At 55.3% G+C, this 282,874-nt stretch overlaps 2 protein-coding genes and 1 pseudogene across 12 annotated transcripts; 2 read left to right on the top strand and 1 right to left on the bottom strand.

Moving 5' to 3' along the window:
• Window positions 1–135,616: 135,616 nt before the first annotated feature.
• On the bottom strand, window positions 135,617–143,600 carry DLL1 (delta like canonical Notch ligand 1). Its single transcript, XM_080806267.1, has 11 exons — window positions 143,263–143,600; window positions 142,836–143,132; window positions 142,210–142,270; window positions 141,731–141,988; window positions 139,804–139,864; window positions 139,167–139,297; window positions 138,894–139,063; window positions 138,566–138,782; window positions 136,715–137,525; window positions 136,425–136,542; window positions 135,617–136,296 (listed from the first exon to the last, which is right to left on the bottom strand). Exons 1-11 carry the CDS (start codon window positions 143,314–143,316, stop codon window positions 136,291–136,293), a joined length of 2,184 nt encoding a protein of 727 aa, XP_080662393.1. The 5' UTR covers window positions 143,317–143,600; the 3' UTR covers window positions 135,617–136,290.
• Window positions 143,601–157,817: 14,217 nt separating this feature from the next.
• FAM120B (family with sequence similarity 120 member B) lies at window positions 157,818–248,057 on the top strand. 10 transcript variants are annotated; one of them, XM_080806288.1, is made up of 11 exons: window positions 157,837–157,906; window positions 168,732–170,602; window positions 176,586–176,766; window positions 184,361–184,462; window positions 192,290–192,462; window positions 196,115–196,207; window positions 220,574–220,780; window positions 221,974–222,082; window positions 223,783–223,875; window positions 228,543–228,594; window positions 246,954–248,057. In XM_080806288.1, the coding sequence occupies exons 2-11, from the start codon at window positions 168,764–168,766 to the stop codon at window positions 246,964–246,966; spliced, it is 2,862 nt and encodes a 953-aa protein (XP_080662414.1). In that variant the 5' UTR covers window positions 157,837–157,906; window positions 168,732–168,763; the 3' UTR covers window positions 246,967–248,057. The 10 variants fall into 10 exon arrangements, with proteins under 10 accessions (XP_080662419.1, XP_080662418.1, XP_080662420.1 ...); XM_080806286.1 differs by lacking the exon at window positions 246,954–248,057 and adding an exon at window positions 231,753–232,899 and having other exon boundaries at window positions 157,852–157,906; XM_080806293.1 differs by lacking the exon at window positions 168,732–170,602 and having other exon boundaries at window positions 157,818–157,906.
• On the top strand, window positions 240,351–240,962 carry LOC308344645 (phosphatidylethanolamine-binding protein 1-like; annotated as a pseudogene). Its single transcript has one exon. The product of its transcript is annotated as a phosphatidylethanolamine-binding protein 1-like (transcript).
• Window positions 248,058–282,874: the final 34,817 nt, after the last annotated feature.

Raw genomic sequence — 282,874 nt, 5'->3', positions numbered from 1 at the left:
GCCTTGGCCCTTTAGATCCAATAGCAAAGTCATGCTCAAATGAGAACCTTCTGCCTCACAAAGACAAGTCTAAGAGGAGAAGACAGACTACAAACTGGGAGAAAATATTTGCATAAGACACATCTGGTAAAGGACTCGTATCCAACATATACAAAGAACTCTTACAGCTCAACAAAAAGAAAAACAACAACTTAAAGAATGAGCCACAGGCCATCGCAGACACCTCCCCAGGGAAGACGTACGCAGGACAAGAAAGCAAACTCCACACCATCCGCCACGCACCTGCTAACGGGTCGGCTCCAGAGCACGGACAGCTCCCCGTGCGGCGCAGACGCCAAGCGGCCGGCATGCACACTCGGTGCCGGTGCGAGGGAGCCCAGGGCAGCCACCACGCAAGTCAGTCTGGCAGTTTCCTGCAAAACTGAGCACCCTCTCACCACACGGTCCAGCACTTACGCTTGCTAGGTCTTTACCTACAGGAAGTGGAAACTGTCCACACAAAACCCCGTGTGTGATAGAACGTGAGTACATGTCGTCACACGTTTACTCAAACCCACAGAATGGAGGACAGCAGAGGAAAGCCCGGTGTATACTGTGGACTCGGGTGACAGTGATCGGCTCTAGCAAACTGGCCTCCAAGGAGTAACGCTGACGACAAGGGAGCATGTGGGCCTGTGTGGGGCGGGGGGACATGGGAAACCCCAGTGCCTTCCCCTCAATTTTGTTGTGATCCTAAAACTGCTTTAAAACAAATAATCTTGGGGGGAGGGGGCAACCCGAAGGCGGGGTCCACGCGTTGGAAGGGTCTGTCTCTGCCCCGATGTACCTAACTCACTTTTCGAACCGCAGTCTAAAATGTTTTCCTCCCCACAGAGCCAGCACAAGGAGTAATGCAAAACAATGCAAGTCAGCAAAAGAGAAAAACCAGACCTCAGACGGGCGACGCTGGGCAAGTCACACTGCGGGCACTTGACCCGTCCTGCCTCCCTCCCCACCGCCTGCCCCCCTCCCCTCCCCCTCCCCTAAGTATTAGGTCTGAGAAGCATTCTTTAACCTGAACGTTTTCTTTTCAAACACACATCGTTTTTGTGTGTACCGTATTTCTAATGAATTTTCTTGAGCTGCAAACTCAGTCTCGTTCTTTTTGTTCGGGATTGCGTTGGATTTATAGATGGTGGTGTGAAAACCAACGCCCCGAACCCAGTAAGACCCTGCATGCGAGTGCTCTCCAGAGAGCACCCCCGCCCCGAGGGCCCATAGCGGAGCCCCGTGGCCCCCTTCTCGCCGCAGTATTTCCTGAGGCACTTAAGGACTTTGGTGCTGCTGGGAATGCGTCTTGCTTTCACCGTATTTTCTACTCGGTTACTGGTGTACATAAACACCGTACATTTTGTAAGTTAATCTAAACTTTGGCAAACCCGCTGAATTCTCTTGCTAATTCTAATTCATTCATCTGTTGGGTCTGAGGCCTTTTCTGTTTAAACGACCAAGGTGCACAGAACCATTTCCAGCTCAAGAGCGCCTGTCTTTCTTCCCAGGGACATCGGTAAGGACATCCTGTGCTATTTTAAACAGAGTCGCGGTGGATCCTTACGTCTTCTCTCCCACCTTCAAAGCGGTGTTTTATTCATCGTGACCAGGTTACAGCGGATTGGTAACGCGTCACTTCTCTGAGGTTGAAGGAGCGCTTTGTAGGCAGCTTTGTAAGGGCTCGTGTCGTAAACCGATCCGACCATGCTGACTGTTAGAAAGCGATTGTCCGGCCCCTCTCAAGGTCGTGCGATTCCGTCATCGGCCCTCAGTGGACGTCTCTTCAGGAGAGCCGTTGGCTTCTGTGCCTGCCAGAGGCGTCGCGGCTGGCAGGACCGCGGTCTCCCGGGCCGGCGTGTGGATGAGGAAGTGGGGATGCGAGGAACGGCCCAGGGGCTGTGTGTTGCCACCTGAGGCCGAGGCCGCGGAAACAGGCTGTGGTCTTCATGGCCATTTGGGGAGGAGCCAGAGGACAGACAGCTGCCCCACCCGTCCCCCCACTGCTGCGTCCAGCCCCCCAACATGCACACAGCCATTCTGTGACCCACGGGCTTCTCAGGGTCTTCACGCCCTCAAGTCCGTCCATGTCTCTTCCGCTGTGAGTCTCCTTAGTTAATTCAGGGGGCGGGAGCCAACAGTCCAGGCTGGGGCCGTCTTGTTGAAACAGAGCCACCACCAGGCTCAGTGCAGCAGGGTTACCAACAAACATTAAGATCAAATTTGAAAGGAAAAAAAAAAAGACTCTCATCTCCTGCCTCACGTTGCCTATAGGACACGTGCCTATGGTTTGGAGTGGGAGAAGAGCCTCTAGCCCAGAGGTTCCCTTCTCCCCATCCCAAACCCATGATTGCAAGTGACGTCAAACACATACGGGTGTGAAGCCACTCCTCTGGGTATATTCAGAAAGTGGGTTTGCAGCCAGTGGCGCCACGAACAGGTCCTGCCCAGGAAGCCCCCACGACATGTAGGATCAGCAGAAAGTCTTTCTGTTACAAAACCGTATGAAGGGGTTGCAGGTCACATGGTGTATTAACCAGGGACACGGGGCTGCAGGTTCCGGAGAAACAACGTAAGGCAGCCTCGTCCACTAAGCTGCCGGAGGTGCACCGGCCCCAGGAACGTGGAGAAGCTGGAGGCACTCTCCGCGGGGAAGGTGGGAGCTGCCCCAGGGCCAGGGCCCGTCCAGACGCCACGGCAGCTCCCGCCCCCGAGCGCCCACCGTGCCCAGGGCACCCCGCGCTCCCCTGCGCTAACACGTTTGCTAACCCAGCAACCCAGGACCTGGTGCTACCAGCATTTCCTCTTGCTGAGGAGGACGGGAGGGCGTGGGGACGGAGTAACCCAACCGCAAGTCAGAACGCGGAAGGGAGCAGGCTGCTTCCGAGCCCTCGAGCCCCCCAGCGAGTCAGGCACCGCTGTCACTGCTCCTGCTTCTTGGGGCCAACCTCACCTTGGCCCGCTCTCCCCGCCACATGGCACCGAATGACCGTTGACGTCTCCAGAAGTCTTTGCCTGCGGGCTTTTCCCCCGGAGGACAGGCTTCCCTGTGCTGCCGCAGCACAGGACCCAGAGGGAAGTTCGTGCCTCGGGCGTCCCTGGGAGACCCGGTGGGGCCAGGAGCCACCCAACAGGGACCTGCTGCAACCAGAAAGGAGAGATTCCGAGCACTGTGGTTGAGGCTCTTTCCGGGTTTTTCTTTTTTGAAGCTCTGTTTATTGACCTAGATTTTAAGATGGATTAAAATCGTAAGTTATGATGTAAGACCTCCTGTCCTAAGCCCTTAAGTGTCCCCTATGACGAATAAATGTTTTTATAATATTGTTTTATAATCTATCAACTAATCTTGCCTCCTAAGCACTGAATGGTGTGCCTTAGAGAGAAAGGAAGACAGTCGTGGATTTGCCCCTTAAGGAATGAATGTGCCCCCGGAAGGAGACTCGGCCTTCTGCAGGGGGAGGCCGGCCTTCCGGGGCTGCTCCCGGGACTCCCACCCCAGCCCCTTCCTCCCTGAGCACCACACCAGTTCCTTAGTTGCTGATGACAGCTGGACTTTGTTGTAAGAAGACTTTCAGGGTGATTGCACGCGTATTGTATTTATATTTTTAAGTTCATGACTAAATTATAAGTACCGGTTTCATTAAGTTATACCATTACCTTCTTTATTAAACATCTTCAATTTAAATTTCTGAAAAAAGAGACTTTAGCTAAAAAGACCAGCATTAAGAATGAGACAGTCAAACCAGAGACCATTATTCACCTGCTGGCAACCATCCAAAGTGAAGCCTTCTCGAGTGGAAGGAAAGAGGGGATCACAGAGCTTCAGCCTTGATCAGCGGGGGAGGTCACCCAAGTGAGAGCTGCGCCTTCACACCACACGGAGCGGGCAGGCCTCCTCCTGCCCCGGGCTCTGTGATCTGGTCAGAAGATGGTGCGTCGTGGCCGGCGCCCTAAGTCAGCCGCTTGGACTCGGGTGGACCCTTCCCAGGCCAAGTGTGCAGCCGAGGGTGCCGCTCCCCGCCCGGCACCCCACAAGGACAGGACGCCCTTGAGGCCCACACACGGGCTCCTCGTCCCCCCACCCTCTTAACGCCTGGCTTCCTCGTCCGCCCAGTGGGGGTGATGACACTCCCACCCCCTCTGTCCGGGACGGCAGGAGCTGGGGCTCAGCCACTTCAAGGTGCCCAGCAGGGTTTTAGGACCTGGTGCAGCACACAGGGCTTAACGCCTGAGGCAGAGGCCCTGAGAACATATTTGCCTGGAGGGCTCCCTGGTAATGGCTTGGTCAGGGAGGACGGTCAACGGGAAAAGGGCCATGGATGGGGGCCAGGACAGTGCCAACCATACCTCGGCTGCCGGGAGCCCCGCGCAGCTCCAGGGAGCCTGTCTGGGCCAGGCCACAATGGTCCCCACGGCTGCGGGGCTCAGATCTCCGCTGCCGATCTCTGACATCACTTCCTTCAGGATGCACGGGGACAAATACAGTGTGTGCCACACGGAGTTGCAGGGGTGACCAGAGGCGTTTCTGTGATGTGCTTAGCACTGTGGTCACCCGCCGAAGGGACCCCGGTGGTCTGTCCAGAGTCACAGAGGGAATGTGCCACCCCTCCCTGCACCTACGCCCTCCGTATGGCCCTGGGCTCACCATTTGCTTTGCTCTAGGGACAATGGAATTTAAGGTCGTTTTTATCCAAATGTCTAAATGCCAGGCCAAGTCACGGCATCTGTGTTTCTGTAGCCCATCTTGAGTCTTCCCAAACGCTGCTGGAAAGGGGCCTCCTTCCATGACACAGCCTGGCGGGGGCCCCTGGGCATCTCCAGGCCTCTGCCCCCATCATTCCATAATCGAGGGAGTTGGGAGAGGGAATGCCTCGCCCCAGGTCACCTGCGGGGAGGTGCCCCACTCAGACAAGGAAGATTAAAACAAAGGCGAGCGAGGAGCCCCACCCCTTACACATTTGTCCAAGGACCAGGAGCCTCAGGCATGTCTACTTCCCGCTAGCTCGTTAGAAATACCGCCCAATGGACTGAAAGATCAAAACCTCTCGGAAAGGAGAGAATTCATCAGGCTTCCATCAGCTACGGCTGGCCTCCTGCTGGACGAGGGTCACGGGGGACAGAAGGCCAGGCCCCAGTTGCTGAAGGAGGCTAGGACCCTTGGAAGACAATGACCCAGTCACGGCGCTGGGAGGTGCTTCATGGAGAAGAGGCCCCGAGCACGGCCTGAGGGCACCGAGCACAGCGAGGGCGCCTCCGAGCAAGGGTGCGGACCGGTCCCGGACGAGCGGCAGGGAGCAGCGGGAGAGGGCCCAGCACCTCAGCACAAAGAGCACACGCAGAAGCCGGTCCCGTGGTGGGGGCGGAACCCCGGGGGGAGGCACAGGCGGGTCAGCCGCCACGGGCCACGGGAGCGCTGTCTCCGGCTCCGAATCGGAGCCCCGAGTCCAGCGTCACCACCGCTAACCAGCAGGCTAACCAGAGGCCGTGCAGAAGCAGGTTTCCCTGTCTCGCGCCCCACACTGTCGTGACGGGTCCCTCTGGTCACCCCAGGCGGGGATTCCAGACCGGCCTCGGGAGGGCGGCAGCCACCCCAGCAACGCCGAGAGACGAGGCGACTTGGTCCAATGGGACGGGGTCTTTGCGTGTGCGATCGCGGGGTTCGAGAGCCCACAGGCAGGCGGGAAGGACAGCCGGCTGTATCAGATGAGCTCCCACGAGCGCCTCCGCGGGGACGGGGATGAGCTAACTCCGGGGACAAATCCCCCTCCCTCCAGGCTGCAGGAAATGCCGCCTCTCCCCCCAGGCTGATGAGCCAGAGCGGGACGGCCGAGCGCTGGGCAAACAGGTGGCTGTGCAGGGGTGACTTTGACGAGGGCTTCCTGCGGGACGGCTGCCCCCACAGCAGACCCACAGCAGGAAACGTGTGGTTGTTTAAAGATTTTTATTCATCCACTGGACAGAGAGAGAGAGAGCACAAGCAGGTCGAGCAGCAGGCAGAGGCAGAGGGAGAAGCGGGCTCTCCGCCGAGCAGGGAGCCTGACACGGGGCTCGAGCCCAGGACCCCGAGATCATGACTTGAGCCGAAGGCAGATGCTTCACCGACGGAGCCCCCCCAGGGGCCCCCGACTTCTCTCACGATTCTGGCCTTCGGTGCCTCGTGACTGTGGTGTTTGTTCACAAGCTGTCACCCCACGCAGGCGGGGCTGTGTCTCCCTCATCCTTCTGGACGGAAGCAAGTATTTATCAAATCAATATGGCGCCAAACCCAAAGCATAATTTCAAATTTCCCTTCAAGACGCCTCCCAGCCTTGTTTGGGACGCGCGGGAGAACATCGGTTTGGCCGGAACAGTAATCCTAGCACCCCGCTGACCACCCAGGGGCCCGGGGGCACCTCCACACCCAGCAAGGGAGCAGTTGGACCAAATCAGCACTTCCTAAACTTGGGTGGGAGTCGTCTGGGGCCCGTCAAAATGCAGACTCTGATTCAGGAACTCGGGGTGGGATTTTGCGTTTCCAGTGAGCACCCAGGTGGCACCAGGGCAGCGGGCCCAGGGACCACACTTTGAGTCGTGAGGGACCTTCTAGAACTTTCCAGAGCTCACACTCCACAGCAGACACAATAAAGTTGTGGCCAAGGGACCCGCAGAGCCCTTGCTGTCAGGCCCGGTGACCTCGGGAAGCCATCGAGCCACCTAGGCCACAAGGATCTTCCTGGAAACGGGGTCTCGATCTGTGCCTCGTTCTCACAGTTGCTCGGTTATGTGGAGACAATGCACACAAAGACTGGCCCTGCGCCCACTCAGAAATGCCTCCACTGGCCAGCTCTTATCTTGATTTTGGGAAATCCCTATCCTGGCAGCCTCCTTCGGGTCCTGGGGTCCCGGGGCACGGATGAGGCACCCCCTCCACCCCCAGCCAGTCTCGGGGGCTGCCAGCGAATGCAGAGACACCAGCCCTTGGCCCTCCTGGTCGCCTTTGGACCAGAACGTCCACCCTTCGTCAGCCTCCTCCAGGGCCTCTCCGTCCGGCAGCATCACCATCCTGGGCAAGAGATCAAGACGTGCAGGGACAGGAAGAGCAGAAGAAGGTGTCCTGTTGCGCAAACACAGCTCGAGGGGTTAGGAAAGACCCAGTCCCCCGTCCAACACCGTTGAAGCACGTGGTTTCCACAAGCCCACCGTCCCGCCAGTGTGTGCGTCTGACACCACGTCTCTCCACCGGCGGGAGAGTGAAGACCAGCTCTGGTGCAGCGCGAATGCAGAGTGAAACTCAGCAAAACAGTCTCGAGATCCTGCCTGAAAACGCAGGCCTCTCCAGGGTGCCTGTGCTGGGAGGGACAACGAGCCATCACCGAGCAGCCAGGACTCGTGTGTGCAGCTTCTGGGGGTGCGGACCCACGGGAACAGCGGCCTGAGACAGGACGCCTTGGATCTAGTAGGTCCTCAGTAAGCAAGAGAACAGTAAGAAGGTGCAGCATAAGAACAATTAGTATCATCTGCTTAAACTGGCGCTTGCCTGGGGCTGCCGGTCGGCTCTGCTTATGCCCACGTGGCAGGAAAGCGGCTGTTTCTCTCGCTGTGCCGAGCTGGAAGCTCGGGTCTCAGGGTCCTGGGGTCTGCCTCACGGCCCATCTCCCGGGGAGGCGGTGGTGACGGGGGCAGCACCCTTCCTCCCGGCTCTCCCAGGCCGGCCCGGGCTGCGGGCTGCTCAGAAAGGGCCCCTGAGGCAGCTCAGCGTGGCCATGACCCACGAGGGGCAGAGCTCCAGGCAGAGCGGAGAAGGGAACATGCTGCGAGGAAGGGCTGCAGGGTCTCTGGGACCCTGAGCATCCCCAGATGAACACAGACAACATGGGGACCGGCTTCTGGGCTGTTCGGGCGACGGCGGCAGCTTCAGGAATCCGGCAGCACAGGGAAGGGCTCCATCCCAAAGAGGAGAGGTGCTTTTTGAGGGTCAGGCTGGAGGCTGGGCCTTGGGTCAGCAGCAGAAGCCACTCTTCTTGGCTGAAACAGACGGTTTTCCATTGACTGTAAGTTTTCCAAGCATTTTCCATGCACACCCCCCGCAGAGGGTATTTCTGTCAAATGAACTGAGTATTTCCTCCACTTAACCATCCAAAATGAGGTGCCCTAACCCCTCTGAGCGCACATCCTCCCAGCTGCACTCGTGGGGCTTTCCAGGGCCCAGGACCCAGCGTCAGGCCGGAGCGGGGGCGGCTCACAGCCTGCCTCCCACAAGACGCTTGGAGTCTGCTTTGTGTCAACAAGAGTGAGGTCAGGCCGAGCCTGCAGCTTTGGAAGTGAGCTGCCTCCGACGTCCTGCCACTTGACAGCCCTCCAAGCCTGCCGCCCTTCTGGGCAGAGCCAAGACGCAGCCCTGCCCTTGGCCAGGCCCCTTCCAGACTGTCCTTCCCAAGCACACCCCTGGGTGTGCCCCTGGGGGGGCCTGGGCTTCCTCCTGTTTTCAGCACCAGCCTGACCTTACAGCGGTGCACCGCTCATGACTGTCACTGCAGTATAAACCTGAGTAAGGACCCAGCACCCAGCACCAGCACCCAGCACCCAGCCCCAGCACCCAACCCAGCACCCAACCCCAGCACCCAGCACCCAGCCCCAGCACCCAGCCCCAGCACCCAGCCCCAGCACCCAGCACCCAGCCCCAGCACCCAACCCAGCACCCAACCCCAGCACCCAGCACCCAGCCCCAGCACCCAGCACCCAACCCAAGCACCCAGCACCCAGCCCCAGCACCCAGCCCCAGCACCCAGCACCCAGCCCCAGCACCCAACCCCAGCACCCAGCACCCAGCCCCAGCACCCAGCCCCAGCACCCAGCACCCAGCCCCAGCACCCAACCCCAGCACCCAGCACCCAGCACCCAGCCCCAGCACCCAGCACCCAGCCCCAGCACCCAGCCCCAGCACCCAGCACCCAGCCCCAGCACCCAACCCCAGCACCCAGCCCCAGCACCCAGCCCCAGCACCCAGCACCCAGCCCCAGCACCCAGCCCCAGCACCCAGCACCCAGCCCCAGCACCCAGCCCCAGCACCCAGCACCCAGCCCCAGCACCCAGCCCCAGCACCCAGCACCCAGCCCCAGCACCCAACCCCAGCACCCAGCCCCAGCACCCAGCCCCAGCACCCAGCACCCAGCCCCAGCACCCAGCCCCAGCACCCAGCACCCAGCCCCAGCACCCAACCCCAGCACCCAGCACCCAGCCCCAGCACTCAGCCCCAGCACCCAACCCCAGCACCCAGCCCCAGCCCCAGCACCCAGCCCCAGCACCCAGCACCCAGCCCCAGCACCCAACCCTAGCACCCAGCCCCAGCACCCAGCCCCAACACCCAGCACCCAGCCCCAGCACCCAACCCCAGCACCCAGCCCCAACACCCAGCACCCAGCACCCAGGCCCAGCACCCAGCACCCAGCACCCAGCCCTAGCACCCAAGCCCAGCACCCAGCACCCAGCCCTAGCACCCAGCCCTAGCACCCAGCACCCAGCACCCAACCCCAGCACCCAGCCCCAGCCCCAGCACCCAGCACCCAGCCCCAGCACTCAACCTTAGCACCCAGCCCCAACACCCAGCACACAGCCCCAGCACCCAGCCTAGCACCCAACCCCAGCACCCAGCATGCAGCCTCCAGCCCCAGCACCCAGCACCCAGCCCTAGCACCCAGCCCCAGCACCCAGCACCCAGCCCTGGCACTCAGCACCCAGCCCTAGCACCCAGGGCAGCCCTCATATCACACACACACACACCCCACCCTGCACCCCCAAGTGTTTCTCTGGTTTTGACTTCTGCCTTATGGGGGCAAATGGAATACTTCGCATCTCACCTTTGGGTCCGGATTCTTTCCTTCAGCAGAGGACTTGCTCTCCCTCCACACGAGCCTCTCATGGCCCAGTGGTGCTCCCCGGCTTGGACACGGCGGGTTAGTCCATTCAGCCTTTAAGGAACATTGGAGTTATTTCTGGTTCTTGCCAATTGTGAGAACAAGGACTGTTCGTGTGCAGGTTCTGGGGTGAAGGTCATGTCTCACTCCTGGAGTGAGAGTGGCGCTGCTGTGTCGTGTGCGGTGGGCATGCCCGACCTGCTGGAACGGCGTCCGAATTCCCGCCCGGGGCGCATGAGTCCTGCGTGCTCCGCACCCGCGTCTGCACTTGGGGTTGCTGGCTTTATTTTAACCATCTGGGCTGTAAGGGGCACTGCCCCAAGAGCCGATGATGTTAAGCACCCAAGCGCCACTTTCCGTCTTTACCTCCTCATACGTACTCACACAGTCTGCCCACTTCTAACTGCTGCTTCCTTCTCGCTACTGAGCGTCCTCTCCACGCTGGGCACAGACCCTTGTCTCCCTGTGGTTTGCAAGTGGTCTCTCTGGCGTGTCTTCTCCTCTGGGGACAGTGTCTCTCACCCAATGGGAAGCTTTTGTTTTAATGCAGTTTAGTTTTCTTAGGGAGTATGCTGCTGGCGTGACATCTGTCCACTGAACTGTCTTTGAGCCACTGATTCACGCAGCCACACTGCGTGGTTCTGCTTCCAGGCCACGACTCTGCTCTGTGGTTCCCTGCGTCTGTCTTTGTCAATACTGTGCTGTCTTACCTACAACAACTTTTAATACGGGTTACTGTGTCTGCTTCAACTTTATTCTTCTTTTTCAGAACTGTTTCCGCTATCCTAATTTTGCTGTTCTTTATAAAATTTAAAATCAGTTTCTCTACATATACATGCTAAATCTATCTAGGATTTTTACTGGAATTTCATTTAAAATGCAGGTTAACTTGGAGGTAGTTGACATGGTTATTAAGTTGAGTAGGGATGAGTTTCCCAATTGACAAACACAGTGTCTCTTCATTTGTGGGGGTGTTTGATTACTTCCATTAGCATTTTGTAATTTTCAGCACATAAACTCTGCACGTGTACTGTCGGATTTACAACTAAATATTTCATGCTTTGGTGCTCTTGCAAGTGGTAGTCTTGTTTTAATTTCAGTTTCCATTACTGATCGCTTTATAGATTAAGACTGATTTTTATATATTGATCTTGTATTTTACAAATTTGTTAAGCTCACAATTAGCTCTAGGAGGTTGTTGTGGGTGTGTCCTCAGGGCTCATAGGTGGGCAATCATGCCGTCTACGCACACTTTAGCTCTTCTCCAACCTGCACACCTGTTGTTGTGAGCACTTCCAGCGTGAGGCTGATGAGAAGGGAGAGTAGAACCCTCCCCTTCCTCCCTGGCTGGCGCTGGAAGCATCAGTCTTTGACCTTGAGGCACGAAGTCAGCCGGAGGGTGTTTTGTAGCTGCCTGTTATGAAGATGAGGACGTCCCTGCTGGTCCTGGTTCCCAGGGATTTTTTTTTTATAATAAGTGGATGTTAATGCCAGAAGTTTCTCTTGCATCGGTTGACAGGATGGTGTGGGCGTTCGGCAGACGGTCCGTATGGCGGGCTCTGTGGGTCGAGCACCCCTGAGTCCCAGCAGTAAGCTCTGCCTGGGGGTGCACACGCCACAAGACTCACCCGCCGTCCTGTTGGCATTTCCGAACCTGTGTTCGTGGGGACGATGACCTGTGGTTTCTAACACCTCCTGGCTTGGGCTTCCGGGCCAGGGTAGGGCGGTCTCGTAAAGGAGGTGAGTGAACTGCCTCCTCCTCTGTTTTGTGGAAGACGTTCTGTGGCATCGACGGGGCGTCTCCTGTGCTGCTTTTGTAGAATTTGCCAATGAAGCCACCGGGGTCTGGAGCCGGTGGGGCTCCCCTCGACACCCCTCATGTCTGCACCTCCACACAACACCCTCGCTTACTCCTGACGCTGAAGATGTCGTCTCTCTCTGCCTCCACCTCCGCTCTTCTGTCCACACCGCGGGAGTGTCAATCCGGCGGTCATCCCAAGGACCCACTTCAGGGCCGTTGGTTTTTCTAAATGGTTTTTAGGTTTTCAGTCTCATTTCCGCACCTATATTAATTCCTTGAGTTCATTTTTCTCTTTTTTCTGATTTGTAAGATTTAAGGCTTAGATTATTATTTTGAGTCCTTTTTTCTTTTATGACTTGAGTGTTTAATATATACTTTCTCCTCTGAGCATTGGCTGCAACCCATAGAGTCTGAGATAATACAGGCTCATCGTCTTACAGTTCTCTAAGTGTCCTCTAATTTCTCTTGAGACTCCCTCTTTCGAGCCAAGGGTTGTTCAGCAGTGTTCCGTTTGATCTGAAGTATTTGGGGATTCTCATGTCCTCTCTTTTCTGGTTTAATACCTTTAAGGTCAGAGAACACATTGATTTCAACTCTGTTCAATGTCTTATGGGGTTTTTTTAAAATATTTATTTACTTATTTGAGAGAGAGCATGGAGGTTGGGGGAGGGCGGAGGGAGCCAGAGAATCTCAATCAGACTCCACGTCCGGCGCAGAGCCCTATGCAGGGCTCGGTCTCGTGCCCCTGACCTCACAACCTGAGCTGAAAACGAGAATCGGATGCTTACTGACGGTGTGAGCCAGGCGCCCCTCCTACGGTTTGTTCTGACCCGGGACACGGCCTCTCTTGGCTGCTGCCGCACCAGCACTGACAGAGCGTGTGTTCCGTTGCTCGGTGACGCTCGGCCAAGGGCGGCGGCTGCTGCTGCTGCTCTGTTCTCAGATTTTCTGTCCACTCTCAGTTTCTGCACCAAGAGTCCTGAGGTCTCCGACTGTAAATGCAGATGGGTCTGTGTCTCTTTTCATTCTGTCAGTTTTCACTTCACATATTTTGAACCTGTACCTGGGTACACACTAAGGATTGTTGTATCCTCTTGGTGAATTGGGTTTTTTATTATGATGTGATGCTCCTCTTTGTCTCTGGAAATTGTCTTTGCTCGGAAGCCTGTGCAATGTGATGGTAATGCGACCATACCAGTGTCCTTTAAACTGCCTGCACCGTTCTCTTCAAAGGGTGCTTCCTGCAGACCACACACAGTTGGCTGTGTTGCACACTCTTCCTCATGGTCCTTTAACTGATGTGTTTAGATCAGTAATGTTTAATAGGATTATTGATACTTTTGGATTTAGACCTACCAGTTTGTCATGGTTTTCTGTCTCTTTTCTCTGTTTCTCATCCTCTGCTGCCACTTTCCCGCCTTCTTGAACTCCAGTTTAATTCAGCTGTGGTGTTTTCACTGTCTTTTTGACCAGTGTTAGTAGTGGTTGCTGTAGGAATTACAGTGTGCACACTTAGCTTTCTGTGGTCCACTAAAAATGACTATTGTGCCGTGGGGTAGAAATCCCACCACCATGCGTCTCCCTCCACCCATACTCCATACCATGCACATCTACACACCGCAAGGACCCCAGGGGACCTTCAGTGTTTGCTTTTGTAAAACATATTCCAAAGAACACCTGAGGAGGAAAGGAAAGTAGTGTGTGCCCAGGAGCTCTGCATTTCCTCAGGAGCTGGGGTCCCGACTTCCTTCCGGAGCATCTCCCTTCTGTCCACAGTGACTCCTGAGCAGACCCGTCTGCGTCTTCCTTCGTGGGGACTGACTTTTTCTCACCTCCATTGCTGTAGGCCAGAGCTCTGTGTTGGTGTTTCTTTCCTTTCAGGGCTTGGGAGATGCTCCTCTGCCTCCCCTTCCATCCCGGGCTTCCTGGTGAGAGACCACGGTGCGGACAGCTTCCCCTGCCACTTTCCTCCGGCTAACTTCTGCGGCTTTTGTCTTCAGTTTTCAGATAACTAAATTAGGCTGTACCTTGGCGTGGGTCTCTCTGAGTTTATCTTCTCGGAGTTCATTCATCCTCTTGAATGTGTAGGTCAGTGTCTCTTGCCCGATGTGAGGCGGTCTTGGTCAGTATGTGCACAGCCGGCAGGACTCTGACATGCCCAGTGCCTGCACCTGATACACACCCAGTTCCCACGGTTCAGTCAGACATTAATCTGGGTGCCTCTGGGAAACAATTTTGAGATGGAATTAAGGTCCAAATCAATTGACTTTAAGAAAGGAAGATTATCCAACATGAGCGTGACCCAGTCCAGCGAGCGTTCGGAGAGGAAGGAGGCTCTCCCTGGAGTCAGGACAGCTTTGACGAGAGGCAGCCACCCGATGCTGGCTCTGAGCACAGGCAGGGGAAGGACTCAGGTCACCTCCCACACGGACGCAGACTCAGCAGGCACCTCGGGGGGAGGGGGACCGCGGGACCACTGCCGCGAGAGACGGAATGCCGCCTGCTGCGGCCACCCAAGGGCTGGTGCCTGAGCTGTTATCAGTCCCATCCAAGAGAGAGTTCAGTCTTGTTTTGTTCAAACTGATGTGCTTTTCATTCTCAAGAGCCTATGAGGTTCTTTGCATCTTCTGTCTCTTTGCGGACACCCGGGACCTCTCCATTCTTAAGTATCACCTTCGCTTGGAGGATTTCCCCAACAGCTCCCCGGGAGTCATCCTCATCCAATCCCAACATCTACCGGAGCTTCGGGGTCCATGACTGTGCTTCCCCAGGAATAGGGCTGACTCTCCTGGTTGTTCACACGCCGGGTACTTTCTGAATATTCTGTCCTTAGATGCAGGGTCACCTTTCAGTCCTGCGGCAGGAGAGCCATCTGGCAGGATTCCAGCTGCAAACTCCACTCTGACTTCCGGGGTTTGTGACTCCGGTGTCAGCTCCGTGCTGACCAGACCTCCCCCATGGGCACCCCACGTGGGCCAGGTGGGGGTCATGTGCCCTCCTGAGACCTCAGCCCTCCAGTCAGAGAGGAGAGCCCCACCCCCGGCGCTGGGCCTTAAGGCTCCACACGCTACTGCAGGAGCCTAGCGGGGCAGCCTGGGGCCAAGGCACAGGACACGGAGAAACAAGGAAAAGAAGGAAGATTGGTTCCCCGCTCTGAGCGGACGTTAGGATCCCCCTCCTGCTCGGGAGCCGGGACCAGAGCTCCTCCTGCGCTCACTCCATCTGCTCCAAATCCACTGGGCCTGGGGCTGCATGGAGAAGCCGGGGACACTAGAGGGCAAGAAGGTGAACTCACTATCAGCTAAGTGACCCTTGGGCCTTGGGTCTCCTCCAGGCTGTCCGCCATGACTTACTCTCCAGAGGCCCGGGGCTGCTCCATGCCCTTGCCAAGGTTGTCGAGGTGAGGGGCAACCCTTCTACCTTCTCACGTGCAGGCTTGAAACCCGGGTGTGGGCGGCGCGGCATCATTTTCTCATTGAGCGCCTTTATCTTCAGTTCTGCTCAGCCCGTAAGTAGGTAGATGCCAAAGGTTTCAGCTTGGTTTCTGCATCTCTCAGGCAGAAAACAGACATTCACACGTGTTGAAAAACAGTTCTTTCTTTAACAAAACCCGGGTGAATCCTTTTGTAAAGCAAAAATCGATTTAATGTGAATAATCACAGCCTAATCCATTTTGCACATTTAAACATCTAAGTCAAAAAAGGCTGAGACAGTCATCTCCCTCTGTAGTGAAGTAGGTCTCTCTAGCTGAGAGAAAGTTGATCGCATGCACATTCTCTGGTTTGCTCATGGACATCCTGTTAGGCAAGGGGGTATCCCAACAGTGTATAGCAGAAGTCAGAAAACTAAGTGTTCAAGCAAGTTGGCCAGCAGCCTATTTTTGTAAATAAAATATGATCAGAACCCACATTCCTGACAACGGCGGCTCTCAGCTCACAGCAGAGTTGATGGCTCACAAAACCTAAAATCTTTCCTCTCTACCCTTTCACAGATAAAAATGTGCCAGTTCCTGGCCACAGAGTGCAACAAAGGAAAACAGAGTTCTCCGATCCAGGATATCAACATCTAATAAGCAGAGCGCCTGCCTCAGGTTCCCACACCTAAGGCAGACATTGCTAATCCTCTCTGCTCCTTCCTAGGGAGCAGTAGCCTCCCCCTCCGAATCCTGAATTCAGCACTCCGGTAGCTCCAGTATGTGATTTAAAATTAACACAGGATGAAAACCAGTTGCCCTGTCTATTCTAGGCTGTGGTTGAAAGAAGGAATCTAGGCAACTTAAAAAAAAAAAAATCTAAAAGTGATTTCCTCACCAAAGGCAGGAGCAGATGTTGGTTTGGGAGCACATGAAACAGATACAATTTGGGAGCTCCCTTGTTAAGGAAATTCAAAATTATGATTATAAAATCACCATAGGGCCTTAGAAAGGACCTGAGAAGTGGAAACTTCCTCAGCTGTGTGAGGCCTTGCAAATTCAAATGCTGGCCCACCCCAGATACACACATAAGCCCAGCACAGACGCGTGAGAATGTGTGCTACATTGCTGGTAACTGTGAAACTGATGTAAGTAACCACTTGCGAAATGAAATACAATGTAGCCTTGAGAATTAGACAGACCATCTGTTACAATATTAAAAGAGGTGCACAGTCATGAGAAAGAAAAGTTGTAACCAATGTTTACGTAATGCCACGTCTCTAAAACAGATAAATCATGTGTGATCGTTCAGCAAAGAAAAGTCCGAAAGGATACCCACCAACTGTCAACAGTGATTGTATGGAGGGGGCAGACAGTACTTTGAATTTTCTTCCTTTCAGAGAAGTTTAAGTGTTTTACACGAAGCGTGCTTATCTCTACAGTCAGAAAAACAAAAAGCGAGCCTATAATAGAATAAAATCTGTAAGTGATGTCATTTGTTAATTTTTAATTTGTATTTTAGATGTACATTAAAAAATCTGAAATACGATATTTGAGAATGATTTTTTTTCCTAGTGTGAGATTTTGGAGGATTTGAGTTCTTTCGCAATGGTCAGATGTTATTAAAAAAAAAAAAAGTTTAAAAAAATGAATGCCCAGATAATTACATAGGAGAGGCCCTAAATTCAGTGGCAAATTTCCTCATTGTTATTCTTCTGTTCAAGTAAGCAGATAACCTAAATTGTAGGGTGTGCATTTTTCCATGAGCTTAATAAAGATATTTTCATTCTGAATAAACATAAAAAGTGACATTTTATTTTTCCTGACCTGACCCCTGCAGGAAGCTGGCTCCCACCACTGAGCAGAGGCAGAAACAGAGCTGGGGTCCCGCGGCTTCCGTTACGGTTTTGCCTGGCCTTGCGGTCCCAACTGGACGCTCATTTACGGAGAAACCCTTGCAATGCTGGAGATCCATTTGCTAGAAAACACACCCTGATGTCAAAGAGCAGGCACTGGAGGGGGAAGGGCGGCCCCACAGCCGCAAGGAGACAGGAAGGAGGGTGAGGACGCAGGCGTGCTCAGAGTTCCCAGAGACCCACGGCCGGGGCAGCGGCGCTCAGGGAGGCGCAGAGCTGGGGTCAGGCCCTGTGAGGACAGAGGGAAGACCGGGCGTCTCTGCAGCCAGAGACGCAGTGGGTCTGAGAAGCCCCTGCCGGCACCGGAGAAGAAGAACCAGCCGTACCAGGCGGCTATGGCCAGACCCCAGAGACCCTACCCCCAAAGCCGGACAGGCTCATTCTCTCAGCAGAGGTCTGGCCTCATGTGGGGGCACCAGGCCCACCCTGCGGAGCCTGTAGGGTCCTCTCCACTGTGTGACAACAGTGTGCCTCCTCCCCCCGCAGGCGGCCCATGGACGGTCCCTCAGGGCTCCTGCTCTAGTGACCTGGAATGGGAGGGCGGGAGGCACACTGAGCCCCACCCCTGGACCCAGCAAACAAGTCCCACCTGAGGCTGTGACGTTAACATGTCACTGTCAGGAGCCCATGTCCAGGAGTACAGTCCGTCCCCTCGAGCCCAGCCCACATCTCTCAGAGCAAAGGGCGTCTGGATCCGAGGCCCAGTGGTCCAGAGGGCTCTCTGGTACAGCGCTTCTCTGCTCTTGGCTTCCCCTGGGACAGGCAGGAGAGAACCCGCCTGCCCCGGGAGGTCAGAAACGTCCTGTCCCGGGGGACCAGCCCCCAGAGCTGTGGCCACAGAGTGCCCCCTCTGCACCCAGGTGTGCTGCCCGTGGCCTTTCCTGTTTCCCCAAACCCTTTTCTTCTCCAGAATTCTCTGTTACCACATGGGTGCCTCACTTCACATTTGGGGCCCATGGTGTTCTCCAGAGCGCTCTGCGAAAGAGCCAGGAGGGAGGGTCGGGGCCAGCCCCAGCCCTGAGTGAGGGGCCCGTGTCCTCCGTCCACCCAAGAGTCCCTGGGCATCCATTCACCCACCCCCTCTCCCGCCCCGTCCCTCCTCGGGAACAGAAGCCCCTCACCCATCAGGGGCTGTCGTGGAGACACTCGGGCTCCAGACCTGGTCCTGCCCTGTGTGGCCTCCTGAGTCAAGACAAACCTGATGGCCCTGAGATCTGCTTTCTCGTGCCTCCAGCCCCACCTTGCAAGGGAGAGCCGGTCCAGCAGAAGGCCCAGGGGGTGGCTCCCCTCCTCTGTGTGCATGTCTGAGGGGCTTTCTACGCGCATTCCCAGGCCTCCCTGCCCCTATGCCCTCTGCCTGCAGCCCCGAACACACGTTCTATCTGCTGGGCCCAGAGAGTGGCTGGCTCGTCGGGCGGTGAGCGTGCTCTGAGCCGGCGCCCAGAGCGAAGGCAGCCTGGTGGGCAGGTGGCCCAGTCGCTCTGGTGTGAAGCGCTGGCAGGCTGCCCAGGGGAGCAGGCAGCTAAAAGTAGCTCCCATTGACGGGGATGGTTCTGGGCTACAAACCTTGGCCCCCTCCCCTTCCCCGCTCCCCACTCTGCGCCGTCTGCCGGGAAAGCTGCTTGGGGGTCACTCATACAGGCTCCAGAGCACCTAAGAGGCAGTCTGCTCTCCCCGTCCTTCGACACTCCGGCTGAGGGACCTGCTGGGCCATGACACCTGTGCCTGGCGACAGGGAGAGGCTCTGGGAGTAAATCGGGTGCCCCCGGGAGGCCCAGGGCCTGCACTCACTAGTTAGTGCTCTCCCACTCAGGAAACAGACCGTGCACACACGAGCTGCCCGCACAGGCCGTCGCCCAAGCGCGGAGTTACCCTGAGCCAGGCTCCACTCCCGTGGTCCCAGGTGAGTGCTTGGAGCTCCCCATGCCACAGGGGAGGGGGCTGAAGCCCGAGCCTGCGTCCGGCATCCCCAGGGAAGTGCCAGAGGTACTTGTCACAAGTGTCTCGTGCCTGAGTGCAAGCCTGAGCCCCAGCCACGTCCGGGAGCTTCCTGAGTACCTGGACGACCTCGTGAGTGTGAGGCCGATGCACTGGCTGCTTCCGCTTGGGGTGGCCCCATTCGGCAGGGCCCGTGGCCTATGGGGGTCCCGTGGCCAGCCCAAGGTAGGCCACGACCAGCCGAGCCCACGCGGCTCAGCAGAGCCTGGGTCAGCTCCTGTGCGAATCGAGCCCACAGAGGAAAACCCGGATTTCACAACGGACAACCAGGGTGCGTTGGGAGAGCACATTCACGGGGCCAAGGCTGTGGGGCCAGGCCCGGGAGGCCCAGCCTCCGTGGGAGGAGCCTCGACGCCCCTTCCCAGGGCGCCAGGTCAGAAAGGAGCCACGGGAGGGACGCAGGCTGGGCTGGGAGCAAGAGCTGGGCCAGGCTGGGTCAGCGCGGGGGCTCGCCGACGCCTCCTCCGCGGCGCCCTGGGCCAGGCACGGAGCCTGGGCCTGACTGCTCCCTGTTGGGCCTCGAGTACACGACGGGCGGGCACTTGCTCGTGGCCCTGTGAACACGCGGGCATCGAGCCTCAGGGCTGCCGAGGGGCCGGTCGGAGGGTCACACGGAGCAGGTGCGTCCCCGCGTCGGCCTGGGCCGCCTCCCCTGCGAGCCAAGGGGCCAGCTGCTCGCACGCACTCCAGGGCCTTTCAGGGAAGGAAGAGCACTCTGCGCGCCACCTGAGCCTCCTGGGGACGTCCTGGGGCTTCCGGGCGCTACCGGGCCCTGCTCCGGCTGCCCGGCCGGGGCCCTTCTCTACGGAATTCCCTTCGTGTTCCCACGGGGCTCCCTCGGGAACCTGCGGGTCCGAGGCCGCGTTTTCCTGGCGGCACCGAGCCAGGGGCCCCGCAAGGGACCTCACGGTGGGGTACGCCACCCAGAGGCCTCCCTTCCAGTCAAGGCTGGAAACGCACGGACACACCTCCCTTATCTGACACCCACACCTGGCTTCGTGGGGATTTTCTCCTACCAGACCCCGTGAAGCACGCCCACGGTTCCACCCCATGCGGTGGTGGGGAAACGCCCCAGGGCACAGGCCCACCGCCCCCAGTGTGGCCGCTGGCAAAACCTGTCCAAGGCCACGGACCTGGGCGTGCCGGCGCCAAGCCTGTGACCCTGAGGCCACTCTGGGGCTTCACTCCACACCCACGTGCCCCCTGGACCAGAAGCAGCAGGCGCTGTCGTCACTTCTCACCTCTCCTCACCACGGTGCCGTGAGGACGACGGTCATACAAGGAGGCCCATAAGCAAATTTAGTACTTTTGTCACAATTGTTATAAATTCTGCGTATCAAACCCTTTGCTTTCCTGTTTTCCTAGGTCAGGGGTCTGCAGACTTTCTCCGTGGAAAGCTGGGCTGCTAAGGTCTCGGGCCGGGCGGCCACGAGCACGGCACAAGGTGGCTGTCGAAAATAGGCAAACAAGGGAGGGTGGCAGGGTTCCAGCAGACTCACAGAAAGAGACCAGGAGCGGAATTTGGCCCCGGGGCTCTGGGGGGGGGAAGCCCCACACAGAGGGGTCTACACTCCCCTGAGCTCGTCCTTCCCTCCTGACTCGACGCGGAGACCGCCCCCTCCAGCCTGACCAGCTGGGTCCTCGGTGCCCCGACAAGCACGATGGACGGGGGGCACCTGCCGAGGGCGGGCCGGGAGCTCCACCCCCAGACTGGGAACCTGGGCCCCTGAGGTCAGAGGGAGCCAAGGACAGCGTGGACAGACACAAGCCTCTGAGGGAGTGCAGGCCGATGAGGACGGTTCGGTCCTCAGGAACGGTCAGAACAGGAAGCCGGGCCTCTTCTCTTCCCTGGGGCATCTTCACGTCCTGTCTCCACCCAAACCCTGCAGCACGGTGTGTGAGCTGACCCTCTTCCCTCACAGTCCCGCTCCTCCCCGGAGCCGCCCCCGTCGGAGCCCAGCCGCACTCTCCATCTGTGGGCTCGCATACCGCGTGTGCTTTGCCCCTTGAGGCGGGGTGCTCCAGGCCTTCTCCACCTGCTCCCTCGGCAAGGACAAGGACCTCGCCTATTCCTCACGGTTGTAGCTCCAATCCACACGGGACACCAGACACAGAGGAGCACTCGCGCTTTCAGGGAGCGCACTGACTCGTCCGTCACCTGGCTTCCCCCGGAGGACCGTGCTCTCCACGTGGAAGGACCGTTGCTGTCCACAGGGTGAGTGTGGTTGACCATCCCCTGCCACTCAGCGCTCCATCCCCCCCCGGCCCCTCCGAGTGCCGTCCCTGGACCCCGGCACAGACACAGACCCAGGGGCCCCGCCCGACCTCATTCCGTCAAGACCCCCAGGCGATCCAAGTGCTCCTCTCTTCTGAGAAACGCTGTCTGCAGGGTGCTTCCCTGCAAACGTGGGACTGACCTTGACGTACTCTCCATCCAGGCAGCAGCACCGAGCACAAAGCAAGGTGCACAGTGAGTACCCGGCACGTTGGCGGTGACTCTCCTTGGCGCTTGACCCTCGGTGGCTCACCGTGCATGACCACGTCCAGGCACCACCCGGCTCCCAGCAGGAAAGGCACAGTCATTGCTGAAACAGGGGTTCCACATTGCTTGCACCTTGAGAAGGCGCACAACCTCCTTGGGTCAGGGGGTCTGACCTCTGACCTCTACGCTCCTCACGCTCTGGGCGGCGTGCGGCCCAAGCAAGAAGGCTGGCGTCCTTGGCCAGCGCTCTGTGGACACTCCTCCCCAGCGGCCACTTTGTTCTGAAGTCCCTCCCGGGTCTGCTGCGCTGGGTGGCGCTGGGCCAGCAACGAGCCCCCAGCCCGCAGGCACACTTGACCGCTCCTCCCACTCGCATCTCATTTAGAACAAGTTCCTCTTGTAAACGTTTTCCTGAAGTACATCGGACTGCTTCCTCATGTAGCTGGATGATGTCATTAACCAAGACTAGGGCTGAGAAGTCATGATGACGCAGGGTAATTCATCTTCAACCCGGCGAGGGAGCCTCAGGAAGAGAGAGGACACCCCGCCGGGCCGCCCCGCCCCGGGACGTTTCATTCCAGGTGGTCCTTCTTGTGCCCCCCGACCTGACCTGAGACCTGTCACCGAGGAGCAGTAGGAAACCGGTCGGCCATAAAACATGCACAAGTCCCGTCCGGAGCCCCTTCCCGCACCCTAAAAATACAGCCCCCCACCCCGCAGCCGCTCTTCCGGAAGAGAGACCACGCACGCTTCCTGCAGATGAAACGTCACTGCGGCCCCACAGACAGGACTGCAGCCCCACCCTCCGGTCAGATGGAGGCCAAGGCCCACAGGGACCCCGACCAACCATGAGGGGACCCAAGGAACTGCCTCTTTCAGGGGCAAGAAGCAGGGGGAAAAGCGGTGTTTCTGGTTCCTGTAGTTTATTTTGTTTTTAAATTCAAGCTAACTCAGAAAAAGGGGACAAAAGAGTACGCGCAGATGGGAGAGGGGACCCCGGAGGCTGGTGTCCCGGCAGGACCCCGCTTGCAAGCCCACAGGCCCCTTCCTCACCAGCCCCCTCTCCCCTGTGAACCGAGACCTCACTCTCAGTGCCTGGTCCTGGCTTATTCTGACCCAGAAAGCCCGTTTGCCAGGAAACAGGGTTGGGACACTGAGCAAGCCAACCTCAAACGTGTGTTCCCCGTGACAGATCTCCTGAGGGCTGGGGCCAGGGCTCCCCAAGGCCCTGCCTTCCTGTGTTTCACCAGACGTGGCCCCTGAGCCACGGGTCAGGCCCACCTCTTTTCACAGGCGGATCTGTCTTCTGATAACTTTCTGGGGCCTCTGGGATACGGCTGTGCCTCAACCGGCTTCTGAGAGAGGGAGAGAACGGCTCTGCCCAGGGCTCTCTGCCTGGGCTCCTGCAAACCACAGGCACGTGCCTCTGCGGGGACAGTAGACTGAGACTCATGGGGTGTAGCCACTCTTTCTGTCGCCCCCACGGGTCCCACTGCAAAGCTGGTCCACTTTGGCAGGTTCCTATCCTGGCGTCAGAAGAGGCAAAATGGTGAAGTTGGCCCAGATGCACACAGAGAGCTCCTATTGGCCCCGGCCACCGGCCAGCAGGTGGATTCCCTGCATCCTTTCTGTGGATTCTGGACCACCATCCCTCCCCAAACAAGTCGGGTTCCCCTCTGGATTCTCACTCCGAACCCAGTATATTTCAAGAAACTCCTTGCTCCCCTGTTCATCGCTGACTCCTGACCAGCTCTGTCTCCAAGCCCAGGCCTGGGGCACGTGGTTGTTGCCTTCCTGCATTGCATGAAGGCACCTCCGCTCGGGCCGAGACTCCTCTAAAGCAGGGAGCCTCTAAGGAAAAGGCTTTGTACCGAGACGTTTGTTGCAGCCCCATAACAGATTACGACTTTTAAAAAGAAAAACATCTTAAATGTTACATAGGACATGGGCAATGCCAATTATCATCATAAAAATTCAGACTAGTAGGAACCAAAATTGAATTTTCCAGAGAAGAGAAAAGCGGTGCAGTGGCATCTGAAGGGACAGGACCGATAGCGTTGGTCCTGCAGGCTGGTCGGGCCAAGCGACCGAGGCAGCATCGCCGCGTAGCTCGTGTTCACAGGGTATGACGCCAAGGCCAATTCATGCTGGTCCTCCCTCCACCTCTCGACCCCCGACCACCCGTGAGAAAAACATCGAACACAAACTTAAGAACCTCCTGCAAAATCCCTGATCAGTACCCCTCAAAACCCTGAAGATCATGAGAAACAAAACCGAGGAAAGACTGACACATCGCCACAGCCAAGAGGAGCCCGAGGGGACCCGACAGCGGTGCCGTGTGACCAGTCCCTGAATGAGACCCAGGAGCACAATAAGGACATTAGGGAAGAACATGTGGAACCCAAACAAATTCTGGAGTATAGTGAACAGCGCACCAAGGCAAGGGTCTCGATTGTGACAACTGAGCTGTGGAAATGTATGAATGTCACAATTAGGGAAACTGCGTGAGATTTCAGGGAAATGTACCACCTTCGCAGCATTTCTATAAATCTAAACTTACTCAGAACTAAAGTGTACTTTTTAAGTGGCATTGGCCTTATCGATGGCAATACCAGATGTATAAATAGTACCTAAAAGTTATGTACAAACATTTCCACCGAGGATTTTATATCAAGCAAACTACCAGTGACGTAGAAGGCTGGAATGAAGACGTTCTAGCATGCAAGGAGTCAAAACAGCGACGCTCCTTTGCACCCCTCCCTGGTGCACAAGCGCAGGATGGAGACGGGGAAGAACCCAGCCCGAAGGAGGGAAGCATGGACCCAACAACTGGAATGCTCGTCCAGGCTAAAGAAAGCCCCAGCGCAGGGTTTTGCGCGAGGAGCAGGCACACGTCAACAGAGGAATCACCCCTGGGCCTCTGACAGATTTGCAGGGGGAAACTGGTGTTCAGTACAGAAATAACAAGGGAATAAAACTGTGCCCTGAGCATTAATCCCAAGAAAACGGAAAAACTTGACGGTTGTAAGAAATGTGGTAACAGTAAACTACTTAGCTCAGCAGTAAAAAAAAAAAAAAAAAAAAAGATCGATTAAGCAGGTTATGTATTAAAAACCATTATGTAACCTTAGTGAGAATATAGGTAAAGGATCATGTTAGTGTAAGAGAATGAGATCCTCACTTACATTAGGTGGAAATAAGCATCTGCTGTGTAAGACTTATAAACAGCATACTACTTTAAAACAGTACCTCTGTTACCTCTGGAAAACAGAACTGGATATATGGAAAGGAGAGGCAGACAGAAATCCACTGTATTTTTACAGAATTGTTTCATTCTTTTAAAAAGAAATTACATGGACATATCACTTTAAAATTTTGAACTTTTAAAAGGAGGATGTTTGAGATATAACACAGAAAAAAAAGCAAAAATAAATTGATTATGCAGATTATCAGAATTAGAAAGGGCTAGTGTTGAGTTCTGATAGTTGTTAACAACCAGTCCATTAGATTTTCCAGCCTCCCATTATGACGCTTGATGCCTTCATTTGATGGTTGGTGCCTGATCTGATGGTTGGTGCCTGATCTGATGGTTGGTGCCTGATCTGATGGTTGGTGCCTGATCTGATGGTTGGTGCCTGATCCGATGGTTGGTATCTGATCTGATAGTTGGTGCCCGATCTGATGGTTGGTACCTGATCCGATGGTTGGTGCCCGATCCGATGGTTGGTACCTGATCCGATGGTTGGTATCTGATCCGATGGTTGGTACCTGATCCGATGGTTGGTATCTGATCTGATGGTTGGTGCCTGATCCGATGGTTGGTATCTGATCCGATGGTTGGTGCCTGATCTGATGGTTGGTATCTGATCCGATGGTTGGTACTTGATCCGATGGTTGGTGCCTGATCTGATGGTTGGTGCCTGATCTGATGGTTGGTGCCTGATCCGGTGGTTGGTGCCTGATCTGATGGTTGTTACCTGACCCGATGGTTGGTATCTGATCTGATGGTTGGTGCCTGATCCGATGGTTGGTGCCTGATCCAATGGCTGGTGCCTGATCCGATGGTTGGTGCCTGATCCGGTGGTTGGTATCTGATCTGATGGTTGTTACCTGACCCGATGGTTGGTACCTGATCTGATGGTTGTTACCTGACCCGATGGTTGGTATCCGATCTGATGGTTGGTATCTGATCTGATGGCTGTTAACTGATCTGATGGTTTGTGTTTGATCTGATGAGTTTTTTAGCCTGGTCAGTCAGATAATAGCAGTGGAAAACACTGGACTTTTTAATTTAATTCTGAATTTAAATTATTTGAAGAAAATAAATTTATTTTCCATGTGCAAATACACAAAATGTTGGGGGAGTACAACAAAAAATGTTTTCCCATAAAAAACCATTGTATGTATTTAACTGATTTTGTGTCAATGTGTATATTTCCAAAAATAACGGTTTCAAAAATAATTGATTTAAAGTAGGTGTCAGCCGGGGTGCCTGGGTGGCTCAGTGGGTTAAGCCTCTACCTCCGGCTCAGTTCATGATCTCAGGGTCCTGGGATCGAACCCCACTTCGGGCTCTCTGCTCTGCAGGGAACCTGCTTCCCCCCTTCTCTCTGCCTGCCTCTCTGCCTACTTGTGATCTCTGTCTGTCAAATAAATAAATAAAATCTTTAAAAAAAAAATAAAGTAGGTGTCAGCATTTCACTTTATTAGAACACATTTTATATAGTGGGAAAAAATTGCACAACTCCCTGACAATGAACTTAAAGGCTTAAACTCCCTGACTTCTCCTGACCCTCCCTTCTCCTCCTGGTCCCTCTTTTCTCCCCCTGTTCCTCCCCTCCCTTCCGGTCCCCCCACCTCCTCTACCTCTCCCTACTTTCTCCGCTTGGTGCCTTCTCTTCCTGTCAACCACCTTCTCTTTGGTAAAACCACCAACTCCTCCTACCCTCCCCCCCTTAGCTGATGGCTCTTTCCCCTGTGCGGAGGATAACGCCTGGCAGAGAGCACCCTGCCAGTGTCCAGCTGGCTCTTACTGGATGGCAACGCAGGTCTGGAGAGGGACGGAAGGGGGGGGGAAGATTGGAACTCTCTTCTGTCCTGCTCTTCTTTAATTTCTGATGGTCAGAAAACGAAGATGTCCACCAGGACCCTCCCTCTTGCTAGCATAGCTCTGTTTTTGTCCATTTAATCATGCTTCTTAGCACTTGCCTTTCCTGCATGCCTGACATGGGCACTTGCAGTCCACCTTTTGTCCACGTCTTCCGTCACCGCGCTCCAGCAACGCCAGTGAGTATGTGCGAGCTCCCTGAGAAAAGGGGGACGGATCCTATCTTTTTACGAAAGTCCCGTCTTTTCTCCCCTTGTGTCTCAGTGGTCTGGTGAGCCTGCCCACGCTGGCCCCCAGGAGGAGGCCCCCCCCATGATTAGGGAAGCCCACCTTCTGCCCTGTTCAGAGACCAAAGTCGCCTGCCGTCCCAGAAGGCTCGTGCGCAGGGCGAGACTCTCGCCCGCACAATCGCAGAACCTCCAGGCGAGCTTCCGCTTCTGCCCTGGACCCCACCACGAGGGGATGCTACATGGAGAGCAGGGGTGCCTTCTGCAATGTCGGAGGCACAGGCCCCGGTGAGTGGACTAGAACAGTGGGGTGGCTGGCTCTGTTTTAAAACTGTGCCGATAGCACACAGGGCTCATCAGCAGCTCCCAGAAACCCAACGCTCTGCCTTGGGAGCAACGGCAAGGAAAGGGCGACGCCGAATGCCAGTCAGAGGGGCACGAGCCTCCCCGGGGGACATAGTGGATTTAGGCTGTCACCGTCTGCGGGCACGGTGAGGTGGCCTCCGCCCCGCGCCGGCCGGGAGGGTCACTGCGTCCTGTGGACAGAAGGCCCTGAGTCAGCAGTGACACCTCCCGAGAGGGCCGGCTCCCGCGGGCCTACGAAGCCCGGCTCCCGCCGGCACCGGCGGCCTCGATAGGAGGGCGCCCTGACAGCCAGCCGCGTAGACCGGAGCAGACGAGGGCGGATGTTCGCCACCCACGGGCCGTACTGCAGCCCCCGCCGGGTGCCCTTCCGTGCCTCCAGGCGCAGCAGAGGGAAACAGCACACGCTTGGGGGAGCGGCGGTCTGTCCTTCCCGGCTCCGGCTGGGACGCCACACGGGCCTTACATCCCCTCTCAGGAGAGGCAGAGCCTTGGAGCGCGAGGAGGCCGTGGCCCCATCACTCTGTTGTCAGTGTCTGCGAGGACACGTCCACCCGAAGCCCGGCTTTCAGCACAGAGGGCCCCTCTCCTTCCGGGCAGTCTGGGCGCAAGCGCAGGGAGAACTGGGTCGGGGGAGGCTGGGGTGCAGCTGTTGGATGAGAAGCAACCACAGAACTCCGGGATGTGCCGTGACGTCACCCACATACTCTCCCCTGGGCGGCGAGGCCAGCCCGTGACTCAGCAGCGACGGGCCTTCCGGGTGGGGCGGTGGCCAAGGGCCGTCCCCACGGGGAGGGGGAGCCCAGGGGGCTCGGCAACCACCTCCCAGAACACCCCCATGCAGAGACGGCACAAGGCGTTGGGGGAGCGCCACGGCAGGGGGGCGAGTGTCCTCCGTGGCGCGCGCTGGCCCCGGTTCTGCCGTGGCGGCTTGGACACTTCGTACAGCGGAGCGTGGAGAGAGTCCGGCCTGAGGCTCCAGCCAGGGCGCCTCCGTGGCCGCAGTGCCCACCTGTGGCCCTCACCTCCTCCGGCCTCACCTCTAGCAGCCACAACGGATGGCGTTCAAGAAAACGCGCTTCTGGCCAGGCCGGATTGTGAAAGATGAGCCCCGGAAATTTATTATTTTAAAGAAGAAATGTTTGTGTATTTTTCTAACAAAAATTGTGAGCGATGAGTTCCCCTAAGGCAGTGCCACTTCCTGAAGGAGCAGACGTGGGTGGCGGGAAACAGCAGCCTCGCCCTCGGGAGCGAATTGCCTAATTGTCTCCTGCAAGGTTAGAACGTGTGGGACTGGCGGGGAGCCCGGAGAAGGGTCCCGCTGCTCAGGCTGGAACGGCTGATGTTCGACTCCAAGCTGTTTCCAGAATTAGAGGCTGTGTGCCCAGGGGAGGGGTCCCCAGGGGAAGGGTCCCCAGGGGAGGGGTGTCCCACAGGAGGGATGCCCCGGGGGAGGGGGTCGGGGGAGGGGAATCCAGGGGAGGGGAGCCTGAGGGAGGGTGTCCAGGGGAGGGGTTCCCTGGAGAGGAGAGCCCGGGGAAGGGGGCCCAGCATCCCACAGCCCCGATACCGGCTGCAGCTGCGTGTTTAGCCATCATGGGGGGAGCACGGGACAGCGTGCAGAAGAAGAATTCTTTGGGGCTTGTCTGTTTTTGTTTCTGTGGTTTCTGATCACCAGGGCAGAGAAACGAGGGGGTGGGAAGGCATTTTCCCCCCAAGCAGCCTCGGGGCAGTCGGAGCATCTGTGGGGCGGTCCCGAGCGTCCACCGGCAGCCCGCAGACCCAGCTCAGCCCCAGCCCTGCCCTGGGCCGGGGCTCTGCTCGCAGCCAACCCACAGGCAGCCCCTCTTCTCCCCGCGTGGCCCGGTGGCCCGGGGATTCCTCCTTCTCCAGCTGAGGAGCAGGGCCTCGTTCATGCAATGGAACCGTTTTGACAACAACTTCCGTAGAAGCCGGACCGGACCTCCAGTTGCGGTGTGTCCCCCGGATGCCCGTCGCGGGCACCGCAAGGGCAAGCGTCTGGGGTGGTGGGATCGGAACGGTGACAACTGGTGCCCATTCACAGCAGGGATGCCGCACGACCGCCGGGCGGCCGCAGCCCGAGCGTCCCCGCGCGCAGCTGGGCTCAGCAGCAGGGCGGGGCGTCGACCCGAGGCTCTTCCTGTCACGCACCTGACATCGAGGGGTCAGCCCCTGCGGCCAACCTCACTGTCCGCTCGCCTGGCAGGAACCAGGCGCTGTGACTCGACCCTGTTGTGCTTTCTCTGGGGACGGCTTCGCCGTGAAGAAAGGAGAGGGCCTGTGTCCAGCGGCGCGGATCCCCGACGCACTCCGTGTTCTAATTATCCAGGATGAATCAGCAGCTCTGCTCGGCGGGCACCGGGGGGGCCTGGCCGCCAGCCCACGGCCGCGGAGCTGCAGAAGGAAGGCGCCCCACGTGACGCTGGCCCAAAGATGCCCCTCCGTCTCCCTTGTTTGTGTCCTTAGAGTCTGCAGGGCGAGGGTAGCTAGCCATGAGATTTGAGGCTCAGGTTCTAGAGAGAAACACAATTCCCAGAAAGACCTCTGAGGCGATTTTCACCGTGACCGTGAATGGCCTAGGATGGCCGCCTACAGCGGCGGAACGGGAAGGTCACCACAGGGCACCTCTGCCAAAAATGGCCCCGGGTCACCCCAGGGCCTCTCCCATCTTTGCCGTTGCTCCCTTTCCTGCCCCTCGTCCCCAGTTTCCTCCTTAATCCATAAGCAAACCCGGGAAGGAGACGGCTGCTGGGGCCGAGGCTGGGGACGCCGGGCACGCCGCTGGGGTCCCGTCCTCCTCGGCCCCAGCCAGAGGCACCTGCCCGTGGTCTCACCAGCCATGACCATGCTCGCTGGCACACGGTGTGTCCCTCACGCCTCCGCCGCACCCCGCCCTCCCGCGCCTGAGGGGCCACGGGAGGAAGCCGGCACCTACTCACTTGAACCCCGTTGCTTTTCTCTCCTTATTCCGTGTGTCTGTGTGCCAGACGCAGCACCCTCTGGGCTTAGGCTGCGAGGGACGCACCACGGCCCCGGTGCGTCCTGCCGTCTCTCACGCATTCTTGTCCGGGCTGCGCAGCCCACCTTCCTCCTGCGTCCTCCGAGGGCCCGTCTGCCCGCCCCCATCAAAACCCTGCCGAAGCACCGTTCGCAACATTGCCCCCAGCCCCGCCCTCTCCCTCCCCTTACCCCATGCCCTCACGGCCCCTGGCCCATGCCTGCTCTGTGTGTGCCAGGAGTCACACACGGGTCGGCTCCCCCCACGTCTGAGACACCCACACTTTCTGAGCAGGGTCTCGAGTGCAAGCCAGGCTTCTGAGGAGGGTGGTGACCCTCAGCTTCCTGGGGCTGGTGTCTGACTCCCTGCGGCATGTGGAACGCTCACACACCCGGGCATATGCACTGTCCCTGGAGAGGGGCGCGCCCGGAGGGTCTCTCCCATCCTTCCTCGGGCCCTGGGTGCACATCCTTCTGGGGCCGTGTCAAGTTGCCGGCCAAGACCTCTCAAGACGAAGCAAGACCTTCTTAGCCTTCGTTGTCCTGAAAATGAGGGGCAGGGCATGCACCTGCTCTGACCACCGCTGGGACTCTCTGGAAGGCCCTGTCTCCGCTCCAGCTGAGCCCCAAGATAGGAGCCTGCAGCTTTCCCCATCCTGGCCCTGAGCAGAGAGCCAGGTGCACCCTGGAAGATCGATCCCCGCGAGCACGGAGACAACAGAGGTCCTGACCCCATCACCGGCACATGTGGCTTTGGGGAGCCATTGAGACTCTCTGGGCCATGGTCCTCTCTTGCAAATTAAAGACGTAGACTAAACAGTCATTTTCCTAAGGTTCTTTGGTCATCGAGGTATTTTATTTATTCGTTCAAAATCATACCCAATCTGGAACCCAATACATGAACCCAATAAAATTGAGTTAACTCCCTCTCATCAGAGACGGACTGAGTATTTTTCAGAGGACTTTCCACGGAGAGATGTCTCCACAGAAGACCTGGCTGGAAGAACCTCATAGGAAGACCGGGGCCGGAGTTCCCTCTGAGACCCACACACGGTGCATCCCGTGGCTCATCCAGCCCACTGAGAAGTGCTGCTTAAAAAGAAACCAAGGTTGGAAAAAAAAAAAAAAAAAAAACCAAAACCCAAAGCTGGGGGCATCACAATTCCAGACTTCAAGTTCTATCACAAAGCTGTCATCATCAAGACAGTGTGGTACAGGCACAAAAACAGACACATAGATCAACGCAGCAGAACAGAGAGCCCAGAAACGGACCCTCAACGCTACGGTCAACTAACCTTCGACAAAGCAGGAAAGAACGTCCAATGGAAAGAAGACAGTCTCTTCGACAAATGGTGCTGGGAACACCGGACAGCCACAGGCAGAAGATCGAAACTCGACCATTCTCTCACACCTCACACCAAGATAAACTCAAAATGGACGAAAGACCTCAATGTGAGAGAGGAATCCATGAAAATCCTAGAGAACACAGGCGGTAACCTCTTCGACCTCAGCCGCAGCAACTTCTTCCTAGAAACATCACCAAAGACAAGGGAAGCAAGGGCCAAAATGAACTATTGGGACTTCATCAAGATTAAAAGCTTCTGCACAGCAAAGGAAACAGTCAACAAAAGTAAAACACAACCTATGGAATGGGAAAAGATACCTGCAGATGTCTTATCAGGTAAAGGGCTAGTATCCAAAATCTATAAAGAACTTATCAAACTCAACACCCCAAAAAACAAATAATCCACTCAAGAAATGGGCAGAAGACATGAACAGACATTTCTCCAGAAAAGACATCCGGATGGCCAACAGACACATGAGGAAGTGCTCCACATCCCTCGGCATCAGGGAAATTCAAATCGAAACCTCAATGAGATCCCACCTCACACAGGTCAGAATGGCTAAAATTAACAAGTCGGGAAACGACACACGTTGGCGAGGACGTGGAGAGAGGGGCGCCTCCTGCACTGGTGGTGGGAAGGCAAGCTGGTGCAGCCACTCTGGAAAACAGCATGGAGGGTCCTAAAACGTTGAAAACAGAGCTACCCTACGACCCAGCAATCGCACTGCTGGGTATTTATCTCGAAGATAAAACGTAGTGAAAAGAAGGGGCACGTGCACCCCGGTGTTCAGAGCAGCAATGGCCACAGTCACCAAACTGCGGAAGGCGTCGAGATGCCCTTCAGCAGATGAGTGGATAAAGAAGATGCGGTCCATACACACAACGGAAGACGACCCGGCCATCGGAAGGGATGAGTCCCCACCATGGACATCATGTGGATGGAACCGGAGGAGATTCTGCTGAGTGCAGTAAGTCAATCAGAGAAGGACAACTATCATAGGGTCTCACTCCTATGTGGCATGTAGGAAACGGGGCAGAGGACCATAGGGGAAGGGAAGGAAAACTGAAGGGGGAGAAACCAGAGAGGGAGACAAACCATATGAGGCTCTGGACTCTGGGAGACGCACTGAGAGTTGCTGGAGGGGCGGGGTAACTGGGTGATGGGCGTAACGGAGGGCACGGGATGTGACGATCACTGGGTGTTCTATGCAACTGACGAATCGCTGAACATTACATCAGAAACCAATGATGTATGTAAGTTGGCTTATTGAATTTAAATTAAAAAAATTTTAAAAAGTACTGTTAGTCTCACAAGGGAGCAGAGTTTCTTTTATATATATATATATAATTTTATATTTTTTATAAAGATACTTTTACATTTATATGGATAGTCCAGATTTTATTCAAACTCACCTTCGTTAGCGTGTGACACACCATTAGTGTCAAGGTAGAATTTAGTGATTCCATCAGTTGCTCTGGGGTGCCTGGAGGGCTCCGTCGTTAAGCCTCTGCCTTCGGTTTAGGTCATGATCCCGGGGTCCTGGGATCGAGCCTTGCATGGGGCTCCCTGCTCGGCGGGGAGCCTGCTTTCCCTCTCCCTCTGCTGCTCCTCTGCCTGTGTTCCCTCTGTCACTGTGTCTCTCTCTTTGTTAAATAAATAAATAAACCTTTTTAAAAAAACACCCAGTGCTCATCACAGCATGTGCCCTCCTTAAGGCCCATCCCCCAGTGACCTGGTCCCCCACTCCCTTCCCCTCCAGGAACCCTCAGCGTGTCCCCTAGAGTTGACAGCATCCTAAGGTCTGTCCCCGCATCTGATTTTGCCCTGTTTTACTTTCCCTGCGCGTCCCCCACATTCACCAGCGCACAAGCCTTGCTGAGCTCATGCCCCTTCCTCAGAGTGGGTCTGACGGAGGCCGGCCGACCGCTGGGGGTGCAGAGGAAGTGGAATTCCCTCCCGTCCGCTGATCACGGGCCGCGTCCTGAGGCTTCAGAAGGGCCCGGCCGCTCCCGTCAGCCCTCTCCTGGGGGCCCGCACATCTTGTCCTTCTGACTTTCCCAAGTGAATGGTCCGGAGCCAACCCGGGGCCCCGCGCGGTGCTTCTGAGCCCGCGGAGGAAGCCGCGGGATGAGCAGGAAGGAGGGGTGCAGGCGGCGGTCCCGCTCTGTGGCGCCCGTAGGCCCGCGGAGACCCCAGCTGCGGTGCGAGGCGCGGGCGGATTCGGGTGGCTGATTCCCAGGGCCAGGCGCCGACAAACCCACAGAAGCGTGAAGTCCGGTCCTAAGAAGATAAAGGATCGGGGACACGGGATCTGGCCATTTAGGACATTGAAGTAATAGCCCATTTCCGCGAAGTCATGACGTGCTTAGGGCGGACTCTTCAGCCCAGAGAAGGAGGAACCAACCTGCAGCCCCCGCACAGCCCAGCTCGGCTCCGGCTTGCAAGAACGCAGGTGCTCGTTTCCGAGGACGGTTCCGCCGACGCTCCCAGAGGAGTGCAGGCGGCACCGCGGGGTCCCCGACAGGCCGTTGTTCCGAACGGGGTGAGACGCGATGGCAGAGGTCGTGTCCCGAGAAGTTCACAGAGGGAGCCCCGTGTCCCCAGCCACGCTGACCTTCTCTGGAGGGGGCGGGCCCGGGAAGGTGTTGGGAGCCGGACTCCCACCATTGGGCTGAAGCTCTCCTGCTCTGCCCCCTCCGGGGTGCTGCACGACAGGGCACAAGGAGGAACGTCCCGAGGGGCCTCTCTGCTCCGTGCCCCGCCTGCCGCCAGTCTTCTGCCCCTCACAGCCGAGCCCCGAGGGACGCGACAACAGCCATGTCAGGAGAGGCTGGGGGCTCGTCCTGCCCGCGCAGAGCCCGTCAGCGGCACGGTCAGAAAAGGGCTGAGTGATGCGGGACCGGACCTAACACGGAGTGGGACAGCAGAGGGGCCTCTCTGAACCCTGAAGGGCCCCGGAACCAGGGCATCGCACTTGGGGCCAAAGAAGGGGCTTCTGGAACGAGAGGGGCAGGTCCAGGCCGTGGAGGAGGAGCTGTAAGCTGGGAGACAGTCACGTCTGAGGTAAAGGGGCACTGCTGAGTTCTGCCCCACAACCTACTTTGTGCCACCCTGGCCCTTTGGAGACGGGGCTGAGTCATTCTTGTCTGAATCCGGTGGTCATTTCTGATTAAAATCAAATTCTGTTGTAGGCGACCCGTCAGTTCATACATGAAAAGGATCAAGGAGGTCAGTAATTTGACTTAATTTTTCAAATTAAAAATGAGTTAGTGCCTTTATAATCTCTCTTCTGAGCCATTTCAAACACGCTAATTGCCCCTGCACCCCTCCAGTGCCCACTTTGCCAGCACGGGCCCTGCCCCCGACGCTCATGGTACCCCCGGCCACGGCAGACTTTGTCCAGCTTCTGGCCGATAGAGCAGCTGCTCTCGGCCTTTGGTATGAATCAGAATCAGCCAGAGAATGTGTAAAAACCACAGATGTGAGATCCCACCTCCCCAGCGACCACGTCGGAATGTGTTATTGTATTAGTTCCTACAGCTACTATAATGGATTATCACACTGAGGTGGCCTAACCCTAACCCGACGGCCCATCCTACAGGTCACGCGTCACAAGTCTGAACCGGTCTCACGGGCCAACAACTCAGATGCCAGCAAGACTGGCTCCTGGTGGAGGCCCCGGGAGACCCCACGTCTTCCCCAGCCTCCTGGGCCTGTGGCCCCTTCCCTCATCTCCAGAGAGCCCCACTCGGTCCTATCTCCTCCTTTCTCTCAACAGCCCCGTCCTCTTCGGCTTATGAAGACCTTCACGACTGCACCAAGGACCACCTGGAGATCTAGGGGAAGCTCCCCGTCTCGGGAGCCTGGATTTAATCACAACCGAAAAGTCCCTTGTGCTCTGGGAGGTGACGCTCCCAGGCCTGGGGTCTGGTGAACGGACATCGTTGGAGGCCTTCTTCTGTCCACCCCAGTAGGCGTGACCCTTGGGCATGTGTCTTCCCAACAAGCCCCCAAATCTATCTTGGAAGCTACGGGACGGTGAGATCCACCAAACGCACCCCAGGGCGCGGGCGCCCCCCATCCCGCCCCAGCACCCAGCCCACAGCACTCACGCTCCCGCATAGGCTGGGCCCGTCCCTGCCTCAGACCTCAGGACTGCCGTCCCCTGGTGTCTACCTGAAGATCTCCTGCTTATCCGGCGAGGTGCCCCTCAAAGTCGCCTCTTCTCAGCGACATCTTCCAGTTCTTACTGGAATTGCTACCATGTTATCAAAACACGGAACAATTCTGTACCAATGATTAAGTTGCCCCTTCCCTGAGCCCATCCTGGTACCCCCATCGGTCTCCCCAGTGGACCCGAGGGCCCCCAAGGATCCAGAACCACAGAATGAACCCTGCACCAGAGCCCACCCCAGCGCCTTAGCCGAGGTCCGCTCTGCTGGGAAGCTGTTAGCCACCAAGCCTCCCCCACGTTCTCCGGCCACGCCGCGTGCTCCCTCTCCTGGACTCTGGGCATCTGCAGCGCCTTCCTCTGCACCGAGTCAAATTCCACTGGTGTCAGACATGCTCCCATAAGATGAGCTCCTTGGCATCTAACTGATTCGTGTCTGCATCCACAGGCTCACTGGTCCGTCGGTAGCTTTGGAGCTCCAGAAGAATCGAGACCCAAACCAAACCCAAACTCCACCAAGCGGCAAAGCTGGGCAGCTGGGACCCTGGGCCCGCCTCGCAGACTCACCTGCCTGGCCCTGGGGGAGACCTCCCCGACATTCCCAAACCTGGAGGCTTGTGCAGGGCCCCTGGGTGAGGGCATAACCCTAATTACAGCCAAAGCGCAGACGGTCCGGGAGCCCCACAGACCAGCACCCTTAGGCGTTCGTGTCCCAATCCCAGAACCTGGCAAGAGCAATTCAGGTCGCTTGCCTGCCCACCCTGACGTGGAGGGAGTGTGCTGGGCTCTCCAGGGGGCCCAGGGTGACAAGGTCCTAAAACACGGAAGAGGAGGCAGGAGAAGAAGCCACAGCGGTACCTGTGAAAAGGACCCAGTCTGCCGTTGCCAGCTGGGGGGCGGAGGACAGCACCACAAGCCGAGGACTGTGCGGGCGGCTCGAAGCTGGAAAAGCCACAGCAATGAACATGAACGTGGGTTCTCCCTTGGGGCTCCCAAGTACTCCGGGGGCAGCAGCAGAGGCCCCCAGAGAGGACAGAGATGCTTTAGGAAAAAATTAAAAGGTTTCACACTGACTAATTTTAAGAGAGAAATAGCTCAGAGCCTATAAAAAGTGGGCATTTTTCTTAGAAAATTTAAAGTGTATTTATATTGTATCAAATGTAAAAAAGACTAGTTACCAATAATAATAATAATCTGTATTTGTGTCCAGATTTAGAGTTTGCAAAGCACCTTGAAACGTATTATATCACGTGAGCCTCAGAACAAACCTTTAAGAAGGTGGGTGTCCCAGATGGGTCTGCGCTGGGCGCCGTCAGGCACGCACCCAGGGCTGCCCAGTGACAAGCCAGCACGCCCACGGGGCAGAGCGGTCTCTGACTTCACACCACGACTGCCTCTTGGAGTTTGCAGACAAATGTCAGGAGAATCACCCTCGATCTTGAAAGACAAAGAGTACTGTCAAGATTAAACTCAGTTCATCCTCCAAAGCTCAGAAACGGAAGCGGTAAGGATGTAAGTGACGCCCCAGACTGGTTTTTTTTAAAGATTATGTTTGTTTATTTGAGAGAGGGAGAGAGAGAGAGAGAGAGCACGAGCCGGGGGTGGGGGGCAGGTTGGGAGGGGCAGAGGGAGAAGCAGAGAGCCCAATGCGGGACCCCGTCTCAGGACCCCGAGTTCCTGACCTGAGCCGGAGGCAGACGCTCAACCAACAGGCTCCCCAGGCGTCCCTCCCCAAAACTGTTTTATACAGTTTACCTGAGTGGACACCCAGAAAAGTCCATGTACAGAGTAACTGGGGAGAACACATGGGGAATGGCCTCTAGACGTCTTTCTGGGGCTGGGGACTAGAATGTCACCTGGGGCGGGGGACTAGAACGTCACCTGGGGCGGGGGGACTAGAACGTCACCGGCAGCAGCTCTCCCTCTAAGCCTGCTCCAACCGAGTTCATTAAATCAGCAAAGCCACAGTCTGGATATTGTCTCCTCAGAGCAACACAAAGATCCCGGCAGCAGCGGGCTCCTGGCCCCGTGGCTCCTGCCCCGCATCACCTGCTCTTTAATGGGGAGGCCCAGCGCCCAAGGCCTGTGGTGGTGCCCCCACCGCCCAGCCCCCTCTCATTAGTGTGCACTCTTAATTGATTAAATGGATGATTGATTATCAGGCTGGAGCCGTTTGTTTTCCAGATCCTCGTTTGCTTGGAACGGAAAGCGATGCTTAGCCTTCGTTAGGAGTGCCGCGGGCGTCCGTCACTGCCCGCCGCCGCTGCCCCTGCTCCTGCAGGCGCCCACGCCGTAATTGTCACCAGCCTCCCCGCCAGCAGGTGCATGCCCGCCATCCGTTTTTCTTTTCGATGTGGGCGTCCCCAGCAGGCTGCTGCCAGATGCTGTTTCCACGGGACACACTGCTCCTAACATTCAACAAAAAGCCACTCAAACCCCCCTCACTGAGCCCCCTCCCAAACACCAGTGGTTCAGGGCCAAGGCCTCCCTCCGCGGGGCCACAGCCCCCTTAGGGAAGAGGCTACAATGACAGGGTGAGGCGACGTCCCCTGCAGGACACGGGGAAGGACATCTGTCTCCCCCGGCCTTCCCGACGTCACCTTGCCCCAAAGGCTAACATCGGGTCAGCCAACATTGGGGCTGGTCCTCCAGCAAGGCGCTCAGGAGCCACAGGGTGAGGGCCCAGAGGGCAAGACACGCAGCTTCCCAGTCTTACAGTTTGCACTGACCGGGAATTCAGGTGTCACCTACCTGCTGTCGACACCGACTTGAGTCTCACATACAATGTCTGCTGACTCTATACATATCTTCAGTGAAGGAAAAAGTCTTTTTTAATTTAAATTCACTTAGCCAACATACAGCACATCATTAGTTTCAGATGCAGAGTTCAATAATTCGTCAGTTTCCTACGACGCCCAGCGCTCATCACATCCTGTGTCCTCCGTCATGCCCACCCCCCAGTGACCCCGTCCCCCCACCCCCTCCCTCCAGCAGCCCTCGGTCAGTTTCCTGTGGCTGACAGTCTCTTACAGTTTGTCTCCCTCTCTGATTTCTTCCCATTCAGTTTTCCCTCCCTTCCCCTATGCTCCTTTGCACTATTTCTTATGTTCCACATATGAGTGAAACCGTATGGTAATTGCCTTTCTCTGAATGACTTGTTTCACTCAGCATCATCCCCTCGAGTTCCATCCATGTCTATATAAATGGAAGGTGTTCATCCTTTTTGAAGGCTGAGCAGTATTCCAGGGTGTGTGTGTGTGTGTACGTGTGTGTGTGTGTGTACACCATGTCTCCTTTATCTGCTCATCTGTCGATGGACATCTTGACTCTTTGTGAAGCAGAAAGTCTTGCTCTCAGTGACCATCTACAGAAAACAGTCCATGATGATACTGTCCCATGATAGTAACACTGTATCTTGACAGTAACATTGCATCATGGTGGGACCACTGCGTCAGGATGGTACCACTGTCCATGGTGGGACCACTGTCCATGGTGGGACCACTGCATCAGGATGGGAAGGCTGTACCATGAGGAACCCTGTACTGTAATGATTACACTATCCCATCATAACACCTGGTAATAGCTGCACCAAAAAGCAGGACAGAGGAACACAGTTAATACAGATTCCAACCCGGATATAAGAAAGCACGTGGAGGAATGAGAATGAATTTGGCCAGTCCAGCTGCATGGATGTCCTTCATGGAGTCCAGCTGGGCCTGGAGTTGGGCATGAAACCCAACAGTGAAGCAGGGAGTCCTGGGTGACTGTCACATGGTCACATTAGCGACGGAGCCAAAACGTCACTCACTCATCCTTGATGTTGACAGGGACTTCTCCATGGGGTGGGGGGGGGGGTCCACAGGGTCTCCATGGGGTGGGGGGGGTCCACAGGGTCTCCATGCGGTTGGGGGGGTCCACAGGGAAATGCTGTCAGCATCTTTCTTGCTTCACCCACAAGTTTCCAATTTATCTTTCTTAGAAGTTAAGCAAGGATTGGAAGCCAAATGTGAAGTGTATATATTTTTACCATTTTTCCCTCAATCTTTTAACAGGTGTCTTACCCATGGTAACTTTAGAAGCAATGTTTTTAGCAACTTGACTTTATCGAATCTTTCCAAAACATTTAATTCCATCTTCATAAAGACGTCAGTTCTTTCTTTCGGACTTCACTGATTTGCACGCAAATCACCTCATTACAACAGCCGTCCTAAACAGGACCGGACACACGGGCTTTGCAACAATGGGGCCAGCCGTGGCCCCGGAGCTCTGGCCGCCAGGCCTTGCAGAAGATGTGAGAGCCCAGTACAGAAGACGGGACAAGGGCTCTCCCACCCCAAGGGCGGCCAGGGCCGTGTAAGCATCTTAGCCGTGCCGGGAGGGTGGGTCTGTGTGCGAGGCCGACGTCAAGGGCCTCTGGGTGCGCAGGAGTACAGTGTGGGTCTTGCCGACGCTCCCAAGTTGTGGGCCAGAAAGTATCTGTTGTCCGGCTAATAGAATCACAGAGTCAGGCCAAGAGGTTCATGTTTACCTTTGCCCTATGATGGTCAACGATCAAACTAGAGTGTGGAGACCTTAGGGTTTCCCTAAATGTGAAAAATAAACCGGAAACCTCCAGCTCTCCAACACCCTCCAGGAGAATCCTCATTGACAGCTACTTTATTTGGGAGATTTTCCCAAATGAAAACCTTTCTCAATTTATACGCGTGTGTGTGTACGATGCATACGTGACGTGTTCTCGTGTGTAACTGACGTGTGGAGAAGTGGACCCGGCCACAGCCAAGCGGCTCACCGGACGCAGCCCCTCGGCCGCATCTCCCGGCCTCTCCCAGCGTCACGGCTGGGCGTGCGGCCCATGCACTGTGCTCAGAAGATGCCCCGTGGCACCAGAAACTGGGGAGCTTCCCAGTGCACAGCACACTCCCGTCTAGAGGCTGAGTTGAGGCCCAGTCAGCAGCCAAAGAAAAGCGCCTATAGGAAGCCAGAGACTCTCCAGTCTGAGCAAACTCGGCTCTGGCTGGCACCAGCCCTACGGTGACCAGTCCCCTCAGGAACAGCACCATTTCCCACCTCCCCTCCGGGTCCTGCTCTTGGGCTCCTGGGCCAGGGCCCCAGATCGCAAGCCATGCTAAGGGAATGGGTGCCGGGTTTGTTCCGAGCCAGCCCCGCGCTAGGGACCCTCAGACCCCCGGCCCCGAAGGTCTGTACCCTGCCACGCCCGCTGTGATCTCCCCGGGGTCGGGATGACAAGAGGCAGCTTGCACGCCCTTTCTCCACGAATGGTTTTGTACCTGGATTTGTGGGTTACCAGAGTTTCCCAAGACAGAGCTGACCAGGAGAACCATCCTGTTGGCGGCCCCTCTGGCTCGGCAGCTCAGGCGGAGGGGATGCTACGCACCGGGAGGACTCTGGGGCTTGTCCTGCTCCCAACGTTGGACGCACAGATGTTCCCAGTCCCCCTCACAGTGAGAAGACAGACTTGCCAAGGAACAGGCAGCCCGCAGCCTGGTCAGGAAGGGGCAGGGAGTCTGCCCCGGTGTGGGTCCTCATTAGCCCCCCGCGGAGAGCCAACCAAGCCTCAGGTCAGCCTCCCACTGCCTGACCCCTGCCTCCGCTCATTCTTCCACAGATTAATCCCCCGAGCTGACAAATCACAGGGCCACGTGTGCCCAGGGTGGCTCAGTCACACTGGGTTCCGGTCAGTGTCAACCTGGGCTTTACCCAAGGGTTGGGGGACGTGATGGACAAGAAGCCACCGAAACACACGTGTGAGCTCGGTGCGGAGAGGGGGCTACGCAGGGAGAGCATTCTCAGGAACTTGCCAACAGCAGGATAGGACCAGGCGGGATTGGAGGGATGCGAAAGCCCCTTTGCCCCAGACCCTTGAGGATGTTTGAAGAGGCAGGAGATCCCCAGGACGAAACATACGGGCTGGAGAAGCTCAGTTTCAGGACGAGGATGCTGTCACCCAGAAGGACGTCTTGCATTTGTGTACTCGTTTGCAAAAATATCTTGTAATTCACCCATCATTCACCCTCTCAAACTGCGGGATCGTAGGAGGGCGGAAGTTACTCTCCCTGTTTCTCGGGAAGAGCTGGGACCTGGCGTTCGGAGCCAGCTCCAGGCCGAGGGCAAAGGGCACTCCTGCTGGGCAGCCCCAGTCCGGCCATCAGCTGCCACAGCCCCTAAGACCCAGCATGTGCCAGGGTATTGGGGACTAGAAGAAGGACGTACCAATTAGGAAAGAATGGCAAACCAGCTGCATTGCTGTACTGAGAATTTCTACCGGCACAGACTGGTCTAGCAGCGAGGGACAGGTGGAGAGTGGGAGATGGTGTCACCGCCCAGGGCCCTGTCTAAGCAGGAGATAAGACGCTGGCCCGAGGAGAGCAAGGCCGCCGTGCGGGAGGGTCCGGAGCTGGCGGACGATGCCTCCGGGAAGGCCTCTGAAGACCAACTCTGGAGCAAGGGGACGGCCGTCCCGTGCCAAGGGGGCCCGGTCAGACCCCTTCCACCAGCCGTGCTGCACCTCCCGCACGTTAGCCTACAGCCCCTGCTCCAGCCAGAGGAACGGAAACCTGGAAAAATGAGGAAGGCTCATCCCCATGTGGGGCAGGCCCTCAAAGGAGGGGGCAGGCCCCCACGGGAGGAGGGCAGCCCCAGGACCCCGTCCCCGTCCATCTGTCTGTCTCATTCATTCTCTCTCCCTGGCCTTCGTGCGCAGGGAGTGAGGACCACTGGGCCCCAAGGGTTGGCGGGCAGGTCCTCTGGGGTGTAGTCGTGGGCATCCAGATTTCAAACCTTCCCCACGATTGTAAGGGGCATCCCAGCGGAGACACGGACCCAGAGGCCGGGCAGCACCAGGCCCGTGGGACACACCCAGGATGACAGCTGCCGCTCCTGGTGACAACGTCAGACTCCGGCCCATCCCGGTACCACACACCACACTCGGTACTTTCAATGCATAAGACGGTTTCATAGAACCCTCACGACAACCCTCTGAAGGCGCTACTAATGCCCCCAAACACAGATAAAAACACGGAGGCCCTGGAGGGCAGGGGCTTGCCTGAGGCCACTCAGCGGTGAACAGTCCAGACATTTGAACTCTGGCTTCCCTTCACCCCGAGCCGTGCCTCCCCCTTCGGGATACACTTTCTCCCCACGGAGCTGGCGAGTCTGACCCTGTCATCGCCATCCTCTCTCCAGTCACTTTGTTCTGTGCTCATTCTGGTCTAACAGGGAAATGGTGGTTTTGCAAATTCTGACCTCAATATCTAATTTTCATGACTGTAACAATTACAGCTATATTCCTTGGGTTTTACACGCGTGCGCCCACACACGTATACCCACAGACGTCATCTAGATCCGCGCGTATTTCTGAAACGGGAAGTCGTAAAACATGCCTCTCCGGGCAACAAAAAATCGGGTCAGCACAAAGAGGACTCAGAGTTGCTTTTGAGACCATGAACTGATTCTGCTGCCTGGGGACCCCTTCGGGAGGCCTTCCCAAGTCTCAGAACACGAACCCACAAACGCTCGGGCCAGCTGTCTGCAGCCTGAATCCAAAACGGTGGTGTTAGCCTCTCGTTTCACATACGTCCATTCTTACAACAACGTCCCTTTTGCCGAAGCCGCTGTGGGCAGGTGCGGACGTGGCAAAGATGAGCGCCCACGGAGACCAGCCCACCCGCCTGGCTCTCGTCTCCCATCTCCTGCATGTTCAAGCGGTGACCATTTCACACCCTGTCCCCAGTCCACCTGCACCCGGGCGAGGCCTCCCCACTGACCTGCCTCGACTGGCCCTCCTCCTTCCGAGGGCAGGACAGCACCTCAGCCTGTGGTTCTCCGCCTGCGACTCCCACCTTTGTTTTCCTGGTTACGGGGAAAGCGGCCCGGCTGGGGGTGCCGGTGTCCTGTCTGAGGGAGGAGTGGACGCAGGTCACAGAGCACACGGGATGGCCGCGGAGTCTCCAGGGAGAAAACAGAAGAGGCAGACTCCCCAGCGTCCCCTGGGTCCTGCGTGCCCTTTGCTTGCGGCTAAGACCCTCACGGCAGGGGTGGCCTCCAGATGCGCACCCAGCCCCCCGGGGACCCGGCGGCCGAGGTGGCATCCACTTAGAAACACCCCGTTGTGCAGAAAGCTTCCCCCAGCTCATGCGCTAGTCCAGGAAGGGAGACTCTGCTTCCAAACACCGCACTCCCGGGGCTTTAAAAACACAGCGTGCTGGGAGGCCGCGGGCCGGGGGGAGTGGCGGGACTTGGGGGGTGGCCTGTGGCTGGCTGGCCTCGGCCTCGCCTCCGTGGGCTCGCAACGCCTGGACGCGCCTCCTCCGCCGGGCCTGGGGCCGTGGGAGTCTCGGGCAGACGCGGCCCGGCTGAGTGCGACCGTCTCGGGAGCCGTCCCGTCAGGAGCAGGGGAGACAGGTGCCCTCAGCGGGAAGCGGCCTCGGGTGGGGTCAGCCAACGGCCTTGGTCCTTGGGAACCGTTTCCAGCACGTTCTGTACGCAGGGGCGGCGCCGCGGGCTGCGGCGGACGCGCAGGAGCGGGGCGCGGTGAACCCTGCGGTAGCGCTTGGAGATGCTCTATCTTCACTCTCAAGGGGCCTCCAGTTCGATGTGTTTCTTCCCAACAGTTTAGGAAGGCGATCTCGCGCCTGACCTCGCTCCCTGACCCCGTGAGCCCACCGGGGAGAAAGAGAAGCCGAAAATAAACAGGAGAGAGTGTCCAGCCACGGGCGATGGGTTCCTTCGCTCCAGGAGCCGACATCCTCCCGTTCAGCCCAGCGAGACCACGGACTTGCACTGCTTTGTTCGGGGTGAGGGAAGAAGCTCCCTGAGCCCGTGAGCCCCCCGGGGAGGCACAGCTCCTTCCGAGCCTGGAGTCTAAGGGCTCCGGAACCCGGTGGGCGCTGCTCTGCTCGGAGGCCGGGTGGCGGCCCGCCACGGGAGGGGTCGACCTCTGGCTTCTTCCTGCAGGATCCACGGGGTGAAGCCCTCGGAAACCCAGGCGAGGGGGCGCGACCTGTCCTCCTGCCGCCCACCCCCCGCCCCCGCCATCTCCTCGGGCCCAAAGTCCTCCTCCTCTCGGGTCATCCCTGGAGCTCAGCTGCCGAGAGCTAAAGGAGCAAACAGGGGCGTTTGAGAAACCCTCCACGAGGCAGGTCTGACACCACAGTCCGTGGGCGACTCGTGCTCCGGACGGACGGCTGGGCGCGTCCCCCCGCCCCACACGCGCACACGGCAGTAGTGGGCAGGTGAACTCCGAGCCTCCAGTCTCGAAGGGAAAGATGAAGAAAGTTTAAAAAGATCTTCCTTTGCTCACCTCAAGCCTCAGAACAACCCGTGGTCGGTATTTCTACTTCTTCTCAGAAAAATAAAGGCGGCGTGTTTCTGTGGTCAGACGGCCTCTCTCCCTGGGGGTCTCCTCCGTGCGGGTGGCCTGCGGGTGGGGTGAGCGACATTTCCTAAGCACCCACACCCCGAACACCCCTGCCACAACTGGGGTTCCACAAAACTCTCTTTGGGAAACAGGCCCAATTCCCATGAAGAATTCTGCCACCTGGTGCTCCCGCTCAAGGAGCCAGAACGGTCTCTGGACGGCGCCCCGGGGAGAGCTCCTTCGTGGTCGGCCCGAGGTCAGGCGTGTGTGGGGGAAAGCGCTAGTGGATTTTTACTGAAGCTTTTTGTTGAAAGATGGGGCAGATCTCCCTCCACTAGATTGTAGCCAAACCCACAGCGGAGGAACAGCCCCCGGTCCCTGCTGCGCCCCTCCCTCACGACCGGAGCTGGACAAGGGTCTGCCCAGGCAGAACAGCCCATCCCAAGCCAGCCAGATGCAGAGAAAGCGTCCCCGCAGGGACCTCAGGATGTGCATTTCCAACACACGGCCGCTGTCTGGCCTCTGTGACTCAGCCGTCCCCTGGCATGAGGGCAGCTCTCTACCGGAGACCCCCACAGGGGCTGGGGACCCGTCCAGCTGGAGGAGATGGCCGGTGAGCACCCATCACAGCACATCCTGGCTTTAGCTGCAGGAGAAACAATGCACGAGTCCCACTTTGTGGCCTAATGTAGCTGATAGAAATCACGACAGTCTTTTCCTTGTTGGGCATCATAACAACAGCGGCCTGATGATGACCTCGGCCTGATGACGACCTCGGCCTGTACAACAATAACACCTGGGTAAGTAGGAGATTACATAGGAGTCCGGGACCATCTGATTTTCCCAACTCTAGAGAATTTTCTAACCCATGAACTCCCCTTCTCCAACCACGTACTATCCCTACGAAATTGCTGAGCGAGCTAAAACTTTTAGGAAGTAGGTCCACTCAGTGTCTCTGGGCCCTCCACCTGGGTGTGGATGCAGGTGTAGACACAGTGTTGTCTGCACTCACAGGTGTGGTGTTGGCCCGTCTTGGATCCGGGGGCCTCGGGGCGCGCAGCCTGGGGTCTGTGCCCTGGGGTGGCCCTTGTTTAGGCGGCAGAGCCGAGGCTCGGCTGGGAGTGCTGTGTGCTGCAGCCCACGTGCGGCGAAGAATGGAAGGGATCTTGTTTCTGTCCTGCTGAAGCGGGTGTGCGGGAACCCTAGGTATCTCTGCAGGTGATCCCTGGTCTCCGAGCTCTGCAGACGGGCGTAGAGCCTCTCCCGCTGGACACATGAACCCCAGTCCAGCCACATGCAGAGAGAGCCCTGCGAAGAAGGAAGGGACCAGCGCACAGTTGTAGCCTGCCTAGTGCTCCCTGCTCGAGGGGCCGTGGTGTCCCTGACCCCGTTCCTGGCTGGTTTTGCCTAAAGCATTCACTGCAGGTTTCCCAGGGACAGGGCCATTCGCCCCACCACCCGTCTGTCCACCTCGGTTTGAAGAACAGCAGTTGACTCTTAAAACGAAGCCGTCCTTTCTTCCTGAGGGCACGCAGCTCCCGCGGGTCCCATTGCCAATTCCTCTCTCCCATGAAATACTCATCGGCACGAAGCATCCCTCCCCGAAAAACGGCCTGTCTCCACCACCGCGGGGATGAGACGTCGGAAAGGAGCAGAGGCTCCTGCGGTATCGTGCCCATGGGAGCCGGGGGCCAGATGAGTCATGGCTGCCCTGAATGTTTTACGGAGGTCTCCTAGGTGTTGGGGGACGGACTACAGCTGGAACCCGTCCGCACCATCCCCGTGATGGCTTCCCAGAGACCGGGGAGGGAGGGCCGCTGTGGTGCCAGGGCCAGAGGGACGGGACGGTCCGGCCTTGCACACGGCGCCGGTGTGGGTCCAGCTCCAGGCCCAGGAGCAGAAGCCGGGTGGGGGCTGTTATCTGGGTGAGACAGGCAAATGGCCAAGCCTCTGGTCGCATCATGCTGATGTCTCCTGCTGAGCCCTGGAAAGCCCAGTGTAAATGGCTTAAAAGCCGACGTTTACAGCAGAGAAGGCACGGCCGGGGTCCACCCTGAAAGGCCTTTCTCGAAGGCCAGCGCCTGGCAGGCAGAAGATCCCGTCCCGCCCGTGCTTCCCGCCTCACTCCTTCAGGCTCTTCTGGTTTCCCGTCTCAGCTGGAGGGAAAACGTGGCGCCCACCCCAACGGCGGGCAGCAGGCTCCGCACTCACGCTCGGTCTGAGAAGCCTCGGCCCGATGGCCCTGCGGTGGCCTCTCCTGACCCCGGAGCTGTCCTGGGCCGGCACCTGCCACCCACCCTTCTCCCCAAGCCCAATCCAAACTCCTGTGCAGGCAAGAAGGTGAGACAAGGACAAGCCCAGGCAGGACCGAGGCGGCCGCCTGCAGAGACGGCACCGTCCCAGGGTCTGAGCCAGAAGCCACAGCACGCCTGAGCACATCGTTGGACATGGGCTTCAGGAGCGTCCCGTAAACGTGGGGATTGATGAGCCTGTGAAGCGTGCTCATGGGGGGCCTCATCCGCACCTACATACCTGGGGACACGGCCCACCCTTTGCTGGTGTCCACACCCCTAGGGGCCAACACTGACCGGGTGCCTGGCCCACCAGAGCATCAGGGAAGCCGTGACCAGCAGCGTGGACGGGGCTGTCCCTGCAGACAGGCTGGCCCCCACCATGGGAGGCCAGAGCCCCGACCACAGTGTCCAGCACAGGACCGGTCCCAGGCCCTCTCCCTGGGTGTCTTCACATTGTCCTCCTCTCAGCCCAGAGCCTCCGTGCACAAGGACAAGCGTCACTGCACCCGGGCCCACACTGCTCCCTGCTCTCATCTTGATGAACGACATCTTCAGGGACCCTGTTTCCAAGAAGGTCACATGCTGACGTGCTGGGGTGAGGAACTGTGGGGAGGCTCCGTCAGCCCACGGCAGACCCTGCTTATTCACCAGCTGCCACATGAGCCCGGTTCTGCGAGTGCGGAACAGGACTTGGCTCATTCCCACAGTCTAGCGACCCCGACACCACGGCCCCGGGGAGCCCGTGCTCTCTCCGCGGATGAAGGACTGAGCGGCCACCCCAGGGGTTTTCCTCATCAGGGCTGCACGTGGCTCTTCCTCTGGCCTCAGGGCATCGGAGGGCCCGGCTTCTGTCAGCTGTGGGCTGCACGGCCAGGCAGCTGGCCAAACACGTCCACATGCGTCTCCAGCAGCCCTCGGGGCCACCACACAGGGACCATGTGGGCGACTCTCATGTTTGCCCTGGTCCCCCAGGAGCCTGCCCCCCGCCCCACCTCGTTGAGGCCACCTTTACTGTGCAGCCCCAGCTGGGATGTCTCCTCCCTCTGACACCTCCGTCTGACTCCCACACTCACCTCTGTTTGTCCCCCCCCCCACCAGGGCTGGCAGCGGCCCCCACAGAACCACAGGGCAGGGACCAGGACACGTGCTGGGAAGGCAGCATGCATCTCGAGGTTCAGGGAGCCGGTCCCTGCAGAGGGCACCCCGTACCCACTCGCTCGGAGAGGGCCACCACCAGGCACCCCCGCCTGGTGCGGGGGATCCACCCGGCCTTGCTGGGCTCCCTTCTTCTCTGGGAACAACCCACAATCGGAGGCCTGCCAGGGGATGGACGGTGGATGCCGTGGAGAAAATGAGGTGGGCAAGTTGGCTGGGGGGGCTCTTCTGTGGGGCTGACACCAGAGCGGGGTATGAGCTAAGTGAGGGCGGACAGTCAGGTGTCGGGGAAACAGGCCGAGTGGCAGGGAGCGTGAGGACCTGCAGAGAGACCTCAGCGCGCCCGGCCAGGCAGGGGCAGGCCGAGAGCTCGGATGCCACCCACGGGTGCTAGGACCCCTCCAGCGGCCACGTGAGAGGACCACAGGAACGTGGTGTCTGGTCCGCTGACCCTCCGGGGGCCCAGGAGAAATGGGGTGCAGTGGTACCTGTGGGCGGGCCAGAGGCCTGGGCCCGAGATCGGATGGCCTGGTGTGGCCCGGAGACGTCCGTCTGAGCGGCGCGGACAACCGGCTTGAGGAAGGCTCTAGGAGGACAAGCTCAGGACGGGCGGGCGGGTGGGCCCTCGGACGCCCCAGCGCAGGCGCAGGCCTGGAGCTGTGCATCTGGGGAGTTTGGTGTCGTCAGAAGGGGCGGCCTTGAGGGCCACGCCTGACCGAGACCCCTGGAAACCAGCCCGAGGAGGGAGGCAGAGACATCTGAGGGCCCGCCAGTGGGTGAGACGGGTCCTCCGGGTGCGGCGGTGGGCCAGGGCCACCGACGGGGGCAGGACACCTCCCCAGAGGGAGCACCAGACGGCATTTCATGGTGGGCGACCTCGTGTCCCGTCCTCCTCTTTGTGCTTCGTTGGCAAGTGCAGACACCTAACGCCTTTGTACTTTGAGACCAGCCGTCGTCGCTAAACAGGCCCACACGCCTCGCTCGCTCACCCACCTGCGCTCCTGACAGGCCGAGCCACACCGGCTCCCTCGTTCCCACCCCGCCCTTGCCCTCGCCTCCTCAGACATAGGGGGCTCCCTGGCCAGCACCCGGTGCGGTGGTTTGCAAGTCTGGCAGGAGACTGGGATTCTGCCTCTGGGAGGCCAGGCCACGGAGGGAGACAGGACGGACCCTTGTTCCCAAACAAAGTCCACGGGCGAGGCCAGAGGCCTGAGCGACTCCTCACGAACCCCAGGAATCCCCGGCACCTCTGATAGTCAGGGGCGTTCTCTGAGCAGAGCAGCGGGCCTCCTGCTCTGTGCCGCACCAACCCCAGCTGGTCAGGACCGAGTCGGGTCGGGTGCTCGGCCAGACTGTTCCCAGGAGCCGTCCCCTGGTCCAGATGCCACCAAAGGGCCATTCGAGGATCTCCGAAAGCCACAGGAGACCGCACGACCACGCGACCCGGAGACAGCACGCCTCCCTGTCCGCCTCCCGCTGTCTGTGAGGGGCCCGGGGCGTGGGGGTGCAGGACCCACATGCGCCTCCACATGACGTAATTACTCTCCGCGACCACCGTGGACTACAACTAATCACAACGTCCGGAGAGGACACAAAGACCTTGTTATTAAACTTCGTATACAGAATTATAGCAGCAAAATAACTGAAAACGAATAAAAGTGAAACAAGTGTCACATGACCGAAGAGGGGACGCGCGTCGATGAGCTTCTTCACGCTTCCTCACGCGAACGTCTCTTCCGGCGGAGGAGGGAAGGGCAGTGCCCCTCCCCCTTCACGCCTGCATGACCCGTCCTGTAGCCCGGCCCGAGTTCGGAATTGAAAACCACGGGCTAATGGCAGTAACACAGAGCAAACAACATATGTAGCTGGCGTGTTTGTGTTGAATTCTCGGCAGGCAACGCCCCCAGGCTGCACCGGGGGGTCCCCAGGCGTCACAAGGCAGCCATGGGCCGACCCCAGGGAGGGCCTCCGGTCCAGCAAGAACATTTCTCAGAGCCCAGAGCTTCGGACCAGCCCCCGGCTCCCATTCTAACACATTCCTCCCAGCAGTCCGCTGCGGGTGCCAGGGTCCCCTCCTGGGACCGCGGCACAGCTCAGCCCTTCCTCCGGCCGAGCTCATGCGGTCTCCGGGCAGGTCTGTGGCTACTCGGTGCGGTGGGGGAGGCCCAGACCCTGCTGTGGGTCAGGACAGCCTGCGGGCCACACCAGTGTCAAGCCCTGGGGAGCGATGGACACCAGCCAGTGGGCCTCCCGCCCAAACCTCTGTCTGCTTCCCCAGCAACCCATCCTGAGATGTCCTTCAATCTGCAAAATATCGGGTCAACACAGAAGTTAGAACGTGCTATAAAATAAAAGATAAAAACCTTGATTTATCAAAACCTTCAAAGAATCCCAAGAACATACCACTGTGTAGGCAGAAAGTTTCAGCCACTCTCCCCAGTGAAGCGTCCAGGCCACGACAGATTCTCGGGCTGGGACAGAGGGGCGCCAGGCCTTACAGCCGCCCCAGCGGTGGCCTGTAGACCCTACAGTGAGGCAGAAGCCGTCCTGCTGCCGACGGCACCAGTGAGCCACTTTGGGCCTAGGGGACAGAGGACACAGGAGTCTGAGGCCAGGACCCTGGTCGGCAGCACGTGCAGCCAAAGCCCCCGGGCTTCTGGGCTCATGCGGCACGGCGGCTGGCGGTCCAACCAAACCCTGGCAGGGTAACCAGCAGTGCCGGATTCTGGCAAGGTCACGGCGGGCCGGACCCCGGGCGGAAGCTGCCCCTGTCGGTGTCCCAGGGCTGCCCTTGCTCTGCCGAGCAGGAAAGCCGGAGAGAGAAGAGATGCTGGTCTCTCTCACGCCTGCCAGACGACGACTGGGGTCCTCCCACCACGGGGCTGCACACATGTGGAGCAGGTGTCTGTGCGCAGGGCAGCTGGACGGCCGAGGGACACAGGCCATGGGGCAGGAGGGCTCTGAGGCAGCCCTGAGGCCCCAGGGTAGCGGGCGGCAGGGTGGGACTGAGGGGCCTCCCCATGAGCGGGCAGGGATCCCCCAGCCTCCGGGCGGCTCCAGCTCCCCCTGCCGGGGCCCAGCCTCCACTGAGAGGGGCTTCGGACATGGGACAGCCCCTCTCACCCCAGGATGCTCCTGCAAGGGGCCCCAGCCGTCCGGAGGCCAGGGCACCTGGCCTCCTCGTGTCCAGAAAGTATGGGCCCCACTCGGAACCAACCTGTCAGGATTTCACTTTCCTTGGTGACAAAGACTTGGGAGCCGCGGAGCCCCCCTCGCCACGGACACCACTGTGACTGGACTCACCAAAGCCGACCAGCCTGCAGACGCTCCCCAGGCGGAGGGGCACGGTGGCGTTTCCGGCAGGCCCTCCCGGAGGAGAACCGCCACGGAGCCGCGAAGGCTCCGATAAAACCGTTTCTCCTCTTCCTGCCACGCTGCCGGAGCAGCCTTCCGGGCTGGGAGGAGAGGGAGGCCATGCTTTGCCTGGTTGTGAACAGTCATCACCTCGTCGAAGGGGCTGCACAGACCTGATCACAGAGCTTGACAACGGAGGCAGCGGACGCGTTTGCCTGTGACGGGGACAGACAGGGACTTGAGGTCCCAACCCGTCCCCATGGTGCAGGCCAGTCTCCAAGGTCCCCTCCTCCCCTCGGCAGTGGGGTGGGACCGCACTGTGGACCGCCTGAACTCATGGCCACGCGGGCCCTGCACACAACGTCCACTTCACATGAAATGGGCGAAGTTTTCAGGTTCAAGAGGCAGAAAATAAGCCTGATGCGTCCCCGATGGAGACGCTACCACGCGGCCTGGTGACAAGTGGCACGAGTGTCACTCCTGAGATCCTTCTAGCTCTTCTCTAAAAGAGCACCCAGGAGCTGAGGGACAAAACAGCCTCACCCCGAACCTGCTGGAGGCCATGAGGTACCGCCCAGGGCTCCTGCCGCCAGGACGTGGTGCCTTAGTGCTTTCTTGTGTTTCTAACTTGCCCAGTTGCGTCCACACGGTACAGACCGTGCAGGAAGTGTTGACGGAGTCGGGACTAGAGCTTGTTCGCTGTGAAGGAACGGGCGTCAGGCGAGGAAGGTCATACTGGCATCGAGTGTCAGAGACTTGAGTCGTTACAAAGGGGGAAACTGTGACATCCAAGCTTGTCGGAAGAAGCAAACTAGCGTAGCAAGTGTGTGTGCATACAGGAGGGTTATTTTAAAGAATCGGCTCCCGCAGTTGTTGGGGCTGACAAGTCTGAGTTTTGCAGAACGGGCCAGCAGGCTGGAAGCCCAGCCTGGATTTCTATGGAAGTAGAAGTGCTTCTTTCCCAGGAAAAGTCCACCTTCAACTGCTTGGGTGCGGCTCACCCACTTTGTGCATTGTCATCTCCTTCACTGAAAGTGGACTGATTCCAATGTGAACATCATCCAAATAATACCTTCATCGTGACATCTAGACTGGTGTTTGAGTGGACACTGGGGACTCTAGCCCAGCCTGGTGGACGCTGTAAACTGGCCTAGTCAGTGCCAGAGGCCAGTCTGAAAGTCAGTTCCTTCCGGACATCCCCTCCGGGAAGCAGCGAAGCTACCGGACCTGTGGTCCCGGGAAGAGTCAGGTGTCACAGAATCCCCTTTCCAAGGACAGACTTTGTCCTTCTAGGCTCACAGTTTCCACAAAGGCTTTTAGGACCTCCACAGAGGAGGCCTTGGTCATGGTGCTCTTGTGGAAAGAGTGGGGTCAGTGCTGCCAAGGGACACGGCACAAAGAAAGGTCACGATGTCAGGATAAGCTGGAGATGTGCCAGCGGACCCCCATCTTGCCATCCCCTCCCACCCTGCTCTGGGAACCAGGGGCCTGGCTCTCCGCCCCAAGTCCTCACCGCTCCCCGGGCGTCTGACTGCCGCTGAGCAAGAGCCTCGGCCCCGGAGGGGTTGGGACATCCATCGGCTGAAGTTCACCAGCTCTGGTATCCAGGACGAGGGCCGATGCCATGCGATGCCTCTGGAGGGGGCGTTTCCAGCCATGAACAGCTGCAACTAGCTTCCAGACCCGCACCCGATCGTGCCGCCCCCCGATGGGTCTCCTCTGGGGCTCGTAGTTAGTGCTCTTGGAACGAAGTCCGTAGCTGTGAACCTGAGTGAGATGGGAATCCTCTGAGCCATCTGAGCCCCCGGCCCCGGCCCGCTCGGCTCCGCCCAGCCCCACGGACAGTCTCTCCATCCCGCAGCCCCCAGGGCCTTCTCCAGCAGGGCCCCCCCCAACCCCGGAGGGCTGGCTCCTCGATTCCTCCCGGCCTCACGGCCTCAGGAGGCACACCGCCTCCTCAGGTGCCCGTGCTCAGCTCAGCCCTGTGGGATTGCTGTGGTCGGGAGTGGTCATGGAGGCCGTGTCGCCTGAGCCGGTTGAGACGGGCTGCTCAGGAACCCACGCGGCCCAAGTCCTCGTAGTGTTTGTGAAGTTAGCCCTCCTTCCAAGAAACCTTCGCCATCCAGCACCCCTCACCCGAGCGTCCTGCGGCCCCGTCCCCCCCAGCGTGGAGCTCTGGGCTCAGCCGTCCTCCTGGATCAGGGCAGGGGTGGCCGAGCGCCTGCCTGGCTCTTCACGGTGACCCTGACTGCCAACAGACAGTTGAGGCCTGGACGGACTCAACAGCGTTTGCTTAGCGAGCGAACAGAGGCAAATATTAGCCTCTTAAATACTGATCTTCCAACTGAGGCTTAACAGCTGAGTGGGAGGTAGTGCCTGAGCTGACATCTTATGAGTCAATCCCAGCCTCTCCCAGGTGTGTCTTTCTCATTTACTACACAAACATCTGTGCTTGGCACAGCTGGATGCCTGCGTGCTAGCGCACTGAGTCATGCACGATCACTTTTGAACTATTTTTATTAAGTCCATTAAGCAAATGAAACTGCCAGAATGACTCAACTGAAATGCATGATGCATAACCAAAGTAAAACGTCAAGAAACATAAACCCTGGGCAGGATCCCTCCAAATACCCTCTTCAGTAGGTCTATACTTTCTTCTGAAGGAAGACCATCTTTCAAGAAGAGAATTTGATAGGCAGTTTATGTAACATCCACATAGAGTTTTACATCCTGAAGACTTACATAAAATTAGCAAATAATTAGTCTCTTTATCAATGTCCCTAAGAGTCACTTCCTCCAGAACGGACAGAATTAGCCCTAGAGGAAAGTCATTTTAAAAGAAGACGTGCCCCTTGTGTGGACTGTAACTTATTAGTTCTGTTTCAAAGACTAGAAATGCTTCCAATTTTAAGTTTGTAAACCAAGCATACACTGAAGTCCTTCCTCCTCATTACCTCGGACCCAGAAATGACAGGAGAAGACATAGTAGATGAGAGGCCCGGCCCCCACAGAGGTGAGGGGCAGGAGGAAACCCGGGAGCTCGGACTGAAGACTCGGCCGCTGCCCCGCACTGCTCAGGGGACAGCCACACAGAAGTGGGGAGCGCGGGGTGGGGGTGACTGAGGGGGCCCCGCGGGAGGAGCCAGCCTGCCCAGCCTCTGCAGAGAGCCTCTCTCACCCAGCAGCCGGGACAGTGACTGGGCCGGAGAAAGGGGGGGGCTCCCACCCGGAAACCAGCATCGCAGCCGTCCCCCACACAGACCCACCTGGAAACCGAGTCCAGGGAAAGGTCTTCACCACTGTTGCCGAGCGGACTTTGCACAGGAGCGTTGTCTGGAAGGGACCATCTGCTGTGCAGAGGGGCTCTCCTGGAGAGCATTCGGCTGCCCCGTAAGGGGGGCCGTGGGGCACGGGGCCTGTGAGCGCGGAGCTCCACCGTGAGCCTCCGGCGACGTCTCTGAGCCGGGCCGGGAGCACACGGCACACGTGAATCACAGGGGACAGCAACGGAAAAGAACCAAGTGAAAATACTGGAAATTAAGAGCAGAGGTGTTGGGATTGCGAGATTCACTTACATGTTGAGTTTTAGATCGGGCACAACAACAGTGAGTAAACGTGCTGTCGGGCAGACTGAGGGGCCGCGTGGGCCTCAGGCACGCGAAGGGACGTGAGACACACATGCTCACTCAGGCCCTCAAAGGGAAACGACGGGAAGTCGTTACGTGAAGAAGCAATTCCTCAGGGTTTCCCCACAACGAAGCAGCGTTCGTCCTCAGGGCCTATCGGATGCTGAGCAGCGCAGGTCAGCCAGGCCCACCAGGCCCACCCCACAGACACACCGCAGAGAGACGGGAGAACCTCAATAGAGGAGAAATGCCCCCAACCACAGACGAGAAAAAGAGTTTTCTAAAAGAAGAAAAACCCAGATTAGTATCAGCCTCCCCGGACGCCTGAAGGAAAGTGGCCTCGTACGCTCAAAGTGCTGAAGGAGGCGTGTTGACCCGGGAGCCCTGGGTCCAGCCAAGCCATCACCCGGGAAGGTTCAGAGAAAGGAACTTCCAGGCGAACTCGGAGTAAGGGACGTTCTTCTCACGTGAACCACCAGAGCAGGTCCGTGAACGAGAAGGAAAAAGCGTCCAACAAGAACCCGTGAAATATGAAAAGTGGGATTAACAAATAAATTAATAAAATGTATCATTGCCTAAATGTGTACTGTCTTTAAAGACTTTTCAAATAAAATAGGGTGATTTTTAAAACCTTTAAAACAGTCCTCTGAACCAAGATTCCAGGTAGCGAGACAGGGAAGGGCCAGACACAGGCACAGAGGAATGAAGGTTACATTACTGCTCTGTTTTCTCACACAGGAGGACTTAGATACTCAACTATTTTTAGACAGTCGTGGAAAGAAATCAATTTATGTATTTGTCTTAGTACTATAAAAATAAAAACTAAAGAAGTAGAAATATACCGTGTGACTTTAAAACCCATAGAAAAAACCATTAAAAGAAAACTGGATCAATTTCCAAAACAAAGAGTGGGGAGCTCCTGGAGAAGAAAACGTAAAACACATTGTGGTGGAGGATGTGGGGTGAGAGGGCGGAACTGAGTTCCAGAATTCACAAAACTGCAAACTGGATCAACCCATTAAGGGACTTTCCTCATTATGAAGAATAAAAATCAGTCCCAGTACAAGGGACCCTTGAACAACACGGGGTTGGGAGCACCTGCCTGTCACTTTTGACCCCCCAAACCGAGCCACTGAGAGCCTGTTGTCCCCTGGGAGCCGTACCCCGACAGAGCAGCCGACTGACAGACGCGCGTCGCGGGTCGCACGCGCTGCAGACCGGGTTCTCGCGCCAGAGCCGCCGGAGAACGGAGGAGCTTGCGGCGAGAGAGAACACGCAGACAAGCCTGGGCCCTCCACGCTGAAAAGACCTGTTCCAGACAGACCCCACAGTCCAAACCCATGTTGGTCAAGGGCCACCTCACACGCTTTTTATAAGAAACAACCTCAAACAAAAGAGAAAAAGGGAAAATAAAGGGAGGGGAGAATCCACGGAGGGAGAATATTGCAAAAATGGAACCAGGATACTGATTCCAGGCAAAACGGATTTGAAGGTGAGAAGCACTGACCCTACAGAAGGGACACTTCTAGAAGATGGAGGGAAGAGACAAGAGATCATAAACCTGTCGGAATGTAGGACTGCAGTGCATACGGCAGAACCTAATTAGTCACCAGGAGCCCCTGACAGTCCCCTCAGTGACGGGGGCGGGGGGAGACACACACACTCCCCTCAGAGACCGAGAGGCCACCAGAGAAGCTGTGAGTAGCCATGAGAGCACTTTGAGTGACTTGCCGGATCCGCGAACGAACCCACCACACAGAGCCTGGTGCCCCAGAAAACAGGCGGCAGAGAGCCCTCCTGAGCACACACTAAACACGGGGTTCGGCACGCATGGGGTGCAGAGGGGCTCTGGACAGTGAGGAGCCATCCACTCGTTAGCGCCGTGTTCTCTGGCCCCCGTGCATTAACTTGACAATGACAAGGTCACCTGCAGGCCCGGCTCGTCTGGAAATGCAGGGCCCTGGGTGGGAGCAGACTCGGCAGTAAAATGCCAAGTATTTGCGAGTGATGCCACAGCTCCCCGCCCGCCCAAGTCCCGCCCCGGTGTCCTGCAGGCTGGGCTCTCCAGACACCGACCCTGAGCCGGCCTTGGAGCATAAGGCATTTATGTGAGACTAAGACGTGCGGAGGGGAGGAAGCTGGGGTAGAGCAGGCTGAGCTAAGCCCGGCCAGGCCCGCAGCCCCTCAGCCGCCATGGCCAGCACGGGGGGCCACCCCGCCCAACCCAGGCGGCCTGACCATGCTGGCAGGGCCGGTCATGCTCACGGGCTACCATGAAGCCAAAGCCTGAAATTACCGAAGGCGAGAACCCGCTTGCCGGGTCGGGTCAGCGGCCCTTCCCTGGGGGTTCTCCAAGCCCAGCGGAGAGGGGGCGGCATGCAGGAAACCCCCGTCCGGAGCCGGGAGGGCAGGGAGGCACACGGGCAGGTGGCACAGGCCCTCTGTTCCGCAATCGCGCTGACCCTTTCTCAGTGGAGGTGGAGGCCTCCTGGGAAGTTCTTCCTCATCACGGGCAGAGACAGAAAGATTCAGGCCTGGGGCTTACCGACGATTCGGCACAAGATGCCGACACCCACTGAAAGGGGATAGACACATGCCCTCACCACACAGAGGGTTCTAGAGGAACCCTTCCCCGGTCTTGAACTTTGGGTCAGCCAAGTCAGGCCGTGAGAGCAGACAAAAGGGAGCGTGCGTGAGCTCTGCAGGCAGACCGGGAGCTGCTGCTGTGACCTTGCGGGTCGCTGGATCAGAGGCAGAGATGAGCGGGGGGACACGTCCCACGGGCTCCTCCTCTTGGGGTCCAGCCCCTCCTTGCAACTGCTGAGTCCAGGCCCACCGCCAGAGGTTTGGCCGTGAACCATAGAGGCAGCAGTCACACAGGAACAGCCTCCCTCGGCCCTCCCCAAGCACCCCGTCTCTCCCTGCACTGGACAGCTTGGTTTTTCAGGTTGATGGCAGTGACTCCTGGTCTCCACCTTCCCTCCTAGACATCACTCCCCAGCAACCCCACAGGGCCTCCCATAAATGCCTCATCCAGTAACAGCAGGTAGGGAGGCAGCTCCTTGACCCGCACCCAGTCTGAGACACCAAGAAATGTGTATTGCTTTTCCAGACTGGACAGCACGGTCCAGGGGCTCGGGACTCAGAACAGAGCCAGATGATGTGTTGGTGCTTAAGAACATTTATTGTGTTCACGGCCCACAGAATCTGCCACTGTGTTCTTACAAGAAACTCCTTCGGACGTCCTGGTACGTGGCCGCACCTTAGTGTTGCCGTATCTGCTCGGGCACCGAGTGCTGCTGAGGACGTAGAGGAACTGTGGGAGCGTGAACTCTGCTACAGCGTCCACAGTGACACACATGCAGTAGGCGACTCCCCGGTGATCGAGACACACAACACGCACCACTGGCTCAGCAGACGGCGCGCACAGGAGCGTTCCTGGGCAGGCTATCTCCACGCCAACACCGGAAGCCACAGAGAGGCTCGTCGTCGTGACTAGGGGCATAATTTATGGTCTCCCTGGAGCAGTAGGGACACATTATGGCTCGTGCCAACAAGCATAAGTCTTACAAACGTGATGATGAGGACAAGAAACAGGACACATAACATAAATGCTGTCTGATTCGAATCATGTGTTTCAGAATCACAGTTTTCCAAAATCAGGAAACCAAATCTAAAGGTAAGAGGTAGAGGGAGACCCTGGAGAAGGGACAGGCGCCTGAAAACCCGGAGCTGGTGACCCCAGTGTGCTCTTTGGTAGGACTGCAGAGTCGTGTACTTGAAATTGATACACCTTGCTCTTTCAAAACACAAGTTTGTTTTTTTTTTCCTTAAAGTTACTCCACTTTCTTTATCCTTAGTTCGTGTCTGTATTTCTTTTCATGCCCTAAAAATGTATGTGGGCTACATGTGTCTCTCATCTGTCTTAGGGTCAGTCACAGTAGGTAAGCACCTCGGCACACTTCTCTTTCCATTTTTCAGGCCAGAGGACGTTGTGCTTTCAGATCTTCATAGAGATCTTTTGACGACAAAAACAATGATGGTGATAGTGATAATGGTGGTGATGGTGATGATGGTGATGGTGATGGTGATGGTGATGGTGGTGATGATGGTGATAGTGATGTTGGTGATGATGGTGATGATGGTGGTGGTGATGGTGGAGATGGTGATGGTGGAGATGGTGGTGATGGTGGTGATGATGGTGATGATGATGATGATGGAGGCGATGGTGGTTTGGTGATGGTGATGATGGTGATGGTGGTGATGGTGGTGGTGATGGTGGTGATGATGATGATGGAGGTGATGGTGGTTTGGTGATGGTGATGATGGTGACAATGGGGATGATGACATTTATCTCAGAGCATGTGACAAAAACAAATGAATGATATTAATGTTTTAATTATTAGATGAAAGATATAATTAAAATACCAAGTATTGGTATTTTATGTCATGTTCCTGGTCCCAGCTACGTTTCTGAGTTATAATTCATATAAGTGATGCACAATAAACTATGGCACCCTTTGGGAACCACAGGACACTCTTCTCACTACCAGCCACTTTTATTCATGAGCAACTACCAAAGATCGGAAAGGATTTTAGATGGTGCAACACCTCCTACTACCCTCTCTTTATAAGGACATGAGAACCTTTCCCTGGGGGTGTCTCTGTCCGACACAGACAAACAAGTACCCACTTCAACAGCCCAGGGACGCCTCCCTCATTTCTGTTTCCCACTTGGTTTCCAGAGAACGGGGAACGAAAGGAAAGACCAAGACCGGAGTGACAGCCCCAACGCCACACTCCCTCCAGCACTTTCCAGCCAGGGCAACAGCCTCCATCGTGCAGCTGGGCTCATTCACACAGGGAAGTGAGGCAGGTTTTGTCCGCAGTAAACACAGGGGAGAACGACCAGAGCCAGACAGCAATGCCACGGCTGCAGAGACCACCTGCTGGAGCCACATGGAAGGCTGAGGGTTCCAGGACTAGGGATGGGATCTGCCACCACCTACCTGAAAGACAGGGGGTTTTCGTGACTCTGGGTGACTTTTGCATTTTGTGCTTTTTTGTCTTCGTGTGTGGCAGAGCATGTGGCGAACAGGGAGAGACTCACTCCTCTTTCCAGATCTTACTGCAGCAGAGACAATGGGCAAGTCATTTGCCTTTTTTGGGTCTTTGTCTTCGTATATTAATCAATAAAAGTTAAATAATTAATAACTTTTTCTCCAATACGCATGAAGTAACTAATGGATGTTTATGGCGTAGCTGTGTATTTTCAGAAGTTTAGGAAATATAATTATTATTACTCAGTTTGTGGCAAATAAAGGGGAATACATGTATCACATTTTTAAGAGACATCAATCAGTCATCTGAACACCTCCTCCAGGAAGCCTTTGCTGATTTGTTTTCCTCCCTCCCTGAAGACTGAGTTCACACCTCTTCCCCACTCTCAGTGGGACACTCTGCTGAAATCACACTTAATCACACATGCTTCTGTCCTCGTACTCACCGCCCAGACGTGGTCAGCTCAGTATCTCCAGTATTTCACATTGTGCTGCAACACAACAGGTGCTTAGTGAGGGTTGGCAGAATTGAGGATTTTCTATAAAATGTTGCATTTCTAACACCCCTCTCTGAGCAATCTTTTGCATAAAACAAATTACACCAGTGATTCTCTGCTCCCAGAAATACCAATCCACTAGTGTCGAATTGAGATCAGATGATGCCTCAGTAAAGGCTAAAGAGTCTTGTTAAACATCTTCTTAGTCACAGCCACTAGGATCAGTGGGACCTAATGTTCTTCTCCCAGGCTAGAAGACTTCTCTTGCCATGTCGTCACTTCCACTTTGTTCCTCTTACTATCCTACTAATGCTCTGACTCCAAGAAGTTTGGAACCACCAACTAACCCCCATCCACCCCCAGAGCTTTATGAGCCATTCTCCTTTCCTTGGGAAAATGGCAGCAGCAACCCAAGCTTCTGGAAAGACAAGAAGAACTTGGGGATGCTCTGAACCTGGAGTCCAAGAGCTGATTGCCAACTCTCACATTGGTTTCAGACCACGTGCGTGGTCTTCTGAGCACGGTGGTCTCTCCAGGATGCAGTAAGTAGCAGTGCTCACCATGGAGATGGGCCACACCGTGCACTTGCACTGACTCTTCACAAGAGACATCAGCATCCCATGACACATCTGGACCATTGGAGTGGACTCTCCAATGCATTTGGAACATAAACTGACCTGCTCGGAACTCCAAGGCCAAGAACCCAAACTAACCCTACTCAGTCTGGGGACTAGCAACAAGGGGTTACTTGTGAAGGGTTAGGGCTTCTTTCTGGGTTTCCACACTGAAAGGGTTTGCCACTTGCCTTTTATAGCAAATCATCATGATGGGTCTATGTTCCTTCAAAATATCTACCAGGAGGTAGTGAACCAATGGCCCTTGTCTCCTCTGGGGCGTGGTGGATCCAGGCTTCATCATGGAAATGGGAGGAGGGTTAGAGGATGGGGGCTTTACTTGACTACTCCCTTCCAAGTGGAATATTTGAAGACAGGTCCTTGGCATCTGCCTCCAGTATCTGGGTCTCTAACTGGACGCCACAGAGAAAGGCCTCCCCCTGACAAGCATGTTTCCAGGAGGGCAAACGTCCACTTCATCTATGAGCCTCCCCGATCTTGACAGTAAGGAAACACGCATCCCCGAATCCCACCCTGTTCTCTGGACCCTTCCCCCTACACTTTCTGTGTCTTACCTCCTCCGCCGTGGGCAGCCTGAGCTCAAGGATGGGATGCGATTCATCTTCACGTCCCTCCACGCGGCCCTTGCGTACAGTTGGTGTTCGCGAGTAAGCGGGGAGCAGAGTGGACAGATAGAGGCCCCGTATGTGACTTTTATATTAAGATCAACACATAAGGACCCTAATTTCGAACCGTCACGGTGAAGGTCCTCACATGGGCACAGCCCACGGGCGTCCCGGATGCCACTTCACACCCTCCCACAGTAAAAGGCCATCTTGGTCCACATGGACGGTGTTGTCTCTGGCGTATGCGCAAGTGCTGTCTGGGTGGTCTTCCTGGAGACGTGCGGAACAGGTGGAGGTTGACTTCCGTTCTCGGGGTATCGGTAGTGAAACCCAGCTTCAAGGCAACCAGTGGAGATTAGAGGAACACGGGCAGCAGCCGTGTAGCCTTTAACCTTGGGCCCGTAGCCCCAACGATGCCCTGAGCAGCTCTCCCCGTCCCATGACTTGTGCCTCGCTGCTCCCTTCACGGCTTCTCGGGGACCTCAACCCTCTGTCAGTCTCCATGACCTCCCCGTGGCCCAGGTCCTGCCACACTTCCCTCGCCCACCAAGTGTTCCATCCACCTCTGCCCCCTCGTTGTAGATAGCCGTCCTCTCCCCTGCTCACCCATCCCGTATTTATAAGAGCCCCCGCCTGCTATCCTGAATACATCCTTCCTTCAAAGCCCAAAACAGCTGGGTTTGGCCCCGGAAGTGGTATCAGGTGGAGACATCTGGGGTCTGCCGATGAGGCCTTGTGCCGGCCTCGGCCATAGTCCCGGGACTGGAGGAGGCCCCTGCGCTGTCAGTTGCCTTCCAGGCCATCCGTGGCCCACGTCACCCCAGGGGAGCCTGGGGCATAGTCTCTGCTGACCCCTCTCCCCTCCCTTGAGTGATGCAGGGGGAGAGCTTCCCTGGCAGAAACCCGCACTAGAAGTGTGGCTGTGGCCGCTCAGACGTGCAGACCCAGCTTCTACAGGAGACGCCGCCGCCGCCGCCGTAGTGGGGGACAGAGGGGTCCTGGGGTGGTGGAAGGCCCTGGCAGTCTGGCTCCGCCTGTCGGCCTCTGCCCGGTCACACCCCTGGGGCAGGGTTCCTGAGAGTCACCTGTAGCCCCAGGCGGAGCCAAGCAGGGCGTCTGGCAGGGACGGCACCGCTCCTCCCCTCCCCCACGCAAACACGTGTGTGTCTACACGCGCTGCCCCACCCGGCACAGCCAGGGGCGTGGGAGAACCTGAGTCCCGCAGCTAGGAGGTCCCCCTGCACTGTGGGCCCAGGAGCCCCGGCTCTGCACTCCTCGGGGGCGGCCCCCAGGCGGAGACAAAGAGAGTGGAGCTCACACGGCAGGGCTGCCCAGGGCCGCCTGCGTGGGGCAAGGACTTCCCAGGCAGGAGGACTTTCCAGGTGGAGGGCAAGGACGAAAGCCTGGGCCTGCCGGGACTACGGCCTGCAACGCTGTTCCCTCAGGACCTCGAGCTGAACCCCAACCACAGGCCCCAATGTGAAAGGCCAGGCATTATCCGTTAAGCTGCCTGGCCTCCTGGAAAGTCTCTCCTGCGCTAATGCTGGGGAGAAACATGCCCAGCCTGCTCCGGGAGCGGGGCCAGCCCTGCTCCGCAGCGGGCGAGAGGGAAGGGGGTGCCCGGCAGGCAATTTCAGGCAGCCAGCTGCACTTACAAAGGCTGCTGGGGGCGTGGGCTGCAGGTGATCTGAGCTCCTCTCAACCTGCAAAGACCCCCATAGGAGCCCACACCGGTGACAGTGAGACATCCGCCCTAGAGAAACACCCTGACTCCCCCCCAGCCTGGCTGCCTCAGCCCTGAGAGCAAGCTGGGAACTCTGGCCACGTCCCCAGCCTCTGCGAGCAAAGGCTCACGTCCGTCTCCCACTCGATTCCGGCATGTGTGCCAGCACGCCGTGTCCCGGCAGGTACCCGTTGCTGACTGTGATAGGAGCAGGTGTGGCCATCGGGACTCTGGTTTGGAGGCAAGGAGCATGCTGGTAGGCAGGAAACCCTCTGGGCACGCAGAACCAGGAGCAGGGATCCTGCTGGGCAGGAGACCCTTGCCTCTCTGCATGTCCCAGCAGGAGAGCAGTCATGGCCTGGCCACCTTCGTAGCAGGACTCTGACCTGCTCCAAGTGACTGGTCCTGGAACAGCACAGTTCACCCCATGCCTTGGTGAGAGCTTGCACCCGGAGTTCCCCAAATTCACGATGGTTTATTTTAGATGAATTGGCAGGTGCTAGCCTGGAAGACAGCAGGGAAATATAGTTCCATCATTTCTGCTCAAGAAAAAACCCAGTGCAGGGGCGCCTGGGTGGCTCAGTGGGTTAAAGCCTCTGCCTTCGGCTCAGGTCATGATCCCAGAGTCCTGGGATCGAGTCCCGCATCGGGCTCTCTGCTCAGCGGGGAGCCTGCTTCCGCCTCTCTCTCTCTGCCTGCCTCTCTGCCTGCTTCTGATCTCTGTCTGTCAAATAAATAAATAAAATCTTTAAAAAAAAAAAAAAAGAAAGAAAGAAAGAAAAAAGAAAAAACCCAGCGCATGCCAGTTTCCCCACACAAATCTCTGCCCAGGCCACCAGGACCCCTCCCCATGCTCAGTAGGGTGCAGGCTCCCCCTGTCCCTCCCCAGGCTTGTGTCCTGGTGTCTCAGAGGCTCCCACGGCTCGCTTCCTACCTGCTTGTCCACAGCCCTCTTGGCCTCTGCAGCCTGCTGCCCAGTGGCTCCTCTCCCAGCCCCCTTATGTGAGCACCTGCCCTACCTGCCTTTGGGGTCTGTGCTCCAGCCAAGTCCCTGCACGTCGACTTTGGAGACCCCGAACTCTACCAGAGACGCAGTGGTCCACCCACAACAACACTCGGGGCTCTAGCCCTGCACTGCCTGGGCATTGAAAGGCTTCAACCTTGGCCATGATTTGCTGAGTTCCTAATATATACCAGGTAAATGTGTCCCCTCTTTAACCCAGATGTTACTGATAGCCTATCTTATCAACGAAGAATCTGAGACTTGAAGAGATTAGGTAACTTGTCCGGGGTTCCACAGGCGGAAAGCGGTGGTGGATGAGCTTTTACCAAGGGTGGTCTGAAAGCCAGGCTCTTACAGGGAGCCTCCCCTCCAAGCCCCAGTCCTGGAGAGACATGGGCCAGAGGCACCAACCTCAGTGCCCCTCTGACCCCGGGGACGCTGGTCTTCTGCGTGCATAGTGAGACTAAATCAGCTCATTCCCCAGAGTCTAGCAAGGAAATATCAAGTATTCTTTGGCCTTGGTCTGACACTGTAAACAAGATCTCCGTAGAACAGCTCAAATCCCATCCCAGTGGGTCAGTGACAACTTGCCCTCCGAGGCTGCACTTCTGAAAGTCTGTCCATCCCCTCTGCCCCGCTCTAGGGCCCAGGTCCTGCCGACCCTTGACCCCAGGCTTCCTGGTACTCTGGGTCAGACCACACGTTTGCTCTGCTCGGAGACCGAGCCGCATAAGAACAGCTCCCCTTAACTGTTCCAGGAATCGGTTCAGCCTTGTTTCAGAAGAGCGGTGGTTTTCTTCTTGAGCGGTGGTGGGGGCAAGGCAGACCCCTGGCCGTGCAGGGGGGATAGGAATGGGTTTGAACCCCAGGGAGCGGGTCAGGCCATACAAGGGGCTTCTCTGCCAGCAGGATTTCACTCCGGCAGGGGCTCTGAGGATGAAGCAGACAGCAAGGCGGGAGACCGACCCTGGAGGTGCAGTGTTGTGCCCCGGCGGCCAAGGAGAGGCTCACTGGGCTCAGGCTAGATGAAGGGCTCCCAGGGCTGTCTGTGTCGGGAGTGGAGCCCGAGGCACCCAAGGGCTCCGGGAGGCCACATGGAACGGCTGGCCTGCCCGAGCCTCCCTCGTGCCCAGCACCCACTCACTCGACGCCACACGGATCCAGCCAATGATACCAAGCAGTCAGCATAAACGGTGAGCCAGGTTTGAGAAAAAAGTGTTTTGGGATTAGTTATAACAGAACCCTCCCCCGGACAAAGGAACCCTGCAGGTAAAATGTCAGATAATTACAATTTTCAGAGAGATGCTCAGCCGCACTAGGTAAGAACAGTACCATGCGGGCACCAAGCCGCAGCGAGAAACTGATTTGTAGTGAAGCTCGGGGATCATCAATGCCAGGTCAGACATCTGTCGCCCGCTTGGAATCCATCCCCAGGTTGCGCGAGGTCCTTCCCACGCTCGGCACACCTGCGGGTACAGTCCTCCTGTGCACAGACCCCAGTCCTGGTCTTCCTTCAAGACTCAGCCCCTGCTTTGCTTGAAAGCGGACTCAAGCATCTGCATGGGTCTTCCTCGAGCCCACAGCCCTGCCCACCCACCCATCCTAGCAGTCTGCACCTCAGGCCGCTTGGGGTGTGGAGGTCTGCACGACTTTCTCTCTTTTCTGCCCAGATCTTGGCCTCTGCCTGGTGCTGGCCCAGGGGAGACTGGTGCCAGAAGGAGCACGGCTGCTGCTGAGAGAGCCCTGAGGAGCAGACAGACCATAGAAAGCGTGTGCTCCGGAAGGCGAACTGTCAGTGTTGACTCAGAGTCGAGAATAAAGACTATAGGAAGCCATAATTGAAAAAGATTCACTTTAACTCCGTTCTTTCTCATTTTAACTTTAAAATTATGGATATAGTTCTGCAGAATTCCATCCCCATTTGGAGTCAGAATCAAGGCTGAGTCCTCTTATGTGCACAGCACGCATGGCCTGGGTGTCTCTGTGTCCTCACAAACAGACAGCATCCTCCGGAGACAGAAGCAATCCTACTGGCCCCTCCAGGACTCAGCTTTCCTGAGCACACCGTGAACACAGATCAATTGCTTATTGCTTTTATTTTTAAAAAGAGAGAAAGATACAAAATCAACCAACAAGAATGGCTCACAAGCCCTATGAGATTTCACCAAAAAACATTTCAAACTTGCCTTTTTATTGTAGGCAAAGAGAAAAAAAAAAAAGCTACTTCATGACTTCTTTAAAAGTCCTTCTTGCATGGAAAGTACCTTCTCAGCAATGTTGCAAATCTACATGCAGAACCACCTTCCCTTGCCTCCCCATGTCCCCACGCAAGAGAACCAGCTTCCTCACTGATGTCCCCACTTGTTCTAAACACATGAGCCCACGACTCCAAGGGGGGCCAGTAGGGAACACCCAAGGGCATGGATTAATTAAGGAGCAAGACTCTGTGTGTTTAATCCTGGGGACACAGGGAAGGGTGCCCACCGAACCATGAGAGTGTGAACGAAGGTGGAGCCTTTCCCACTGACACCAACTTCAGATGTTTTCTAACCAAAAACCCCAGACACTGTTCCTGAGCAGCTGTATGCTGGTGGGCACTTGACCGATCTGTGTGTCAGCGTGTGGGGCAGAGCAGCTGAGCTGTAGAACCAGGGTTCCAGAGGGTGTGTGCCTTCATTTGGACTCAGCAGTTATGGATCTTGCAGTCTCCAGGATGTTAAGGATGTAAGCGGCCATTACGGACTGTGAACTAGTCTGTGGGGAGGGGCATCACCATCACAGAGCCCAGTGACCCAGATGAGTCCAGGGCAGACATTTGTCCCAGACACGGAGGCACTGGTGAGATGAGGTTGGGGTTAACACAGAGCCACACATGGAATCTGTTCTTTGCATGCATTTGATGTATATGAACCTATGTTTAAGTTACTGAATGACCTCTACATGACTTAGCAATACAATCATTTAGTCATGGGGCACCAGGTGGCTCAGTCAGTTAAGTGTCCAACTCTTAGCCTCAGCTCAGATCGTGATCTCAGGGTCATAAGTTCAAACCCAATGCAGGAGCTTTGATTTAGCCATCCAGCCGTATCAAAAATGGTATTTGTCATCATAGTCACAGAATCTCTTCAGATGAAAAGATTCCAGGTACCTGTGTTAGAGGTTTGGACCCATTCCAGTCCAGTATTGAGATGCACAGAAGGCAGCAGGCAGGTCTGAGCACACCCTCACAGAACAGCAATTTGGTAAGAGTAGCCTCTCTGCTGTCTCATGTCTCTCAGAGTGGACAAATCATGAACAAAGAGAGGATGGCCTGATGGTCTAGAATCCTGGAAAAAAGTGGAGAAAGAGGATGGAGAGGAAAAAGAGATTTAAAAAAAAGTAGCTGAAAACTTTTCAAATTTGGAAAGAGACGTAAACCTACAGATTCGTAAGCTGAGCAAACCCAAACAGGATAAATCCAAAGAAACCCAAACCAAGTCAGATCATAAGTAAAATTCTGAAAACTAAAGACAGAGAATAAAATCCTGAAAACAGCCAGAGATAAAATGTCATCCTGCCTTTAAGGGGAAAACCGTACATGGAGTAACCATGTATTTCTCATCTGAAATCATAAAGGCCAGAAGGAAGTGACGTGATATTTTACAAATGCTGAAAGAACAAACTGCCGATTCAGAATCTTATATCCAGTGAAAATGTCCTTCAAGAATGAAGAGGAGGGCACCTGGGTGGCTCAGTGGGTTAGGGCCTCTGCCTTCGGCTTAGATCATGATCCCAGGGTCCTGGGATCGAGCCCCGCATCGGGCTCTCTGCTCAGCGGGGAGCCTGCTTCCCTTCCTCTCTCTCTGCCTGCCTCTCTGCCTGCTTCTGATCTCTGTCTGTCAAATAAATAAATAAAGTCTTTAAAAAAAAAAAAAAGGATGAAGAGGAAATCAAGATGTTCTCAGACAAAGGAAGACTAAGAGAATTCAGTAGACCTATCATAAAATAATGGCTGATGGATGTTCCCTAAACAGAACGGAAATGATAAAAGAAGGAATTTTTTAAGTAAAAATAAAGCAAAGTTAATACAACAGGCCTTTCATCTCTTCTTTAGTTTTCTAAATTGTGTTTAACAGTTGAAGCAAAAATTATACCACTCTCTGATGCTGTTCTAAATGTAAATAAAGAAATGTTAGGGCGCCTGGGTGGCTCAGTTGGTTGAGCAGCTACCTTCAGCTCAGGTCATGATCCCGGACTTCCAGGATCAAGTCCCACATCGGGCTCCCAGCTCCTTGGGGAGTCTGCTTCTCCTTCTGATCTTCTCCTCTCTCATGCTCTCTCTCACTCATTCTCTCTCAAATAAATAAATACAATCTTAAAAAAAAAAGAAAATGTTAAAATGTTATACTTTAAAATAAGTAAATAAAATATTATATTATAAACAGTGGAGAGTAAAAGGATATAAAAGGGGAGAGATTTCTACACTTGCACTGGTAAGATGACAACACCAGTAGAATGTGATAAGTTACATATATATATATAATGTAATACCAAGAACAACCACTTAAAAAGCTATACAAAAAGATGCACTAATGAACACTAAACATAATTCAAAATGGAATTTTGAAGATGTCTAATTTAACCAAAGGAAGATCAAAAAATAGACAAATGAAAAGCAGACGAAATAAGGGAAAAAATTAAATTACAGACTTCAGCACTAATGTGTCAATAATTACATTAAATGTAAATGATCTAAATACACCAATGAAAATACAGAGGTAGGCAGAGTGAATTAAAAACCATGACCCAAATATTTGCTGTCCACAAGAGTCACCATCAAATATAACAGAAAAAGGCCAAAAACAAAAGAATGGAAAAAATATATATCATGCAAACATTAATCAAAAGAAAACAGGAGTGGTTATATTAATATAAAGCAGATTTCAGAGCAAAGAAAATTACCAGACAGTGAGAAAGACATAATATAATGATAAAAGGTCAACCTACCAAAAAGTTAGAGCATTCCTAAATAGGTGTGGACCAAACTATAAAACTGTGAAATGTGTGAAGCAAAAACTGATAACCAGAAGAATAGACAAATCTATAATTATACTTAGAGACTTTAACATCCCTTTATCAACGATAGCTAGAACAACCAAGCATAAAATTATCAACAATAGAAAATCACTTAACAATACAATCAACCAACAGTATCTAGCAGACATTTAGAGGGCACTCTATTCACCATTAACAGAATGCACATTCTCTTCAAGGGCCTATGGAATATGCACCAAGAGTGACTACATCCTGAGCTATAAAACAAACTCAAAAAATAAGAAATAAATGAAATTATAAAGAAGGTATTTTTCAACTACAGTAGAATCAAACTAGAAATCAATAATAGAAAGATCCAAAAGTTGCCGAACACTTGGAAACTAAAAATACTTTCTAAATAATCCATGAGTCAAAAAGGAATTCTTGTACAAATTTTTAAAAATATGTTGAGCAGAAAGGAATATACAACGTGTCAAATCTGCGGGGCTGAAGTGATGTTGAGCGGGAACCGCAGAGCACAAAATGCATAGGTTAAAAAATAGAAAAGCTCACAAACCAATAATCTAAGCTCCCAGCTCAAGAAACTAGAAAAAGAAAACAAAATAAGCCCAAAGGAAGCAGAAGGAAGGTAATAAACATAAATCAATAAAATTGAAAACAAAAAATAAAGAAGATCAGTGAAATGAAAAACTGTTTCTTTGGAAAGGTCAATGAAATTGACAGACCTCTACCAAGCCTGAAAAAGACAGAATACACAGATTATCAGTATCTTTAATAAAACGGGGGATATCACTACACACCCTGCAGATACCAATTGGATAAGGGAATACTATGAACAACTCTACACACATAAATTTACCAACTTAGACAAAACAAACCAGTTCCTCCAAAAATGCAAACTACTACAATTCACCCAATGTAAAATTGATAATTTGAATAACCCTTTAACTCTTAAGGATATTGAGTTTGTAATTTTTAATACTCCCCAAAGAACAGTTTCCAGGCCAGATGGTTTCACTGAAGAATACCACCAAGTGTTTAAAGGGTAATTAACACCAATTCTACACAATCTCTTCTAGGAGATAGAAAAGAACACTTCTCAGTTGATTTAATGAAACCAGTGTTACCCTGATACCAAAATCAGTCAAAGAGACTATCAAAAAAGGAATGACAAACCAATAACATGACAATAAATGCAAAAATCCTTAACAAACATTAGCTTTCAGATTTCTACAACATATAAAAAAAGATAACCAAGAATGTCTTATCCTCACCTGAAGCGCAAGGCCAGTGCAATAGTTAAAAACAAATCATGTGATCCACAAATGAGCAGACTAAACCCACATGACCATGTAAGTAGATACAGAAAATGCACTTGATAAAACTTAGCCTCACAAATGATTTTTTTAAATTTTATAAAAACAGAAATAGAGTGGAACTTCTTGAACTAGATGGAGAATATTTATAAAATCCTACAGCTAACATCATGCTTCATGATTAAAAACTGATGCTTTCCCCAAGACTGAGAACCAGGCAAGAATATCTGGTCTCACCACTCTCTTCAACATAGAGCTGGAATGGAAGTCTGACCAGTGCAATGAGGTAAGAAAAAGAAATAGCAGGCATACAGATATGAAAGAAAGAAATAAAATTGTTCTTATTTGCCAATGACATGATTGCCTATGTGGAAAATTCCAAGGAATCTACAAAAATAGACAAGCTTCTAGAACTAGAAGTAAGTTCAACAAGGTTTAGTATACAAAATAAATATATCAAAGTCAATTTTATTTCTTTTTTGATAATAATTAACATATGGACACTAAAATTTTAAACCTGACATGTAATACTGCTCAAAAACATGAAATTTGGGGCGCCTGGGTGGCTCAGTGGATTAAAGCCTCTGCCTTCGGCTCAGGTCATGATCCCAGGGTCCTGAGATCGAGCCCCGCATTGGGTTCTCTGTTCCGTGGGGAGCCTGCTTCCTCCTCTCTCTCTGCCTGCCTCCCTGCCTACCTGTGATCCCTGTCTCAAATAAATGAATAAAATCTTAAAAAACAACAACAACATGAAATTTGTATAAATCTAATAAAACACATACAGGATTTGTATGTGGAACACTACAAAATACTGATGAAAGAAATCAGAGTTGATCTAAAGAAATGGGGGTATACACTATGTTCACAATATAACAGTATCACTAATAATAAAATAATAAATATCATAAAATAATAAAAATGTCAGTTCTTCCCAGGTTGATAGTTTTAACATACTTCCTAACAAATCCTAAGATTTTTTAAAGAAAGACAAGATTATTCAAAAATTTATAGAGAGACAAAGGAACTCACTTAGCTAAAACAATTTTGAAAAGGAAGAAAATGAAAGGAATTCATCTACCTGATTCCAAAACTTACTATATCACTACAGTAATCAAGAATGTGTAGTATTGCATGGGGATAGACACATAGGTCAATGGAATAAAACAAAAAACCCATAAATAATCCCACATAAATATGTTCAACCAACTTTGAACAAAAGTGCGAAAGCAATTCGATGCAGGAAAGATCACTCTTTCAACTAAGGGTTCCAGAGAAATTGTACAGCCACATGCAAAAAAACAAACGCTTACTCTAGTTTCACATCTCACACAAAGTTTAATTCAAAATGGATCACATATTTAGATGTAAAACATAAAACTGTAAATTTTTAAGAAAAAAAGTGTAGGAAAAAACCTCTAGATTCTAGAGGTTAGAACTAAGAGTTCTTAAACTTGACACCAAAAACATAATCCATAAAAGGAAAAAATCAATATATTGGAATTCATTAAAATTAAACATTTTTGCTGTGAAAGACTGGTTTGGAGAAAGAAAAGACAAGCTGCACATGAGAGTATATTTATAGATCATCTATCCTACAGAGGACTAGTATCTAGAATATATAAAGAAGTCTCAAACTCAACAGAAGAAAAAGTAATGTTATTAGAAAATGGGCAAAGACATGAAGGGACATTTTACCAAACAAACAAACAAACAGGGGCACCTGGGCCACTCAGTGGGTTAAAGCCTCTGCCTTCGGCTCAGGTCATGATCCCAGGGTCCTGGGATCGAGCCCCACATCGGGCTCTCTGCTCAGGAGGGAGCCTGCTTCCCCCTCTCTCTCTGCCTACTTGTGATCTCTCTCTGTCAAATAAATAAATAAAATGTTTAAAAACAAACAAACAGGGATGCCTGGGTGGCTTAGTTGGTTGGGCCACTGCCTTCTGCTCGGGTCATGATCCTGGGGTCCTGGGATCGAGTCCCGCATCGGGCTCCTTGTTCAGCGGGGAGCCTGCTTCCTCCTCTCTCTCTGCCTGCCTCTCTGCCTGCTTGTGATCTCTCTCTCTCTGACAAATAAATAAAAATCTTAAAAAAAAAATCTTAAACAAACAAACAAACGTACATACAGATGGCAAAGGAATACATGAAAACATACTCAACACCGGTAGCCACTGGGGAAATGCAAAGTAAAACCATGATACGGTGACTGTCCACATCTGTCAGAATGGCTGAAATGAAAAACTAGTGATAACACCAAATGCCAACAAGAATACAGAGAAAGAAATGTAAAATGGTACAGTCACTCTGGAAAACGGTTTGACAGACTCTTAAAAGGCAAAACATGCCACTATCTCATGACCCAGAAGTAATATCCTCGGGCACTTGTGCCAGAGAATGAAGACACGTGCTCCCACGGGACTTGTCCGGGAATGTTTACAGCAGCTTTAGTCACACTAGCCCCAAACTGGAAACAAAATGAATGTCCTTCAGCTGGTGAGAGGTTCGTCACACTGTGGTCCGTCTACGCCGTGAAACACTCCTCAGCTGGAAAGAGGGACCGATGACAGCACAGGCCACAGCTTGGATTAATCTCCAGAGAATTCTGCTGAGTGAAGACGTCCAATCCCGAAGGTGGCCACTGCACCACTTCCCGTAATTGACACTCTGTAAATGACAGCGTTATGGACGTGGAGAACGTGCCAGTAGTTTCCAGGGGTTAAAGAGGGTGTGGGGCAGGAGGGAACCAGGTGTGCCTGTGAAGCCCACGTGAGGGATGCGAATGCGGACGGCAGCGCCCTGTGTCTTGACAGCGTCCGTGTTCGCATCTTGGTCGTGTGACTGTTCTTCAAAATGTTACCGTTGGGGGAAACTGGGCAAAGCGCACACGGGTTTCCTCTCTGTACGATGTCTTACAACCACACTGTTGTCTCCAGTTATCTCCAAATTAAAAGTTTCACCTAAAAAAAGTAATGACACACAAATAAGAAAACTAACATTTTAAAAGCCTTTCTAACTTGGGGCACCTGGGTGTCCCAGTGGATTAGGCCTCTGCCTTCTGCTTGGGTCACGATCTCAGGGTCCTGGGATCGAGCCCCACGTCGGGCTCTTTTCTCAGCGGGGAGCCTGCTTCCCTTCCTCTCTCTGTGCCTCTCCGCCTGCTTTTGATCCCTCTCTATCCGTCAAATAATAAATAAAATCTTTTTTTAAAAAAAGCCTTTCTAACTTAATTGCCTATGGGATTATCTAGTTTGAAAGTACTTCAAAGGATAAACGTCTCTCTGCGTGCTTTGTCTTCGTCACCTAAATAAGAAAGACGTCCTGGTCAATAAAAGTGGTCACGTGAAATTGAATCAAAGTTCAAACGGCGACATGGAAAGGGAAAGAGGGGTCCCTCGGCGTCCCCCCCGCCGCCCGCACGCACGGGTAGGAGGGAAGATGACGAAAGCGTGAGTCCACTGTTAAGAATTCTCACCGGTCTGCACGTTTGAAGTGGACCGAGGAATAAAGTCAGCCACAAAGAAGTCAAAGAAGTCCCTGAAAATAGAAGCCTTACCTGCCCTTCGAGCATGTGTGTGAGACAAGTCACTGGGGTGCGCCCCCGCCCAGGGCCCACAGCGGATGAAGGGACCTCAGGGAGCCGAGGCCTCCCCCGAGACGATCGGGTCTCAGGTGATGTGTGAAAGGTGCTGAGAAGAGTCCGTGCCCTTCACACCGCACAGGCAGGCTTTGTGTCAGCAAAGCCACTTGGGGCTTCCGGTAACGGAACAGAAGCTTCGCCCGGACCATCTCTTGCAGAGGAAGCGAACGTGTGGCTTCTGTGCCTCAAACTGCCAGGAAAAGACCCCGGGCGGAGCCTGCACAGGTCACCGAATCTAAAGGACGAAGAAAGGGACTGCTTGGGGCACATTGATGGGAAACCCAAGCCGCTGCCAAGGGGGAGATGGCAGCCTGGGTAAAGCACCTCGGTTCCAGAGGGAAAGGGGCTGCAGGAGCCCCGGTGCGGCCCGAGAGCGCGACGCCCAGCCACAGAGCCAGCGAGGCGCGCGGCGGTGAAAACACGAAAGCAGCATCACCCCGGTCGCCCTTCCGGTAGCGACAAAAGACAGTGACGACACCAAAAACAACAAAACTCCAAAAAGGGAAAAAGGAAAAAACTGGGGCAGCTGCGAGAGTGGAGGGCCCGGAGTGAGGTCAGACTGGAGCTCACCCAGGCTGGGTGACCAGGCGACTCCGACAGACGAGGGGCGGGAGCTGCCGGGATTCGCAGGCAGCCCTGGCGCTCTGGGTGTGAGTCCCGCCGATGCGAGGCACAGCGGGAAAGATCTGAGCACACGCCCCCGGCAGCCCACCCAGGCTGCTGTCCCGGCGCCAGGAGCTAGGAAGACGGGAGGGAGGTCATAGAGGGGCTCTCTCTAGAGAGTGAGCCAGCAAACATGGACCGAGTAGGGACAGAAGGGCGGAGTCTGGGACAGAGGGACGCAGTGGAAGGAAGCACGGGCACTCGGAGGAGTCCCACCAAGTTTGGTGGGACTGCGGTGCAGCGAGGTCGGCTGTGCCAATGCTTTCAAGAGCCAACAGAGGGAAGGAGGCACGCCAGAAAAATGGGTAAAAGCCACGAGTAAGATTTTACAGAAGCAAAAACACCGATGGCTAATAAACCATGGGGAGTGTTTTAAACCTCATCAGTAACCTGGGAAATATGAATTAAAACACAACTACATTTGAGTACACCCTAGATCGGCAAAGAAATAAATAACAATCAGATACGAAAAGGTGAGAAGTCTCACCATGCTGGGGAATTGGAAACAGATGCAACAACTTGGGAAACATTGGTCATTCATGGCGAAGCTCCAACACGCACATCTCCTGGGGGGCAGGAATTTCACTTCCGGGTAGAGAACCAAGGAGCCGCCTTCTCTTAGCCTAGTCAAGCTGCTGTAACAGACGGGGCTGATACGCAGAAACCCATCTGTCCCCGTTCTGGAAGCCGGAAGTCCAGGATGAAGGCGCCAGCAGACCCAGTGTCCTCACACGGTAGAGGGGCCAGAGAGCCCTCTGGGTCCCGCCGAGAGGACGCTGACCCCATGCATGGGGGCTCCACCCTCATGACCGAATCACGTCCCAAAGGCCTCCTCTTAATGCCCCTGCATGAGAGGTTAGGGGTTCGGCACGTGACTTTGGAGGGACCCAGACACCCGGTCTGTGTACTGGGAGACTTGAGTGGAAATGCTCAGAGTGGCAGTGACGACACAGCAGAAGAACAGAAATAGCCAATGTCCACCACCAGTGAGGTGGGCGCACGAGCTGTGACGTGTTCATGTCAGCCATAGTCGTGCACCTCAGAAACTCCGTGTCAGGTACAAGAAACAAGTCACAACAGGAAACTACAGCGTGAGCCCACTTGTGTGAAGCCAAACTCTTGCTGTATGAAATAACATATTGTTCGGAGATGCAGAGCTACATACAGAGGTGATAAACCAGAAGAAAATCAGGGCAACCTTCATAAGAATTCAGGGTAAGGGTCTCCTCCAGGTGGAAGGAAGTGAGGTGTGTGTGGCCGGTTGGGATCACGCGGATGTTTCAAACACGTGGACAAGTTTCTCCTTCTAAAATTGAGTGGAGGGTACCTAGGTGTTCCTTTTATTAATATTCATCAAAATCTGCCTCTATATTTTGTATACTTTTGTACATATTTTGTTTTTCTATCACCCTTGGAAGCATTTTTTAGTCATGTGACTTACAGTGTACCTCACGCAACACTATCAAAAACACCTTTTCTTCATGACGGACGCTTTTGTGGGTGAGGTACACATAACATTTGCCATCTCGGCCATTTTTAAAAGCAAACTGCGGTTATGTCACATGCAATCTCATTGTCACGCAATCGATCACCATGCATCCCCATTACTCTAAAAAACAGTTCTAACTCTGGAAACAGTTTTTCATCCTGTAAAACTGAAAGTCTATACCCAGCCCCAAGAAACCACCAGTGTATTTTCTGTCTCTATGTGTTTGACTACTTTGGGGGTTTCACATAAGCGCAGTCACACAGAGCTTATCCCTTTGTGACTGGCTTATTTCATTCGGAGTAATGACCTTGAAGCTCATCCGTGTTGTGGCATGTTGAAGAAGTGCGTTCCTTTTCAGGGCTAGGTGACATCTCATTGCATGTTTACCCCATATTTTCCTTCGGCCTTCACCCATCAACAGATAACTTGTTGCTTCCATGCTGTTGTGAACAGTTCCGCTATGAACGTGGGTATACAATATCTCTTCAAGATCCTGCTTTCAATTCTTTTGAGTAAATACCAAAAGGTGAAATTGCTGGATCGCAAGGAAATTCTATTTTTAATTTTTTGAGGAGCCTCCATCCTGTTTTCCTCAACAGCTGCACCATTTTACATCCCCAGCAGGACACAAGAGTTCCAATGTCTCCACAACCTCACCAGCACTGGTTGTTTTCTGGTTTCAGATAATAACCATCCTAAGGGACGTGCAGTTGTATCTTGTGGCCTGCATTTGCGTTTCCCTAACGATCAGCGATGTTGAACATCTTTTCCTGAGCTTGCTGGCTATCTGTGTGTCTTCTTCGGAGAAGCATCTGTTCAGTCTTCTTCCCATTGTTCAATTGGCTTTGTTGTTATTGAGTTGTAGGAATTGTCTCTATGTCATATTAATCCCCTATCAGATATAGGACTTACAAATATTTTCTCCCATTTCATGAGTTACCTTTTTATAAATAATTTGATCATGATGTATCTCGGAGGACCTCTTTGAGCTCATCTCACTTACGGTTTGTTGAGACTCTTAGATGTTATGCCCACGTATCCCATCAAATTTAGGAGGCGTTCAACCATTAGTCTTCGTCCGTTTCTCTCTTTTCTCCTTCTGGGACTCCCAGACGCATATACTGTCCACTCAATCACGCCCACAGCTGTTTGCTTTCCTTCAATCTTTTTCTATCTTCAAGTGTGCTAATTCTTTCTTCCGCCTGTTCAAACCTGCCTTTGTTCACTTTAGTGAGTTTTTCATTTCAATTACTGTACTTTTGACTCCAGAATGTCTTTGGGGTTTCTTCTTAGGTTTTTGACCCTTTGTTGACATCTCCATTTTATTCACACAACATTTTCTTGACTTTCTCCACATCTTCCTTTTGTTCTTTGGCCATATTTAAATGTTGTTTTAAAATCTTTGTCTAAAACAAAAATTCGAGGAGTTCCTGACCACTAAACCAGGCCTGCAAGAAATATTAAAGGGGCCTCTTTGAGTGAAAAGGAGACACCAAAAGCAATAGTGTGAAGGTAAGAAACACAAAAGCAGTAAAAATGAATATTTCTGTAGAAAAGCAGTCAAGGAACTCACAAAATAAAAGGATGTAAAATATGACACCATATACCTAAAGCACGGGGAGGAGAGGAGTAAAGAATGAGTTCAAACTCAAATGACCATCAACTTAATATCAACTGCTATACACAGAAGAGGTTAGGTACAAACATAATAGCAAACACAAATCAAAAACCACTAAAAATATGCAAAGAATACAGAGAAAGAAACTCAAATCAGAAAATCAGCAAACCAAGAAAGAGAGGACAAGAAAGAATCAGAGAAAACCTTTAGAAACAATCTCAACAAATAATAAAATGACAATAAATACATATCTATGAATAATTACTTTGAATGTAAATGGACTAAAAGCTCCAATCAAAAGACATAGAGTGACAGAATGGATTTAATAAACAATACCCATGTATATGCTGCCTACAAGAGACTCATTTAGACCTAAAGACACCTACAGATTGCAAGTGAGGGGATCGAGAAACATCTATCATGCAAATGGATGTCAAAAGAAATTTGGAGAAGGAGTACTTATGTCGGACAAAGTAGACTTTAAAACAAAGACTGGAACAAAGACAAAGGAGGACATTATATAACAACAAAGGAGACAATCAAACAAGAAGATATAACAATTGTAAATATTTATGCACCCAACATGGAAGAACCCAAATACATAAAACAATTAACAACAAGCATAAAGGAAATAATTGATAGTATTACAAACATAGGAGGGGACTTTAACACCCCTACTTACATCAATGGACAGATCATGTAAACCGAAAACCAACAAAGAAACAATGGCTTTGAATGACACACTGGACTAGATGGATTGAACAGATACATTCAGAACACTTCATTCTAAAACAGCAGGATACACAGTCTTTCTAAGTGCACAAGGAATGTTTTCCAGAATAGATCACCTACTAGGCCATAAAACAAGACTCAACAAATTCAAGAAGACCAAAGTCATACCATACACCTTCTCTGACCACAATCCTATGAAACTTGAAGTCAACCAAAAGGAAAAAATCTGAAAAGGCCACAAATACATCGAATTTAAATAACACGCTACTGAACAATGAATGGGCCAACCAGGAGATCAAAGAAGAAATAAAGAAGTACACAGAAAGAGGTGAAAATGAAAACACAATGGTCCAAAACCTTTGGGGTACAACAAACGTGGTTGTAAGAGGGAAGTTTCTAGCAATACAGGCCCTTCCTCAACAGATAAGAGAAATCTCAAATAAACAACTTAACCTTTCACCTAAAGAATCTTGAAAAAGAACAATCAACAAAACCGAAAACCAGCAAAACAAGAAAATAATAAAGATTAGGGCAGAAATAAATTATATAGAAACTAAAAATCAAAAAACAAAGGGCACCTGGGTGGCTTAGATGGTTAACCATCGGCCTACGGCTCAGGTCATGATCCCAGGGTCCTGGAATGGAGCCCCATGTTGGGCTCCCTGCTCAGCGCGGAGTCAGCTGTTCCCTCTCCTTCTGCCCCCGCCCCCCGCTCCTGTGCTTGTGCCCGTACGTGCGCACACTCTCCCCTCTCTTAAATAAATAAATAACCAAACAAAACAAAATAAACAAACCAAAAAGAAATAGAACAGGTTAATGATCAGGGGCTGGTTCTTTGAAAAAAAAAAAAAATCAGTAACATTGACAAACATTTAACCAGACTTATCAAGAAAAAAAGAGAAAGGACTCAAATAAATAAAATCACAAGTGAGAGAGGAGAAAGAACAACCAACACCACAGAAATCTGGAACACTGAAAAGAAATTTTAAAATAAATAAATAAATAAAAATTTTAAAAGACGAAATACAAACAATTATAAGAGAATATTGTAAAAACTATATGCCAACAAATTGGACAACATAGAAAAAATGGATAAATTCCTAGAAACATATAACTGAAAGAGGAGGAAATAGAAATTTGAACAGACAAATAACTACCAAAGAAATTGAATTAGTCATCAAAAAATCAGATTCTCCCCCCTTCCCAGAATTTGCTTTTTGTTTCTGTTTGCTTGTTTTTGCTGTGGTTTCTTGTAGGTGGTCTCTGTGCTGAGGATCGGCCTGAGGCATGAACTAAATGTCTTCCTATGACGTGATGACTCGTCTTTTCTGAGTATCTCCATGGCACGCACGGGTACTTTCTATTTCTATCCCCACATATGCAGTTGTGTTTGACGTCTTAGTCTTTGATGCCCAACTTCTAAAAGAGGAAAAAGCAAAAAATCAAGGGGGAGACAGGAGCTAGAGCTTTAAACCCCCTTGTCCCTTCAGCCAAAGCGAGACGCGTTTACAAGAACGGGGGTGGGACACCAACGGTGGCTGCCCGCCTCGGTGTCTGAGCCTGTGAGCGGAGCACCGTGCTCCACCATTCACAGCACAGGCTCCTCGACGCCCCGCTGGGCTCTCACAGCCTGAGCCCACGGCCGTCTGCCGGGGGCTGAGGGAGAGGCGTGGGTAGCTGCCACTACGCTAGGAGCTGACGGCCATCGAGTTCCCCCCACGTCACTGTCCACGCCTCTGCCTCAGGCCTTCCGGAAACCCCCGAGCTCCGAAACGGTCGCGTCAGACAGCCTCTGCCTCAGCACCTGCCGCAGGGGGGGAGATCGACGCCTGGTGCCCGCCCACACCCTCCCGGAACCCTCTGGAAACACAGCCTTTTCATAAAGTGGAACTTACCAGTATTACAACCGGTATTCTTAGAGACGTCGTTTCTACCCGTTCTTTCACAGAGAGGACTCAGTGCAGCACGTGCGACGGGCACATTCCTTCTCGGAATCCGCTGTCTGGAGGCGGCGACATCCCCTCCGTCTTCGAAAACCATCGTATTGTCGCTGCTCAGCAGGTAACTGTCTGTTGTTACGAGAGAAAACTGTGAACAGCGCATTCGTGTGCATTGATATATTTTAAGGCCTCAGTAAAACGGACAGTGTTTTTACCAACACAGATTGTCGGAATCAAACCAAGACGGATTAGAAAACTAAATGAAGCCACCGTCATGAAAATGAGAGAGAAATCCAGCCCGAAGCCCACCTCCTTCGGACGTCCCCACAGCTTTTTCATTCACGTTTTCAACTGGAGAATCAGGTGTAGAGACGGAAGCTGAGGAAGGCGGCGTCACCCTCCCGTCGACTCCCCGTCTCCCGTCGACTCCCCGACTCCCGTCGACTCCCCGTCTCCCGTCGACTCCCGTCGACTCCCCGTCTCCCGTCGACTCCCCGACTCCCGTCGACTCCCCGACTCCCGTCGACTCCCCGACTCCTGGCACGCGCGACAGGAGCCTTCCGACGGGCGCTCTCCTACCAGCCCTGACCTCCGCCGAACCAAGCCTGACGTAGGACGAGAGTGCGGGAGTCCTTCTGGTCCGGCCTGACGTTGTCCCGGGACACCCCGCACACGAGGCGGCCGCCGGGCTGATCACGTGGGAACGCCCCAGTCAGGCCCTGGGGCCCCGGTAGGAACGGCTCTGTGTCCCCGGCATCTGGACCCTGGGAGCCAAAGCACAGAGCAGACATCGGCTCCCAGGGAAGGGGCTGGCACAGCTGACACAGGACCACCTGAGGGCAGGATCTGAGTGACCAGACTCCAGGTCAGAGGGCCACCTGCCGGGCTCCCGTGGGCCCTGGACGGAGTCACAGGACATGCACGGCTGGCAGGGCCCACACACGGCTGAGCACAGAGGTCACCGACACGGTGACCTCATAGCCCTCCTGAGGCCGCGGGGAGCAGGCGTCCCACCGGATTGTGCAGAGCCCTCCGAGTGGGGGCAGTCCAGGCCAGCTTCCCCCTACGCCTGGCCCAGCGCCGGCCAGCCTCTCCACGCGGCAGACACCTGGGGCTGCTGGGGCAGAGGGCCTCCCCCCCACCTCTCGCTACTCCCTGTGAGTCCACCGCGGCACGCCCCAGCCCTCCTCCGACACCTTCACCGAACAGGACTGGGGCAGGCGGCAGGGTCGCCCAGTCCCCTGCAGTGCCCAGCAGCGTGGCGGGTCCCCCGTCTGCGCCCGGTGGAAACCTGTGAGCCTGAACGCAGAAGAGCCACGGAGCCACCACGGAGAAGGGTGGAAAGCCTGCAGATGAGCCCCCACCCCGGCAGACAGGGCCGAACCCGGCTCCCTAGCAATCTGCTGGCAGAAAACTAAATACGGAGGAATGGGTTACACTGGTTGTCTGCACCAGCGCCCAGGGGGCAGTCACTGGCCACTGAGGACTAGGCACACACCCTCCCGCAGCCTGACCCCCGCCCCAGCTTAGAGACCCTCCTGCAGGTCAGACCCGCCCACGACAGAGCCTGGGTGACTCTGTCCTCCCCTCCTGTAAGCCAGTAGAGCCCCGGCAAGATTCCCCCATGCCTCCTCCTCCCGGGCGAGGGGTGCTCTGTAGGTTTGGGGGCTGAGCGCGGGCTGGGAGGGCCTCCCGCGGGAGGCTCAGCAGGAGTGCGCTCCACGCATGGTCCCGAGCAGGCCCTGCGAGGTCGACGGCAGCGGCTCGCCCTGCGAGCTCAGAGGCCTGCAGGGACTCCCAGCCTCGTGGCGTCCGTGGACGTGGTCGTGTTCTTGGCTATAACCTCTTACATCTGAAAAATGCCAGTAGAGTTTTAACAATTACCTTCTTTTCGTTGACAAAACTCTCTTCAGCACGGAGAAGGGGCTGCTTCTCTTGCCCGCTCATCTGTAACGCTCTGCCGGGGCGCAACGGTTGGGGTTCACGGCCCGGATCGTGGAAGCCCCAGGACACGTCTCGGGCCCCACACACCACGAGGAGCGCTGCAGGCGCTCGCGGTGCCTGCACTGAGGCGTGTGAGCGGGTGTGAGCACGGGCGCACGTGCTCTGTGTACCTGGGAACCAACGTGTGCCAACTCTTGTCCCCTCTGCTGGCTGCGGGGAGCAGACTGTCCCCCCGCCCCGGGGTCTGGGCTCTGCGTCTGTCCCCCCCGCGACAGCCCCGCCCGCGGCCGTGCCTCAGACCAGAGCCAGAGAGACCGTGAAGAGCGGCCGCGCGCAGCTGACACGGCCGCACGGCGGAAGGGGCCTGCGATGACAGAGACCAGCTGACGGGCCCAGAGCCAGGACCGCCGCAGCCGCCCAGCAGGACCTCCCGCTCCCGGGTGGAGGGAGACCTGCCCTGTGGGCCTGGGACCGCTGCCCCGACACCCGGCCCTGCTCAGCAGACGGGAGGCAGCCCAGGGCACGGGGTCCAGGCTGAGGTCCGCAGAGCACAGTGTGCGGGGGAGGGAGCACCCGGCCTGGGGTTCGTAGGGGCACGCGGGAGCACACTCTGCCCAGCGCACGGTGCTGCCCTGAAGACACATCTCGCCCCGCGGCCCGGTGAACCGGCTCCCACGTGCTGATGGCCGCAGCCCGACTTTCTGAGAGGACAGCAAAGTCCAGGGACAAGGAGCCCCTCCAAGCCCCGCTGAGCCCCAGGGACCCAGTCCAGACTCAGAATTGGCGGCCCATCCGCTCGGAGACAGAGACGAGCAGGATTCGCAGGATTCTGACCAGAACGAGTGTCTGCCAATTCTTCCGGCCCCTGTGCGGCCCAGCTCTCTGCTAATGGGACAAGTTGGCAAGGAAGCCCCTCTCCCGGGGACGAGGGCTCTCGGGAGAGTCTGGGAATGGGGAGACGGACCCCACAGGACCCCTCGTGGGTCCCTCTCACGGGTGTCGCCTGCAAGGGTCACGAGACGGTGCTCCCACCTCGTGTTTCCAGGTGGGCCCTCAGGCTCCCAAGTCCAGCGGGAGCGCCAGGCCTCCCTCCCAGCCCCCCGGTTTCCTCCAGCAAGCCCCCTCTCCGAGTCAGGGGCGAGGCAGCAGGCGCTGCTCTCTCCGGGCTGTCCGTCCCAAGCAGCTCCTCATCCACACGCCCGTCCCTGGGGGCAGATCCAGTTCCCCTCGTGTGTAACGGGAGGCCGGTTGTTGCCGCCATCCGAGTCAAACAGATCACTTTTTCCAGAGAACACGAGGCCACACTGAAAACAAAGTAAACCAAACCCACAATCCCGTCCCCACCCACGGAGGCATATCCTCCGTTGGGTTTCCTTTGGCTTCTGTTCACGGTAGGAATGTGGAAACGTTGAAATCCAGTCTCTGCCCTGGACACATGGGATTTTGTTTGTGTTTGGGGGAACCTGAGGCTGAGCGCGGGGCAGCCCCGGTGACAGCACTCCCAGGACATCCGCGCCACAGCCGACCGGAGGACGGCACAGCCATCCCCGTGCTGGTGAGCACAGAGCCAGAGGCGTCCATCCCAGGCCAGGGCGCCCGGTCACTGCACCCCAGGGCCGTGGGGATGGACGGGGTGCCCAGACCAGCAGGAGGGTCCTCGCCAGTGTGGCTGCAGGAGCCCCGTCCAGACCAGTCGAGCCGTCACACACAGGAGTCCTTGCTCAAGGGTGTGCGGTGTCTCTCCCTCACAGCGCGGTCCCTGCTCGCGGCTGTGTCTGTTTAAGGACAGATTCGCACTCTTTGAAGACCAGCCCCGGGGAAGACGAGATAAGAGCTACTTGCGGAAAACGAGGAAGATGACGAATGTGCCGAGTACGTGACCACCGGCTCTCCCGGACACGGAGAGGTTCGGGTGCTCTGTGGGAGAGCAGAGACCCTGAGCAGGGTTTGCTCAGACCGGAGGCAGTCGGGTTGCAGGACCTTGGAGCAGAGCTGGACCACACGAGACCCAGAGCCGCCCAGGCACCTGACCGCGATCACTTTCCTCCAGGTTTGTCGTCATCTTTGTTCTACCAGGAGGTTCCACGCCAGAAAGTCATTTCAACTGAAATTTCCTTGCTACCACCCAATCCTGAAGCCTATCATCTAGGCAAAGAACCCACAGTGACTCAGGGTTTGAATCTGGGTCCACAAGGAGCATCGTGGTGGGTGGTGGTTCAGGGCTTGGGATTTAGGCCAGGTCATCCGGATGCGAATCCCAGATCTGCCACACACATCAGATGGGTGACACTCTTTGGGCCCTGGCTTCTCATCCCAAAATGGATATGCTAACGGCGTCTCCCTTGCAAAGCTGTCGTGAGGCCAAAAGAGCCAACAATTTCAACAAGCCTGGAGGGCTGCCTGGAGCCTTCAAGCACCGAGCAAGCAAACGGGAAAAGGATGACGGTGTGAGAGAGTCCTCACCCGGGAAAGCATGACGGAGTGACAGAGTCCTCACCCGGGAAAGCATGACGGAGTGACAGAGTCCTCACCCGGGAAAGCATGACGGAGTGACAGAGTCCTCACCCGGGAAAGCATGACGGAGTGACAGAGTCCTCACCCGGGAAAGCAGGTGGTGGGAAACGCGGGTGCACGCAGAAGTCCCCGGGTGCAGGAAACTTCTGGGTGGGCCTTGGCCTGGCCCTGGAGCTGAGGTTGAGCCCTCAGAGCACGAACAAACGCCCCGGACTCAAGCAGCCGTGGGGGGTTGCTAGATGAGAAGTAGAAGCCAATCACGCCGTTTGTGCTCAGAACTCGGACAGAATTATGCGGGGCACACAGTCTGGCGAGCCCAGGAACACGTGTCAGACCCCCATCACAGGACGCAGCCCTTCTCTCGGACTCAGCGATGGGCTGCTAGTGCAATGTGGGCTGTGCCCTTCCCTTCGAAAGGAGCGAGTTCATCCCTGTGAGGCGAGGAAGAATGGGAGAAAGTTCCAGAAAAGAGGTCCTGAGGATACACTCTTCCCCTCCTTGTTCCGTGGACACCGGGACCTCCAATGACAGTGTCCTTTGCAATCATCAGGTTGAGAGCAGGACCGAAGGCATCCCGGCATCGGAGGCACGTGTGTCTTTTCCCTTTCACTCCGTCACAGCGAAGCGTGCAACTCCCATGAGTCACGACACGGGTCACTTCAGACACTGGGAGCACAGGTGCATCTGGTTCACATTCGCTGAACACCTGCCTGTGCTCTGTAGAGGGTCACAAGCACACAGCATGACCTCTGCCTGGAGTTGCTCACTCCCCGGTTAAGAAGGAAGGAGAACCCTTCCGGGCTCCTTGTAACACAGGGAGTAAGGAGGTCACTCTGGTCGGGGATGACTGAGCTGGTCCCGAGCGGAGGGCATTTCCAGCCAAGGAAAACCACAGAGTTACCTGATGCTGGAAAAGACTGACTGACCTGAGCACCGTGGGTACGGACGTCCCTACGCAGGCTGGGATGGCAGAACCGTCCAGAAAGGAGAGGCGCCCAGACCAGAGGCTGGCCCGGGGCCGTGATGGTAGTGTTGGCCGGGCGTGCAAGGGGAGACCCCGAGTTCAGGTGGTTACATGTGGGAGACAAGGAACACAGTTCCCAAAATGGGTCCAAGTTTCCAGCCTGTTAACATCTCAACACCGTCCCTGTAAGCTGGAGACCCCCCTGAGCCACCCTTCTCAGCCGCGTTTCGTGGCTGGTAACTAGCGGCGGGGGTCGGAGTTTAGTGACTTACCCTAATTGTAACGTCCACTCCGGCTGCAACTAGTTCAACATTCATTAACAACGTCATCAGGAAGGCCAGTGGCCCTCAGACTGAGACCAGCCAGGGCTGAGATCCTGATCCGGTCCTGCTCTCTGGCCGCTGCAGTCCCTCCCTGTCCACAGCTCGCCTCTCCCGTCTACCCTCCAGACCCAGGGTTTCAGGGGTGGTCCTTCCCCAGGAAGCACTTTCCTTCTCTGTCCCTACCACAGGAACTGGCACAAGCGTGCTCCCTCCTATGGGGTTAGCTCACAGAGACCCAGAGACGGCACACTTCACCCCTGAGCGCGCGCAAGCCGTGTGCAGAGGGCACGCACGACCCAGCCAGGAGAAATGACCCAGTCATGCTGGGGTCCTGCTTGTGGGGCACACAAGTTTCACAGGGAGAGTCACGCCCACTGGAGAAGGTGATCTCACAAGGCCCGAGGACGCCCTCTGGGATTCGTCCGAGAAGGGGCCGGGGAAGGCCTCACGGGTCCAAGAGCTGACAGGGCTGTGCCACAGGGCCGGGGGCACTGACTCCCCGGCGGTGGGGTCAGGCCGGGGTCTTGTCACGTCCAGAAAGCACCTCTGTGGGTTCGGACGCACCAGCACCATGAGAGCAAAGCTCTAGGCAGGTCTTCTTGGGACACCAGGAAGGGTGGGAACAGGACGGTTCTAGAACCAGGGGCATGCCTGGAGAGGCACCCAGGAAGTTACCAGAAACACTCTGCACCCCGGGCGTTTCCTGTGTCGGCTCATGCAGCTCACGTCACTTGGCACGAACACTCCTCCCAGCTCCATGTAGGACAAAAAAATACCTAAAAAGTAGTATCTGTCCTTCAGGAGGGAGCCTGTCCCCCAGCTCAGGGCCTCTGAGGAGGCTCACATGTTTTTTAAAATTATTTTTATTAACATATTCTGTATTACTAGCCCCAGGGGTACAGGTCTGTGAATCATCAGGCTAACACAATTCACAGCACTCACCGTAGCACGTACCCTCCCCAGTGTCCAGCACCCAGACACCCCATCCCTACCCCCAACTCCCCTCCAGCAGCCCTCGGTTGGTTTCCTGAGATGAAGAGTCTCATGGTTTGTCTCCCTCCCGATCCCACCTTGTCCAGGTTCACATTTTAAGATCACGTGAACTCCGCTGTGCAAAGCCAAGATAATACACGCGCCCAACCTCTTTGTCGGCAGCAGCCGCGAGCCTCGAGCGCCGTGTCCGGAGCTCGTGGGAGCTGTTCCTGGCGCTCGCAGCGATGCCCCCAGAGCCCCCCGCACAGGCCCGGCCGCTCCTCTCCGGCCCGCCCAGACTTTAAGGTCGATAATCGGAGCGGGTGGGCTTCCGCCCCCTGCGGCAATTCTGAGACTGACTCTGTCCACCTGACCTCTGTCCACCTGACCGCATAGCTCTGTGCGGGAAGACAGCCCATCCGAGCGGCGTCGGGACTGCGGAAGGATGAGTTCTGTGAACAACAGCAAATGCGAAAGGGAGGGGGTCCGCGGCCCCCTTCCCCGCCCAGGCCGCCACCCAGAGGCACAGCTCCACGCTGGGCGCTGCCGTTTCTGCCGGCCATGGCTGTGGTCCCGCCTGCTGACCGTCAGGGAGGCCACAGGACCCCCACTCCCCACTGTGTACTAGGGACTTGCACTGGTGGGATGAGCAGCGATCTGTAGCCAGCACGGACACCGGGAAGCCCACTGCGCCGGGAGGCAGGATGGTGGTCTTGACTTGACTGGTGAAGTCTGGGGTCACGGTCACCTTACAGACTGTGCAGGGACCTGTGAGCAGACGCAGACCAGACTTAGGGACGACAGGCTGAGGGGGCACAGGCCCTGCCCCGTGAAGGCTCAGCGCCCAACTCCGGGAAGACAGACGCTGCGTCCCGGGCAGGAGGCAGCGGTGGCTCCGTGTGCAGAAGCCCAGGGTCAGTGAGACGAGGAGCCACCAAGTGATAACTGTCTCCGTCATGCAGGTGGTCGATGCCCGCGTTTCCGTGTTGTTTCAAAAACAGATTTGTCGGTGCCCCTGACCAGCTCAGTGAGTGGAGCGTGCGACCCTGGGTCTCAGGGTGCTGACGTCGAGGCTCACGATGCACAGAGACATGACTTCCAGAAAACAGACTCATCGGTGGAAGTGGCCGGCAGACTGCAGCTCCAATCACAGATGTGTGTGTAGAGAAGTGCCTGCTCGGCGCGGGACAGGACGGCCCTTGCATTCGTGGGGCCCGAGGGTGGGCCGCCACGCGAGGCGTGCTCGAGACCACACAGGCTGGAGAGACGCTTGGAGAACAAGAGGTCCCTTAACTCGGGGTTTCTCCAGGACTCCGACTGAGAAGAAAGTAAAGATAGAGTCAGGATAGACGAGAAGATTCTGGAACAAAGAGAAACAACGAACTCTGGGAGTCCTGCTCAAGAGCGACAGGACACTCCGCAGAAAGCAGGCTTGTCCTTCGGGTATGCGGGCCTGGCCTGGCTGGACCCACCACCATCTCGACCCCCGTGGGGCCGCATCCCCGTGGGCTCTCCACGTGTCGAACCTCTCACCTCAGGAACAGACAGGAGTCCGGTCGGTCAGCAGCACTTCTGAGGGAGAAGGGCCATGGACAGTGCTCCCGGAGGGGCCGCCCGCCTGACCTCCAGGGTGTCGTGCTCACAGGGGATGGTGGTGCCCAGAAAACACCCAGAACCACACCTCTTGAGAGCACGCGTGTGGCCTGCGGGCAGCCTTCCAGCCCCGGCCCCCAGCGCGGAGACCCGCCCTCAGCATCTCCACGGGACCCCGCACGGTCACTGGCATCACCCTGACATGCACGCACTGTCTCCCCAAGGCCGAGCGGGGTCCTTCCACAGTACTTTGGGGACCAAAGCAAGAGGTAAGAACAGACTTTCAAGGGACCCGGCGGTGAATTGTGCTAACCTACCCACCTTCTCGTCGGGGCCGAGGGTCGGGCAGCGTCTTGGACGCTTCTGATGGGGCCGGGCCCCGGGGTCTGTGCCGGGGAGGGGCCGCCCGGGGGCAGTGTGGCTCCCGGCAGGGCGGGCTGTGGGCACCGGCTCAGCTCCCGGCCCCAGCTCCGTGGCCCCTTGGCTCCGCGGCCCCAGGTGCCGCCCGCCCTCACTCCCAGCACGTGGACCGGCAGGCCGCCGCTTGTCTCTCGGGTCACCGGGAGTTCTGCCGCCCGTGCTGCCAGCCCTGCCCTCCGGGCCCTGGGCACAGGGTCGGCACAGGTCCGCGCACGCTCTCGGTGGGCGTGCGGCCTCTCAGATGGCCCCACCTTCCCTCCGCCCTGCATTCCTGGCTCTCGCCTGCAGCCCCAAATTCCTGCCGTGCTGGAGGCAGGATGTACTCTGGGCTCAGGTACGCAGCTCAGGAATTCACGCTCACCTGGCCTGTCCCAGCCTGAGCCGGGGGCCCGCGGGGCCTGGCGCGAGACCCGGCCGCTCACCAGGCAGACGGCTCGGAGGCCGTGACTCAGGAGGGGGAAGATCCTGGGCCACAGGCTGTCAACCCCAGACCCAGGGGGCCAGCCAGCACCCCTCCTTCGGGTCCTCAAGTAAGGGGGAAGGGGCTCCCGCTTGGAAGCTGAGTCAGCGCGCAGGGGCCATGACCGCCGCGAGTCGGGCTCCGGCCGGTCTCACCTCCAGGGGTGTGCGACCCAAACCGCAACCCTGCCGCCGCCGCAGGGGCCTGAAGCCTGCTGTCAGCCCACAGGAATGTTCTCTGCCAGGAAGAGCCCCAGGTGACAAGAAGCAGTGTCCCTCCCGCCTCTGCCTCCGTGCCAAAGCGCTGCCTCCCCAGACCAACACCTTCAGAAGCGCCGCCCGCCGGCTTCTTGGAGCCCAAGCCGCTCCCTCCCCGTGGGCGCGGGCCCTGCACCAGCCCCCGAGAGCCTCCTGCCGTGGCCAGTGCTGGCATTCCTGGGGCTGGTGGGAGGCCAGAAGGGACGGACGGGCCGCAGGCCATGGGGCCCGCGGGGGCCTGTCCCCTGTGTGCTGCCAGCACCGGCGGCTGCGGGCTCCGCTGTGCCTCACTTGCCTCACTGAGAACCTCGCTGCCATTACATCTCCCAGATGCCAGGTTTTGTCTCCTTTAATGAATGGACTCTATAAACATCGGCTTTTTAAAACTGAATCTTTTGTCACGTTTTCACAAACAGAGGGTGGGTCTCTTAGAAGCCCTCACTGCCATCAGCCACCACGCCCCAGAGAATCGGGCAGTGAGCCCACACAAGGTCTCAGTGCCAAACCACCCTGAGTGACCACAGCTCCCGCGGTGGGAGACACCACCATCTGAGCCGGCGCCCTCGCTTTGCACGGCGCGGAGACAGGAGTATTCTGGGATGTGCCCGGGCCACCGGGTGGCCGCGGGAGAGCCAGGCCCGTGCCCGAGGCCCATTGGGTGCGCCCCACTTCTGCTTGCTGGCCGCCTGGGCTGCGGCTCAGTGTCTGACTCCGGGAACCCGTCAGTGACGCTCACACCGGTGGAAAGAGTCGTGGCCACGGAAGTCAGGGTCTGTCCACCTCCTAAGCCTTCTCTCCGAATCCTCAACGAGCTTGCGCTTGCCGCTGGAGCCGGCCACCGGGGAGTCCCTGCTCCCGGCACCCACGCGGTCCACGCGGATGTTGTGACTGGCAGACGTGCCACGCCACGCCGAGGGACGCAGGAGAGGGGCTGTTTCCCAAGACGGCCCCTGTGGTTCGCATGACCCTCGTCGCGGCCTTGCGTGTAACTGGCCGTCTTCAGTCCACACCGGGAAAAGTACAGCTTCAAGGTGTGTCCAGCAAACTCCTAAAAGCTGAACTCAGCGTGTTCAAGAAGGGGGCCCTGGGACCTTGTGGGCCCGCCCTCCCCTCTGCCCTGCCACAGGCCCCTGGCGCCAGCGCACGGGCCAGACACTGTGCGCCCTGCAGCTTCGAGGCCACCACGCGCCGGCCACACTTCCCCAGAGCTTGTGAGAGCTCTGCCGGCCGTCCTCACGCAGCAGCCACAGCCACGCGCCTTCTGCCGCCCACTCCCCCTACCCGTGTGTGCGCAGAACACCACTGCGCCCCGTCGGGGCCGGCCGCAGTCGGATTTGCCCGGGCCTGGCCTGACCTCAGATTCGCACGTGCGGGAAGCTGCCTCACTCCCCGCGAACGGGACGCCGGGCCCCTCTGACCACCTAGCCGTGCGCTGCCCTTCGTCCTACAGCAAGCAGATTTTTACAAAACAAAGGCTTTTGTAAAAATTCAAGCGAGGATTTTGGTGGCATGGGCCCCGGGTGGCTCAGTCGGTTAATGACCGACTCTCGGTTTCAGGTCAGCTCATGATCCCGGGGTCGTGGGATCGGGCCCCGTGTCAGGCTCCGTGCTCAGCCTGAAGTCTGCTTGAGATTCTCTCTCTCTCAAATAAAGAAATAAATCTGAAGGGAGAAAAAAGAAAATTCTGGTGACAGAGGACAATGGTGAGAAACGTGTTCTGGCTCTTTGATGGGGGGAGGACAGGAACCAGGATTTAGAACGTTCTCTACAGCAGTTCTGGAGGTGTTGTCAGTCTTATTTACATGCGATAGAGCACCGTGTTTTCAGGGAGAGAAAGTAGAAGCCCCAACAGGTCCTCCTGGAAGGCTGAGACAACGCCAGTCCTGGGGCTGGACCGCCTGCTGGGCAGTCGGCACCCACTCCTCGTGTCTTCATCGCCCTCCGGCCCTCCTCCCCGGAGTTCTGCCGCAGGATCGAACCCTAGAACCGAAAGCACTGACATCTGCCGGGACAGCGTCGCAGTCGACATCACTGGGCGGGGACCGGGACCCGGCATCAGCCTGGGAGGGTGTGTGGCCCGCGGCACACCGGACAGGCAGAACTCCCGAGCGGTCGTGTGTTTCCAGAGCGGGTGAGAGGAGGTACCTGCAGTCAGTTTCTAGGACGCGAGGGTCTCAGCAAGGCCGGGCGCTCCTTGCAGGAACACGGCCTTCTGGCCACGGGGCAAATGGCAGCCAGCACAGCCCTCTCCGGTCTCATGGCAGAAGCACCGGACCTGGGCAGAGTCCTGGGAGGGAGTGGCGTGGACCCATTTCCACATCTGCTCTGACCTTAGGGAATGGAAAGCACCATGCGGAAATGTGCACAAGTGCATACATATAAGCATGTGCAAGCGTGTGCAGCCGATCTGTCCGTGTACATGCGGACACACATGCGTGTGCAGCCAGTCTGTCTGTGTACATGCACACACGCATGTGTGTGCAGCCGATCTGTCCGTGTACACGCGGACACACATGGGCAACACGTGTGCAGGACGGTGGAAGAACTCGAAGGCTCGCTGATGGTCACAGCACGTCAGGGTAAGAGGAAGGACGCATCAGGGAGGGAGGAGGACAGGCAGGGCTACAACGGGGAGGACAAGAAAGTGTGCCCAGAAAAGAGAGGAGGGAGGGCGGCCAGGAGCACAGCCACACAGGAGTGACTGTGAAAATTGGGCAAAAGGGAGCTGGGCCCCGGGTAGGGGCAGAGGGGGGACAGGTCCTGCCCTGAACCAGCACAAGCTTGAAGGACGAGCTCCCAGGGTTCAATACGGGGGTCCTGGGACTCCGTGGGGCTGCCGTCTGTCGTGGCCGCTGCCAGCCGCCACAAGCACAGTCCTGGCACACACGTACGTGCCCCAAACACACCCACGTCTCCTGTATTTCCAGCTTGCCTGCTTCAAGCCTTTATCAGGACTCAGTGTCCAAGAAGCCACTCACTTGAGAACGGGGAACAGTTAAAACACTCGGGGAGTTTGCTTTTCCAAAGTGGGGAAAACAGTAGGGACTGGCGGGCTGTCCTTGCGCACGACTCCCCTCCACACGGCACGGACACGGGCCTCGGCGCAGCGACAGCGGCGCAGAAACGCCCAGAGACGGCGCCGCGGAGCAAACTGCCCTTTAGAGAACGCTTTCGCGTGGGAGGAAACAGTTGCACACCAAGAAGACTCGTGGCCATACTTGTTCACAGAAGAAGAGTGAAACTCAGATCAGGCAACACGGACAGAAGTGGATGAAGAAACAGAACAACATGGACCCAGCCGGCCCCTTACCCCCTCCGCTCGGTCGTCGCCTCTCAGAGACGGTTCCCGGTCAGCGGCCACGTCGGAACAAGGAGTCTCTGTGCTCACACCAGGCTGAAGTGGTCTCCCTCTGGGTCCCACACCGTGAGACGGTCTCTCCCACCGTGAGACGGTCTCTGGCTGGGTCACACCACAGTGAGACGGTCACCTCCTCAGTTGCTCTTTCTTGGTGTCCCTGTGTCCGTGCGACAGGGCTGTTGTCCAGGGACAAGCAAGCACGGATGCCAACGGCAGAGGCCACGTGCTTCGGAGGGAGTGTCGGGATGTTCGCAGAACCCTGGGATGAGGGTGAAACGCTGCATCTGGACGGCGCAAAGTGTGTGTGTGCGTCTTCCCGGTGGTGGCAGAGTTCCCACCCGAGGCCTGGCTTGTAGGAGGGCCCTAACCTTACGGAGAACCTCAGAGTCCTGTGCCAGCTCCGCGCGGTCCGAGTCCGCAGCATGCCCTCCTCGTCGAGTCCGGCCCGGGCACGTCTGGGAGCAGGAACTCCCCGCAGAGGGCGAAATGGATACTTAGACTTGTTTACGTCCTTTCTTTTTCTTTTTCTTTTCTCTTTTCCTGCAGTCACGAGCTTCCCAGCAGTTCTGACGCAGGCCTTCAGAGGGACAGTTCGGAGAAGGAGGACGATGAAGGCGCTGAGGGGCCGGGGCCGGCTGGGGGAGGCAGAGCCGGGCTAGGAAGCCTGCACTCCCCATCTTCCTCGCGAAGCTACTTAAACACGGAGTTCGCTTTCCTCTCCCCGTCCCAGGAGTGCTGGAGGTGGCCCTTCACGGTCCTCCCCAAGCCCACGGCCCAGTGAGGCAGACAGCTCCCCGACCCAGAGTCCCAGGCTCGCTGTCACCTGGGAGGTGCAGCCTCAGTGGGAGTTAAGTAAGTCCTTGGGGATGGGTGGAGGCGTCTCCCCAACCCTGAAGACGTGGGCACCAGGGAAGCTGAGTCGGCACAAACACTCGAATCGTAATAAAGGGAAGCCGTGGCCCCTGAAACCAAGTCCAGGCACAAGAAGAGAAACGTCGAGACTGCCACGGGGACAGTGACGTGCGTCCGTGTGGGCCACCACTGACTGCGTCACAAAGCCTCGTCCGCTCAGCAAGTCCAGAGGCTGGACGTGGTCCGCACCTCGACCGCACTTCCACAGCCGGACCCTGAGACGAATTCAGAGAGAGAAGCTCCCTGGGGCCGGCCAGGGGCTGCCGGAGCCCCGTGCACAGCTCCTGGCTCAGGCACGAGGGGTTCAGGCATGGGGACTTGGCAGCCATCAGACGCCAGGGGAAGACCGAGACCTGACTCCACAGACCGGCCGGACACAGATGCACCCCACAGATGACTGGTCCCTGGGGTCCTGGGGACACAGGGCCATTTCCGTCACCTAAAGCCGGACATCTGCCCACCCAGAGCTACAAGCATCAGGAGCAGAACCTCGGGGGGTCCTGGCCTGGCCAGTGGCGGCGGAAACACAGCGAGTCCAGTGCCGCCTCCCAGTGCAGCTCAGAAAAACTTGCTCCCGAGGGAGGGAGAGAGCTATGCCCCAAGTGCTGATGGGACAGCTAGGTGACAAGGTCTTGTTAGCGGTGGCCCTTCTGCCCTGCAAGGGGATGCCCCGGTGCATTGCTTCCTACAGCGTTTGTCTTCTACCCGGGATTGAGGCCCAACATCTGGCCATGAAACTGTCCCGTGTGTGTCCAGACTGTGTTGGGGCCGGGAGAAGAGCAGCCGCGTGCCCTCGGCCCCTCAGCCGCTGCCGGCCCCTCCAGCGACCGGAAGGTCCTCGGGAATCAAGAACTAAAACAGCGGGTTGGCTCTCGAGCCCCTGCTCACCGGGCACTCTGCTCCTCCCTGAGACGGGTGTCCAAACCCGGAGACCCCTCTGGACCCTGTGTCCCGTGCCTCTCAGCGTGCTGCTTGCCCATCTCTCCCCCGAGAAGACCGGGACCAGAGAGTCTCGTCTCCCCCACGGCAGCCCTGACAGCCCCGCATGACCGGACTCCTAAGCGGTTCCGATGAAGACATCGGTCCCCGCCCAGGGAGTTTGCGACCCGGAGTCACATCCTTGCGGACGCATGTTATGTCCCAGACGCTCAAACACCCCGACGTGCCACAGGGATTGGGAGGGGTGCAAACGGGGTGGGGGGGGGGCACGTCCCTGACAGTGGCCCACCGGACTGTGAGCACCGGGTACTGGCGTCCTTGCCGTAGACGTGGGGACTTCTTCAGCTGTTCGGAAGCTGAAGTCGCCCGCCGGGAACCGTCACAGCCCTCTGCCGGCAGTGCTGGCGTCGTTGTCCCAGAACAGGAAGTCCAGCCTGGGCATGGGGTCCTTCGTGCCAGAGCCATGCGGTGAGCCCGTGCGCCTGCCGCCGGCCATGAGGGACGACGAGCTGGTTCGTGGGAGAGGAGGCTTCCGGCCCTTGTGTGGGACAAGCGCCAGGAACCGTTATGACCCCGCTGTCACAACACACAGTCTGAGGAACACGTCCTTCATGCGCAGGAGGGCAGGGTCTTGGCCCCCACGCAGTGTGTGCTGCGGTCACTGTTTCTGTCCCCAGAGTCACCGTGTGACCCTCCAGCTGACGCAGGGCTTCCTTGGAGCTGTGACCGAACGCACACACCTGCACCCCAGGGTCGGGAGTCGGCCCCCACTGTCGGCCTTTCCTCCGTCCAAGTTTGTCCTCCAGCCCCAGGGCCGTCTGGCTTCTCTGGGTCGCCTCCTGGGTGGGCACGGGCACTCGCTTGGGGGCTGCCTCTTCCGGGCAGTCGGGCACTGTGGGGAGTGCGCGACACGGGGCACAGGGTTAGACAGAGCGCAAAAACCCTGGTGCGTCCAGAAGGCTGCAGGAAGTACTGCCGGGCCTCAGACGTGTGGGCGCACAGGTCCCGCAGGGGAGCTGGCAGTGTGCCCGCCTCCCGGGCAGCACTCAGGTAGAGTCTGTCGTCTTCGGCGGGCACCTGGCTAACAGAACGTGCCAGCCAAGGCCCCGGGGTCTGTGTCAGCCCGGGGGAGGGCTGCCCGGGACGCACGCGGCCTCGCTGCGGGATATGCGAACTCTACCTCGCCAGCCGCTCCGCATTTTCTGTGGCTGTTCTCGTCGTGCCCTCGTGCTTGCTCTGCCGTGCCGCCATAAACGGCAGCTTCCCAGAAATGCCCGGTCTCACCGTGACGCGGGCTGTGGCGCTGGCATGGGAGACACGGCCCGTCGCCGCGGGTCCGTTCACCCTGAGTGGTGCCGAGTGACGAGCCAGCCTTGAAGATACTCCCCCGCCGCCAACAACAGAAGTGCAACACGGGAGCTTCAAACCTAGGAGCACCCAATACCTGGGCCACGGAGCGTGCCACACTGCCCTGGGTGCGTTAGATTACTGGTCACTCAAACTGGCTTTCCGGCCTTTTACAAGAGGACCAGACCACGGGTGCACAGAAATACCTACACTTGAACTTCAGACTGTGCTCCGTCCCGCCCTGGTCCCCTCGGCCCTGAGCTCTGTGAGGCGGAGCACGGGGCAGCTTCGTGTGCTGCCCGTCTTCTGGAACCTTCTGCCGGACCGAAGCTGCTCCAGGCGCCCTGCTCGCCCGCAGGGCTGCACCCTTCTGTGGGCTCCCACCGTCTAAGACTAGCGAAAAGCCCTCCACGCCAAACGTGAAAATTCTGCTGAAGTAGTTCAGCTAATTTTCCAGCAACACGCGTCCAACTCTCGGCCGAATCTCGCCATCCGGACTAGGCTGTGAGCACGACCCCACCTTCACGAGAGTCTCGGGAGATCTGAAATCATCGTGGGATTTTATGGGAGGTGATAGCAACTCCATCAAAATATGTCGTCGATTCATAAAACATTTACCCAAAACTTGTGGCAATAAAAAAGCGTGTTTGGAAGAAGTAAGTCAGATTCCACCAAACGCAACAGCCCCAGAGGACGGGCAGTTTTGTGGCTGCTGTTTTCCGTATGTCTCTCTCCTCTCCTCTCCTTTTTAAACACGGCCCATTAGATGGATTTAAATCTCCACCAAGGCATGTTTTTAATGAAAGGGACACTTTAGTTTGAAGAGCAGCGGATTTGAAGCGGAGACCCCCTGCTGGGCTCTGATCAGCTATCGATCGGGGAGGGGAGCCGACCCAAGTCATCAATGCTGAATAATGAGCCTTCAGCCCAACGGACTGAACGGAGCACATTTGTTGTAGGGGAAGGGAAGCGGCCTTTTGTGGAGACCAAAGGCTCTGGTCTCTCTCGAGGAAAAGAAATGTTAATTGAAAAATTCCTTGAATAGGTAAAGGCTCTGAAGTTGCTTTACATAAAAGGTGTGAAATCACAGGGGGCAGGGAAGAGAGGGCCCTGCGCTGGCTGGCCGGGGAGCCCTCTCTCCAGCGGCCGCTGATTAGCTTCCCACTCCCAGACGCCAGGGGCTGACGGGACGAGCCCTTTCAGCCCAAGGGACCAATGGCAGCTGAGCCTTCATGCCTGGGGAAGTCTGGATTAATTGGTCCCTTGACAGGGAAAATTAGAACAAAGAAGCTTCCCATTAGATGCCGAGAAATGAGACCTGACGGTTCCCATACGTAACCAGCGCACAGTCGTCCTCTATCTCGTACGTCAACAACTTCAGAAAATGAATTGTGTTGCTGTCAGTGAGGTTTCTCAGACCATCCTTAAAATCACTGGACAGTGACTTCATCTCAGAGCATCTCTGCAAATGCCGCCCCAGACAAGAGCTGAGCACCGAGTGTAGACACAACTGAGAGCGCACCGGCCAGGACGGAGCTGGGGGGCACAGGGAGGCACGGGGGAGCCCGTGGAGCCCGTCCCAGGAGAAGGCTGTGGTCCCACCCTGGGGCCCTGCCCCGTCCTACGGTCCCTGCGGCGCTGTCCCCAGAGCCCCTCCTGGGCCTCCGCACCCCCCAACCGCTACATCTTCCCGCCATCGGCATCGGCCCCAGTACCAACCACCCAAGAGGCTGAAGCCTCGTGGAGGCCATCGGCCTTGGTGCTGGCTGTGAGGACAGTCCAGGCATCCAGACTTATGGGAGTGACACGGGCACGGGCCCAGCACAGGGTGGCAGCCACGCGGGCAGGCCTGCCGCGCCCCAGCCACTACGTCCCGGTCACCTAACACCACGGGTGGAAAACACGAGGGCCGACGGAAGAATGAGATGTCGCGAGACTTAGAGTATGGCTCTCAGCTATCGCTTAGTATTAGAACCTATCACTGACCGCGAGCGGCATCTATAGTCCAGCTATCGCGTCCCCTCCTCGCCAGACAGCAGACGTTTTCGTAACATACAGCGTCTGTCCCGCTAAATTGAAATGAAATGCACCTTCGTGAATTTTAACTTAAAACTGTTGCTTCTCCCGAGAAAGGAGAATGTTGGTGACACCGGTGTGTCTTCTGCTCCCTCGTCCCAAACTCCAGACTCTCGTGAGTGAAGCAGAGGGAGCCCGAAGGGGCCTCGTGGCCTCCTCGGGGGAAGTAAACGTCAGACGGACGGTGAGAAGGACACGGACGGCGGCCCCTCAGAGCGGGCGGTGCCCCTTGCGCAGAGCCCACCTCGGGCCGAAAACAGCCCGGCCTGTCCTCTGCGGTGGACAAGTCTGAGGCGGAAAGAAGGGGCCTCGTCCGACCCGAGGGGCGCGGTCTCACGAGGCACGACCACGGTGGCTCCCAGAGGTTCTCGAGCGGAAACAAGTCCAGGCCGGGCCAGGTGTGTCGGAGCTGGAGTTCTGTCAGCCGAGGGCAGAGGCTTGTGGAGAGGACCAGGGTGGCCGCCTTGCCCACAGAGCCCTCCCGGACGCCCCTCCTGACGGCACGCGGAGCACGTCCAGAGGCAGGAGCCATGGGGAGTCCACGTCACGTCCTGGGAGATGGCTGAAGGGGGATGAGGTGCCCTAGTGGGTCCTTGGCAAGTCCTGCAGTAGAATGGGAGCGGGCCCACGGGGAGCGGGCTGGGACCCCGGCGGGGCAGCTGCCGGAAAGCCCCTTGTTCTTGAGGACTCGCTGCCGGTGCCTCCCAGGGAGACCTCGCTCCCAGCGGGGCCTGTTGGCTCCCGTCCACTCTCCAGGCCCCAGCTCAGATGACACCTCCTTCTTCAGGGGCGCGTGCTCCGTGCCCACTGCTGTCCCCAAAAGAGGTCTGGTGCCTCGTGCCGCTTCTGATAGCCACTGGCCCTGGCCCTCCTAGCTCAAGGCCAGCGGCCATCCTGTTCTGTGAGGGAAGACCGTGTCCACCTGACCCACGCAGTGCCGGCTCCACGCGACCCTCCTGACCCATGGCGGTGGAAGCATGAGGTCCCAAGTTGGAGGGGCTCCAGGTGGAGCTCCCCACATGCACACGGTCATCTAGCAGACACCACGCCCCTTGGTGGGACAACAAAGGAAACTGAGGCATAAGGACAGGTGTGCTGAGTCAGTCGTGGTGACTTATAAACAATCAGGAGAACGGAGAAGAATGTTCTTTGTAAACTCCATGGTGCTGTGCATCCTTCTAAGGACGTCCTCTGCAAGGAGCGGCGGTGAAGCTTGTGCAGAACATGCTTCTCTTCTGCGCGGAAGAGCGTTTCTGGAGCGCCTTCGAGCACCTCTGTGGTGTCGTCCGCGTGGACGCCCGCAGCCGCTCTGAGGACAGGAGGAGCTCCGCACGCGGCGGCGTCCACGGGCCGCCGTGCCGGGCTCCCGAGCGTCAGAGAAATGGAACCACGCTCCGGTCCCGAAGCCACGAGTGAGGCGTCGGAAGGATGGACCCACAGAGGAAAGACTACAAGGTCCAAATGCCAGAAACTCAGCCGTAAGAACACTTCACATAAACGCCTAAAAACGCTGCCGTTTGAAGTGGCAGGAGATATGCAAAACCAGTAAACAACCGTGTTTAGAAGAAACTCTGAGCCGACACGAGCAGGACGACGGGCGTCTGGGACTCACACACCTGGTTTCCAACCAACCTTACCTCGAAGTGGCGAACTCCCCGGGGGTTCCCTTCGGCCAAAGGGCTTCATGCTCTGAGAGACTTGACCTCTTTGACGGTCTGAGGGAAGGAGCCGGCAGCTCCCCCGAAGCAGGCGCCGACGTTCGCCCGGACTGAAGGGTCTCGGGGGCCGCAGGAGAGCGCGGGCGGGCGGCCCCAGGGACCGCGTCTGCCGCCTCCTGCCCCCTAGGCCGCGGGTGCCCCCAAGCCCAGAAGGCGGGCCCCGTGGACCTGGAGGAGCGTCTACCACGTGGGGCTCGGCCCCTAAAGGGCCAGGAAGAGAGGAGCGAGCTCGAAGGAGGCTGAGGCCCGTCCCGAGAATCCTCTGCTGGGTTCTGGTCGCAGGCGAGGAGACGTCACCGGGCCTCCGCTCCGCCGAGGGAGAGCCCCTGCGTCAGGGAGGGCCCCACACACACCTCCAGGACAAAACACCAGACACCACATCGGACTGCTCCGGACCGGCCAGTTGCACACGGGCCGGCAGACCTGGAGACACACTCCCCGGGGAGCCCGCCCTCCCCCGTCAGACACGCGGGGCCTCGCAGGCGGGTCTCCAGCGAGCGCTGGAGCCTTTCCAAAGGATCCACAATGAGTGTGTGTCGCCTTTATGAGCAGAGATAAAGGGGACTATTTTTTTCATGTTCCTACACGTATCCCATTTTCTATCCCTGGAAAATTAGCCGAAGGAAATAAATTGAGCTATGGCTAAGAAAATATTTTCAAAACAAGTTCATACCAGCTTTATCCAGAAAAGACTTTTATCATTTCAAACATTCAAGTAAACATTAAAAAGGCAAAAAGGTTTAAAAAGCAATCTGACAAAAAGGAATGTTATGTAGGGAAGATAATACTTCAAGAGCAGAGAAGTTCCATCATAACATAAAGCAAAAAACACGAGATGTAATGATGTGTATAAGCCATAAATTCGTAAAGACAGGTAAATGCTGTGTGGGGAGAAGCCTGGAGATACACACTAAGACGGCACCTGAGGACGGCGAGCTCAGAAGGTCTGGTTTCCTACTTGGGCCTCTTTCTAGATTTCCTAGAAGGACGAGTTATTGCTTTTCAATTGGAACATTTCATCTTCAAGGACAAAAATCATACCTAGACTTTTTTTCCCTCAAGGGGAGAAATTTACTCTTCACGTTCATAGACAACAAATTCCTGACTCTGCCCCAGTGGCCCAGCAGGCGTCCAGCCCGACACTGCCCTGGGAGCCGCCCGGAGAGGAGGGCCCGCCGCCCGGCACAGCTCCTCCCGCACACCGGCCCCACGGGGCTCAGCAGGAGCCCAGTTCCGTGCCGGCGAGCGAAGCAGGTGTGGCCGAAGATACCCCGTGCGGGTGTTAGGAGGGATTCTCTGAGCTGTGTGGGCCAGCGGCTGTCACGACCCTTGCGGGGTCTCTCAGCTCCTTCCTGAAAGCCCCCGAGCCCCAGGGCTCACTGTTCACACGGCAGTTTGCTAAGTGTCCACGTAGACGCGAACCTCACATCCACCAGGACCCCTGGAACACGCAGCAAACGCGCCGAACTGGGACGTCCCTCCTCCTGCGGCGGCCGGGGCCCCGCGCACGGACGGCGCCAGAGGCCTCCACGGAGGCCAGAAGGTAAAAGGTGGTGAGAGCCCCCCCTCCCCCCCGCGATGGAAAGGGAGCCAACATTTGCCTCGTGATGAAAACAACCGGCTTCACACAATGGGGCGACGGATCGTGTATCAGACCAAACGTGGGACGCTTTTAAAATCTCACGTTTGGAGTCGGCCCACTCAATTATTTAAACACAAACTGAATTAACAAAATATCCAACATATGCTCTCGTCAACTCCGCTAACCCTGGCGCAAGCTCTCAAGGCGGACGGAGGGCCAGCCTGCAGAAGGCGAGGGGTCCGCGGTGGTCAGCTCGCCCCGCGCCCAGGCCTGAGCCCGCAATTCCCCAAAGGAACGTATGATTAATGCTGCCAGCGAGTGCGCCTCTACCTGACCCTGATCTCATCAAACCCTGCTGCCACCATCTGTCGTTTTTAATTCCTCTGCAATATTTGTATCTGCCGCTCCCTCCGACAAAGGCGGGGGTGGGGCAGAAACGCTCCTGCACGCTGGCGGGGCTGGTTGGCTGGCGGAGCGGTGGCCAGGAGGCATCTGTTGCTGGGAGCCCCGCAGCATCTGCTACGATTTCTCACTTTCCCCGCATGCTGTGGGGTACGGTTTCTCCCCAAGGTGGGCCGTCCGCGGCCGCTGTCAATCCGGCATTGTCCGCCCCGCCTGTTCCCACGGCGCCGGCCTCGTTACCGTGCTGCCGGCCTTTGCTGGCTGGCTGTCTGCAATCCAAGATATTGTGTCATTGGGCCATGCCATTAACCCTTCTCCTACGCATCAGGACATTCAATTAAGCCCGGCAGGAGAAGCAGATTGAGAGGGAGGGCCGTCTGCTGGGGAGGGACAGCCGTGGCGAGGAAGCCAGAAAGTTTACGAGGACAATGACGGCAACCAGCAGCGCCGTCACGTTAGCCCCGGCTCTCCGAGAGGCAGGGGTGCCCTTGGACAGGGCGGCTCTCCCCCTTCACGTGTTTTTCACGCAAAATGCAATCAAAGGGTTTTCCTCCGGGTCCTCGGCGTGGCTGTTGAGCCCCGTAGGAAAATGTGGGCGTGAGGGCCGCTGTTTCTGTGTCTGACCTGCAAGCACCACGCTAGCGGGCTGCGGCCCAGCGGCTGGTGCTCGAGCACCCCAAGCTGTCGTCTCCCGTGTCCTCCTGTCACACCCCGTGCAGGCGGGGCTTCACCTGGGGCCTGCGGGAGATGACACAGGGAAACCTCCTTCCTCCCGGGAGCTGTTTCCGACTTCAGTGCTGGGTCCCAGGGGAGCAGGCATCAGGGAAGGAAGGAGTGTGTGTGCCCACCGAGCGGTGTGCCTTCCCGGAGTCGGGGGGCCTCGGGAATCCGGCCTCGCGGAGCAGCCCGTGGGCCAGGCTCACAGCTGTGCTGCCCCCTGTCTCCCCGCACCCCCGTCTCCCCGCACCCCCCCACACCCCGTGCCCGGGGACAGGAGGGCGCAGCCCTGTGCCCCAAACTCCCTGCAGGGCACCAGCGACAGAGAGAAGCTCTGGTTCCCGCCATCGTGCGGGTTTTGTTTTAGACCTGGGACCCCAGGCCACGTTCTCACTTTGCCCCGGCGCCCAGAGCACAGCCACATTTGAGAAAGGAGGTACTTAGCAGGAGACTTTCTGAAATGAACGCGTGCTTAATGCTCCTACGTGTACCGTACTGAGTAGCCTCTCGGTAACAAGGCCATCCCAAATTTGCAAAAAAACGGCAATTTGTAAAAAAAGCAGGACGTTTATCGGATGCCTACTGCGTATTGACGGTATATGAACAACGCTCACGCCAAATCGGGAGGTGACGTGGTCGGCCCACTTTACGGGTGACAGGGGCCTCCGGAGGAACTCCCAGCCGGCCCGGTGTGGGCTCCAGGGACAGACGGGAGGGGTCCCAGCCGCATCTGGCCAGGCTTCTTCCCCAAAGCCCTTGATATCACAAAACATAAATGCACAAAATGCGGGGGACCCACAGCTAGGTCAATGGCAGGCAGAGCCTAAAAATTGGACTCTTCCCCGACAAAGTGACCCGGGTGTTTGCGTGGTCTCAGGGAAGACTCTGCAGGCCAGAAGCACAGCCTGAGGGCAGGAGGCCCGCCCCTGGGGCCCGCCGCACAGCCCTGTCTGTGGGGGCCCGATCTGCAGGAGGGGTTTCTCCCTGGGGTCCTGGCCCGTGGGAGCCAAGTAGGGGTGAGAGGAGCCGTCTGGGGGTGGCTATGTCTGTGCCCTCCTTAGCGGGAGCGTGGGAAACCACATTTTACAAGTTTGGTTGTTGCCTCCCTTCCCACCTAGCACTTCCTGGCCACATAAAACCCAAGATCAGTGCCCAGGCTCTCGGACAATTGTGCTGCCGCCCGCCCGGAAGGTCCTGGTCCCTGGGAAGGAGGATCCCCAGTTGCCGGCCATCTCCGTCCTTTCTTAGACAAAGCCATGTGTCTCGTGGACAGAAAAGAACCCAAAAGGAATGGCTTTCGGAGCAGGAAAGACCCTGTTGCAGGTGGTGGCCTCTCTCTGGCTGGTGGCGCACGTGCGTGAGGCCTCCCCACTCGGACCCTCAGGGGCCCGGACCCCAGGGGAGCAAACAGCGCAGTGGCGTCTCGTGCTGCCTCCCAAGTCCCAGTCCCGTGAGCTGGCTGCCTGCTTGTGACTCCTGGGGACCAGCGTCACGACCATGTCAGGGGCTCACCTCACGCCACATCAGGCAGCCTTCTGGTCAGCTGCCACCTTCGTCAGCCACGAAAGAGGGAGGGTCTAAGGACGAGGGCGCCGGGACGTGGACGTCGCCCACCCTCCCTGCCATCCCACTGGAACTGGGTCACCCGTGGGTCCGGGAGGCACCCCACAGCTGCTGCACCTGCGGTCAGAAACACATCTGTGTCCCCAAGCAGCGGGGCGGTGACCAAAGACTGTTCCTGGTCCCCTCTCTCCATCCGAAGGGGGTACCCTATCTGCTCTGCTCAGCTCTCGGGGCAGCTGGACGGTCCGTGAACCAGCCAAGGACGATAATCCCAGAGCTGCAGATCCGTCCTGGGTCCCTGCCGTGTGGCCCACGGCTGATGGCGAGCTTCCCCCAGGTTTGCAGAAAGAACACGACAATGACGCGAAGGGAAGGGGCTGACCCGGCAGGCCGAGCACAGGCCTGTGTCCGCGGCTCCAGCCTCCCAAGGCTGCCCACGGGTTCACCGCGGAGCCGCTGCCCGCTGGCCCTGCTGGAGGCAGCTTGTGAGTTTTAAAACACACACTAACGAGGGCGAGCGCTTGGCTCCCACAGAGAGGAACGCGGCTCCCTGGCAGCCGGCAGCAGCCCCACTCGGCCGGGACACAGTCTGCGATGCCGCTCGGAGGGGCCCACGCACAGCTGCACAACGCCGTCTCCCCCCGCCCCCGAAGCAACAGGCCCGTCTGCCGCGAGCTGTCACCCCTACCCCACCGTGGGCGGGACATCCCCAGGCAGAAACTACAGCCGTTCAAGTCGGGCCTGCCAGCCGCTGCGAGAGGAACTCCCCATCGCCGCCTCCTAGGCCCCGCAGAGCGCAGGGCAGTGTGAAGAGGGGGACAGTGCAGGGCAGCAGGGAGGAGGGCAGCGGGCCTGGGTCTAGAGCCATGGGAACATGCGAAGCAGAAGCCAGCCTGTGTCTTGTGGATCTTTGTTCGGTCGACCTGGGGGACACGGGGTCCGCTGGAGTGATTCCTCCTCTGGCCCCACACCGGGCTCGGCAGGAAGGGACATCCAGAGAGGCGGGAAAGATGCAGAGGCGCGGACGGTCCTACGGGGGAATCGCAGCTGCCGGTCCCTTGGGGATCACAGCCGCTTGTCCGCGGACGGGAGGGCGGGCCGAAGCCGAGCTCTCGGGGAACACTCGGGTGCACGGCGGCCCTGGGGAGAGCAGGAGCAGGTCCCACCCCCGGTCCAGCGGAGGTGGGGGGACAGCATATAGGGCAACCAAACACGTGAAGAGTGGGGAGTCTCCCCTGGGGCTGGGGAGGGAAGGTTTCGGCCCCTCTGGGGGCTCCCATCCTCCGGCAGCTCCCTCAGCAACCAAGACCCGTCCACCGCCTTGCACCCACAGACCCACACACGCTCACTGTCTCCTCTTGTATCTGGGTGGGCGTTCGGGATACGTCCTCCCCAAACCCGCCCCCAGCCCCCCCGCGCAGAGCCCCCACCCCGGCCTTCTCCTCCCACCTTGTGGCTGCTCGTGTGCAGTTGCGTGGATGTGCTGTTCCCTCCTCCAGGCCCCCCAGAGGGGAAGGAGAGAGATGGGGGTAAGGGGACGGGGTCAGGAGAGCAGGCAGGGAAAGTCTGTAATTTGCTGCTGGCCCTGAGCCCACCACCTTCCCCCACTCTGGCCCCAATAGTCCTCACAGTCAGGCTGGCACAGATGACCGTGGTGGGGAGACGGGGGTCACCGCCCAGCCGCTCAGACACCGCTCCCCTGGCCGTCCATCCTTGTGAGACAGGCGTCTGGCTGGGGCCAGCAACCTATAAGGATGGGTGAGGAGATGCCCAGAGCAGACAGGAGAGCCTTAAAATGCCTGTTTACTACCCTTAGCGTAGCCACTCCTTGTCCTGCTAACAGATGGGAGTGAGCCCACACCACAGCGCAGGCCTGGGGACACAGTCCCTCTCCTCCTTCTGCTTCCTACCAGGTGCTAAACACTGGTAGTGGGACCCAGGATGGGAAGTCTGCCCCACCCAACACCCCTTTAATGCTAGGGCCGAGGAAAACACAGACCAAACCCCAAAACCCACAATAAAACCAGTGCCTCTGACTTGGGCTCCGCTTCTAACCTGAAAGACAACATCTTACGTTAAAATTGAGAGTGATGTAATCCTGGATGTCATCAGAAGGCTCTTGAAGAGACAACGGGATGGGGAAACCGAGGCAGGGCCCTGCTGTTGACAGCCTCGCCGGGGAGCACCCCACACGTAAGCCAGGACGCGGCTCGTGAGTATGGGCACAGGTCCCTTCCGAGATTCCAGTTCCAGGGCGGCAGGCGCGGTCGGCCTCCGTCCCCGGCGCTGGGACGGGTCGTCCCCTTCGCTTTTTGCTCTGCTCCTTGCGGGCATCGGCTAGTGTGCATTTTTAAAGGAAGGATCTGTTCATCTTTGTTTCTCCAAGGCCCTCTCCATGATGGAGCAGCTTCTGCCCACGAGGGCTGCACATTGGAGCCGTGCAAGCAGGGGCTGCCCCCGCCGCTCAGGCACCAGCGGCCAGCGAGGGCCTGGACCCGACCTGAAAAACCAGTCATTCCACTGTCTGGCCTGTGGCACCTGGGAGTGGTTTCATTTTCCTTAAGCGTTATTATAATTTATCTAAAGAAAAAATAATTTTTATTTACTTAACTTTTTTTTTAAGATTTTATTTATTTATTTGCCAGACAGAGATCACAAGCAGGCAGAGAGGCAGGCAGAGGAGAGAGAGGAGGAAGCAGGCTCCCCGCTGAGCAGAGAGCCCGAAGCGGGGCTCGATTCCGGGACCCTGGGATCATGACCTGAGCCGAAGGCAGAGGCTTAACCCACTGAGCCACCCAGGTGCCCCTATTTACTTAACTTTTTGGACACACTTGACACACTTCACTTTGAAAACCAAAGTTGGGGGAGTTGTCGTTCCAAAGGCTCAGGGCCGGGCGGCCAAGACCAGCACCCGTGCGGGGGTGGCAGGTGGGGGAACCTCCGTGGCCCGACTGCAGCCGTCCTGGCTCTGCTTGTGGGGACAGCCTCACCCACCCTCAGCGCATGCCACGGGCTGTGACAGGACATGGTGTTATAAAACAAAAGTCAAAATGGAGAAACTGAGGCACAGAGCTTGACTTTCTCGAGACCGTGTGGAAATCACTTCACTGTCTGGAAGAAAGCCCTCGGCTCCCATGAGACCCCAGTGGGTTTGTGTCTGTGTATGACTTTTTTTAATTAAGAAAACCTCCTGGCTGCCCCATGACGATGAGGCCTGTGCTCTGACACCCACGAGAAGAGAACATGTTCCCCAGCAAAGAGCTGTCCAGGCTGCCCACAAACGGATTCAAGAGGCGGAGAAGACAAGAAGAGCCTGGGGGCTGGGTCTCGTGTTCCAGAGCGCCCGGGGCAGACACCCATTGTTAGCAAACGCAGACTCTGGGCAGACAGGGCTGCGAAGAGTCGGGTGTTTGTCCAACTGTCATCGATGACGCTCTTGGGTTTCCAACACGATGAAAGCCCGGGCACCTCATGCACCACGAGCCCCAGTCGTGGTGGAGCTGGCTCGTGCCTCCAGGGCAGCCGGGGGCCTCGGGGACAGGCCCCGGACGGGGCCCTCTGTCATGCGGGGAAGGGGCGACCACGTGGTGGAAGTGAGGGCGGGTAGAACATGAGTACAGCCTCGGACCTGCGGCCCCTGCCGGGCCCGAGAACCAGCGGCCTTGTGGGCCAGCCCCGCGTCGGGCTCTGCATTCGGGTGAAGCTCGCGAGAGTGCGTCCGGCGTGCGGGTCCCGCCGCGTGCGAACCGTCAGGCCCTAACCCCCAGCACACGTGCACTGTCCAAGCCCCCGGGGGCTGGTGTGTCCGTGGCCTTCCCGTCCAGCGCCAACCCCCGGAATCGTCCTCCGGGCGGCATCTCCTCGGGGCGGCCTCTGCACGGGGCAGCTCCCGCCACACAAGCTTCCAGAGCCCACCGCGAGGCCCGAGGAGAGCGCAAGTCAGCACCCGCGGCCCAATCCCACCGACGTGGGGGACACGGTGTATGGGAAAGCCAGGAGACCGGCGGCAGCCTCGCCTCTCCTGGAGCGCCTTTGTCTGCTTTGTCCTCGCGGTCCTCTTCGGAGGTGCTGTCAGCGCTGCCGTCCACGGCGGAGCCACACTGGAATCCGCTCGGGGGGCAGAGCTCCCCCCACCCCGCCCTCAGGTGATGAGAGCCGTTTGACAAACACACATAGTTTGAAGATGGCTTTTCTGCCGCCTCCGTCGACCACCGCGAAGTCACCGTCTTAATCATTAATCAGCCGCATCGATCGGGTTTGGCGTATGCGTCGGGATTTACACGGAGTTTGCCCCTGACCCTCAGCTGACTCGCTTGCAGCCCGACTCTGCTGACCCAGGTGCACGGCTGGTGACAAGTTCAAGCTGCAACAAAAGACATTTTGGATAAAGAGAAAGGGAGGATTGTCGGTTTTCCCGAGAGTTAATCAGGGAAACAACAGCCGGGAAGCCCAGAGCTGTCCCTTCGCAGACTGTTTTCCAAGACTTCTCTTGGCCTAAAACACTAGGTCTGCAAAGTCAGAAGAGCTGGGGGTTAACAGGGACGGCCAAGGCCTCCCTTGTCCTGTTCACCTGTGATGCTGTAGTCACTAGGCCTAACCAAGGGGCACACAGATCTCGTGGGTGTGAAGACGAGGGCAACGCTGAAACCCTACTCCAAGCCTAGAGGAAGGGAGCGCTGTGGTGACCCAGCACAGCCGCCGTGCTCCAAAGCGAGGAGAGCGGCACTCGGCTGTGGTCCCATCCAGGGGTGGTGGACGCCCAGCTGGATCTCCGCACACGGTGAGCCAGGGGGCCGTGAACCGTGTGCCTCTGTGCGGGGCCATAGCAACCACCCAGCCTGAGGAATGCGGCCGAAGCAGGAAGCCGGTTTGCGAGTGAGCCCGGAACCCTGACACTGAGATTGAGAACATCAGTCTACACTTAAAATCTGTCAAAAAGGGGCGTCTGGGTGGCTCCGTGGGTTCAGCCTCTGCCTTCGGCTCGGGTCATGATCCCAGGGTCCTGGGATCGAGCCCCGCGTCAGGCTCTCTGCTCAGCGGGGAGTCTGCTTCCCCCCCTCTCTCTCTGCCTGCCTCTCTGCCTGCTTCTGCTCTCTGTCAAATAAATAAATAAAACATTTAAAATCCGTCAAAAAGTAATGCTTTTCTTAGAGTGGAGAAAGCAAGTCACAAAGACGGTGTTCTGTACGCCTGCGCCATCTTCTCACTGAAGGTTGCGGAGACTCCAGGGGAGTGTCAGGACGTGTGAACGTCACCTGCACGGCGGCCTCGTGAGCACAGTCAGGAACCAGGGCCTCGGTTCTCTGTGTGCCCTTAAGAAATGTCACTGCCCTCTGAAACCTCAGCCCAGAGACAGGGCTTAAATTCTTCTTGGTTGAAATTTCCAAGAGAATCTTACCTCTCGCGGCGTCTGAATTCTTAGGGCAGGGAACTGCCGTGACGCTGTTGGCTGTCGACCTGGGTCTCCGGCTCGAGAGCACGTGCAGGAGGACGAGCTGGCGGCCTGTGATTATCCTTGAGAAGCCGCGAGAAGCCGCCTGTCATTGGGAATGAGGACAGGTTCCGCTGCGAGCCAGCTGGAGCCCACGTGCGGCCAGGAGCCAGGAGGGTGCTTCTTGGGAGAGAAGCGTGGGTGCGACGTGGCTCGCAGGCCCTCGCAGGCAGGGCGCTGGGGGATGGGGCGCGTCTGCAGAAACACTCGCTGTTTTGTCCAACATGACCACGGTCGTGGATTTTGGAAATCTGACGCAGGAAAAATGGGTTACAAATAATAATTCAGCACTTTCCATTTTTTCCACCTTCTAAACCTATTAAATGCCTAAGACCGTAAGCACCTGGCCTGTCCCAGGAACTGAGCTAGAGCGGAGGAGAGACGAAAAGCCATGTCAGCCCCGGGGGTGCTCGCGGGCTTGGGCCTCTGACGGGTGAACATGTCAACGGCCGCCCCAGAGGAGGACCGCCTCAGAGAGCCGGGTGGGCAGGGACGGCTTGCGGAGCAGGAGCTGTGAGCTGGGGCTTGAAGGAGGGCGTCCTCTGTGAGAAGCGCGGGAGCGCTCAGCGCCGAGGAGGACGCGGCCTGCGAACACAGCTGGAGGAGGGGACCCCGGCCAGCCGGAAGGAGTGGGTCCTAGAAGCCCAGACCCAGTGTATGTGCTCTACCTTGTGCCCACAGGCTGGAGCAGGAGGCAGCCTCCCAGGCTGGGTCCTACTTGCGCTTCTCCCCGGGAAAGCAGGGGGTCCGTTAGCAGGCCCGAGACAGCCCGGACTGCGTGTGCCAAGCCCTCCTCAGGCACGCGGTCCACATGGAAAACCTTCTAAGGGAACCGACTGTGCTGCTTGAAGCACACGCTCCCTAAACCACATGGATTTCCCTACAGCTTTCCCCAGCTTGGTTCTTCTACACCTGAGATAGCAAAATGCATTTCTCTGTGTCAAGCTTTTTAGCTTTTTAGTGATTTGCCACAGCCTTCCCCCAACCAAATTCCAGAAATACTAAGGTTTAGCTTACACTTGTCCTTTAAAAGGAACCATTCACGGGCATGTGGAGGGAGACAGAACGGGTCGGTGCCCCCACTCTGCACCCCAGCCCCAGAGAAGCCCAGCAGCCCACGGGGCAGTGCTGGAAACCCCACGCCCCCTCCAGGTCCCTCTCCCCTTCCCGGGTGCCTGGACCCAGCGCCTCTCTTTGGTCTGAAGCCCAGCCTTCCCAGAGCACTGAGAGCCAGGAGGGAGCTCTGGGGAGACGGCCTCCCTATCACCCAGGACCACACGGACCAGGGAAGGCCTGGGGCTTCTGGTGGTGTGGAACCAGGGCTCCTGGAGCTCAGTGCTTCCGTGCTTCTCAGTGTTTCCCCACAGACCACCCTGGAACCCCCTTGGGGACATGTTGTAAGGAGAAGGCACAGGGAAGGAGGCCAGCCCTCCAGCCTGTGGCCCCCAAGAAGTGTTTGGGGTGCAGAGCCATGAGCTCCAAGAGTGAGAGCCCCTGGGAGGGTCTCCCTGCGACCAGAAGGGAGGGGAGCCCTTCCCAGAAGGAATGGCCAGAGGCAGCACCCCCCAGCCCTCCAGGAAGCCCTTCACCTGCTCAGAATGCTGTCTGGAAGCCAGGTGCCTGCCACCAAAGGCCGGGGCTGAGCGTCTGGGGCCACTCTGACCCCACAGCTCCAGGTCCCCACCAGGAGCAGAAGACCCTGCTCTCGTGCATTTCAGGAGCTCTGGGCCCCGCGCGGCCACTCATCTTTGGGCTGCTCTGCCTCTGTCCCTCTCTGTGCATCTCCCCGTCTCTGTCTCTGTCCTCGTCTCTCTGTCCTCACATCCCACAGCAGGAAAGACTTCGCCAGACCCTGAAATGCTGTCACCACTGATTTGCCATGTGTCTTGGGGTCGTTTCTTATCCTCTATTCCCAGTTTTTTTGTTTTTTTTTTTAAGATTTTATTTATTTATTTGTCAGAGAGAGAGTGAGCACTGGCAGACGGAGGCAGAGGGAGAAGCAAGGAGCCCGATGTGGGACTCGATCCCAGGACGCTGGGATCATGACCTGAGCCGAAGGCAGCCACTTAACCAACTGAGCCAGCCAGGTGTCCCTATTCCCAGTTTTATCTGTAAATTCCTACCTACCTTCCTTGTAAGTTTGCTGTGAGGACTGAGTCACTAGCATATGTAAAGAGTATCGTTCAATCAATGTGACATTCGTGCTGGTAATTCCCACCTAGCGCATCTCTTGCACAGAGTAAGGTTGGAATTGAGGTTTCCCTCGGTTGCAGGAGCGGTGCTCTCCGCGTTCTGCTGCCGGGACACAGACGGAAGGGGTCCGGCGGGTTGGCCCCACGGACCCCCCGAGATGCTGACCTGAACCAGGAGGTTGGTCGGGTCTTCCCCACACAGCTGGCACCGCTGCTCCCGAGGCTTCAGCCTCTGCCGGAAGTGAGTCCTGCTTTCGGCTTACACGGAATCTGCAGACTGTGCCCTCAAGGTAAGACACAGACTCACGGTATGGAAAAGTCGCTCCCTGGAAATCGGCTGCTTCAGGGAGACGCTTCTGACACTCACGTTAAGCCCGATCAGCAGCAGGCGCTGAAAACGTCTCCCTCCGTGTTGCTGTGCGTGTGGGTGCTCTCTCTGCGTGCCCTGACGCCGCCCCACACGTGTCACCCGCTCCCGCCCTGACCCTCCCGCGGGGAAGGGGGCCAGGCCCGGGCCCTGCGTCCAGGGTTGCCTCGTGGCCATCTGCAGCTCTGCAGAAAGCCCTCAGACATGTGGCCGGCGTTGGGGGGAAGCACGCGGGACAGCCAATTCAATTTGGATTTAAGATAAACAATGGAATGTTTTAGCTTGAGTTTGTCCCAAGTATTTGGGACATACTTAGAGCACAAAATTACTTGTGATTTATCTGAACTGAAGTTTAGCTACTGAGATCCTGTTTTTTCTGGCAATCATGTCCTAGAGGCCTTTATAAATAGATTGTCATCAATGGGGGGGAGGGTCCTCCCGGAGGTGGGGCGGGTGCAATGATCTCACGGCCCTGGGGTCCCCAGGATACTGTAATTCGTTTACCTTTAGCGACATGAACACCGCGCAGTTTGTAGAGAAAGGCAAAGCTCGTGCCGAAAGGGTTCATTGTCCGAGTGGAATGACACGGACCGAAGCAAGAATCCGGGACGTGGACAGTGCTGAGGACTGAATGAAACGCAGCCCGTTAAACAGGACCCACTCCAGGGACCATCAGGGCCAGCCTGCTTTGGTGACGTTAACTGTCCAGAAGCCGCACCCGCACTTTCCAAATAAGAGACGAGCCCACCTCAAGGAGTGGACAGGCCAGCGCCTCCTGAGCCTGCAGGGCACATAGGGCCCTGTCGCCCGCCCCCGCCAACGCTGTCAGAGCCCCCCAGGCCAGCGAACAGGAATCTCTCCCTCCTCCACGGGGACGGGCCACGAGCAGGAGGAGGCCGTGTGCCCCACGCGGCCCGTCCGTCCGACCTCCTGCGCCAGTACCCATGGTGTCGGGTGAGTGCACTCGGGCACTCTCCCCCTGGACAGAGGACACTGGGGTCTCTGAAGCGCCCGTCCAAGGAGCAGGGAAGACCTTCTTCCTACACGGGATCACCCGTGACAAGAGGGTGTTTCTGCGGGTGACGTTCCCTCGGCAGAAGCACGAGGACAGGCTCCCTTCGTGGTCGGTGCCTCCCGGCGCTCCCGTGCGCTGCACACACGCTGTCTCACCGACGTTCTTAAGGCCGCAGAGCCTCCGTCCCTCAGCCAGTGGGGCCCTGTGAGCTTGGGGACTTCTGAAGGAGACGATGAGCCAAACGTGGACCTGCCTTCGTCACCAGTATCGATAGGGAATAGTTTGTTGGGATTGATAGTTTCAGGAAGCTGCCCGGGTCCTGTCCACGCCTGCCCCCGCTCCTAGGGTGCCTCCTCTGGGATAATTAGAGGAAGAGGACAATTTAAGCGGAGCGGTCGTCGTTTCCTGAACGACATTACCCAGCTGAGAAGCGGCCCATCGCCGGCTTCCACACAGGCGGCCCTGCCTTTGCCGGCCGGCATCCCTACCACTCAGGCCTGCGTGGCTCCCTCCCGCGGCTTCTGTCGCCCTGAGCGTGTGCGCGGCCCGTGCAGGTATCTGTCTCGGGTCCGAGGTGCTCACGGAGGGGCCCGTCTCGCCCGGGGTGCCGGCATGTCGGGAGGGCAGGGGTGAAGGCCGTGGAGAAGTACCGCCGCGGCCCCCGACGGCAAGTGGATTTCTCGCCAGCCAAGCCCCTCGGAGAAGACAAGTAAGATCCTCTGTGTGGAGCCGAGAGGAAGGCACCGGAAGTCAGTGACCTGACGCGTCACTCCCAGGCCTCCTGAGAGAGGAGGGGCCGACGCACGGCTGGTCGGGGCGGGCCCAACTGCCCGGCACCTGCCGGGACCCCTGGCACCCAGCCGGGCTTCCTACTGACGCAGCCTCAGACTCAGCTCCTGGGAGACGCACCCCTGCTCCCCGGCAGGGCAACGAGAGAGAGAAACACCACCTCTTACCCGTATGTCACGCGCCCGTGGTGACGATGACGTGACATCGCACTCTGCGCTTTGAACTCGCTGGAAGAAGAGAGACACGGTAGAAGCACGGCCGTGAAACCCGTCACGTTCTAGAACTGCAGTCCAGTCACTAAACTCTCGCCACTGCCGTCAAAGAAAAGAAGGACCAGAAGCAGGAGTGACCCCGTCTGACCCCTCGCTCCCCTGTCCCCGCCCGCCCTCCCCCGTCTTCTGCCCTTCCCCCTGCTTCTCTCGCGCTTCTCTTCGCGTAGAAATGCGAGTGAGACGCCGCCACAGCGCGCACCCAGGTCCCCCGCTGGTGTCCGAGTCGCTCTTTCCACGTCATGTCAGCGCCCAGCGGCTGCCCGCGAGCTTGCCTTTGCGGTGACTTCAGCCCCGGAAACAGAAGCCCGGGCTCTGTGCAGTCAGCTGCTCCCGTCCGTCCACACGTCCAGGGCACAGTTGGCTTCAGGGGCCCCAGTGAGCACAAACCGGTGGGTCTGGTTTACCACAATGCGGCAAAAATAAATCCTCACGCCAATAAGTGACCAAATCAAAATAGCATTTCTTTTTTTGGTTCGTTGCTGCCACACGAAGACCCGTCTTCAGACTCAGCTGAGACACGGGCTTGAAGAAGTCCCGACGCCACCCCCACCCGGCTCCCAAGGAGCTACGGGGAGAGGACGCGGCCCGGCACAGGCCAGCCCGTCCCCCCCAAGGCTCCCGCTTTGAAAATACTGCATTGCCCCCCGTGGACTCCCATGGGCGAGCCAAGCACCGGTGTCCGCGTGGGGACTGGCGCCTGTGCCGAGCGCCCCGGAATTCCCGGGACGGAGCCGCGGACGCCAGACTGCGCCGCAGGCACGGGAACCCCAGGAGACTCCGTTCCAGTGCCGACGGCTTCTGCCCGGGAGGCCAGGAAGCTTTCCTGGAGGCTTGCTTACTGCTTGAGCCTTGGAACAGGTACAACCTGACTCCGTGGAAGGCTCCTCGAGAGATAAAGTCCAGGTAGTTGCGGAGAACGACACGGACCGGCCTCTACGCTCCGGTCACGTGCCTGTACTTCACGGAGCCCTCAAGCGACGCGATAAAGAGCTACTATCCCCTTCTCCAGATGGGGAAACTAAGGCTCAGAGAATGTAAATAAGCTAATCCAGGTGACCCAGCAAATGAGGTCTGTCCGATTCCCGAGGCTCCCCGTCCCCTGGCCCGCTCACCTGGCTCGCCTTCCACGGCTGCTGTCCTTAAAGTCTGGGTGTCTGTGGGCTCAAGGCCAAGACTCAGGGGAATAGACACTTCGACTGCTGAGAGCCAGGCCCTGTGTGAACATCACAAAACCAAAGAGGTTTCACGCTCCCCAGGCGCCAGACCCCGTGTGGAAGACCGGCTGCCACCAAGGGAAATGCCCCGTAATCCCACGCCCGCACATCATTAGTGGCTGGCTGCTCGGTTAGCCACTTGCAAAAAGGCAGGAGAATCTTAGTGGGGAAAAAAAACATTTCTTCCGCTCTAAGCCCTGCATTGATTACTGTCTTTAAAAGCTGATTACCTGCTTCGTGTTTATTTACTGTGTTTTCTAATGCTCAGTTATTGTTGAAAATCTTTTAATTACAAAGTACAAAAAATGAAATTAAATCCCTAGGCAATTTGTCTGAACCATGCAAAAATCCATGCTTGGCTGAGAGCATTGGACCCATCATCACATCTGAAGTTTCAGGAAAAAGAGAATGAAATCCCAGAGAGGTGTGTGGTGAAGTCCCCGTCCTCCAAGGACAAACTGATGCCCTGAGAAGAGTGTCAAGTTCAAACCAGCCGCGTCACCTTGGAAAAGACCCTTCACCTCAAGGAGCCTCCGGTTCCTCGAGCCCAGAAAAACAACGCCAGTCTCAGAGCCCGCGGGGCACAGAGCCGGAGACGGCGCGGGCCGGACACATGGCCGGTTCTCCCAAACAGCGATGAATTTCATCAGTCCAGCTTCGCCCATGTTCTGGGGCAGGAAGACTATTGGGGAATTTCCACAGTTTCCCAAAGCTCTGAGTCCTCAGGTGACTTTGGGTGAGTTCCAGTCACCTGAGGCTCACCTTCCTCACCTTTCTGGGCCCTGGGGCGTGGGACGGAAGATAGAACCGAGGTCTCCTCCTTTTTGCCTCCACCACCCAGGACACCGACGTATGCAGGTGCTTTCTAAGTGCTCCAGGTGATTCAGGAAGAGACTGGCACAGGATTTGGGATGCCTGGGTCGGTCATCTGAAAGTAGGGGGTTGTCATGGGGACCCCCAAGGTCTCACCCGGCCTAACAGATCAGCTGAAACAAGGGTCCTTGCCTGGGGCCAGATCACATCAAACCAGCCAGTCGTCCAACAGTCAACAGCCGCTCTCTTTGGCACTTGAACACGCCTCTGATCAAAACCAGGAGAACCCAGGAAAGTAAGAGTGAACATGGGCTCCGTGGGGGAAACAAAGGGGCCTTCGGTGATGCGAAGACGGAGCCCCGCTGTCCCGGGGGCCTCTGAGAGCCCTAGAGAGGCCGAGGACCCACCGCCACACTGAAAGCGGCTGCTTCTTACGTAACAAGGTCAAACCCTTGCTAGGAAAACAACGAATGTTCTGCTACGTAAAGGTGGGAGAAAAGCCTAACCCTAATGAGAAAGCAGCCGAATTTGCTCGTAGTCAAATAGCGTAATTAAAGTAATTGCTGACCTATTATGTCCTAGAACATCAGTCATTTGTTCTAAAGCAGACATCCTCCTCTATCTGAGGGACTGGGGTCAGTGCGGGTTTAGACGGAAGAGATGTGGCGTTTGCCAATGTGTGTCAAGGAACAAGTCGTGCTCACACTCTTGGACTCAGTAAGCAGTGTGGGTGGGAAGAGGAGGTTTTGGGCCACAATGTCTTCATAGTAGTGAGGTTTTCCCAGATAAATGAAATGCTTCATGGGGTATTAAGCAGTGATGGTTTTGAAGACGATGGAGCAACACGGAAATGGCTGATTAATTTAATGTGGGTAATAACAACAGATGTAGACCTGTTTTCCTAGGCTGTGATTATAACCCTACAGAAAGCACACGTACGGAAAGGACACCAAATGCCGCGAGCCCCAGACTAGGAAGTTTTGTTTTCCAAACTTTCTGTAACACGGCTTACTTTAGAATTACACACTAAGACTGCTTTTTACAACAAAGAAAAGTTTGGGCTTTTTCCCTCTTGGTAGTGTTGAGAGGTGGCCCCACTTGGTGGCCAGTTCCTTAACCTCTCTGGGCCTCTGGTCTTCGCATCTGGAGAGTTCCTTCCGGCTCCGACACTCCATTTTCGATTCTACTTTCCACACGTCAATGGTGAGGAAGAACTGGGAATTTTCTCAGTCACCTGAACCCAATCACGCGCTGCACGTTCTCTCCCACATCCGTGGAGCAACCTTTACTCCTTGGAACTTAATCAGGACCTCTTCAGGGGACCTGCACACGGCCGAAGGAGAAAACAGTGCGCTCACGCCCACAGACGGGGAGGGCACTGGTTCACGGGGGCGTCCCGAGGCCGCTGGCCCCCCAACCTTAGAAAAGAGGCATGCACGGAGGAAGCCGGCCGCGCCCCGCGGCACCAGGGCGACACGGCTGTTCTCACTTTCTGAGCAATGCCCGGGCTACAGAGGTCCGACGTGTGGGGTCGGTGTTTTGAAGCACCCCTCCCTGGAAATCAGGACTTTGAAACCCGGTTCGTGCAGAGAGTTCCGTTTCTCTGAACTGTTTATTGAAGTGATTACCCACCCTTTTCCTATCCTGTGCTGACCCCAGGAAAGAGCTTTTTTCCACACATTTCCATTCTGCAACTTGTGTCACCTACCACTCAGCCGCGTGTGCGTCTGTGGCGGGACCTCCACGGAGAGCGGGCGGCGAGGGGGCCCACTGCTGCAGTGGACAGAGCCCAGCCCTCCCCGCGGCCCCGAGAGGAGGCAGAACGGGGGCACCCAGGGGCGCAGGGCCCAGAAGCAGGAGGCCTGGTGCTGTGGACAGGGCCCGGCAGGAAGCTCGCAGACAGCGGGACTGGGCCTCGGCTGCCCCGACTGTGGATGAGAGGCTCCGCCCTGGGACCTCCATCGCGGGCGCGGGGCCACGCTGTTCTCTGGAGGGTGGCAGGCAAGGCCGCCCCTCGCACAGGTGTCTGAAGCCAGTGCCCTGTGACCTCGAGGACCGGAGGCCTGTGCGTGGCAGGCCCATGGCCCGCCGGCACCACTGCGTCAGGCTTCTCAGGGGAGCAGGGACATTCGGGCGGCCAGGCCCTCGCAGGAGGGATCTCATGGCCTGGAAACAAAGCTCGCTCTGGACTTCCCTTCTGAGACCAGTGCGTTCGCTAGCATTCTTGGGAAAATCAGGCAAAGACTTGACAATTTCAGAAAAGAAATTCACGATGTTAACTGGTTCTTTCACTTGACATTGTTTACTTCTTGAAAAATGAAAGCCCAAGTCCCCAGAATACAGGTGGTTAGGAGGGAAGCAGGAGGGACGGACGGGCGTCAGGGGTGGAGGCGACACGGCGGCTCAGGCGCGGCGACAAAGTTAGGTGGAGAGGTCCCAGGGTAGCAGCCGCTGCCCGCCGTTGTCTGATGCAGCCGCCGCACGGGGCCGCGCCCGGCCCTGCCGGGAAGTTTGGGTTACAGTTGTCAATACGACCACTTTCTTTTTGTTTTTCAAGGAGGTCAAAGGTTGGGGGCTGGGGGCTGAAGGGGCGGAGAGATGTAGTTTCTTGGAAAACACCCCCAAGGGAAAAATACTTCTGTCACAAAATGTCAATGCCGACCAGATGTCACTGGCTTTTTTCTTTCTTTTTGTGCACGTGTCTCTCAACAGCTGGCAAGAGTATCAGCTCAAATTATTCACCACAAACACACACTTTCTGTTTGTCTCCAGATAAAGGGATTTCAAATCCTATTTGTCAGTAAGGGATGGTGAAACTGTGGGATGGACTTTTCGAGACCAAAGGAAAAGTACCTTTCTTTCCTCCCTGGTCCTGAGGGAGGGGCTCCGAGCCTCCACACCAGCTCCAGGCTCCCGCCAGGTGATGGGGATGGGGCCCTGGGCTGGCGCCCCAGTGGACGGGCCCTTCAGCAGAGACCACCTGGGAAATGGGTACCAGTGTGGCGGTCCATTCAGCCTTTTTTAACTGATATAATCCAAATTCCCTTGCGATTTAGAAGCTTCCCCTAACTCCTACAGAGTCCGCGAGCACGTGGTGTCCAGTCTAGAACCTTCTGCCACCCGTCCACCCACACAGACGGTCCTGGAGTGTTTGCCAGGTCCCACGCACAGCTCCCACAGCTGGCCTGTACGGAAATGCCATTTCTGCTTCACGGAGACTCCCTGAGCACTTTGAACAAACGGGTTCTCAGAAAACACTCACTGAAGAAAAACGTAATAACAGATACACTTTTTTAAAAAGGCATCCGATTGGCAGTAACGAAAGCATGTCTGGTAGGCCTTATATGGGAATCGGATCTTTGCAGATTATTGAAGGTGGAGATGTGCCCGTTTGGAGTAGGGTGTGCCCTGAACCCAATGGCTGCTGTCCTTGTAAGCAGAGCGACCACATAAGAAGAGGAGGCAGAGATGGGGGTAGGGCCGCCAGCCCAGGGACACCCAGGATCGCCGCCCCCATGGGGAGCTGGGACAGAGGCGAAGGGCAGACTGCCCTCAGAGCCCTCGGGAGGAACCTGCGCGGCCCACAGCCTCAGTCTTGGACTTCTGGCCTCCAGAGCTGTGAGACACATTTCTGTTGTTCAAACCCACCCAGTCGGAGAGCATTTGTTTTCGCAGCTCTAGGAAACTTGTGCGCGAAGCATAGAAACTTCCAGTCAGTTCTCAGGGAAGTGGCCACACCCTAGATAAGAGCCTGCAAAACCACTCATCTCCTGCGGTGTCATCCTGGACGTCCCCTGGACGCCCCCCATGTGGTGACCTGAGGCCTGTTCTGGGCTCTGAGGACGCGCCCGCCGCCTGCCTGGGCAGGAGGGCGGGGGCAGCAGAGGCCGCGGCCCCGCTCAGAAGGGCCTGCCCTGGGAAGATGCCCCGTGGGGTGGACGTGGGTACTGGACAGGCTCTCGGAGCGAGAGGCCACGTGACCGCCCAGTGACCTGAAGGAACGTGTCCTCAGTAGCCACTCAGGAGCTCGTGGCTGGGATCGATCGGAAGGGGTCCCGTTTCACTTTGAGCTGATAAACAGCAGAAAAAGGCAAAAGACCAGTCCCTCATTCTTCCGCACCAGGAAGCCTCGAGATGTTGTCCGAAGTGGAGGATCCGGCTGGTCGCTACCGTCTACGCATCAAGGAGACCAGCTCGTGCTCTAGCTGGTGGAGAGGCGTGCGCCCGGGAAAGGGCCGCCCAAACCCCACAGGCTGTGACGGATGGGTCCGGGCGTGGGGGCTGGTGCTTGAAGGAGGGACACTCGGACTCTTCACCTTAAACACGTCTGTGGCCACCAGGGAGCCTCGTGCCACTAGATGGGTTTTCTCCGACCAGGTCCTGCTCCTGGAGACAGCGCTTGGGGGCAGGGGGCTCAGAGAAAGGGGGAGAGCCTCAGTCGCCAAACTGAAGAAACACCTCCAGTGATTAAGTAGCACTTCTCCTGAGGTGCCAACGATGGATGGAAATCAAGCGCCCGTGCCTGGCGTCGAGGCGACCCCAAGTCTGAGAGTCTGGTACCCTCAGAGCCCTCTGGGAACAAGGACCCCAGCTTGGTGAACACTGGAACCTTGTTTCATCTCCTGTCCGGGGAACACGGGACACCTCACGTCTGCCCCGGGGCCATAAACGGGCACCCAGGGCCCCAGCGTCGTGTTTGCTCTTCTCGCCCAGCACAAAGCAGCCCCTGCAGTGTGTGCAGGAGAACCCACCACAGCTCGTCCCGGCGACAGACGGCCGCCGGTCGCGCTGGGCACGGCGGAAACCGGTCAGGGCCGGACCCGTCAGGGCCACCCCCAGACCCCCCTCTGTGGGTGACCCGCCCAGCCGCGTCACCTCTGGCCGGCTGCCTAACCTGGGTTTGTAGAAGAGTCGGTGGAGAACCCAATGCTCTTTCAAAGGGACGGTGGGGGTCAGTAACTTGGATGTTTTTCCCTTTATACCTTCCCACTCTAGCTGCAGGCCTCATGACTCAGCTTCAAAATATGAAAACTGTGGCTGCAATAAGAAAAGGAAGAAACATTCCTTGAATATTTCAGAGCAAAGTGCTCTTGAGAGCCCCTGGTTCCCCACAGAAAACATTTAAAAGAAGAAGATTCACGAATCAGGAGCAGCTGCTCCCAGCACCTGTTACTTATTCCCACATGGACGTTCTCGTGGCATTTTGGAAAGAACTGAGCATTTTTCCCGGAGAAATCCTCTGGGTTCTGGAGTACACAGTTGACTGCACCCAACTGTTGCTGGAGACAAAGGGCCCACGAAGCTGAGCGCAGCCGCCCCCTGGACCGCCGGAGACAGGCTACCTCCTGTCAGGCAGCCCCCCGGACCATCGTGTCACTCTTAAATCATCTCCTTGACCCGAGCAGTTTCTGTCATCCGTGCCAACGGCGCTCTTCACCCACCCGTCACCTTGGATGATCGTTCCTCAGAGGACTCTGGGATATGGAGAGAACAACCATTTCTCTGCTAACAGCTTGCTCGGCAAGTACTGAGAAGCACCCACCACAAGAGGACCCTGGGCTCAGAGTGACCGGGGCCACAAAGAGGCCGCACACCGGCTGGCCGCCCAGTCGTGGGCCAGGGAAGGACGCGGCCCTGAGCAGCCGTCAGAAGGAGACTTCTTGCCGTACACAGACTCAAAGAACGTAGCTTTCCCTCAACCCTTTCCTTGGTCCAGAAGCCGACGGGGAGGACGAGAGGCTTCCCGCCAGTCCTGCTTCCTGCAGGGGGGGCCCGTTGTGTGGGGACACGCAAGCCAGCACAAATCATGTTGCTCGGAATGTGTCTCTCAGACGAGTTTGGAAGCTTCACCTCCATAGTAGACCAAACTGAGAAAGCAAAGGTGTGGGAGAGTGTTGGACCCTGGGGGCAAGACGGTTGTCAGTGCAGCTGAGAGGAACCGGCTCCAAGCCTCACCGGCCGGCGGCAGGTCCTGGAGTCACACACCTGAGCGTCCGTGTGGCTCACAGCAGTTCTGAGTTGGGCCTGGACCACCTTTGTGTCGCGGCCGCCTCGCCCCTTACGAACGAACTCAGAGCTCTCGATCTTCCCGTCCATCGTTTCTTTACCCTCTGTGGCCTTATTAGCGAACTTTGGGGAAGGACTGTCAGCATCATAGGTAAAGTCTGTGTCATTTCTAGGACACCCAATCCCAGGATCGGATGTGCTCTGATGCGGGAAGGAAGACCTGAAAATGTTTGGAACCCATGGCACTGAGCTAGGCACACCTAACGGGGTGGGCAGAGGGCCAGCAGCGGCCCCTCCCTTCTGATAATGCAGCAGAAAAGCTCAGCATCACAGTAAGAGAAACAAAGTTCTCAGCACCAAGAAATCCCCGCCCGACCCCGACCTTTGGCCTTACTTTCCACGCTGCTCCGTCCCGTCTTCCGCAGCGTCAGAACTGACCAGGTGCCGGACTTCAAGCTTCACTACAGAGCTGTCATCACCAAGACAGTACGGTACGGGCACAGAAACCGACGCATAGATCAACGCAGCAGAACAGAGAGCCCAGAAACGGACCCTCAACGCTACGGTCAACTAACCTTCGACAAAGCAGGAAAGAACGTCCAATGGAAAGAAGACAGTCTCTTCGACAAATGGTGCTGGGAACACCGGACAGCCACAGGCAGAAGATCGAAACTCGACCATTCTCTCACACCTCACACCAAGATAAACTCAAAATGGACGAAAGACCTCAATGTGAGAGAGGAATCCATGAAAATCCTAGAGAACACAGGCGGTAACCTCTTCGACCTCAGCCGCAGCAACTTCTTCCTAGAAACATCACCAAAGACAAGGGAAGCAAGGGCCAAAATGAACTATTGGGACTTCATCAAGATTAAGAGCTTCTGCACAGCAAAGGAAACAGTCAACAAAAGTAAAACACAACCTATGGAATGGGAAAAGATACCTGCAGATGTCTTATCAGGTAAAGGGCTAGTATCCAAAATCTATAAAGAACTTATCAAACTCAACACCCCAAAAAACAAATAATCCACTCAAGAAATGGGCAGAAGACATGAACAGACATTTCTCCAGAAAAGACATCCGGATGGCCAACAGACACATGAGGAAGTGCTCCACATCCCTCGGCATCAGGGAAATTCAAATCGAAACCTCAATGAGATCCCACCTCACACAGGTCAGAATGGCTAAAATTAACAAGTCGGGAAACGACACACGTTGGCGAGGACGTGGAGAGAGGGGCGCCTCCTGCACTGGTGGTGGGAAGGCAAGCTGGTGCAGCCACTCTGGAAAACAGCATGGAGGGTCCTAAAACGTTGAAAACAGAGCTACCCTACGACCCAGCAATCGCACTGCTGGGTATTTATCTCGAAGATAAAACGTAGTGAAAAGAAGGGGCACGTGCACCCCGGTGTTCAGAGCAGCAATGGCCACAGTCACCAAACTGCGGAAGGCGTCGAGATGCCCTTCAGCAGATGAGTGGATAAAGAAGATGCGGTCCATACACACAACGGAAGACGACCCGGCCATCGGAAGGGATGAGTCCCCACCATGGACATCATGTGGATGGAACCGGAGGAGATTCTGCTGAGTGCAGTAAGTCAATCAGAGAAGGACAACTATCATAGGGTCTCACTCCTATGTGGCATGTAGGAAACGGGGCAGAGGACCATAGGGGAAGGGAAGGAAAACTGAAGGGGGAGAAACCAGAGAGGGAGACAAACCATATGAGGCTCTGGACTCTGGGAGACGCACTGAGAGTTGCTGGAGGGGCGGGGTAACTGGGTGATGGGCGTAACGGAGGGCACGGGATGTGACGATCACTGGGTGTTCTATGCAACTGACGAATCGCTGAACATTACATCAGAAACCAATGATGTACTATGTGTTGGTTAACTGAATTTAAAATTAGCAAATAAGAAGCCCCCAGATGACAGGCAGCAGAGAGAAAGCTCATCTGCAGAGAGCTCACGGCCTGGGGGAACACCAGCTCTATGGCACTGTGAGGGACGTGGCCTGAAGCCTCCTCAGGTCCAGGTCCTGCCACCTGTCAGGCCCATGGTCACACCTGAGCCTGTCAGGGCAGACTCCCAGGAGGGGTGAGTACGCAGAAGAGGGGGAGCCTCCTGGATGGCAGAGGGAGGGTTGCCATGGATAGGACACAGTGGGGCCCTGCACATGTGACAAGCACACAGATGCACTATGGGTCCCAGCCTCGGTTTCCCTGTTGACAGAATGGAAATCACGTGTCCTACTTAGAATCCAGATTCATGCAGTACAGAGGCTCTGTGAAGCGCATCTACGGCGACATGTTAGAAATGGTCTTGGAAAGATGTTTAAACCGGACCCTGGCCACCAGGAAGCCACGTGGTGTGGGGGAGGTCGGTAATGTCCACTGGAACTGTGGGAGATGCATCTCGTGGGAGGGCAGGGCTGAGCCCCCAGAACTCCCGGGAGGCCACTGGTGGGGGGCCACGTGAGGCGCTGCAGGAGACGGGCAGGCTGGGCCTCGGGGCCTCGGGGCCAGCTCCACACAGAGTCTGCCCTGAAGAGGCCGCCCTGACAGGAGGCGCCGCCATGCAGCCGTGCCCGGATGGGGGGTTCCGCAGAGCCGCCACTTGCGGCTAGAGCTCTGCCCCCGCGGCTTCTCTCTCTGGCATAATTAGGCTTTTACTTACATGGAATGTCCGCAGCACGGCATCAAAAGGCTGTTTATAGTAGCAGGTTACCTGAACCCATGGAGTCCGGTCATTTGAACCATAAGGTCGAGTTTAGACTCGAATTTAATTTTTATTTGTTTGTTTGTTTGTTTGTTTGTTTAATAGCACGAGAGAGAGAGAGAGAGAGAGAGAGGCAGCGTCAGCACCAGCACAGTGGGGTGGAGGGCGGGGAAGGGCAGAGGGAGAAGCGGGCTTCCCGCCCAGCAGGGAGCCCGACGCAGGACTCGATCCCAGGACCCTGGGATCGTGACCTGAGCTGAAGGCAGTCGCTCGATCGGCTGGGACACCCAGGCACCCCAGGTCCTGTTTTAATTTTTGAATTTATTTATTTATTTGAGTGGGGTGAGGGGCAGAGGGAGAGACTCTTCAAGCATGGAGTGGGACTCAGGGCTCCACCCTGAGATCACAGCCTGAGCCGAAACTCAAAATCGGCCGCTCAACCGGCTGAGCCACCCGGGGGCCCCAGGCTCTGATTGAGCCTAAAGTTTTATCAAATTGGTTGGATAATCATTCAAACTTCGCCTCTTTGGTGTCAGGTGGGGAGCTTGAGGGCAGGGGTTCAGTCCGGGGCGAAGGGCTTCGAACGTGGGCTGTGACGCCGCCTGCCGCACGGATTGCCCCGGCCGCCCGCGGGTCTTCAGGTGCCCGTGTCTCTACACTCGGTCTCGAGTGCTGGCCAGCTCGCCCTGATCCCGCAGGTCCCTCTGGGCTATGGCCAGCGCCAGGGTCCACCTCGCTGTCCCCTCCTGGCCCTGCAGGACCAGCTCACGTCTCCCTTCAGGAGGACGTGGAGAATGGACAGACCTTATCCCAACTTCACCAAAAAACGAGCCTTCTAGCCTGTGCCCCCCACCGTCTATGTGGTGACAAGTGCCGGGGCTGTCTCCAACCACACAGTCGGCGTCCACCACTGCTGCCAGCTTCAGGGGGACGGCACTGGGAAATCGCAGGTGTTTCTTTCCTCACTTGTCGCGGAGCCCTGCCCCAGCCCCTCGGCAGACCCCGCGTCCCCGCCGCTGGAAGAGCTTGCTGCCTTGCGGGTGGGGTGACACGGTCTCGTCTCACTGAGACCGGCTGCCCCCAGGGCTTTCTGCAGCATCTACAGACCCAGAGCAGCACAGGGCAAAGACAAGGGGGCGACCTCTCGGCACGCTGGTCCAGAACATGAGGAAGCCCAGGACTCGGGGGGTGACCGGCCACACTGCCATGTGCCCCGAGGCCAGGTGTTCAGAATTTGCACAGCTGCCACAGGCCATCCCCACGGAGTATCCATGAGCACAGGTGCTCAGACACAAATTGAGTTAAGGTGAACGTGAATCGGGGGAGAAGCCCTTCTCCGCGCCAGATGGTCTCTCTAAGCAGGTGTGTCTGCACCTCAAACACAGGGGGTCACGGGGAGCAAGGGCAGGGCTGGGAGGGGCCGGGCGGCCTCACGAGGAGAGAAATAACCGGATAGTTGCCTGGAAGGTGCGGTTTGTGCAGAAGTAAATAACTTCGTGTTTGTGCTCCGAACCCATCTTTCCCTACCGACACCGGGAAGGCGGTGGGCTGGGAGCAGGTGAGGAGGAACGCCATCTTTTGCGAGCCTCATGGGGGCCAGTTGTGAGACGCTCCTTGTTCCGCACGCACAAGCTGCATCTGGGCCTCCCCAGCCTCTCCCTCCCGCCCCCCGCCAAACTGGTCCCAGCCAATCCCCCTCCAAGACCCTGCTCTAGGTGTGGCTTCCCCAGACACGGGGAGGATCAGGGGTGTCACAGTCTCTTCCTGGATCTCTCTGCGGAGCCTCCGGCAGAGGCCACCTCCTCACTGCTCTCACTGCCGCCCCCCTGGGGACAGCCCCCCGGAGAGGAAGCCGGTGACGCCGTCTGCACCTGTGGGGGCAGGACTCTCTGAGCCGAGACTGGCAAAGCCTGAGGCTCCACAGTAGACCAGGGGCAGAGACCAGTGTCCACAGGGACCGGGTCCACGGGGACAGGGTCTGCAGGGACAGGGTCTGCGGGAGGCCCCATCCCACTCCACACGCGTTTCCGAGCAGAGCAAGAGAGAAGCAGCGGTTCATGGGAGGGCGGAGGTAAAGCCCCAAGCACGGTGGGAAAAGACTCGTTTGCTTCTAGAACCTGTCACTACAGAGGTCAGCTAACAGGGGCGGCAGGGGACTCTGCCTGAGAAGGGCACTTCTGGGGGTGACGGGTACTTGCTCTGTCTTCACCAAGGGCTATGTCTCACGAGTGCACACGTTTCACAACACTCGTCCAAATGTAAGCTTCACGTGCTCGCATCTTACCATGTTTAAGTTATACCTCGAGGTTGTTTAAAAAAACAAAGATGGGGCACCTGGGGGGCTCAGTGGGTTAAGCCTGTGCCTTCAGCCCAGGTCATGATCTCAGGGTCCTGGGATCGAGCCCCACATCGGGTTCTCTGCTCAGTGGGGAGCCTGCTTCCCCCCACCCCGCCTGCCTCTCTGCCTACTTGTGATCTCTGTCTGTCACATAAATAAATAAAATATTTTTAAAAAATAAAAATAAAAAGCCAAAGACTAGTCAATCAAATAAAGACATAATAGTAAAGATGAGAGAACACCTGACATCGGGAAGAGTTGGCTACAAGTACACTCAAGCGGTCTGTGGAAGGAAGGGCCATCCGTCCACACGGGCTTTGTGGGGCCTCCATGACGCCAATGGCCTGTCTGTGCCCCCACGACAGGAACCGATCACACTCACTCAGGCGTGTCATGAACTCTAAAATAATGTCGTTTAAAATACCAGACACACAGTAGGTCCTCACTACCGGGCAGGGGGTAGCTGGTGTGATGGGAGGAACGTGAACCGACCGACAGGCGGAAAGGGCTTCAGCCGCTGTTGAACAAACTAAAATGGAAATGACTTGGATGCACTGTTCATCAAATTGGTCAGTAAATTTTAAAACCCTAATGCGTATTGTTAGAGAAGAACAGCTGGTTGGGTTATAAGTTTTTCTAGTAGGAATTTACAAACAGATAACAAGTGTCTTTGTAATGTTCATTCCCTTTGACAATATAATTCTGCTTCTAGAAACTTACCATAAAGAAAAAAACGAAACAATCAATGATTTAGGTAATGATGCTCAATAATATATTACTTAGACTGCCAAAACTTAGAAACAATCCAAATGTCTAAGAACTGGGGAAAGAGCGAATTGATTGGGTACAGTGCGGGGTGGAACCATGGTCCTTCTCCGACGGAGACCTCCGCGAGCTGCACCTGTGTATCGGTCGGTTGGTTTGAATGACGCACATATAAAGGGAAGTCCCTTGGGCAAGGCTCCGCTCCGTCCCTCAGACCGAAGACACCGGGGGCTCGGGTGTCAAGAGAGAAGATGTGGGAGAGCCTCACCCCGGCACGTAACCCTTCCGCCTGAGGGACCTGACTCCCGCTCACACCTGTGGGCCACAGCCAGCCACCGGACGCTCTACCCAAGCTTTGGGAAGCAGGACCCTCTGTGTGCTCGGAGGAGGGGAACAGAATGCGGGAAGGTGCTCGCCATGTCCACCGTCTTTCCCGGTGAGCTCCTGGGAACGACCTGGCACCTTACTCAGCGTTCACCCGCGTTATCAGAACGGAGCGCCGCACGGGGCAGGTGGCTGGGAGTACAGGCTACGGGAACCGGCGAGAGCGGACGAGTCTTCAGGTAAAGACAGAAGGAGCGAAGGAGGCAGCCAGACTTCTGACAAGCATGTTTCACTTTACCCCAGGATTTCAAGGTCCAATTACCCCAGTAATCAGGAAGCGTTTTGTTAACCAGACTCATACTTCTCAAGAAGGGAAAGGAAAGAAATTTGGGGGAAAATAGTCCAAGAACATACCTGTGGCCCTGTCTGCTCCCCAGGTGCATAACACACGCGCACGCGCACACCCCAGAGGTCTTAAGGTACTTACCAATCCGCTTGGAACCTCACAGAGGGAGAGGACGTGTGTCAGTCCAAAGGCTTCCTTTGGCAAACTTGCCCGGGCCAAGGCCCGGCTCCCTGGGTCTGCGGCTTCCAAGTCCAGGACCCCCGACCTGCAGCTTCTCCGCACATCCCCACCTGCGGGGAGTGAGGGGCGCAGGCCAGGAGAGGTGGCTCTGGCCACTGCCACAGTCCGCTCCCCTGCCTCAGCCAGGAGCAGCCTGCACCCAGGGAGGGAGGGGCCATAGACCCAGCGTGCCCCGGGCCGCCCGCTCCCTGCTGGAGGGTCCCCACCCGCGGGAGCCCTGCTCTGGGCCGCTGGGAAGGTCCCCCAAAGTAGCTGTGGTGAAGACAGACCCTCGGCTCTTGGAAGGAACCCTGTGGCAGGAACGGAGGGTGGTGACCGTTCACGTTCCACGGGCAGTTTGCTAAAATCAGCTTCTGGTTCCTGGGGGACGCATCCGTGCAGACACCCAGGGAACCTCAAGCGACCGTGACTGACTCGCGGGACAGTCCGCCTTGCCGCGCACGGGCGTCCGAGTGCACCCTGCTTTCTGCAGGGCTCTGCCGCCCTCGGAGCAGGAGGCAAGTTCCCGCCCTTGGAACTGGGTCTGAGCCAGGAGAGAGGCCTGAGAATCTCAGCCCGAGACCAGGGGCTCCTCCGGGAAGACAGAGTTGCTGACACTGGGACCCTCCTGCACTGAGAGCCTGGACGGCCCCCACCTGCCGTTCTGTGCTGCCGATTGAGCCCGCCTGAAACATTTTGCTTCTCTCCGTCCCTCACCACTCTGCCCCTACCCAGCACCCTGCCAACTTGCCAGGTCAGGACGGTCTAAACCGGGGCCCTCTCCCTCGGTTGGCATGTGCAACAGCCCAAGACGCCCAGCCTCCCTGTCCTCCCGACCTGGAAGGACACAGAGCCTGCGGACACTGGCGTCTTGTGGGGGGAGAGGCAGGCGCACACGTTAGCCACCCACACGCCCACGCTCACGTGTACAAGTGAGGGGGGCCCACGAAACAGCACACGTGAAGCCTCGGGACACCCCCACTGGGGCTTCCGGATCCGACCCCGTCTACCCTGACCCCTCGGCCCCCCGGGGGCTGCTATTTAGGAAGAACACTCGACGGACAAGGGCTCCAGCGGAGGGATTTCTCCGTGGAAGGAAGTCAGTGCTGCGGCCAGAGGGTGAGCGGGGCAGAGTCAGGCCTCTGACCCTCCCCCACCCTCGGCCAACCCCCACTCCCAGCCAGCGCACCGTACGGGGCTAGCGGCCTAGTCTGGAATCACGGAGGGACCCCCCAACATTGCTCTCGGGGGTCAGGATCTGAGCAGGAGCAGGGAGACCTTGTGCCCGGGGACACCTGCCGGCCTGGAGTCATGCTTAGTGCCCCCCTTTTACTCTCAGAAGTGGACTGGCCCTGCCCGGCTCTGTCAAGTTACCCCCAAAACAGGGTGACAGGTAGAGGCACGCCAGTCTGGAGTGTCCAGAGGGCTCCCTGGAGGCTGGCATGTGGAGGAAGAGTTGGCTAGACCGTGGGGCGTCTAGTGGATGGGAAATCACGTCCAGGGTCTCAGCCTCAGGGAGGGTGGGGAGCTGGGAGCCAGCAGCCCGTGTGCCCGGAGCCCAAGTGATAGAGGGAAGAGAGACAGTCAGGGTCCAGGTTTATGCAAAGGCCTGACGAACCAAGTGAAGAATTTTGAACTTGATGCTGGAAGCAGTTGGACGCTCTGCCAGGTTTGACCAGGGTTGGCATGCCTGATTTTGTGCTTCGCAAAGGCCCTGGTGGCCTGTGGACAGGGAGACGCGTGTGGCGCTGTTCCATGGAGACCCTCAGTGTCTACCTCTCCCAGGCTCGGGGAGCACTGGGCTGACAGGCAGAGCCTGGGCCCGACCCCGGGACTCGGGCACCAAGCCCCTGAGCAAACCATCTTGCTGGGTTTCATCTGGCCATGCAGACGTGGACACCACCCAGAAACCCTCTGCGCCGTGGACATGCTGTCTTGGAGACACGGCCCGGCAGTGGCGTCTACACATCCTACCACGAGGGTGCATGTGTCTCTTCACTGGAGCACACATCTCAGTGCGTGTGCTCACGCCTCGAACATATGGAAGAGGAGGAATGGCCCAACGGGCCGCACCGTGCGCCTGGCGTCCAGCTGCGACCGCGGCCCTTCCTGCTCCGTGTATGCCTCCGGGGCCGCCCGCAGGCCATGCTCCTTCTTGGCTCTTTCTTTGTTTTTTAAAAGATTTTATTTATTTATTTGACAGACAGAGATCACAAGCAGGCAGAGAGGCAGGCAGAGAGAGAGGGGGAAGCAGGCTTCCTGCTGAGCAGAGACACCCCCACCCCGACGCGGGGCCCGACCCCAGGACCCTGGGATCATGACCGGAGCCGAAGGCAGAGGCTCAACCCGCTGAGCCCCCCACGCGCCCCACTTCTCAGCTCTTTCTGAGGGAAATTCCAAGTTCCAGAGGTAACAGTGTCTCATCTGCAAATATTTCAGGATTTGTCTCTAAAAGTTAAGGGCTCTTTTTCGTTTAAGTCAACAGCAATAACCTCTCACATCTAAAAAAAACTCGCCGAGTTTACTTAAATATCACTAAGATGCCGGGTCGAAGTGTGCGTTCCTCTGGCTGCCTCGTGAAGGTTTGTAACTGTCTCTGAGTCTCCTCCAACTTCCAGGTTTCCCCACCTTTCCATCCGCGTCTGCTTTCTCCCCTCGCCCAGCGGTGCCCTCACCGTGCCCTTCTATCCTGCTAGTCCTGTGAGCTGGTAACCAGATCAAAGGGTCTGGTCAGATTTGTGTTCGACTTTCTTTGCACAAATAGCTCATCGGTGGCAGTGCTGGCCTGCCCGACCAGCCTGAGTCAGCAGTGCGGAGCAACCCTGGGCTTGGGAGCGGAGGCCTCCCCAGCCTCCGTCCGGCTTTCGCACAGGCGACCCTGTCTACGTCTTGGCAGCCACGCATTGCTCTGAGGCTCGCGACACACACACTGGAAATGCAGCCGCGGCTGTTCTGCACCGAAGGGAACTGGGCTCCCCGGAAAGAGGGAAAGCTGGAGCGGCGAGGGGCCACGTCTGGGGTCCTGGGGCCTCTGCCTCAGCCTGCGACAGGGAGCGTCAAGGCAACAAGAGGAACAGATGGCAGCCCCCGAAGTGTGGGGCGTCCAGGCGACCGTCCCGTGGGAGCACGAAGGAGCAAGGGAGGCAGAGGGACCCAGCAGTCACGGGGCTGCTCTTCTCACAACACTTCTGGACGTCTAAGACGATGTCCCGACGGAAAGTTAGAGGGAGCAAGTCTCAGGAAAAGCACGTGCGCCTCACTTCACTTGTTGGTCCCACTGAAGCCCCAGGGAGGCTGGAGGGCTGGCGAGGCGATCACCGCGGGTCCATCGACATCCATGAGTTTGTATGGCCGTGACCCGTGCCCCTGACCTCCGGCTGCAGGGGACATAGAGCCTGAGGAGCCATCCGTAAACGTCAAATCAGAGTGTCTGTGCGATACTTCATTCATCTGCTGGTGAGACAGAGAGGACACGCACGAGCAGGGAGCAGCAGAGGGAAAGGGGGAAGCTGACGCGGGGCTCAATCCCAGGACTCTGGGACCATGACCTGAGCCGAATGCAGATGCTTCACAGACCCACCCAGGCGCCCTGTAAATGTCAAATTAACACATCAGTCTCAGAACGCACTCGGGGAGCCTCATCCAGCAGGGCCCTGGGAGCACCAAAGCTCCTAGTTTTAAAGTCTTTTACAGAACGGGTTTTGCAAGTATCCCAACATATTCCATATTCTTGAAAGTAGATGAGCTCATCAATGTATTGTCCACATCAGGCCACTTCTGAGAGTAAAAGGGGGGCACTAAGCATGACTCCAGGCCGGCAGGTGTCCCCGGGCACAAGGTCTCCCTGCTCCTGCTCAGATCCTGACCCCCGAGAGCAATGTTGGGGGGTCCCTCCGTGATTCCAGACTAGGCCGCTAGCCCCGTACGGTGCGCTGGCTGGGAGTGGGGGTTGGCCGAGGGTGGGGGAGGGTCAGAGGCCTGACTCTGCCCCGCTCACCCTCTGGCCGCAGCACTGACTTCCTTCCACGGAGAAATCCCTCCGCTGGAGCCCTTGTCCGTCGAGTGTTCTTCCTAAATAGCAGCCCCCGGGGGGCCAAGGGGTCAGGGTAGACGGGGTCGGATCCGGAAGCCCCAGTGGGGGTGTCCCGAGGCTTCACGTGTGCTGTTTCGTGGGCCCCCCTCACTTGTACACGTGAGCGTGGGCGTGTGGGTGGCTAACGTGTGCGCCTGCCTCTCCCCCCACAAGACGCCACGTTTCCAACCGTCCCATAAGCTCCGGGGGTGGGAGGCTTATCGCCATCACTGGACAGCGGCGACAGCGGGCCACCATGTTCTCCTTTCCTTAGGCCAGGAAGTTCTGTTCCTCTGCCCGCTCCCCTCTGGCCCCGGAAATAAGCCACCTGTCCCAACCCGGACTTGTCATCTCAGGGAGCCGAGAGTGGGCCCTGACCCTTTGGAACCACCAAACCACACCAGTGAGGGGGTTCATTAAGTCTCGGAGACCCGCTCACAATAAGAAGCTGAGTTTGTGACCACGAATAATGAGTGAAGGAACTGGGGTCTGGAGCCAGACGTCCCAGCGACAAACACGGACCCTGCCGCGCACAAACCTGAGCAGGGCCCGCATGTCCACAGCCCTCAGCCCCCTCAGCCGTGAGAGGCAGGAACACCTCCGGCTCCAGGGACAGCCCCGGGAGGAGGGGTCACCCTGGGGCAGGCTGCCGGCACTCAGTATCTTACTGCTAGCTGTCCCCCCACAACTGCTGAGTTAGAAGGCAACTAACTCTTTTGAATTGACTGGAAGTAACCCATAAACCAATGGACGAATGAGTAAGTATTATTCTGAGACAAAGAGCCTTTTCCACGGCAATACGCAAGAGTCTCATGGGTATCTGATCCCAAATGAGGCTTTGTTCCAGTCCCGTAAAGACAGAGGCTCCGAAAGAAGGTGACCAGCTCTGAGGGATCTCGGCACCCATCAAATGCGCGTGCCCGTGACACGCCCAGGGAGTTCAGGGGCCACACTGGGCCTCTCCTGGGGCTGCCCTGACGGTGACCATGGACGGTTCTGAGAGCTGGGCAGAGGTGTTTCAAAGAGACGGTCGGAAGCCATTTCCGGCGTCGGGGAGTGAGCCCCGGTCGGCTCCAGGAGCACTGAGGAAACACACCTCTCGACGTCATTCATAATATTTATTTTGGAAAAATATCTTAAAAAGGATTTTCTTCATTAACAAAACAGTAAAAACCTCCAATAGCATCTGCACAATATCCCATAAATACATTTATATACAAAAAATATATAGAACCGAAGTGCCTTTGTACATATTTACCAAAAATTTAAATTATAAAAAATGAACATCACAAAATACTCAAGCTTTACAGATATCATGAAAAATATTTTTACAAGTCCAAAAAATAACACACATTTTTTCCACCTAGAAAAAACACCTTTTAGTATCAAAAAGGACGATGAAGGCAGTGTTCGCGATTCTAACTCAAGAACAGACCGGCTCGTAAGTATCCGAGACACACACCTCAGGCAGCGCACGCTTCCTACGCAGCAAGTCAGTCCGTTCACTTAAATATATATCTTCTAAAAGCAACCATCCATAGTGCAATGGAAACACCCGAAAAGGCAGTGCAACAGGCCCCTCGGACGCTGCGGAGCGGCAGCCCGGGCGGCGTGCGGCCGACCTCCGGGAGAGAACCGGCTCCGTCCGGATCGGCTCCCAGCAGCAGTCCGTGGGTCTCCCTTTCCTCTTTCAAGCAGCATCCACTGGGGCATATATCCTTGGAATTTTATTTATTTTTAAGAGAAACGGGAATTTTGCCATATCACTTCCATTTTACACCTAGAGGGGCCCACAAGACAGAACGGGAGGTTAGTTCCAGAGAGAGGTCACTGTCCTCTGACCTCTCCACCCACCTCCATCCTGAGGCCGGGCCCGGGGCGCCGCTGTGCCTCGCACCGCGCACTGACCTCAGTCGCTATGACACACTCATCTTTCTCCTCCGAGATGACGTACACCGACTGGTACTTTGTGTCTTTTGAAGTGGGATACACAGAGTCCGGCCTCTTCCTTTCAGACGCATCTCCGCTGAAAGGGGAGGAGAAGAGCATCGCAATAAGCAAGTGAAAACTGTTCTGAAAACGACCAGCGCCGGGCCGAGGGGTGCCAGCGGGCCCCCCGCCCACCCACAGCGCCCGAGCGTGGGGCCCCCTCGCAGGCCGGCCCTCCCGCGCACCCCCTCCCGGCCCACCGCACGCACCCCCTGAGCGTCGGGGTGCTCTTCTCCTCCGCCGCAGGGCTCTGAGGCTGGCACTTGGTGTCCCGCTTGCTGTGAGGGTCCCTGGCGGCGGCGGCGGCGGCGGCGGCGTCCCCTTTGAGGTCCCGCACCAGGTTATAGCCCACAGCAGGGTAGCGGGCCTTGAGGCCATTCTTCTCAGCCCCGCGGTCCCCGTGGAAGTCAACCTTCTTGTTGGTGTTCTTGATCTGCGAGGCCCCGATGACACTGACGGCGACGTCCTTCTCCCGCTGGCGGCTGGCCAGGTTGTTCATGGTCTCCGTCTCCGGGCGGCAGGGCTCCGCCGCGGGCCGGGCCTCGTGCAGCCGCAGCCGCACACAGACCACCACGGCGGCACAGCCCAGCAGCAGCACGAGCACCAGCACCACGCCGGCGCCCACGGCCGCCCAGGGGAAGGGCCCGGCCTGGCCCTCCACGAACTTCTCGGTGAGATCCACCACCACGGGGCCGGGCGCGGGCTCTGGCAGCAGGAACTGGCAATTGGGGCCCCCGTAGCCGCGGGCGCACTCACACAGGTAGCGCCGGTCCCTGTCGTGGCAGGTGGCCCCGTTGTGGCAGGGCGCGTGCTCACACCTGCTGACGGGGACACTGCAGTTCCTGCCTGTGTAACCGGGGGGGCAGGTGCACGAGTACGCATTCGGGCCGTCGTGGCAGCTGCCCCCGTTGGCACACGGGGAGGAGGCACAATCGTCCACGTTGTCTTCGCAGTGCCTCCCGGAGAAGCCAGGCTGGCAGCGGCACAGGTAGGCATCACCGAGGTCCACGCACTGTGCACCTGGAACACAGGACACATGGGTGTCTGCCCCCGCGCTCCACCCAGAGACATGAGACAGGCCAGGCAGCCCGCAGCCCGAACCAGGTGCTGGCTACTTGGGACACAAGCCCCGGGGCAGGAGTCTGGTCTAGCTCGGTATACTGGGAGTCGGACAGCTCGTGTGCCTGGAGCGGTCGTGTTTCGGCAGGCGCCGTGACCAACACACGCTCAGCTTCATAGCAGCCCACGAGGGGCCCCGGTGGCAGATGAGTGAATGGAGCCTGAGTGAGGCCATGTGCTTGCCCTTGGCTCCGCAGTTAGTGAGGAGAGCAGGGTTGGAACAGAAAGAAAAAGGAGGAGAGGAAGGAGGGGAGAGACCTCTGTCCCTCCCGAGCCAAGTCGCTACCCTCCGGCTAGTCTGCCTCTCACAGTAAAGCCTCCAGTATTTCTGGTGGTTCCGAGGACAGAAACCGACAGGAGGCAAAGCTCGGCCCCACAGGATGGCCGCGCCTCCGGACAGCAGGCGGAAGGCAAAGGAACCGTGATTCTTCTCCATCAATCATCGTGGCCCGGCCTGTCTGGGGCCCAGCTCCGCTCCTCCACCCACTCACGCAGCAGCGGGGGGCCCGCCAGCAGACCACACTTGCGCACACACAGACACACCAGACGGCGATGTTTGGGTGACGGAGCCGAGCCGGGCTTCCCTCCAGAGACAGAGCGGCTGCGTTGCCATCCGAGCGCGATGCACTGCGTTACAGCCCGGACCTGGGCACCTGAGGTGCTGCGGGACCTTGAGCGGCCGTCTCGCCTCTCGCCTCAGGCTCTCCCCGCAGACCGTGAGAGTCCACACTCCTGCCTGCCTTCCTTGCTCCCTGAGCATTTCCAGACTCACGGACACAATCTCTGTGAAGAGTTTCTGACTGTTTAGTTGAAAGGCTCCATAAACTCGGGGTAGCAAAATGCCGTGCTTGGCTTGAAATTAAACGCGTGTGCTTTCTAATGCGTTCTTATCAGTGTCGAGCACTCGCCAGAGTCTCAGAGCGGACAGGGCTGCCTCCTACCATTAGAACAGGGTGACGAGCCGCAGGGGTCCACCTTCTTCTCACAGTTAAAGCCGGAGAAGCCCCCAGGGCAGCGACAGGCGTAGCCTCCCTCAGGGTTGTCCGAGCACCGTCCCCCGTTGAAGCAGGGGCCGTCGGCACACGCCACGGCACTTAGCTCGCAGATTCGGCCGTAGAAGCCAGGCGGGCAGGTGCAAGTGTAGCCGTTCTCGAGATCCTGTGTCGCGGAGAAGAGACAGCGCTCTCACACCTTGCTCCGAAAGACCCACGCCGGGAGGAGCCAACCCAGGCCCCGTTCAGCAGGAGGGCCTGCGGCGGCCGGACTCACCGTGCAGCTGCCTCCGTTCCTGCAGGGGCTGGTGCTGCACTCGTCGATCTCGGCCTCACAGTCGGCCCCCGAGTAACCCGGCCGACAAGAGCAGGTGTAGCTCCCCTGGCCCGTGTTGGTGCACGTGGCCCCATTCCTGCAGGGCTTGTGGTGTGTGCAGTAGTTCAGGTCTGCGAGGGGAAAAGACGGGAGGTGGGGGCGAGGGCAGGGTTACACTTGGAGTCCTCAGTGAGGCTGGGAAGCCTGGGGCTGCTGCATGGGGAGGGGGCTCACCCTGGTTGCAGAAGAGGCCGCCCCAGCCCTCCTGGCAGTTACACTGCCACGGTTGCCGGCAGGTGCCGTGGAGACAGCCTGGGTACCGAATGCACTGGTCGCAGTACCGGCCCTGCCAGCCCACTCTGCACCTAGGACGAGAGCAGCACGGTCAGGCGGGCACAGGCGTCCCTGGGCTCCCAGACACACACCACCGACTCGCAAGACACGGCCTTGCAGCAGCACCGACCCCGCCGGCTCGCAAACGAGGCAGAAAACCGGCGTCTCCCTGGGAGCTTTCCAACACACCAAAGGCTCAGAGGGTCTGACTTAGGGCCATGAGGGCCACTGGGACCGTGTTTTTACAGACTCCCCAGGTGGTCCTAATATGCCAAAATATTTGAGATTCCCTGACGTAGACTCATTTTCTATGTCAATTCCTTGCCAAGGAATCTGTAAGTTCCCATACCCACTGAGGCGCTTAGGGGGCTGACAACCACGACCCTACACGTTCTACACACTTACTAAGGAGAAACACCAGCATAACAGTCAGCTGATCCTACCAGAGTTTTTCAAATGATCACCTAGTGCTACTTTACAAATACACTAGGTGTAAAAGGGTAACCAGGAAAGGGAAAAAGCACTTTTGCAGACTTACTTGCACTCCCCTGGCTTGTCACAAAACCCATGCTGCTCATCACATCCTGGCAAGCAGATCGCTACAAGCAAAGAGGACACACAGGGTCAAGCCCCACCCCAAGTGCCCCCCAGCGTCACGGGGGCTGCCACCCCACATGGGGGACACCAAACTTGTCCCGCTGCACTGGCGACCCCAGCTGAGCTCCTCCCATCTGTGGGGGACTGCAGGTCCTGCCCAGTAACTGAGGACTTGCTCAGCCCCAGGGCCAGCATTCTTCTTAACGCAGTGGCTCCAGGACAAAAGGGCACGGAAGCCCCCACCCCCACCCCATCCCCTTTTCTTCTGAGAGGGTCAGAAGTCCTTCCCCCTCCTCCTCCCCCACTTCCCAATTCTCTGCACAAAGCTCCACCTCGTAATACCCAGAAAGTGTGTGTGTAGATAAGGGTGGACAGCTGGTGTGCAGAGCACCAGGGCAGGACAGCTGCTCTATTGTCTCTGCTCCCCAGCAGCTGCCCGCGCAACAATACTGCCTCCCCCGCCCCTCGCCCCCCCCGCGTGCACACACACACACACACACGCGCGCGCGCGCGCACACACACACACACACACGAACGCGCGTGCCCGTGCACGCCCTTCCCACCAATGGGAGCCGGTGTGAGTTCCTGCCGCCTATCCCCAGAGAGATCTAATCGATGGCACGCGCTAGCTGGGGGCGGGGAGAGACTCCAGTGTTTGAGTAAGAAGAAAAAAGTTTAAGTTTCGGCTACTCTGCAGCAAAGAAGAGGGAGGGGGGCAGGGATGCGACACAGCAGGCAGGAGGTCCCGAGGGTGGGCGCTGAGGCTGAGCAGGCCGCCTTCACAGGCTTATGAAGCGCGTCCACAAGCTGCCCCGTGAGCGTGGAAGACAACACGGCCGGCTCCGGCCCTGGCGGAGCTCAAAACAAGGCCTCGGAGACCGTGAAGACCTACCCTCAGCCCCAGGCAGCGATCAAAACCGGGAACCGCACCTCCCAGGCCACAGGTTCTGGGCCTACCAAGGAGGGCTGGAGGGTCACCGGCTACAGGAGGAAAAGCCCCACGGCTTTCTGGGGAGCTCCAGAGCCCCCTGCACCCCCGACGGGAGGGGAGCCTGACACCGGGGTGTGTGACGCCTCCACAGGCTGGAGAGAGGCCTACAAGCGGAACTGGGCCCGGGGCCGCGCGAGCCTCCTGCCCTCCAAGGCCTGGCTTCCTGCCCCGGGGCAGCCCCTGACTGCCTGGAGAACTCCGGGCAGTGGGGCAGGCGTGGCCCACTCACGTCTGTGAAGGTATTTCTTTGTCAGGCAGGGGGCTGTGCGAGCAGCACACAAGCCGGTGGGCACATGGCCCAGCACTGGCAGGTGGGCCCCTCCCCACCCAGCTCCCGCAGACCCAGGCCTCAACACACATTCTCTCTTGTCCGCAGACCCCACGAGTGAAAATGTCATGAACGACATGTGCGTGGGTCACACGGAACGTCTGCAAACACGCTCACTCTGCGAAGAGGCCCCGCACACCAACTCTGGAGAGAAACAAGCGCTCTTCCGCCAAGACGCTGTCACAGCCAGGAGAACCGGGGTGAAGCCCGCCTACACACACAAGCTCTCCTCTCTGGTCCTCCCTTCCTTCCTCCCCTCCCTCTCCCTCGGGCTTACTTCCTGACCCCTGGCCCCGTCTCCAAAATCCTCCCTGATTAAGAAAGGCAGTTTCCCATAGCGGAAGTTAAAATGTCTGCGCTGACCCCAGCCCTGCCACCGGCTAGCTGTGAGGTCTTAGCAAGTTTCTCCAGCTCTCTGGCCTCAGTTTCCCCACCAGAGCTCTCCCCCAGAGCTGAAATCCCAGGACCCCCCCCCCCCCCCGGCTCACAGAACATTCCCCTGTTCCCTGGGAGCTCGAAGTGGATCGAGGGAGGGAAGCAGGAACTCACGTTCGGTGCAATACTGGCCTTTCCAGCCAGGGTTGCAGACTTTCTCCCCTCTCTCCCCGCAGGTGAAGTGGCCAAAAGCATCATCTCGGGGTCGACAGAAGACAGAGCAGCCCTCCCCATAGTAATGTTCATCACACACGAAGCGGTAGGAGTACTTGAGGTCTGTCCGGCCGCTGCTGTGCAGGTCCTGAGACCACTCCTCGCCCACGGTCAGGTGCCTCTGTGTGGCCAGGCGGCTGATGAGTCTTTCTGGGTTTTCTGTAGGGAGAGGATGCCGCCATTGGTTCTGACTGAGAGCCCAGGGGCTTGGGGCCCTGGCGGAGCTGGGACCGATGTGCAATGAAGGGGAAGGGGCCGGAGGTCAGGACCTTGCAGAACGAGGGTCTACAGGAGTTTGTTTCTGGCGGAGACCTGGACTCAAATACACACCAACTGGCGAAGCAGTCCACTCAGTTTTGGGGTCTGGGGCTTGTGTTTACCTGTTGTGAGGTCATCAGGAGAATCTGTGTGGAGAGCTTCAATGATCAGGGAAAAGGTACCCTGGAAGAAAGTGGGAGGAGGCCTCAGCGGAAGCAGAAATGTTAGAACACAGAGCCCAAACCCGGGCACTGGGGACAACCAAGCCACGAAGGGTCTCCCTAGCAGACCCACTGGGGGGGGGGGGAGGGCTGTGCAGCTCTGTTTTCACTTTCCTTAAGGAAATGGGAGAACTTTTTAAAGAGTGGTTTCCTGGCGTGTTTTTTCAGCCCGTTAGTACAGGATATCGCGTTAAAAAAAAGAAAAAAAAAAGAAAGAAAAGAAGAAAAGCCCCGCAGGAGCACAAGGCTGGAGGGGGTTGTCATCGGTGGGGGGGGGGGGTGGCACAGAGAGGGCCAGGGGCTGTCACGCTCCCAGGGTACCAGGGTGGCTCGACTCCCAAGCGGTCTGGGCTCAGGACACCGAGCACTCGCCCGCGGGAAGGCGCTCACGGACCCGGGGCTGCGGACCGAGGCCCGACCCCGGAACGTCCCCGGCCCCGCGCCTCGCCCACCCCGGCTGTCACTCCTCGGCCGCCCCGCACACGCCCCCCGCGCGCCCCTCGCCCCCGCCCGCGCCGCGCGCTCACCGGCCAGGTGAAGCCGAAGGGGAAGCGGATGGGGTTGCTGAAGGCGGGGTCGGCGCCGGCGCCGTCGGGCAGGCTGAAGGAGTCGACGCCCAGCACCGGCGTGACCGCGCTGCCGTAGGTGCAGGGCGGCTCGGGGGACACGCTGGCCTGGTAGTGCTTGAGGCACACGCGGAAGAAGGTCCTGCAGGCGCACGGCGGCGGCCCCGCGCCCCCGCGGCAGCAGTTGCGGTTGCCCAGCAGCCCCTTCTTGTTGACGAACTCCTGCAGCTTGAGCTCGAACACCCCGGAGCTGCAGACCTGCGGGCGGGACGCGGGCGTGAGGGCCCCGCGCTCCGCCGCTCCGCGCGCGCGCCCCGCGCCCCCGCCGGTCCCCCCCGCGGACAGCCCACCTGCCGCCGGGCCGCGCGGACCCCGGCCCACGACTCACCTGGCACAGCAGGGCCGACAGCACGGCGAGGGCGAGCGCGCCCCGGCGGCCCATGGTGCCGCGCCGGACCCGCCCGCTCCCGTCCCGACGCCGCAGGGAGCGCGCGGGGGTGGCCGTCCCCGGGCGGCGCGGGCAGAAAGCGCCGCCGCTCGGCCCCAGGCTGCGGCGATCGCGAGCTCGGCCCTTCCCGGGCCGCGCTCCTGCGGGTCCGCCCTCCGGGGGCGACGGCGGCGCGGGGCGCCCGAGGAAGGGCTCGGAGAGGCGGCGCGTGCGGCCGCAACTTTCGGTTTTCCTCCGGCGCCTCCGACCCGCGAGCGGGCGAGGGTCCTCCGCTTCCTGGTTTTGTCTCGAGCGTCTTCGAAGGGAGGGAAGGAGGGAGGGAGCGCGTCCGGGTATGCGGCTTAATTCCCCGCGAGCTGCCGCGGCGCCCCCCGAGTCCGACCACGAAGCCGCGCTCCGGCGGTCCCACGCGCGAGGCGGTGATCCCGGGGCCCCGGCGGAGCGCGCGCAGGGACGCCCGGCGGCGGCGGCGGGGGTGCGCGGCGCGCCCCGCGGCTCGGGCCCGGGTCACTCGGCGGCGGCGGCCGTCCCGGGAGCGCCCCGAACTCGTGTCCCCTGCGCCCCCGCGGAGACGCGCGTCTTCCCGAGGAACCCAGCCGGTGCCATCCACGTCCACAGCGCGGGGTCCGAGCGCAGGGCGGCGGGCGGCGGGCGGAGGCGCTGCGCCACGGCGACGCGTCCTCTGCGCGCCCGGGCCGGCCGCTCTCCGCGGGTGCGCGCCGAGGTCTGCGCTCGCCGGCGCCGGCCGCCCTTATATCCCGCCGGCCGCCCGCATGGCTAATGAGATGCAAATAAGCAGCCCCCCAATCTGGCGAGAGCTGTCACAAAGGAGCCACTTTTCCAAACCCTCCTCTCAATGGATCGCCAAATGGTCAGTGAGCTGTAAAATGTGCAACCTCCTCCCCGCCCCCACACCTCCCCGCCCCGGCCCTCCTCTGCCCCCGCCCCCAGCCCCCCGCCTTCCTCCGCACCACACAAAACGCGCTCATTTACATTCCTGCAAAATGTTCGCCGCGAGAGTCCTCTCCGCTCCCGAGGCGGGGGCCGCGGCTCCGGCCCCTTGGCTCTCCCGCCGGCCACAGGCCCGCGGAGGCCCGCGGGGACACGCGGGGGCGCGCGGGGGCGCGCGGGGGCGGCGCGGCGCCTCCAGCCCCGCCGAGTGCAGCCGTCCTGGAGCGGCCGGACGCGGCCTGGGAAACTCTCGGGGCTGCCGCGGCGCCCGCCCGCCGTCTCCCCGCGCGGGCCGTGTCCCGGGGTCTGGGGCCCCGGGGCCGCTCCTTCTCCAGGACGGCCCTTCGTCCCGAGGAGCCTGGCGGGGGAGGCGGGGGGCGGCGGGGGCCGGGGGCTCGGTAGGAAGGGGGCGGGCGCGAGGAGAAAAGGGCAGAGGACGGCGAGCGCAGCGGCAGTTTGGGGAAGTTTGGGAAGGTCCGACACCGACCGGCCACCGGCCGAGGACGGCGGCTCTGCGTCCGGGAGCGCAAAGCCCGCACGCAGGGCAGGGCTGGGGGCGAGCGCGGCGCCCCGGGGACCCCGGAGTCCGCGCGCCCACGGTGTCCCTGCACCGGTCCGAGGCCGCTGGTGGGGGCGGGGTCTGGGGAGCGATTCCTCCCCACCCCCGGCCGCCAGGGAGATCCCAACTAGTCCCCCCACCCCACCCCACCCCGCGCACACACACGCGCGCGCACGCGCGGGCGCGCGCGCACACACACGTCCTTCCCGGAGCGATTCTCGGCCACCACCACCTTTCCTGGGTGTCCAGCCCCTCTCTCCTGGGTATTCCCCCCTCGGCCTCCCTCCGCTTGGTAAAAAGTGAGTTTGGTGTGTGTCGTTCGCGTGGCTGTCATTAAGGCACTCTGTTATTGTGCAAGGCTGAATCAGTGGTTCTTTGTGCGCTCAGCTGTATGGTAATGCAGACCGCACCTGCTCCCCGCACAATGCCGAGAGAAAGAGCTCCCCTCCGCGCGCGCCGCGGCCTCTGCAACACTGTCCCGCACATGTTCTAAAGACCCTCCAGCCCAGCCCCCCCGACCCGAAATCTTTACACAGCCATCACCTTATTAGGTTTTTACACGTCCATCAGACACTAGAACTTTTGTTTTCATTTTTTTTAAGGGAAATGAGTTTATTGGGAGGGCCGAGAACACACGTATCACACAATGAATTATCTAAATTGCTCTCATGCTTTTGGGCTCAATGCAGAATAAGGTGGGGCATAGACTCCTAGTTTGGCATCCAGCTTTATGCTGGGCACACTTCGAGGTCTCTTTCCCAACCCTGTCTGCTCCTCCTCAGCCTCCCCCAGCACCACCTAGGGCAGCTTCATTAGGATGGAAGGTGTGACTGTTGGAGTAAATGTCACTCCGCTGGTGGCACAGCCCCAGGGTGCCTGGGCACAATGGCCTCATCCCCGGTGTGCTATAGCCCCCTTATGGGTGGGACCTGGCACTGCCCCAGCAAAATGGGATTTTCATTGCAGCAGGTGTGGAGATCACACAGCATCATGCCCTGCACAGGGAGAGGGGAAATACCAAGTAAAACCCTGTAAACAGCAATCTCAGAATCGCTTGGTGAAGTCACCTATGACCATCCCCCTGGCCGTTAGGCAACAAGACCCTTGAATCCTTGGCTCGCAAACACCTGTAAAGTTTCTGGATTGACAGGTCTGTACACCTCAGGTTTTCCACCGCTGCGTCGTCATAGAGAAGCAAAGAATTAGTCGGAAGTCGTGTGCAGGGTGAGGTGAGAAAGGCAGGCTTGGACTCCAGCAGAACCCCTACTGTTTGGTTCAGAACAAATGGAGACTTCAAAGGTACTGCACCCCCACCCCAGGATGGTAGCAATCCCAGTTTGGTCACCCTTTGCGGACTTTGTACGGATGTGCTACCTCCCCACCGGGCTGGGTCAGCATGAATCCTAATTTAGTCTTGCCACCTAGTGTCAGCATCCTTTTCCCACTACGTCCACGTTTCCTCTGAAAGCCAATTTCTGAGAACTTTGCTCTCTACAGCACAGAAGCTGGTGTGTGTGTGTGTGTGTGTGTGTGTGTGAGAGAGAGAGAGAGAGAGAGAGATGGGGGGAGAGGGAAGGGGGGAGGTGAGAGGGTTCCAGGAGCAGGGGAGCCACAAAAGAAGAAAGGAATGTGAGCTGTAAATCCTCTGTGCCTCTGAGACCAAGAGTAGATTTCAGTAAGAAATGAAATTTCAGGAACCTTTTAATTAGAAAGTGGAAGTGGGAAACAGTCTCATGTGAATGCCTGTTTAGAAAACTGGAAATAAAAAGTTCCAAGCGCAAGGGCTTAAACCTTGGGGGGACAGACTTGCCCCAAATCTTTAACAAACCCCCCTTAGTATCAAGTATTTGTTAAACTGACGTGGCACAGATTTCTCGATTACAGCGGCAAAGCAGAACTGAAAGGCATCGTAAAATCCATCAGAATCCTTCCCAAAGCGTTCATTCTTCTCCGACTTAATTTATGCCACGCGATGCTGTATTGGGGAAATCGAGCAGAAAGCCCTTTCTTCTCCTTCCTCCTCCTCCTGTTCTTTCCTCTTCTTTCCTCCTCCTCCCCGTCCTCCTTCTCCTCTCCTCCTCCTTCTCTCTCTCTCTCTCTCTCCCTCTTCCCCCACCTCACGCTGGTCCCTCTCCCCCTCTCCCTTTCAAAGCTGAGCTAACGGGAGACTGTTTAACTTCTGTGTTTCTGTAGGGGCCTGTTGTAGTTTAACTCCTGCACACCAGTAGCTGAGACGAACAAAGGAGAGACTCGAGGTCCAACTATTCATCCTTTCTTTGCACTTTAATTTTCATTGATTGGGAAGACAAGGGGAGCCCTTAGGGATTCAGGCTGAAGGGGGATGACACGCCTTTAGACGCCATCAGCCCCCTAGCCAGCCATCTGCTCCGAACCAAATGGCGTTTTTTCACTCCCTAACTGCATGTCTCTATACTCCTGCAAAGAAGCGCTCTGAACCCCTAAATACAGGAGGCGCTCAAGCTGGGGTGCGGTAAAAGGCCGGCCTCCACATGGGCCCTGGCAGCCAGAGTCCCCCTCCCTGCACACCATAAATCCTACCTTGCTCATTAGGAAAAAGCAGGAAACTTTCTTTTAAATACTTTTTGATTTCTCAGCAAATTTACTGTACAAAGTGAGGCTCATTAGGCCTTAGAAGGCCCGCAATCCATCAGACGCAGGAGAGGACAGAGAGATTTGCCGCCTGGTGGTGGTGGTTTATTTTTGCCAGGCACGGGCAGCTCAGAGCCTTCATAACCCCAGGCGCTAGGTACGCTCAGGTTGTATGATCATCAGTACTGTACCTACGACAACTGCTGCTGAGTTCTGTTTACCGGAGACCCTGATTATTTTCCCCTCCATTTTATTAAGCCACTTGGGAATAAAAGCTCACAGCCATCATTTTATAAAATGAAATATGCCCATCTTCAGTCGTGGTGAGACCAAGTGCTGTGGTCACTCAAACCCGATGCAATCCCCTTTGCCCAAAGAAAGGTTCTATTCTGAAGGTATCTGTGTGGTGGGGGTTGTGGGTAGAGGGAGGAGGGTCAGGGCACATTGCAAAAAACAATGCCCAGAATAGGCTGGCGACTCGGGCAGGTTCAGTTTTCTGTGTAAACAAGTCTGGAGACGAGAGTGGTGTTTGTGTTTCCTTAGACCAACTGAATGCGGTATACCCAACAGAGAGGTTCTCTTATTCCTAAGAAGAATTAAAGTCCTTCTTCTGAACAACAAAATAAAAAACTTCCAAGCAGCAAATCTGGTGTTGATCAAACAGCCAGGTTACCTGAAGAACAAGTGGGGGTGGGGGCTAAAACATGTGTATGCATCAGTATCACACCCCCACCAGTGTGTCCCATCTCCCGCCCCTTCTCCATCAGTCGCAGTTTGGGAATTTTTTTTTTTTTAAGCATACAGTGCTACTACAGTACCATTGACTGTGTCCCCTGTGCTGTACCTGTCATCCCCCGACTTACTCCACAACCTCCCACAGCAGTTTGGGAACCCAAAGCTGTTAAAATCCCAGGGGAATGGACCGGGGTCTTGTCACTACGGGGAGCTCTCCAGGAACGACAGCCGCCCTCCGCATGGTGTAGCTACCCTGGATATTTACTTCTCGTTTCTTAAGCTGTCTCAAGGACTGCACCCCAGAGATCCGTGCACATTCACAACACGCACACCGACCGGTGTCTACAGATTTGTTTAGACTTGAGGGAGCTAGGTGCGGATCTCCCTGGTTGAGGATACACTCTGACCTAAGCCACCATCCGCACCCAGCAGGGAGAAAGGGGTGGGGGGCAGAGCCGGCTTCCTTTTAGACACTGGAGGCTTCCCTGTTGCTGGGGACAGAGCACACCTCAAGCCCCGGGAGGCCCCATCCGGTAGCCTCTTCTGACCTCCTTGGCCGCAGCCCCCCCCCCCCAAGGAGGCTGGCCTCGCAGCCAGCCTGGGCCCCGGGTTCATGTGGGGCGGGGGGGAGGACGGTGGCAGGAGGACAGAGCGCAGCGGGGGAAGCAATGGCCCTGACCGTCTCCGAAAGCTTTCCTTTCCAAGCGCAGGCTGGCCGCCGCAGCCCCCAGGAGTGGGACGGTGGCCCAGCCTTCCCTGTGGGGCAGGGTCACGGCGTGTCGTATAGCCTTTCTTTTGAGTGCGGCCGGCCGCCGTGGCGCGGAGAGGAGGGACTGTTCCAAGCCCACGTGGTTGGCGGGGCTCGTTTGGTTGTCGGGGTGCGGCGCTCGGGGGGCACCCCAGCTCCGCGGGCGCGGGGCAGCGGGTGGAGGCCGCAGGTCTGCCGCGAGTTGCAAAGGCATGTGCTGATTTGCATGAGAAAGGGCGAGTCGCGTGCTCAGCTGGCGGCCCCGGCGCAGATGACGGGTCCCCACCCCCCGCGCCGCTCCCCTCCCCCGCCCCGGCCGCGGCCGCCGCTCCCCGAGCCCGCGGATCATCTGCTCCGGCCGTCCCGCGCTCATCTCCATGACAAAGCGCGTGTTTACCTGGCCCAGCACCGGCGGGCGCGCCTTTGTCCCGGGTCGGATGACCGCGCAGCTGCTCCCGCCGCCGCGCGCCCGCCCCGAGTGGCCCCTCGGAGCTCTGCAGCGATTGAGCGCGCCAGGGCCCGGGGGGGGGGGGGGGCGCGGGGCCCGGGAGCGGCCGTAGCGGACGCTGGCGCAGTGCCGGAGGGCTTCCCAGAGGTGGTGGCGGCGCCGGCCGGGCGCTTGTTCCAAGCAGTGTCTGTGCGGCGTCAAAGGGCCAGGGGGGCATGGACGCCCCCGCCCCCGCCCCCGCCCCGCCCCCGAGCCACTGGCAGGTGCGGCGCGAGGAGGCGCGGGGCCACCCCGCGGACCCAGGTTGACTTGGGGGATGGCTCCAAGCCAGCCGCGTCCATGCAGCCGGGGAGGGGCCCTCGCAGCGACCCCACGGGTTGGCGGGGACCACGGGGCCTCCAGCGGGGCCTCGGCGCGCCCTTTGTGCCCTCCCGGATGGGCGCGGCCGCTGGGATCCCAGACGCCCACGCCGGGCAGCGCGGCCAGGCCAGGAAGGCCCGGCGCCCCCGTCACCTGCGCGAACGCTCGGTCCCGGGCGCGGGCGTCGCACCTGGGAGCTGCGGCCCTGCGCTTGGCAGACAATGAGGAAGAAAAGGCGTCGAGGGGCGCCTTTCGGCAGGGCCTTTCCCCAGGCCTTCCTCCCCCAGGACGCGCCCCGCCCGGGGAGGTCTCGGGCACCTGTCGCCCGGTCCCTGGGGTGGCCCGTCAATCACGCGGCCCGCGGGGGCGGGGGCGCGCGGGGGCTTCGTCTCCGCGCCCCAAGGCTCTAAAACGGAGTCGCCCGGAAACGTGGCGCAGCCCCGGCCCTCCCCACGGAGGGTCCCCGCCGGACCCGCGCGGCCCGGGGCCGCGGCCCGGGCGCCCTGGGCGAGGCGAAGCTTTCCAGCACGCTGTCCTTCCCCGGCCTCCCCACCTCCCCTTTTCTGTGAGCATCTGCCCGGGGAAGAACAGATGTGGGCACCTGCGGTGACAGGCCGCATATGTTCCATCCTATTCACAGGCATTCAGACGTGGCCACAATGAGCAGCCTTTGTGCGCGCAGTCACTAAATATATTAATCTGCACTCCCCAGAGCACCGGGCTGTTTAATTTTTCACTAGCAATAACATCTGATCTAATCCTTAAATCGGCTCCCAAAAGCCTGCCCTCCCGCCCTCCTTTTTTCCCCTTTTCCCCACCCCCTCTCCCGAAAAACGTGTGAAGCTATTCAACCTTCCACCTGTTGCTGAACTGGGCGTGGGTTCTCGCAACATCTGAGGTCGGTTCGGGCAGGGGGTGGGGGCGGCGGGGAGCGACTGTGTGGGGGCCGCTGTTGGGCCACATGGGCATAGCTCCGGCATGTTTATCACAAGGAAAATAAGCACCAAGTGTGGAGTGTGGCTCCCCAAATGTTGTGCAAACAAAGAATGATAATTATTAAACAGCTTCCAACCCAACCCAGCGTGCCCACCCTTCCTGGGGAAGTGCCCTTAAAAATGTACATGAAGTCCCCAATTATCTTTTTGTTTATTAAACTCCAGCGGTTGTTACAAACACTGGCCAACAGGCCACACAGCCAAGAGGTAACATAAATCTCAGATGTAAGACTTGGGTTTTTTAAGCAATTTTGTGGCATGACTCTTTTATCTTAGCACCCTTATTCTGTTTTGATTTGTTTTCGGCCACAATGAGTCCTTTAGTGCTATTGTGGGTGTCACAATGCAGACGGACATCAGGCTGTGAATGAAGACAGAGGCAGTTTAAACAGACCAGGCTCTTTCTTTCCTTCCAGTCCATTGTAATACGAATGGGCCTTCTGCACTCGGCTGCTAGGAGACCGGCTTTGCAAAGCCCTACTCCAGCAAATGGGCTGGAGAGAAAGGGACCCCAATAAACAGCCTAAGTATCGGAGGAGAAAAAAGAAAAAACAGGGGACAAGTTTAGGCAAATGTCTTTTCACCTTCACATCAGTACATTTCTACGTCTCAAAATGTAACCTCATGCTTTCTTGAGCTGCATTCCTTGCTTTTCAGTTTCCTCCCTTCGCACCATTAAATTTTTAGTCCCTCCCCTGTGCCACCTTCCAGGAAACAGAATGGGGACAGCACTGGCACTCCATCAAGGTTTGCTTTCAAAATACTATTTTTTTTTTAGGAAAATAGGGACAGGGTGGTGGCTGTTCATCAATCATTATCACTGATAACTAATGACTGCAAAGTGCTTCATATGTCTGCTGGTCGCTGCTGGTAGGAGGGGAGGGGCAAGACTGCTAAGTCTGGACTTCTTTAGGAATAGTAACAAACTTTTGCTTTCTTTTAACGGTAGTTGGAACTGTTCTTATTTCCATTAATTAATTAATTGAGGTGAGAAATGTAGCTGTTTTCAGGTTGTTAAGGTTCCAGTGTGAGTGTGTTACGAATGACCCACCACCACCTTCATTTCTCAGTGGCTAGAACCAGTCACAGGCCACCACAGAACTGACCGCAGTGAAGGCAGATGGAAAAACCGAGACTGGCTTATGGAAATAACTGTTCAAAGCTGGGGCCATGGTCAGACCCACTTGGCCAAAGCACATGGCATTTACTCATTTACTCATTCATGAACTCACCTGTCTTAGGGGCTGGAGTCCAAAGTCAAGTTAGACCTGCTTTCCGCCACTTATGTGCGGTACACAATGAACAGAGAAGTCTTTTCTTTTCGGAAAGAGTTTGTATAGGATTAATATGTTTTCCCTAAATGTTTGATATAATTCACCAGTGAGGCTACACGGGTCTGGAGTTTTCTTCTTTTCTTTCTTTTTTTTTTTTTAAAAGATTTTATTTATTTATTTGACAGACAGAGATCACAAGTAGGCAGGGAGGCAGGCGGGGGTGGGGGGTGGGGTGGGGGGAAGCAGGGTCCCCGCTGAGCAGAGAACCCGATGATGCAATGCGGGGCTCGATCCCAGGACCCTGGGTTCATGACCTGAGCCGAACACAGAGGCCTTAACCCACTGAGCCACCCAGGCGCCCCTGGAGTTTTCTTTGTTGGAAGGTTTTTATCTGGAAATTCAGTTTAACAAATAAATATATGGCTTAATAAATATAGGGTTACTTAGAATTTTTTTTTAAAGATTTTATTTATTTATTTGACAGACAGACCACAAGCAGGCAGAGAGGCAGGCAGAGAGAGAGAGAGAGAGAGAGAGAGGAGGAAGCAGGCTCCCCGCTGAGCAGAGAGCCCGATGTGGGGCTCGATCCCAGGACCCTGGGATCACGACCCGAGCCAAAGGCAGAGGCCTTAACCCACTGAGCCACCCAGGTGCCCCAGAATTTTTTTCTTAAAGATCTTATTTATTTGACAGAGAGAGAGAAAGTGCACAAGCAGGTGGAGCAGGAGAGGAAGAAACAGGCCCCCCGCTGAGTGGGGTTCCATCCTAAGACCCGGGGATCATGACCTGCGCCAAAGGCAGACGCTCAACCAACTGCGCCATCTGGGCGCCCCTCAGATTTTCCATTCTTCTTTGGTCAGCCTCGGTGATTTCTTTGGTTCAACGAATTTGTCCACCTCATCTAAAGTTGCTCAAATCGTCTGCTTTTAACCATTCAGTGTAAATAGAATCTGTGGTCCCGTCTTCCATCGTGAGCGTGAGTGATCTCTGTCTTCACGTTGTGGTCACTGTGGCTGATGGTTCATCGGTTTCATTGATACCCAAGAACCAGGCTTTTGTCTCACTGATGGTCTTTGCTGACTTACGGCAGTCACCAGGCTTGTTTTCCATCCTTCAGGAATCTCCATCCTCTACTTCCTGTTTCTACTGGCTGAAAATAGCAATTTCATGTATTTTGTCTAGTTTTCTAGTTGTTTAAAGTGGAAGGACGAGTTCTGTAGGAATCACCCTTCCGTGGGCAGAAGCCGAAACAGGGTGCCCAGCAGCAAGTAGCAGGAAACCCTAACTCAGCACTCAACGCCCCCCATTTTTCTGCTCCACTGCTCTCAGATTGTTGGCCAAAGTGTTTGGTCGGCTCCCTTCCATGGCTGTGTGAGAGCTGCTGGGACCAGAAGTCCCCAGTAAACACAACGATACCAGTAGAGGAAGACGTACATTGTCTTTCTGTATGCCATTTTCACCAGCAATAAAACACTTTGGTAATATTCAGAAGTCAGTATATTGTTGTGGTGGGGCGTCTTTCTTTCTTTCTTTCTTCCTTCCTTCCTTCCTTTCTTTCTTTCCTTCTCTTTCAAGATTTTATTTATTTATTTGACAGAAATCACAAGTAGGCAGAGGCAGGCAGAGAGAGAGAAGGAAACAGGCTCCCCGCTGAGCAGAGAGCCGGATGCGGGGCTCAATCCCAGGACCCTGGGATCATGACCGGAGCCGAAGGCAGAGGCTTTAACCCACTGAGCCACCCAGGTGCCCTCCCATCCCATTTTTAGATTCTCCCCGAAACTGAGGTCTCCTTCATTTCTTTTCTTTATTCCCCCTCCCCACTCCACTCTCCTCACCCTCCCTTCCCTTTCTCTTTCAGAGAGGGGCAGGAGAGGGAGAGAGAGAGTCCCAGGATCCCGGGATCATGACCTGAGCTGAAGGCAGATGCCTAACCGACTGAGCCACCCAGGCGATCCTGCTCTTACATTTCTTAAGAAAGAGTCTCAACACTGTGTCTTCCATTCTCACTTGCGTGTATTGTCTACGGACTTCCCAGCTCTAGCGGATGAAGATTAGCTCTTCCACCAGATTTCCAACACACAAACTTTTATGAACACATAGAAGTTCACCTCCCATTTTTTCAAAAAGTGATTATAGCATCAATTTATATTAAATGACCATTCCATATTTACATTATTAAAACTATGTAATTATAGCTGAGGCATATGCTGTGATTAATTTTCTTTTTTGTACAGATTTTTCTGTTTACTGGATTCAACAACTGCTTAATTTATTTGCTTGTTGACTTTTCTATGTACGTATTGCTTGCCATCACCAACTCCGAAAAGATCTTTTAAAATATTCAGACACACCTGGTATTCCTGGAACAATGTCCCTGTGAGGCCTTCTGCTCCAATTCAAATGGTCTCTTGCTAGGACTCCTCTCTTCTCTCTTCACTTGGATTCCCTGCTACCCACGTCCTAAATATTCCTCTCTCTTGACTAATTTTGGAGAGTATCCTTCAGCAGGTTTCTGAATAAAGTATTTGGTAGATAATATTTTTGAGCTGCATACCTCATTATTTCTTTATTCTCTCACACTTAACTAATATTTTGATTGAGAGTAGAATTCCATGTTAGAATTATTTTCTTCAGAATTTTGAAGTTAAATCTCCATTGAGTTTCGGCTTCCTGGGATCCGACTGAGAATTCCCATGCTCTTCTGATTGCCAAAACTTCAAATGTGACTTTTTATTTTTCCCTATGGAAATGTTTAAAGAGCTTTTTTTTTATCCCTGGTGTCCTGAAATTTTGTGATGTGCCTTAGTGTGGATCATTTCAGATTGGCTGTGCTGGGCATTTGGCAACTCTTTTCTTTCTTTCTTTTTTTTTTTTTTTTTGGTTTTTAATTTTTAAATTTCTTAAATTTCAATTTAAATTTTTAATTAAAAATTTTAATTTTAATAATTAATTATTATGTTCAATTAGCCAACATGTAGCACATCCTTAGTTTTTGATTAATGTTCAGTGATTCATCAGTTGGGTATAACACCCCGTGCTCCTCACCCCACGTGCCCTCCTTAATGCCCATCCCCCATCACCCTATCCTCCAACCCCCTCCCTTCTGTAACTAAGTCGGTTCCCGGAGTCCATTGGCAGTCCTTTCAATCTGAGAACATGTCTCTTAAGGCCGGGAAGTTTTCTTGAATTATTTCTTGAGTAATGTCCTCTTGGTTTCCTCTGTTCTCTTCCTTGTAATGCCTATTTTTCACATGTCAAACTTTGATCTTCCAATTTTCTTATGCTTTATCTTTCCCCATCTCTTATTCTTTTTGTTCCAATATCTGAGAGATAGCGTCAGGTTTACATTTTAAATGTAAACACTTCTTAGACTTATCATTTCTTGTCTAATTTTCAAGAGCTCTTATTTTTGGAATGTTCTTTTATGTACCCCTATTTCCCTCATGGATCTATTACCTTCAGAGACCGCAAAAAATGTTCTTAGTATTTTTCTTTTCCCTAGTTCGTTTTCTCCTTTTTTTCTGTCTTCCTCAACTGTCTGTTGATCCTTGGTCATGTGTGTATATTTAAGAGGGAGGCAGAGATGCTTATTGGAAGCTCTAGGAGGTAGGTAAGACTGCCAAGTGGTGGGACTCACCCAAGCAGTCAGAGAAGGCTTTTGTTTGACCTGTGCTCTCTGCCTCCTCAGTCTAGCTCTGCACAGACTGTGAGTGGTGTCCCTGCCGGCCCCTTTTACCACCTCAAGTCCGGCTCCGCTTGTTTCCTAGGTTCTCCTGCACGCAAGACCTTCCTCTTCTACTTCTGAGATCCCACTTCCTTCCAGACTCAGTTCACACGTGAGCTCCTTGCTCCCTTCCTCATCCAATGTTACAGATATCACACGGTTTCACTTGTTTCCTAATATTTAACGTATGTCAGTCTTTCTTCCCTGTCTCAGTGTGTGCTCCTTAAGATCAGGGACCATTTCACGTCCTTCTTGGTGTGGTACCCAATCAGTAGTAGGTGCTGAGCACCGGTGACTTTACTCAAAAAAAAAAAAAAAAAGTCAACAGGAAAGAAGAGCCCTGTAGGCTGAGTGGAGAGATTCCTTCCCAAAACTTTTAACACGTATATGTGCTGTCACTTCAGCTTGGCAATGTTTTTTCAGTGCCTGATCTGTCAAGTGCTTTGCAAGAGACATCGAGGAGAACAATATTTGGTCATTTTCCTCCACTGAAGGCTGTTGCCCCCCGGGGCTTACCAGAGAGTCTACTGAGGTATGCTTCGTGGACAGATTCCGAGATGCAGCTTAAATAAATGGGTATTAACAATTTTACTTGTCAGTAACTTACTTAAAAATTAATCAGATTGGTTTAAAGGCTATTCTTCTGCCATCACACTTGGCTACCGGATTCACGAGAGAGGCGCGAAGTCCCTCCCTTCCCTGAGCCCCACCACCCCAGGCTCTCAGGCGCGGAAACCACCCCCTGTGAACCCTTCCAGGGCTATTCTGCCCATCGTATGCAGAAATAAATCTTGTAACTGAGTCTGTCCACCGACCCACGGGAGCCTGTGACTCTCAGGAAAGGAGTAATGGACACCTGTCTCCACGGGTCCCTGGGTCAGCCTGGCTCCCAGTGTGCCTGTCCCAGAGCAGCTCCTTCTTACGGTGACCAGCTGTCCCAGGTTCCGGGGGACCGATGGGGCCTCGGGATGTGGGATTTCAGTTTTACGAAACTGAAGCAGGGGCGCCCGGGTGGCTCCGTGGGTTGCGCATCCGCCGCCGGCTCAGGTCCTGGTCTCAAGGTCCTGGGACTGACCCCGGCGTCGGGCTCGCTGCCCCGCCGGGAGGCCGCGTCTCCGTCCCACTCATCTCAGCGGGAGGAGCGGGCGGAGGCTGGAACCCCGACGGCCGGGTCCCCTCTGATCCCAGGACGCCGGGGGCGTGCCGGGGGCGTGCCGGGGGCAGGACGCGCACCACGGCTGCCCCGACCGCGACCTGCGCGGGGCTTAAAGCACTTTCGGGAGAAACGGCGACGCTCGGCGGCTCAGGAGCAGAGCCCGGGCTCCGTGGCGCGCGGCGGGGGCACGGCCCGACCCGGCGGGGGGCCCCCCGCGCAGCTTCGCCGCCGCCGCTCCGGCAGGACCGCAGCGGTCCCGAGACGTCGGCAGAGCCACGCGCCCGTCCCGGCTCCGCCCCGCAACCCCCGCGCGCCCCGGACTGGAAAACGCGCCCGGCGGAGACACGGGGACTCGCGCGGCGGCCGTCCCCGCCCCCGTCGCGGCAACGCCGACAGGCGGCCCGAGGGCCCGGGGCGGACAGAGAGGCCCGCCCGCCCCACGCCCCACGCCCCACGCCCCACGCCCCACGCCCCGGCGCGCGGCCCCCGGCCCGCCGCGGGGACGCGCACGTTCGGAGCCCGAGAATCCGGAGCCTGCGCGCGGCGGGGCCTCGCTCCGCCCCGGCCGGACCTCGGGAGGTTCCGCAGGACGCCGCCCGCCCCCAGCCGCTCCGGGACGGCGGACCCTCCCGCGAGCCGGCCGCGGCGCTCCCCCGGGGCTCGGGGTCACCGTCGGTCCCCACGCGTCCGCAGGCGAACGGGCCCGGGCAAGCCGGCCCCCAGCCGCCCGGCGGGAGCGGAAAGCGGCTGCGCCCCGCCGACGCCCACGCGGGTTCGGGGCACCGCGCGGCGCGAGCTCGCAGCACCGCACGGTTTCCGAGGCGACGGGCTTGGCGCCTGCGCAGCTCGCTCCCGCGGCGCCCCGGGGCCGGGCCTCGCAGGCCCCGCCCCCCTCCCCTCCCGCGCGGGGCCTTCTCGCGAGCGGAAGCGCTCGGGGCGGAAGCGCTCGGAGCGGAAGCGGAAGCGCTGCGGCTGGGCCGAGGGCGGTGCGGGCGCGTCCCTGGCTGTGCTGGCGCATCTCTAGGTAGGGCCGGGCTTGCGGGGCCGGCGCCGTCGGGGCCGCTCTCGGCCTGTCGGGCTCGGCTCGCTGCGCTCGCGGTTCTGCGGTTCCGCCGTCGCGGGGCCCGGGGCCGAGCCCTCAGCGGCCCTGCCCGCCCGCCGCCCCGCTCCGGGCCCCGGGGCCCTCGCCGCCCATCGCCTGTCCCCCGGCCCTCTCCGTCGCCGGCACCTCACGTCCTGGCCGCCCGACCCTGCGGCTGTGCCCCTTGCTTGGTCCTCTTCGGCGCCCTCCCGACCCTCCTCTCCCCGCGGGGATGGGCGCCGGCCCCGGGGCCGCGCAGCTGCGGTGTCGTCCCGGAGGCGTCCTCCGACCCGCGCGCTCGCGGCGCAGGGCTGCGGTGCCCCTCCCGGGCCGTAGGGCCCTTGCGGGAAGGGAGGCGGGGCGGGCGGGCGGCCGCGGGGGGAGGCCCGGGGAGTGTCTGTGCCGGAGGGCGTTTGAGCAGAATCTTCTAGAAGGAGGAGGCCGGGCGAGAGGCCGCTCATCCCTGCGGGGGAGAGCGTGTGTGCGAGCGCCCGAGGCGCGGAGGAAGGACGCGCGGCTCCGGGAGGGGGATGGCAGGAATGAAGCCCTAGAGAGTTGGGGGCGAGGGGGTCTGCCCGGCGGGGGCGGGGGCGGGGTGAGTCCGCCCCGCGCCCGAGAGGAAGGCATCTGCCGCCGTGCGGGGGGACGTCCTGGCACCGGAAACCCGAACACGGCCGTGGAGAGGGGTTTGGCGGGGAAGGCAGGAGCCTTGGTCCCGGGAATGAGCCCAGATGTTCGGCTGGAGCGTCTGAGATGACCCCGAGCGAGAGAGAAGCGTGGGGAGCAAGTCTGCGACGCCGGGTTCCTGTCCGTTCCCCGGCCCCTGCGGCGGCGTCCTCCCGTTTTCTCGCGGCCCGACCGCTGCCTGGGCTCGGGGGCCTGTCCCGTGTGGCGACCCTCTCTGCAGCCGCACGGCCTCGCCACCCCGGCGCTCTGCGGTCGCGGGGCCCCGGCCGGGCGGTCCCTGTTGTCTCGGGACGCCCCTCTGCCCCCTCCCGAGTTGTGTTTGTGAAAAGCACCGGCGAGACCTCGGCGCGCGCCCCCCCACCCCGCGCCGCCTCCCCCGCGCCCCCTCCGCGCCCCTCCCCGCACTCCTCCCCGCACTCGCCGCAGCGCTCCCCTGCTTCGGGCCACTTCCGGCCGCCCGGCCTTCCAGGCGCGCGGAGACCTCGGGCTTCTCGTCTGAGACGGACAAGACGGCGGTCGGTGACCGCGGAGGGCACCTGCGCTGCTTCGCGTTCTGAGGTCCTGCCCCGTCCCTGACCCTGCCTCCGCGTGTCAGTTACCAGGTCGACTGACCGTGAAGCTGATGGAGGTCTGGCGCCAGGTGCCTCCCCTCATGAGCCCCTTGCAGGGCCCTGGGAGAGACCTCAGAGGTCTTGTGTTTATAATTTAGCCTTTTTTTTTTTTTTTAAAGATTTGACAGAGAGGGAGAGAGAGGGGGAAGCAGGCTCCCCGCCGAGCAGAGAGCCCGACGCGGGGCTCGATCCCGGGACTTTGGGACCATGACCGGAGCCGAAGGCAGAGGCCTTAACCCTCTGAGCCACCCAGGCGCCCCTATAGTTTAGCCTTTTTAAAAAGCACGATCCCGTTTGTGTAGATCTCAGGCCCTGCACTCGCATAGCCGTGGGCCTCCTCCCGCCGCCTGGTACTGCGCCCTGGCCCTTCGGACCCCCTCCTGTGCGTGCTCGCCATCGAGGCTCGGGCGGCGGCGAGGACCAGACCCCGCCGTAACCTGCTTCACTGTCGGAGGGAGACGCCGGAGACGATCTCGGTGCACCTGGCAGCGGCGCGCGCGGACGGACTGACTTCACTGCTGGGTTCCCGCCTCTTTGCAGAAAAGCTTAAGGGTAGAAGGGGAACGTCCGGCTAATTGAGGTCTTCCAGGCGGCGCTTACCGTTACAGAAGCTGGAGCTATTGGCGAATCAGGAATTCATTGCACGCTTTCTTTTGTTAGTTTGAAAATGAGGCAGTCCTGATGCTACCAGTTACTTTTATGAAGCTTTATAACAAGTATACATAAGTATTTTAATTTGCTTTTAGACGTCTGTCTTCCTAAGGTGTTCTGTTGGAAAAACGTTCAGAGACTAAAAACCTGTTATTTAAGGTTTAAGTTATTTATATAAAATATGGTATTCTTAAAGGATTTTGTAGTAGTAGTTCAAAATCTACCAAACTGAGAGGTAAATCATTAAGTTTTACCAAAAAGGGAATCAATGATCTACAAAGAGATTAAATGATTTGTCTTCAAACCATAAATCAGAGCCGTTGCCAACCAAAACCAACTAGCTCCTGAGCATCCTTTTCTTTATAAACAAATATTACTCAAAAAGTGGGAATCCGTTGCTTTTATTATAGAACGTTTGCTGTAGGTAGCGTGGACGCAGTTTCTATGCCCGTCAGCATGCCTGTCTAGCCATGGACTCCCACGTGTGCACGCAGAGTGCCCTGAGAGCCTGCAGCCGTGTACTGTTCTGTTCGTGCTGCAGCCCCGAGGGTGGTGAGTTACTGTAAAGTCATCTGTAGTAAAACCGCTGCCAGCCAGGGTAAGAGAGAAGGAAGCCTTTTTGAAACAGCGGTGTCTTCTGCATAGTTTTGGGGCTTTGCCCGTTAAGCACCAAAATCTCCCATCTAGGATGGTGGTCTTTCTAAAATATGTTATTTTCCTGCTTAATAGAGTGTGCAGGATGTAGTATAAACTTTCTTTAACGGTCTCATGTAAACATTTTAAATAGAATTTGTTACGATGTAAATACTGTAGGACTTGTTGAGGCCGGGACAGCCGTTGCCCTGTTACTTGTTTGGAGTTTTGATATCTTTCAGGTTTTCTTAGTTGCCCTGTTACTTGTTTGGAGTTTTGATATCTTTCAGGTTTTCTTAGTTTTCCTGCTACGGTCAGCTCTCAGCACTTCTGCTCCTGTTGGTGTCCACGTGCCGCCTCAGATGCCCTTTCCATGTTTTTCTCTGCTGTGGACGTAGGAGCTCGTTGTCAGGACTGAATAGAAAAGCGTCCCTACGTGATAAAGAAGAGCCTGCAGTGGTGTCATAGGAGTAAATTGTTTTAGCTTTGACTCATGAATTTAAGTTGGATTCTTATCCTGAATTGTGGATAAAAGCATAAATTTTTACAGGCTTACATGCATCTTTATTTATGTTTAGTGAGTGGCACTGGTTTTCCCATTGTGTGTCATTGTCCTTTAAGGGTTTGTGCAGAGCTTCAGAGGGTTAGGGATGAGCCCATTGTTCCTGGTTGCCCCCTCAGTCCTGATGATTCTGCGAGTGCCCTTGTGACTGGGAGAACCTTCAGGAAGGAGAGCCCTCGGGACTGAGGACCGTTGAGCGACGAGTGATTCGGTCGTTCCAGCACTGGAGCCGGCAGCACCCAGGTCACGCAGACGGGGCAGTGAGGTGGGGGTGTGGGCTGGTGAGAGATGCACAAGCTTTGGAAGCAGGTGGGTTCACATGTGGACTTTACTGTTAGTGTCTGTAACCTCAGGCAGGTGCCCCAACGTAGCACACACTGCTGGCTGCTGCCCAGCACCAGCTCTCTGGTCTGTGCTGGTACCGCCTGGCATGCCTTTCATGAGTCTGAACAAACTGATCGTGGCCCAGTGGGACTAGAGATGGCTGGTGTGGGGCTTGTAGAGTAAGTGTACAATATGGTGCATTTTGACACGTGTACACACTGCCGGACTTTCTTTTCTGCTGGACCCTGTGCCTTTCACTCCCACTCTCAGGGCTCATTTCTTAGGGACTTTGGTTCGTTGCTATGTCCATAGCTGCTAGCACAGGGCTGGAGCGATTTTCTGAGCAAATACAGGAATTTAGAACTCTTGTCTTTGTTAAGGGCGTGAGGGCCAGAAGGGGGTCTCTGCCTCCTTTTTCTTTGCAAAAAAAAATTAGGACTGCATCCCTTAGAGTTCTTCCAAAATAGGTGTTTGGACATTGGGCAGCCAGAACACGCAGAGTCTGCCAGAGCCCCTCATGTATCTTCAGTCTCGCCTCTCTCCGTCTTTTTTCTCCGGGGGGTCAGGGCAATGTTTCTAAGTAGGATTTGCTTTACAGCCTTGACCAGTATCTGATCCCCCGGGGTCAAGTCCGGACACAGGTGTCCGGCCCTGTCTGCAGCCTCATGTCCTCAGTCGTCTCCCCGCACATCAGAGTTCTAGCCGTACTGAGAGTTGGCGTGTGGGGGTTTTGTTTCCTCTTGTCCTCAAGCATTTATAATCAAATATACATTTATAACGTCAATAAAGTTCCAGGTTAAACTACTTTGTAGGACAGGTATTTTAAGCACCTTAGAAACCGCCATTTACTGATAGAAAAAGGTATCACAAAATCTACAGAAAGATACATTAAGAAAATCCTCATTCCTTAGGACTCCTGGCCTCCCATCTTCTGCCAGCTCCTCATCTGGCTCTGGCCACACCTGTCCTTACTGCCTTTTGTCAGGCTCACCAGTGCCCTTGCTCAGGATAGCTGTTGTGGATCCTGGATCTGGGTAGGGTCTCCCTGCTGTGCACCCCCCCCCCAACAGCTCGCCCAAGTGATTGTTGTGGGTTGAATGTTTTCCTGTTGGAGTGAGTTGCTGGAGGGCAGAGCCCTCCTGTCTTGGTCATAGCTAGTGTCTGCTTTGGTAAGTGACTAAAGGTACTTTACGTTCACACAAGATCAGTTGGTGGTGTGGAGGAGAGCGGAGTATTAATAAGTGGCAGCTACAAATGATACCCCGTGGAAGAAAAAGGACCACCATGTGTGCTCTTTGACTCAGCAATTTCGAAGATTTGTCCCAAGGAAATGCTCGGGATATACTCAAAGATTCATATACAGAGATGGGATACACACTTATGGCACTGGGCATCCATTAAAAATAACACTAGAGGGGCACCTGGGTGGCTCAGTGGGTTAAGGCCTCTGCCTTCGGCTCAGGTCGTGATCCCAGGGTTCTGGGATCGAGCCCCATGTCGGGCTCTCTGCTCAGCGGGGAGCCTGCTTCTCCCTCTTCTCTCTCTGCCTGCCTCTCTTCCTACTTGTGATCTCTGCCTGTCAAAATAATTAAATAAAAATTAAAAAAACAACACTAGAGGAGAACGTTAACAGGGTGATTTGGGAATATATTCATGATAAATCAACACACAAAAGTAGATTACAGAAGGACAAGAGTATCCCAGTTTTTAAAAGAAATAAAGACTAGAAATACATACTCTAAAATTGTAGTCGTCAATCCTTGGAAGATGAGGTTACAGGCGGTTTTTTTTTTTTTTTTCCCTTTGTGCTATCTCTGAATTTTCTGCAGAGCTAGCTACTTTTAAAATTAGAAACAAATTTTTGTAAATAAATACATTCATGATACTAAAGTAAACTAGCTTGAAAAATTATAAATACAGTAAAACCTCACTAAAACTTGCATGGCTTTGTTTTAAATTTTGACTGGTGCTGGGCTGATTTTACTAAGCTTTAGGCAACTGATGGTATGTTTTAATGAATAAATTTGTAATATAAATGAAATTGCGTCAGTTTATGAAGTGGCTTTTATAACCCTCCTTGTAGATATGAAGAATGAAGCTTATAGAATAAAGTAACATGCTCGGAGTTTACTGCTATTTAGTGGACGTCAGAATTTGAACTTCTAGAGCCTTGCCTGTTATCAGCTGTACTGTACCGCCTAGTTGCTGTCACTTCTCCCTAGGACGCAGCTAAGAGGGGTCATTCTACCAAGTCCTGAGTGTCTACATCAGCCTTGCCCCTGTTTTCTGAGTCTTGGCACATGGCCATGGCCTGACTGTACTGGAGGGTCCTCCAGGACATCCCGAGTCTGGACGCCTGTACCTAGACACACAGTGTCTGTCATAATAACTTATAGGCCTTCCATTTCTCATTTGACTAAGCTTCTTAGAGATGCAGTCTTGAGGAAGAAATACTCTGACACTTGTTCAAACAGTAAGGAGGACTTTATTTAAGACTGTTGTGCTAGGGGAGAGAGAGCTAGGACTCAGCTTGGAAGACAACACACACCTGGGGATGTGTGGCCTGCCAGCAGAGGGAAGGGGTCCGAGAGAACTGAGGGGAATGAAGCCTTTGGTCCGATCTTGAGGGTGACCATCTACCAAGGGTAGGGTTTTACTCCAGACGGATTCAGCAGTACTCTTGCTGAAACTGGATTCAGCCAGGTTGTACACGGGAGCCCAAAGCTGAGACCTAGTTGAGAGGAGGGCCCAGAGGAGCCTGATTGAAATCTGGTCCCGGAGAGCCTCTGGTCAGTAGGTTAATGAGCCCTGGGTGGTGGTCCTCTGGAGCATGGAGACCAACGCAGTTGGCAGCCCCTCTCAGCTTACTCATTTACCTGGTTTGTGCGCTCATTAATATTCAGTAAACATGGAGCTTACATGGTCCCTTATGCTGGTATGGGGTAAGCATTCATTTTTCGGGAGTTTTTAGTCCCTGGTCTTGCCTTGCTGTGTTGAAGGGGTCCCATACCCTTCTGTTTCTGGAGAGGTTAGAGGGGAGACGGGGGAAGAAGGGCAGACCTCAGGTGCTCCACATCAGGCCACGCGTGGCCCTCCCTGAGCGCCTGGGCCCAGCCAGCATGTTACCAGTGGAAGAAACATTATCCAAGACTTGGCAATGAAGCCCGGGGAAAGGACTGCATGCTGCTTATGTTGTCACCGTCACATGGGTCATTGTTCAACATGGTCACCCCATGCTGTCCTGTCTTCTCACCAAAGGTAGCGCCCCGACTTGGCTGGTTACTCTTGATTGGAGCCCAGCCCCTGATGTCACATGCTGATTTGTAGATTTTTGTCTTGTAGAGATATAAATTCTTTCTCCCTGATAAACCCAAAGGTTTTCATTTTATTGCTCTGTAGGGCTTGAACCTGATTTGTCCCCAAATGAGAATAGTTTATTTCTGTCAACCCCAGCTCTTCAGTGACCTCTGAACTAGCTTCCCGACTTGGGGGCTTGCTCGGTAACGTACGTGTGCTTGGATTATCTTCTCGCCTTGGAGAGCTGCACTTTAACGCTGCTGGCTGCCGGCTGTGCTTTGAGGTGGGCACCGCTTTGCTTCTGGTCGTCCTGCAGACCCTGCTCTCCGCGTAGGCGGTGTGTCTGTCATCTGTCTGTGCGTCCGTGCCCCCTTCCATCTGTGGGCTGTCCCTGAGTCCGTTTGTCCCTGTGTCCCGAGGGACTCTGGCCCCTTCCGTCGGCGGCGGACAGGCTGGTACGTCTCAGTGGACAGACTATGAACGAGGAGCTTCTGGCCTCCTCTTTGCCTCATTTGCCTCATTTTCTGGTAACCTGGGATGTTGCGGTTGGTCCCCCTGTGTGGAAGGAAGCTGTTCCGAGGAGTGAGGCCCCTTGTACTGGGCCTCGCTCCGGGTGTGCTGCTGCCTGCGGGCCCCTCCCTTGTAAACTTCCCTGTGCCGACGCTTTGCTTCCCAAACCGGCCTGTCAGCTCCTTGAGGCCAGTGACTCTGCTTCCTGCTCTTCCTTTGCCTACAGTCGGAGTCTGTAACCTGTTGGTTCCTTGTTTCTCTTTGTGCTCCTGCCCTTGGATGCCTCCGGGTACTCGTTGATTCACAAGCAGTGACGGGGCCCTTGCCGTGCTGGACGCCGTGCTGGGTACTGGGGATATGACAGAGCGATGTCGTTTGCCTCGAGGAGGCCACCTTAATGGAGGTGATTCCCAGTTTGCATTTTGGGTAGTAAGACTCCTCCCGAGTGAGCCATCTGTCTTCTTTCTAAACAACAATTAGTTAAATAATGAAGACCATATACGTGTATATACGCGTATATATTTGCAACGATCTTTAAAACTGCCTTTAAGGAATGAAAAACCTCAGTGGGGTCGACTCTTCAGCAGTGCAGAAGTTAGGGGCATTGACCCTTTCGCACAGCCAAGAATCCACAGATAACTTCTGACCCTGCAGAACTTCAGTGAGAGCCGACCGTGGAGGAGAAGCCTTGTTGATAACGGGCGGCTGACACTGTGTGTGTGACGTGTACCGTGTACCGTGTACCGCATTCTTACAATAAAGTCAGGAGGAGGAGAGCAAACAGTATTAAAATCACAAGGAAGAGGTAATACGTTTACAGGACTGGACTGTTTCATTGAAAAAATCCAGGTATAAGTGGACCCCTCAGTTCAGACCCATGTTGTTCAAGGGTTAACTCTGTATGCTCTGAGCAGTATTAAAAAGAAATCTTGAAAGAAAGGTAATATCCACAGAACTTATTTTTTTGGGCATTTCATGTCCCACTACACTAAGTGCATTGAGGGGCACTGAGCTCCGAGAGCCGCGACACCGGAAGGCAGCACCCAGTGTCCCACGTTCCCAGGTCTTTGCTTACCCCGATTTTTTTTTTTTTTTTGTAAATGCCATAGAAGAGCGCATTGTAACGTAACATTCCTGCGATAATTTGTGATTCAGAATGTGAGAAATTGGCAGTGTGAAAGAGGAAAACCCAGTACATGTTTCATTACAATAGTGAGCTTTTCACTGCTGGGTGGGAAGGGAGGAAAACATTTGAATAAAATCAAAGCAGAGGCTGAGCCTGACTTCTCCCAAAATAAAGAGGAGAGTGTTTTGAGCAACTCAGTGTTGTCCCTTGCAGTTTTAGGAGAAAAATGCTTGAAACAAAAATCCCTTTTTATTGGTGAGGGAAGGCAGCCAACCCAAATGTGGCAGAGCCGCTGCACAAACGGGAGCCCCCGTCTGGGGGAGCAGGGACTGAAGGCAGGTTCTGTTTCGCTTCAGCCTGAGCTCCACGTGTGTCTTGAGCTGCCAGTGACTAACGAGGAGGCGGCCCCGGCCACCGGTGGGCTCCGCGGGCAGGTCTCCCCGGGCGCTGCGCCCCGGGGCACGCGGAGCAGCCGCTCTGGGCCCGAGAGAGGGGCGGAGACCCCTCCGGCCGCAGAGGGGGCGTCCGAGTCCGTGCCACGTGCCACGTGCCACCTGGCCGGTCATCGTGGGCCCAGCCTGCTGTTTTGCAGCCAGCCGTGGGGGAACGGCCGAGGGCTTGTGCGCCCTAAGCGTGGTTTTTGATTCGCTCTGCACACCCTTCCCTGTGCTCTTCGATCTCTTTCCAACCCTGCGCCACAGTGCGGCGTTGGACTCTCCGGGGAAAAACCAGCCTGGCTTCAGAAACAACGGTGTGAGCTTGGTGAGCAGGGGCCGTACCCAGAGGCCCAGACCGTAGCACTGCCTCAGCGTCGAAGTAATCGTGGTAGGAAGTCCGGCTTCTGCTTCAAAAACTCACCCTGGGGAGCGTTCCCAGGGCAGAAGCTTGGCTGGTGAGAGCTCCGGCGCTTTGGGGTCTGTGCACGCGTGTGTTCCGCTGCATTTCGTAACTTAACAAGCGAGATTTCGCTGAAGGTCAGCGCACACTTGTGAAATTTATGTCCACTCCATGCTTATATATTTTCAGTATTAGTAGCAGTTAAACAGATAACTTCTCAAATTTTTTTAGGGGCCAGTGTCTGTGAACAAGCAGTAAGTTCTTAAAAAGACAGTCCCGTGTGAGGGTAGCTTTTCTCAGTGTCGTAGATTATTTGCAGTTTCTTCGTTTGTGAGCTGGAGCTGATCGTCTTTCACCTGTCAGAGTTGTTTCAAAGCCTGGAGGCTCTGTGTCTGGAGTGCGCAGTGCTGTGTGGCGGGAAGCGTGCGCACCATGAGGCGAGTCGTCATTCACGGGTGTGAGTCGGCGGCTGATGGCTGTCGCCCTCAGTCCCGAGCCTGGAGAGGCTTCCTTTGTTCTCCTGGAGCTGTCTGTGCAACAAGGACTTTTTGTTTGTTTCATCAATGGACGTGAGGCTCTGATGAGTCTTAAAACCAAAGTGAAAATCTTAGGCCATTAAGATCAAAGATGTCATCATGGAATTTTTTCTGACCAGTGACATTAAGATACTCTGCTTCGGTTTTCTCTAGAGTTTGGGCTCCAACTCTGAACCACCGTGTTTCTGCGCTTCAGAGCGAGCGGTTTTCCATTCAAAGTCCGTCACCAACTCAGATGTTACAGAAATTTGGCATTGTGAATTTTTATCTTTTTCTTTTTGATAGCTTCATTCAGGTATACTTGATAGACAGTAAACTGTACTTTTTTACAGTGTTCAGTTTGACAAGATTTAGCATGTGTTCACTTGTCAAACCATTACCACAGTTGAGGTAGTGAACATATCCGTCACCCCGGAAGTTTCCATCGTGTAAATCCGTCCTTCCTGCCTGCCCCTTGCCGGGCCACCACAGCTTGCTCTCTGGTGCTGCCACTCAGCCCCACTCACAGTGAACTCGAATTTCGTACAGACGGGTCCTCTGGTATGTACACCCGTTTGGTCTAGCTTTCTTCACTCAGCAAAATTATTCTGAGAAACATGGATATTGTATGTATCTATATATGTTCTAGGTTTTCAGAATTAACTCCGGTCTTGAGTTCCTAGATGGGAAACACTACTTCTTTGAAAACTGTTGCCCTGTTTTTAGTTTGGTTGAGAAATCCCTGGAATGAGAGTCTTCGTGCAAATCTTGGCACGTTGCCTCACTGTGTGGCCCTGGGGAAGGCAGCCCTGCCGACTCCTGCTTGGGTAAAGAGCCTCTTCCTCTTTAGTGAAAGCGCTTCAGGCTCCTAACAGGTGTGTCATGTTCTATATCTCGTTAGTGCTGGAGTGCTTTGCAGCTAGAGAGTGAATATTAAATGTTGTCTTGTGTTTGCTTGAAAGGGGTCATATGTCCAGTGGTAATGCCATAATTACTAATTTATTTTCCTTTCCAGATCCTTTCCGGGAGCTTTCCGGGAGTTCAGTTATGGGCGTGAGAGGTTTGCAGGGGTTCGTGGGCAGTACCTGCCCACACATATGTACAGTGGTGAATTTCAGAGAGCTGGCAGAACACCACCGAAGCAAGCACCCTGGAAGTACTCCTACCATTGTGGTCGATGCCATGTGTTGTCTCAGATACTGGTATACTCCCGAATCTTGGATCTGCGGTGGCCAGTGGCGGGAATACTTTTCTGCTTTGCGGGATTTTGTTAAGACTTTTACAACTGTTGGCATCAAGTTGGTGTTCTTCTTTGATGGCATGGTGGAGCAGGAGAAGAGAGACGAGTGGGTGAAACGAAGGCTCAAGAACAATAGGGAGATCTCCAGGATCTTCCACTATATCAAGTCACACAGGGAGCAGCCAGGCAGAAATATGTTCTTCATCCCGTCGGGGCTGGCCATCTTTACACGATTTGCTTTGAAGACCCTGGGTCAGGAAACCCTGTGTTCCTTACAGGAGGCTGATTATGAGGTGGCCTCCTACGGCCTCCAGAATAACTGTCTTGGGATTCTTGGAGAAGACACGGACTACTTAATTTACGATACTTGTCCCTACTTTTCAATTGGTGACCTCTGCCTGGAGAGTCTTAGTACTGTCATGCTCTGTAGAGAGAAGCTCTGTGAGAGTCTGGCTATCAGCCTAGCAGACCTTCCTCTTCTGGCCTGCCTACTTGGCAATGACATAATCCCAGAGGGCATGTTTGAGAGCTTTCGGTACAAATGCTTGTCTTCGTACACTTCTCTCAAGGAGAACTTTGACAAAAAGGGTAACATTATTTTAGCTGTAGCAGACCATATCTCTAAAGTTCTTCACTTGCATCAGGGTGAGAAAAAGCTGGAAGAGATGTTACCTTTGGGACCAAACAAAGCTCTTTTTTATAAGGGTGTGACATCCTATCTTTTGCCAGGACAGAAATCTCCATGGTTTTTCCAAAAACCCAAGGGTTTAATAACTTTACACAAGCAGGTGGTATCCATGTGTGCGGACCCTGAACCCAAGCAAGGAGTTCCCATGTGTGCGGACCCTGAACCCAAGCAAGGAGTTCCCATGTGTGCGGACCCTGAACCCAAGCAAGGAGTTCCCATGTGTGCGGACCCTGAACCCAAGCAAGGAGTTCCCATGTGTGTGGACCCTGAACCCAAGCAAGGAGTTCCCATGTGTGCGGACCCTGAACCCAAGCAAGGAGTTCCCATGTGTGCGGACCCTGAACCCCAGCAAGGAGTTCCCATGTGTGCGGACCCTGAACCCAAGCAAGGAGTTCCCATGTGTGCGGACCCTGAACCCAAGCAAGGAGTTCCCATGTGTGCGGACCCTGAACCCAAACAAGGAGTTCCCATGTGTGCGGACCCTGAACCCAAGCAAGGAGTTCCCATGTGTGTGGACCCTGAACCCAAGCAAGGAGTTCCCATGTGTGCGGACCCTGAACCCAAGCAAGGAGTTCCCATGTGTGCGGACCCTGAACCCAAGGACAGAGTTCCCATGTGTGCGGACCCTGAACCCAAGCAAGGAGTTCCCATGTGTGCGGACCCTGAACCCAAGCAAGGAGTTCCCATGTGTGCGGACCCTGAACCCAAACAAGGAGTTCCCATGTGTGCAGACCCTGAACCCAAGCAAGGAGTTCCCATGTGTATAGATCCTGAATCTAGGCAAGGAGTTCCCATATATGCACACACTGCAGTCAAGCAAAAGTTACCTCTAGGGGCAGATCCTGAATTTAAACTGGAAGCACCCATGTGTACAGACCCTGCAACTAAACAAGACCGCGCGCATATGGAGCCTGAAGTCAAACAAGTAACCATGGTTTCAGACCCTGAAATCTTAAAGGTACGTAGATACGCCTGTCTGAATCTGGGATGTTGTGATTGAAAATACACCCGTTGACGAATTGATGGGTTTGCCAGTGAATATTTATTGACCTTCTTGCGTAGTCAAGTCACTGTGGGGGACACAGGGCAGGACCTAGCAGTGTAGTTAGTAGGTATGACACGTGCATTGGCAGCTCACGTTATAAAGTATGCTTCATATTGGTGCCTGCCTGTTCTAGAAGAGGGCTCTAGGAATTGGAAGGAGAGTGATCACTGGGCTAAATACAGAGAGAGGTTCCTGAAGAGGTAGGAGTGAACCAGACGTTTGTGGGAGCTGGACTAGGTAACAAATAGGCAGATATGTGTTGCTTTGGGGTACGAGGTAGACCGGTAGGCTGGAGTATAGGGTCTAAGGGGAGATACGGGGAGAGAGGTTGGAAAACGTGGAGTGGAGCCAGATTGTGAAGACTGTTAACATGCCCCACTAGGAGTTGGGACTTAATTCTCAAAGTGACATAGAGCCCTTGAGGTTTTTATGGAGGGTTACTAGTTATTAACCACATGTGTGAGGTTCTGTGCTAGGTGGGTTACACATATTATCTCTTTTTTTTGTTGTGGTTGGTTGTTTTGGTTTTTTTTTTTTTTTTAAGATTTATTTACTTATTTGACAGAGAGATCACAAGCAGGCAGAGAGGTAGGCAGAGAGAGGGGGAAGCAGGCTCCCTGCAGAGCAGAGAGCCCGATGCGGGGCTCGATCCCAGGACCCTGGGACCATGACCTGAGCCGAAGGCAGAGGCTTTAACCCACTGAGCCACCCAGGCGCCCCTACACATGTTCTCTTACACCAACAAACCTGTTGTTCCCGACAGTCCCCATCTTCCGTCCACTTACACAAGTTACAAACCTGGGAATTCTCTCTCCTAGTGTAGGCTGCTGCTTTCCTGGATTACTCAGGAATCTCTAACAGCTCTTCTGTGTAGACTTTGGCCCCTTCCGATCCACTTACTGTGGTGCATGCAGAAATAAAGCCCTTTATTTGGGTTCCATAACTGTCTGAAGAGTAGAAACAGTAGCCTTAAGCCGGCTGCGGCCTGCCATTACCTCACCACGGCCACGTCTGCAGCTGGTCTGGCGTGGCTCTGCAGGTGCTCTCTGCCTCCCGCAAAACTCCCCTGCCCCCGTGCTAGGTAATGCCGACGAGTCTTTTCTGTCGTGGCTGGGGGTCACCCACTCAGAGACGGCCCCTCGCCATCCGCCGTTCGGCGCCTGCTGGGACTTACCCCTCACTGGAATTTCATGCTTACGACAGTGCTGTGAGGGCGGGAGTCTTGTTTGTTTCTTTGCCCTGTGGAGCCCCTTTCGCCTGTCACACTGTCTTGCATAGGTGCTCAGGAATCCTGGAAGGCCGTATCGCCTTTCTCTTGTACCTGCCTCTCCTTTGGTGACGCCCCCCCTCCTTCCCGCACAAGTACATGGGTTCTCCTGACTTGAGAAGTCTCACCTCTTTCTCTGTTACATGCATTGTAGCAGATAAGCTAACTTGCTGACATAAAAAATTATAGTGAAAAGTAGGATGTGATGTGTATGATAAGAGAGTGATAGGTGAAAAAGTATTAAGGGGTTAAAATTATCCTACCTGGAAGCATCCTTAAGTTCTTCATAGAAGTAAAAGAATGTGGGTTAGAAATTGGAGGGAGGACAGAATTAGAACTCCAGGTGGAAGTGTAGTCAGACAGTAGGAAGAAGTACAGGTGGGCGGGCGAGGTGGGAGTGGGGGGAGGCCAGATCCCAGCAGAGAACTGGAAGTCATCTGAACAGACTCATTACTCAAAGTCAGGAAAATGAACAGAGAAGGGCTAAATCTAACTTTGCTTAAATTCATTTGGTTTTACTATGAGGTTGGTTGTAGGAATGCTGGTTTAATATCGACCATGCAGAGCGGATTCTCCACTAGTGACCAGAGGGCACTCTCCGCATTATTTCCCTTAATTGTCCCACGGCTCGGATGCTTGACGCCCTCGCCTCCATTACCACATGAGGACACGGGTGTGAAAAGGCTAAATGACATCATCTGCAGTCACACAGCTACTACTTGGCAGAGCCCAGGTTTGAACCCAGTCCTCTGACGGCCAGTCTGACCTTTTACGAGATGACGTCTCTGTTCCCTGATGACACGTGGAGGGGTGAGACCGTCATGGTCAGTCGTGTAGAGGCACGAGCGTGGAGGAATTTGTCGGGAAGCCCCCCTGCTCCTGGACTTAGGCCTGCTTCAGAGGCGGCACGGGATGTAGGCCTTGGAGCCCCTGTAGCAGTTTGCCTTAAGGGCAGGATGGGGACAGGCACACAGGCAGAGGAACAGCAGAGCCAAAGTAGAGCAGCGGCTGCCTCCCTGTCCGGAAGAGGGCCGATCTGCTGGTTGGCTGGCCCAGAGCGCCCGCGGAGCGCGACCTGGCCCCTGCTGGTTCCCAGCTCACACCCATTTCCCATTTGTGTATGGCGTGCTCATGTCCTCTCTGGGCGTGAGCTCTTCATGGACCCTGACTTACATTCACCAACAGGACCCGTCCTTGGCCTTTGCTCTTTTCCTGGACACTCTGGTCATCTCACCCAATTTCCAGCAAAGAGAGTTCTGACAGATTGGGTGAGACCACAAAGGGCAGCATGTGTATCATGAAAGAATTTAGGACTTGGTTTTTATACACGTTGAGGAGGTATTGGATATCTTTAAACAGGAGTGTGATGTGATCAGGTATGTGTTTTTTGAAACATTGGTTATACTGCAGAGAATGCACTAGTGTGGCTGTTGCAGAAACCAAGGCGGAACACAAAAGAGCTAGAATTAGGACAAGGCAAAGGGAAGGAAGAAACATTCAAAAGTAAGTCTTGCTGCGGAGGTCGGGGTCCTCCTGTGTTCTGAGATGGGGGTCGCTGTGACTCACGCATGGGGAGGAAGAGTTTGACACAGAAGGTAGTTGGGAAAGACCATCCGATGCTTAGAAAACAGGCCTCAGGTTCCATTACTGGACAGGAGACAGCCATCTGGAAGTCCTCTGACTGTACGTGGTCATGGAAACCCTCCAAGGAGAGGATTGTGTAGGAGGGAGCCTTCTGAAAACCTCCACTGAGAGAGAGGTGGTCAGACCGGGAGAGGAATGAGGAATGGTGACCCCAGCAGAAACGCAAGGAGGCAGGTTTCAAGAATGAGAGGAGAAATGGCCAGGACTGTCAAGTGCTGCAGAGAAAAGTGGAAATGGGGCTAGGTGGCTACTGGGGTTGGCCGTTAAGAGGGGTTCAAGGCCTGAGAGAGCCGTTGTCACACTGGGGCCTGGTGGAGGTCAGGTGGCCAGGGTTTGAAGAGTACCTTGGAGGCAAAAGCCAGAGCTGGGGGTGCTTGCTCCCTCAGGAAGTTTGGCGGTGGAAGAGCCTTGGATGGGGAAGAGGGGAGGAGAGTGGTGGGAAGCCTGCCTGCAGGGGAAGTCGGGCCACTGTGAAGGGACAGACCACATGTTGGCCGTGCTGCAACTCTCCCATTGATTGTGGACTTCGTGATATCTTTGAAAATAATTGGGTGAAGTTTCTTCAGTTCTCCCTACATTTTTCCTTAAAATTTGTTTACATTGGAGGCTTCCAGCCCTATCAGATAGGTAACCCCAATTCCAACACATAAGTATTTCCATCCCACACAGTCTCCTAGAAACCCTTCGGTAGAAGGCTGTAGCGCGTGGCGGTTACCCTAGGCACGTACCATGGCCAGAGAGCTATGTGGTTTCCGTAATGTTGGACACACTGAATTACTATGTTAGGATTTTTAGATTAGGTGAATATGTTAAGGGTTTTCCATGTGTGGAGTGCTGCCTGATCTATAGTTAAGGGCAGAGGTAAAAGGTACTTATTAGATGATTCTGATCTAGTGAATTAAAGTTCTGATTTTAGAGAACTTACCTGAAAAACCCTGTATTCCCTCAGATTCTATACATTTGGCAAAATTGAAGATTTCTTGGTAGGGTGAATATGGTTTGTTATAACTTTCTAGATAGATTATTTGAAATACAGCTCTCTTGAAAATCAAAAAGACTCAGAAATGGAAGAGGGAATAGGAAAGCAGGTCAGAAGCTATTTTGCCTCAAAAGGATCGTTAAAAACATAACTGTTGGTAGATTCAGTGTCAAAAGGAGCACATAGAGAAATGGTTCACCCCCACTGATCTTCCATTAGAGAATCAAATAACAACCCTTTAAAAAATATTTTTTAACCTTACTTACCTTAAAGTTGCAAGCTTTCTGCTATCCTGATTTCAAGACATTTCGGCAAGGAGATAGACGTTTGATAATGTATGTAGCCTGTGACAGTGGTGACACTGGGGACCACGCGCTGTGGGCCAGGCCTTGTGTGCCGCTCTCGTTAGCCGCCTGCGTTGACGCGTTTAACCCTCAGGATAGCTCTGTGAGGCTGGCACTTTTATTAAACCTGCTTTATATCTGAAGAACGGTAGAGTAGAGTAAGACTCAATTCTACAAAAACGAATCAAAATGGCTAGAACTGCTTAAAAGTATGTATAACAAGAATATTGATTCACAGAGTTTTCGACATTCCAAGTTGTCCTAACACCGCATTTTAAATGCCTTCTGTGGCAGACTGTTTGGATTTGAATTTTGAGTAGTAATCTGGATAAATCACTCCTGTACTAGTAAGAATGTTCTTCACAGGGGCGCCTGGGTGGCCCGGTGGGTTCAGCCTCTGCCTTCGGCTCGGGTCGTGATCCCAGGGTCCTGGGATTGAGCCCCCCGCATCGGGCTCTCTGCTCTGCAGGGAGCCTGCTTCCTCCTCTCTCTCTGCCTGCCCCTCTGCCTACTTGTGATCTCTGTCTGTCAAATAAATAAATAAAATCTTTTAAAAAAATAAATAAAATAAATCTAAAAAAATAAAGTTCACAGAAAAAATAAAAGCTGTATGTAGATTACTATAGGCCTCTGATCGTAGTTCTTTTTTTTTTTTTTTTTTTAAGTATTTTTTTATATGCGAGAGTGTGAGCACAAGCAGGGGGAGAGGGGAAGGGAAAAGCAGGCTCCCTACCGAGCAGGAAGCCAGATGCATGGCTGGATCCCAGGACCCTGGGATCATGATCTGAGCCTAAGGCAGAGGCTTAACTGACTCAACCCCCCGGGCACCCTTTAGCTCCTTTTTTTAAGGAGAAAGTGGAATGCAGCCCTGTGTCATCCCCTACCTTGTGCCCACATTGCTGGTTGCAGGGCAGAAACGGGGTGTGCAGTACGTGTGTTTTCTCAGGGAGGAATTACTGAACGGGTATACGACTGTGGTGCAGTTTCTGACCCCAGCGAAGTTCAGTTTACTAGGGGAGATCAGACAAGATAACTGCTATAGGATCAGTGTGGGATGAGCCCCATTAGGCAAGGGGAGGTGAGTTCTGGGTGCGAGCAGAAGGTGAACCCTAATGAGAGGGGCTTATGAAGTGGGAGGGCAGGAGGCGCTGAGAGGCGCCTTTCCTGGAGCCCCGGTGCGGATGAAGAAGGTCCGAGTATTCCTGAGGAGCAGAGCAGGTGTTCCCTCGGGACTGGTTTCTGCGAGGTGGATCGGTGTCGTGGGAAGAGGACACTGGGGCCTTGAATGTTAGGGTGAAGATGCTTTGAGGAGGGCAGTGACTGCACCTGTTTCTAAGAAGACAGGATGTTGGGCTGGAGAGCGGGGAGTGGGCTGGGTCCTGCTGGAGGCTTTCGCAGTGATGCCTCCTGACAGGCGCACAGAAGGCCGGTGCTGCAGAAGTCAGTGCGGGGGAGTCCGGTGGGCGGTTGGAGGCAGAGGAGGGGAATGGACAGCTCGGAGCCTCCAAGGACAAGGAGAGGAAGCAGTGACAGCTCCGTGCCGTGAGCCTGAGGGACCGTGACTCCACTTCCGAGTGCCTAAAAACACCGGTGTTGATGTTTTCTTCTGAAGCTTGCTCTTCGTTTCCGAGGAGAAAGCAGTTGTGTTTGGATTTTGTGCAGGTTGCTAGAGCGCATCATGTCCAGGCCGAGAGCTACCTGGTGTACAACATCATGAGCAGCGGGGAGATCGAGTGCAGCAACACGCTGGAGGACGCCCTGGACCAGGCCCTGCCCAGCCAGGCCTTTGTCTACCGCCCGGTGCGGCAGCGCGTGTACGCCCTCCTGCTGGGGGACGGCAGAGGTGAGCCGCCCGGCCTCTCCGCGGGGCCCGAGACACAGACCAAATCGAGTAGAATGCCTTCTTTCAGAACACAGAGATAATTGAAAGCGTTTTTGTTTCTCTGCAAAATCTGTAATTGAGAAGAGCACGCGCATCTGTACGACATTAAGGGTGATCGCCAGGGGACAGCTCTGTCTAATTAGCAGACCGTTGAGCAGCACTCATCAAAAGAGGAGCGCACTGTTTTTATAAGATGTTGTAGTTTTATTCCTTAAAAGGATTTGTGTTTTCTGGAAAAACACCCTGTACTCCTGCAGGAGTGTGGGGTGTGTTTATTATTAGAAGACAATGTCTACTTATTTTTCTTCCAAATGTGATTTTCATAAAATAATTCCATAAAATCTAGTACATCATACTTTAAAGTATAAGCAAAGTTTTCCTTTAGGGTGTTTGTATTTAGGTTTTTCTCATCTGTATTTTCCTTGTGCAGCAACAGCAAGTGTGTAGGGAGAGGATGGTCAGTGGCCAGAGCAGGAAAGCTGGGGGGCCTTCATCACCATTTGGAAGATCCTCTGTTTCTGGAAGAGTTGGGGGGCACGGGGGTAGAGAAAGGCTCTTCATAGTAGAGACGAGTGATGCTTCACACATGTAATTACCTCTGAGGTGAGGTCCTGTTCACCTGCGACTGGCGTCCAGGGACACTGGTCTCACCTGACAGCGCTTAGATGAGAAATGGGGCTGTGCACACCCCATGGGACCGGAGACAGGAGCAGTAAGATCCCACTGAAACCGTGTCTGTGGTCCTTTTGCCTAAACTCCATTATTTCCAGACATACCAATATTAGTATGAATGTCCCGCTGTTGTTCCAGGAAGTAAGCGTTTACATAGCCTGCGGGTCGTGGCCATCTGATGGCAGTGCTGTCCTTGTTCTTGGCTCTGTTGCTGTGGAGCGGCGGGGTTCTCTGGACCCAGCCTGCATTAGAGTCTTAGCACCTACTGCCTTGTTCCATGTGTGCTGTCCCGGTCCAGAGGCTTGTGTGCCCTGAGGAAGGCGTGAGAAAGACGTTTACACTAACTGAACAGCAGAAACCAAAGAACCTACGGAATAAACTTTGGGACCAGGTAGTATTTAAATAATTTTTCTTTTTCTTTTTCTTACGTGGCTCTTTCTCCATATTCTTTCTTAACTTCTAGTGACTTTGCATTGATTGTCATGATTAAGACAAAGATAATCATGAAAAAAATTTTGCATTGTAGAGTATTTGCCTGGGATTTTTATTTTTTAGTTTTTAATTTTTTTAAAAAGGTCTTATTTATTTATTTGAGAGAAAGAGAGTGAGAGAGAGCATGAGTGGGGCAGGGGAGAGGGAGAGACAGGTCCCCCGCTGAGCAGGGAACTTGATGTGGGTCTGGGTCCCGGCACCCCGGGATCATGACCTGAGCCACAGGCAGATGCTTCACTGACTGAGCCCCCAGCACCCCTCGTTAGTGCAGTTTTATTAACTACACTACAGACCTTAATAAGTTTCATCATTTTTTATGTTCACGCATTTATTTATGTGTGTGTGTGTGTGTGTGTGTGTGTATAGTTTTATGGATTCTGTTTGATGTCAGGATACAGAATCGGTCCGGCCCCGTGAAGGAACCCTCTCATGCTGCCCCTTTGTGTCCTGCCCTCTGGCTCCCTGTTCACCACTGGTTTGTCCTCAATCTCTGTATCTTGGTTTTTGCAAGAATGTTGCATAAATGTTTGGTCATGTCAAGAATGTCACCTATGTGTAATCTTTTGAGATTATGCATATGTTTTAGATCTCGTAATATGATTCTTTCTTTTCCTTTAAACCAGGGGCTGGCAAACCCCTGTGAAGGGCCACATGATAATACATATTTTAGACTTCGAGGGCCCCTGTAGTCTGTGTGACAAGTACACTCTGCTACTGCAGTGTAGACATGAGTGTCACAGGAGCGTAGCTGTGTCTCCATAAAGCTTAATCTACTTTTCCCATGTTGCAAAATTTGAATTTTATATAATCTTCCTTTATCACAAAATGTTCTTCTTTTGATAATTTTCTAATCTTCTAAAGTAATGTGAGCTTATTATAGTTTTCAGACTGTATAAAAACAAGCAAATCAGATTTGGCCCATTGACTGTCATTTTCCAACCATTATATTAAACAGTCACTTGCCTTTTAGAGGAGTTTACAAATGAGAAGTCTCTTAGGTGCACCATTTCTGGTGCTTTCCATTTCTTTGTGTAGATCCAAATGTCCTTAGGTATCAGCTTTCTTCATTTAGAGAACTTGCTTTTTTTACATTTCTTTTGGTGCTCATTTTATTTCCTAATTTTTTCCCCTGAAAATATCTTTATTTCAGAAGTATAGTTTTGCTTTATATATAATTTTAGATATTTTGTTGTTGTTCAGCACTACAAGGATGTTATGTTGTCTCTGGCTTGTATTGGCTGTCACGTGGTGACCGAGGTCGTCCGTACGGTTGTTCCCCATCTGTAACAAGTGTGTTTCCCTCCGGTTGTCCGTAAGGTTTTTCTCTCAATCACTGGTTTCCAGCAATGTGTTTAAGCTGAGCTTTGGAGTGATACCGTCTGTTTATTCTGCTTGGGATTCCTGAGCTTTTTTAGACCAATGAGTTTATATTTCCTATCAAATTTGAGGGAAAAGTGAATTTTATTCCATCAAACGTTGTCTCCTGACTGTTGTTTCCCCCCTCACTCTGGGCCTCCCGGTTCCATGCTTGAGTTACTGCTCATGGTGCCCATTACCCATCCTGGCGTGCTCGCCAGCCTCTTCCCTCTGCGCTTCCGCGTGAGCAGAGCAGTCAGTCCTGCCGCTCCTGCTCCGGTTCGCTGAGCCTTCCCTCCGTGACCCCTGTTCTGCTCTTAGCCCGTGCAGTGCGATGTCTCAGTCTTCCATCCCCTGCGCCCCCATGCTCAGGTTTGCCTTTAAATCCTTAAATTTGGGGCGCCTGGGTGGCTCAGTCATTAAGCCTCTGCCTTCGGCTCAGGTCATGGTCTCAGGGTCCTGGGATCGAGCCCCACATGAGGCTCTCTGCTCAGCGGGGAGTCTCCTTCCCCCTCTCCCTCTGCCTGCCTCTCTGCCTACTTGTGATCTCTGTCTGTCAAATAAATAAAATCTTTAAAAAATATATTACAGCTTGAAGGGAGTTAAACTAGCAAGGACTTCTCTCAACTTCTTTATCCCTTTGAACACAGAGCCGAGCAAATTGAAAGTTTGAGTGAGAAAATCCACGGTTGTTTTTTGTTTTTGTTTTTTGAATTGCCAAACTCAAGTTTCCTCTTCTCTTTCTTGATTTTTAGGCATTTAAGAAGATTATTTCATTCTAATTCAGATTAACCAAATTGTTGTAAACATGTCTGCTATAGTTTCAAAGTGCACCAGGCTAAAACGCCAGGCTAAAACCTTTGAAATTTTGTCTTTCCTATTTAGGCAGTTTTATTTATTTATTTTTAAATTTTTAATTGAGGTATAGTTGATATAAAGTACTTTATTCATTTCAGGTGGACAACGTGACGACCCGACGTTTGTATAAATTATGAGGCGCTCAGCACACTGAGTCTGGTCACTGTCGGTCACCGTATACACTTCTTCCAGGGTTGTTGACGCGTTCCCTACGCTGTGATTTCATCTCCATACCTTGGTGGTTTTATGACTGGAAGTCTGTGCCTCTTAATCTCCTTCCCCTATTTTCATCCATCGTCTCACCCCCCTTGTCTCTGGCAGCCACCACGTTCTTCTCTGTATTTAGGAATATGTTTCTGTTTGTTCATTTGTTTTGTAGATTACACATATAAGTGAAATGATTTGGTATTTGTCTTTGTCTGTCTTATTTCACTTAGCATGAGACCTTCTGGATCCATGCAAGCTGTCCAAAATTTCATTGTTTTTTAGGGCTGACTGATACGTGTGTGTGTGTGTGTGTGTTGCATGCACCAGCTCTTTGTCCATCCACTAGTCAGTGGACACTTGGGCTCTTGCCGTATCTTGGCTGTTATAAATAATGCTGCAGCAAACATAGGGGTGCATATATCTTTTCAAATTTGTGTTTTCATTTTCTTCGGGTAAATGCACAGAAATGAAATTACTGTATCACGTGGTAGTTCTACTTGTAATTTTTTGAGGACCCTCCGTGCTGTTCTCCAGAGCGGCTGCACCAGCTTGCATTCCCACCAACAGTGCACAAGGGCTCCCCTTTCTCCGAGTCCTCACAAACACCTGTTGTTTCCTGTGTTGTTAATTTTAGCCGTTCTGACAGTGTGAGGGGAGATCTCACTGTGGTTTTGATTTCATTTCTCTGATGCTGAGTGGTGTTGAACATCTTTTCATGTGTTGGCCATCTGGATGTCTTCTCTGGAGAAATGTCTCTTCAGGTCCTCTGCCCATTTTTTAATCAGATTGTTTGTTTTTTTGATGTTGAGTTATAGAAGTTCTTTATATACTTTGGGTACTAACCCTTATTGGATATGTCATTTGTAAATTTCTTCCATTCACTAGGTTACCTTTTGGTTATAGTGATGATTTCTTTTGCTGGGCAGAAGCTTTTTATTTATTTATTTGAAGACTTATTCATTTATTTGAGAGAGAGAGAGCAAGAGAGAGAGAGCACAAGGAGGGGGAGGGGCAGAGGGAGAAGCAGACTCCCCACTCAGCAGGGAGCCCAATGCAGGGCTTGATCCTGGGACCCTGGGATCACGACCTGAGCTGAAGGCAGATGTTTTAATCAGCTGAGCCACCTAGGTGCCCTAGGGCAGAAGCTTTTTAGTTTGTTGAAGTCCCAATAGTTTATTTTTGCTTTTTTGCCTTTGCTTTTGTTGCCTCAGGAGATGAATCCAAAAACAATATTGCTCAGACCGGTATCCAAGAGTTTATTGCCTCTTGTTTTCTTTGAGGAGTTTTACAGAAAAACCTTTGAAATTATGTGGTACCCCAGAGAATAGGCTGACCTCTAGGATTTTTCAGCAATATCTGTTTATTTTAAGAGGATCTCAGGTAACACTTTGCGCCTGGCTCTGGGTTTTGGAGGACTGGGAAGTTTGTGTCTGTGGGAGGGATAATTTGGATTAAAAAGGAAAATGCTGCCGTCTGAATATTTAGGTTTGGAGAAGTCATCACATGAAGCTTCTTTGTAAATGCTGACACATGTTCTAGCCACTGTGCGCTGCCCTCTGACCCTCCTGGGGGGGGGGGCACGCCGAGGGCCTCCTGTTGCCCAGCAGCGCAGGAGGCTGCGGGCAGGGCTCGGGAGGACCCGCCGACGCGGCACAGCGACCTCTCACCCCTACCTGCCCTGCCCCTCCTGAGAAAACATTCGTTTGTCTCGCTGTCATTTCCTGCATCCTCGCCCATGGTCTCAGATAAAATTTCATTCAAGGAGCAAGAGTTGGGATCCGCAGGTCGGTTTTCCCGCCCATCCTCTGGCTGGTTGATTTCCGATGTGGTAAGGGCCACGGGCTTTCCCGTTCACGCCTCTGCCTGTCGGCAGCTGTGAGGCACTGCCTGTTAAGGGCCGGCGCACTCTTGGTCTGTGACCGCACGGCGTGGTCACTGAGACTCACTGGAGCTACGTCAGTCACCTGAAAAGCAAAAGCTTTTGTTCTTTTGTTAATTAGGAGAAACTGTGGTTAATATGGACTTAACCCTCCCTGGTCTAAATTATGAAGGAAAGAAGGAATCTGCTGCTGTGGTGATGTCCGTGCTGCCCCTGGGCCTGGTCTGTGCCTTGTGCGGCTCGGGGGTGGATGGAGCCTGGTGAGCTGGTTTTCGAGGGCAGCTCTTTCTTCCTGGGTTGGAGCTGAGTAGCCGACTAGTGTGTGGCATTTCCCCGGGAACGTTTGTCCAGAGTGACTTCCCCGGGTAGATTCCCTAGTACGTGTTGTCCGGTAAACGGTGGTGGCGCCTTCTTCCAGCGTTCCTCAGCGTCGAAGCTCTGAGAGGGCAACTCCAAGCCCCGGGGTTTGGAGGGTCAGAACAGTTTCAGTTGAAAGATGGGATAAGATGTGGTTTTGCAGATGTTTTGATAATTTTCCAAAAAGACAGCCGGCAGGCTGGTGGAGGGCTCTTGTCCGTGAGATACTGAGCCTCGTGAGGTCTGTCTTTGGGCGTGGGAGAGGGCTCTCCTTTCAGAAACAGCGACCTAAACACTCACTCGGTTGACTGCTTTTTAGTGTAGTGAATGCCTAGGCCGAGAGGGTTACACAGAGAGTTGGGGGGGGGGGTTGTTTTTAACAACTACAAGAACACTTCTCAGAGTTCTTTCTTTCTTTCTGTGTTTGTGAAGTTTAAGTTGGATGTGTTCGTTAAACTTTGCGTTAATAGGCATCTGCCCTGGGCGTCGTGCTGGGGACTAAGGACTGTGACGAGGTCTCAAGAGCTCAGTTGGGTGGGCAGTGAGGGGAGTAAGGAGGCGTGAGCAGTGTTGGCCAAAGTGCTGCGGCAGACAGCACAGAAGCCTGGGCGAAGAGAGAAGCGGGCCTGGAGTGGGGGTGTGGTGGGCCTGGGCCGAGGAGGTGAGAAAAGGCGCGGTGAGTGTGCGGGCGTGACGTGCTCCAGCTGAGGGGCAGGGTGTGTGCCGGAGCCGGCTTCCCTGGGGGCCCAGCCCGACAGCACACATCCCTGGGGGGTGATGGGTCGGAGACTCGGGAATCCTGCGGGTCACTGTGTGCAGGTGCAGCTGGGGGTGCCGGGGCCGGCAGCATGCGGTGGGGTGGGAGCTGGAGGCATGGTGTGCTCCCACGTCTGCACCCTTCTGCTGGCACAGGGGGCTGCTGTTGTGGGATCTTCCATTAGGACCAGTGTCCTGGTCTAATTTTCATTGTAAAAAAGCAAAAACCAAAAAGCTGGCATTTGCATGGAGAATGCCTTGGATGGGGTGAGTCTGAAGGTGGTCTGAGCAGGGCTGGGCCCGTGTAGGGTAGGAAGCCAGGTCCCAAAGGCCAGGGGGTGGTCCCAAGTGCCCTGGGGGAGGGGAAGCATGGGGTTTGAGTGCTGGAAAGACAGCAGCCTGGTGACCCCAAGGTAGGTGAGCATGTCGAGTAGGAAAGCCACCTTCTGGCTTTGCTCACTGAGTAAGCTAGAACGGAAGACAGACTGAATTTTTAATAGCAGTTACCAATCCAACATACAGAAATGCCTTTGTTCTAGATTATTCCTATGAGCTTTTTAAATTGTCTAGTGTAATAATAGTCTTGATAGTTACACAAAACAGTGAATTAAAGACTAGAAAGAACTGTGCTGCTCCCAGTTTCCCCTGTGTTGGATGGAGCAGTGTGAGGGCCCAGGAGGAAGCACGTGGTGGGGACCATCGAGATGTGGTGATCTCTGTCCCCCATTATTGTTTACTGATCCAGGAGATCCCGCCGTCTCCCCCCCCCAGAGCTTAATGCTCTTGTTGAAGTAGATCAGAGGGTAGGGGACCGACTGGTGGATGCCTGAGCTCCGTCTTAGTGACCTTGGCTGTGAGAACTCATTGTATTCCCCAACTTGAAATGGGTCCGCAGTGGAGCTGGGTCTGCTAGCGTGTTAGCCTGGTGACCAGTGTTGATACTCATGCACTTCTCCTGACCCTGCTGTCTTCACTCAGATGGCGCCAGCCCCTGCCCCACCGTCAAGGAGTGGTTCGTGTACTCTGGGAACCCGCTGAGGCACCCGGACCTCGTCAGGCCTCTGCAGATGAACATTCCAGGTACAGACGGTTTGGGGTACGGAAATCACTCATTTGTTCACCAGATGATGCAAGTCCGGTAGTGGAGCCACCATAGAAACTGATGTTTCCAGAACTGCGCGTACACTGATTTTCATGTCAACTCTGGACCCGCAAGGAGTGTGTCTGTCTAGTAATGTTCTAAAACAGAGGAGTGGGCCTTCGTTCCACAGATGGACCCTGGGCCGGTCTGCTGTCTGCTCTGCCTCTGTCTGCCCTGACTCTTGTACAAGGTTGACATCAGCGGACAGCAGGACACACCAAGGGGAGCATGGCTGTGGGCCCAGGCCCGTTGCTGCCTGATCCCCAGCCCAGTAGCTGGGCGTTGCTCAGTAAATATGTGCTGCATTGACAGGGATTCTGATGTCCTGCTTGAACCAGCTCTCCTTCCTCCTGCTGGAAGTTTGTTGGTGAACTGGAAAGGGAAGACAAAGGAAAGTCATTTTAGCTGGAAAAATAAGTTTTCTCTTCCTGAGTGTTACCTAAAAACCTAAATGGGAGGGAATGAAAAGCAAAGTTCACCTAAAAACTAGCCGAAGTCCTTTCTTCCTGCAAGTTCTGAGTGCCCGAAAAGAGTCAGGAATTTGAGTGAGGGGTAGAGCTGTACATGAAGGCAGGTTAAAGAAGAGGAGGGTGGTGAGGGGTTATTTTTAGTGTTCTGCCATTGTTTCAGAGGACAACTATTTTTCTAAAACTTTGATATTCCATTTTTGTATGCGTTAAATTCTCTTATGCCACTGTTGTTCCCAGCACACAGGTCTACAGTTTACCAAATAAGGGTGTGAGCACTGCAAAATCATTTTCTTATAAATGAAATTGTATTGGGAAGGAAGGCGAGGAAAGTTACTATAGGGAATATTTCCTAATTCTCTCAGCTGATGATATACTCAAACCAAAAAAGGTATTTATCAACAAAACAAATGAAGATGAATTAACATCTGCTTATACAGCAAGAGATATTTTTTAAGGCTAGCCAAAATAATTTTTCAATGTTTTATCATATATGTGATTTCTATCTTGCTGTATCTTTCCAAAAATAACACGTGGAGGGATTCTTACAGTTTTCTCATGGTTTGAATTAAAGAGTGTATTTGGCTCTTCTTCTTTCTATTACGAGTTAGTTTGGAAGGCCGCTCCCCAAAACGTTTTCATAAACTCTGGAAGCCATATCGTGATCAGAGAGATGACTTCTGGGGCTTAGGCAAGCGTCGCCCTTGGCCCTGCCGGAGCTGTGAAGGTTCTGTGTGGGGCCACATGGGCCGCACGGCGGGGCTCGGCCGTGGAAGAGCTTGCGTGGTGGGTGGGGACCTGGAGTGTGATCCCGAGCTTTTGGTGCAGATCGTTGACACGGAGGACTGTCTGTGCTCATGTTCATAACGGTACGAAAATGACAGGATTTTAATACTTAAATACTTTTCTGTATCCATGAGGAAAAAAAGCTAAATGATTTTATTTATTTATTTTTAAAAGATTTTATTTATTTATTTGACAGAGATCACAAGTAGGCAGAGAGGCAGGCAGAGAGAGAGGGGAAGCAGGCTCCCCACTAAGCAGAGAGCCGGATGCGGGGCTCGAGCTCAGGACCCTGAGACCGTGACCTGAGCCGAAGGCAGAGGCTTTAACCCACTGAGCGAGCCAGCCAGGCACCCCGCCAAATGGTTTTAAACTAAAATGAAGACAGGCCGTCCCCAGGTGTGTCACGGGCATCTCCTATGGCTCAGGCAGCACCTGCTTAGAGACTGTGGCACCCTCTGGTGCTGTCCCTACACCTGTCTTGGGAGATCTGACGTGGGCAGGTGCCTCTGACCCGGGTGCGACATGCCCTTGTTGTGCGACGGGAACCCTCGTTCCCCAGGGAGGCCAGGGGTCTTGTCGGGGGAGGGGCGTCACCTCAGGACACAAGTCTGGTTTTTCTTGTTCTCCCGAGAGAGTTGGAAGCAGGTGGGTTTCATAAATGCTGCATTACCAGTGAGTCTCCCGATACGACGGCCGGAGTGTTTTAAGAAAAGGCTTGCTTCTAGCAGCACATTTGAGTTAGCTTGCTTGCTTAAGTAGTAGGAACGTAGAGACAGAAATCACATATATTTTTCCACGAGATGGAAAGGAAACACGGGGAGCAGAGAAAGTACAGAGAATGCCTAAATGTCAGGAGGGAGAGAGGTGAAACTGAGCGGACGCGGAGCAGAGGTCGGTCTCGTTGGTGGCGTATCTTGCTCCGGGAGCTCCTCTGCCTCGCCGTGGCCGCCCCGTGCTCCGGCCGCGCGCGCGTGCGTCTACGGGTCGTCCGCGCGGGTCCGGGTGGTTCCGCGCGCATCTGCTGTGTCCGCGCGTCCGCTGTGTCCGCGCGCATCCGCAGTGTCCGCGCGCGTCCGCTGTGTCCGCGCGCGTCCGGGTGTGTCCGTGCACGTCCGCTGTGTCCGGGTGTCCGCGCGCGTCCGGGCGTGTCCGCGAGCGTCCGCTGTGTCCGCGCACGTCCGCTGTGTCCGGGTGTCCGCGCGCATCCGCTGTGTCCGCGCGCGTCCGGGTGTGTCCGTGCGCGTCCGCTGTGTCCGGGTGTCCGCGCGCGTCCGCTGTGTCCGGGTGTCCGCGCGCGAGCTGCAGGTTGTGGTCGCGGGTCTCACCTGTTCCGCGGGCAGCACCGCGTCTCCTCCGCTCACCTCGCCGCGCACCCGAGACGCAGAGCCTGGACTTCCTTTCCGCGGACGCAGCCCTTGGAGGCCCCCGAGGCGCACGCGCGGCCCCACCTGCCTCCCCCCTCGCTCCCCGGTGTTCCGCGTGTGGTGGCCCGAGCCTCGGACCGGACCCCAGGCAGGCGTTTGGAAGAGCGTTTCTTCCCCGGAACCGGGGCTGCCGGTTCCGACGGAGCGGAGGCGCGTTTTCCCTCCGCAGCGCGGCCCGTCTCCTCCTCGCACGGTGGCCGCGCCCTCTGGGCACCTGCACCTGCTTCCGAAATGGTTGTTCCGGAGCCAGTAGGTAATGTCGCATGTCCCGGCTTCGCGGGGGTTTGTTCGAGTCACCAAAGTCTCGCCGGTCGTCTTCGGACACGGCGTCCCGCCCGAAGCGAGACGCGCGACAGGGTTCCCGGAAGGGGCGCGCGGTGCGACCCCGGCCGCTGGCTGGGCGCGGGCGACGGGGCGCTGCCGTCAGCGCCCCCGCGTCCCGAGCGGCTGCGTGCGGGTCCGGAAGGCCTGGTCGAGCCCTCGCCGTTCTGGGGGCGTCCGTTGACGTCCCCAGCGGCTGTCCAGATGTGCGAACGCGCGCCCGGTGACCAGATGGTGCGGGCGCCGCCTGCTTCTTGGCCCGCCGCCCTGATGTCGCGGGTCCGGAGAAGTGGCTTCAGAACCTCAACGCCGGTGTTCTTTACATTTGTAAAAATAACTTGGGGATTTTTCTTCTCTTTTTGTTTTTTAAGACTTATTTTTTTGTCAGGGAGGCAGAGAGAGGGAAAGCGCACAAGCAGAGGGAGAAGCTGGGCCCCGCTGAGCGGGGAGCCCGATGTGGGACTCGATCCCAGGATGCTGGGATCGTGACCTGAGCCGAAGGCAGACGCTTCACCGATGGAGCCCCCCAGACGTCCCTAAAGATTTTTCAGTTAACTGTGTTACAGATACTTGAGTCCCAAGCCAACAGTTGGATTTAGAGCCACATTCACTGTTTTGAATGCAGTGGGTAGGGGTGGCATTACGGTGTCATTTTGCAAGCATGAGATGAGACATTTCATCCATGTACACTTAGAGCTTAATATATTGAGGTATTAATATATTAATGCATTCTGCTCTGTTCATATCTGAATGAAGCTTTTTTTTTTTTCTTATTATAAATAGGCTCTTGAAGTTCACCCAGCCAGTTTGCAAGTGGGGGTTGTCAGGATTTTAAATTTTTTTTCTTTTGGTCAGGAATGCTCTACTAAACAGGGAATACTAAGTGAATACTCATTTAAATCAAACTTACGGACTAAAGCCTTCACAGGTAAACTTGAGACATAAGCCACATGCACGGTAATTTCAAGACTCTGACCAGTCACGTCCTGACGGTGGACTCAAGCCAGACAGGCATATGTTTTTCTCCGCAGCAGTGTGCCAGGGAAATAATCGTAAGATGACTCTGTTGAGCTGTGTATTTCCGTATAAAAAGTGTGCAGAGTTGCCACGGTCGTAGGAGTCTCCTCATTCACTCGCTTCTGTTGCTGCAACAGCATGAACAGATGTGATGCTACTGCCCTGTCACTCGTGGGGTGCAGGCAGCAGCCCTCTGCCAGGCAGACCCTGCAGGTGGCTCTGGGGAGGGTCTTCAGAGTTGGCGTTCACAGAAGTGACTTCCTTCCCTGCCCCTCTGCTCCTTCCTCTGTGGGCTCAGGTCCCTCAGAAGGATCCTAGGCTCTCCTGTCCATCTGTTCACACAGAATCCTTTACCAAGTTAGCTAATTTGGTTTTTGAAGCTGATGTGTTCTAGGTGTGATGCTAGTTGGTGGCCTAGAGATGAGATCGATTGTTTAGGTCTGTGGCTCTTTGAAATATCTCAGCTGCCCCTGGAGCTCTGGGGGAGGTGGACGAGCCGTCCTTGCTGGCACAGTCTTATTTATCCCCAGGAGCAAGGGTGTGGGGGTGTGTGTGTGTGTGTGTGTGTGGTGTGGTGGGGAGGAGCTCTGGGCTGATCTGCCTTCCAGTCCTGATCAAAATAGGTTTCTTTTATTTAGTTTTAATTTTTTAAAAGATTTTATTTATTTGACAGAGAGATCGCAAACAGGGGAGCAGCAGAGGGAGAGGGAGAAGCAGACTCCCCGCTGAGCAGGGAGCCCAGTGCCCTGGGATCATGACCTGAGCCGAAGGCAGACACTTAACCAAATGAGCCACGCAGGCATCCCAAAATAGGTTTCTTTTAAACTGAAATTACTAGTGGTGTCTTTTGTGTTAGGTAGGCTCAGCTCTCTTGGGTTATAATGTGTTTAAACCACTTCATCTAGAGTGAGTTTCCCCATGGAGGAGAACTAATCTAAATGATCCGTCAAAGAAATTCACATCTTCTGGCTTAAGATGATGAAATCTGTCAACCGAGAAGTAAATCTCTTGGGCCCTACTTAAGAAGAGAGCCAACCTTATAATTAGGGCCATTATGTAGGCTCATCAGGGTCCCCATGCAGCCTAGCAAGTACTGCAGGTGACATTAAAGGACCACAGCCCCGGGATATGTTGTCTTGTATTGGAGACAAAGATCCTTTGCGGGGGTGTCTTGTCTTCTATACTGATATGCAAACAGGTGTTCAGTACCTAGTTTTTGACTAAATAAATTATTAATTGAATTTAGGATTAACATTCTCTGATTGAATTAGAGATTTTTGAGCACATGGTTTTTCAAACTGGTGGTTTTCTGTAATCTGTTTTATCATTAGACATCAAGAACCAATTTCTTTATCATTGCTGAGTTTTTCTTTTCTTAACTGTGTAAATGATTTCTTGGCTGTTTTGTGGAAGAATATAGAATGGTATTCAAACTCTGCCTGTGTCCGAACCACCTGGAGAGCACGTTACAGCGGATGCTGCTCCCTGACCCCTGGAGTTAGATTAGTAGGCCCGGGGTGCGGCCGGAGAATTTGCAATTTTTTTTTCTTTTTTTTAGGATTTAACGTGTGCACGCGGGGTGCACGCGCGCACACGAGTGAGAACAAAAGGGGGGGGCAGAGGGAGAGAATATTCAAGCAGACTCCCCGCTGAGCATGGAGCCCAGTGTGGGCTTAGTGCGGGGCTCACTTCCACACCCCATGAGATCACGACTGGAGCTGAAACCAAGAGTCGGATGTCCCACCGACTGAGCCACCCAGGTGCTCCACGAATTTGCAATTATAACAGATTCCTGGGTGACATCAAGGCCAGAGTGACGGCCGCCGGCATGGCAGTGTTTGTTCAGGACATCTCGTGTGTGTTGCTGCCACAAATACTTGACTCTCAGTATGTCCCGTGAATCTCATTTTTTCTGTTTTAAATTCTACGTGTGAGCAAATGAAATGCAAGGTACAGTGTTTCCACTGACGGTCCCCACACACTCTGCTGGGGACTTGGCCTCTCAGCTGTGTGCTTAAATGTTGTGGATGCATCGAGAAAAGGACTAGAAGCTGTATTTTCAAACACAGCTATACGTGAGTGGTGGGATTGTAAATGTGACTATCTTCTTACACCTTTTTTTCCTTAGTTTTTTTTTACAGTGCATGACTTTTAGAAAAAATGTTTTTCAGCTACTTGAGTACATTTGAAATAGCTGTGATAATGGGACGTTCCTCACTTACCTTCCATCAGGGCTTGGCAAACGTCTGTATTTTAGGTTTTAGGGGCATCATGGTCTCTGCTGCCGTGGCCCAGCTCTGCACTTGGACCGTGCGGGACCACAGACGGCACCCAGGGGAGTAAGTGTGGTGCCGTTGTGGTGACACTTTATTCAGGTTTATTCACTTTATTGAAATTGGCATTTCCTGTGATTTTCTTGCGTTGTGAAATATTATTTTTCTTTTGATTTTTTTTTTAAATCATTTAAACATGTGAAAACTACTCTGAGTTTCTGGTCCTACAAAAATAGGCGATGAGCTGGATTTGGCCCAGGGGCTACAGTTTGCTGACCCTACAAGATGATTTTCTGAAAAGTATGTTTCTAAGAAGTCATGGCTGACCCTTGATAATCTTGGAATAATACCTCTGTCTTATTAACTGCCATACGTTGTTTTTTTTGCCAATTGTCTTCACTGTTTTCTTTCTTTCAAGAGAAAAATGATTTTTCTCTCCAAAATAAATAATGAACAAGTTTTTTGAGGTAACACTTCAGCTGTTTCAGGAATGCAGGTGACTTTGCTGGGTTGTCCCACTTCTGGTGGTGAGAGACAATGGCCGAGAGCAGTAAGTGATACCGTGAGAAACGGAAGAAAGAGGAGAGCCCCTTCATTGGGTCCTTTAATTCGGGACCACTTGGGTCCTGGGTTTTGTTTCCGTAGTGGACGGTGGGACATTTAGACCTCAGCCGCCCTGGCTCTTGAGGCGCGGTGTTGTAGCTTCATGACCCGACAGCAGTCACAGCTGCTGCCCATAGTGGGGCCTGGCTTGGGCTGGGACCTGTGTGTGTTTGCAGATGCCGGCAAGACCCCCCTGCTCTTCTCCAGACGCCTGGGGCCATTTGTTGTGATTTAAGGAAATGAGTAAGAGTTGTTTTTTTAGACTTAAATAATTTAAATGCATATATAAAACATAGAAATGAAATACTAGAAATTACATTTTAGGAATTTCTTTTGTTCGATAGTCTTAGGGCCATGCTTTCTGAGGCGTGGGGCCCACGGATGCCCCGCACCCAAGCCTCCAGGTTGCTCAGTGCAGACTCCCGGCATCATAACCTGGTAAAGCAGGCTTTCTGCACACGGAACCCAGGAAAATGGTGTTTCTTACCGTCTCTGCAGTGGATTCTTTTTACCCTGAAGTTTGAAAACTGCTGGTCTGGAGGGACAGGACCTTCTAAACATACTCTGGAAAGCATTCTTCATAATTCAGGCCACAGCACCGTAGGAAAGAAGCCCTAGTTTCCCCCAAAACATAGTCCTAGAACAAGAGTGTTCTCTGTGAAGTGCAGACCTGCTGGCCTTGAGCGTTTGTCTCTCCCCCCCAGGTCGTTTGTTCCTGCTCACTCTCTCGTCCCTAACTCCTCAAAGCCCAAGGATGTCAGAAAGGGAAGAGGTTAGGGTCTTTTATTCCTTTATTGGAGTTCTACAAGAAGCATGTTTATAACTTGCTGGTGCAAGGATTAATGGTAAATGGGCTTTTTTTTTTTTTAAACTAGGGGGCACACCTAATTTGAAATCACTGTGGCTGAACCAGGAGCCAGGAGTACAGGGCCGGCGCTTGGACGCCCTCCTCGGCTGTTTCGACCTCTCCTCCTCCAGAGAAGAGCTGCAGGCGGTGGAGAGCCCCTTCAAGGCGCTGTGCTGCCTCTTGATCTACCTCTTCGTGCAGGTACCCGCAGCCCTCGTCCAGGGGCTGCACCGGCACCTCACGCCTGCCCTCACCTTGTGTGCGGTGTGGCGCTCTGGGGCCTGGCCACGGGCCCATCCCCGTGTCCTGCCCAGGACCTGTCCCTCGCAGCTGTCGAACTGGGACGGGCTCCCTGTTCACACTCGCTGGACGCCTGTCTGTGTCGGAAGAGGAGGCTCGTGACGCACGTCTGCGTGGCAGAGGCGTGGGAACCGTGCGCAGAAGTGTGCTCTGAGCTGTGCGCTGCCTGCCCTGGTGCCGCCGGCGTCTGGGGGCTGCTCCTGCCAGGGCTCCGGTGTTGCGGTGAGGAGGCCGGTGCCTTCCACTGTCACTGCTCTCGAGTGTTTACTGAGCATTCCCCTTCACTCCCCAGTCTAGGGCAAGGCAGTGGGTGCCTCCTGAGTTTATTGGGGCATCGCGTTGTGGGAAGCATGAGGCGTGTTTTGCAGACATGCCCAGTAAAATGTCCGCGGGGGCCGTCATTGTCACGGTCTGTGTCGTCCTTGCCTGTCTAAACCGGGGGTTGTAGGCCTCACGTGACAAATGCCGTGCGAGACCCTAATTGCTGTCCCTCAAGTTAGGCGGTTTCGGTTTCATTAGTTTTACACCTAGGTTATGTGTGAAAATTACAAAGGCCCATGAAAGTATTTGTCTTTGTCATAGTTGTCCGTGCGCAGGGCAGTGTTCGGACACCGCAGGGGAGAGGGGCCACACCATCCTCTCCCAGCCCCCTCCTCCCACTTCCTTTCTTTCGCTCTATTATTTTTTAAATGATTTTGTCTCACATTTGTCACAACAATAAAAAAAAAAGTCCTTTGCATTCACGTCTCTCTTCAGCCCGTCTAGACCTCCTGTCCTCTCGATGCTTTTGAACTGTCTTGCCGTCTACTCTGGCCTCTCTGTGGGGTGGATCTTGGTGCTCCTTTGGCATAAACATCAAATTTTCATTTGCCTGGAATAGAGATATACGTGACTGGTTCAGACCTGAATTCACTTTATGAGGTATTGATTGTCTTCAAGAAACTCGCTCTTCTCGTGGAATTACATTTCAAGGAGCTTCGTATTGATCGATCTTTTCCATTTCTCAAGGGCTCTTTTCTTCCAGCTCTGCCCAGCTGCAGCTGGTTCTGCGCTTTGCATTTTGTAAAAATGTGGTTAAATGACTTCAAGGTTTTACTGCTTCATGGTCGGTTTCGCGTTGCTGCAGTGTAAACGTCAGCTTAGGCGTCACTGTTTTGAAGAGAACATTCCGTTCCTGGTACCAGACTTAGCGATATGATTGAATAGAGGTTATATTTTTAAGTGTAAAACTGCCTTTCTTTTGGTACCGTTTACTAAAGACTCAAGCACGCGTCAGTCAGTATTTTCTATCCATTGTGGCTGAGAGAGGCCGTCGTGGGGGTTGGGAATGGTGGATAACCCGGAGCTGAGTTTTCTCCTCCAGAAGGACACGTGTGTCTTCTTCTCCGTGTTGTCTGTATGCATACGAACACTCGTTCCTTGGACACACGTTTTGACTTAGTCTTTCCGTCAGAGGGTTGTACCTACTGACTGTCACTTCTCACGGCTCTGCGCTTGTCGCTTGTGCAGGTGACTGTGTCCAGACCTCAGAACAGCAGCCTCCCGCAGGCGTCAGTAATGATGACCTTCACTAAAAATCTCTCTGGTGTGAGTCAGCATGGGGCAGGCTTAAAGAGCGTATTTAAATTGGAGCTTTTTGAAACTGAAAAACAGTGAACGGACACATCAGTGACCTCTCTGAGATTAAAAAGGCACTGTAATGTTACTCACAGGGTGAATTATTCTCTTAGGATTTCATAGGGCTAAAAAGGTAAATTTATAGAAGTATACTTTTCTATGATTACGCTTAAGTTAGACGTTCCTTTGTGCGACATGGGGAACAGAACCTGTGGAGAGAGGATGTGCTCTCCTAGGCTCCAGGTCAACAAAAACACTTTTTTTTTTTTTTTTAAAGATTTTATTTACTTATTGGGCAGAGACAGAGGGATCACAAGCAGGCAGAGAGGCAGGCAGAGAGAAGGGGGAAGCAGGCTCCCCACTGAGCAGAGAGCCCCGTGCGGGGCTCGATCCCAGGACCCTGAGACTATGACCTGAGCCGAAGGCAGAGGCTTAACCCACTGAGCCACCCAGGTGCTCCAACAATAACACTTTTTATTGAGGGCTTATCTGAGAACTTTCTCGGGAAGGGTGAGTTTACATCAGAGCGAGCGTACGTAGTTTTTATAATCTCTGGTTGAGCAGGTGCTTTAAAGAGTAATGTCCGTTCTGTGAAATGCTCAACGAGCCCGTGTCCCTCACCTCTGTGGTTTCGATCTGTCACCGTGGAGGTGGGTCACCTGTGAGAGCGACGGTCCGTGGGACGCCTCTCTCTTCTCCTAAGTTGGTGCTTTAAAATCACCCTTCTTCAAAAGTTGCTGATGCCAAGAAGTAGAATTACATTCCCACAAAACCAGTCTACATGGGGAGAGATGGGGCTTCAATGGGATTAAAAAACGTGTTCTCTGCTTGGTCTGGCTTCTGTAGACTGGGGTCTTTTTCTCTTAGTCATGAGTACTACACATCTGTGGACTTGTTTGTTATTCCCTGAAATAGTTCCAGCTGTCCTTTATACAAAAGCAATAAGTACGTCGGAATGGAACAGGACAGGGTGGTGATGGGGTTGCTGCCTTGCGCTGGGTGGAGGTGACCAACGCCAGAAATAATTTGCTTTTCCCGGAGAGGGTAGTGGGGTCCTGGCCGGGGAGAGCAGGAGTCCCTAGAAAACTGTCTTTGTGGATTATGGTGGGGTCATTTTTATCAGGAGTAAACATTAGCCACTTTTATCACTGAGGGACAATCAGAATTCTTACCCATGGGTTTGTGGTCGTCATCCTGATTTTTTTCCCTTCAAGCCTTTACTTGCCACAGAACATGTTCCTCGGTAGAAAGAGGTTCTCGTATTCGTGTGATGGCGGAGGAAGTGCTGAGCAAGGGACCTGCCCTGCTTTTCTCCGCTGGCAGCGTTTGGTGACTGAGCCAGCAAAGTCACCACCCCGTGGCCCGTGGAGCAGCCGCTGTCCATGGTACTCCCAGGCCCTGTCCTCGTTCCCATCGTTTTCTTGAGACCCAGCGTCCCCATCGGTCTCTCCAAATCCCTGGCCTCCTTGTTCTTACTCACATTTTGGTCGGGCTCCTTGATCCCACAGAAGAGCAGAGGGTCTCACGTGTGGGGGTCCTGGGGTCTGGGTCTGCAGGTTTCACCAGGGCTGGCGAAGGTGGAAGTTTATCCCAGCTTTGATCATCCCAGCTCACGCTGCAGACCCCTGAGTTGCCAGCTCTGGGACCTGGTGCCCAGAGCAGTCACTTGTGTTGCTGGAAGACTCGGGCTTGGTTGTGACCCATGGCCCTTCCCAGGAATTCTAGAGCTTCCCCCCTTGCTGTGGAGCGACAGGGCCCTGTCCAGCTTGGCCCTGGGCATGATGGGCTGTGGGCTCTGGACAAAGAGGCCCGCTGACCTCCGCCTCTGCCTCGTCCCCTGCCCCCTGTGTGTGCCTGTGTTCAGTCATTGGATCCGTGTGCAGAGTGTCGCGTTTTCCCCAAAGTTCATGCTGCTTCTCTCTCTTCTCCGTTTCAGGTGGACACTCTTTGCCTGGAGGATCTGCATGCTTTTATTGCTCAGGCCTTGTGCCTCCAAGGAAAGTCAACGGTGCAGCTTGTGGACCTACAGGTACTGGCCTGACAAACTGTCACGGTTCTGGCAACCGCCTGCCTGACCAGTGGGTCGGTGCTCCTGCCAGCCTTTTCTTCTGTTGTGTTTTTTCAGTTTGGGTTGGTGTTCCACGGAAAAGATAAGAAAGCACGTGTAATCAAGGTGTTCTTAGGATGCTGTGGTTGGTTTCGTCGGTCACACAGTGGAGCCCGGGGTCTTGCCAGGTTACTGAAGCTCATGCAGAGCCGTATACAGATGGCGCCCTGCGTTTCTGGGAAGTGGCCCTCTAGACCTCGGTCTGTGCTGAGTCACGTGCTCACAAGAGCCCCCTCATTCCAGCGCTGAGGGATGTGTCGTTCTTAGTCCTGTCTCAGTATCGTAGTCACGGGAGCAGAATAGTCGGTGTGATCGCATAAGCCTTGCTTACTTTAGGAAAATAAGACGCCTTTTTCTGATGTTCGTGATTTTGGCCCATATACATCCTGTCCTGCCTGTTTGGTCTGTGGGCCTCATCTTCCAGACGTTGGTGACCGCTCTTTGGGGCTGGGCCACGTCCCGCCCGCTGTGTGTCCTCTCCCAGTGGCTTGCCTGTGGAGTGTTCAGTAATGGAGATCACGCGCCTGTGTTGCTTTTATTCAGATGTTGCCGCTCATGGGTGTTTATGCCTTGAATTTCATGAATGAGCCATTGGCAGCTGAGCCTGGCTCCTCTGCTCTGTGGCCACACCCTGTTTCCTAGAGGAAAACCCAAGGTCAGGTCAGTTGTTTGTGGAAACTGAAGACTTTGCTTTATAAATGCCATTGGATAATGGTAATGAGTTTCATCCACAGATTCTAGTTAAATGAATTAGTTTTCACCGGTCTTTCTAGTGAAAAAAAAAAATTTCATTTATAAACAGCTTCTGATCTAATCTCAGAACTCTTCCATACCACATTTACTCCACGAACTGATTCTTGTAGCAGCCCAGTTAAATACAGTGCAGATGGTGTGTGTGTGTGAGCGGTGTCATTACGTTATAGTCAAGAAAGTTATTTTTAGGAGTGGATTATTTTTCCTCCTTTTGGCAAGACACAATTTTAAAAAGTGGATTTGGGGTTATTGCTAGGCTAATGCTAATTCTTTTTTTATTGAGGTATAATCGGCACACGTTATGTAAGTCTGAGGCACTCCGTGTAGTGATGCGGTATCTGTGTATATTGTGAACTGAGCCACAGCAAGTCTAGCTAGTACCTGTCAGACGGACAGTGACGGAATGTTTTTCCTTGTGATGTGAGCTCAAGATTTAAGCTCTTAGCGACTTCCAGGTATGCAACACGGTATTACTCCCTGTGCCTCCACGCTGTACACCACGGCCTGTGGCTTACTCGTGTCAGCACTGGCCCTCTGTGCCCTCTCCAGTGCCCTCAAGGTCCATCCACATGACCACAGTTGGCAAGATTTCACTCTGTTTTCTTACGGCTGGGTAATTCTGCACTGTGTGTATACATCGCATTTTTTAAATGTGTTCATCAGTTGGTGGACACTTAGGGTGTTTTCATATCTTGTCTGCTGGGAGTAATGCTGCCTCGAACGTGGGCTCACATCTGTCAGAAGACAGTGACGTAACTTCTTTCAGATACATCCCAGAAGGGGGATTGCTGGATGGTAGTTCCCTTTTTAGTATTTTCCGGAGTAGCTGCACCAGTTTGCGTTCCCACCAGCAGAGCGAGAGGGCTCCCCTTTCTCTGCATCCTGGCCACGCTTATCTTTTGCCTTTTTGATGACGCCCCTTCTAAATCAGCGTAGGGAATTAACTGACCATGTATGCATGGGTTTACTTTTGAGCCCTCTATTCTGTTCCATTGGTTTTTGTGTCTGTTTTTGTTCTAATATCGTACTGTTTTGATGACTTTGGCTTTGTAATCTAGTTTGGAAATCTTGATTGGAAATGGAGCCTGATGCCTCCAGCTCTCTGCTTTCTTGGGACTCTCTGGCTATTCAGAGCCTTTGTGGTTCTGTACACATGTTAGGGTTGTTTGTTCTATTTCTATGAAAAGCGCCCTAAGAATTTTTACAGAGATCACATTGAAGCTGTAGATGGCTTTGGATAGTTAGGACATTTCAACAGTATTTCTTTCATCAGTGTTTTATAGTTTTCACGGTGCAGGTTTTTCACCTTCCTGGTCAAATGTATTTCTACATATCATATTCTTTTTGATCTGATTATAAATGGAATCGTTCTCTTAATTTCTCTGATTTCCTTATTAGTGTATAGAAATGCAACAGATTGGGGCCCCTGGGTGATTCAGTCAGTTAGGCGTCTGCCTTTGGCTCAGGTCATGATCCTAGGGTCCTGGGATCAAGTCCTGCGTCAGGCTCATTGCTCAGCGGGGAGCCTGCTGCTCCCTCTGCTTGTGCTCTGTCTCTGATAAATAAACTCTCTAAAAGAATAATAATTTTTAAAAAACTTTAAAAATGCAACAGATTTCATATATTGATGTATTCTGCAACTTTATTGAATTTATTTATTAGTTCTAACCATTTTTTGGTGGAGTTTTCAGGGTTTTCTGCATACAGTGTCATGTCATTTGAAGATAGTGACAGTTTTACGTCTTTCAGTTTGGATGCCTTTTATTTCTTTTCCCTGCCCGACTGCTGTGCCTGGGACTTCAGTGCTGTGTTGAGTGGACGTGGCGAGAGCGGACATCCTTTTCATGTTCCTCATCTCAGAGGAAAAGCTCTCAGCTTTTCAGCATTAGGGATGATGGTGGCTGCTTGCATTGAGTATGAACAACTGAGTATGAAGAACACCAATTTTAAAAAGTGAATTTTCAGTTACTAGTAGGTTAATAAAGTTGTTAATACTAGGTTATAGCCCCAGCTGCCTCTAGAAAACAGGAGGTATTGGAGCTGTCACCCTGCTACTGCTGAGCCAGATGGGTGCCTGCTCTCAGAAGCCTCTGGCTTCCCCCTGCCCCATCCCGCCTCAAGCAGGGCGGTTCCTTTAACTCCCGTCTGCGATTTTTCGGCAGAGCCTAGCTGTCCTAGTCTCTTTGCTCACCAGTTTCTCTGCTGTGCTGGGTCCCCCTCCTGGCTCTGACTCCAGCCTCCTTCCTGATGGAAGGCTCCCCGTGTTTGTAATGTTCCGGATTTCTCTCTTCTGTGCTAGGGATTAGGGGAGCACTGTCCGAGCACCCTGGCGGCGTCTTCAGAGCTACCTTTTCTGGTGCTCATCACCACTCGTTGGGGAGTGCTGGTCATCTTTGATGGGGGATAAAAAGAAAGAAATAGGAGTTAATGGAAGGAAGATGCTGTTCTGAAATTCAAGCTGTACCCCAGAAAGTGACATGTTGTAAGCATCACATTTCGTTGCCGCTGTGAGGATGTCTCAGGGTCTGTTGGACGCACAGTTCTTGGGCAGCCCTCACTGTGGTGCTGTCAGTGTGCACCATGAGTTGGACCTCACACCAGCACCCCTGGCACGATGCGCACGCGGGAGCACAGTTTGGTCTGTGGTGGACAGGGAGTCTTAGACGGGAAAGCTGTGCACACAGTCCTGGAGTGTGAGGGGTAGTCAGTGTCCATGCCCGCACCAGCTGCTGGTTGGACTATCCCCCAGGGCCTCAGGCAAGACCTGACTTTATTACAGTCTCGCTTGTCCCAGGCCCACAGCCACCTGAGTGGCAGCTGGCACCTTCGCTGGGACCGTGGTTGCCACCAGCCGAATGGGGCGCTCCCAGTGAGGGTCCCTCGTCCTGGCCCCTCCACACCACGGTCTTCGTCCCTTTCTGGCAGGGTCTCTGTTGTGTGAGCGGGAACAGCCGCCCTTGACCTCCAAGGCGCTGGTAGTCTCTGAACCCTCGTGAACTCCTGGCGTGGCGTGTAGGTTTTCAGCTTCCATAGTTGAATCACTGAAGATGAGAAATTGTAGAAAGAATTTGGAAGATTTTACTTAACGTGGCCATACGGCTCACGGCAGGTGCCGGTTGGCATCTTTTGCCCTGGGGCTTCTGGTGAGGCCTGGCTTCTCCTCCTGGGCCTGGAGGTCGCGCCCTCTGCCCTTCCTGGGCCTTTGCTGTGCTGACCGGCCCCTCCCTCTGTCTTCTTGTTCACCTTCGTCCTTTGTCTTAAACTTGGTCTCTTCGACTGGCTCTGTCCTCTCGTGGGTAAAGTCGGATGTCCCTCCCCTGGAAAACACCGAACGCTTCTGCAGTGAGCACGTCCAGCCCGTCGTCGCTTGCCCGTCCTGCTCTTCGGAGGATGCTCTCTGTGGGACGGAGCTGCGTGTCTCTGGGTCTGCGCTGCCCCCTCACCTTCGGCCCCATAGCGCAGTCGTGCCTGCGTGACGCGCGGTCGCCGAAGCAAAGGTTAGGGAACACTCGGCTGCCAGCCCCCCCGAGCACTGGGTCTTGTGCCGCGTTCTCTCCCCTTCTGGGCCCGTGGCACGCCGTCTGTTTGTCTTTGTTAAGAAACAGTACCTTTCACACACTGAACTTCTTCCGGAGAGACGTGCGGAGCCTCACTCTGGCACCTGGCGTCGCTTGTTGGGGAGTGTGGCCCCAGGCAGGCCGTCGTGGTGGGGACCTTGGTGGGAAAGCTGCTGGTCCTGTGTGGGGTTTTCATGATCTTCTTCCTCTGCTAGATGAAGGCCTGCCTGGAGGGAGAGACGGAGCTTTTCCCCCTGTTTGCTTTCAGCGCCCGTCACTCTGCCGACATGACTAGAGCCTGGTTGATGGAGCAGGGTGGTTGTGTAGGTGCGGCCCTTGTGGGGACACACCCCCCTTTGCAGAGCCCCCTGAGCCTCTGCCACATCTCCCTGGGGCTCCCAACAGAGCCAGAGAGGCAGCTGTGGCATGTGGTCGGCCCTGGGCCATCCTCTGGGTAGCTGGTGACTTGTAACTTAACCGCTGTGACCTCTAGTCTCTGATGGGCAAGCCAGAGTCACGGAAGCCACAACTCCCGTACACCCGTGGGCGTGGGTGATCGTGGAATGGTCTGGGATTCACGTGATTAGCTCCTGGCCTGAAGAGCAAAGCTAGGACCCTTCAACTTACAGCATCAAAGCAAAGAGCAGAGGGCAGAGCAGAGGTGGCAGGGAAGGAGGGCGTGGGAGAGAGGGCTCTGTGCCCGTCCCGTTTCTGCCTCATCCCCCGGGAAGGCAAACACCACACCGTTTCCTGTCTCCCTCGGCTCCTACCTGGGGCCTCGTTCACGTGCAGTTGAACGCATGCTACCTGGGGCCTCGTTCACGTGGAGTTGAATGCACGTATTTGTTTTTGGGAAGCTCTTTGGTGTGTCTCCGATTTTCTGAGACTGAAACGTGATGAGCCAAAGTTCCTGGGAGACTCCGTCTCGGTGTTTACATCTGAACGTGGAGACGGTTTGGGTTGAGCGTCGGGACTCACCAAGGGTGGCAGGCCAAAGAAATGTCCTTCTAGAACTGGCCTTCTAGACTGTTCTTGCTGGAGGAGGTCTTTGTCACTCATACTTGGCTCGTGTTGTGTGGGAGAGATGGGTTTCTCTGCTGAACTGTCGGCTCTGGATGGCTGGAAGTGTCCTTGTTTGTAACCCTCAGCAGCGGCTTAAAACAGTGCCCGGCAAACGCTTGGGAGGTGCTTCGTGGTGGTGACTAGGGTTTTGTGGAGCACGTCTACGACATGTGATTTTTTTTTTTTTTTTTTTTTTTTTTAGATTTTTTATTTCTTTATTTGACAGACATAGATCACAAGTAGGCAGAGAGGCAGGCAGAGAGAGAGGGGAGGAAGCAGGCTCCCTGCTGAGCAGAGAGCCCGATGCGGGGCTCGATCCCAGGACCCTGGGATCATGACCTGAGCCGAAGGCAGAGGCTTTAACCCACTGAGCCACCCAGGCGCCCCACGACATGTGATTTTATCTCTGTGTTTTCTGTATTTTAATCTGAGGTCGTGTCGTCTTGCTGGAGCACTGTCTGATATTTAACCAGTAGAATATGAGTAAAGAAATAACAGTATTTTAGCATTTCTGCAGGAGGTTTTCTGATTCTGAGTTTAATCTTTGACTTTATCCTTTGATCTTGTGCCTAGTTCTCAAATGACGTTCTTCTGAGAAAAGTTTGCAAGTAGTGTTTTAAATGATAGCAGGTGCCAGACCACAAACCCACAGAGGAGAGAATCCCCAAAGATGAGGGCCTTGACGTGTTTGTTCATGAAATGCAAGTGCCCTCGGAGGGAGCCCAGGGCAGGAAGCTGCCGGCGGACCTGGGAGGGAGAGCAGCGTGGGCCAGGATTGTGGGGAAACACACACACTGACCCCCATCGGAACCACCGTGCCTCTCACTGGGTAACTCCTGAACACGGGCTTCTGTGGTCACCGTTGACTGGAGGAACTTGGGACCGACGCAGCAGTGCTGCCCAGAAGTACAGTGCTGACTGAGGGATCCAAGGACCTGTTTCCCGCCAAGGAGTGGGAAATTCCCTGCTTTGGTCGTGGTGATGGTCCATCTCTGGGAAGAATGTAGCCTAAATCACTTAAGGGAAAATAAATTAAGTGGAGGTTCAGGGAAGTCCCACCATTTGGTGACATGTTAAGAGCCCAGATTGTTAGGGTAAAATAAAGCTTCTCCGTGACTGTTGGTGGTGGCACTCAATTACTTTTTTGGAGAAGAGGTTCTTAACCTGCGGAAGGTAAGGTGCACTCCCAGGGTGAGACCTGCGGTCTTATGGGCACATTGTGGGTGGCGGGAGCTGGCCACACTGTCAGTTGACAGGGCTGACATACTCCACTCACCCGGCTTCTTACCAGAGTCAGCACCTGCCTCAGAACAGAGGGTTTTGTGGATTTGGAAAGGGTAGGTTAGGAATGGTGTCCACCTGGCCACGATCTGTGCTCCGTGTGACGGGCGGTTCTGGGCGGGGCATTGGGGACCGGGGTGGGGGGCGGGGGCGCACAGCTGCCTGCATGGGCCCTTGGCCGGCAGCACCCATCGGGAAGCCCACTCACTGTTCCCCAGAGAGGAGTGCAGGTGCCTGGGTGGGGCTCCGAGAGCCAGGGGCTTGTGGCTTCCGCACGGAGCGTGGGGAGCATGAGCTTGCTGGAAAGTTAGCCACCAGGATGGGGAGTAGCCTGGAATTGCAGGCTTTGGGGAGAACGTTTTACACACCCAGGTAACTCCTGATCCCGAGTCCACAGAATGAACACTGCTGCGGGCCTCTTATCTTGGGGCGTGGTTTCCGTGGACGGCGTCCAAGCACTGAGCTCACACGGCTGGTTCGCTCCCCTGGCCCCGGGTGAGCACGCGCATGGCTCCGAGGGTCCCCCTCACTGATAGCAGGAGAGTCGCCGAAAGCTGGCCTGGAAACCTGCCCTGAGCCACTGTTAAGCTTGTTATTCGTGATAATTCTGACTTGAAGCAGGGATTGGTCTCTAGGTTACAGAGGAGCTGGAAAGCTCACTAGTAGAAATTCAAAATCAGTCTGTGCCATCGACTCTCCAGATCACATCTTTATCTTGCCAACTTGAAATGCGCTCTCATTCTGCCCACGGCTCATGCCCAGCCTTAGCCAACTGCAGCCCTTAGGCCAGAGCTGGCCTGTCCGCTCTCTTTGAATGGCCTGTAAGCTTGGGACAAGGTTTACATTTTTAACTGGTAGAGGAGAAAAATCCGAAAAGAGGCTTCTTTGAGGACATGTGGACATGCTGTCAAGTCCATAAAGTTCACACTGCGACAGCAGAGTTGAGAGCTGTGACAGACACCATAAGGCCCCCAAAGACCAGAAGTAAGTCCCTGTGGCCCTTTGCAGAAAAGCCTGCTGGCCCCCGGCTTACACGAGCAGGCAAGTGTGAGCTGGAAAGTCCCTGGATAGTGCACGTCCTAAGCACAGAGACCATCCCACTGGCCTTTGTGCTGGGCCTAGAGCTCACTCAGGAGTGAGAACGGCAAAAAGACTTTCCAGAAATAGGGTGCTTTTGTTTGGGTTTGGGCTTTTTTTTTTTTTTTTTTGAGAAAATATTTGTAAAAATATTTACAAAAAAATATTTGTAAATATTAGAGTTTATTTGTATGTCATTCCTTTGAGGGAAACAAAAGTTCTGTCTTGTTATGTCGTTAGGGAAATGAAGACAAAGATCGGTGTCTTGGCCAGGACCCCTCGGAAGGGCTGGTGAGGGTCCACTGAGCTCTGGAGTCGGCCCACCCATGAGGAAGTCTGGATTTGGGGTCTGGGAGCGGGTGTTGGTGATGGTGACTTGCTCCTTGTTGGGTCCTCTGTCGCCTGCTGGGTGCTGTATGAATGTCAAATGCTCGGTAAGCTTTACCACTGAAGACAGTGTTGTCTGCTGGAGCCGGAACACATGGGACCTTGGAGGTGGTGCGGGCAGGCTCCGGCGACAAGCTCCTGTCCAGGGTGGTCTGCCTGAGGTCGGGGCACCTGCCGCGGTCAGGTGATGTCAGGCTTCGTCTCCTCTCCCCAGACAGCCTCCCTCCCGGAAGAGTAGAGGCCGCGTGTGTAGAAGCAAATGTAGAAATCTTCCATTAAAGGACCTTTAGTCAACATCGCCCCTGCTGGTGAGCCGTCACTTTCCAAAGCAAACACTTTAAATTCTGGTGATAAAATAAAATTGCGTCCAGGACATCCTGAGATAGCGTTTGCTACAGCACGTCAAAGTAAAGCCCACGGGATGAGGTTTTACTGCTGAAACCACCGAAACAGCCAGAGAAATGCAGCACCGGGGAAGTGTGTGTTACAAGAGTTGTTTAGAAAAAATGCGTGTGCTGTTAGACGCTCAAAAACTGGATGAATGAGTGGACAGTAGAAGTAGAATCTGTTGGAACTCTGGGTGGACTCTCGAAGTTGATCTGTAAGCACAGAGGATGAAGGTGCCCCGGACGGACGAAGTGAGACAAACGTGTCGAGTAGAGCAGGTGGCAGCCTGCTCTGACCCTCCGTCGCGTCCGCGTGCACACACAGGCCTTTGCGGTGCTCTTCCCCGGCGGCCGGCAGAGGGTCGTCCAGTGCCTTCGAGGAAGAGAGGGTGCTCTCGGGGGCCCGGCCGCCCCTCCCAAGTCTGGCGGCTGGTGCCAGTGTCACTTCCTGTGCTCACGGTGACATGCGTCACACCATGTGTCCCTGGCGCGGATCGGAGGACATGAGCTCCAGGGAGCAGGCACGTTTGTGGAGGAAGACGAGAGGCCTGTCGTGACGCGGCCGCAGTCCTGGTGCCCTTCCTGCAGTTCTGTCCCTCGCCCTTAGATGAGCCCCACAGCCACCCCCCAAGTTGCTTTGGGAACAATGAGCAGTGAGGACGTGTCGGTCTGGCTCAGGGCAGCAGATGGGATGCCTCATGGGAGTTCTCAGGGGAGATCTCTGACTCCAGGACGATCCAGGTGCCCGGCCGGTTGCCCCCCCGCTGACTTGCCGTCGAGAGCTGCAGGAGTCACCTGGCAGAGTCGAGGCACAGAGCGCAGCGGGCCGGAACTGGGCCGCTGCCCGCTTTGTCAGTGACACCGCTCGGTGCGCAGGCTTGCTCGTCTGTCCACGCTGGCAGGCCGCGGCGGCAACAAGACGGAGCAGCCTCCGTGTGCAGCCTGGGAGGGGCCGTGGGTCTGCACTGACACCCAGGCCAGCAGCACCCAGCGGAGCCTCCTGTGTGTGTGTCCAGGGCCATTCACAGTTGGGAGGCTTCAGAATGGAAGAGCTTTGTGCAGAGTTGGGCCTCAGTCCCCTCTTTGTCCTCTGCTGTCCCCACTCCATCCTGACCACCCTGTCGCTGCACTTCTCCCTGGGAGCCCCTCCCTGGGACTTTGAAACTGGCCTCTGGCAGGTCACTCGCTCCCAGGGCAGAGGCGAGGGGCTGATGCTCAGAGCTTTCACGCTGCGCCATGGCCTCGCTGCCTCCTCCGTACGCCTTCTGCGGAGGGACTCCCTTCCCTTCTGGAAGGGCCTGCACGTGTTCCCCCTACCCACATGGGGCAGTTGCCTGCGTGCCGAGGGACGCCTCACCAGTGTCACCAGATCTGCTTCAGTGCCTGTCCCCTTCCTGTGTCTGTGAGCGTCTCTTGCCTTCTGCTAGAGGACTCCCAGCCCCTCTCCTGGGGCTCGTGCTCTTCCAGACCGGACACTGGGCTTCACGGAGTCTTGTATCTTCTCTAGTGCCCACGCTTTCTGGGAAGGCCCCTCAGCTGGGGTTGTTTGCGTGGAGTGAGGTGTGTCCTCAGCTCCTTGGGGTGGAAGTGGAGTCTCGTAACTTCTGTGGAATCGTTGTATGTTGTCAGTACTCAGGTGCTGACTGCTCGATACTTTTATCAGTCACCGTATATGTTTAGGCTAAAATGCTTATGGGAGTATTTTGTCTTCATGAATAAGGATCTTCAAATAAAAATTTGTTTTTCTATAGCAGAACCAAATCTCAGGACATGATTTGCATCTTACCTCTCTTTTTCAGACCCCGTTCCGCAGGTTGGCACAGACATACCCAGGGTTGAGGGTGCTGGGTGTCCTGAGATATCCCAGTCCTGAACTGGTGCCCCTGCTCCCCCTACTGCTCCCACACTACCAGCCCGCAGGACGTGGGTGCCCGCTAGAGCTCATGCAGTGCTGGGAGTGCGGGGGACCATCTGTGCCCCTCGTCTTCCTGACCCAGGGGTCCTGTCTCCTCGTTCTTGCTCTGACGCTTCATGCCTGTAGCGGATCTGAGCCTCTGAAGTTCTCCTGGGGGCCAGACTTTGAAACTCAGAAGCCAGAACTTGGTGATTTTACTCTGTTGCTCATGTGTATTGACTGTGGGATGTCTTAGGTGACCAGACGGCCAGGCAGAAGGAGAACGGTGGAATTATGGCTGATAGTTCAAAAATTATCCTCCTGTCTTTCTTGCAAAGATTGGTATTTTATAATTTTTTTCAACCTGTTTTTTTCTGACATTTAACACTTGGGAGTAGAATCGCATAATCTCACGGTAAGTGTGGGTCTGACCAGGTGGCCGCAGAGGGGGCCATGCTGCTTTGATGTGCGATGATGGAGGACGGGAGACAGGTGGGGGGGTCGACTGAGCCCATCTTGGGAGCTGTAGAGTGGTGTGGGATGCCCCATGGGCTCCGTGGCTCGGTCTGGAGAGGGGCCAGGGTAAGGAGAGTGGTCAGCGGTGTGCTTGCCCATGGCAGCAGGAGGCCACGTGCCCCGGGATGCTCCCGTGCCGTGCGGTTGCCATGGTGGCTTTCTTGGGCACCGGGACTTGCTCTGGTCAGCACGGCTTTACACCTGGCTGGGCTTTGTCCACTTTGCTCTGCTTTTGGGTACGTTCCGTAAGCCATCAGAAAACAGGTTGTTTTTCTTGTTTGCCGCGTGTGATGGTCAGTTCTGAACTTCGGGTGTGTGTTGGGAGAGTAGCACGTGAGAACGGTCTGCACTGTGCCACTTGGAGCTCCGAGCCCCCAGACCCGCTGACACCGCACTCCTGGGTTGCAGCACGGCAGCTCAGCTGGGTGAGGAACACGTTTTTCTGCAGGTCGCGTGCCAGACCCTGTGCCCGAGAACGCTGCGGCCCTGAGCACCCACGTCCTGCTTCTCTGTGCAGGCGTCTGTCCGTTTCCAAAGGGCACCTCCCACGCAGTGATGGGACACGAATGTGGCCCTGGGTATGAATGCACTTGGCCTCTCAAGACAGGCGCCGTGGAAGGGTCCGCCCTGCTGTTGTCACCGGCACAGTGTTGGTTCTTCCTGCGCCTGCCCCGTGTGTCGGGAGACATCCAGTCTTGACACATGGTCATTTGTTTACATGTAAACCCAACGACTTGTTTTGTTTTGTTTTTTTAATTGAACTGTGACTGTAGTTTCGAGTGTATAGACAGCTGTTTTCAGAGTTCCTGCCGTGTGCACAGTGAGGGGCCCTGGTGACAGGTGTCACACACACAGGGACTAGCCTGACATGTTGAACCTCCGCTGGGTTTTCAGAGGCTCCTGCGTGGGTCAGGTGCACCTGGCCGTGTTGTTCCTCCACTCCCCAGGGCGCACCGAGTGTCCTGACTCTGGAGGGCTGAGGACAGCCACGCATGAGTGGGTCCCGCACCTGCCCGTCCAGGCTCACGTGGGTCCCTTAAGGGTTCCTTTGTTTGACTGTGCCTCCCTGCGACCAGGGGACCTGCCAGTGTGTGCAGACCTGGGAAGCCGGACCTCTGAGTCTGTTCCTGTCCTGTTTGCTGGTGCTCTCCTCGCCCTTTGTGGGGTTCCGCGTGCCCATGGGGCAGTCGCCCTGGCGAGGCCCTGGCCAAAGCTGAGTTGAGGTTGGCTCTGGCTGCAGCTAGCAACAGTGGTAGTTTTGTTCCGTTTTAATGTCATTTTGTGTCACTGCCAGTAAGCCCCAGTTAGTGGACCTTCCTTGGCCTGGGAGGGACACCAGTCCGTGGAGCTGTTTACTGTTCCGTATTTCCCGGGCGGCTTTGGAACACTGGAACTGGTCTTTCTGGTTTCTGGGTCCCCATCAGATGCTCCCTCACCTGAGCGGGTGTCTGGCAGGGTCCAGCTCTTCCTCGTCGTTACGCCAAAGCCCCTAACTACTCCTAGAACACGTCTTTATTAATTTTATTAGTAAGTTCGAGGGGCGAACTTGTAAGGCCACACCTGTTATGCACATGGAACCAGTCTGTGCTCGCTGGGGACTCTGAGCCTGGGGCCAGGCCCAGCCTTCCGCCGTGACAATTGGGGCTCTCCAGGTGTCCCCTCAGTGTCACTTCTCTGGGAAAGGACAGCTGATACGGGGTTTCTTTGCTGGAAGATACCCTCGGAGTTTCAGGTCAGCCTTACAGCCTGCGAACATGCTCTGCTCCCCGCTCACCCCCGTTCGCGTAAAGCTGGGGTTTTCTCTGTTCTCTGAGTGACGGGGAATTGATCTTGGTCATCAAGCCCCCACGAGCCCATCTCTCCACTTGGTTTTCCATGCATCTCCAGCCGGGCTGGTGTAACCCTCTTCCTTAGCAGACTCGAGGAGGAGAGGTGTGGTCTGTTCTCGGAAACCTTACATTATAATTGGGAAAGTAAAATCACAAGGCAGCCGCGGCTGAGAAGTGCTGTTTCCTGTCTCCCAGACGTGGAGAAGCACAGGGAAACACCTCGGACCTGCCAGTTGCCCCTGACATGAGTTCCTCACTGGGACCGCATGTGGCAGTTGCCGAGTCCGAGTGAACCGGCCGAGCCTCGGGCCCCAGCACCAGCACTACCTGTGCCTCTGCGTGCCGCGTGTCCCTTGGTCTCCCAGGCCCTTCTGCCCTTGCGCAGAGCCGGGGAGGGGAGGGGGCGCCTGGGTGGCTCCATCAGTTGGGTGTCTGACTCTTGATTTTGGCTCACGTGGTGGTCTCGGGGTTGTGAGATCGAGCCCTGTGTTGGGTTCCATGCTGGGTGTGGAGTCTGCTTGGGATTCTCCGTCTCCCTCTGCCCCTCCTTCCCTTCCAAAAAAAAAAAAAAAAAAGGGAGTATGTGGGAGTTGGAGGGGGGGTAGAAAGTCATGTTTAGGAAACTGGATTAATGGCCATACAGTTTCTTGAACTAAAAGTTCCAGAAGCTCTGGTGATGTCACCCCTTCCTGTGTCCCCAGGGCAGCGCAACTGGGCTTGAGACCAGAGTCTCGCGTTGGTTGTTTTGCCTGCTCTGACGTGCTACGTGTTCGCCCCTCGAGGCGGGGGCCGTGAAGGCGTCAGTTACTTGTGAGATGAGGCACAGCGTGATCCGTGCAACTCACCTGAGCCTGAAGGAGGCAGGCCGTGTATTCGGAAGTCAGGGGAACCAATGGGGCCTGCAGGGGCCCCGTGGCAGCCACTCACTTAGCCCGAGCTGGACAAATTTCCTCGCTGGGACCGCGGGACCTGACAGGGCCCCTGGGGATGGTGTTCTCAGCCGAGGCAGCACATTCTGATGTCTTCTAGGGTTGGTTATTTTCCAAGAGCAGACGTCCTAGTTCCCATCGGTCGGTGAGCGGTGTGGCGTGCGTCGCTGTCCGAGCTGTCCCCAGGACACCTGTGCAGGTAGCACAGCTTGATCTTTCCTCCGCTCTGTCCTCGCAGCACGCGTGACTTCGTATTTCAAGCGGTTGGAGAGCTTTGGTTTTGGAGGACATGAGTAGGTCATGTTCCAGAGGAAGGTCTGACTTTATTTCTCTGTCCTTCAGTTCCTGTGGGCAGGACCCACACGGTTGCAGGGCCTGGGCAGCTCATTAGTACCAGGTGGGACGGCTGAGCCCCGCAGAAGGTACACAATGGCTCACGGTCCCTTGGCGGGGACGGGGGAGCCTGCCGGCTTTGGAGCCCGTCCACTGTGTGGCCATCGCTGTGGCAGCTTCCCGCCAAACGAGCACTCACTGTGAGCGCACCCCACCTGCACACGTAATGGACAGCAGGGTCTCCTTCTAGAACGGAAGCTGGCACAGCACAGCTGTCAGGAGTGTGCCCTGTTCTCACCAGCACGTGCCTCGGCCTGGGCGCACTGTGGCCTCTGGCGTGTGTGGACTCGGCTTGGGCTGTGTCGCACCGCACGTACACAGGAAGACCGTGATTGTGTCCTTGTACGTAAGCATCGTGCTGTGAGGTCCGGTCAACCCATTCCCCTGGTAAAGACCCTGAGGCCATGCGTCTGTAGGGCAGCAGCAGCAGCCGACAGACGAGGAAATACACCATATGGCAGGTTCCGGTATTTAAGCAGCACACTCGCTCATTGAGTAGGAATCGGAACTCTGACTCCGTCGGACTGTCCTGGGGTGCAGGGAAAGAAGGGCTTTCGTCCCAGGAGGGTGGGTTCAGCGGGAGTGTGTCTGTGGTGAGCAGCAGGCCTCCTGGGATGGGAGGGCGTTCCTGTCCCCTCTTCCTCCTCCTCCAGGCATTTGCCCCTGGCCTGGGATGTAATGGATCTGAGCTGATACTAGGGTAAGGACAGGAGTGCCTTAGAAGGGAGCAAAGAAATTAGATGGGTTCATCGTGCAGCTTGGAGACTGAAGAGGTGGTTCTGGTCACAGCTGGGACTCCCCTGCGTGTGGGGGTGGGGGGCTTGGACAGCAAAGTGACAGGCAACGGCTCCAGGGGCCACATATTGCAGCCCAAATAGGTCACGGGTAGGGACAGAGTGAGTCTGGCAGGGGACCCAGCACAAGGGTGTGGGGGCTGCTGCTCGTGGGACGGAAGGTGAGATGTGTCCAGGAGGCGGCTTGGCAAGGTTCAGGGAACGCCTACAGGCCGGGGTGGACGACTCAGGTGTGGGGATCCCATTTTCCTGGTTTGGGTGTCAGGTGAGACGTAAAGAGCTCAGTTTGGGGAGGGTCCCACGTGCAATGTGTGTTCACACGGTGGGACCTACAAGTCTGAAGCTTGGGGAGAGTTAGCGTTGGAGGTGAATTTGGAAACGTGAGCCCATTGGGTTGTATCAACACAGGGAGAAGAAAGAGGTGTAGCAAAAGGATGTCAGCTAGGGGTCCTGAAAACACCTTCCTGAAGGACGGGTGAGAGCTTGGAGAGGAGATGGGTGGGCAGAGTGCCCAGGCACGGGAGTGCCATCCGGAGAAGGGTTGAGGACGTGTGCTGGACTTGACCCTGGAACGGCTTCTGAAGATGGTGGCGGGATGGGGGGAAGGTGCTGGGGCTGCAGAGAGTGAGACACCCTTGGGGCGTGTGGGGAAGGAGGGGGACGGGGCTGTTCACGGGGTGACAGTGTGTGCATGGGGGGCACCCGCGGGAGGAGAAGGAAGTTTCCCTCTTCAGTACCACCTGCCGTGTGTGCCATCTGTCCGGCTCACATAGCATTTCCTGACCCCTCACGGCAGCAGAGAAGCCCTGAGGATAGAAGAGTCAACCTCGAAAGTTGGGACCCTAAGGGAGGTGATTATGTTTGAAAAATGAACTTATCAACACATCCAGCCCTTTAAGACTCTGACTTTTTTTATGGTTTAATGTGTTTTTCTTGATTTAAAGTTTATTTTTAGCACCTCATCATTAAAACTGTACTAGAGGTTCCCAAAATGCCCATGTCTGTTGGTGGAATGATCCTCAATGAACAGGCTTTGCAAACCCTCCAGCAGAGACTCCGTGAGTAGAAGGAAGGCAAGTGCTGGCTGGTCTCAGGGTTGTGGCCCGTCTGTTTAAAGTGCTCACCTGCCAGCGCGCGTGTTTATTTTTGTCATGCCCAGAATTGCTGGTATACATGGGATATAATTTTAAGGATTCTTGAAATGAGAGTGTATGAACTGGAACAGGAAAAAAAATACATCTTTATTTTAAGCACCTTCTCACTTAAATCCTTCCTTTTATTTACATCGGAGCCCGCAGATCCTAGTAATGATAGCAGCAGCTGTGGGTGTGTCACCAGTGAGGGTCACGGAGGGTCCGATGGCACCTTATAGCGGAGAAACCTGTGTGTCCTTGCCTGTCACCCTCGTCTCCAGATGAGTTCCTACACTCCCTGCTCTCACTTGGTCATTTGAAGATACACAAAGAAGTGGGTAAATTCCTAGATCATAAATTCAGGTTATTTTTTAAAGTTAATTAATTTTTAAGATTTTATTTATTTAATTGACAGAGATGCAGCGAGAGAGGGAACATAAGCCATAAGCAGGCGGAGTAGGAGAGGGAGAAGCAGGCTTCCCACCGAGCAGGGAGCCTGATGCAGGGTTTGATCCCAGGACCCCGGGATCGTGACCTGAGCCAAAGGCAGACACTTAACGACTGAGCCACCCAGGCGCCTCAAATTTAGGTTATTTTTAAAACTGTACTTCATTATAATTAATTCTTCAAGCTTCTAAGTTATTCTGAGAAGGAATCTGTACGTTTCACCAGACTGCCAAAAATATGATACGAAAATGTTGAGACCCTTGGCTGAGGAGACAAAGGGTGCTGGGACTGCCCTCAGGGGTGGGAGACTGAGGTCGTCTGGATGGATTTTCCTGTTGAAGACTAATAACCCCCCCCCCAAAAAAAGTATTAAAAAGATAGATCTGAAAGTATCGGATGGCTAAAATGGTCATAAAAAATTACTGAGTCAAGACTGTAGGACACAGAAGTCCGGGAAGGGCAGCCAAGCATTGGGAACCACTTTTGCTCCAGCATATATACCTGGTAAGAAAGGAGAAAACGTAATTGGCCACAGTCAGGAGTAGACGAAATGTCCCACAGACCCTGCCAAGAGCACAGGGGTCACGTGCCCCAGGCAACTTGGTACACAGACAAGTTCAGCAGCTTAGACAGAGTGGACTAGATCTGCCCAAAGCACAAATGACTGTAACACGTTATCTAATGGGTTAGACAGCCCCTTAACTGTTCAGAAAATTTCATTCATAGTTTTTAAAACTCTGCAAAATACACCTGTAACCCAGTTGGTTTCATTGGGTCATTTATCAGCATTCAAAGAATGCACGCCAGTTCATCTCATTATCTTCCAGAAAATATAAGAAGATGGAATACTTCCCAACAAGACCAGATTTACGCTGATACCAAAGCCAGATAAATGAATTACAAAAAAAAAAAAGAACCCGTCAGGCCAGTGTCCCACAGGAACACAGACACAGACATCCTTGACAAAACGTGGCAGACCAAAGCAAGCAGCGTGTAAAAAGAAGTGTTTCACCACGGCCGCGTGGGGTTGTTTACTGCCGAGATGCGTGGCTGACTCAGAATGCAAACACCTGTCTGTGTAATTCCCTCCTGGCTAGTGAGGAGGAGTCACGTGGCCCTACCAAGTGTTCAGAAAAATCATTTCACGAAGCTCAGTACCCGTTTGTGATAAAACCTCAAAGAGCAGGAATAGAGGCCCTTCTCCGGCCCGATGAGGCGCATCTGCACAGTGCCCTGCGGTCGACGCCGTGCGAACCGGTGGCAGGCCACAGGCCTCCCCCTGAGGCGGCAGCGACGGCTGGGACCTGGACATCTGCCCGTACCACCCCACTCGAGAGCCCAGAGCCGGCAGGTGTGGCCTGTGCCCCGAGGCAGGGAAAGGAACTAACAGGCATTCGGATCACTGAGGGACAGAAAGACGGTCCCAGTTTGCAGATGACATGATTCTGTACACAGAGAATCCCAAGGAATCCATCAAAAAATCCTAGAGCTAGTGGGAGTTCAGGTTCAGCAAGATCTCAGGCTAAAGACCAACATAAAAACAAACAAAAAATTGCATCTCTGTATGCTAAAATTGAAAAGATAACACCACTTAAACTGTTCCATAAAAGTGAATTACCGAGGTATAACCCTAACAGACTCAATAGGATCTGTGTGCCGAGAATTGCAAAATGCTGGTGAAAGAGGTCCGAAGAGGCTCAAGTTTTTGGCGAGGCGGACGCCCCATGCTCGTGGGCTACACGTCTGTGCACAGTGGAGGGGTCCGTTCTCCCCAGTGGATTCCTGGCAGAATCCCAGCAAGGTTTTTTGTTGTTATCGACACAAGATTATTCTAGAATTTATATGGAAGAGAACAAAATAGAGCCAAAGCAGTCCTGAAAAGGAAGAACAGTGTGGGAGGAGTGTAGCTTGTTAACGTGGCTGCTGATACAGCTCGTCGTGTGACTGCTCCCGTCAGGACTGCGGATTGGCCGAGGGGCGGGTGCACGGGTCAGGGAACCGAGCCGCAGGACGTCACGGCGACCGCCGCCCGCTTCTGGCGGAGCTGAGCCCTCGGCGGCGGGGCGCTGGAGCAGTGGCACAGCCACAGACAAGGAGTCGTGACCTTCGCCTCGCTGTTCCTGCGAGAGGTGAGCTCAAGTAGGACACCGAGCCAGATGCAGCATGTGCCGCTGTGGAACTCCTGGGTGAAAAGTAGAAAACTTTGGAATCTGGGGCTAGGCAGAGAGTTCTCAGGTTTCACGTCAAAAGTGTGATCCTTAGGAGAAAAAAAGCAGTAAGTTGGGCTTCGTCAGAATTAAAAACATTTGGTCTGTAAAAAATGAGGAAATGACAAGCTGCCGAACGGGAGAAAATATGCGGCAACACAAGTCTGACGAAGGTCCTGTAAGTAGAAAACATAAGGAGTCTCAAAACTCGGTAGTAAAAACCAGTCCACTTAGAAAGTGGGCAAAGACATAAATAGACGTTTCACCAGGAAGGATGTTTGCCTTGTCGCGCGCTCATTACAGCGGCGGCGGGGGCCGCAGAGCGGGTCGCCCGATAGCCAGAGCGGCGCGCCGATGGCAGCAAGCCCTGCGGGGAGGATGGGGTGCTCGCGCGCCGGGGGGGGCTTGGGGAGGGTGCGTGAGCCCCTGAGCCCCTGAGCACGCACGTACCGCGTGCCTCAGCAGCTCCCCCCGCGGTGTGTGTCCCACAGACGTGGGGCTTCTGCCCACACCGGACCCGGCCGTGAGCGTTCCCCGCAGCCGCACGTGTGACGGCAGGGGCTGGGAACAGGAACGATGTCTTCAGCGAGGGAAACGCTCGAGGCCAGTGGGGCCGGCCGCGAGAGGCAGGGCCCGACACGCCCGCTGCATGAGCGGATCTCGAGGGACTGTGCGGAGTGACGCGCTCTGAGTGTCGTGCTGGGGAGATGGGGGGGGGCGGCAGGGCTGCCCCCCCCCAGGCTCCGCACGACGGAGGCTCCGTATCTGACGGTGGTGGTGGTGGTCGTGCAGGCGACATCTGTGACAGCACACACACGTCCACGCGTGTGGACAGGCCCGTCTCCTGGTCTGGATGCCGCACTGTGGCAGGGAGGGTCGAGCACTGTGGGTGATGAGGGGGCGTCCGTGGGGCCTGTGGCACGGCCTCTGCAGCTTCTTGCGAACCGGTCATCATTGCGAAATCAAAGTCCCAGACCTGCCGGGTACTGCCTCCCAGACACACTCCCAAGACGGAGGGAGACAAGGATAGAGGTGAACTGGGCACCCACCCTGAGAAACTAGTGTGACAGGATGAGAAAAAGTAGACTTCGAGTGGGGATGCGTCCTAGAGAGGAGGGGGTGGTCAGCACCGGGAGCGTGTCAGGACTCTGGGCCAGTCCACGGGGCAGCCTCAGAAGCACGTGAAATGGAGACTTAGAGGACGGCAGAGAGAAACGCTCCGGGGCAGACCTGAGAACCAGGCCAGCGCACTGGGGCCCTGTGGGCCAGACCCCGCCTGCAGCTTGTGCTCATACCATCCTGCGAGCTAAGAGTGGTTTTTACGTGTTTGAAGAACATTCAACAGAGACCTATACAAGGCCAACAAAGCCTGGCGTATTAACTGTCTTGGCCCTTTACAGAAAAAGTTGATTGAGTCCTGCTTTAACCCATTTCTCTGCAGAGCACGGAGCCAGCAGAGGGAAAGTCACCAAGGGTCAGACGCTGAGAATACAGTGAACACACGCCCTCCTGGCCCCTCTGGCTCCCAGAGTCGCAGGACACGACGCTCAGAGATGGCTGACGTGGACCGTGCAACCGTCCTAGAGCCCCAGCTGGTCTCAGACCATTGAGGCCATCCTTCTGCTTTCTGACGACAGTAGGAATGATCTGAAAATCAACAAGAACACAAAAAGTAAAACTCACAGTCACTTGAATATTAAATAGTATATGTCTAACTCACGTACAAATAGAAATCACAGTAGACATTATGAAATAATTTGAATGGCAGTGAAAATAGTCATACTGAAATGAGCAGATGAAGCCAAAAGCTGTTCTTAGAAGGAAACTTACAGCATTAAAATGAATATGTTTGAAAAGGAAGCCCAGAGCCTGTGGTGTGAGTAGATGTCTCTGTAATTAGAAACGAGCAGGTCAAACCCAAAGAGGACGGTAGGAAGGAGACAGTTAATGAGCAAGAATCAGTGACTAAGTGGCCCATGGGAGGAAGGAGTAGAGGGGCACCCCTGTAGCACCCGTGGGCGCTGACGGCCGCCAGAGCGGGCGCCTGCGTGGCTGAGTCCATTAAGGGTCCACGTCCTGGTTCTGGCTCAGCTCAGGAGGAGTGGGGTCAGCGCGCGGTCGGCTTGAGGTTCTCGGTCTCCCTCTGCCTTTCTCCCCCTCGCTCTCTGGGGTAGAGAAAAATCTTTTTTAAAAGAGATAATCAAGAGGATATTGGGAACAACACTATACCAGTAAATTTGGGAAGTTGGTAAAATGAACAAACTCCTTGAAAAACCCACCGTAGGTATGCCTGGGTGGCTCAGTCGGTGATCCCAGGGTGCTGGGATCGAGTCCCGCATCGGGCTCTCTGCTCAGCGGGGAGCCTGCTTCCTCCTCTCTCTGCCTGCCGCTCTGCCTGCTTGTGCTTTCTCTCTCTCTCTCTCTCCGACAAATAAATAAATAAAATCTTAAAAAAAGAAAAAAAAAAAACCCACCGTAGTAAGACTGGAGTGCGATGATCGAGAGTCTGAATGGTTCTGCATCTCCTAAGGACTGTGAAGGGAACCGCAGATCCCACCGGCTCCCGGCCAGCGTCCCCGAACCTCAGGAGGAAGCGCCACGAGGGTCGTTAGTCTACCTTGTCTTAACAGGCCCTGCAAAACCGGGGGACCAAAGACACGAGAACACATGAAAATTACAGGCCATTCTGTTTCATGAAAATAAATTCAAAGGTTCCAGACAAGAATTAGCAGACAATCTGGCTATACATAAACTTGATACAAAGTTAACGTTTGAAAACCAGCGTGATTCACTATAACGCAATAAATAAGAAAAAGCACATGTTTTTGTTAGTAGATGTGGGAAAACTCTATGGTTCAATTCAGTACTTGTTCATGATAAAATCTCTCAGTAAGTCAGACTAGAAGGCAGCTTCCTTAATGTAGCAAAGATTAAATTTATAGTAGAAATCAGACTTCATGGTGAAATACTGAAAGGGTTTTTTTCCTGTCTAGTGGGAGCGAGTCGGGGGTACCTTCTTTTAGCACTTTGGTTAAACTGGGAGCCTTGGCAAGAAAAGGAGTCTGAGGAAAGAAATATAAAGTGTAGAGTTTAAAAGAAATAAAACTTAACCATCTCTGACAGATGGCATGATTATATAAATGGAAAATCATTTCTACAGATCAGCCCTTAGAATTAGGAACCAAATTTAACAGGTGCTAGATACAGAGTCGGCGTATACAACCCACATGAATGCGGTAAAACAAAGCAAGTAAAAATAACCACCCAGGTTTTTTTTTGTTTTTTTTTTTTTTTATTTGACAGGCAGAGATCACAAGCAGGCAGAGAGGCAGGCAGAGAGAGAGGGGGCAGCTCAGCAGGCTCCCCGCTGAGCAGAGAGCCCGATGCGGGACTTGATCCCAGGACCCCGGGATCATGACCTGAGCCGAAGGCAGAGGCTTTAACCCACTGAGCCACCCAGGTGCCCCCCCCCGTTTTTTTTACATTTACACTAACATCAAAGAAAGAACATGAAATAGCAAAAAACAAAAGCCATACAAAATGTCTACATTGACAGGCACATTTCTGAAAGATCCTAACGTGAGACTCCTCGTATAAAGGCATCTGTGACCCCCAGAGTCAGCACAGAACCCAGGAGTTCCGCGTGGGTGGCAGCGTGCGCTGGGACAGTAAGGACAGCCCCCCTGCTCACTGTGTGGCAAACCTCCCAAGCGGTGTCCCCAGAAGAAGCTGGATACAGCAGTGCACACTGCCTGATTCCTTCTCGTAAATTCACGAGCCTGCAAAGCCAGTCAGTTTGAGCCTTTGGCTAGTGCTCACCGCTCCGGGCCAGGGAGGGTGCCGGGGAGGCCAGCGCAGCTTTCTGGGCGTGGCAGCGCGTGCTTTGTGGCCTCAGTGTAGGCTGCACTGTTGGTAAAAATGCACAAGGTACATGTGGGATCCATGCTCGGGGCGGGGGGTTTGTTTATAATTTATTATAAAACAGACACAGGTGTAGAAGGGGTGGGCACAAAGCATGAACAAGAATTGTTTCTGTTACAGAAAAATCTACCAAGTTACAGAAGCGCCCCCAGCACATGGAGAAAATACGTAACGTCTGTGTCTGGGCACCTTTCCCATAGGCTGCTCTGACATTGTATGGTCACCATGGTCTGAGCACTGGGGTGAGAGCCCGTGGTGATGGGGCTGCGGTGGGGAAGCTCGGGGCTGCTTGAAGTTTGCAAGGAGGAAGTAGCAAAGATGGGACATTCTAGACTCCGGTTATCCTGTGGCGCGTTGTCCAGACTGGAGGGCTGAGCCACATGTGGCCCCGAGCCCCTGAAATGTGGCTAGGGTATCTGAGAAACTGAGTATTTGATTTTGGTTCATTTAAAATCAGATACCACACATGGCTCCTGACTCCTGGCTAGGACTGTGCGGGTCTAGACAGACAGTGACAGCACGTGCGTGGGCGGGGAAGTGTGAGAGCTCGATGCACAGTGAGACGGCGGACAGTGCTGCAGGGCAGCGGCAGGGGAGCAGCAGCCGGCACGGGCCTCACCCGGAGGCACCTGCAGAGCAGAGGGGGTGAAGACACCCACTTCCAACTACCGGGCGTCCCCTCAGCCCCACAGACCTGTTCGTGGTTGCTCTTTCTGGGAGAATGTAAAAAGCTGTGCCGGACAGCAGACACTTTCATTAGACCTTAGATTGAGGCTCCTGGGGGCTCTGTCAGTGAAGCGTCTGCCTTTGGCTCAGGTCATGATCCCGGGGTCCTGGGATCGAGCCCCATGTCTGGCTCCCTGCTCAGTGGGGAGTCTGCTTTTCCCTCTCCCTCTGCCGCTCCCCCTCCTTGTGCTTGCTTGATCTCAGATAGTTAAAATCTTTAAAAAAAAAAAAAAGTCACACAGAGCCTTTAGTTAACTCTGGGGTAATTGTAGCTCGTGATAACTTTTTTAAAATGATGATCAGTTTTATTTTAATAAGCAAAGTGAATCCTTACTTAAAAAGGGGATGAAACGTCTGTGACTTCTTCCACAGTTTATTTTGGGTTTGTAAACTATACTGGATGTGCGGTGACATTTAAAATAGCCACTGTGTAATTAGAGCAGCATCGGCCAAGCAGACACCGAGGGACTCGGTAGACACGAGCTCGGTTACCCATTCACGTGGGTGCATCAGCCTGGGCCCCGCATCCCAGAAGCGGACGTGGCTCCATCCGGGCACGGAGAGAGCGTGTGACGTCACAACAAGAAGAAATACTTTATATTCGTATGACTTAATTTGTAAAAAGTTACCCAGTCATCAGCCCTGTGAGATAATTAACACTTTTATTAGGACAACTGAGTGCTTCTTAAGCATACGATGCCTCGCCGGTGTCTCAGACCGTCCTCTCTCAGCCTCTTTCCTTGGCTGTGTGCTGACCTTGCGGTGTTTCCTGGTGGACCGTGGCTCTGACCTGTGGAGGGGCAGTTCTGAGTTGCACACACAGGCCCGGGCGTGCATCTGGGGTGTGCACAGTAGCTGTGTGCGAGCGTGCACACTCGTGCTGCGGCTCCCCTCCCGCGGCCGCGGGGTTCCCCGAGGGCCTGGGGGCACAGCACACGTGGCTGCCTCCTGCCCCGCGCGCGTAACTCCTGTCTGTTCTCCGTCTGCGCCCCACAGCTTGACTACATCGACCCCCGAGCCGTGCAGCTTGGCTCCCTCCTGGTCCGCGGCCTCACCACTCTGGCCTTGGTCAACAGCGCGTGCGGCTTCCCCTGGAGGACGAGTGACTTCATGCCCTGGAACGTGTTTGACGGGAAGCTCTTCCATCAGAAGTACCTGCAGGCGGAGAAGGGGCACAGCGTGGAGGCTCTCGTGGAGCAGAACGTGAGTCCGCGGTTTCTTCGCGTTCGGAGACGATGGCTTTGAGGTCAGGCGCTCAGAGGAGCCCTAGAGCTCCGAGGCCTTGGCCAGACATGGGTTCTGTGCGTCCTGGTGGCCGCTCTCCTGGGGAGAGCAGACGTCCTTCCCAGAGACCTCCCAGTGGAGGAGGCACGTGTTCCCAGGCTTGGACATTCTACGGTTTACACCCGCTGCGGGGTGCGTGGCTGCGGCTACCGTGCTTGGGATAGAGGCTCATTCCAGAAAGGCAGGAACACGGGCGGAGAGGCCTGAGGCTTCAGCGTCATCAGATCCCATACCTTCTCCCAGAATACTGCCAGGGGGCTTGAGTAGCCAAACTCCCGCTGAGGGACGGCAGGGAGCGCCCCGCCCGGTCCAGCGCGGCCCCCTCCTCGCGGCCTTTCTCTGCTGGCTTCTCGAATCAAGGACTGTTCCCCCAGAGGGGTCCTTGCAGACATCAGACTAGCTCAGTAGGAATAACTGTATTCACTTGAAAACATTCCCCGGGGCTGCGGGTTCAGCTGGGGATGTGGGCTCTGTGATGGCCGGCTGTGTGCGCGCGAGTGCTCCGTGATTCCTGGGAGGTCTCCGAGGAGGGCCCCGCCAGGCTCCCAGGGAGCATGTTACAGTGGCTGCAGGCAGGTGTGGGACCCTGCGGCCCGCCGAGCGGTCACCGTCCCCATGAGGTTAGCGTGTGCTGTGCTTCACATTGGATACAGGGCATCTGGGGCGATGCTGCCATCCCTGTGCCTCTCCCAGACTAACAACCAGGGTGTCCTTCGGGATTTGGAAGCCACTAGTATTGTGTGCAGGCACCTGCAGGTCGTGAGGGAGGGTGTGCTCGGACTGGGCTCGTCACCGTGTGCGGAAGTGGGGAAGGGTCAGAGCGGACAGCAGCCACCGCCTGCAGAGCCCCAGCTGTGGTTCCCGTGTCTGGTGTGCTGGCCACACACAGGGTGACCACAGGTTCGGGCAGGTGGGGCCCCGTGTCAGCAGTAAATGAGGCGGTGGATTACTTCCCTGGGGACTCGGGAGAGTGTCTGTTTTCTGAGAACCTCTTGTCAAGTCTCAGTGTCGAAAGAAATGCTCCCCCGTGTCCTTGGACACCGTGGCCACTGTTGTGTCTCCTGAGTGTGTGTATTGGCCTGACACGGCTCACGCCGTCTGCTCTGTTGCAGAGGTCCCGGCTGACCAAGTTCCACGCTCTGAAGTCGGTCGTGTGCAAGGCGTGCGTGAAGGAGAACAGACGTATCGTCAGCAGGCAGCACGGGCGCTCCCAGCAGCCAGGTGGGCGTCGCGCAGGCCTCAGCCCCGCCAGGGTGGGCCTTGCGGTGCGGGGCGCCGGCAGCCGGCCCGTGAGACTGGGGGAGACGCTCGGCGCTCCCCTGCAGTTTCCCTTCTGGTCCCTTCAGGAAAGGCGTCTCCCAGAAGACGCACCTGCTCTCCCCGTGACTCACAGCTCCCCTGTGGCCTGCACTGCCCCCGGCGCTCCCCACAGCCAGAGTTGCTGGTGAGGTGCTGGTTTATGTGACCAGAGTTCTTGTTCTTCGCGGAATGACCCTTGGCGTGTAAAGAAAGCAAGCGGAACGGAACAGAAACCACCTCGATTCTGTCAGGAGAACGAATGTGGACCGATAACGCGTTTCTGCAGCCGTGGCTGTGCTCGCTGTAGTGACCTGCGCAGTGTGTGTCCTCCCTGTCCAGACCCCTCAGTCTGAACGTGGCTTCCGGCTTCCCCGTCACGTGCGCTGTGTCCTAAAACAGCAGCACAGTTTGCGAATTAGAAGTCGCCGTGTAGTCCGAGTCGGATAAATGCTGCCGACTGACTTTCCACAAACCCTCCTCTACGGCTTCGCTAGTGAGGAGGCGCTTCTGCTTCCCTTGGCCCCGTTTTCCAGTGTGTTGTTTTAGTCACGTGGTAGGCGAACAGTGTGTCTCACTGACCGGGTGAGTCTCTATTAGCGAAGGTGACTGTCGTGGGGGTCCGCTTGCTGGCGAGTCTGATTATTTCACGTCGTCCTTCGGTTAGGACCCGTGCCTGTCGGTCCAGCAGCTCCGTCTCTCTCCTTGCGGGGGCTCGAGGACTCCCCCCGAGTCCTGCCCCACGGACTGTCTTCTGGGGCTCTGCCGGGCATCGGCTGGGCAGGTCTCGTTCTGAGGGGCTTTGTGTCCGGTGCCGTGCGCGGGGCCTGCCTGAAGGAAGGAGAGGGGCTTCCTCCCTGTTGCCCGGGAGTCCCAGACTCCCGTCTTGTCTTACCCTTTCGTGCACCCTCTAGCTTTCTCCTGCCAGCTGAGGAGAGGCCAGATTTGAGAGACCCCCAAGCAAGAGCTCATTCCTTCCAAAACAGATGTGCGGCGTTCTGCCTTCGTTGCCTGACGCCACCCGGCCGGCGGCCCGTCCTGCGTGCTCAGTGTCTTGGGCTCCCTGGCGGAAGCCGCAGGTAGCGCGACGCAGGCCGCTGTCCTCTGGCAGGAGACGCTTAGACTTTCTCATGGTACATTCTAGTCGAGGCAAGTGGTAGGGGGTGTCAGAGCTTAGGAGTTTCAAAGAGGGAACTCGAGGGTGGTTAAGTGGAGAATTGGGGGGAGGGCGCACCTCGGTCCGGCTCTCGTGGTCCCGGGACCCCTGCTCACCCAGAGCCCGAGCACGGGTGGCCCGCAGAGTCGGGCCTGTGCCCCCTGGAGGCAGGGTCAGTCCGAACCGACTACCTGAGGACCTGCTCTGGCCCAGCGTCTGCCAGGCTGCTCGTCTCACCTGCCCGGGGTCTGCCGGGGAATGTGTTTAAATTCAGACTCCACCGCCCTCCGCCCCAGTCCCAGCTGTGGCTCCTCAGTCTGCGTTCTCGCGGGCTTTCCCTGTGACGTAAGGAAACCGGAAGTTTGGGAAGCGCGGACCTGGTGCCACCTTGCTCCTTTCTTAGACGTAACGTGTCGTTGGGCTTAGGTGTGTGGTAGCCTCCTAACGTGCTGATCTCGTGTCCCCACAGGCAGGTGGGGGAGGCAGGGATCCGGCTCCCACAGGACGAGCTCTGGGTACAGCCGGGCAGGCCACGGACAGCACTGGAGGGACCAGGGAGCAGGTAAGAGGCCGGCGGCCGGCGGCTGCTCACGATGACGTCGCGCCTGGGCTGGAGGGCGGCGGCGGATAAGCGCTGCACGTTCTGATCGCGGAGTGAAGTGCAGGCTCCAGGCTCCAGGCTGGTCTGTCCCTGCTCCTTGCCGCTTGGTTTCTGTCAACTCGTTCTTCCATTCAGGACCCTGTTCTTGACAGTCTACTCAGAGAAAGGCTCTCGTGAAGCTGTCACGCACACGCGTCCTCTAACGAAGAAAGAGCACGTGAGACGTTCTGTGGCTTGGCTTGTACACGTGGGACCCTTTAGGGGATCCAGGAAATAAAATGAATCCTTCACTTCTTGGGTGTGTAGTACAGATGTCTGCAAAAACTGAATTTAATACGTAATGATTGACATCTTACATACAGAGAAAACCTCACGAGTATTTAAATTCAAAATTCCTTACGGTTTTCAAAGCCCGACTACGGAGAGTTCTGTGTCACGTCAGGTTTGTGATGTTGTCCTTACAAATGCAAACAGACGTTTCATTTGATTTCATTTTCTGCAGGTTCTGAAACGTGTAGAGATCTCAGATTATCCACGTTATTACCTAAAGCGCACGGGTCTTTGTCATGAACCAGAGCGGTGTGTCTCGGCCGGCCTCTGTCGGTGCTCGCTGCACCTCGTCACCGGGGGCGTTGCTGAGGGGAATGCGGGCCTCTCCCGGCCGACTGCCTCTTGTTCTGGCCGAAATCTGGGGGTCAGCTCTCTAGCTCAGTGCCAACTGACTGCCCGTCCCTGGGGGACAGAGAAGAGCTCTGTAAGATTGACCGTTGCTGTAGGTGTCCCTTTCACGTGATGTGCTCTGCAGGGTCCCCCTAGCCCATCCTACCACCCACTGCCTCCTGAAGCTACTAGATGGCCGAGTGGGCATAGTGGCTTCTCCCTTGGCACCTCCAGGCCCAGGGCAGGTACACGGCGACTCCACCCGGACCTCGGAGCGTTGCTGCCGACACAGCGTGTGTGCGACGAGGGCACGTCCCCTCTCCCTTACCTCAGGCATTCTTGAGACTGCTTCTGATGTTGAAGCGACTGCTGGTTATTGAACAAACCTGAGAACGGGGCGCGCAGGGGACACAGAGGGTCTGTCAGCCGACCCGGGGTCAGACCGTGTCAGCCGCCTCCACGGGCTCGCGTCCGCGCGGCAAGCAGGCGGCTGCGAGGGCGGCGCTCGGGGCCTTCACGTTGCATCCACCCGGCGGGCTGCCGACCGCGGGTAGAGCTGGGCCGCGCGAGGACCCGGGGGCCCATGTGGGAAGGGCTCCCCTCCCTGGGCTCCTGGAGGCCCCAGGCGAGCGTGCCTGTGTGGCCCTGCAGCGCCGGCGGTCCGCCTCTGCTGAGGGCCGGTGGGCAGAGTGCAGAATGCCAGCTCCTAACCCCTTACGGTGCCAGGCCCTCCTCCGGCGACGGGGACGGCCCGGACACGTGTGCATGCAGTGGACGTCTCCCCGCGGTCTTCGCGGAGGGGTCCGACGAGGTCCTCCTGAGGGTGGTACGTCCGCAGAGTCCTGGTGAGAGGGAGCAGACGCCTCGCGGGGGTGTGCACGGAAGGCAGGGCCCCAGGGAGCCGCGTGGGGCCGGAAGGGCAGTGGGAGGGAGGCTCGCGGGCGGTGAGGTCGGGCGGACGGCGGAGGAGCGGCGCTTCCGGGGCCTCACAGCCTTGGTCAGAGCCCCAGAGGTCGCTCCAGATGAGTGGCTGCATGGGTCCGTTCTGGGTGCGTTTCCCGTGGCCGCCGGCCTGCCCTGCGGAGCTCAGAGCCTGCACACCTTCCCTACAAAGCTCCTGTTCACTAATGCTCACAGGGTCGGAATCAGGCACCGGTACCGTTTGAAGTTCAAGCGTGCGCTGGGCCGGGAGCAGAGTGGGGGTCCAGCCCCATGTGCCCAGATAGCCCGCGTGTAGGTAGCAGGAGCCCGGGTCCCTGTGCAGCTGTGGTGTCGGACTCCTGCGACCCTGGCCCTCCAGTGAGGGTTAGAGCGCACCTGCCCGGCTCGGGTAAGCAGGGTGCGGGCAGGCCCGCTGGACACGTTTCAGGCAGCTTGGCATGGCAGGGCGTGCACAGTCCTCCCTGCGTGCCAGGTCTCCGCGGTGGCACCTCTCCGCGCTGTCACTGGTGTGGTGGGAAATGGTGACATTCCTCTTAATCCCCTTTGGCCTGGACTTGCCTCCTTTCTTTCCTGCTGGGTCTCAGGAAGTCAGGAAAGTTGAGACCGTACGAAGTCACGGTGAGAAGGGCTGCAAGGGCAGCCTGGGGACAGGTGGGAGAGAGGCCCTGAGTCTCGGGGCAGATGAGCACAGCAGCTGTGGCCCGTGACCTTGCACGCGCACGCTTCCCCTGAGACGCTCCCTGGCCTGTGCTCCCTGCCGTGTCCTCAGCAGGCAGCCTGGGCAGGCTTTGGTGTCCTACCGGCTGAGTCCCGGGGTTCCAGGCAAGCCGGGTGCAGTTGCCCTACTCTGAGTCCTGGGATTTGAGTCTCTCCGAGCTGTTGGAGGGCGTCTTCCTGTCCCTCCTCATCCCCAGAGGAAGCTGCGGTGGCTTCTCACAGGCAGGACCCACTGCTCACCAGTGTCCTGACCTGAGCGCACGTCAGAGCCTGCAGTCGTCCCCCCCACGCACATGAGTGACCACCCGGATTTCCGGGAGCGTTTGCAACGCTCAAGGATGTTTGTCAGACGGGGTCCGAGGCCTGGAGAAGCCCGTCTTCCCTCTTCTGTGGTGACACAGAAACAAGGAGATCGTAACAGACGCGGCGAGAGGCTGAAGCCGCCCCAGGGGCCCTGGTTGCAGGAATCTCCTCCTCAGGGCTAGGACCGCAGCGGCCACGCGGAAGACCCGGGATGCTGGTGCAGGAGGGCTCGGGGCTGAAACACACGCCCTGTGAGAACACAGGTCAGAGGCAGAGTTGCATGGGGTGGGTGCTGAGCTAGATCAGATTTCAGAATTTGGGGATGGAATGCTGGCTTCGGGAGCACAGTCCCTGGTGTCATCAGGGAGCGTGTGGTGACAGGTGGCAGTTACACCGTGGCGGGCACAGCAGAGCACACCGAAGTGCTGAAGCCCGTGCCGACCTCCTGAACTGATGTAACATGGTGTCGGCCGCCCCGAGAGTTGGAGCGTGGGGGTGTCTCCCAAGCCTCCCTCAAGGCGGTGTTTCAGCAAAGACAGATGTCTCACGTGGAGAAACCTTCACAAAAATGTTCTTGGTGGTACCAGTGTGTTGTCGAACTTCAGATACTTCTGCGTAAGATACGAGTCACACACACATATAAAGTCTTTTATTAGAGCTGGAACGTCATTTACGGTCAGGGAGCCCTCTTCTTCAGTTTTATCACTGTGATAGAATTAATCACATCCTCTTTGCTGGGCCCACATACTGTTTGCTCACTTAGGTCTACCTTTGAACTCCGGTTTTAGTATTTTTTAGAGATATTCAAGTAGTCCGAGTGGAAAGTTGTCAGTACTTCCTGGACAGAGTTAACAGACAAAATTCTTTATGTAAAATTAAAAATGCCTCCGAATGAGTGTACAGAGTTACCAGGAGACAATCCGGGGGGTGGAGGGGAGGAGCGGCACCCGCCGCAGCAGCGGCCGCCTCTGTGAGCCCACACGGGCCAGGCAGGGAAGCAGGGGGCCTTTGGGGGAGCGGCACCAGCCTCCCTGCGAAACGTTTGCTTCCTGGCCTGGGAACTGGGGAGGGGTCACTGAACCGGCAGAGGTGAGACCCTCCCTGTGGCGGGGAACTTCAAAGCAGCAAGTGAGAACGTCGTCGTAACTTCTTCCTCGCTGTTGGTGAGAAATGATGTGCTAAATTCCACAGTCAGTAGCAAATCTCATTTGCCTGTGATTTCTCCAGATTTTCACTTGTCGGTGGTAATTCTGGAGGAGTGCTGGGCTATTGTAAAACCATCTCTGATCATCTGTGATAACAAGGAGGGGCCTGGAAGCCTCCTTCTGGCCTCGCTGTGACCCGCTCCCGCCATCCAGCCCTTGACCAGAGCCCCTGCCAGGCTCTCATTTGTGGGAGCAGCTGGGCCACAAAGGCTGCCCTCGGCGGGAGAGGGGCGGGCATCCTCAGGCAGCAGAGGCGCGGAAGGCCGTGTCAGGAAAATGTCGTTTTCTGAGTGTGCGAACCACCTCCGTTCTTCCCGGTGGGCGGCTCTCCTCTGGTTCCCCTGACACTCGCTGTGTCGTGGAAGGTGAGGAGTGACCAGCTGCACGGGCAGGGGGCTCTGCACTCAGCTGGGGAAGGAGCCGCACGTTGCTTGCTCCGTCCTTGGCCAAGTGTCCTCCATGAGCCATTTGCACGTGCAGCTCCTTCGCCAGTGTCACTGGCCGCGGAGGCTGTCTGGCTGCCGTGCCAGTGGTTGGAACTGGCATTCAGAGGGGCACTGGGGACATGCTTCCTTCTGCCAGCACAGCCACCTCTTAATTAATTGCTTCCTACTCTAATGGAATAATTGTGCAACAAACTTTAATGGTAGTGGCTGCAACAGAAAAGAGAATAAAAATGCCGTTCTCCAAATACAGTCCACGTTGTTTTGATACCTACTTGGAAATGTGCTGTTTTTTTCTGTTTGAATTTTAGAGAAATGTAATTAACTTAGTTTTGGTTTTCATATCTGTTTGGTGCAGGAAATAGACAATATGAACCTGACCATTGGAGGAGATACTCATCCTCTTCTGGGTAAGTGCACCACTTACATCCCCAGAATAAATCCATTTTATCAAGGATGAAAGTAAAGCATCTGTCTTTGGAACATGTATCTTTCATATCAGTTGCTAACTTTAAAAAAATTCAGATGCTGAATCCTGACATGGGGCTAAGTTAACTTGGTTTGCAAATAAGTTTGCTTCCTCTCAAAAAAGTGTGGAGAGAAGGGGATGGAAGGTCCAGCCTTAAAGCCCTGGGATGCCCTTCTTGAGAGGGAAGCTTTTCAGTGCTTCTCTCGTAGCATATGAAGAGGAGCTCTGTTGGCTTATTTTCAGAGGTTGTGCCTGAGTCTGTGGCCCCAGGCAGCTGTTAACGTCTTCACTCTCATTTCTTTATCTGTGGCTCTAAGGTGTGCTTGATTTTTTTTTTTTTAAGTGAGTTGGAATCTTACTATATCCTGCTTTTTTAAATTTAATGCTAGATTGTAAAGACTGTAAGGATCAGAGACATGATGCACTGTGGCTCTATAATATTCCAAGTGTGGTTTCTAGCTATAAATATAGAGAAAGAGGTAACAGCCTTCTTCTCACCTTCCTGGTGGGAGAGCCAGCTCTGCATGGAGGGCCTAGCCTTGCCTGGGAATCAGAATGGTGTGTGGCCCACGGGTCTGTTCCTGCCAAATCCTCCTTTCCATTTTACTCTGGCCAGGCTCCAGCTCAGAGTTCCTGACAACAGTGCATGAGAGGCGGGCCTGGGTCCCAGCCGACAGACACCTGGCGTTAGACAGGAGGCCTGTAGGGGTGCGTGGGGAGGAGGCACTCATTCATTGTCAGGAAACTTAATTTATGATGCTGCTAATGAGAGGTTCATTCTTGCTCTTTCGAAGCATTGAACAGCTCTTGGTTTTAAAAAATGTTCTAGATATTCCAAGTTTCATGGAAGAATTCTCAAATAACTTAAGGATTGTTTTATTTTTATTGAGTTTTATTGAGCTCAGCCTCTGGGGTATTGACAATGGAAGGAAATCTAGATTTAGGGGATAGAAGACCTGTGTCAGTGGCCTGTCCGGCCCCACACACTGGAGGTTTCCAGCACTTGCAGGTAATGCTCACACGTGTTCCCCAGAAGACACTCACAGTTGTCGCTGTCTGTAGAAACGGAGTAACCCCTGAGCATGCTCACAACCCAGCTCGCGTGTTGTACTTCTTGCATTACCCCAGCAGCTCAAGTCTGCAGAGCTCCTGGCTTTGCCTGGCCTTGGAATCCCGTCTAGTGTTTACCAGAACGGGGTACAGTCTCCAGGTGTTTTAATACATGTAGGTTTTATGTTTGAAACACCCTCACTGCTTCCTGCAAGGCCTTCTGAAACACACTGTGTATCTGGTTACTTTCCATGCAAGTCTTGTAAGACCTACAACCTGATGGCCTAGCTTTACTCATTAATTTTTTTAAGATTTTATTTATTTATTTGACAGAGACAGGGAGAGAGGGAACACGAGCAGGGCGAGTGGGAGAGGGAAAAGCAGGCTTCCCGCTGGGCAGGGAGCCCGATGTGGGGCTCGATCCCAGGACCCTGGATCATGACCTGAGCCGAAGGCAGACACCCAATGACTGAGCCACCCCGGTGCCCCAGTTCCCCAGCTTTAGAAATAGATTTGTTTCATTCCACTCACAGTGTTTCCTGTCTGTCAACATTCTGTTCCTTTCACTTGTGCTCATTTGAGACCACTGTTGCTTCTAGACGTTTCATTTCTTTGCTGCTTATTTTTATAACTTTGAAATAAATTTCTCATCCCTTAGATGAAAAGAGTAGACTGCCGTGAAAATTGTTCTCCCCCTTTATAATACCTGCACTGCAGCTTGTCAGTAAAATGTTTGTTGTCATCAGCAAGCTTAATTAAGTCCTTGAGTTCGTTCAGTCTCTTCCGTTTGAGGAGCCAGTGCTTACGGTAAGTTTCCGTGATCTCGTTGTGTAAGTTAGTCACCTCTGCAGCCTAGTCTGGCTGGGATGAAATGTCCATGTATCAATTTGAAAATGAAAATAAAACAATATATCACTCATAATTAAATATTTCACATTTCTTGGATTATTTGGAAGACACTTCATGATCTAATATATTGGGATCTTTGGGAAGAAGGAGGATGGTGAATTTTGTCAAATACTGTTTCTGCATCTACTGAGATGGTCGTAGGATTTTTTATCCTTCGTTCTGTTAATTTGCTGTGTCATGTTGATTGATCTGCATGTGTTGAACCATTCTTGCTTCCAAGGGATAAATACCACTGATCGTGGTGTATGACGTGTTAACGTTCTGTTGAATTTGGTTTGCTAACATATTGTCAAGGATTTTTACATCATTGTTCATCAGGGCTGTTGGCCTATGGTTTTCATATAGTGTCCTTGTCTGGTTTTGATATCAGGAATTGCTGGCCTCATAAAATGAGTTTGGAAGTGATCCTTCAGTTTTTTTGGAAGAGTTGGGAAGGATTGGCATTAATTCTTTAAATGTTTGGTAGGATTCACCAGTGACACCATCTGGTCCTGGACTTTTCATTTGTTCGGAACTCTTTAATTACCAATTCAGCCTCCTTTCTCATTTATTGGTCTGTTCAGATGATCTGCCTCATCATGATTCAGTCTTGGTAGGTTGTATGTGTCTTGGAATTTATCCATTTCTTCTACGTCATCCAGTTTTGGGTATGTAAGTGTCTGTAGTATCAGTTTTAATTTATTCTCTTTGTTTGTAATTTGATTTGAGCCGTCTATCTTTTTCTCTTGGGCAGTCTAGCTCAAGGTTTGTCAATCTTGTATATCTTTTCAAAAAACCAATTTAATTTCATTTATTTTTGTAATCTCTTTCTTGCCTCATTATTTTTTTAATCTTTATATCCTTCCTTCTACTATCTTTGGGCTTAGTATGTTCTTTTTCTAGTTCCTTGACCTGTAAAGCAAGGTTGTTTATTTGAGATGTCTCTTTCTTCTGATGTAGGCTTTTATTGCTATAAACATCCCTCTTAGAACTGCTTTGGTTGCATCCTATTATTTTTGCATCCCATTAGTTTTTGTATGTTGTATTCTGTTTGTGTTTGTATCAAGATACCTTTTGATTTCTTCCTTGACCTATTGGTTGTTCACAAATGTGTTTTTCAATTTCTACAGATTTATGAATTTTCCTCTTTTCTTCTTACAGATTTCGAGTTTCATACCATTGGGATCAGAACTATACTTGATACAATCTCAGTCTTGTAAAGTTAGGAGAGTGAGGGACAGAGGGGGGAAAGAATCTCAAGCAGGCTCCACACCACGCATGAAGCCCGATGAGGGGGCTCGATCTTACAACCCTGAGAGCATGACCTGAGCTGAGATCAAGAGGTGGATACTTAACCAACTGTGCTACCCAGGTGCCCGTCAGTCTTGTTAAATTTTTAAGACTTGTTTTATAGCCCAACATATGATCTACCCCGAGGAACATTCTTGAATGCTTGAAAAGAGTGTGTATTCATCTGTTACAGATGTCTGTCCAGTCCGTCTGGCTTAAAGTGTGTCCTTATTGCTTTGTATTTGGGTGATGCACCCATTGTTGAAAGTGGGGTATTGGACCCTCCTGCTATTATTATATTGCTGTCTACTTCTCCCTTTAGTTGTGTTAATATTTTCTTTATATGTTTACAGACTTTCTCATCGTTTCATGGTTAAAGCTGTCAACAAAGTAAACATAAAAGGAGTGTGCCTCAACTTAATGAAGGCCACGTATGACCAACCCATAGCTAGTTATCATATACAATGATGAAATGTTGAAAGCTCTTTCTCTAAGATCAGGAACAAGAGCAGGATGCCCACTCTCACTACTTTTGTGCGGCATAGTGCTGGAAATTCTAGCCGGAGCAATTAGGCAAGAAAAAGAAATAAAAGGCATCCAAATCGAAGAGGAGGAGGGAAATCTTTAAAAAAAGGTGGGGGGGCTGGGTGGCTCAGTGTGTTAAAGCCTGCTCAGGTCGTGATCCCAGGGTCCTGGGATCGAGCTCCACATCGGGATCTCTGCTCAGCAGGGAGCCTGCTTCCCCCCCCACCTCTCCCTGCCTCTGCCTACTTGTGATCTCTGTCTAGCAAATAAATAAATAAAATCTTTAAAAAGAAAAAAAAAAGGAGGAGGTAAGATCTGTTTGATGTTATGGTCTCATATATAGAAAATCTAAAGATTCTGTCAGAAAACTTTTAGGACTATTAAGTGAATTCAGTAAAGATGCAGGATGCAGTTTCAATATAAAAAAAATTGCATTTCTATACACTAACAGCAGACTATCCAAAAAAGTAATTAGGAAAAGAATTCTAATTATAGTAGCATTAAAAAGAATGAAATATTTAGAAATAAATTTTACCAAGGAGGTAAAAGATCTGTATAATGAAAACTATGAAACACTGATGGAAGAAATTGAAGACAGAAGTAAGTGGAAAGATATTTTGTGTTCATAGATTGGAAGAGTGTTGTTAAAATATTCATACTACCCAAAGTAATCCACATGCTCAGTGCAATCTGTATGAAAATTTTAATAACATTTTTCACAGAAATGGGATAAACAACCCTAAAATTTGTACAGAACCACAAAATACCCCCAAAACCCAAAGCAATCTTGAGAAAGCACAGCAAAGGTAAAGGTGTCACATTTCTTGATTTCAAACTGTGTTACAAAGCTAAAGTAATCAAAATGATTTGGTACTTGCACAAAAATAGACTCATAGATCGATGGAACAGAATAGAGAGCCCAGAAATAAAACCTCAAATGTATGGTCAACCAGTCTTCAACAGGGGCTCCAAGAACACAATGGAGAAAGGGACAGTCTCTTCGATAAATAATGTTGGGAAAACTGCATATCCACATGCATAAGAACGAAATTGGACCCTTAAATTACACAAAAGTACATTAAAGACTTGAACATAAGACCTAAAACTGTAAAATTCCCAGAAGAAAATATAGGGAATAACCTCCTTGACGTCGGTCTTGGAAATGATTTTTTTGGATATGACACCAAAAGCATAGGCAAGAACAGCAAAAATATACAAGTGGGACTACATCGAACCAAAAAGCTTCTGCATGGCAAAGGAAATGGTGAACAAAATGAAAAGACCATCTATGGAATGGGAGAAAATATTTTCAAACCATATATCTGATAAGAGGTTAATACCTAAAATGCAAAAGGAACTATTATAACTCAATAATAAAAAAAAAAATCTTAAATAACCCAATTGAAAAAGGAGCAAAGGAACTTGAACAGACATTTCTCCACAGAAGACTTACAGATGGCCAACAGGTACATGAAAAGGTGCTCAGTATCACTAATCATCATTGAAATACAAATCAGAACCACAGTGAGATACCACCTCATACCTGTTAGAATGACTGTCCTCAGAAAGACAAGAGATGAGAAGCATTGGCGAGGATGTGGAGAAAAAGGAACTCTTGTGCACCATTGATGGAATGTAAATGGATAAAGCCACCGTGGAAAACAGTATGGCAGTTCCTCTAAAAATGGAACTACCCTGTGGTCCAGCAGTCCTCCTCTGGATTTATGTACCTGGAGGGAAGGAAATCAGTGTCTCGAAGAAATATCTGCCCTGCAGTGTTCACTGCGGTATTATTCACAGTAGCCAACATGGAAATAACCTAAGTTATCAACAGATGAACAGATCAAGAAATTGTGGTACATATACACAAATAATGTCCAGCCATAAAAAAGAAGGAAATCCTGCCATTTTTGACAGTGGGGGTGATCTCAGAGGATGCTATGCCCAGTGAAATAAGCCAGACATAGAAAGACAAATATTTAATGGCATCACTTACGTGTGGAATCTGAAAAAGTCGAACGTAGAGAAACCGTAGAATGGTAGCTGCCAGGGGCTTCAGGGTTAAGGAAATGGGGAGATGTTGGTCAAAGTGTACAAATACTCAGTTATAAGGTGAGTATATTAGAGACCTCTAATGTACAGCACAATAAATATACTAAAAATAATGTATACTTGGAATTTGGTGAGAGAGTACAATGGGTCCTGAGTGTTCTCACTACACATACACAAGCAGTAATTATGTGAAGTGATAGAAGGGTTAGATTGATCGCGGTAATTCTTACACAAGGGTTAGCTACATTAAAACACCATGCTGGGGACGCCTGGGTGGCTCAGTTGGTTGAGCGGCTGCCTTCGGCTCAGGTCATGATCCCAGCATCCTGGGATCGAGTCCCACATCGGGCTCCTTGCTCGGCGGGGAGCCTGCTTCTCCCTCTGCCTCTGCCTACCACTCTGTCTGCCTGTGCTTGCTCTCTCTCTCTAACAAATAAATAAATTTAAAAAAAAATTAAAAAAAAAAAAAAAAATAAAACACCATGCTGTACGCCTTAAATATATACAGGTTTTTATTTGTCAATCATACCTCAGTAAAGCTGGAAAAAAAAAAAAGAGGGTGCCTGGGTGGCTCAGTTGGTCAAGCATCTGCCCTTAGTTCCTAGGATTGAGCCCTGCATCGGGCTCCACGCTCAGCGAGGGATCTGCTTCTCTCCCCGCATGCCCCTCCCCCTTTAGGGTGCTTCTGCTCTCTCCTCTCTCACTCTCAAAACAAAATCTTAAAAAAAAAAAAAAAAAGAAAGAAAAAGAGAGGAGCCTAGAATTGAGACGTGAATTAAACAGATGCATAAGCATCAGACTAACAGTGGTTGTGTTCAAGGTGGGGATGAAACTGCAAGAGACTGGGCATTTCCTGCATTTCTGTCTTGTTGGAAAGACAGTTATTTGAATTGGAAAAAAATTATTTGAGAGGGACCCAAAGACACAAAGTTTTTCTTGATTCAGCATTCTCGTGGCCAGAAATCCTGATTGACTCCAGGTATGGTGTGTAGGGTTGGAACTGCTTGTGCTGACCGAGAGCTGTGGGGTTGCTGGGTGTTGTCATGTTACCTTCTGACACGAGGTCACCATCTCCCCTGCCCCTCTTCCTGGTCAGTTCCCAGTGCACACAAGAGTCTTGACCAGTCCACTCCTCACTGTATGCAGACTTTCGGCTCTTTTAATCTTTACCATGTATGGTCAAAAAGAACACTTAAGTTTAGTTTAGTTTGCATTTCTCTGAGTACTAGTGAAGCTTATCTTTTTCATACACTTATTGGCCATTTGTATTTCTCTTTGTGAACTACTCATTCATATCCTTGGCTAAATTTTTCTTGGGTGATTTTTTTTATATTGATTTGGCCTTTTTTTATATTACGGGTATTAAGTCTTTGATGTTCACACATATGGCAGATATCTTTACCATTTCCTTCTTCCTGCCTCCCTCATTTTGGAAGCCATTGTTCACATAGAAACCCAGGCATCGTCTTTGATGTCTGCACCTCCCCAAGCCCTGGCAGACGGTCTGTTGGGAACAGTGATGTGTGGGACCACAAAAGACCAAGTCGCATCTGGGGTTCGCACTCTTCTTAATAGGGCCGCTGCTGCCACCATATTCCGTGCCTCCGTTGCGTCCTCACTGGGACTTCTGCAGTCCCGTGTCTGTGGACGGTGAAGCCCCCTGTGCCTGTCCCCTGTCATGGCCTCTTCTCTGGCTGTCCGTTACCTTGCTCTGGTAGACACGGCAGTCCCTTCATGTAGCTGTTGCTCCTGTACCTTCGGGATTCTCATTCCTGCTTCCAGACTGTTCTAGCAGTAGGTAGAACTACCTAGTGAGCTATCCCAGGCCTTTGTGGTGTAAAACATACAGCTAGTGTGCTCACGGGCCCGGCACGGCTTGTCTCTGCTCCATTGTGGCTGGGCCCCAGCTGGGAGACATGATGTCCTACGAAGTCCTGGAAGTTCTGGCTTATGCTGCCTCTTGGCCAGGGGTGTCAGTTTCTCTCCACAGGAGCCTCTCCGCTCGTCCCTGGGGACTAGCTTGGGCTTCTTCCCAGCATGGTAGCTGGATACCCGAGAGCTAAAGACCCAGGCAGAGGCCATGTCACCTTTTGTAAACTAGCCTCACAAGTCATTCATCCCCTCCACTACCCAGTTCTGTTCATCAAGGCAGCTAAAAAGGCCTGTCCAGATGAAGGTGGCACGAAGGGTACTTTCCTCTTGACAGGGGAAGGGGAAGCTCCACAAGAGCATAGGGGGCTAAATGTATTTCTGTGGCCATTTTGGCAAAGTACTAAAGCTGCAAAATTTAAATCTCCTGTCATCCAACCCTACCACCTACCCTGCCATTGTCCATCAGATTCTTCAAGATTTGGGCTCCTGGCTCCCTGGCACTCTTCCCACCATGAGTCTTGTAATAACTTTTGGCGATTTCAGTAGCCTGTAGATAGTCTCCCCTGATAACAACACCTTGACCTGCCATCCTGGCAGTGTGGCCTTCCGCCCTGGCCGCCATTCCCAGTAGCTCGGCCACTCCGTAACTTCAGTTGCAGACACACCCCAGCCACCCGGCTTGCTGGGTCCAGATCCACATGTCCCTTTGGTCAGATCAGATCCCCCCAGTCCATTGGTCCAGCTGCCCTTCATTGGGCCTCACACCGCTTCTCGTCCTCACTTTACTGTTTCTCTTCCATGGTCAGTGATCAACGTGACGTCCTTGTATGTACTCTCGACTGCTTTACCTTTCTCATTTTACTGTGTTTATTTGGTTAAATCCAATCCTCTGCATTTTGGATGTGGCTAGAGAAAGACCCACAGTCATGCTTACTAGTCCTACCTTAAATTTATGCTCCTTGACCTCAGCGAACTCTTGGTCCTGTCCAGAGGTCATCGTCCATTCTTTGCAGCTTTCCAGGCCCTGCACTCCCGCTCTTTCCCTAGCCATCCAGCACTTCCTCCTTATCCACAGTCACAGCCGGCAGCTTTGCTTTCTGTCCTTTTCCTTTAGCCACATTTGTTCTCCCCCAGGCGTCTGTGCACCATCTAGATTCATAACCAAATACCATGAGAAGTGGACAAATCCTTAATAACAGAGGTAATATCTTAGGTCTTTTCACCTGCTCGTGGACAAAGTGACTGTGCTTATAGTCTGGGCCAGATGCTCCTGTACTCAGCTGCCCCTCATTGCTCGGTGTCACTGCTGCAGAACACCGCCCCTTACTGGTGGGTATCATCAGTTCTCCCACCTCACAGAACCTTCTCCAGGAATCATGTCACTTCTTGCTTTGCTTTATAGAAAAATGATTTTGAGTCCAGAAACCTATAGTCAGCCAAGTTAACATTCTACCATAAGAGGAAAAATGAACACATTTTCAGGAATCAGAAAATGTTGACTCCCAGATCCTTTACAACAGAAAATGGGTATGCTGTAGCAAAATGAGCACTTCACCTAAAACAACTACATGGGCTATGAGAAACAGTGTTGAACTAAGAAATTAGTAAAATGCCTTTATTGCTAAACAGTTGTTAACTGTAAGAAAAACAAATATGCGAAAACAATTGACTGAAATTCCAGATCAGCAAGGAGAACGTGATGAGTGTTTCTGGGGAATAAGACAAAAAGAAAAGTAAAGACAAACTAAACTTCTTATCTTGCTTTAGAGAGCAGATAGAATTGTAACAAATCTTGATGTTTTTAGAAAAATAGAAGTTCACGTGTGTGTGAAATGTAAGGATATGTGCTGGAAGAAGGTGCTGGATGGATGAATAGATAGATGATAGATACATGAGCGTCCGTCAGACCTGTTATGTACCTGGTGTCGTGAATCAAAATGATAAGGAAAATGCAAGGAAAAATAGTCCCGACGATAGGGAGTATTAACTAGCACGCAGCTGCCAGAAATGAATAGATCATATAGACCAGCAGTAGTGACGTGCATTTGAACAACGCTTTAACAAGCTTATTCTGATGGAAGTTTACAGAGCAGTGTATGCCCTTTTGTTTATGTTATTTTCCACAAATGGACAGTTCGGAAATCTAACCTGTGTTAGACTCCAAAGTAAATCTCAGTCAATTTAGTGAAAAGTAGAAACCATACATGCTGTATTTTCTGTACACAAAAAAATAACTAGAAATCAACAACAGAAAAATGAAAAGCAAAAATCTTTCCATTGGAAATCGATCTATTCTAAATATTTATTGAGGAAGTCAAAATCACTTTCAGAAAGCATAGTGACAGTACTGCATTCAAAAATTAATGGGAGGGCCGTCATCTCAGGGAAGGGAGGACGTAGGAAGCACCAGGAATCTGTCTCTCCACCTGGACTGCAGTTGTATCGCCAGAAACTGCTTGCGGGGCTGTTTTGGACCAGTGTGGAGCTGTTTTGGACCAGTGTGGAGCTGTTTTGGACCAGTGTGGAGCTGTTTTGGACCAGTGTGGAGCTGTTTTGGACCAGTGTGGTGACTTGCAGCTTCCAGTGGGTAGCTTGGCTGGCAAGTTGTGGTTAATTCCCATCATTTCTGGCTGCCCTTCCTCCAGCCCCGTGGCAGACAGCCATGCACACATTCCTGGGGCACCTTGCTGGAGCCAGAGGAAACAATGAGGACCTTGTCCAAGCATCAGGCTCTTGTGTAGTGGCTGCTGTTTTTGGTAGCTGAGATGCAGGCATAGAGGCCACCATCATTTCAGCCTCCACTGGCTGACGTGGCTTTCGTAGCGTTGAATGGGGCAACGCCTGTTAGTGGGCACCCCCCGCCCCCAACTTCTTGCTCTAGTGGGATCCAGACACTTAAGAATCAATCAGGACCTTCAAAAACAGCTGCCCATGCAGGGGTATCTAAAAAGCCACAATGTGCGGCAAGGAAAAAATGGAGGTCAGAGACGATGTGAGAGGACCTAGGCTTTCCCCTCAGGCTGGTCTCCAGCAGACACACAATAACAAACAGCAAGACGAGGAGGTGGGAGGACTGTGATTTCCAGAGGTAGAACAGTATAATTCAATTTTTATGACGTCCAGTTTGCAACAACAACAGAATCACAAGGCATACAAAGTATGTAAGCATGGCCCACTCCAAGGGACAAAATAAATGGACAGAAACTGTCCCTGAAGAAGCCCAGATGTCATATTTAATAGATAAGACTTGAAGATTTTCAAAGAGCTGTAAGAAGACGTGGACAAAGGAAAACAAGGAACAAACTGAAAACACAAAAAGAAAGAACTAAAGATTTTGGAAAGAACCAAGAAGGTATCTGGAGCTGGGAAGTATAGTGACTGAAACAAAATATTCTCTAGAAGGGTTCAGAAGCACATTTGAGCAGCAGAGAAAGAATCTGTGAACTTGAAGATGAAATTGAAATTTTTAAACCCGAGAAACAAAAAACGATGAATGAAGAAAAGTGAACAGAGGTTGAGGGGACTCGCATGGTACCAGCAAGCAATTGTATGGTATGCATTGTGGGAGTCCCAGAATGAGAAGAGGTAAAAAGAATAGTCAAAGGAATAATGGTTGAAAACTTGCCAAATTTGATGAAAGACATGAACCTACAAATCCAGGAAGCTCAACAAACTAATTAGAATTAACTCAACCCTCGCCAAAGTGCATCATAATCAAACTGTTATGGGCCAGAGACAAAGAGAAAATCTCGAAAGCAGCAAGAGAGAAGTGACTCATTAGATACAAGAGATCGTCAATAATCTTAACACCAGTTTCTCATCCAAAACCTCAGAGGCCAGAAGGCAATGGGTTGATATACTCAAAGCGCACAAAGAATAAAACTGCACCAAAAATTCAGTAGCTGGCCAAGCTGCCCTTCAGAAATGAGGGAGACGGTTTTCAGATCACTCAGAGGCAGTGCTGCAGGCCCGTACCATGCCCCTGTGACTTCGCTGCTGTCTGCCCAGCTTGGCCCCACAATGCTGGTGGACCTCAGCAAGTGGTCCAGGTCTTTGAGCCTGCAGGAAGTGGGCAAGCGGTCACAGCTTCTGCAGGATACACTGGGGCGGGGATCAGCAAGCTGGGCAGAGTGCTGATGCCCACCCAGGTTAAGAACTGGCCCACCACTGTTGCATGGGATGGCCTTGATCCAGGTAAACCCTACACCTTGGTCATGACAGATCCACATGCTCCCTGCAGGGAGGACCCCAGATACAGGGAATGGCACCATTTCCTGGTGGTCAGTGTGAAGGGCGGTGCCATCAGCAGTGGCACAGCTCTCTCCAATTACATTGGCTCTGAGCCTCTCAAGGGCACAGGCCTTCACCACTCCGTCTGGTTGGTTTACGAGCAGGATGGGCCACTGACGTTTGATAAGTCCATTCTCAGCAACTGATCAGAGACTGCCATGGCAAATTCAAAGTGGGGTCTTTCACAAAAAGTTCCAGCTCAGGTCCCCAGTGGCTGACATGTGATATGAGGCTGAGTGGGGTGCCTGTGTGCTCAAGCTCTATGAGCAGCTGTCTAGGAAGGAGGGGAATGTTAGGGAACAGAGTCCCAGAGGTCTCAAGCAGCGCTCTCAAGTTCACTGATACATGTAGTCACAGGTGAGGCCTGAGCACTGAGATCATGGCTTAGGGTGTTTCTTCCTTATGCCTGTCTTTTATAACCCTGGGTAGTCACACCCCAACTTATGTTTTGATCTAATTTGAACTCCATTTGGGGGGATATTCTGATATTAGGATGTGGTCATCAAATTGTTAACATAAGAATAGCAACCCAGAATTTAAAGAAGAAAAATTTCAGGTAAAAGGACCTCATCTACAGTAAGAGAGCAGAGCACCAAAGAGTCTTTAAGAATGGTCATAAATAAATAAATAAACAAACAAATAAAAAGGATTCATTGCCTCTGCCTTTGTGAACCTGAGTCCTGAATTGTGGATAATGGCACTTCTGCACCCTGTTTTCATGGCTGTCTCTCTCATCATAGAGACGGGCAGGTCCACTACCCCCCAGTGTGGTACTACTCAGACTGGTTACTGGTGGAGGCAGGGCTCAGTGTCCTGCTCCGGCTCCTCTAAAGAGCAGGACTGGAAGAAGCAGGAGGTGAAGGCCAGGCCATCTAGATGAGCCGAGGGGCTGGGTGAGAGGTTGTCAGAAATCCTGAAGTCTGTGCCTTGCTACACTGGTCCCTCTTCATCTGCTAAGAGAAGCCAGTCTGGAGGAGTTGTGGAATACTGTGTTAATTTTGCTGTTTGCTTATAGTTGAATAAAAATAAGAGCGTGTGGATGAAAAAAAATAAGAGGGAAATACGGACATTCCCTGATGAGTGTGAGCTGAGATGAAAGAGGTCATCACCACAGACCTGCTGTGCGGAAAGCGCTGAAGGGAGATCTTTAGGGTGAAATGAAGGGACCCTGGGCCAGACTCCAAAGCCTTGTGAAGACAAAACAAGGCAAGTGCATGGGCGGCTGCACAGCTGGTCCTGCGGTCCTGGTCCACTACCACACCTTTAGTGTCTGCATGATTTGAAAGACAAACACATAAAAATTCCATTAATATATGTTACTGGGCATACAGTGTATAAAAGTGCAGATTGTGACTTAAGTCACACGGCAGTGTGGAGCTGTATCAGAGCAGAGTTTTGTTTTTTTAATTTTTTAAAAATTCAGTTAACACATGCCGTATTTTTAGCTTCGTGGGTAGAGTTCAGCGATGGGTCAGTTGCACACAACGCCCAGTGCTCCTCACTTCACGTGCCTTCCTCACGCCCGTCACCCAGTTACCCTCCCCCCACCCACCTCCCCTCCAACAGCCCTCAGTTTGTTTCCTGCAGTTAAGAGTCTCTTACGGTTTTGTTTCACTTTTTCCTCCCTTCCCCTGTGTTCATCTGTTTTGTGTCTTAAATTCCCCATAAAAGTGAAATCATATGGTATTTGTCTTTCTCTGATTGACTTATTTCCCTCAGGATGATACCCTCTAGTTCCATCCATATCCTTGCAAATGGCAAGAGTTCATTCTTTTTGGTGGCTGAATTATATTCCATTATATACATTATAAGCATTTTCTTCATCTGTATATGTCGATGGACATCTTGGCTCTATATTTGGGCTGTTGTGGACATTTCTGCTATAAACACTGGGGCCATGTGCCCCTTCAGATCACTGTGCTTCTGTCCTTTGGATAAACAGCCAGTAGTGCAGTTACTGGGTCATAGGGCAGCTCTGTTTTTACCCTTCTGAGGAACCTCGGAGCCGAGTGTGTGCTGCTGAAGTTATTGGTGAAATTCAACTTAGACTGTTACAACTTTAAGGTGTTAGATGTAATCCCCACAGTTAACACAAAGATAATGGCTATAGAATATATACACAGACAAGGAAATGGGAAGAGAATTAAAATGTGTCTGTACAAAACAAACGAAATCCACCAGGAAACAGCTAAAACACCGAAGGCACCAGTGGAGGACATGAAGGACCAAAAGCTCTAGAGCACATGGAAAACATGCAAAGTAGCAGAAGTCCCTAGTTACCAGTAATTACTTTAAATTTAAATTTATTAAAGTCTCCAGTCAAAAGAGATTGACAGAACAGATTTTTAAGAAAATCTGACATGTGCTCTGTGTGACAGGTTCATTTTAGACCCACAGACACAGTAGGTTGAACATGAAAGGAGGTGAGCGGTATGTCTGGTGGAGAGTTGAGAGTCATGGTCATGAAGATGCCCACTGGACTGCAGAGAAGAGCGGATGAACTCAGAACCTCAACAAAGAGAAAATAGGAAAAACAGTTGAAGAATACTACAGCTGAAAGGAAAACCGTGCTAGAGGGAACCAGCTATAGGTTGGAAGACGTAGGAGAACAGATGAGCTATCTGGAAGACAAGGTGATAGAAAGCACCTAAGCTGAACAGGAAGAAAAGGGAATTTTTTGAAACTGAGGGTTTTAGAGGGAAGGGGGTGGGGGATGGGTGAGCCTGGTGGTGGGTACTCAGGAGGGCACGGACTGCATGGGGCACTGGGTGTGGTGCGTACACAGTGAATCTTGGAACGTGGCGTCAGAAACGAATGCTGTATTGTATGGTGACTCACAGAAAACAACACACACACACACAAATAAGGATGGGTTAAGGGGTCTCTTAGACAACATCAAGCAAACAAACTTACATTATAGGGGTCCCAGAAGGAAAGGAGAGTGGGAAAGGGGCAGAAAATTATGTGAAGGAATAACTGAAAACTTCCCTGGGGAAGGAAACAGACATTCGGGTTCAGGAATCACAAGGTCCCAAACAGGATGCATCCAGGTGAACCTGAACGTCTGCAGGCCCACGGGAGAGTGCAGAGGACGTACAGTGTCAAAGTCAGAGATAAGGTACAGAGTTTTAAAAGCAGCAAGAGAAGCACCGAGTTGCATACCAGGGAAACCCTGTAAGACTGTCAGCTGATTTTTTAGCAGAAACGTTGCAGGCTGGACAGGAGTGGCTCCAGATATGCAGATCTGTTCAAAGTGCGGAAAGGAAAACCGCAGCCAAAATGCCGTGTCCAGCGGCCGCCGTTCAGAGCGGAAGAAGAGAGAGTTTCCCGGACGGAAGGTAAAGGCGTCCGTCATCACGAAACTGCCCTTTCAAGAAATACTGAAGGGACTTCTTTGGAAGAGAGACAGCCATAATGAGAAGATTAGGAAAGGAAAGGGGACTTGGGAGGAGACCTGAAGCGTGACGGCGCACGCAGAAAGCGTGAAGGAGTTAAAAACGTTCTTTCAGAATGTGCTTGACCTCACATCACTGCCAACATGACACGGACGACTGTGAACTGCGGATGCTGCTGTGAGCTTGTGACACAAATCAAAAAGGTACAATAGATACACAAGAAATAAAGATAAAAACAAGACTAAAGAAAGTCGTCAGTCACGGGGAAAGAGAGCAAGAGAAGGACCGGGGAACACCTACAAAGACAACCTGAAGACGACAAATGGCAAGGAGTCCACACACATAAATGTAAATGGTCCGAGTACTCCCATTAAAAGACACAAAGTGATGCAATGAATAAAATGGATAAAAACGAGACCCAGGGGCGCCTGGGTGGCTCAGAGGGTTAGGCCTCTGCCTTTGGCTCAGGTCTTGGTCTCGGGGTCCTGGGATCGAGCCCCACATCGGGCTCTCTGCTCAGCAGGGAGCCTGCTTCCTCTCTTCTCAACCTCTGCCTGCCTCTCTGCCTACTTGTGATCTCTCTCTGTCAAATAAATGAATAAAATCTTTAAAAAAAAAAAAAAAAAAGAGACCCATCTGTATGCTGCCTACAGGAGGCTCACTTCCGACCTAAAGACACTCGCAGACCGAAAGAGGAGAGACGGGTAAAGATTTTCCGTGGGAACAGAAGCGGGAAAAAAGCTGGGGTAGCAATTCTTGGAAAAAATTGACTTTAACAACGGTAACAAGAAACTAAGGAAGGACGTTACGTAATGATAAAGGGATCAACCAGCGAGAGGATACGAGGAGTGTGGATGTGTGTATAGCCAGCATTGGCACGTCTAGACACACAAAGCAAATACTAACACATGAGGAGAGACGACAGTAATTCAAGCATGTAGGGGCCTGAACACTCCGCTTACCTCCTGGATAGATCATCCAGGCAAAAAAACAGTGAAGAAACATTTCTTTGAATGAATGATACGTTAGACCAGAAGGACTTAACAGATAAATACAGAACATTTCATCCCCAAACAGCAAAATACACATTCTTTGCAGTACACATGGAACATTTTCCAGGGTGGATCACGTTAGGCTATAAAACAAGTCTCAATAAATTTAAAAAGATAAAAAATGTTAATTTAATTTAAAAGATTAAAAATCATGTCAAGCATCCTCTCCCCCCACAGTGGTGTGAAAGTAGCTCTCACGTACAGGATATCAATTACAGGAAGAAAAACACAAACGCGTGGAGGTTAAACAACCAGTGGGTCAGAGAGTCCCCACCCAGAGGGCAGTGGGGAGCGCCACCCAAGCCAGCCCGCCCCAGCAGCCTTCCCACCTGCACGGCACCCGGCCGCCTGGCCGATGCCGGCACGAAGCAGGTTCCCGTCTCCCAGATCTGGAACTTGGCTCCAGTGACTTCTCTGATGCGCTCCTCCCTTGCGCTCTGCTGTTCTCTGTCTCGGAGGTCAGGCGCCGTGTTCCAGCTCGGTAATGGTCCTGTATTTTCTCTCCAGCATCTTTTTGGGGAGATCTCATCAACTTTGTCTCCCATCCTTTCTGGTCTTTAATTTTGCTGTTTCTAAATTCTGGAATTCTAGTTCTTTTTTGTTGTTGTTTAATGCAGACTCTTCCTTGTTTTGTAATTGCAGCATTTCTTTTGCATCCAGGGACATTGACGACAGCGGTCGTTCTGTTTTGTTTTTTCTTTTTCCCTCACAGACTGTCCAGGTTTCTCTGTGTTTGCTTTGGCCCTTGTTCTTGTTTTAGGTTTCTTTTTCGCACATGGCTGGTAATTCTTGAGGGCACATTGTGTTGAAGAGTCAGGTATTAAAAAGGCCCCTGGAAGCCTGTGCCCCGGGTGGGACTTCCAGCCACCGGATCCTTATCCTTGGGGATCCCTGCGCTTTCACTCCGCATCTGAGGAGGAGTCTGCCACTCCTCCTGGAGACACCAAGGGATGACATGGTTCAGAAACTCCAGGGAACCCCTGAGCGGCCACTTGAAACTGGGGTGAGGGCAGCAGTGCGTAAGGGCCGTGGGATGATCCTTAGGGCTCTGACTTGCGTCAGGCTCGGATGTCAGTGCCGTTAGCTTGAGTAGGAAATGCGAGGGGAGGAGAGCTTTTGGGTACACTGACTGAGGTGCCAGTGCCGGCTGTGGGTTGGCTTCCGGCTCTGTGGCCTGCTGTGTGTATGGCCTTGGACAGCAAACCTCAGGGGTGATGTCATCCCCACCCCCACGTCAGTGAGAGGGAGCGTGTGCTCCCGTGCGGCCACCGTGCAGACCCGCAGTGACCACATGCTCCGTGGCTTCTACAGCGCTGGGCACTTGTTGTCAGAGGAGTCAGGGCAGTAGCTGGCAGGGCTGGAGTCCGTCAGCACCGACCCCGGGCCCCAGCATCTACCACCATCTATGCAGGGGCCACTCGAGGGCTCCGGAGAGGCTGGTGAGCTGGTGCCCTGCGTCCTGGGGAGGGGCATTCAGAGGGAGGGGCAGTGGGCAATTTCCAGAGTCGCCACGGCGGGAATGATCCCCAGAATATGGAGGATGCCGGCCCTCGGGGCCACATGAGTGAGCACGTAGGAAGCGCACGGTATGTGGTGTCAGGACAGGTGTTCACGGCTGCCACCGTGAGCTAGAAAGTCACAGTGATGGCCAGTGTTCTTCCTTCAGTGAGGGTGTGTCCTAAGCTCATTCTGGAATCAGGCTGCACATGCATGGACCGTTGTCTCCTCTCCCAGACTCACAAATAAGGTGTGCACGTGCACACACGTGCCAGCCGCCCCGGCCAGGCCTGCCCTCAGCAGGCCACGGGGATCTGGGCCCTCCTCCCCATGGGCCGGCTGCCAGCATGCGCCTGGCAGGGGGGCTCACGCGGTCCCTTGTGTTGCAGGTGGCCCAACTGAGGCCCGCCCGCTGGAACAGGACAGACCCTCGAAGTCGAAGAAAGAGTTGTTTCAAAGCGTGGACGTTGATCACAAGGCCTTTTGTGTTATGACGCTCCTCTGTGCCACAAGCTTGCTGCTAGAACAAGGAAAGAAGACCCGCTTCTTTGCTCCTGTGCCGCATTTGGACCTGGCGTTGGAGTTCTACAGCTGGAAAAACCTCAGGCAGCCGACCACGTGCAGCCGGGTTTCCTGTGGGCTCTGCGCCGGCGTCTTCACGCCAGGGTTCTGCCGAGTTCAGCAGTTGCCCAGTGTAAGTCTGCGTACACCCTTGAAAAAACATGGTCACCCCTGTGCCAGTCCGCTGCTGTTGCGCCGAAGCGACTTACATACCTGCACGTGTGTGTCCGCGTCCTCCTGCTCAGAGCTCTTCTTAATGCGGCTTTCCTTCCAAGATGTCATGTCAATAAAGTGAAACTTGGTGATGAAACAAGTGGTGGTGTTCCCGCAGTCCCCAGCAGCTCCCGGGGGGCTGGTCGGCCCCGTGCTCGGGAGGAGCAGGTCCGTCCGGGGCGGGCCGGTCGCAGTCCTCTTCTCGGGAGCTGCTCCGCCCACGGCCACAGGAGGGACAGATGCTGGGTGAAGGGCGGTGGGCAGAGGCCCTCCCCATCGCTGTCACCCTCGGTGCCCGTGACCGGAGCCCTGACCACGCACCCCTTCCTTGAGCTTATAGGGCATCTGCTGTGGCCGAGCCCCGGGTGGCGTCCGGTGTGCTCCCCCGGCATGGCATGGGCCGCCTGTCGGACGTCTTCTAAGAGGGACTTGATTTCCACAGGGACATGGCGCTAGCCATGAATGTTTGCAGCCGGAATGACTGTGTATTACGTAGTTGAAAAGAGAAGAAAGCGTGACAGGCAGTGGCCATGGTGAGAGCTCAGGTGTGTGGATTTAAGAAGTCCTGAGCTCATGGGGTTTGCAAGGCTCAGCACCCAAAGGGCCGGCCACGTTCACGTTCTTCCCCATCCTTTGTACTTTCTGTTTAGTCTCAAGCTGTTGGGGCACCTGCCCCAACTTAGGGTAAGTCAGTAGCATCAGCATTTCCTGACTGTCACAAAACAAAACAAAACAGGGAAAAAACGCCTATGTTGTGTGTGTTTGGTGAGCTCTGCGTGTGCGGTGTCGGAGCCCAGCTGTGGGCACACGCGTGTCGTTTGTGTTCACTCGCTCACGGACTCAGCAGGAGCTGGGCTTGCCGGCTGCTGGAGGAGAGGGCTCGCCGCCGACCTGCAGCTCTGGTGGGGAGGGGGACCCCGGCCTGTTCCCCTCCGGGAAGCCGGGGGCCTCGGTGTTCGTCGTCTCCTCTTGCTTGATGCCGAGCGGGTCACCCTGGGGCACCATCCGAGTCCACGCCGTCGGCCTCCCTGCTCCGTCGCAAGCGGGACACGTGCCTTCTCCTTGTTGGCTGCTGGAGAGCCTTCGGGAAGAGCTTTAGTATCTCAGACTTGACCCTGAAACGTGGCTGAGCAGTCGTGAAACCAGCCGACGGCGAACTTGGCAGTTCTCTTTTCCCTCGTTTTTGATTAACGTATAACGTACTCTCTGCCCCAGGGGTGCAGGTCTGTGACTTGTCAGGCTTAGCCCGTCCCCCCCCCCCGTGTCCATCACCCAGTTACCCCAGCCCTCCCACCCCCATCTCATCTTTTTTTTTTTAAGATTTTATTTATTTAGTGAGTGAGCGAGAGAGCTAGAAAGCCCCTGCCCAAGGGCACTAGAGGAGAAGTGGGGAGGAGAGCAAGCAGATTCGCCACTGAGTGCAAAGCCTTTGTGGGGCTCGACCTCAACACCCTGAGATCGTGACCTGGGCTGAAACCGGGAGTTGGACACTCAACTGACTGAACCCCCAGGCGCCCCTCTTTTCCCTCATCCTGAGCCAAGTTCAGAAGAAGGTCCTTCGTCATCCAAATCCCCTTCAGTCTCTGGTGATGCCTGAGGCCTGGTAGCCTGTGTCCCTGTCCCCCAGTGGCCGTCCCCTCTCGTGGCCACTGGTCTGGGCAGCGGCGTGTGGACACGACACGGCCCTCGTTTGTGAGCTCTGTGTGGTTCTGAAAACCACTGCGGGACTGATTTCTCAAGATGGCAGCTTCGTTAAATGTTAGAAAGAAATTAAAAGGTTAATTCTACCCTTCGGTATTTGGGCTGCCGTCTGAACTAGAAGAGATGAGAAACCAGCCATTCAGCACAGACGGGTGGACCTGGAGAGGCTGAGATCGGGGACCCTGTGGGACGCCCGATGAGTCCCGGCGGTGCCTTGTGGTGCCTGGGACCAGGCCTGGCCGGGGCTGGCGTGTCTCCAGCGACCCCTCAGCCGGGAACCCGAAACCGAGGGCACGCGTGACCCGGCCCCTGGGCCCTGCAGCGCCACGCTGCTACAGCGTCACGCTAAAGCACATACGTCCGTGTTCCCTTCATCCTCAAATGGAGTGTCCCCACTGGGACACTCAAGTCTTAGTAGTCTCTAATGAAACCGAACAGAGTAACCCAGGGAAGGACTGTCTCTGGGAAGATCGGAGTGACTGTGGGTTTTCTCGCCGGCTGTTTGTGCACTTTGTCTCCTCACCCCACCTTGCGTGAGACGGACTGCGCACCGGGGGCAGGGCCGCCCGAGCTCTGCTCCAGAAGCTCATTTCGCCTCTCGGCGTCTCAGCCTCCCGTTCGCCTCCATCTGTAAGGCCCCGTAAAGTGGTCTGAGACACGTGCTCCCTGGTCGTGGTCCCTGTAGCTTTAAAATACAGGAAAGCAAACAGTTCCATTAAATTAAGCCACCTGTCTGTCGATTGAACCGAATGCTTCAAGCCGCAGCCCTGAACGGTGCGCTCCGAAGCGAGACGGAAGCCTGTCACCTGTGAGGGGCGGGAGGGGGTCCGAGCGGCGGAAGTCAGCCCGGCACCTCTCCGAGCTGATGGCACCCTCGCGACCAGACAGCGGAGCAGGGGACAAGCCGCTGTGCGCTTGGGGACACCGGAGTGCATGAGGAAGGGGGACGCTCTCCCGCGGAGCCCAAGTTGCAGGACCCGAGGGGCATCTGGAAGGAGCGGGGCCCCTTCGGGCTACAGAGTTTGAAACGTTCTGAAAGCGTTTCCCGGAGAGTCGGACTCTTGTGTTGACCTCCGAACCCTTCCCCCCTTGCTCTCTTTTCGCACATTTCCTTCTCCCAGTTTGACCTTCCCGCGAGACGGCTGACCGCAGCTCTGTGGGGCAGCCGGCGTCCGCCACGGAGCGCTAGGGGCACGTCGCGGCCCGTGGGCCGGTGGACGCGAACTCGAGCCTGAGGGCACGGGTGTCACGGTAGTGACGTGCTTGGCTCGTGAATGGTTCCCCTGCACAAAGGGGCAGCGGTCACTGTGCCACAGCCCTCCCCAGCCGTGTGCCAGGACAGAAATTAGGTAGTCGTGGAAACCGTGGCTTCTTACCCAAAAGCCACGTCACCCTTTGAGGAGCAGTCCGTGCTTTCTGGGCTTAGATCCCTTCGCACTTAACAGTTATTGAGGATCGCTTTCTACCGTGTTGAAAATTTCAAGTGAGGGAAGTTTTTATTTAAAAATAACAGTATACCAAATGAGGGTTAACATTTTTGGTTCAAACCTGTATCCACCTGCGGAAAACCGGAAGAGGAGCCTTGTGTTACTTCTGCAAATGTGTTTAATGTCTGGTTTTATTAAGGACAGCCAGGCCCTCACGCCTGCCTCTGCGCTCACCTGCGGCCGTGCATCGTCTTGGCTGAAGGCCCGAGGAAAACCCCTCCTCGCAGGCCTCCGCGGAAGGGGCCGGAAACCCTCCTGGAGAGGTGTGGACGCCCCGTTGGCACCTCACCTGCCGCGCGTGGTGCAGGATCTGCAAACGTGGCGAACACGGGCGTCTCCCCGTTCCTGGGTTTCCCTCCCTTGGTCTGTCTTGCACCTTGGATGGGTTTTTCCCTCTGCGCATTTGCCGCACACGCTTCGGTCCCTTGGCCAGCCCTGCTTGTCTGGCTGAGCCGTGCAGGTCGCTCCCCGCGGGCGATCGGAGGTGAGCCCCCGTGACTGCGGGTACAGGGTCGTTCCGGGAGCTCTGCGTATGCTCCAGCCGGCTCGGAACAAGCGGGGACCGAAAGTAACAAGTCGGTCTGGAGACCCTGCCGCGCTAAGGCCTCGCCTCTGAACGGGACAGAGCGTGCTGGCACCTTCATGCGCCGAGGTTGTAGTAGGGGGTTAGGGGTGCAGATGCGTGATCCCAGGAACAGCCTTGGGAACCAGAGGAAGGGGGAGTGGACAGAGGCACCCAGGAGCCTCAGGACGACGTGGGGGCGGCTGGGGAACCCTCGTTTGCCAATAGTCGCTCTGAGGGCAGCATTCTGGATGTGGTGTTCGCCTGAGGGACAGCTGTGGCCGGGTCCGAGGTGGCTTTACCCAGTCCGGCCACCCAGTGTGCGCTGGAGTTGGGCAGCTGGGACACGCACACCCACCCTAGCTGTGGGACAGGATGTGTTCAGCCGAGACAGTGAGCGGAGAAAGGGTGGCCCGTGCTGTGACCTGGCAGGCGGGCCGCGGGGAGCAGGGAAGAGTGGACGCAGGACCCTGATGTCCACAGGGCCTGGGCTGGACTGTGCGCTCCTGGAGTTTGGGGGAGGCCGTCCTGGAGGAGCAGGGTTGGAAGAGGCTGGCGGTCGCCACGGGGGTCCCCTCGGTTCCCGAGCTCGCTCAGAAACCGGGCCCCTGTCTGCGGCTGTGTCCAGATGCTGGGGGAACGGGGTCTCTTGAAGGCGTTTGCCTTTGCAAGCGTGCGGTCCGTGCTCAGCCACGTATGGTCCACACAGAAGGGCTTTTGCTAAATGGTCGCAGACCCTGTCCACTGAGAACATGGTTTCTGGAGTTGTCACACGGACTGGCGGTTTGGATTTGAGTCTGCAAGGTGTGTGTCCAGGAGGCTCTTGCTTCCCTCTGGGCATCTCCCCTCCGTGCAGACGGCCTCTGCCAGGTGAGCGCCGCTCCTGCAGGACAGGGTCAGAGCAGCGCGGGACGCCCCAGGTCACGAGAGCGGGGGCAGAGAGAGCAAATGTCAAGTAGCAGCAGGGGGGGCCTCAGTTGTAAAAGTACTAGAAGTGAAAGAGAAAATGAAGTTTAACTTTCTCTGAAAAGGCAGCCATCCCGTGATGTTTCCTTTACTCTCTTTGTTTCTTGGCCCTCACGGCTGTGTTGGGGTGGAGCACGCCGCTGGCCAAACTCACACCTTCAGTGGACTCTGAAAAGTGGACACATCGAAACCCTAAAACCCTAAAATGTGAGTGATTCAGGGGCAGCTGATTCAAACCCGTAGCCAACTCCAAACACTTATGCAGATAAAAAACTCATCGTCTAAGAAATAGATCCGTGCTGATGACCTAACCCTGACTTGGGTGGTTTCTGTCCTGTGTTCGGGAGACTCGCCCTCGGGGGACCTGAGAGCGGGGAGCCCTTCCCCTGCTGGCTGGGGGGCAGCAAGCACGGGGCCCAGTGCCCAGGGATCAGCCTGCGCAACGCGTAGGGGTCTCTGAGCACGACGGGCCGCTGCGGCACGCCTGCTGTGGGGTGAGCCTCCGTGTGGGGCCACGTGTGCACATGTGTGTGCAGGCACATAAGCAGCGTGTGGCTGGGCTTCCAGGGTCCTGGGGCACATGCCAGCCGCCAGCACGGGGGGCTCTCCTGCCCTCCCACACGGTACCGACTTCAAGCGTTTTGTGTCAATCAGTCACTTCTACTAGGACTTAATTTTGGTAAACATCTTTTTTTGGACGTCTTTTTTTTTTTTTGCACAGGCTATTAGCTGTTGGAAGCAAACCAATAAAAGGCAAGGTTATGCTTTTAAATTCAAGAGTTTACTGAATGTCGTTTAGCTTACCGGTATCAGTGGGGCCCTCAGAGGCGGAAGTCAGCTCAAGGCCCGACTCCCTACCCCTGATTTGAGCTCACTTGCACTCCCTCTGTCTCAGTCTCTCTGTGTCTCTATCTCTCCCTCTGTGTGTCCGTTTCTGACTCTGGGTCTGTGTATCTGTCTCCCCGGGGACCACAGATGGCCTTGTCTTTACCTAAAATAAACGTGACCCTGCATTTCCTACCCAGCTGTCCCCCAGACCCCCCATTTCTCTCACCTCTGGCCTAAGCAGAAGCTTGCGTCCAGTGGGTGCCTGGGGGTGGCCTGGAGGGGCCGGGGTACAGGCTGGCCCCTGCTGCCCACGTGAGCCCCTCTCATATATCACCGGGTGTGCACAGAGCAGGGTGTGTGTCCCATCGCGTGGGGCAGAGGGCCCCCTGTGGATGTGAGTGGGCCCCCCGGGCCCTGAGCTCCGTGTAGCTCCCGTCCTCAGCCCAGGCCCCGGGCCCACCAGAGGCAGTTCCTGGAGCAGCGGTGGGTCTGCTCCCCGCCACACAGCCAGGGAGGGGCAGCCACACGTCAGAGCCAGAGTGAAGAGGTCGCCGCATTGTGCTGTGGCACAGCTAGGAGCCCCGACACTCTCAGGGCCCAGGGGAACGTGCCTGGGAATCCCTGCCTTGGCTTGGAAGTGCTCTCGGGCCCCGAGGTCACTGTCTCCTGGGACCCCTTGTGCATCACAGACCAGCTCGAGGCAGAGAGGAGGCCACGGCACTCCGTGTCCCCAGGGTGCCTCCCCGTCAGCCTGTGCGTGGAGGACTCGGGGTGGGGTCCTCTGGCGCCCGGGGGTCCTGTGCAGGCCGACCCTGCAGCAGCCTGCCCCGGCTGCTCGGCATTCTCTCGGTCAGCTCCCGCTCGTGCCAGCTGGCGCTCGCTCAGGAAAAGCGAGCGAACTTGAAAGCTGGCTGAAGAAGAAAACTGCGCTTGGGGAACCGTGTGCCAAGTACCTGTGATCCGTTCTGGAGTCAGACAAGCGGGGGGGTGGACGGGCCGCCTCCCGGGGCTGCACATCTGAAGGGAGAAGAAGCTGTGGCACAGAGCCCGCCCGTCCAGCGGGTGACCCCCCCCAGGTCGGCACCTGAGGACCGCAGGGCCGCGCACCCTGCGGCTGGGGCCGGAGGGAGCAGCGGAGACCAGAGGGCCGTGGGGCTTCAGGGGCCCCACGCCTGCTGCAGTGTGCCTTCGGGGGACAGGGCTGTGGGCCCCACGGCCCTCCGAGACGAGACGACGTCCCTGCCCCGTGACACTTGCTGGCGGCGGCGCTGGGCTCCATCCGACCTCCCCGAGGAGGCGGGGCCCGTCTTCCCCGGGTCTCCCCGCGAAAGCTGCCCGCAGAAGCCGGCCGGGAAGGGTGCTCGCGGGAGAGAGGTGAACGCGCAGCCCGTGGACCGCGTCCCGGAAGCATCTCGGCCGAGTGAGCCTCGATCACTCTTCCTAAAGCGCAGAACGTCCTTCCTGGGGCAGCCGTCCGGCTTCAGTGCCCGTGTTCGGTACTTTGTCACACAGGTTCCATCTGGTCTTTTAGTTCACCTGAAGCTTAGTTATTAGAACGACGGAGCCCTCAGCTGTCACGGGGTCCCCCGTTCCCAGGGAGCCCATCAGTCGTTTGTCCGCTCATCACATTTACTGAGCAACCACCGAGTGCCGTGCTGGGCGGGAGATGAGCCCCCTCGGGGGGCCCCCCCGCCAGCCCGAGAAGGCCAGGGACGCGCCTCGGCGTGGGTGGGAGTCAGGAGGGCGTCCCGCAGTCGGGGGTCTCCTGGGACCGCTCCCGGCTCGTCCTGCGACGGGGCGGCGCACTCAGGCCCTGCACAGGCAAGGCTGTGGCGGCTCTTGGGAAACCAACAAAAGAAAGTCTCCCTCCAGGACTCTAGGGTCTCACGCGATTCACATCAGGGACATCGTTGAGTCGGGATTGAGCACCTAATGCATGTTCTTGACTCACCCCACACCCGTGACAGTGTTTGGTGGTTATTGTCACCGAAAATTCCAGAGTCCAAAAAAGAGAGTCGAAAGTTGATGAGATAAAGGTGTTCTGCGTTCTGAGCAGCGCAAAGGCTATGGGATGATATTCTGAACGTCGACGTTTCCCACCTTCACTCACTCACTGTGCAGCAGGCCAGGGTGATGCTCTGACACTTGGGTCCTGCACCCCTCAGGGAGTAGGAGCAGGTGCCCGGTGCCTCCACAGGCACCCAGACAACAGCGGCCCTCTGTCCGTCCACACGGTCACCTAGGCGGTGTGGGTGGACAGTGGGGGGCACTCACCGTGTCCCATCCCCGGGACGCCTCTGTGATGACCAAGTTCCAGGCCTGTGTCGTGCTTCCCCGGAGGGCTCTCGGGGGAGGTGCTGCGGCCTGGGGGGTAGGGGGTGTTTGGCATTTGGGACGCTCAGCTGTTAAATGACAGAGGGCTCTCCAAAGGCCAGCTCCACAGGCCCACCCTGCCAGGCCCGGAAGACCGACACCAACGGAGACGAGCAAAAAAATAAATCGTCCCCCACACGCCCCTTGGAACCCTTAGTTCTTCTGTAGAATCTGAGAAGCCCCGTCAGCCCGGGGCATAGTCGACTCCGAATGAAACACATCGGTGTGACCATCCAGTTCCGCAGTTTTGGTTCTCAAAGTGCACGTGGAGAAAAGCTGTGTTCTGTGTCTCCCCACCCCCACCACGGCGCCCCCGGCGTGCGGTCCCTGCTCTGTCACCCTGCAGAGCTGAGCTGCTTCCTAAAGGGACCGGGGATGCCCAAGGGGACAGGCCAGAGGAAGTGGGCTTCCGGGGCCGCTGCACCGTGCTGGGCCCCACAGGCCACAGAGCACTAGTCCTCCGGGCCAGTTGAGAGCAGGTTGTTGCTAACGCAGCAACACGGAGAACAGGACACCCCACCCCCAGAGAGCCCCTACCTGCTGTCCTGCCCCCCAAAACCAGAAGTGCCTGTGACCGGGCGAGGCCCAGGGTCACGGGATGTGCCAGCCCACTTGCCGCCATGAACTGGATGCCACAGTCGTGGGCTTCATCTGTAAAATGTACTCAAAAGACCCTTGCAGATCCTTGGAGGGACGCGGCCTGTCCCCTCAAATGTTCCTCAGGTGCTGGCTTACCCGGGGGTGACACAGACGTGGACGTAACACGAGAAGCCTCAGAAAAAAGCCGGTGGGACCGTGCCCGGGCTGGTCTGAGCTGTCGCATGCTGCTAAGTCCAGAGAGGCGAGAGGAGGCCCTCCGCCCGTCAGCGCAGTGGAGACACCTGGCAGGTGGCACGGGCAGCCTCCCAAGGAAGCCAGGCCTTTGTTTTTAAACGAACTGAGTCGGTCTCTCCTGATTTGTTATGGAAAGGAGGACTGGTGAGACCGCTTCGATCACCTTTCTGCTGGCAGGAGACCTCTGCAGTGTTTGACCTGAGGAGCTTTGGACGGCATCTGGGCAGGGGAGGGGCTCCCCAGGGAGTTGCCGACGAACCGGGCACATGGAACCGAGCAGAATCCCATGGGACATTGCCCGGAATGAATGGGCCCCGGAGAGCCAGATCCGCTCTGGTGCCGGGCACCAGGGAGTGGTGAGGTAGTGAGACCCCGGCAGCCGGCAGGCAGAGAGCAGACCGCGCTGGGTGGGTGGGCGCTGCCCGATGCACCCTCACTGCGGGTGTGAGACGCTCCCGGCCGTGGACCCTGCAGAGATACACCAGGGGCACCCTGGCTCGGGAGACCGCCCGCGGGACAAAGTGTGCCCGCGCACCTGGTGGTGGCTCAGCCCCGGGCCAGGACCCTCCCCCAAGGCCTGGCTGCACACAGCCGGCCTGTCCTGTGTCCTGTGACCGCAAGGCCCCAGCCCAGGACGCCCACCCTGCCCCAGCCGCTTGGCCAGCTGCAGGACGTCCAGGGCATCCGGGGGCCGGCGTCTGTGGATGAGCAGGGGCTGGGCTGTTGGCCTCGGTGGAAACTGAGGGTTGGGCCTGACGTCAAGGGGGCAGCCCAGATGCGGAGTCTGAAATGAGGAGCTTGCCGCCCGCGAGTCCAGTCACTGGCCAACACGCAGCCGGTGACCCGGAGTCCGGGAGACGCATCTCACCCCTCCCCCCACCTCTCTGGGCCCCGCATCTGCCCCCAGGCCTGAAAGTGCTCCGGACCTTTGGTCTCTTCTGTAAGAGCCGCAGACACCCTGGCAGCAGCAGGGCAGCAGCAGGGCTGTCCGTCAGGGCCCCGAGGAGCGTCACCAGGGCCCTGCCCGGCTTCGCCCGCTTAGAGAGAGCCTTGAACCGCTCGGCCGGCAGCCCCGCCGCGTCCGCGGGCAGCACAGCGCCAGCCAGAGGCAGAGGGGACACGTCGCCCAGGAGCCCTGCCCACCGTCCATCTGTGCCCGTGTCAGCGCTTGCGGGCCAGACGCTGCTCACTGACCATCTGCTCCCGAGCTGATGAAGTGTCCCCGTCGCCGTGGCAACGGAGTCCTTGATTGGCGGTGGCACCACAAACATTCGCTGCTCAGGTTTCTCTTTTATCTGTGCTCCGGAATGGGGCTGGGGGAGGGGGCAGGCCTCGGGCTGGGGGAGGGGCCCACAAGGAGAGGAGAGGGGTGGGCGTGAGGAGGGGGCAGGACGAGGGGCGTCTGGGTCTCCCTTTCTCCCTGCTCTCCTGTGCCTCCCGCAGCGCCCCCCCCCCCCCACCGCTGGGCTGGCAGCCCCGTGAGCAGGTGCAGCTGGGAGTTCAGCGGACAAATCTGGTGGGGAGGGGGGCTGTCACAGCGCTGCAAGGACACTGACCCCGGGCCCAGGCTCTTCCCCTGCACCAGGAGGCTGCCCAGGGCGTGTGGCTGTGGAGCCCTCCTGAGTCCTGTGCTGCCTGCTTGGGTGACCGTCCCCAAAGCAAGCAAATGTCCCCGGTACTGAAGCATCGGGCACCTGCCAAGGGATGAGAGGTCTCGGGCAAGACAGAACCTTTGTTGCGTCCTGGGAATTGGACACCACAAAGCCGGATTCCATCTGTCCCACTAGTTCTCAGTGTCAGCGGGAAGAGCCACCTCCCTGGATGGGGTGGGGACTCTGGGGCTGCCTTCTCTTTGGGTAGGGACTGGGGACGCTGCCTGCCAGCACAGACCGCCGTTGCACGTGGAGGCCGGCCAGCCTCTGGGCCTTCGCAAGCAAGAAACTGGGCCACGTCCTGTGCTGAGAGAGCCTGTCAGTCTCAGCCGCAGATCCCCCGAGAACCAGTGCTCCTAGCGGTCACACGGGCTGAGGAGCCGCCTCTCGTGACAAGGGAGCCCACCGCAGTGGCCGCTCGGCAGGCCCACCCAGAGCCTTCCCGTTCCCCGAAGAAAGAAGGCCCTGGACCGCCGTGGCCCACTCTGCTCCCAGCGTGCCATGAAATTCCCTTTAGGGGATCATTTGTGGCTGACTTGAGAACGTGACCTCGCCACAGTCACAGAGGCTGGCGTCACTGCCCTGGTCTTGGCGCCCCACACATTTTATCAGCGTGGCCCTTCCCACAGCCAAGGCTGACCTGGGCTCACCTGTCCTGCAGCCTTGACTGGAGTCCCTTCTCCCAAACCCCTCCAAAACTCCAATCACACCAGCTTCTCTAAGGCCCCCTCCATGCGCACGTGTGTGTGCGTGTGTTTACACATGTGGGTGTCCGCATGCACGTGTGTCCCTGTGAGTGTCATGTGCATGTGTGTCCGTGTGGGTGTCGTGTGCATGTGTGTCCCTGTAGGAGTCATGTGCACCTCTCTGTGCATTCAGTGTGTACATGTGTCTGTGTGCATTCCGTGTACACATGTGTCCATGTGCATTCCATGTGCATGTGTGTCTGTGGGTGTCATGTGTCTTTCCATATGTGTTCCATGTGCATGTGTGTCCGTGGGTGTCATGTGTCTTTCCATATGTGTTCCATGTGCATGTGTGTCCGTGTGGGTGTCGTGTGTTTCCATGTGCATTCCGTGTGCACGTGTGTCTGTGTGGGTTCGTGTGCATCCCATGTGTAGTGCCCACCCGGTGTTTGTCCAGCAAGCAGTCCCTCCTTGTCTTGTAGGAACCTGAGCTCTGTAATGCAGGCACTTTGTTGCTTCTTAAGTTACATTTTACTTTGTCATTCATTATCTCAGCTTATGAGTATAAAATAATGCTTTTTAAATATAATTAAAATCTGGCCTCCAAACAACTTCCAAGCTACCTGACAAACATGTGAGTGGGTACAAGAGCAAATCGAACTTGGAATTTTGCCAAAAACAAAACTCCCATTAGTCTGTATTATCTCAACTGAAATTAAAATATAAATTTCTCCCTCAGTATCATTCATCTTCTAATTTCCAGCACCTGCGCGCAAAAGACCCATTTCCAGCTTACTTGGGTAGAGTGGGAAATGCCGAGCCCGAGTCCGGCTGTGCCCCTCCCTGCCTGCTCCAGACAGAGGACAGAGAGCGTCCGTCATTCATTACTGAAGCCTGATGGACAGTCGGTGTTCTGTTTCTTTCAGGTGAACAACACCCTGAGCCTAGCTTCCAGGGTGTTCTAGGGAAGCAGGCATAACTTTGACAAAAAACAAATCAGTAAACAGAAAACCATCAACTAATCTAATATATAAATAACACTGTGAAAATCCGAAAGAAGTTCCTAGCAAACAGAATCTAGCAGCGTGTTACAAAGATGACGTACTGTGACCAAGCGTTTCTTTCCGCCGTAGCAGGAACGGCTCAATATCAGATCTGTTGACGTAAACTCCATTTAGTAGAACAGAGGGGAAGAATATGATTGTCTCCATAGTTGCTGACAAAACACCGGATGAATTCAACATTCGCTCTCTTTTTAAAATGAAATTGATGAATGCTTCCCAACATCACTGATGACGTGCCCCAACCTGACAGCCACGCGGCTGGGGAGTGCCAGGAACGTGCCCACTGCCTTCAGTGCGTCCCGGCCACAAAGACAGCAAAGCCACGGACGCCTTGACGTGGGGTCTGTGTCCCCGGCCCGCACGATGTAGTCAGGACGAAGGACGTGGAAGTACAAAGTTAAAGAGGGGATTGTGTGGATTACTTTATGGTACATCTGGAAACCCTAGAGAAGCGACAGAAACAAATGCGCAAAAATGTGAGAGAATTTGGTAAGGTGTATAAAATCGGAAATAAGAACCACTAGGAGATACCCTAGAAGGAAAGACTGCCTTTATCAACAGAAGACCCACCACGGACAAGTGTGGTGAGGAGGACATGCGGCTGCCGTAGCCGGACAACTGGGCAGTCCCCCCGAGGGGCCCGGACAGCCGGCGGCAGGCAAGTGCTCGACCAGACGTCGTGTGGTGAGGACGCCCTTTCTGCAACGCTAACCTGCCTGGCGAGTGCAGCCCCAGTGAAGCTGTTAACTCTGGGGGGCAACTGGGGTCTCCGTTCGTGAAACTTCTGACTTTTGACTTCGGCTCAGGTCATGATGTCACCATCTCAGGATGATGAGATCCAGCCCCACGTCGGGCTCTGTGCTCGGTGGGGCGTCTGCTGGAGACGCTCTCCCTCCCACTCGGCTCCTCCCCACCCCTCGCTCCCTCGCTGTCTCTCTATCTATAAAATAAAATCTTTTAAATAACGTTAACTCGCTTTCAAGGAATCGAGACAGGCTAAATGAAAATTCGTGTGGGAAAAGAAATAAGATGATGGCGGACAAACCTAAAAGAAAAAGCTGTTTGACATAGTAGAGCATCGTGAAGCTATAAAGTATATCCTGCTGGTACATGCACGAGCAGGACGTGGACCCAAGATGCAAACATTGGATAAAAGCATTTAAATCATCGGGAAGCAGATTTTCCTATAGTGACATGGGGGTACGAGGGCGGGTATGTAGGAAAACTGTAGGGCCCAAGTGTGAAGGGCCGGGCTGCGCTGGCGAAGTGAGGACCAGGCTTGGGGCAGGTGTGAGTGGCTTTGGGAGCCCAGAGCCATGGGGAGTGTGTCCTCTCCTGGTCACAGACCATCCTAGAGTGACACTTGTCCCTTCGCCGTAAGGTCCCTACCCTCAGGGGACGTGCCACCCCCCGCCCCCAGCCTTGTGTTGACTTCTGCGGTATCAGCGGGGCTCGGAGCAGCCTGGTGGGGCCCAGACTTCTGGGGGAGAACCGTCAGCAGGAGAGCACCTTCTGGAGTGTAGCTGCTCCCAGGCTGACACGGCCTTTGCCTAGTGGTGGGAGGAGGGCACCAAACGCCAAAGGGCTGTCCTGTCATCAGCAGCGGCGCCCACGCCAGCTTCTCTGTCCACGAGGGCCATGGAGCCCCCCAGTGGGGCCCCCGCAGAGAATGACCGCAAGCCGCAGGAGTTTCCAAGCACACAACCCACTGCGTATGGTTCCCGCAGAACCGTCCTGCTTCCCCGTCAGAGCACGGGGCCTCTTCCAAACCATGTAGGGGCCGTCAGCACCCAAATCTGTGTCTTTCCTTACTTTTGCCTTGGGTTCGAGAGACTGCCGGCCTCAGGGGCAGCGCTTCCCCATGGACAGTGGGATAATGCCCACAGCAGGGCCCTCTCTGTGACAGCAGGACAAACGGAGGCAGGGTTGTGAGAGCAGAGACTCCATCACGGCCGAGTGGGGGGCCGCTCCGCGGCGGGCCCGAGGTCGTCCTGGCCTCGCCTTCCAGTGGTCAGCACGGCTCCGCGTCGGAGAGCATGCCCGGTGCCTGCCGCGTGAGCACCAAGGGGAGGCTCCAGAGCCTCCAACTCGGGCTTTGACACGGGGGCTCTTTTCCTGGTTTTCCTGCTTGGAGCCCGTGCCCTGAGATGCACATGGCGGTGCTTAGGCCGCCGTCTGCTCCTGGCTTTCCCTTCCTTCGTGCCCCCAAGCGCTGCGAATGGCCTCGCGTTGCCCAGCGCCCGAGGTCTGCGGCCCCAGGAGGCGGTCTGGACGCATAGGCCTTGAGGGGCCCCAGCCTTGGTGGCGGGTGAGCCGTCCTCACCACTGTGGAGCCCGTGGCTCCCCAACGGCTTTGAGTCCCCCACTGCGAGGTCACACGGGGCCCCCACTGAGGGCAGGGGAGTGGGGCCGTAAGCTCCTAGCGTGCTCTGGGACCTTGGCTGCGAGGGAGGACCCGCCGTGGCCACAGGCTCCTGGACACGAGCCGGCCTTCATGGGGTGCGGGGGACACCCCTGCTGGGCCCCCCGCCCGAGGGGCGTGGAGCCCACCACCCAGCCACCAGGGAAGCGAGTCCGGATGGCCCCTGTGGACCCTGGTTTGTTCGTAGCGGAGGTCAGAATCTAAGGCCCACGACGGGACCTCACCTCACAGACGCCGCAGAGCTGTGCCCCCGCTCAGCCAGACTCCCGCTGCGCGACCCCTCCCAGGAGGCCCTGATGAGGACGGGAAAACACGGTCCGAGGTCCCGCTGGGGCCATTCAAGGTGGGTCAGACTGAACCGTAAGGAGCTTTCTCCGGCTTTATGAAAACAGTCGCAGCCAGGCCCAGACAAGCTGCCCCGGGCCCAGAGGAGCGTGTAGAGGTGGGGGCTAGAGCAGCGAGGCCCTGGGAGGCGTTTCTAAGTCTCCGAAATGGAGAGTGAGCATCTCTTCCTTCTCTACTTCTCAGCACGGGTCTGAGAGGGGAGGGTGTTTGTCTGCCTGTGGGTTAATCCCCAGAGGAAACACGGCAGCCCGGAGACAACATCTCTATGCCCCTTCTTCAGTTTACGAAGTGAAAAACCCTCAGTACATTTCCCGGTAATTTGTTCAAAGCCACGAAGCTGTCCGTGCACTGCACCAGGGTTCAGTCTCGGCTGGGGGCCTGGAACAGCACAGCCCCTCCGGGCCGTGGGCAGGGGTCTGAGAGCGTGTGAGCGTGAGGGAGAGCGTGAGCGACGTGCTGCCTGAGGTTGGGGCGCCCCACCCCCCGGGGAGCACAGGGCCCTGCCTTTCGGCCCGAGAGGTGCCACCTTCCCAGAAACGCATCTCAAGGGATGAGGGGAGAATCCACGGGTCTCATGGGGTGAGTTCGCCCGGGGAAGATACGGCAGTGAGATCTGCTCTGTAGAGTGAACTCAGTGTGAACGTGGTCGACGGGGCCAGAGCCCGGACGCCGTTCACCAAGGGATTTCTGGTTCTGGGGTGCAGAGTGGGTATGAGGCTGACATGCCCCCTCCCTGGGACGCGGGTCACATCCCCAACACATGCAGGCCCCAGCTGGGCCCGGCCAGGCCACAGAGGACGCACGGAGCAGGCCAGACATTGTCATGGGTCCCCCGGGGCCTGGGGTACAGAGCTAGAACCTGCCTCTGGCAGCCGGGTTGGCAAGTGGCCCCCTCCTCACCCTCGCCCAGCACCCCCCACAAAGCCTGGCACACATTTCTGGCAGATCTCCCAGATGTGAGAAGAACTCATGGCTTTACAAAGTGGCAGGCGAAGGAGAGCATCGGAACCTTTGTGATTTCGGAATATTGGGAACACGCGGAACACCGTGCTTTCCCGAATGAAGCACGTTTACTTCTTTATCCCAAGCGCCCTGTTGCGCTGGGGAGAGCGTCGTGCTCTGATTTAAGACAGCGTCGGCTCCGGGCAGCGGGCTGGGCTCCTCCTGCGGGGTGCCCCTCCCTGGCAGGCCCGGCTCCGGGTTTCCCCCTGCCCCGTACAGCTGTTGTGTTTCGGCCGAACGGCCGTGATTACGATCCTCTCTACTTCCTGGACCGACTGAGGCAGACGCTCCTCAGCAAGTATCTTCGATTAACACGCAGAGGGGCCGCCCTGCGATCGTGAGTGCCGCGTGTGCTCATGGGAACGAGGAGTGTGCCCGGGTGTGCCGGGCGTGCGTGGAGAACAGCCCAGGCCACCCTCCGCCAGGCTGAGGCCGTCCTGCGCTCTGCGTCCTTCACGCGAGAGCCCCGGATCCCACGGCCTGACCCGTCCGCCCCGTATCTCCTCCAGGATGCGCACAAGCACACGCACGTGCGTCGCACAACCGCGCGTCTGCACGCCGGCCCGCGCTGCCCCCGCCCGGGCCCCACAGCTGGAAGCCGCTTCTGGGAGCTTCGCGCTGCTCCGGACGGGCTCCCTCCCAACGCTTCTCCTGTGAGCCCTCGGTGGAGGGACGGGGCTGCTGCCGGAATTCCCGCCACTTCCTGTCCTCTTCCGGCTCCCGCCTAGAACTTTCCTCAGGAGCCAGTCCCTGCACCGGTAGGCTCTGTGGCTCCCGCCCTCGTGGTGGACTCTGCCACCGTCTGACCGCAGACCCTCCGGCCCTGGCCATCTAGCCACCAGTGCCCTTGTGCTCTGGGCTCCCAGACCCGGCACACCGTGTCCCCTATCCCTGCAGAGCCCTTGGCTCCAAGCCTGTTGCTGTGTTGGGTTGCTGTGAGGGGACCTGGCGAGACAAGGCCTCACTGCCCCTGCAGGACGCCCCTGGCTGTGCCCTGGGCCAGGTCAGAACAGACACAGCTGCCAGGGCCTGAGGGTAGGCCGGGAAGTAGGTCCAGTCCCTGCACGGGGTGAGACCTTCACCCCGGTGTGCCTGCCCATAGCACAGTGTTGGCAACTACACAGTGACGTCCCACGGTACGGATACCACCACCTGCCGCTTTCCTGAGACCCTGTGTTCTCCGAGAAGCTCTGCAGCCTTAAGGGTGTGACAGGTCCCCAGGAGGTACAGTAGGACATATGCTGGGATCTTGGAACGAGTGGCTTGTGCGGACGACAGAGGAAGCTGAAGAGCGTGTAAGTAAAGGCGAATTTCCTGCCCTCCCCTGAGAAGGGGCGAGAGGACCGTGGTCCGGAAGGAGGCACGGGGGTGTGCGGCTCTGCCCGCAGCTGGGGCCCCTTTTGTGGCCTCACCACCTAGCTCGGCTTGTCCTGAGCGAGAGGCAGAGCTGGGCGGAGCCGGGCGCCCCTCCTCGCCACACCGGGGCTCTGATGTCCTTCTCCCGGCGAAGCCATCACTGCGGAACTTCAGTCCTTCAGGTGCCAGGAACAGCTCCTTCACTTTTTTGTGCACAAGGAGTCCCACAAAGCTCGGAAAGCAGATTCCCTGCACCGGCGGAAGGCGCAGGGCCTCGGCCTTGGGCAGGGGCTCAGGTTCAAGAGAAGCCGTACGGGCACATGTCCTGCCCCAGCTGGCCGGAGGCGGAGAGGCGGGATTGAAGGAGAAGGGCCCCAGACAGGGACCCTGCCTGCACCGCCCACTCACGTTCTTCTAACAAGACAAGGTCAGTGCCTTTTGCTTGGAATAGGGGTATCATCGTGACCGGAACGTGGGTGCTTGGCTTTTTCCTTAATTCAGCCCCCCTTTGGCCACATGTCCTTGAGCACTTCTACAAGCTTAGATAAAACCCTCAGGACCCCATGGGAGGACCTCAGACTTTGCGCTCAGAACCACAGGGGCTGGGCCCTGTCCAGGGTTCGGGACAAGGAGTGCCTGTTGCCCCTGTGTTTGAGGCAAGCGACCGGGCCTTCTATTCCTTAATGCCCGGTCCCTGTGGATGACCCCTGGGGTCCCAGGCCCTTGAAGGCCGGAATCCCATAGGCCTCTCAGGGACAAGGCTGCCCACAGCAGCACTGTGACCCTCTGCCTGGGATCTGGGGTCTGCTGGGCTGGGTCCCCAACCCCCAGCTCCCAGGAGCCACGTAAAGGCCTCCCCGCAGAGTTGGGGGGCGAGCACGCCAGCACCAGGATGGGAGGGGTTTGCCAGAGGCGAGCCTTGGGGCCTTGAGCACTATGTGACTACGGGGCGGGGCACGGAGAGGGCCCTGACCTGGAGCCGGTGCAGCCTGGGGGCAGAGGATCAAGGTCAGCAGCCTCCGGAACAGAGGACCCACGGGCGCTACTGACGGCGGGACCGGGCAGGTCTTTAAGAGCTGGTGCCGACGGTGGAAAAGCCCACGCAGAGCTCTGGGGACAGTCTGAGCTGTGGGAGCAGATTCGCTCCGTCATATCCATTCACCGAATGAAATGGGCATTGAGTCCGACTCTGAGCCAGACACAGAAAACAGAAAGTGAATGAGGAGAGGTCCCCCCGCCCAGGAGCTGGGGAAGCAAACCTGCACAGACACATGCAAAGCTGGAGAGAAGAGCGGAAAAGCCAGGACCGGAGACCGGCGCCCAGAGAGCCTGCAGGGTCCGGGACCCACATCCTCCGGGACGGGGAAGTCACAGACCCCCGGATGGCGGGCGCTGCTGTAAGTCAGGTCACGGACCCCGTTCGCAGTGTCCAGCAGGCCAGGCCCTGGGAGGGTGGGCCTTCAGCAGGGGGTGTGGAGAGTGGGGACAAGCTCTGGGGGACGGGGAAATCGGCATGGGCTGGGGGAGGCCGGGGAACGTGCCGGAAGGACCCAGTGATGAACATTGTGCTTGTTCTGCTAAGGAATCTAGACCTCTGGGGAGCGGTGAGACGGATGCGAATTTTTAAGTCTGAGAGCGACATATCAGACAGGACAGCCTTGCTGACAACGGCCTGGCCAAGGGAATGAGGTGACAAAGTGGACAGAGGTTCTGTGGGGACAAATAGGAGAAACAAGGTTCCCAGAGGAACGTGCACTGAAGGCTTGAAAAAGGAGTTACCAGGACTGTAGGCCCGTGTCCAGCCCTGTGACCCAGAGCTGTGCTCCATGACCTGCCCACCGGCTCCCAGAAATATGTGACTTAGAAAAAAGATAACTTGCTCCAAAATGTGAAGTTAGAATTAACATTCAAATACTTATATTATACCCAGGAGCCCAAACCAACCCCATTTTTATGCACTTCCCGCTGATTCTCTCTCACGCAGGTTACTGGCTCAGTGCACCACATCTCGGGCTGTGGGCAGAGGTCTGGGAGCTGGTCCTGCCTCTGGGCCACCCCACACCCCCACACGGGGCACACCCTCCCACCTGGCCAGGTCTCCGCGGGAACCGCAGACTCAGGTGGGGCCGGGGCGCACACCTGCTCCCTCCATCTGGGGCACTCCCTGCGCGGAGGGGGAGGGGACCTCTGCTCCAGCAGCACCTTTCCCAAGCCCATGGCCCACCGCCAGGGTGGAGACGCTCCCTCTCCGCGGGGTGCCAGTCTCAGGCAGTGACTGTACACCTGTATGTGGGTTATTTCATCAGCAATTAAATAATTGCCTGTCCCTCTGGCTGAGCCGCATGTGCGCCAGGACAAGGTTTTGCTCAGTATCAGACCTCGGCGCCCAAAATGCCGCCTGGCGGGTAGTAAGTGCTCGGTACACGTTGAGTGATGACGTTAATTTTGTCCCTTGCTCCGTGACCAACACAGACCTACCGGTCTTTTCGCCATCCCATGAACATAAAATGTCATCTAGCCTTTGGTTGCCTTCTTTCTCCTGGAATGATCTCCATCCACTCCTCGGTTAACCCAAATCCTGCATGTGCTGAAAGGGATGCTTTAAGCTGTAACTGGCTCCTAGAATAATGATGACTTCAGCAAATAGACTGTCTCGTGGGATAAGAAGTCTTGAGGTGGGAGCTCAGGGCCAGGATACCAGGGCACTGGGTGAGCATCTCTGGGGTTCTCTTGGCCTCTCCTCATGGTCACAGCATGACTGCATCAGCCCCGCGTATCACAGGCTCACACAAAGCAACCAAAGCCAGACAACAGAGGGAGTGGGTATGAAAACGTCCAGCTCATAGGGGTTAGCAAACAAGAATCTTGGCAGGGGAGTAACTACTTTTTCCAGCCACCAGAGACCCCGAAGTCTCTGTTCATCCCCAACAGAGTTGCAGGGTGTGTGTGGACCCGTCCGAGGAGAAGGGAGCAGTGAGGGCAGAAGCGCCACGCAGGTCCTTGGGTAGCCAAGCTGAGAAGAAGCAGTTCAAGGGCCATCTTCACTATTCGGCGAAAGCAAGCGGTGCGGGGCGTGGGCGCTGAGCCCACGTGGGCAGCAGAGCCTCAGAATCAGACGGAAGAGGTGAGATCACCGGCCAGGCTGGAAGCTCCGCCCAACTGACCGCCGGGACCGGGACCGAGTGGCCTCCAGTCTGCGCAGCCCCAGCACCCGCCCGCTCCCTCTCCCCTGTCCAGGGCCATCCCGCTCCCTTCCCGCCCCTCGCCACCTCCCTCCCCACCCCACCCTGGTCTGCCCTCTCCCCTGCCCTCCCCTCTCCTCCCCTCCCCTCCCCTCCCAGGCTGCTCCCTCTCCTTCCGGGCCACACACAGCAGGTGCCAGGTGCGACGCAGCGCAGCTCCTCCGGGGCCTCGGGAGAAGGCAGGGGTCCAGGGAGTACGTGGCGGGGAAACACCGTGCCGTGCTCCCGTGTTGGGAGGCTTGCAGGACGTTTTTATCAAGGTCGGAGGTGGCCCCTGGGTGGAAAGCTTCCTGAGCCGGATTGGAAGTGGTTCTCACCGTGCTGGCCCCTCTGTGTGGAGAGCTGTTGGCTGCCCCTGGACGAAACACAGAGCTGTGAGGACAGACGGGAGGGGGCCGCCTCGGAGTTTTTGCCTCTGGGCCTCAGGCTTCAACAGACCCTGGCTGGACAGAGCAGGAGGTGTGGACGGTGTCCAAAGGGGACGGCAGTCAGGCCTGCAGAAGACTGGGGACTCGGGCGAGACGAGGCGCACGGGTGCCCTTTCCTGCACGGAGGTGAGTGCGCCGGAAGGACCGGTGACGCCCGTCGCGCCACAGGGGCCGCGGGGGCGGCCGGCACAGTCTGAGTAGCCGCCAGGATCCCCTTCCTGGAGGCCCATGGCGTGGAGGCAGCACCGGGCATTTCCCAGGAGAGCCATCCTCAGAGGGGTCCTGCTTGCCGTGCCCACCCATGCCACCCCTCTCGCTCCCATCATGCGCTGGGCACCATGGGCCTGGGCCCGGAGCCGCAGAACGTGCCGGAACCTAGTCCTGCACCCACCCCCTGTCACGGAAGGAAGCGTGGCCTGCGCTCCCCACATTATCCTTGGCCCCAAACCCTCCCGATTACTGATCTGTTTGGAGACGCTGTGTCCCCAATGGTGGCGCTCCCCAGGGCTACTCGGAGTTGCTTGCTGGTCCACAGCAAGGTGCCGGGGAAGAAAGGGAGACGGGCTGGAGGCTGATTTTCTCAGAAATGTCAGCCTCCGGATAGAGGTGGAGAACGGAGGTTCTGCTCCCATACAAGAAAAAAGCAAAGGGACAGCCGGGCACAGAGAAGCCCTCCCGTTACCCTGCTCTTCCCGAACTGAGTGTTGAGGATGTGGCGGGCCCCCAGGCCTGGGAAGGTGGCAGATCGATGTCCCGACGTGTGTGCTTTGCAGAGCCCCAGAGAAACATTCACTTTGCCATGATGCAAACTGGTAGCTGTCTGCCCTTGAAGCCCCTGCCCCCACCTGCTTTGGGGGAAAGAATGAGTTGGCATAGAAACAGTGGGATCCTAACCACCTCCCGGGCTGAGAACCTCCCCGGGCCTCGCAGCCGGGAGACCCAGGAGGACCTCGACGGTGGGTCGTTGTCCGGAGGCTGCAAACCCGAGGAGAACGGCACCCTCGGCTTCACCCTGAGCTCGCAGCGGCCACGTGGCTGGCCGTGTCCATTATGCTGAGCTTCCCAGACAAACAGCTATAAATATACCAACCTGCTACAGACGTCGAGTCCCTCGTAGCAAGTGACGAGGAAGACGCCGACAGCGTTCCTCCGCAGCTGGGTTGATGACGTCAGCCTCTCATCAGACAGTAGGGACTCGACCACTGCTCGAACCGCACAGCAGGGTGGGGCCTGCCGTCAGAGCCCCTACAGAGGAGGGCACTGGGGTACGGCCCAATGCTAAGACCGAAGGCCAAAACCCCAGCGTGCCTGGGAGTTCAGAAATGGGGACGCTCGGGGACGGCCTAAGAAATGCTGAAGTATTTTCTAACAAGAACAATGCATGATGTAACATGCGTGATACCTAACACATAGTAGGCACTCAGTTAACGATAGGGCGTTGGCATATTTATCATTGTATAATCAAATAAATCCAAGATCCACAGAGCACTCGCCAAGCTGTTGGGCACACAGCCTCCTCGAAGCCCTTTCTCTTTGCTGTGCCTCCTTCACGCCTGTCCGGTGCCCGCTCCCTTGATGCTCCCCAAGTGACCGCCGCAGCCAGCACCTTCTCCCCTGGGGTAACTGGAAGGTGGAGGAGCTGGAGGGAGGCCAGAGTCCCCCAGGGCTCCCGTCCGCCTCTGACCAGCCAAAGCGCACGTCTCCCTCCTCCTCCTTCCACTGGGCCCCGCCAGTCAGCGGCCGCCTTGCGCCCACAAGGCTGCGGAGGCAGAGTGTCCTCTCGGAGGTGGGACACCACGAGCTGTGGAAGCGCCCTGGGCCCGTCCCACTCCCCCGACCTTCGGGCTCCATCATCACAGTGTTGCGTGACGCCAGGTGTCTGGGAGGTCTCGGCCTGGGTCAGTGACATGCAAGGAACTGGGGGAACTGTCCCCGCTCGAAAGAAAGCAGAAATTTGGGGCGATCGATGCATCCGGAAAGTAAAGAACCCAATAAGCAGATGTGGCCAGGAGGTATGGGGGCATCGGGAGTGGACTGGGAGGACATAGATGGTGGAAGGAGGAACCACAGAGCAGGAGAGACTTGGGAATCACTGTCAGGGACGAGGACAGGTGGGAGCAAAGGGAGACCCCCATGGAAGGGGCCGTGAGACTCGGCACCTTGAAAGAAGCAGAGACATACCACATCTGAGAATTTGAAGGCGGGCTGCACGTGGTCCCCTGGTCGGACTGAGAGTGGAGGGGTTGGGTCGCCGGTGGCCCTGCAGGGTCCCGGCTGGGGATCAGGTGTCTCAAGGCCTTAGCACTCTTCCCAGGTCATCTGCAGAGCTCGCACCCTCACCCCTCCTCTCGACATAGAGCCGGTGGCTGAGGGTGCCCAGGCTTGGGTGAGAAACGGACGGTCCCCTGGGTGAGAAACGGACGGTCCCCTGGGTGAGAAACGGACGGTCCCCTGGGTGAGAAACGGACGGTCCCCTGGGTGAGAAACGGACGGTCCCCTGGGTGAGAAACGGACGGTCCCCTGGGTGAGAAACGGACGGTCCCCTGGGTGAGAAACGGACGGTCCCCTGGGTGAGAAACGGACGGTCCCCTGGGTGAGAAACGGACGGTCCCCTGGGTGAGAAACGGACGGTCCCCTGGGTGAGAAACGGACGGTCCCCTGGGTGAGAAACGGACGGTCCCCTGGGTGAGAAACGGACGGTCCCCTGGGTGAGAAACGGACGGTCCCCTGGGTGAGAAACGGACGGTCCCCTGGGTGAGAAACGGACGGTCCCCTGGGTGAGAAACGGACGGTCCCCTGGGTGAGAAACGGACGGTCCCCTGGGTGAGAAACGGACGGTCCCCTGGGTGAGAAACGGACGGTCCCCTGGGTGAGAAACGGACGGTCCCCTGGGTGAGAAACGGACGGTCCCCTGGGTGAGAAACGGACGGTCCCCTGGGTGAGAAACGGACGGTCCCCTGGGTGAGAAACGGACGGTCCCCTGGGTGAGAAACGGACGGTCCCCTGGGTGAGAAACGGACGGTCCCCTGGGTGAGAAACGGACGGTCCCCTGGGTGAGAAACGGACGGTCCCCTGGGTGAGAAACGGACGGTCCCCTGGGTGAGAAACGGACGGTCCCCTGGGACCCGCTAGGCAGGTGTGCTCTGGAAGGCGGTTACAGCGCAGCCCCATGTACACCCGCGACTCTGGGACCCTAGAAGCCGGCCCGCAGCTGCCGAGGTGGTGCCGTGCGAGCCTGCACCTCCCTGTCGTGGGGCAGAAAGGCCGTCAGGGAGAGCCTGGCCAGCAGTGAGCTCTGACCGTGCTCAGGAGCCCTTGAAGGAAGACCTCGGGCTGCCAGTGCTGGGCGCTGGTCGGCTCCCGGTCCCGCGGACGGTGAGGAGGCCGGCCTGTGTGGGCCACTGTCTGGGTCCCGTCTGGGAAGCCGAGGCGGACCCGGTGGGCTGGGACCCAGCACAGCAAGACACCTGGCCCCAGGGGCCCGATTCCTTGCGGTGGAGGCTCGCGGAGGGCTTTGAGCACAGGAGGGGCGGGACGGAAGTCACGGTCCTTGGGGCCGCCTGGTGCGGCAGGAGGCCCGCTGCGCCAGGAGCTCCGGGAGCTGTGAGAGGGGAGGCCGTCGCGCGGGGCGCCGGGGCCTCTAGTGACCTGGGACCTTGGCCACAGACTGAGACCCCTTGTCCATATTCGGACTGGCAGGAATGCCCTGAATAAGCCGCGGGGTCTTCCTCCCGAGACCCGGCAACACCAGGGCACTCACGCCGGGCAGAGGCGGCGGCGGGGCCCCGGCGCGCGGGAAGGTGGGTCGGCTGCAGCGGGTGACGGCAGAGGAGGTCTTCTCCCCAGAGGACAGGGTGACGGGAAGTTGTCCCAGGGAGGGTGCAAGCCGAGAGAAGCTCTGAAGTTGCCTCGAGGGGAGCGCTGGGGGCTGCTCGTGCCGTAGATGCACGTGCGGGCCAAGCGGACCGCTGAGACCCGGCAGGGGGACTTGCTGCGGACCGGCCTGCGGGGCCCGCATGTGGCCAGCATCCCTCAGGACGTCGCCCGTCGGCTCCTGCCCCGTCTCCCCCGGACACAGAGACACGAGGCAGCGGCTCCACGGACCGGAAGAGCCCTCCCTGGGCGTAGCCTCAGGGACCTGATGTCTGGTCTGGCCCAGGGACCAGCCCAGGTCGGCATAGGCCACGGAGCAGCCCCCTAGCCCCCGCAGCTCCGGGGACCAGCACTGCTCGACCCCCCGCCCCACCCACAAGGAAGGCCAGGCCCTCAGGACAGGGGACTGTCCGTGAAGACACCAAGAAAGGCACAGAAAAGGGTCCCAGAAATCCTAGAGGCAGCAGCAGCCGCAGCAGCACAGTCCGCACAAGGAGGCCCATGTACGAACCAGAGAGTCCGATGAAGACCCTAAAACCCACGGTCACGGGGCTTCCCACGCTCTACTGCTAAGGGGCAGTGAACTGAGTGGGGAGACACCCCGTGGGAGGACACACTTACAGAGGGATGTCACGTGTAAAATGAAATAGGCCCTTGGCTTTGTTTCTGGGTGGCTTGGGGGCACCTCGTGGAAGTCCGGCCGATTGTGGCGTCCGGTGCGGGCGGTGCCTGCCTGGGTCTGGGCCCGCGTCAGCTCCACGGCCGCAGAGGCGGTTCTCGGTGCTCCGGAACGCTACTTCCGTTGTTTTCACCGAAACAGGAAATGTAAATGAGCAAAAAAAACAGGAGTTTGACGTGACGCACGCGTGCCGTGTCACCCGCACACTGAGCCGGTGCCACACAGCGGCCAGGTGGGGAGCACACCAGCCGGCCCCCCGCGGACACCAGACAGGGCGCTGAGTCCCAGCTCTGCTCCCGGCCGGGGGGCGCACACGGACGCGCACACACCCTTCCCTCCCGGGCGCGGGCCGCCGTCAGGCTCGGGACAGCGCGGGCGGCGTCTGCGCACAAAGCCGGGGGCTGATGCCTCAGAGCCCCCCTCGTCTGCTTCTGTCTGTGCCCTCCACAGCCCTCTCCGGGCACCACCGCCCAGCACAGGGACTGGTCTTCCTGACGTGTGTCGTGTGTGTCAAACAGTCACGCGAGCAAGGAAATGCTCGTGGGCTTTGCAGCATCAACACACACTGATTAAGCACCTGCTAGCGGCCAGGTTCTGGGGCTGCGTGTGCAGAGGTGGGGTGAGGGGAGGTGGAGACACGGGTGTCCCCAGGACACAAGGCCAGCCCTGCGGAGAGAGCCCCCAGGCCCGGGTCAGCGTGCGTGTGTACGCACGTCACCAACACCGCTCGTGCAGACACCCTGCAGCCCCCGACACCCCCTCCCACGCCGCTGCTGGCTACCCCGTGGATCTCTAGCCCCTACTACGCCGCCGAGAGGCAGGGCTGCTGCTCCCCGTCCTGTCCCCCGCCGCCCCCCGCCAGCTGGCAGGCCGGAGTCTGTGCTGGGAACTTCTGGGTGGGGCCCTGCCTGGAGGCCGAGGCTCCATCAAATGAGCTTTTGAGGTCCTTCCCTCCCAGAGCCCTAAAGGCTCTCCAGTGCAGCCCAGAAAGGTCACAAACCAAACCTGCCCGGAGTCAGGTTTCCACATGAAACAAACGTGAATATAAAAGTGTCAAAGGGAAGATTTGGCCTCCCCCACTGCTTCCCGCTCTGGGCTTCAGAGGACGGCCCCTGTTTGCACCCCTGCAAACTGGAGAGTTCAATGGAAAGGAGCCATCGACACTTGGCTGAGAAGTGCAGCTTCCCTCCCTGCTGCCCTCTCCCAGCCACAAATGACCCTGAAGGGTGTCTGAGATCAAAGGAACAAGGCCCCCCTCCCTGTCTCCTGCTCAGTCCCACAACCACCCCCAGAGGACAGGAATTCACACCTGCTTGGGGCTGGAGCCCAAGGTGTGGATGACCGAGTTGGCCTGGCCGGGAGGCATCACCTGCAAAGGTGGGCGAGCTGAAGCTTTGAAAGGGTGACCACCTCCAGGGAGAAGCGCGAGGGGGGCCTCCCCACACTGCGGAAGGAAGCCCGAGGTGTGGGATCTGCACGCCGGCTGGCCCCTTGGTCCTGCTCCCCACCAGCTGTGACCTGGGGTCTGCCCTCCTGGCCGGGAAGATGGCTGCAGCCTGGTAGGGAGGAGGCAAGGGCACACTGGGGGGTGGTGGGGGCCTCAGCCGCACGGACACTGGAGCCACAGCGACTTCTCAGACCACACATCCTCCTGCGCTTGTCCCACTCAGCTGGCTCGGCCCTGGTTCACCAGAGCAAGTGGACTGGCCACTTGTGTGGTAGCCGGGGCTGGCATGTTTGAGAGGAGAGCATTCCACTGCAGAAGGTCTCTGGAAAGGAGCCTGTGGCTGGTGGGGCCTCGCCCTGAGAGTGGGTTGGTCACTTAGAGTAGCTTGTACACACTTGGTGCTCAATAAATGTTTGTTGCATAAATGGTTTGATACGTGATGTAATGATTCTTGTGGCTTGGCCTCTGTCACGGAATGATAAATTACCGGAAACTCTTGAAACGATGTTTTACTGGTGTTTCCGTTCATTTCGGTTATTGCTTCGCAGCAGCCTCTGAGCAGTCTTTGCCCGCACAGCTCCGTCGTGTGTGGAAACGTCAGCCCCGCTCTTCAAGCTGTTTCCCCGGGACGTACCGTTTCAGGGACAGCGTGCGTTTTGTCCACGCAGAGTGTCCCAGTGATCGCTGCCGCGTGCCTTGAACCAGTGGCATCGCTCCTGGAGGAAACACTTTTCTGTTCAGAATTTGCTACTGGAAAAGTACAGACGCAGAACGCCTGTCTCTGCTGTTTTCTACACCCGGACTCGTGGCTACGCCGTTGACTTTCTAGCCCATCGCAGATGGTCTCGGGGGTCTGAGAGGCTTTCAGACAACCGCCGCCAGTCGTGGGCACGGCCGACGCACATCTCCGAGTCGGCAGCAAACGCTGGCACGTGGGCCCCCGGCCCCGCGCTCCCATGCCCGGGGCCGGACCCCACTCCACGGTCGGGAGGGGAGAGTGCGGCCTCGACAGCGGTGCCGGTGCATGGAGGACTCCGGGCGTGCCCCGAAGGCCCAGTCCTGTCGCGGGAGGAGCGAGTTGTTCCGGCAGACACTCGTCCTCCCGTCTGTCCCGGACGCAGAGCCGGTGCTCAATGGCTATTCATTCGCAAAGCGAACGGAAGAATTCACGAGTGTGAAGATGACTGCCTGGCCCCTTGACCAGTTCTGTCAGCAGAGGGAAGGGCCGAGAGCAGACCACGGTTGGGTCACGGCTGTCCCCGTGCGTCAGCCCGAGACCCCACAGCTGTTGGACAGCAGCGGCCTCTGGTCCCTGTGTGCAGCCAGCCAGACTCAGACAGGCGGTCTCTCGGCCGGAAAGTTCCCCCTCCTGCTCCCGGCTCCCAGTGCCATCAGCTCCCCTTCCCGCTGGGAGAACCTGGCTGTGAGCAGAAGCCCCGAACGGCTTCCTCCTTGCTCTCTCCCCGTGCTCCCCAGCCGGCAAGAAGAGACGTCACCTGGGGGCTGCGGAGGTGAGGCTGACGAGAGGGGCCCGCCCCGGCCAGCAGAGACAACCGCCCACAGCCTGACCAAACCCCAGGACTCTTCGGCAGTTCAGGGGTCTGTTTTCCAGCCCATCACCAGGAAAAACAAAACAAAACCCTAAGATAAGGGTTGGACAGTCCTGAAGGCCCTTGGTTCCAAAGATCAACACCGTCTCAGACCGCCCCTGGGCCCACAACCCGACGCACACGCTGGCCCTTCAAGGAGGGGGGAGAGCCAGGGCCTTGGCGTGAGCAGGCTGTGTGGCCCCGGACAAACTGCTGAACCTCTCTGATCCGCAGGGCAGCCCACAACAGGGAGCGGCCCGTGACGGGCGGCCTCGGCGCTGCCTCCGTGAACCACAGCGCCGAGGCCCGCCCCTCGCCGCTCGCTGTTTCTGTTAAGAAGTCAGTGTCTCCCAGACGTGCTGGGGTTCCTGGAAGAGGCCTCGGCAGACCCGCCCCGCCCGGCGAGGCCACCGATGGGGTGGGGGCCGGCGGCACTGGCGGTGGAAGGTTCACCCGAGGCCAACTCGAGAGACGGAGTCGGCTGTCTACACCGCAAGGCAGCCGCGGGCAGGACATCGGAGGAGAGGGAGCCTGCCCCGAAGGGGGGGTGAGGAGGGACGGGGGTGGATGTGCGTCTCCTCGTAGTCCGTAGCCCCCGGTCCGCTCGGGCTTACGGCTGTTTCGAGGGGGCCGCCTCACAGGGCCGTTTGTGTCCCGCCCTGCGGCCGCTGTGGGTCCGGCCTTTCTCCGGTTCCGCTGCCCGTGCCTGCTGCCTGACAGTGGCCTCGGCAAACCCCTCAGTGAAGAAAGGGAAGCGATCCTTTCCACGGCCGGCTCCACTAAGGTTCCTGGGGAGTCGAGTGGGAACGGACGAGAAGGACGTCCCCCCCCAAGCCCCGGCACGAAGGCCGATAATTCAGTGAGACCCACACCAGGGCGGCTGAGTCACTGTGGGCCTCATACGCTCAGTACCCCAAACCCTTACAGTTCAGGGAAGTCCTTCTCATGGGTTTTCAAAGGTGGTAGAAGAAGACCTTTATCTGACAACTCGAGAAATAGAAGAGTAGACATTTGACTTTGCTCATCTGTTTAGTTTCTGCCTCTCACGTAACCGTGTCGGCATAAACTCTGTGATCCGCAGCAGCAGAATGGTCAGGCCGGTTCCAGGGGAGCCGGTCCCCCCTTGTCCTCACCAGCCGGCCAGGCCCACCCCCGCTACAGTCTGGATCACGGGGTGCCCAGAGAGAAGGCAGTGTCCTCCCTCCCTTCGTTGTTCTTTCGAGATACCGCTGGGGGCTGAGCAGACCCGGCTTGTTGATGGATGACCAGTGCCTAGGACAAAACAAAAGGAAAACAAACAAAAACAAAAGCATCCCCCAAAAAAACCAAAAGGAAAAGAACTATTTCCTCTCGTCCCTTATCCCATCCAGAAAGTTCGGGGGAGGCTGATACGGTGACCAGACATGTCTGGGCTTTCTGGGAGACGTCAGCTCAGCTAGAAAGGAAAGTCAGGAGTCTCAGATGGACCCCCCCCCCCCGCCCGTCTGTCAGGCAGGGTCTCACTGGTCACCCTCACTCTTTAGCTGAGGTTTGAGACAGAGTCAGTGGTGTGACCAAAGAAAGAATCAGCTCAGAGCCTAGCGCCGGGGCCTGGGGGCTTGTGCCCAGGTTTGGAAAAGGTGACCCAGGTAGTCAGTAAACCCATGGTGGATGGAGGAGAAAGACGTTCCTGCTGAATTCAGCCTAACACTCCACCCTTGCACACCGTCACCCCGGCACAGCTCCGCCGCGTCCCACTTTTGCGCCATCACAGCCCCTCTGGAGCAGCACTGGGAAAGCCGGTGAGTCCCACGCAAGCCAGGCTGTTTGGCGTCTGACTGCTTTTGTGTCGTTTGTTCTTCGTGGGAAGCCCACGAAACGAGGGCATCAGTTAAGAATTGAGTTCAGCGGCCCGTGGCGGAAAAGCTAGGTGAACGTGAGGGGGCGTGTGTCTTCCCTCGCACAAGAAGGAGGTGAGCGGGGACATGGCACACGACGGCCTCAGGCACCCAGGTGGGACCTACTCTCCTTTACTTATCGGGGGCTGTCTTGGGACGCCAGCAGTGTCCTCCCACGTCCACGGGCAGAGTCCAGCGCTCTGGTGCAGTAGACCCGGGCTCTGGTGTGCTCGTAAACCCTCTCACAGGTGACTGAACAGAGGTTTGAGAAGCTGTCCCCGGGCCCCCTACAGCTAATGAGTGGTTCCCAGCCAGAATTCAAACTCAGATGTGTCTGATCCAAGGTTTGCGTTCTTCCATTGTCTGTAAGTGGGCACCCACAAGCGTGCCTTCGTGCCCGTACAGATGAGGGCCCCTTGGAAGACTCTGGACGGCCATAGAGACCCTCACGTTTGGCACAGCAGCCTTCAGAATCTCAAGTCTTAGACTTTGCTCACTGTTGGGGTGGGAAAGGGGCTCGTTTCTAGCCACTACATGCAGAGGGCTTGTAAGTCCTCACAGATCCCCTTTTGTGGTTTAAAGACCCATCAAGACACAACTTAGAGAGTCCTGGGAGGTCTGTCTCCGGAGGTCTGCATGGCCTCCACGATGTCTTTGATTGTCTTGAATTCTACGCCTCGAGACCAGACGTTGCTGTGCCTTGCCCTGGCCCTCTGAGCCCGACTCGTAATCAAACCCCACAGCCCCTGCCAAGTGGCCGTCCAGCCCAAGAGTGCCTACAGGGTTAGGAATACTTTGGGAACTTCTGTGATATTGCCCAAAGCATAGTCTCTCCCTTTCCCAGAACTGCTGAAAATATTGCAGTGCAGCGAACTCCTTTCCACAAAGTCCTTATTTTTTTTTAAGATTTTATTTATTTATTTGATAGACAGAGATCACAAGCAGGCAGAGAGGCAGGCAGAGAACGAGGGGGAAACAGGCTCCCTGCTGAGCAGAGAGCCCCATGCGGGGCTCGATCCCAGGACCCTGAGATCATGACCTGAGCTGAAGGCAGAGGGTTTAACCCACTGAGCCACCCAGGCGCCCCTCCACAAAGTCCTTTTAAGAAGTAAAACCCACAGAAGATCTTTTATAGGGGACCCTGGGGGGCTCCATCGGTGAAGCTTCTGCCTTCTGCTCAAGTCACGGTCCCGGGGTCCTGGGATCGAGCCCCACACCGGGCTCTCTGCTCAGCGGGGACTCTGCTTCTCCCTCTTCCTCTGCCGCTCCCCTTGCTTGTGCTCTCTCTCCCTCTTTCTCAAATAAATACAATCTTTTAAAAATCTTATATAAACTCCCCCACAAAATGGTGTGTGTGTGTGTGCATGCATGTGTTTGCAGAACCTGTGTGTATGTGTGCGTGTGCGTGTGTGCGTACATGCGTGTGTGTGCGTGTGCGCGTGCACGTGTCTGCAGAACCTGTGTGTGTGCGTGTGTGCGTACGTGCATGTGCGTGCGTGCGTGTGCGTGCATGCGTGTGTGTGCGTGCGCGCACGTGTCTGCAGAACCTGTGACTTCCACCTGCGACCCACTCTCCTGCGCTGCTTCCTGGCCAGGCTGGCAGGTGATATCCAGGGTTGCCCCTGCTCCTCCATTCAGGTATCCAGTTTTCTTTCTTTCTTTTTTAAGATTTTAAAAATTTATTCATTTGAGAGAGATACAGAGATAGAGAGACGCAGAGGGAGAGGGGGAAGCAGACTCCCTGCTGAGCTGTGGGGCTCGATCCCAGGACCTGGAGACCAGGCCCTGAGCCGAAGGCAGATTCTTAACCATCTGAGCCACCTGGGCGCCCCAGCATCCACTTTTCTCAGACTCCATTTCAGGCCCCATCATGTCCCAGAGCATGTCTCTGCTAGGCTCGATGGCTCCCCCTGTCCCAGATCCTTTAAAACTTGATTAAAGCCATAACCGCCCCCCTCCCCCATCTCTTCACGAGTGGCCTTGCCCGCCACCCTCAATGCCAGGTCTCTTGTCGCAGGTGACCCTCAGCTGCAGCCTCCCCTGCACCCCCTGAGCAGCCACCACCGGACACATGAGAGCAAGGACACTGGCTTCTTTGCCGGCTGCCTCATGGGACTCCCCTTCTCCCACCTTGAACTCCGGCCTCTCACTGTTAAATGTGACAGCACCCTTTTCACCCTTTCCAGTCTCAGTTGACTTTTTTACATCTAATTTCCAGTGTCCCTTTCCTATAGGAGCAACCCCAGCCCCGGCCTGGACCACAGGTGTTCAGGAAGAGAGGTTTAGCTAGAGAATGAATGGGTGTAACACCCTAGGACTCAGCTGAGGGCAGGCAAGATGCTCTCAGGCTGTGAGCATTCTTAAATCCTCCAGAACAGCACTTAATAAAGCTTGTTGCCTAAAAGTTTTTCAAAGAATTTTTTAAACTGTGAACCCTCTACACCAGGGCACGTGGGTGGCTCGGTCGCTTAAGCATCTGACTTCAGCTCAGGTCATGGTCTCAGGGTCCTGGGATCAAGTCCACATCAGGCTCCCCACTTAAATAAGTTCTTTTAAAAAAAAGTTTATACTTAAAATTCATATCATGTGTCAAAATAGTTGCAAAAAATATTATTTCTGGTCTATGGTAAAAATTTACATTTAAAAATAAAACTGGTGGGATGCCTGTGTGCCTCAGTCGGTTAAGCCGCTGCCTTCAGCTCAGGTCATGATCCCAGGGTCCTGGGATCAAGTCCCACATCGGGCTCCTTGCTCGGCGGGGAGCCTGCTTCTCTCGCTGCCTCTGCCTGCCTCTGCCCGCTAGTGTGCATGGCCCCTCTCTCTCTCTCTCTCTCTGACAAATAAATAAATAAATAAAATCTTTAAAAAAAATAAAAATAAAACTGGTGTGCCTGGGGGACACAGTCAGTTAAGCGTCTGCCTTCAGCTCAGGTCAAGGCCTCAGGGTCCTGGGATGGAGGCCCGAGTGGGACTCCCTGCTGAGTGTTGAGTCCGCTGGTCTTCTTCTCCCTTTGCCCATCCCCCCCTCATGCACTCTCTCCGTCTGAAATAAATAAATAAATAAATAAATAAATAAATGTCTTTTAAAAAATATCTAGCTAAAAGTTCAATAGCTTTTGTAACTTTGAAGCAGTGATAAGTAGAAATAATGTTTCAAGTTATGTGATGAAGCTCTTTCTGATTTCTCCTGGTGACAAAGTTATAGACGCTAATACCACTGTCATTTGTTGTTGGTGTATGTAATGGGGGAAATGCTAAATGTCACTTAGAGGTTAGTGACACAAAGATGTAATTATTGTCACCTGAGTTCATGAATACACTAAGCTAAGATCCCCCATTCTAAGTCTAAAAAATTTACTGTCTGGGACCAAAATAAAAAGCTTTTGTGGAGTGAAGGAAACCACCGGAAACCAAACCAAACCCAGAAGCTAACCTACTGACTAGGAGAAGACATTTGCAAATGATAGAGCTGATAAGGGGTTAATATCCAAAATACACTAAGAACTAATACAACTCAATGCCAAAAAACAATCTGATTAAGAAGTGGCCAGAAGACCTGCACAGACCTTTCTCCAGAGAAGACATCCAGATGGCCACAGACCCATGAGAAGACGCCGCACATCACTTACCTTCAGGGAATGCACATCAACACTACGATGAGACCAGGGCCCCCGGGGGGCTCAGTCAGTTAAGCAGCCGACTCTTGATTTTGGCTCAGATCATGATCTCAGGGTGGTGAGATTGAGCCCTACGTCGAACTTCGAGCTGGGCACAGAGTCTGCTTAAGATTCTCTCTCCCTCTCTGTCTGCCCCCCCAACACGCTCCCACGTGCTCATGCTCTCTCTCTTTCTCTCAAAAACTACAATGAGATAACGCCTCACACCCATCAGAATGCCTAAAATCAACAACACAAGAAACAACAGGTGTTGGCGAGGATGTGGCAAAAGGGGAGCCTCGTGCACTGCTGCTGGGAATGCAGACGGGCGCAGCCGCTCTGGAAAACAGCACGGAGGTTCCTCAAAAAGTTAAAAATAGAACTGCTGTACAATCCAGTAATTCCACCTCTGAGTATTTGCTTGAAGAAAACAAAAACACGAATTCAAAAAGATGTATACATCCCATGTCTACTGGAGCATTATTTACAATAGCCAAGCTTGGAAACAGCCCAAGTGTCCATTGATAGATGAATGGATAAAGAAGATGTGGTGTACACAGACCATGGAATACTACTCAGGCATCAAAAAGAACGATATCTTGCCATTAGCAGTGACGTGGATGGACCTACAAGGCATTATGCTCAGTGAAATAAACCAGACAGAGAAAGACAAATACAATGTGATTTCACATATGTGGAATCTAAAAAGCAAAGCAAACAGACAAACGAATAAAAAGCAGAAACGGGGCGCCTGGGTGGCTCAGTGGGTTAAAGCCTCTGCCTTCGGCTCGGGTCATGATCCCAGGGTCCTGGGACCGAGCCCCGTGTCAGGCTCTCTGCTCGGCAGGGAGCCTGCTTCCCTCCCTCTCTCTGCCTGCCTCTCTGCCTACTTGTGATCTCTGTCTGTCAAATAAATAAATAAAATCTTTAAAAAAAAAAAAAGACTCTTCATCTTAAAAAAAAAAAAAAAGGGCAGAAACAGACTCATAAATACAGAGAACCTCGGGTGGTTGCCAGAGACAGGGGAGTGGGGGGATTGGGCGGAATAGGGGAACGGGATGAAGAAGCAGAAACTTGCAGTTATGAAGTAAATGTCACGGGGATGAAAGTACAGCTTGGGGACATGTAGTCAGTAGCACGGTGGCAGCATCATACTGTGACAAGGGGGTGAGCACTGAGTGACGTACACACTTACCAAATCACCGTGTTGTACACCTGAAACTAGTATAACACTGTGTGTAAACGACACTTCAGTTAAAAAAAAATAAATTCACTCTGGATAAAGCTATCATCATGTTTGTTAGTACTACCTAACTGATCAAAACAGCATAAATATGTTATAAATCATGATAAATAACTAACATGAAAAATAACATATTAAAATGCCTCTTAATAACCTGGCTGAGGTTGGGGGTTTTCCAGTTAGTTTCTCTTTGGGGGACCAATACTTATTTCTAAACCAATACA

This window comes from Martes martes, assembly GCF_963455335.1.
Source record: "Martes martes genome assembly, chromosome: 6".
Classification (NCBI taxonomy): Eukaryota; Metazoa; Chordata; class Mammalia; order Carnivora; family Mustelidae; genus Martes; species Martes martes.
The sequence above is the reverse complement of the archived record's forward strand: the minus strand, read 5'-3'. Positions and strand labels throughout refer to the sequence as shown.

Coding starts and splice junctions, on each gene's coding strand:
- DLL1 (XM_080806267.1), bottom strand. CDS start 143,316: ATGGGCCGCCGGGGCGCGCTCGCCCTCGCCGTGCTGTCGGCCCTGCTG. Junction 139,865..141,730: donor AGGCCAGTATTGCACCGAAC/GTGAGTTCCTGC, acceptor CTTTGCTTGTAG/CGATCTGCTTGCCAGGATGT. Junction 136,543..136,714: donor AGCACCCCGACGCTCAGGGG/GTGCGTGCGGTG, acceptor CTCCCCTTTCAG/CGGAGATGCGTCTGAAAGGA.
- FAM120B (XM_080806286.1), top strand. CDS start 168,764: ATGGGCGTGAGAGGTTTGCAGGGGTTCGTGGGCAGTACCTGCCCACAC. Junction 170,603..176,585: donor CAGACCCTGAAATCTTAAAG/GTACGTAGATAC, acceptor GATTTTGTGCAG/GTTGCTAGAGCGCATCATGT. Junction 192,463..196,114: donor TGATCTACCTCTTCGTGCAG/GTACCCGCAGCC, acceptor TCTCCGTTTCAG/GTGGACACTCTTTGCCTGGA.